Source organism: Budorcas taxicolor, chromosome 15 (assembly GCF_023091745.1).
Source record: "Budorcas taxicolor isolate Tak-1 chromosome 15, Takin1.1, whole genome shotgun sequence".
NCBI lineage: Eukaryota > Metazoa > Chordata > Mammalia > Artiodactyla > Bovidae > Budorcas > Budorcas taxicolor.
In genome coordinates, this window is record NC_068924.1 from 72,736,805 (window position 1) to 73,021,864 (window position 285,060).

Consider the following 285,060-nt stretch of genomic DNA (forward strand, 5'->3'; position numbering starts at 1 on the left):
TGCTTTTGAACTGTGATGCTGGAGAAGACTCTTGAGAGTCCCTTGGACTGCAAGATCAAACCCATCAATCCTAAAGGAAATCAACCCTGAATATTCTTTGGAAGGACTGATGCTGAAGCTGAAGCTCCAATACTTTGGCCACTTGATGTGAACAGCCAGCCCATTAGAAAAGACCCTGATGCTGGGAAAGATTGAGGCCAGGAGGAGAAGGGGACAGCAGAGGATGAGATGGTTAGATAGTATCACTGACTCAGTGGATGTGAATTTGAGGAAACTCTGGGAGACAGTGAAGGGCAGGGAAGCCTGGTGTGCTGCAATCCACGGTGTGACAGAGTCAAACCCGACTTAGTAACTGAACAACAACAGGCTCCAGTCTGTCTGCAGTGGCCTTAACACCACCTTCACTCCTTCCTGGGGACTACTAACCCTTCTTCACAACCCCCCACCCCACACACAACATTTCCTCCCTTACTGGCCTCACCCCAACCCACCCCTTCTTCTCGGTGAAGCCATCTCCCTCTGTCTTCCAACAAGCCACAATCTTAGCTCCTCCCTTGCTTTCATCAAAGGATGATCTCAAAAGGGATCTTAGAAGCCATTTGCCCTGGCCCCTTGGGGTGCAGGTGGCGACCCTGAGGCCAGACAAGGCAGGACTTCCCAAGGCCATCCTGTGAGAAGGAGTGATCCCGGCTCTCTGGAACCCAGATCACTTTCTCTTGTCCAGGACTAAACTCTTGAGGTTCCTGACTTTTGCCAAAAAGTACTTTTTGCCTAATACATTTAGAATTGGGTTTCCTGATTATGGGGCATCAGAGATTCTCAAGGAAACTTTACGGGGGCCTTTAATACCCCAGTGGACCTCCTGGGGAGGAGGGGTGGACGTCCCTTTCCAACTCTCAGTCCTTTTGATCTTGGTTTATTGCTGCTGTGTCCTTAACACTTCTTTTTTTCCTTGTTAAGCTTTCTTTTTCAGAGACAGAGGGGCCTCTGGCTCCACACCTTCCCTAGGCATCAGTATCTTATTGGAATTTCTTTTCTTTTCTTTTTTTTTTTACTGTGGTTAAATATACATTGCTAGAATTTAATAACACTATTTTATTTTCACTGTATTCATTTTTATGGTTACCTCCTATTTATAGTAGCGTGATGCCCGTTTTCCATTTATGGTAATGATATAACATTTCTTTGTAAAAACAAGCACATTTAAGTTTTAAAAAAAAAGGGAGAGAGTGATAAAACAAACAAACAAAAAACCCGAGTTGATTTAAAGAAAGTTATTAAGCAAATGGTTCTGTCTAGTGTGCAGATATGGCCAGATTATCCATGGAGGCAGGAGAAGGGCTGAGGTCTGGGAAACTCTGACTTGGAACCAGAGCTCTCCTCCCAGCTGGGTGTCCGAATGTCCAAATGGCCTGCTTGGTCCTCCTCTCACCCCTCCCTTCTCCTGCTTAGCCCTGCCTGCTTCTGCCAATCCCCCCGGACCCTCAGAAACTCCATCCCTCCCTCCTGGTGCCTCTGGCCCCCACCTCCCAGGCCCCCAGCACCCTCATGGTAGGTTCACGCTTTCTTCCTCTTTAAATTTATGTGGCGCCTCGCATCCAAGGAGGCCCACACAGCCGGCCTCTTCCAAGAGCATTCCAGAAACACAGAGCCTATGGGGTTTCTCAGTGCAAAGGGTCAGCGTCTCCCCCAACCCTGTTTTGGCAGCTGAAGGGGTAAATGTGGAGCCTGAAGCCCTTTCAAGTGTTCTTTGTCCTTGTTTTACAGAAACTGCACTAAAGATTTTTCTTCCCTTGGGTTAGGCGTTGCTCACTCAGGGTCCATTTAAAAACTGTGGATCCAGGTTTGTTTATTTTTTCCCCCCAGTCATTCCTCTAAGGTATTACCCTCCCCACGATTTACTCAGTGAAACAGTTTTAAGGACCAGACATCTTCGAAGTCCTTAGAAGGATGTATCCTTTTCCTGGAATGTGGGCAAGGAAAGGCAGTGACTTCCTGCCCCTTGCAAACATTGCCCGGTGGCCTGACAGCATCTTAGACATTCCTGTCCAAGACTGGAGTAGGTTCAACTCCTAGCAGTCACTCACTCCTTAGTGCGAATCAGTTGACCAAGGGGCCTCCCGCAGAGCCTGAGCGTGTTTGAATGTCCAGGTAGCCAGGCACTGGGTGTGGAAGCTTCTGAACTGGGACTCAAAAAATTGTTCCCCGGGGAAAAAGAGTTGGGCAACCCAGGCCCCCTCTCCTCTGTGGGGTTAGGGGGCACTTTCACTTGGGCTGTCTGCTTTGGTCGGCTTGCTTGCCCATTTTGTCCGGGCAGGCGGGGCATTAGCTACTTCACAGAAAAGGTTCAGAGGTTAAATGTCTCGGTGAAGTCACGTGTCAGTGGCTGGAGCGGGGGCTGTGGCTGAGGCAGTTGTACAAAGATGGACAGATAAGCCCTGAGACGGAGACACAGGTCTGGCCTCTTGAAATCAAGTCATTTGCCTCTCGTCTGGGGGCCACACCCCCCAGCCCCCCTGGACCAACCCCTGCTTCCTGCTGCACTCCCTCCAGGTGTCTCTGTTAAGGACTGTAGTCCAAAGCAGCCGAGAGAGTGAATCCCCCTGGCTTTCAACAGGTCCTTCCAGGGCAGCGGGAAGCCGAGGAGCGAGGTCCCCACGGAGGATCAGCCCACCCCCAGCCCTGAGGTCCGGTCAGGGACGTGGAGGGGGCAGCGTGGACGTTTCCCTGGAACACATCCCCTGTCTAGGGTACCCCTCTCTCCACACTCCCAGCGGATCTCCTGAATTCAGACGAACCAAGGGCGGGGAGGCGGGCAAGAGGGAAGGAAGGGGAGAAGAGCAGGGAGAGGCCCCAGGGGCCCCCGGGGCGAGGCCGGGATGCCGTCCAGAAGGCAGGGACCGAGGCCGGGAGGGAGCGAGGGGGGCCGGCCCGCCGGAGGAGACGTGCCTTCGCGGCGGCGGCGGCGGCGGCTGCGGCGGCGGCGGCGGCTGGAGACTGAAGGGGAGGAGGTTCGGGGAGGGGAGGGCGCGCGGGCGAGAGCGAGGGAGGGACGGAGCGGCGGCGGGGAGGTGGGGCCGGCGGGCGGGCGGGCGGCTGCAGCTGCCGCCGGCGACTCCGGGGCTCCAGGCTGCGGGGCGGACGCAGCGCCGAGCGATCCACCGCGGAGCCGCGCGAGGCCGCCCGAGCCCCGAGCCCCGAGCCCCGAGCCCCGAACGAGCGCCGCGGCCGCCGCGGCCGCCTCGCGCCAGTCTGTCCCTGGACGCGCTGCCGCCGCCGCCACCGCCGGGAAGGCAGCGGGCGCCGAGCAAGTTGCGAGCGCGCCTCTCCGCCCGGGGGAAAGTTTCCCCCGCGGCCGCCGACGCGAGTTGGCACGGGGTCCGGCCGCTGCGGCTGGAAGGTAGGGGCCCCGCACCTCTGTGCCCTCCGCGCGCCCCGCCGCCGCGCCCCCCAGGGGACTTGGGGACCCACGCGCGCCCCCCATCCCCACCCCGGCGTGGTGGGGGTGGAGGGTGGAATGGGGGGGCCCTCCCAGGCTGGTCCTGGGGAAGCCCGGGAACCGAGTTCTACTTCGGCTATAGGCTGGGGAAGGGGCGGGGAAGACGTGCTCGCCCGCATCCGCGCTCCGAACCCGCCGAGGGCCGGCGGCGTCCCCCAGGGACAGGTGCACCACGGCCCGGCGCTCCGGGCCGGGTGAGTGGGGGGCGCCTGCCGAACGGCGCGGGGAGCGGGGGCAGGTGTGGTTACGAGGTCTGGGGGCTCGGCGAGGGCTGAGTCCGGAGGGGCGGGGGTGCGCGCCACGCCGCTCTGTAAGGGGATGGGGAGGGGGCGCAGGCAGGGGCTAGGGATTAGGAGCTAGGATCAGGGCTGTGGGGATTGCCCGGCCCAGCGGGGCCACTGAGGGCCGGCCGCCTTCGGGGTCTCTGGGAGCGGGCCGGGGCGGGGGCGCCACGCTTTCCTTCGGGGAGGGGGGTGGTTCCCCCTTTATTCCGAACGCGGTGTGTGCGGTTTGGGGAAGCCGAGACTCCGAGGTGCTCGGTGGATCCGAAACTCGAGCACATCCAGATTTAGGGGCGCAGCGGAAGAACGCTTGGAGGGTTGGCGGGCACGGGTGGGTTCGCGCCGGCTTGGCGTCCCGGCCGTATTGAGGGGAGTTGGTTCCCGCCAGGGGGCGCCCCTCTCTGGCCCTTTCACCCCTAGAAAGGCGAGTTCTGGTTTCAGCGAGACCAACGCACGGAAATCCAGGAGCGACAGACCGCAACCACAGACCACCCCTCAACGCACGAGGGACCCCCCCTGAGGAGCACCGCACCCCGGCGGAAAGGGGGAGAGGGTCGGAGTGTGAAGCTGGGGTGCCCTCAGTTATAACTGTGCATAGGAAAGCTTGGCTTTCAAAAGCTGGTTTTTCTTGGGCGACCTGGCAGGATGTCTGGGTGAATAAAAAAAATTTTACCCCCAGAAAAACAAAAAGGAGGGGAACTTTACATTAACAGCAAATCGGTGTGAAATGATTGGATGGGAGAATTAACTTTTTGAAGTTTCTATGAAGCCTGAAGCTGAATGCACCCTTTTTGTGAAAGTTGTACCTTTGTTCCAGGGATCTGGCCAGAGCCTTTTCTGGTGTGGGTGGGTTGAGAGTCTTGGGGTGGATCCTTTCTCTGGGCACAGGGTGGGGTTGATGGGGGCGCCTAAAAGACTTTAGCAGTCCAGTGGTAAATTTCTCAAACAAGAGCCCCTCCTTTTGGGGTCTGGAGTCCACAGGCCACATTCATCCACTCATTTCACAATTATTGGTGGAAACCTGCTGTGTGTCCCACTGTGGGACTTTAGGGCCCCTGTGTGTTGAACCTGTGAGTCTGTGCTAAGGCCTTGGAAAGGAGAAAACTGCTGGCTTCTATGAAGAGCATCATCTTTGTCACGGGTGGAGCTGTTCGACATTGAAGGGACACTAAAGGGACTGTGGTCTCATCTTTCTCTAATTCTCTCCCTCCTCCCAGCACCCCGAGTGAGTACAACTGAGCAAACCTAAGAATGTGCAGTGGCCTCGTAGCGGCCGGTGCAAGTTTTCATCTTTCTCTCGGCTCCAAACAGTGGCTCATGGGGCAGCCCTCCACCCCCCACCCCACCCCACCCCCCACCTCCTTCCTCTCATGTCCCCAGAGTCCCTTGCAAAAGTGATGAAAGCGGGGTGGTCCTTGAAAGAGAGCTGAGGTTCTTGCTTTCGGTGTAGCAAATTTTTTTTTTTTTATTGGATGCTCTCAAATTGCTGTAGGACAAAGTTGCCTTGAAGAAACAGCAGCATGGTTTTTATTTTGAATAGAAGAGGACATGAAGGGAGGAGACAGGGGAAAGGGTGGAGAGGCCTGCTGTCTCTGGGTTTGTCTTCAAGACATTCCACAGGGCCAGAAAACAAAAGGAGTTGTTTTGTTTGTGTTCAGTTTTGTTTTTTGACTCGTTTTTTGGTGGAGGGAAGCCTGCCCAGAATAGCCCTCCTTGGAACCTGGGAGTGAGCAAGGGGCCCCCAGGGGGCTGGCAGGTCTGCGTTCTACCCGTCTTCCCTGCCCACCCCCTTCACACCCAACCTGCCCCGGAAAGAGGAGGGGACTGAGACTCCGAGGGCATCGGACGTCCATGTTTGAGTACCATGTGTGGGCTCAGTGTGCTCCCTGGGAAACCCTAAGATCTCTGATCCAGTAGAATTTCAGGTCTCCTGGTCCAACAGGCCCCAGATGCATTCAGATGGCAGACCTCTGGGGTGTCTTTACCCAGCCCGAGGCTGAAATGGCAGTATATGGACGAAAGTTCCAGACCACTTTTTAGAGGCATCAGTTCATCTGGAGTAGGAATTGGGACATCTTGGGTTGGTCCAGCAAAAACTGCCCCCCGCCTCCTTTCAAAACTGCCTGGTCAGCCGGGAAACAGCTCCCTGAATTACGGAATGAGTTTTTAATGGTCTGGGGCCGGACTGGGGTTGGAGGAGGCAGAATGGAGATAGACCACAGGGTAAACCTGTAAGATGAGGGTGTCGGCCCAGGAGATTCCTAGGGGGCCTTGCAACTGACATTTCAGGGTGCTAGGCAACCGTCTGTCTTCCGTCCAGTGGGGGGCACCTCTTCCGGCCATGTCTTGCTCTGCTCTGCCCCTGCGAAGCAACGTGAACCAGGAGCCTGTCAGCCATCAGACTGTGGCTTGGGGACAGAGAGGGTGGTGTTGGTGACCAGTTCTGCTGGGCTCCACATTTCTGCCTGCAAGCTTGTACACTACCTTTCTCTGGATGTCTGTCTAGCTTTCACTGTCTCCGTTTTCCTGGGAAGAGCAAATGGTGGCCCCTGTTAGGGACCCCTCTTTCCAGAGGGCTGCTTTCCTGGTCTATTTCATCAGCCATTGAGAAGGAAAACCAGGAACATTTGTTCATGCTCAGCTGGGACACAGCAAAGGGAGGGGGCCCTTTGGAAGACAGCACTTGGGTCCCCCAGAGCAGATGATGGGTTGATGGGTATTTTCGCAATCTGATGCTGTTAAGTAACCCACCAGCCTGGGCTCCTCCTGCTGCACCGGCTGCCACCTTGGACCCGCATCAGTGCTCTGCCCTGGGTGGTTGGGGGACAGAGTGTGCAGATAATGAAACGCTGATTAAGAAGAGAGGGAGAGAGACATGAGCCCCAGTATTTGCAGCTGGCAAAGCAGATCTTTCATCTCAGCACTTGTTATCTTAAGGTCCAGCCCTTGCCCCTTGTTGGTACCCAAGACTACTGGTTTAATTAGTAATTAAACCACTTGGAGATGAGCAAAATCACGTGCGCTAGTCGTATGCGTGTGTGTACTTACTGATTGGCAACAGGATGCAGTGGAAAGGGCACTGGACCAGCTGAATCAGAAGTAAGGAGACCTGTGTTCTAGCCCCAATTCTGTTACAGCTGGAGCTGTGGGACTTTGAATGAGTCACTACCCGTCTCTGAGCCTCAGTTTCCCCATCTTTCTAGATGCAGCACGGTGAGGCAGTTAGGCTGCTTGGGTTTGAATGTCAGCTTTCTTCTACTTATTAGCTGTGTGACCTTAGGCCAGTCAACCTCTGGTGCCTCTGTTTCCTGATCTGTAAAATGGGACTAATAATACTCCCTCAGATTGTTGTGAAACATCAACAAGATAAAACATGTGAAACAGCACCGTGCCAGGCAGGTAGTAAATGCTCAACAAACATCCAGTATCATCACTGTCATTATTATTACTTCTACTATTACTGTTATTGTGAAATGGGGGGCGGGGATCAACATTGATCCTTTCCAGCTCAGATATTTTGGAGCATGGTATACGTGTATGTGTGTGTCTGCTTTTGAGATGGAAGACTAGGGTGAATATTTTTGTTGCTTGTTTTCTTTTCCTTCCTTTCCCTGCCTCACTGGAGGGACTCCTGAGTTAAAATCTTGTGCATGTTCTCATGATAGCCCCATCCTTGTGGCAGGAAGCCCAATGTGACGTCACTGAAAATATCCTGCTTTCTGGCACTTGAGGGATGATATTTCATCAGCTAGTAGATGCCCATCCTTTGTCTTCCACCCTTAACCATAATACGAAGACCATATGTGCAGATAATGAGTTTAAGCTGATAAACAACTCCCAGATTCACCCAAATAAAAGGCCATCCTCCTAGAAGACACTTTCGACTTTAAAATAAATAATCTGGCTCCTTGGCTGCATTGCACTATGTCTGGCTGGCCCTGTTTCCCTCTCAGCGTTCTGCCCCTCGGTCTGTTGCAGGGACGTGGGCCGGGCCAGACCCGTGGTCTGGGCTATGTCAGCCATCCTGGCGGGGCAGCCTCTAGCAGCACTGCGGCCTCATCTCCCTCCAGCAGAGGCTGTTCTCTGAGCCATTCCAGCGATGATCTTCATGATGGCAGATGTTTGGGGAGTGCTTACCGTGGGCCAGGACCTAGACAATGCTTCATCTCACCGCCAACCCTGAAAGCTGGTTCAGATATTGCACCCATTTCACAGATTAGAATGTAGGGCTCAGAAAAAGCAAGTCAGTAAGTTGTTGGGGGGGTGGGGGCTGGAATTAGATCCTAGGTCGATCTGTTTCTCCCTTTTGTGCTTGAAACCATTCTGTGATGTTTCTCTCCCATCAAAACTGCCTGTGGAGCCCCAAAGCCCAGGAAGGATTTCCCTGAGATATAATCAGGCCCCTTTCTCCCTGCTTTTGCTCATCTTCCAGGCTCAGAGTGCTTTACGAGGTGCTCTTTTTTCACCCTGTGTTGATTACTCAGCCATCCTGGGGACGCTGAGAGGTAGGAGTTTTTTGGGACAAGGTTGCTTATAGGAAGGGGATGATCTCATTCAGCCACAGAAAGTTGTAGCTGACAGAGGATGCGTGTTGGAGTCACCGACGTGAACTTGCTTCTTCTGCCTGCCGTTTACGGGCTGTGTGGCCTTGGTGTCCACTATCAAGCGAAGTAACACCAGCAACCACAGCAGATGACTCCAAACTCTCAGTGGCTTAACCCGTGGGAGCAATTCTCACTCATGCTACTCGTCTGGCATGGATCTCTGCTCCACAAGGTCACTTAGGGACCCAGGCGGATGGTGGCTCCATAGTCGTTGTAGCTGCACATCCTGGGTGATGCGGCATCCGCGGTTACTGCAGGAGGAGAGGAGAGTGATGGAGAAGGAAAAGGCCTGGGAAGACTCCACGGCCTCAGCCGGAGGAGACACAGTCACCTCAGCTCTGGTGCACCGGGCAAAACTGTCACCTGGCCCCAAACCAGCTGCAAGGGAGGCTGCTATTTACCAGGCACTAACTCCTTGCGTTTCTATTTCCTGGATAGAATACTTTGAGGATTCACTGAGATGATGCATTTGAAGCTTCTAGCATAGACCTGGCACATAGTCAGTCCTTCAAACACGGACGCTTCCTTTCCTTAATGATCCTTGATGTGCATTGCTCTCGGAGAAGGCACTGGCGACCCACTCCAGTACTCTTGCCTGGAAACTCCCATGGACGGAGGAGCCTGGTGGGCTGCAGTCTGTGGGGTTGCTAAGAGTCGGACACTACCGAGTGACTTCACTTTCACTCTTTGCTTTCATGCATTGGAGAAGGAAATGGCAACCCACTCCAGTGTTCTTGCCTTGAGAATCCCAGGGACGGGGGAGCCTGGAGGGCTGCCGTCTATAGGGTCACACAGAGTCAGACATGACTGAAGCGACTTGGCAGCAGCAGTGCCTTGTTGTTAGGAGATTACAGACCGTGTACCTGGAGACGATCTCTGGGCAGATGATGTAGTGCCCATAATACACGGCAGAGAGGCAGGGCTCAGATAGGCCCAGGGACTGGCCCATGAACACACAGCATGGGCGCGGAGCCAGGCCCTTGACCTCAGCCCCAGAGCACCCATGGCCTCCTTTGCCCTGCTGAAATTTGCTGCTCTGAGGACTTCTTCCAAGACCCTCCAGAACCTACTTCTTCTTCTGTTTCCTTTTCCCACTCCCTAATGGGGAAGAGCTCTGTGTTCATCTTCTGTGTGTGCAGGGGCAGGGGGAGAGGAGGCTGAGAGAGGCTGCAGGAACTATCTGGAAGCTGAGGCAGTAGCGCTGGGGCTTGAGAAGGCTTGGTTGTAAATACTCATAGTGAAAGCCTTAGGCATTTGGGCCCTGCATACATTGCTTTGGGAACTGCTGTGCATTCAAGCTTTGGGGTGCCCCCCGAATGACACAGAAAGTTACCTGGGCTTCCTGTCCCAGCTCTGCAGCCTCCTGCTTCCCCTTTCACTCCTTGTGGGACTGAGCAAGTAAAGAGAGGGAGTCTAATGAGGCTTCCCAGCCCTGTTTTTCTGAGAACAGTAAGATGTTCAAACTTAGATTCAAATCCTGACTCCTCTGCTTTAGCATGAGTGCATCTTTCTAAGGCTCAGTTTTCTTCTCTGTAAAATGGAAAGAATGTAGAAAGCTATAAAGCTAATTAAGCGCCTGGCACTTAGTAGGTGTCAGGATGTTTGCGCATTGCTTCTCACCCACTTGAGTTAGAAGGGAGCGAAGCCTCTGGCCAGGGGCCAGCATCTGAGGCGAGGCTCCAAGTGCTCACCCCTCCCCAACGTCCCCCCCACCCCCCAACACACCCATCTTTCACTCCCGTCTCTTGGATGGAGAGGCTCTGGGCTCCCATCCTGGGTGGCCTCGGGCTGGGCTCTTGTGTTGAACTAATACAGCTTCCATTTGAAATGGGAGAAGAATTTGGAGCCCCAGCCCTTGGATTTAGGCCCATCTTTTCATGTCTAATTACCACTGTGGGCGCAGGGCCTGGGGGTACTGCTGAGAGAGGCCCCCTTGGTGCTGCCTCTCCGGTTGGGACAGATTGCCGCGTTCTCGCTGGCCAAGAGTGCCTCAGCCTCCTGGGGGTGCGGTAACCTGCCACCACCTGGTTCCTGGCACACAGGGCTCCCTCCCCAGGGCGAGCCCAGGGTACTCACTTTGTCTGCACTTTTAGCCCCCAGGGTGATGACGGGCTCCTCTAGCCAAAATATAAACACCCCTAGGATAATGGGGATTTACTGTCCCCTCCCTTGCAAAAGACATCCCAGGAATAGCTGGTGGACTGGACACTGGGGTGGAAGGGCCTTTGGGAAGGTTTGGCTCCTCAAGACAGGATTCAGAGGTGGCCTGTGTACCCCTGAGTAGAGGAGACAATTGTTCTGGGGGCACAGAGAGACTGGCTTTCCACTGCGGCTGCCACCAAGATGCCCGCAGCTTCTCTGAGAAGCAGTGGGGTGGCGGTGGGGAGCAAGCCAGTTAGGTTATGAGTCAGGCACTGTGAGGTCCCTAAAACACATCTCATTCACTCCTGCCCCCAGAGGTCAGCTGCTGCAGCCCCTCCCCACTAAACCCTGGGGCAGAGCTTTGGACCAGCTTTAAGAGCCCGATGAGGCTGTGTTGGTTTCCCAGGGCTGCAGTGATAAATACCCTAAACTGGGAGCTTCAGACCGCAGACATTCATGCTCTCCCAGTTCTGGGGGCTGGAAGGCCAACGTCAAGGTGTCAGCAGGGCTCCAGGGGAGGCTCCCTTGCTCCTGGGCTGTTGGCGGCTCTTGCTCTTCCTTGGTTTGTAGACGTGTCGCTCCAGTCTCCTCTTCTGTCATCACAAGATGTTCTCCCTGGGTCTGTCCTTCCTCTTCTTATGAGGACTCCAGTCACATTGGATTAGAGCCTAAGGACCTCATCTGAACTTGATGACGTCGGCAAAGACCCTGTTTTCAACTAAGGTCACGGACCAGCGGGTTAGGATGGCAACACAGCTTTGGGGGGCACACAATTCACTCCATAACAGGTGGGTATGTTATCACTCGAGGTCATTCAACTAGACAATTAGTAACGGGTAATCTCTGTACATTTCAGTCTCCTTATCAGTAAAGTGAGGATTTGCACCCACTTGGCCTAGTTAAAAGCATCGGGAGAGTCAGTGTCTGCATCAGACACACTCTTTCCACCACTGACATTTGTCAGATGCTGCTTTCCATATTTGTTCCCTCCCAACAATCTTGGAGGGGCTTCCCGGGTGGCACTATTGGTAAAGACCCTGCCCGCCAGTGCAGGAGATGTAACAGACATGCTTTCAATCCCTGGGTTAGGAAGATCCCCTAGACAAGGAAATGGCAACCCACTCCAGTATTCTTGCTTGGAGAATCCCATGGACAGAGGAGCCTGGTGGGCTACAGTTCATGGGGTCACAAAGAGTTGGAGGCGACTGAAGCAACTTAGCACACAGCACACAATAGGCTTGGAAGGGTGTTAGGTGTTCATTATGGGCTTAAGAAGCATCAATGCCTGTGGATCGTAACTAATTGCAGAAAGGATGTTTTCTACAAAGAATGATTTGAAAGGACTGCAAGAAAGGCACCCTTTACTTTTTTGTTTGTTTGTTTGTTTGTCTTTCTGGGGGGTGGGGTGCCTGTTGTCTCCATCTCCTCTCAGGCTAAGAATGTCTGGTCCTGATGAATTATCCTTGCTGTTTATCCTAGGTTCACCTTCAGCACCAGAGATCACTATGATGTTGGCAAGTTGGGTTCCTCTCCCCTGGGGGTGGTGTCCCAACTTCTCTGCATGAGAAGGGGGCCTAGGATGGACTAGCTGAGGCTCCCAGCCCCCGAGCCCATCCCACAGGGACCCTGGAGGGTTTGGAGGCTCAGCTGCGGAGGCCGAAGTTCAGATATACAGCTCTATCCTGTGCATTGAAAGCAGAAGAGGCAACATGCCACGCAGGGTTAGGCGTTCTGAGCGTAAGGGCCCTGGTTCAAGTCCCAGTTCAGCCACAGTCCATGACTTTCAGTGGGCTTTAACCAAATACTTAAGTTCTCTGTACCACCATAAGGATTTTTTTTTAATTGAGGTCTAATTGACATAAAGCATTATATTAGTTTCAGATGTACAACATAATTACCCAATTTTTGTATGTTTTGTGAAATGATCATTGTCATTTTATCTTTTATGAAGATAAAATAAGATTAAAATGCATAAATGTATCTTGTAGGATTGAACGTGGCACCTCAAAAGTGTTCAATGAATGTTGGAATTATTCTAATTACTTTATTTATGATGTGTTTTCCTCAGTGGGATGAGGGCAGAGACTTGTCTGTCTCATTCTCCATGGTGCCCACAGCATGTGTAACTCAGTGCCCGGGACAGAATAAATGAATGTTCATAGGTGTTCATACATGCTGAATGAATGAATGAATGAATGAATTCTTAGAGCTGTTTGGGATCTCATCTTTCTTTGCTGTGCACCGAGGCCTCTACTGGTAACCCCCTTAGGTGGGGGCACTGAGGATAGTATGGGGACAAACCCAGGGGGGTGTCAGGGGTGCCAGGAAAAACTCATGAAAGACAGATACATCTGGGGGCTTGGGCAGCAAAGGCCTCCCCATGGAAGTAAGTACAAGTTAAAGCTTGGGGGATGAGGAGGAGCTGGGGAAGAGGAGCCTGGAAGATTGCGGGTGCCAGGAAGCAGGCTGTGTGGTGGCCGCTGGGGAGAGCCATGCTCACAAGCTTCCGGTGCCCCGAGACCCATGGGGGAGCAGACGGCCACCCCCAGCAGAGACACTGGCCCACACGCTGCCACACGGACGGCCAGTCCTCCTCCAGTATTGTTACCTAGCAGGGGTGCCTCACTCGAGGTGGCCGGATCTATGAAATGCCAGCTGGATCAGAGGCTCCTCATCCCATTTACAGACCGTTAACTCTCAGATTCTCGTTCCTCCCTACCGCCTTAAAAATAAAATTCAATTTACTGACGTTCAACCTGCTCGCTTTGTTAGAGGAAACATCTGTTGTGTAATGTGATCGTGCTAGCCGTGTTGAACTCTTTTGGAAACCCTTTCCATAGATTCTCACTTGCGTTTATTTTAGCGTATGTGCTGCCGAAGCGAGCACCTCACTTGCGTTTCTAAGACTTTCTGGCAACTTTTGCCCCTTCTGCCACCCAAGCCTACCACCCTCTGCTCCAGCCTACAACCACCTGGCTTCCTTCTCTTGCCCTTACCTGCTTTAGTCCCTCAGTTGTGTTCAATTCTTTACGACCCCATGGACTATATAGCCCAGCAGGCTCCTCTGTCCCGGGGAATTCTCTAGGCAAGTATACTGGAGTGGGTTGCCATGCTTCCTCCAGGGAATCTTCCCAACCTAGGGATTGAACCCAGGTATTCCTCACTGCAGCCAGATTATTTACCATCTGAGCCACCAGGGAAGCCCATGAATACTGGGGTGGGTAGCCTATCCCTTCTCCAGGGGATATTCCTGACCCAGGGATCGAACCAGGGTCTTCTGCATTGCAGGTGGATTCTTCACCAGCTGGGCTACCGGGGAAGCCCCGATGGCTCCACTATCCTCTTCTTAACGGAAGTTGGTAAAAACTGGGTGATTGTTAACTTGTGTGTGTGTAATTATTTAACTTCCATCTCCCCATTCTAGTGTAACCCCTGGAGGGCAGGGACCCTGTCAGCCTTGGCCCATCCCTGGGTTCCAGGCACCTGGCAGGTGCCCACAAAATGCCTTCCTCCATTCTTACCCTTTGCAGACTGGTCTTTTTCAGGTGGTTTTGGGTAATGAGTGTAGCTAGCATGTATTGATCAGTTTCAGTGTGCCAGGCACTTACGAGCCCTATCTCATCCAAAGGGATGGTTTACAGTCCCAACTCTGTCACTCACCAGCTCTGCAGGGCTGGGCAAGTTACTCAACCTCTTTGTTCATCACTTTCTTGTCCATAAAATGGGACTAAAAATAATACCTAATTTATTGGGTTGTTGTGAGCACGAAGTAAGTTAATTCCTATCTAATTTATTTTTTCACAGTTTTAGGTAGAAGGATAAAAGTTCATGGTCAAGGTGTTGGCAGATTCAGTTTCTTCTGAGGTCTCTATCCTAGGCTTGCAGCAGGCTGTCTTCTCCCTGGATCCTCTGTGCTCATGTACCTCTGGTGTCCCCTGGGGGTCCAATCTGGTGTCCCCTGGGGGTCCAAATCTCTTTTTATAAGGGCATTAGTTGGATTGGATTACGACCCACCCTAAAAGCCTCATTTTAATTACAGCATTACATGGTCTGTTCCCTGGCTCTTCTCCTCTGTGGGACACCAAGGTCTTCTCTTTTGGAGCCAGTTGATGTCTTATCAGCCAGAATGGGAGGAAATCAGGATCCAGGGGTCTGAGAGGCCTCTCACCCTGGCCCTTTGCTCCCCTCCATTCCTTAATTCCTTTGCTTTGACAGCAGCTGCCAAACCTCTAAGGGAACTGGGGCCCATGGTACCGCAGGTGGGCTGAGAGGGAGGTGAGAAGGAAGTGGGAGGGTCCTAGGAAGACAGGGGGATCATTGATTCTGGGTTTTTCCTTGCTCTCTATAGTTCGGAGAAGGCAATAGCACCCCACTCCAGTACTCTTGCCTGGAAAATCCCATGGACAGAGGAGCCTGGAAGGCTGCAGTCCATGGGGTTGCTGAGGGTCGGACACGATGAGTGACTTCACTTTCACTCTTCACTTTCATACATTGGAGAAGGAAATGGCAACCCACTCCAGTGTTCTTGCCTGGAGAATCCCAGGGACGGGGGAGCCTGGTGGGCTGCTGTCTATGGGGTCGCACAGAGTCGGACATGACTGAAGCGACTTAGCAGCAGCAGCAGCAGCATAGTTCTTTTTCTTTTCTTTTCTTTTTTTTTTTTACTTTCCAGAAGCTCTTTGAAATGAATCACTTTTTATTGGTAAAAGACCAAAGAAAAAATAATCAGAATAAACACAGTAAAAGAGTATAGAAATAGAACAAAAGCAGATTCAATGGAAACCGAGTTTTAAGCCCATCTCCTTACCCAGACCTGTTGTGAGCAACCCCCAATCCTGCTGAATTGTTCGCCCAGTAAATGAGCCCAGCTGTGTATATGGTGCCCGTTATTCCTATATACAGTAGGTCCCTTACGTATGAAGGAGTTCCATTTCCAAGAACACGTTCGTAAGTCCAGTTTGTAAGTCTAACAGTTAGCCTAGGTACCCAACTGTGTGTATATATGTCCTATATACAGTATAGTGAAGTGAAGTCATTTAGTCGTGTCCAGCTCTGCGGCCCCATGGACTGTAGCCCACCAGGCTCCTCCACCCATGGCATTTTCCAGGCAAGGGTAGGAGCCTCCAGAGTGGACTGCGGGGTAGGGAAGAGGCACGGCTCCCGTGTCAGTGACTTGCCGCGTCGCCTTGGGATGGGTGCCTGGATACACCTGTGTGGACAGCGTGATGCCTTTGCTGGATTCCCTCCTGCTGAACTGAATTGCTTTTCTGGGACACGCCTCTTTCTCACTGCTCCTCCATGCAGACAGTCTGTGGTGACCTCCTCCTGTGGAGTGGCCAGCCTGGGTCAGTGGCCATCTTCTCTTTCCATGGTTCCTGGATCCTCTCTGGCCTCTTCCTGGCCGCTGCCCATCCCCACTTAGTCCCTACAGATGTCATTTTGACCCTTTCATCTCATGGGGCCGGGAGCCTGCCCTGGTGGGGTCTCTGAAAGACCCCGGGGCCTTTTGGAGAGCATTTGTGAGAGAGGGGTTAGCGGGTCACTCCAGAGAGTGGTTTCCACCTTCCCCCAGGGTTGGACGAGGACGTCCGCTGGCAGATCAAAAGGCTTTTTGTTGTTGTTTTATTTTCCTTTCCAGCGGCTTCTTGCTGGGGAAGCAGGCTGCAGAGCCAAGGCAAACAGAGCGACCTCTGAGGCTGCTGCTGCTGGTTCTGTGAGGCTGAGGAGATAGAGGTCAGGTTGCAGGGGCTGCGGAGGGGTTAGAGTGGGGGCCACAGGTGGTGGCTCTCCCCAGGGGAGGGGCCCTTCCCTCTTCTGATCCCAGAGACCAAATGGGGACTACGGGGGCCAGGGTCAGAGCCTGGGATGGGCTCACGAAAGCCTGGGAATTGGGTGGGGGCACCAAGAGGACTGAGGACGCATGGCAACCCACTCCAGTATTCTTGCCTGGAGAATCACCATGGACAGAGGAGCCTGGTGGGCTACAGTCCATGGGGTCGCGGAGTCAGACACGACTGAAGCGACTTAACGTGCACGCACCAAGAGGGCTGGACTAGATCCAACCCCTGAATTGCCGTCCTTACCGTTGTCCCCAACTGAAGAGGTGGGGCAAGCGCTGGACTGGGAGTCCAGACAGTCAGAACCTAGACCTAACCCTGTTTGGGCTGCAACCAGCACTCGAGTCTGCTGCGGACCTCTGACATCACACCCACAGCCTGGAGAGCGCGACTGCTCCTCCTCCACGTCTCCTCTGACTCCAGAACCGCCCCTCAGTGTCTCCATCAGGGACTACAACCGAAAGGCCTCGAATCCCCTGGAGAAAAGCGCTCAGGAAGCCAAGGCGTGGTTGTTGATGGAAGCGGGGGTGTTGTTTAAATAAATTAAAAGTGCAAGAGGAAAATCCATCAGCAATATTCTCAATAGCAGGGATGATATGCCTAACATTTCCTCCCTTTCATTTGATCATTTTCTCTTCTCAAAATAGTTTGGAGAAAGAAAATGTCTGATGATTCGCCACACAATAAGCTCAAATAAATATAGTCTTTAAAAAAAAGTGGTTGCTATGTAATTGAATTGAAATAATAGGCAATTTTTGTTTCTAAGTAGCCCTACCACTCACAAAGCTCTATTCAAACCTGTTGGAGAGGTGCATGTGTGTGTATTTGTGGGCAAAGAAAAATAAAGATCTCTGTTAAGGAATCTTTAGGCAAAGCAATAATAATGATAACAATATATTTAAATAAGGTTCTGTGCATGTCTGCTGGGGAGAAATGTACAGGATTAAAATTAAATGCTTTTCTAGAAGGAAGATTTCCAAAGGCAGTTATAGAACCCAGGTGGTATTTGAGTGGGGATGTAAAATAAGTAAGGGGGAATTCCGGCTTCTGAATTCCACACTTCAGATCCTGACAGTTCAAATCCTTACCAGCTACATGGCCTTGGCAAGTTTTTAATCCTAACTGAACCTCAGTTTCCTCATCTGGAAAAAAAGGGGACAGTACAAGCTGGATCCACCTGGTGCTGCGTGTGGCATGACCTTCTACACTGGTCCTCTTTCCTCCCCTTTCCATCCCAGAAGCACAGCAGAATTTTTCCATGTTTCCAGTAGACACCCATGTATATGATCTCATTTGATGCCCAACAGTCCGATTGGGGTGAGATTTTTAAGCCTTGTTTTATGGAAGGGAAACTGGAGGTGCTAAGATAATGGAATGCCATACATCACCCAGTTGTTTGGAGTGGTATGAGAAACTGGAAGGGTTTCTCTGAACCATTGCAAGGCCCAGCCTTTTCCATTGCAAGAGGATCCTTGCCTGGGAGGTCTGTTGAATGCAGAAAAGGGTTCCTGGTGTTGCCTGGTGTAGACATTCATTCATTCTTTCTTTCTTCCACTGTGTGTCCAGTCAGCTCTCCACATCCACAGATTTTGCATTGGTGGATTCAACCAACTGTGGATTGAAAATATTCAAAAGTAAAAATTTCAGAAAGTTCCACAACCAGCAAAACTTGAATTTGCCACACTCCAGCAACTATCTGGGCTGCCCCAGTGGCTCAGCGGTAAAGAATCCACCTGTAAATGTGGAAGATGCAAGAGACGTGGTTTCAGTCCCTGGGTTGGGGAGATCCCCTGGAGTAGGAGGTGGTAACCCACTCCACTATTCTTGCTTGGAAAATTCCATGGAACTTGGAGCCCAGTGGACTACTCCACGGGGTGGCAGAGAGTCGGACAGGACTGAGCAACTGAGAGAGAGAGAGAGAAAAAGCAACTACTTACACAGCATTTACATTTGGTGCTTCAGATGGTAAAGAATCTGCCTATAGTGCGGGACACTGAGATTCCATCCCTGGGTCGGGAAGATTCCCTGGCAATCCACTCCAGTATTCTTGCCTAAAGAATTCCATGGACAGAGGAACCTGTGGGTCTCTATGGAGATGCAAAAACTCGAACATGACTGAGCAACTGATACTTTCCCTTTTCCCTTCGGGTATTATAAGCAATAAGATGATGTCCAGGATACAGAAGGATGGTGTAGGTTGTATGTAAATGCTACACCATTTATATGCATGATCAGTGGATTTTGCTATCCATGGAGGCCCTGCAACCAATCTTGAGGGATGACTGTACTAGACTTTTGCTGAAGATTTGAGGTGGAGGGGGCTACATCCAGAAGGTGTATAATCACCCAGTCCAACACTGGTCTTGAAGCCCCTGAACCACAGCCACTGTGAGGAATTCTCTCCTGGGTCCCTGACTCAGGCTGCACCCTCTTGCCTACCCCTCTCCCCTGTCTCAGGTCCCCTCTGTCCCTCCCTCTGAGGACATGCAGTTTCTGGTCTCCTGGAAGATCCCCTGTTGCTTACGTGGGTGACTCAGGCTTGGTACTGCTCTCACTTGGAGAATGATGGGAACTCAGCCTCTCCAGCACCCACCTCACCCTCCTTCCCTCCTGCACAAAGTTGCCCTTTGTCAGAGATTTTTTTTTACCAGTCCTGGCTGGGCTCCTGATGCTCTTGATTTTCTGAGACTATCTGTACCTTGGTACCTAAAGGTTCTTGAGAGAATATTTTTCTTAAGTGTCCTCCCATGGGGAGCGGCAGGCCATCTCCCTAGCTCACATTTGAAGTCCTGTCTCTCCTGCCAGTTAACAGGATGGTGTGAACAGAGGTAGCATTTATTCCCCCAAAAGAGTATTAAGGAGCTGATGTCACACCAGTGCGTACACATGTGTGCCCTTGGGTGGGTTTTTCTGGGCCCTGAACCTGGGCCTTGGGCTTCCCAGGTGGTGCTAGTGGTAAAGAACCTGTCTGCCAATGCAGGAGACGTAAGACATGCAGGTTCAATCCCTGGATCAGGGAGACCCCTGAAGGAGGGCACGGTAACCCACTCCAGTATTCTTGCCTGGAGAATTGCATGGACAGAGGAGCCTGGAGGGCTACAATCCATGGGGTCATCAGCAGTCGGATATGCCTGAAGACACTTAGCACACACACAAGAACCTGGGCCTTAAGGCGTCACCAAGGGCCACGTTGGAAATCAGTGCGATGATGAAGGCAGCAGATGACTGTGCCTTTGGGATGGGGACAGGATTAGGGCAAGGTCCATTCCTGCCAGTTCATTAGTAATGGGATGAGAACCTTGTGGGGCAGCGGTCAGAGCTTGGGCCTGGGGTCAGGCCATCATGGGTAGATTCTGACGCTGTCACTTTCTGGTGTGTGTGTGTGTGTGTGTGTGAGAGAGAGAGAGAGAGAGCAACCTCGAGTTGGTTTCTTTTCATTCCATGTGAGACCAGATAACAGCAGTGCATGTTGGTGGGAAGCTGAGTAACTCCATCAGGTCCTGCCGTGAACACGAGTCCTCAGAAGTATGGGGAGAGATGTGTGCAAGGGCAGGAATTCCCCACACTTTGAGCTGGACGTCTCCCAAGCGCTGCAGGCATTCTGGGTCTCGCCTTCAGTCTCCGATGCAGATGTGGGCGTGGACGGGCGTGCTGGGTGCCTGCCTCCCGGGAGCCCCAGAGCTCTATAGAAGGTGAAGACTTTGCAGGTGAAGGTACAGCTGTTCCCAAGCGGGGAGATGCTGTTTTGAGACAATCCAAGGACTCAGTTTTTGGCACCTTTGGCTAAAAATGACCTGGAAAGGCAGATCTGCAGATGTGAGGGATCTTTTAGTATTTTTGAGCTTAAGAAAAAAAATTCTAGCATGAGCAAGGGGAGAAGAGCGAGAAGGAGCCATCTGGCCTGGTTGAGGGGAGAAAATGAAATTGCTTGGTTTTCATTTGCAGCAAAGCACACTGTGAGTTTTTCTGCAAATGTTAATAAAGACAAAGTGGTGGGACCACAGAGGTCCCCCCGCCTCCCCCCCCCCCGCCTCCCCCCCCCCCCCCCCCCCCCCCCCCGCCGGCTGCTGCTGGAAGCTTCTCCATCTTGGAGTCCCTCCCTGGGTTTGTGTGGATTATCGCATTGGAAAAGGACAATTTTCAGCCATGTTGGGTCACCGAACTCAGCTGCATTAGGGAAAATCTCTTTCTCGGAGCCCAGGGATCAGCGTGAGAATGACTTCTCGCCGGCTCTGGGCTGAGGCCTTGTCTCTGAGCTGAGATCCCAGCCCGCGGCCAGCCTGGACGCTGTCTCCACTGTTTACTGCTTAGCGGGGAAGAAGTGAACCAGATGTGACTGGTGCGGGATGAATGAGGTTACCATTGTTTTTCTGGCTTTTCCAGTAGTTCCTAATTGGTTCTGAGAGGTCCCCTGGAGAGAGTGAAAGGGCCCTGGATTAGCAATGGGAAGATGGTTCAAGTTCCCCTTGGGCAAGGCACTAGCCCCCTCTGGGCTTGTTTGCCACCCATAGAACCCGTAGCCAAAACCCCAAAGAAACAAAAATCCCAGGGCAGAGATAAATTATCTTCATGGCAAGCTTCTTGGGTTGGCGTGGGAATCAGAATCAAAGCAGCTGAAGAATGGGGCCAGGCTTGGGTTTGGTCCGGATGTAAAAAAAGCTGAGCCACTTAAGAAAGGAGCAAGCATTTCCAGAGGCCAACACTGAAGAGCAGGAGCCTGTGCGCACTGAGTCGCTCCAGTTGTGTCCGACTCTTTGCAAACCTATGGACCATAGCCTGCCCGGCTCTTCTGTCCATGGGATTCTACAGGCAAGAATCCTGAGTGGGTTGCCATACCCTCATCCAGGGGATCTTCCCCACCTAGGCATCTAACAACCCACGTCTCCAAAGTCTCCTGTACTAGGAGACGGGTTCTTAACCACTAGTGCCAACTGGGAAGGCCCGGTGGCAAATACATTTAATCTCAAATGCCAAGTCTGATCGATTAGTAGGGCCTGCTGAAGGGTAGATCAGGCTGGGTTACTTGGGCTCAGCAGGAAGAAGGGCCAAGATCAATTATTGATGTCTGTTATGGTTGGAGGAAGGTGGAGTGCTAGCCCACAGGGTAGATTTAGGAACCCTAGGGTGCTGGGTGGGCTTCCCAGGTGGCGCTAGTGGTAAAGAACCCACCTGCCAATGCAGGAGACACAAGAGATGTGGGTTCAATGCTTGGGTCGGGAAGATCCCCTGGAGGAGGGCATGGCAAGCCACTCCAATATTCTTGCCTGGAGAATCCCATGGACAGAGGAGCCTGGCGGGCTACAGTCCAGAGGGTCACACAGAGTTGGACAAGACTGAAGTGACGTTGCACCTCCAGGGTGCTAGAGACGAGCTGCTGGGAAGCTGGGCGCTCTGGCTTCATGCTCTATGTCCTCACACAAAGGTTCTTAATTAGGATACATTCCAAAATAATCATGCCTGGGTGTCTGTGTTTTCAGGAAGTCTGATCGGTACTAGCGCAGTGCTGGGCACATGTAGTTTGAAAAGATTGCTCAAATGATTGCAGTGTGTTGGGCTGGCCAAAAATTCTTTCGGGTTTTTCTATAAGATGTTACCGAAACACCCAAACAAATTTTTAGGCCAACCCAATAATTTTATCCTCATACAGAACTATGGGTGGAGGTTCGTGACATTGTACAGGAGACAGGGATCAAGACCATCCCCAAGAAAAAGAAATGCAAAAAAGCAAAATGGCTGTCTGAGGAGGCCTTACAAATAGCTGTGAAAAGAAGGGAAGTGAAAAGCAAAGGAGAAAAGGAAAGATATAAGCATCTGAATGCAGAGTTCCAAAGAATAGCAAGAAGAGATAAGAAAGCCTTCTTCAGCGATCAATGCAAAGAAATAGAGGAGAACAATAGGATGGGAAAGACTAGAGATCTCTTCAAGAAAATTAGAGATACCAAGGGAACATTTCATGCAAAGATGGGCACAATAAAGGACAGAAATTGTATGGACCTAACAAGCAGAAGATATTAAGAAGAGGTGGCAAGAATACGCAGAAGAACTGTACAAAAAATAGCTTCACGACCAAGATAATCACGATGGTGTGATCACTCACCTAGAGCCAGACATCCTGGAATGTGAAGTCAAGTGGGCCTTCGGAAGCATCACTATGAACAAAGCTAGTGGAGGTGATGGAATTCCAGTAGAGCTGTTTCAAATCCTGAAAGATGATGCTGTGGAAGTGCTGCACTCAATATGCCAACAAATTTGGAAAACTCAGCAATGGCCACAGGACTGGAAAAGGTCAGTTTTCATTCCAATCCCAAAGAAAGGCAGTGCCAAAGAATGCTCAAACTACCACACAATTGCACTCATCTCACACGCTAGTAAAGTAATGCTCAAAATTCTCCAAGCCAGGCTTCAGCAATATATGAACCGTGAACTTCCAGATGTTCAAGCTGGTTTTAGAAAAGACAGAGGAACCAGAGATCAAATTGCCAACATCTACTGGATCACGGAAAAGGAAGAGAGTTCCAGAAAAACATCTATTTCTGCTTTATTGACTATGCCAAAGCCTTTGACTGTGTGGATCACAATAAACTGTGGAAAATTCTGAAAGAGATGGGAGTACCAGACCACCTGACCTGCCTCTTGCGAAACCTATATGCCAGTCAGGAAGCAACAGTTAGAAATGGACATGGAACAAGAGACTGGTTCCAAATAGGAAAAGGAGTACATCAAGGCTGTATATTGTCACCCTGCTTATTTAACTTATATGCGGAGCACATCATGAGAAACGCTGGGCTGGAAGAAGCACAAGCTGGAATCAAGATTGCCGGGAGAAATATCAATAACTTCAGATATGCAGATGACACCACCCTTATGGCAGAAAGTAAAGACGAACTAAAGAGCCTCTTGATGAAAGTGAAAGAGGAGAGTGAAAAAGTTGGCTTAAAGCTCAACATTCAGGAAACGAAGATCATGGCATCTGGTCCCATCACTTCATGGCACATAGATGGTGAAACAGTGACAGACTTTATTTTTCTGGGCTCCAAAATCACTGCAGATGGTGACTGCAGCCATGAAATTAAAAGATGCTTACTCCTTGGAAGGAAAGTTATGACTAACCTAGACAGCATATTAAAAAGCAGAGACATTACTTTGCCAACAAAGGTCCGTCTAGTCAAGGCTATAGTTTTTCCAGTTGTCATGTATAGATGTGAGAGCTGGACTATAAAGAAAGCTGAGCGCTGAAGAATTGATGCTTTTGAACTGTGGTGTTGGAGAAGACCCTTGAGAGTCCCTTGGACTGCAAGGAGGTCCAACCAGTTCATCCTAAAGGAGATCAGTCCTGGGTGTTCATTGGAAGGACTGATGTTGAAGCTGAAACTCCAATACTTTGGCCACCTGATGCAAAGAGCTGACTCAGACCCTGATGCTGGGAAAGATTGAGGGCAGGAGGAGAAGGGTATGACAGAGGATGAGATGGTTGGATGGCATCACTGACTCAATGGACATGGGTTTGGGTGAACTCCGGGAGTTGGTGATGGACAGGGAGGCCAGGTGTGCTGTGGTTCATGGGGTCGCAAAGTCGGACACGACTGAGCGAGTAAAATGAACTGAGCTGAAATGAGAGAAATACTCATTGAAGGACAGCCTTTGACAGCTAACTGAGGTCTCAATCACTCATCAGTGTGAGTGAGTGAGGGGGAATGTTAGAATCTTCCCTACTGTATCCCATGAACTTGTGAGGCACGGCAGAAGATGGTTTGGCTGGTGGCCACAATGAATGAAGAGCAGAGGCCAAAGGTGCAACGTGAACATGGTGGCCTGCAGGCCAGATCCTAGCTGGAGATGTATTTCGTTTAAGGCGCACAATGTTTAAGACCTAAAACCGACTCAACATTAAAATATTGGGTGTGCGTGCGTGCTTAGTTGCTTCGGTCATGTCCGACTCTTTGTGACCCAATGGACCGTAGTCCACCAGAATCCTCTGTCCATGGGATTCTCCAGGCAAGAATATTGGAGTGGGTTGCCATTTCCTTCTCCAGGAGATCTTCCTGACCTGGGGATCGAACCTGTGTCTGCCTGCATCTCTTGCATTGCAGGTGGATTCCTTACCCACTGAGCCACCTAGGAAGCCCAGCTGAAGCATGCCTAGACCATGCATGCATAGATCATATGACCCACCAATTCCACTCTTAAGTATGATTCCAATAGGAAGGCGTACATGTACTCCTAAAAGGCATGTATAATGATGTCCGTGGCCTCATTTTCCATGAGATGTGATACCTGGAAACAACTCAGTTTTCATCAGTTCTAGAATGGATCTAGGAGTACTACACAGCAGAGAATGAATGAACTCTTGCCGCTGATGGTAATTTGGGGGGACATCTCGGAAAACTGATATTGAGCAAAAGACCCCAGACGTGAAAACGAATACACAGAAGGATTCTGTTTATATAAAGTTCAAAGTCAGCAAAATGAAGCTGTGGTGTTAAGTCAAGCCATGATAGTGGTTCCATGTGGGCATAAGTCGGGGAGAGCCTGGAAGAGGGAGCCGGGGCCTTCTGGGAGCTGGTTTGTTTCTTTTCGTGTTCTGCCTGCTGGTTTTACAGGTGTGTCCAGTTTGGGACTGTTCATGGAGCTGTGCATTTCAGATCCAGGTACTTTTCTGCTTATAGGTTATATTTCAATATATTGCATTGTTAACAAAACAGAAAACAGAATTCTAGCCAGTTGAAAAAGACGTAGCATAGAACTCTAGGTTTCTGCTTTCCTTGACAAAGGGGCGCCTTCAGGGCAAGAGCAGGCTGGGGGTGAGCAGGGGCTGCCCCCTCGGGGAAGGTTGTCTGTTTCAGGTTGTATGTTGGGATTTGCCTTTGAAACGCTGCCCTTGGGGACAGACTCCCAGCCTCCTTCAGAGAGAAAGGCTTTGGGGGTGAGTGATGGGTGATGTAGAATGGGCAAAGTCTCTAAGTCAGGCTGGCTTCGGTCCTCACCATGCGGACACTTAAAATTTTGTAGACGTTGGGGGAGTTATTTAGTCTCTCTGAGCCTCGGTTAACCTGTTTGCAAAGCCAGAAGAGTAACACCCACTTCAAAGGATTGTTCGGGGGTCGGGACAAGATTAAGATGAGAAAATGCGTGGTGTGCGTCATGGCTGGGTCTGCCTGGCAGAGCGACATTTGCCTGGTGCTGTCCCTTCATGTCCACTGGGGGCACGAGACGCTATGGTCACTGAGATGTGGCCACCTGGACCCACGTCCCTTTGCTGAGGTCGATGAGGGAGATGGGAGACCTTCTCTCTGGTCCAGTCCTGTGCACCAGGGCCTCAGTTGCATGGAAGGGCAGGGCCTTCCTCTGCCTGGTCAGGGCCAGGCGCCCAGGCAAAGTGATGCCCACAGCTCCTAATAGCTAATACTGCCCATCACGGTGCCAGGCATTCCTGCAGAGGCGGGCATCTGCTTTGCCCTGTGGACAGCTGGGAACCTGCCATCTTCACTCCCTTCTTGCTCCTGGTGCCTGCTTCTCCATCCTGCTTGCAGTGGCCAGAGCAGCCCTCCTTAAGGGGAGGGTCCTCAGGAACAGAGTGCTTCTGGAAGACACTTGCTAGCTGCATCTCCGCTGCTCACCAGGCTTCCTTATCCCAGGAATCACCCGGGTGAGGAGATGTAGGAACCAAGTGACTTCCCCTCTCCAAGCCTCAGTGGCCTGATCTGGAAAGTGGGTGTTGATCACACCTGCTCCTCAGGGCTGTTCAGGAATCCTAACTATGACTGTGAATGTTACTGTTGCTCTTACTGTCGGCCGTGAGAATGCGTCAGGTGGGCCATTGAGGGTGGACTTTGGGGTAAAGGATGTGGTTTGAAATGGGCTTTTTGTCTCAGAACAATCTGTTTTGATTTATTTGACTGTGGGAATTTGAAAACGGCCCAAATGCTTTTCCTCCTCTTGTTCTCTCTCCAGCACTCGGATTTCCCCTCACTCGCCCGTTCATCCACTCCCCGCTCAGAGCCCTCTTGCTCACGCTTGTTCACACTTCCCTGCTCACAGTCGAAGTGCAGGGGGGAGGTCAGATGCCCCAGAGGTTTCTCCTTCTCCCTCAGAGGCTCGTGCTCATTTTCACACTCAGACTTCCCTCCTGACCCTTGCTCCCCCTCATCCCCTTCACCCACCGCCCCTCCAAGTCCCAGCAGAGCCTTGAGGTCAGGAGATCTGGTTCTCACCCAGTTTCTTTAACCCAAAGACTCTATGGCTGTGTGACGCAGGCAGAATCACTCAGCCTCTCTGGGCCTTGGTTTCCTCTCTCATACCAGAGGCAAAGCGACCAGTTTGCGTTTAGAGGGATCGTTACTTTCTTCTGCAGTACCTCAGAGGCTCAGAGATAAAGTCCTTTCCGCATCTTAACTTCCCTGACGCTGCAAATGAGTGGATTCTGTCTCATTAGGCAGACTGTGCGCCAACCTGAAGTTGCTCTTTAGCCATTTCCCAGCGCTGAGGAGACATCGTTTTATTTGGAGCCTAGAACTTGAAATGAGGTCAGGAGAAACCAGAAAGTTCAAGACGGTGATTCGTGCTTGACTTTGGAGAGACACAACGTCATAGCATCTCACTGGATCCCATTCCTCTTCTTCTTGGTGTCCCCAGGAGAGGTGACTAGGAAAACAGGGATGGTGGTCAGCTTGCCACTGCTGATGCGGGAAGGGGGTGGAAATCAGGAGAAAGATACTATGGTTCCTGCACCGAGCCCAGTGGAAGGATCCGTTTTACTTTGTGTCCCTGTCTCTGCCCCAGGTTATGGCAAATAATGGCATATAGTGTCCTCCTGAATACTTGCAACAGCCCTACAGCTTATGTACGAAAATCATCCCCATATTAAGGATGGTGAGACAGGAGCCTGGGAGGCATGGCTGGGTCTGTGACAGGGCAGCGACCTGCGCTTGTGCTAAGCTTTGACCCCCAAAGCACACTGTCCTGAGTGGCCCAGTGGTGCCAACGTGGAGGGGGAAGAAATGGGATTTCAAGACGGGAGTCTGAAAGTTAATCCTCCTCTAGGTCAAGCTCATTATGAACCTTGGGTAAATTTCTTACCCTCTTTGGGGCTCAGTCACTCATTTTAAAGGATTCCTAGGGGGCTCACTGGGTGAAGAATCTGCCTGCAATGCACAAGGTTGATCCCTGGGTCAGGAAGATCCCCTGGAGGCGGGCATGGTAACCCACTCCAGTATTCTTGCCTGGAGAATCCCATGAACAGACGAGCCTGGCAGGCTACAGTCCATAGGGTCACAAAGAGTCAGACGCGACTGAGGCGGTCGAGCATGCATGCATGCACGCTCAGAGAGCCCATCCCAGAGCCAGAGGCGTTCTGTCCCCAAGTGCTGTTACACACGGATCACCACGATGCCTTTGGATGAAAAACCATTTGCCTGTCAGATGACCCTGGAGTTTCTTAACCAAGGTACCATCTTCAGCATCCCAGATTCCAGACGCCAAAGTGAAAAGGGTCTGGGACGACTTGGTCCAGTGGCATTCAACTTACCTGTGGTCACAGACCTCAAAGAAAGTTCACCATGAAGCCTCTGAAACAACTCAGAGAGGAGCTGCCCTGGTGAAGCAGGCATAGGCAGCGAGTCCCCCCTCCCCTCTCCCTCTCCACGTGGGTGTCTCCTGAGGAACCCCTGGGAAACCCATTCTGAGAATCACAGGCCATTAGGTGACAGTTAATGAAACTGAGATCCTGCAAGGGGCATGAACTCACCCAGGAATCAGAGGCCGACATGTCCGCTAGAATCATTTTCATTAGCAGTATCATTTCCCATTTGAAGAAGAGGGCTCTCCTGTGTTTCTTTCGGCCATTGATCTTAATTAATCACCCAGAGATGTGTTTTTCAATATTGACACTTCCTTAGCGGCTGACATTTCTGAATTATTCTCTTCTGCCTTCCTCAAAGTCATAGGTAGAGGTGGATGGGTATTTATTGTTAAATCAAGGAAAATGGGGCTTTTGGCTTAGAATCTTTTGAAACAGGGTATTTATCCAAACAATCCTGCTCAACTCTGTCAACATATTTGGCCAAAATAAATAATAAATAAATAAATTGTGAGCAGAACGAATCCACAGATATGGTAGTTTGTAGGGGCTCTTAAGAGCCCTATTGAGATGAAGTATTTTCCTCACTCCCCCTTCTGCAGCCCTCCACCCCGATTTGGTTTTCCAGATCACAAGGTGTTCTTCCCTCAACACCTGATTTCCGCACAGATTTAACCAGCAGTGACCTGCCATGTGAAGAGCGTTACTAAGAATCAGTAGGCGTGGGTCTCTGGTGTGTGCTCCACATCTGCTGCATATAAAACACCCCAGCAGCGGCAGCAAGATTGATGCTGGCAAGACATCGGGGGCGTCACAGCATAGCGGGTCCCCCTTGCCCATTTTAAGGGCAAGGCCATGGCCCAGAGATGCTTGGTGGCTTGCCCAAGGTCACACAGTGATTTGGAGGCAGGAGCCCATGTCCTCCAGGATTCCAAGGCCAGGTCCCTTTCCAACGTGCTGAATCCCCTCTTTGCTGAAGCCAGGCTGCCCTTTGCTTTAAGATACAGGTAATAAACCAGCCTGTAGTGCCGATGTGGGCAAGGAGAGAGATGGAGAGTGCTATTAATTAGAGGCTACCTTTTAGAGTCCCTGAACGGGGTTAGCTAGAAGAGTTGCCGTCAGAGCAGGGAGAGGGGTGTTCCGAGACATGTGCTGAGCATCCACTGAGTCCTGATGGGAGGTTCCAAGAATGGAGAAGAGCACTCCCAGCCTGCAAGTGTGGGAGAGACACATATGAATTCAATTCAAGGCTGGCGAGGTTTGCGCTTGACTTCCCAGCACATGGTGCTCTGGGAGTGGGTGGAAACACGGTCTTCTCCAAGCCTGACCCTGGCAGCCCGGCAGATGTGTTTATTTCTTCCTTTTCCACTTGGGAGGCAGGCGTCTGGCAGGGTGGTTAGGCAGGCAGGCTGTGGGGGCCAGGCTGCCTGGGGTTCAGATCCTGGCTCTTACTGTTGAGATCTGGGATCTGAGGCTAACTCGCATGCTTCCATTTCTTCATCTGTAGAATGGGGAGAGTAATGGTAGTTTTGGCATGGATGGTGTGATGGTGAGGCCTTAATGAGGTGGTCCACTTAGGTGCTTAGAGCCCCACGTGGCCTCACAGATGGGATGAGCAAGCAGCTTGTATTAGTTGTTAGCCTGGGGATCTTAATGGGTGTGTATTTCTCCGTTTAAAAAATAATGTTTATCGCTTTTTTTCTGATTGTAAAAATCACTCATACACAAACACCAGTTCCCTAAAGATACCCACTGGTAACATTTTGCTGTAGTTTTTTTCTACTTTTACCCCATGCATTGAATGCAAGTATGCATGTGTGTGTAATTGGGCGTGTACTGTCCAAGTATACTTTTCAAAAAATTATAAATCCTCAATCACATGTAAATCTAGACTGAACAAGGATCAAAGGCTGATTTAACTTGTAAGTGTGGGAGCCAACAGGAGAAGCTCGTGGGTAAAGCTGGTTCTCAGGAGAACTAGAGAGTCAGCAGTTATGTAGGCATGGGAGAAAGAATACTGGGAAAAGATGGCTGGATTGGATGCACACAGCTTAATCTGCACCTTTGGGTTATCTTTTCTACCAGGCTAAAAATCATCTACAAATTCACCTGTAACCTCCCATGAGTCAAAATCACATTTCTCTAGAATCCTCTAGATCAGCGGCCCCCCACCCCTTTTTGTCACCAGGGACCTGTTTTACGGAAGACAGTTTTTCCGCAGACCTGACTGGGGAGGGGAGGATGGTTTCAGGATGATTCAATCTCATTACGTTTATTGTGCACTTTATTTCTATTATTATTACATCAGCTCCACCTCAGATCATCAGGCATTAGATCCTGGGGGTCTGGGACCCCTGCCCTAGAGAATCGCTCCTTGGGTGAGTCTGCTTAACAGTGCTCCAATGTGATGATGAAAGTTCAGTTATCATTTATCCTACCAGTGTCTATATATTCTTACTGATCATATCCTAGCTAACTGCACTCTTCACCTTCTATACTTAATATTCCCTCACATTCATTTTTTTTCAAAAGCAAGTTTTGAGGAAGGACCAGGAGTCCCCCAAGGGTGTGACTTGTCCTTCAGCCCAGCTTGATTGAGGTGCCCCCCCACCCCCAACCAGGGAGGCCTGGCGTGCTGCAGTTCATGGGGTCGCAAAGAGTCGGACACGACTGAGCGACTGAACTGAACTGAACCGAATCCCCCCACCTTGGGGTCCCAGGGAACTGCATTGGCCTCAGTCACCTGCTGCGTTTTCTTGTATTTGTCAATTTCCTTCTCTCTGTCTCCCCATCTAGACTGAGTTTCCTGAGATCAGAGACTTGTTGAGCCGAACCGCCTTCCTGATCCTTCTTTCCCAAGCACCTAATAGGGCACACATAGTGATTCTTCTGCCATGCTTGTCGAGTGAGCGAACAGGCATGTTAAGAGGCCTGGCCTTCGTCAGTTATGAACGATGAACTGATGAACCGTGCTGTGCCGAACTAGAGGGGCTCCTCCCAGGACTGGCTGTGTGCTTCTGTTGAGTCAGAGAAGCTCCCAACCCCCACTTAGTATCTCAGCCTTCTGACCAACCCCCACCGCCACCCCCCATGCCTGATTCTGCCATTTAATTGTGTTTGGAGGGCTTTACACACTCAGTCTAGATAACGCGGCTCTCTCTTCTCTGTAGCACTCTTGAGACTGAGCTGAGTTCCTTTCTTTTCCCTAATCAAGGTCTTAAAGGGGTAAAAAGTTCTTGGCCACCTCCAGCTGTGGAGGGAGAGGGGTGATGGAAGGATTAATCTCTGAGCGATGAATTTTAAAGCCCTCTTGTTCCACGCGTTGGGAAAAACCCATCAAAATGCTAATAGACCTGCCGTCTCACCTCCCGCAGACCCTTTTCTGCATTGGAATATATTTACAGGGAAATATATTGAGCAGGGAAGAATTACAAGGAGTTGGGGTGCCTTTTTCCCCGATTCCACCACAGCCCTGTGGGTTGTAAAGGCTGAATTAATAGCCCCACGTTGCAGAGGAGAGCTGTGGTGGGCTGCAGGCTTGGCCCTTCAGTTATGAGTTCTCAGCTTCCGGCTTCCTGGCTAACGGCAGGGCGGCTGGTTTGGGAACATCTCTATTACTGTCGTGTGGCTTTTTAATACTGATTCTCTCAGAGGCAGAATAGCCTCAGACAGGCGTTCCCGTAGGTGTAAAGCTGGCTGCACAGTGGATCCCCATTGAGTTCAGGGTCTGCAGCATGTTGAGACTCATTTTGTGCCAAAGTCAGCTTCAGCACTGAGACGGTCTCAGCTTTTCTTGAACCCTATGCTGGGAAATGCTGGATTGTTCTTGAAGCCTTTGAAACACCAGGCATCTTTGTCCAAACAGCCCAATGGCCTGAGAACTTCTCAGATGCATCCTTTGGAGACAGGATACTCACGGGGTTAGCCTAATGCACACTGGACTCCGGAGAAGTGGCTCCAGAACTTTGGCTACAGACAGCACCATGAGTGCTGGTCCTCCCTCTGCCTGGTCCAGCTCTGTCACGGCAGACAAGTGACCTCGCTGGGCATCACTTCCTTCCTTTGTTAGTGAAGAGGAGGATGCTGACCACTTAGTACAAGAGTACTGGGGTCAGATCTTTCCCTTCTCTGTGCTTCAGATGACACAGTGAAGCCGGGGCCAAGCAAGTCAGGCTCCATCTTAAGAGAAGAGTCCCTTAAACCCTTAGGGCTCCTGGGTCCCTCTGGGAGCTTGTCTGACCGGTCTGCGGGAGCCCCAGTCTCCTTGTGAGAATGAGTGAGCCTTACCTAGCAGACAGTCTTATTGAGTCTTTTTCCCTTTCTCTAAGAACTAAACCAATGTCTGGGCTTCCCCGGTGGCACTAGTGGTAAGGAACCCACCTGCCAGTGCAGGAGACATAAGACATGTGGGTTCGATCCCTGGGTCAGGAAGTTCCCCTGGAGGAGGGCATGGCAACCCACTCTAGTATTCTTGCTTGGAGAATCCCCATAGACAGAAGAGCCTGGCAGGCTACAGTCCATGGGGTCGCAAAGAGTGGGACATGACTGAAGCGACTTAGCATGCTCGCAAACCAATGTTTACTTACATAAAAACCCTGTGGCTCAGATCACTTTCCTTACCTGTGAAATGGGAAGAGTGGTGATTCTTTCCTTGCAGTGTGGGAGGAAGAGGAATGAAGATCAGGAGCACAGTCTGCTCCAGGGGAGGCACAGCCTTTGTCTGCCCACCCCCTCAGGTACCAAAAAGTGCTTCCAGTCGGGAAAGAGGGGGAGCAGACGCAGAGCATTGCCCGCTGATGACAGGGCAGTCTCACCAGTTCTCCTTCCTGTTCTGCCAAGCATCGTAGGGGTGGCAACTGTCCGATGGATCCCGGTGCTATGCAGAGGGCACCGGAGACCCTGACTGGCATGTGCAGAAACACTCCAGACCTGACAGCAGGTGCCGAGAAGGGGAGATGATCACTAATGACAGTTGCAGTGAGAATTAACAGCTTCACATGTTAATTTGTGGGGAAGGTACCTCTCCCTTCGGGGCCCTTCCACCCTCCCCAAGCCACCAAGAGCTAATGGGCTCAGATTGGGAGTCCCTCGCTGACCAGGCAGATCCTCCTGTTTTGCCCTGACTAGCAGTGCCAGCGCCCCCTGCATTGTGCCCGATGGCAGGTGCGGCCCTCCCCTCCCTGAGCGAAGATAAATCATACCTCCCAGTCTTTCTGAGGATGTCACGGCTCCCACTTCAGCCCCATCGAGACCCTGGGACACAATTAACAGGCTCATTCAGGGACGCATCATGGGAACAGAGGGTGATGGGGCTGAGTGACAGGGTGAGCAGCCCTGGGAAGCGCTCTCCCTCCCCCAGCGAGACAAGTGCAGGTGGAGAGGCGAGGCAGAGGCCTGATGAGCTCAGGCGGCTTCATTAGGGCTGCCCGGGGGATCTTTGAGATGCAGGACGCAGCAGGAACTCGTCCTGAACAAGCCCTGCCTCTTCTCCCTCTCCCCCACCCCCACGCCAACCCCCTGCGTTGCTAATTTAAAACAAAGCCAAACAAAGCCCCAGCTTTGCTTTGGAGCCATAAACTGCAGAGCTTTTATCCATCAACAAGCGATGCATCTGGCTGGCAGCAGCCCAGCCTGGATCCCGTGGCCTGGCATCGGTGTGGGATGAGGGGGCCCAAGGCTGAGCTGGCTTCCAGGACTCACCGAGGATGCTGTCCTTTCTTGGGGCTCAAGACCCACAGTCCTGGTGATCATAGAACTCAGAAGGAAGGCTGGTCCACCTAGGGTGGCTAGTAGATAGGGAGGGAGAAAAACAGAGAGAGAGAGAGAGAAAGAGAGAGATTTCTAGGAGGAGCTAGCCAGGAAAAGGCTCATCATTGAGCTGATCACCTTCGTCCATCTCTCCTTTTCTTGCTGCCTCTTCCAGGAAGACTTCCCAGCCCTCCACTCTGAAATCCTACTGACTTGGGATTCTAGGATATCAAGAGGCTCTCAATCAGTCATCTTCAACATTATCTGGAAACTTAATATGTAATCAGTTAGAAAGTCCATCTACTGGGAATTAAAGTGGTAAGCTGTATATACAGAGTATAGATGCCACCTGTTCTGAGTGTAGACCCCTGAGGGAGAGAGGGCAGGGTCTGAGGACTATGCTTGGAACCACTGATTGTGGCCACTACCCTCTTTATAGAAAGTAGCAACAAGTTCTTTCATGTAATTTCTATGGCCTCTGAAGGCTTATTCTGTGCTGAGCACCGTGGGAATCACTTATAACCCCTTAGTCATCTAATTGGAGAAGGCAATGGCACCCCACTCCAGTACTCTTGCCTGGGACAGCCCCATGGATGGAGGAGCCTGGTGGGCTGCAGTCCAATGGGGTCGCTAAGAGTCGGACACGACTGAGCGACTTCACTTTCACTTTTCACTTTCATGCATTGGAGAAGGAAATGGCAACCCATTCCAGGGTTCTTGCCTGGAGAATGCCAGGGACGGGGGAGCCTGGTGGGTGCCGTCTATGGGGTCGCACAGAGTTGGAAACGGCCGAAGCGACTTAGCAGCACCAGCAGCTCATCTAATCTACAGCTCAGGGCAATGAGGTAGGATTGTGGTGGTCCAGAATTTGCATATGACCAATGTGAGGTTTAGTGGGATAAGGAACTTTCTCAAGGCCCCAAGGGTGGCAGGTGGCCTAGTTGAGACTGATACCTAGGCCTGTGGGAGAGGAAAGCCTGGTCTCTTGACCATGGTACTTACTGCCATTCGATGCTGAGGGCACTCCACCTACCACCCACCCTGTTCCACATTGCAGAGGGGCAGCAGGCTCTAGTGGGGATTTGCTCCCTTGGAGCCTACTCACAGGTAACCATCCAAATGGTTCTACACTGTCCGCTGAGCCTGACCTTTCAGCCATTTCGTTGTTGTTCATTCACTAAGTTGTGTCCGACTCTTTGTGACCCCATGGACTGCAGCTCACCAGACTCCCTGTCCTTCACTATCTCCCAGAGTCTACTCAAACTCATGTCCATTGAGTTGGGGATGTCATCCAACCATTTCATCCTCTGTCGGCCCCTTCTCTTACTGCCTTCAATCTTTCCCAGCATCAGGGTCTTTTCCAATGAGTCAACTCTTCACAACAGGTGGCCAAAGTATTGGAGCTTCAGCTTCAGCATCAGTCCTGCCAATGAATATTTCGGGTTGATTTCCATCAGGATTGACTGGTTTGATTTCCTTGTTGTCCAAGGGACTCTCAGGAGTCTTCTCCAGCACCACAGTTTGAAAGCATTAATTCTTTGGCATTCAGCCTTCTTTATGATCCAACTCTCACATCTGTACATGACTACCGGAAAAAACATAGCCTCTTGGGGGCCACAGGAAGTTACACAAATAGTTAAGGGTCTTTCATTCCTTCTCTTATCTCCATTAACCAAGTTCTGCCTTCCTACTTTTCATATAAAACCCGTTCTTTTGTAGGTACATTCACTTCCACCTGTGCTCCTATTCATTTCTCCATTTACCTGTCCATCTGTCCGTCATCCATCCATCCAGCTATGTGCATCATCTGTCGTCCATTCTGTCTCCATGCACCCATGCACGCTTGCATTCATTCATCTGCACATTTCTGCAAGCATGTATCCATCGTTCATCTTTCTATGTCTTTAATTATTCATCCATCTCTGCAACCAACTGCAATCTAGTTCCTTTTTCTCTTCTACCATTCAGTTCTTGTGTAGATCCACTCTCTACCCATCCATATATTCATCTGTCATAGCAACTATCCATTTACCCAACCATTATGTGCTGAGTCAGGAATTGAGACCACAGAGTGGGGAAGACATCACCCATATCCTTCAGTCTGATGGATGAGAAACATCACATGAACAAAAAAATAGACTGTGCTTCGATGCTGACTTTACTACCTATCTACGCAAATTGTCACAAGAGCCCAGAGAATAGTGATGAATCATGCCTGTGTATGTCTGGGAAGGTTTCTCAGAGCAGATATGGAAGAAGGGTTTTTGCAGGATGAGTTTTCCAAAACACTAGTTTTCCTAGTGATTTGGGGATATGGGGGTGGGGCTGAAGTTCAGGATTAGGAAAGGCAGAACGGACTTCCAGGCAGAATGAAAAACAGCCAGATCTGACTGAGTGTGGTGGTGTGGCATGAGTGTCCAGGTCAGTTCAGTTTGACTATGGGGCCTGTGCATATTGCAAGGACCTGAAGATGGGCTGGAAAGTCAGCCAGGGGTCAGATGATAAAAGGTCCTGGGTATAGGCAAAGGGAGGCCAGGTAACCCATTAAAGCAGGAGAGAAAGAAATGGGCTCTGTCTGACAGCAAAGGAGAGGGCATGTTGGCAGGAAAAGAGGCAACAGGCTGGTAGACAAGCGGGAGCCTACTTGCAGTAAGCAGACAGGCGACCTCGGGCTGTGCCCAGGCGGGGACCGGCAGGGAGCTGCGGTGAGGGTAGAGAAACAGGGGTGACTGGGGGGATGTGGGGTGGAAGAGAAACAACGACTGGGAAAAGAGGGAAGTCTGATCTGGGTGTCCCATTCCGCAGGTTGCTCTGCTTTTGAAAAGCCAGTAGGCTGTATACTTCTAGTGTGCATACCATTGAATATATATATGTGTGTGCGTGTTTATATTATTTCAATTTAATATAGAGTAGAAAACATCAGGGTAGGTATTTAAGTCTCTCATCTGGGTCTTATCCAGGATACTGAAGTGGCTGTCAGATTTTTTTCCTATATATTTATTTTTAAATGCAGATTTGCTTTGCTTGGAAGAAAGAAGAGGAGGAAGAAAATTAAGTTTTGAACCAGACCTTGCAAAATGGGAGTACCTGGCTAGTATCATCACTAACTAGCATTGACTAACCTCTTATTGTATATTTTACGGATTCCAAGGCACCCTTCTTTATATCTTCTGCTTCTGTTAGGTCCATATCATTTCTGTCATTTATTGTGCCCATCTTTGCATGAAATGTTCCCTTGATATCTCTAATTTTCTTGAAGAGATCTCTAGTCTTTCCCATTCTTTTGTTTTCCTCTATTTCTTTGCACTGATCACTGAGGAAGGCTCTCTCCTTGCTATTCTTTGGAACTCTGCATTCAAATGGGTATATCTTTCCTTTTCTCCTTTGCCTTTCATTTCTCTTCTTTTCATAGCTGTTTGTAAGGCCTCCTCAGACAACCATTTTGCCTTTTTGCATTTCTTTTTCTTGGGTATGGTCTTGATCACTGCCTGCTGTACATTGTCATGAACCTCTGTCCGTAGTTTTTCAGGCACTCTGTCTATCAGATCTAATTGCTTGAATCTATTTGTCACTTCCACTGAATAAGAGATTTGATTTAAATCATACCTGAATGGTCTAGTGGTTTTCCCTACTTTCTTCAATTTAGGTCTGAATTTGGCAACAAGGAGTTCATGAGCTGAGCCACAGTCAGCTCCTGGTCTTGTTTTTGCTGACTGTTTACAGCTTCTCCATCTTTGGCTGCAAAGAATATAATCAATCTGATTTTAGTATTGACCATCTGGTGATGTCCGTGTGTAGAGTCTTCTCTTGTTTTGTTGGAAGAAAGAGGGTGTTTGCTATGACCAGTGTGTTCTCTTGGCAAAATTCTGTTAGCCTTTGCCCTTCTTCATTTTGTACTCCAAAGACAAACTTGCCTGTTCCTCCAGGTACCTCTTGACTTCCTACTTTTGCATTCCAGTCCCTTATAATGAAAAGGACACCTTTTTTGGATGTTAGTTCTAGAAGGTCTTGTAGGTCTTCTTTGAACCATTCAACTTCAGCTTCTTCAGCATTATCAGTTGGAGCATAGACTTAGATTATTGTGATATTGAATGGTTTGCCTTGAAAACGAACAGAGATCATTTTGTTGTTTTTGAGACTGTACCCAAGTACTGCATTTTGAACTCTTTTGTTGACTATGAGGGCTGCTGCTGCTGCTAAGTCGCTTCAGTCGTGTCCAACTCTGTGGGACCCCATAGATGGCAGCCCACCAGGCTCCACCGTCCCTGGAATTCTCCAGGCAAGAACACTGGAATGTGTTGCCATTTCCTTCTCCAATGCAGGAAAGTGAAAGTGAAGTCGCTCAGTCGTGTCCAACACTTTGCGACTCCATGGACTGTAGCCTACCAGGCTCCTCTGTCCATGGGATTTTCCAGGCAAGAGTACTGGAGTGGGTTGCCATTGCCTTCTCCGATGAGGGCTACTCCATTTCTTCTAAGGGATTCTTGCCCACAGTAACTCTTAAAGAGATAGGAATACCAGACCATCTGACCTGCCTCCTGAGAAATCTGTATGCAGGTCAAGAAGCAACAGTTAGAACTGGACATGGAACAATAGACTGGTTCCAAATAGGAAAAGGAGTACATCAAGGTGTATATTGTCACCCTGCTTATTTAACTTATATGCAGAGTGCATCATGAGAAACGCTGGGCTGGAAGAAGCACAAGCTGGAATCAAGATTGCCGGGAGAAATATCAATAACCTCAGATATGCAGATGACACCACCCTTATGGAAGAAAGTGAAGAAGAACTAAAGAGCCTCTTGATGAAAGTGAAAGAGGACAGTAAAAAAGGTGGCTTAAAGCTCAACATTCAGAAAACGAAGATCATGGCATCTGGTCCCATCATTTCATGGCAAATAGATAGGGAAACAGTGGAAACAGAGACAGACTTTATTTTGGGGGCTCCAAAATCACTGCAGATGGTGAAATCATTGCAGCCATGAAATTAAAAGATGCTTGCTCTTTGGAAGAAAAGCTACGACCAACTTAGACAGCATATTAAAAAGCAGAGATATTACATTGCCAACAAAGGTCCATCTAGTCAAAGCAATGGTTTTTCCAGTGGTCATGTATGGATGTGAGAGTTGGAATATAAAGAAAGCTGAGCACTGAGGAACTGATGTTTTCGAACTGTGGTGTTGGAGAAGACTCCTGAGAGTCTGTTGGACTGCAAGGAGATCCAACCAAGTCCGTCCTAATGGAAATCAGTCCTGAATACTCACTGGAAGGACCGATGCTGAAGCTGAAAATTCAGTACTTTGGCCACCTGATGTGAAGAACTGACTCCTTGGAAAAGACTTGATGCTGGGAAAGATTGAAGGCAGGAGGAGAAGGGGACGACAGATGGTTGGATGGCATCACTGACTCAATGGACATGAGTATGAGCAAGTTCTGGGAGTTGGTGATGGACAGGGACGCCTGGCGTGCTGCAGTCCGTGGGGCTGCAAAGAGCTGGAGACAACTGAGCAACTGAACTGAACTGAAGACACCTTTGTTAAAAAATATTTGAAGGTCTCTGAAATGGGAGTGCATCATACAAAAAGTGATGTCTCAATCAAATAGCTTCACAGGCACTGTTTTCTCTTTATCAGAAACCCATAAACTAATGGTGCAATTATAACCCATGGAGTCTTACATTCAAGAAACAGGGTATTACGTGCCGGGCTCTTAGCTGAGTCCTGTGTGTACATTCGTCATGTCATCCTCACATTGTATGAGTCATCAGCTGCTGTTAACCCTGTTTCCCAGATGAGGAGCTGAGGCGTGGAGCAGGAAGTTCATTTGCTCAAGGTCACCGAGCTTGTCAGAGGTGGACTCAGGATTCTACAGTTTGTTGTGATCCACATAGTCAAAGGCTTTAGCGTGGTCAGTGATGCTGCAGCTGAAAGCTCCAATAATTTAGCCACCTGATGTGAAGAGCCCACTCACTGGAAAAGCCCCTGATGCTGGGAAAGACTGAAGGCAGGAGGAGAAGGGGGTGACGGAGGACGAGATGGCTAGATGGCATCGCCGATTCAACGCGCATGAGTTTGAGCAAACTTTGGGAGATGGTGAAGGACAGGCAAGCCTGGTGTGCTGCAGTCCATGGGTTCGCAAAGAGCGACTGAGCAACTGAACAACAACAGGATTCCAACCTGTTTCACTTTAAAATTGCAGGTGGAGGGGGTGGGGGTGCGGATTTTTGGATAAAAGCAAGAGCAAGTCCAGGGCATGAGACTGCCTAGTCAACCACAGCCGCCATCACCCTGCCGGCCACCTTTCGATGCTGCCTCTTGTCACCAGTCCCCCACCCTGGCGTCTTGGCCCTAAACCCTCGGATTCTTTTCCCCTCCTTGGAGGGCTCTGGGTCTAACATCTGTAAGTGACTTTCCTCCCCCACAGAGAGGATGGGGCTGGGAGGAGATCTCAGGGGAGAGAGGAAGAAATTCCGAGCCCAGCTGGTTTCCCTCACACAATGCAGATTTGCTTAAATGGGAATTAGGATTAGTGCCGGATTTCACCTCTCCTGGCAGGCTGGTAATAAACTAATCTCCTCTTAGGCTGCAGGAAGACAGAATTCCATCGAAGACTGAAGACAGCTTCGGGCTCAGGAGTGCAAAACCCGAAAAGTAATTTTGTTGTTGACGGGCCTTGCTCGCACCTCCTGACACACAGCCCGCGGCTCCTTCCCAGCGTGGCTGCAGCCTTTCATTTTGTTAATGTGTGACATTCACCCAGGCTGTGTGGCTGACGGGCACACTTGACAGTAATACGTGTTCCTCGTGGTCCCTAGAGCTCATAGAAGCTCATTATCAGTTCTGAGCCTGTAAATGTAGTTCCTGGGCTCAGGTGGGCCAGGAACACAGAGATGCTCCGGGGAAGTGGAACAGTGGACAGCTACGTAAGCCAAGAAATAAACTCCTGCTTCATCCAGGCAACACGACCTCCCAGGCCACCGGGAGGTGAGCAGAAAAGCAACTCGGAGTTCAAGTTTGCATTCAAGCAAAGGGCCTCCTGCCCTGCTATTTGAAGGAAGTTAATCCAGTATTGTGGGGCTTCCCTGGTGGCTCAGCACTAAAGAATTCGCCTGCCAACGCAGGAGACTTGGGTTTGATCCCTGGGTTGGGAAGATCCCCTGGAGAAGGAAATGGCAACTCACTCCAGTATTCTTGCCTGGGAAATCCCATGGACAGAGGAGCCTGGCGGGCTACAGTCCATGGGGTCACAAAAGAGTCAGACACTACTTAAGTGACTAAACAACAACAACAATAGGGAGAAGGCAGTTTGTCAAATGTGATATTTGCAGAGCCTTTGCCTGGCCGTCCATCTTCGAGGCATCCAGGCTTTGAAAGTGCTTGAAAGCATCCACACAGAAATGAGTGCATCAGCGGGACCATGGCCACACGATGGTAACAGCCAGAAATGGAAATACTCACTATGCATGGTGGGCGAGGGGAGGGATTGTGGTCCACACCTCCCATGGATACTGTGCGACTGTGAAGAAGACTCCAGAAGATGCCTGTGTGCTCACTTGCAGCGGTGGACATGGTCTCACAGAGAGCTGGGGTGGTATAACACGTGGAGATCCTGCAGTCTGCCTGTGGGCCACCGGGGGTACATGCTTATCATACATGTACACAAATATGGTGCTAGTGGTGAAGAACCTGCCTGCCCAGTGCAGGGGACGTAAGAGACGCAGGTTCGATCCCTGGGTGGGGAAGGTCCCCTGGATGAGGGTATGGCAGCCCACTCCAGTATTCTTGCCTGGAGAATCCCATGGACAGAGGAGCCTGGTGGGCTACAGGCCATGGGATCACAAAGAGTCAGACATGACTGAAACGGCTTAGCATGCATGCGCACACGTATGTGATTACATGGCCTATAGCCTGGAAGGTCCTAGTACAGAGATTGCACAGTGAGTCTATCTGTTAAACAGGATAAATGAGTATGGAAATACTTGCACTTTTGTAGTTAAAAATGAAAGTTATGTACATATACGTCCTTACCCATGTATGTATGGATGTATATGGAGACGGATATGACTGTAGGTGTATCTGTACATGTATATGTATCATGAGTTCCTCTGACTGTAGCTTTAGTCTGGCCCATGACGCTCGAGGCCCCCTGGGCTGACACCACTTGGGTGGATGTCTGAGGCATCCAAATAAATAGCCAAATTAGGTAGCCAAATAAAACGAGGTCATGTCCTCCAGCCAAGCCTTGTTCCCCATCAGTTAGCAGGGAGTTCCGAGAACTTCTTTTATGCATAGGGTGCGCTGCTGCTGGGACCTACAGGGCAGACCTTGAACTCATTGCTCTCCTTGAACTAGGCCGCCCCCACCATGGACAGGGCAGTTTCAAGGGCTTGACTTCCAGAGTGTTGTCCCGGGTCTGTCCCTTTTCAGCAGTATGGCCATATGGGCAAGTTAACGCCTCGGAATTCACTGTGGTCCTCATTCCTAACCGGGCCATACTTTCTCATGAGATTGTTGAGGGCGTTGGGATCATTGTCATTATTATTTGAGGCAACATGAAATTTAATCGGGGCTTCTGCGCGGCCGGGTCATTGGAAGGCAGGGAAGGGGCCCCCGGCCCTCCCTGTTTGTGCTCAGCTGTGTCTTTTGCTCAGCTGGGCATGTGAACGAGCTGGTCCCCTGGAACCGGCCTAAGCCTTGGCTGACAGGTATGCTGCCTGGACGCAGTGAATTTGAGCCTTCTCCAGTGACGTTCGAACTCTTCGTGAAACTGACAGAGAGGAGGTCGGGGGTGTGGAGAGAGGCTGGATTTCTGGGTCCTGGGTTCTGGAGCTGAGTTGTTTTTCTCACCATCAGAGTGTTCTCCGCTTACTACTTACCTGTGTCTGAAGACCAGATCTTGAAAGTGTGGGTCTGCCCCAGAGCCTGCATTCATTAAGCAATGATTAATTCGCTTTCGCATTTTCAAAATGACTCAGAGAGCTTTTACTTCGCCTGAGGAAAGTGGAGTCCCCACACCAAGTTGATAACATTCTAGCTAGAAGCAAAGAGACGCAGTGTGGTGCTGTGATCAGCCCGCTCCGTGTCATCACAGGGCCGTTGTACAGGCTTCCAGACTGAAAACACACCCTGAGCCCTAGGCACTGGGGACGCCATCCTGGGACCCTCGGTGGGGCTGGGTGCTTGCTTCTGTCTTGCTAGGCCCTGTCTGGCTTCTGTGTCACCTCCCGCAGAGATGGGAGGAGAGAGTGGGTGAACAGCTAAGGGACGTGGCCCCCAGAAGCCGCATGCCCCCCATCCCTTGCCTTATTTGTTTATTTTTGGCGGTGCTGGGTCTTCGTTGCTGCATGGGCGTTTTCTCCAGGTGGGGCGAGTGGAGGCCACTGTCTGATTGTGGTGTGCGGGCTTCTCATTGCGGCGGCTTGTCTGGTGTGGACCACGGGCTCCAGGACACACGGGCTCAGTAGTTGTGGTGCATAGGATCTTCCCGAATCAGGGATCGAACCCATGTCTCCTGCATTGACAGGCGGATTCTTTACCCCTGAGCCACCAGGGAAGGCTCCCTTAGCCTTTTAAAATATATTTCTCTCTGTCCTCCTTCTAGAGTTTATCCTGAAGCCACTATCGGAAAGAGACCTCAGGAGAATCTTGACACTCCAGACAGAAGACACCAGTTGAAAAAGGTACGGTTGGTGCCCTGGAGGCGTGGATCTCAACTTATTCAAATAAGAGGGTTAAATCTTCTCTCCTCTCCCTGCTCTCAGACCCTCTGTGGCTGAGTGAGAAAGCTCTCAGTTCGTGCTGGAGGCTGCAGGGCAGGCGAAGGGCGGCTTTCCTCTTGTCCTCACCCCCAGATGTTTGCTCCATGATGGGAGCAAAGGTGAGGGGTGAGGGATGAGGAGAAGGAGGCTGACGCTGAAGGGGGAATCTCACCAGACTGGGTGCTACCCCACTGCGGCACGGAAGGTCAGGCTTGGTCCTGAGACAGCCCAGGAGGTGAGGGTTGAAGGGCTGGAGGAAGTGAGCCGTCTGGGGGAAAGCAGAGTTCCTGGAGGCTCACAGAGGGTCCCCCCTCTGTCAAGGACCCCTCCCTCCCCTCCCCCCCATGCCCCTCCCCCACCCCTCCCCCACACCCACCATAATCTTGGGATTGTGGGAAGGAAATACCTTCCTAGGGTGATTTCCACCCCTGTCTCTCCCCTCCTCCTCTCCCCCATTCCATGACTCTCTTTTTGGATGAAGTTTAAATCCACAAGTACTAGGATCAGTCATCACATACCACGATGGAATTGGGAATGGAAAAGCCTTGGTCTGCTTCTTGGGTTCTGGAAGCTTCTTGGCTGCTCACCATCCCAGGTCTGGTGAGAGGCCGGGTCGCCTCATTTTTTCCCTGAAGGTTCCTGAATGAGGAGCCAGGATGTTTGGCTTCTGGCTCTCAGTCTGTGCCTTATTTCCTCGTCTGTAAAAATGGGGCAGCAGTGACTCAAATCTCTGTTCCAACCACACGTCCCCGGTTGCTGAGGTCCCAAGACCAGGGCTGAGCTAGAGGAAGGGACAGGTGGTGGTGTCGGGGTTGGGGGGCGGCAGGGAGGCAGAGGTTTGGTCAAGTCTGTGGCGAGGAGAGGGGATTGGAAAGCTCTGAGAGATCTGATTGCCTGTCTTGAGTAAAGGATGACGCAGACCCTCAGGGGAAAGAGCACAGGTGCAGACCACAGAGATGTAGACAGAACGGTGTTTGAGTCCCTGCTAATCAGAAGAGTCAGATTTACTAACCTTGACTGAAGCCTCTCCATGCCAAGTGCAAGGTTAAGTTGCACTTCCTGTACCAACAGCTCTACTGTCACCTCCATCTTAGGGAAGAGAAAACCAGGTCTCAGAGAAGTTAAGTGACTCGCTCAAGGTCACATAGCACTGTGTGGCTGAATTTGAAGCACCTCCCTGAACTACCCGACCATTCTTGTGCATTTTGCTTACCGGTTCTATGACTCGAATCTTAAGGTCAAAAAATTCCTTGAAACTAAATCACATCTCTGAACTTCATTTCTTGAAAAAGACATAAACGTCTTTTAAACATTTTTCTTTTTTTAAGTTTGGGTTCTTGTTAAAATCTCTGTGGGTCTTGGATTTCTGGCGCCCGTGATTGGGTTTGTACTTGGTCACTTTCTGAGTCACTAATCTGATATTCCACCAGTTTCCAAGCTTGTCCTGTCAACGGTGGAGTGTGCCTCCTGGCTGGCTGGGGTTATTTTAGGTTGAAATCCGAGGCAGGGTGGCCGGGTCCTAGCAGCAGATAAAGCAGGACCAGGTCAAGGGCCACCCAAGTGGACAATGCAGAGGGGCGCTGAGGCCAGGGATCGGGGGTGGGGGGCTTCTCTGGAGCCCCCACAGCATCTGTCCTGCAGTTCCCCGGGCTCCACCAGCCACCTCGGCCGTAATATTCTGTGTAAACCTCCTGATCCCCGCAGGAAGCAATCACCTTATCAGAGCCTGGATTCCTGCCTGATTTTCTTAATCAGGGGAAGGCGCTGAAGTGAGTCAGAAGTAGCTTAACTTCCTCAGGATCTCTCTTTAAGGGATGTTTCTCCATCAGGGGAAGCCTTGGGGCTTGGATGGGAGGAAAGAGTCTCTTGAAGTACAGAAAGAAAAACAGTAAGGAGGCTCTTGATCTTGGTTTACCATCAGCAAGGCTGCTGAGACAGCAGTGATCTCGCCTGGCCTCTGTTGTTAATCAGGAAACAGAAATGTTATAGTCACAGGGAGCACGTAAAGATGACCATCAGCTATGGGCAGACAGGCGTGCACAGTTGTGGGAAATGTTTGCCGGCCTCTCGTAGCCAGACTGACGGAGGCTGAGTCCCAGCTCCGCCCTTCAGTAGCCGTTTGACTCCAGACGAGTGCTTTGATCACCCAGAATGATCTCAGTTTTCTTATCTATTAAGTGGGCAAATAGCACGCACCCCCGCTGGGTGGTTGTAAGGGCCAGGAAATAGCCAGCGCGATGCTCCTGTTTGCTTTGAATGAGGATCGCTCCCTGGAATGATGTGGGTGGCCTTCCGAGGTGACCTCTGTGAAGAGGCTTGGGCTCTTGACATGAGAAAGCTGGGTGTTTGTGAGCACACAGTGGGGTCACCCTGGAGACACATACCTCTTTCTGGACGTGATCTAAAAATGGCCCAAGAGGAAGCGCCTGGGTTGTGTCAGCTCTCTGTTCTGACACTCCTGGGGCGTGAGGCCATGTCGGGTGTGAACAGTTCTTCCTGAGCCTTAATTCCATGGTTTACGTTTGACTCCCAGTGATCTTTCCTGGACCCTTTCTGGAGGTAATCACGGATCCTCCCCACCTCCCGAGAGGCAGCGATTAGTAAGCTCTTTTTAAGGACAGCTGGGATTTTGGAAAGTGGTAAATTATTCTAGGGTTCACCTCTAAGAAGCAGCAAGGTTAGGACCCAAACCCAGGGTTCCTGCCCTAAAGAGAGTGTGTTTGCCACGGCATGCCATAGCACCCCACAGCACCCACAGCCCCCTCACAGGCACTCGTTCACATTTCCAGAGGCACACTGTGTGTGTCCTTAGGGACGCCACATAGCACTACAGTGATTCCCCGCTGTGCCCACAGAGGCACCTAAGACCTTCATGAAGCACCCCCCGGACTCACGTCATCACCCCATGGCGTTCATGGTGGTCCCCACGTGGCTTAAGAGCGCCCTGCATGCCTGCAGTGACGCACCATGGCAGGCACCCACAGTGGCAGTGCTCCTGTGTTCTCCACCCAGGAAGAATGAGGAGTCCCTTGATGTTTTTATCTCCCAAGCCAGCCCTTTACAGCAGGCTGCGCAAATGAGTGATGGCAGCTTCCTGGAAGCCTCCAGGTCATCCTCCTGCTGAGATCTCCCAGCAGGAAGCAGGTGGCTGGTGGGTGGTGGGTGGTGGTGAAGAAGGCCTGGCTGCCACTGCCTAGAGCCTCTACCCACTTACCTATTCTCCCTTTTGTTGCTTGTGCTTTTGGTGTCATGTCTAAGACTCCGTTGCCAAATCCAAACTAATAAAGATTCACCTCGTGTTTTCTGCTGAGAGTTTTAAGACCTTAGCTCTTAAATTTAGGCCATCGATTCATTTTGAGTTAATTTTTATATATGGTTTGAGGTAGGAGTCCAACTTCATTCTTTGGCACTTGAATATCCTTGGACTACCATTGAAGAGACTGTTTTCCCTCATTGCATAGTCTTGGCACCCTTGTTGAAAGTTCATTGGCCATAGGTGTATAGGTTTGTTTCTGAATTCTCAATTCTATCCCACTGATCTATTTGTTGTTGTTTAGTGTATAAGTCTTGTTCAACTCTTTGTGACCCCATGGACCGCAACACACCAGGCTTGCCTGTCCTTCACTATCTCCTGGAATTTGCTTGAACTCATGTCCATTGAGTCAGTGATTCCATCCAGCCATCTCATCCTCTGTCGTCCCCTTCTCCTCCTGCCCCAATCCCTCCCAGCATCAGGGTCTTCTTCAATGAGTCAGTTCTTCACATCAGGTGGCCAAAGTATTGGAGCTTCAGCTTCAGCATCAGTCCTTCCAATGAATATTCAGGGTTGATTTCATTTCGGATGGACTCGTTTGGTCTCCTTGCTGTCCTCTGGTCTGTATGCCTATCCTTATGCTGTTACCAGCTGTTTTGATCACTGTAGCTTTATGTGTAAATTTTAAGAAGAGTATTAGTATATTTTAAAACTCCCCAGGTAATTCCAATGTACAGCCCTGATTGTGTACTACGGGTGTTTTAAGGAAGATAAAGCACAGTCAGGGAGGCTGGTTGGGAGCCTGCCAGGATGATCCAGGGCAGAGAAGTTGTAACCCTGAACTAAAGCTTCAGTCACTAAGGTGAAGAGGCCATGATAAGGTTGAAAGAGGTTAATGAGGGAGATATCCTGATTTTCCTTGATTCTGGAAAGGCTTCAGAGATGCCAAACAGAAGACAGTGGTCCAGGTGAGCCTGACTAACCTCTTACCCAGCCCTAGTGTGATTTGGAGGAAGACCTGAGTCCCAGTCCAGCTCATCTGCCTGTGACTCATGACAGTAACCTGGTCCTTCTCTGCCCTCCAGGGTGTTGCCCATACCAAACCTTTCTTTTCTTTTTCAAGTTGTTTAAAATTTGCACAAGTTCATCCCAGGACCACACACACATTGTCCCTGTGTTTTTCCCTCTGAAATGTCCTCTCTCCCTGACCTGGTTGGCTTTGAGAACAAGGCCAGACCGACCCTTCACTCTGTGGGGTGACCACTCCTTCACATCATAGATAGTTAATAATAAGTCTAAACTTCCTCATCTAAAAATAAGCAAAGTATTACTTTTCTGTTCATGTAGCAAAAATGAGCATAACATGCCCTTAAAAGGTTTTATTTTTTTTTTTAAGAAATGACATATATCCACACTATGAATCACAGCTGAAGAACTTTCAAATAGCAAGATGTGGCAAAGAGGGAGGGAGTATTCATTTTCAGATGCATTTCAGCATCACAGAGGGGAAATGCCTTGACCAAAGCCACAGAGTTTTGGAAGGAGATGGCCTTAGTATGCAGGTCTTCTGTCCTGGACTGGTGATCATCCTGCTGCACCCAGCCACCGTTTTCATTGGTTAACAGTGTAAACTACGGCTTCTCTGGGTGGCTCAGCGGTAAAGAGTACACCTGCCAACGCAGGAGACACGGGCTTGATCCCTGATCCGGGAAGATCCCACATGGCGCGGAACAACTAAGCCCGTGCCCCACAGCTACTGAGCTCTAGAACCCAGGAGTTGCAACCACTGAACTCAACATGCGGCAGCTGCTGAAGCCTGCACACCCTAGAGCCAGTGCTCCACAGCAAGAGAAGCTACCGCCATCAGAAGCCCACGCACCGCAGCAGAGAGCAGCCCCCACTCGCCGCAACTAGAGAAAGCCTGTGCACAGCAAAGAAGACCCAGCACTACCAAAAATAATTTTTAAAAAAACACGTGTAAACTAATACAAATAAAGAAAAAAGCCCAAATCAGCCAGCAGTGCGCCTTTGGTGGCCGTGGCAGTGTATTGTCTGCCCAGAGCTGTTGATGTGAGAAGATGTGAATGGAGGCACTGCCTGTGCTTTGGGGTTTGCCACGATGCCTTCCTTTTCTGGGCCACGGGCAGGGCTGTGTTATGGGATGGAGGCAGGAGAGTGGGGTCTGGACTCTGAAGCTGTTTTCTCTGTTAAAGTACACTTTGTTTTCTAGAGCAGTTTCAGATTCATGGCAAAATTGAGGGGGAAGTGCAGAGACTTCTCATATTCTCTCTGTCTCTGTACATTCCTACACACACATGCAGCCACCCCCACTACTGACATCCCACACCCAGCGGTACATACATTACAGTCGAGGAACCTACACTGACACATTGTTATCACCCAAAGACCATAGTTTATGCTGTGGTTCTCTGTTGGTGTTGTCTATTCATTTTATGGGTTTTGACAAATGGATAATGATGTATCCGCCATCACAGTATCATACAGAGTAGTTTCACTGCCCTAAAAATCCTCTGTGCTCCACCAATTCATCCTTCCCCCCATACTGAACCCTGGAAACCTCTGATCTTTTTACCATCTCTGTAGTTTTGCCTTTTTCCTACATGTCATAGAGTTGGTATCATACATATGGAGCCTTTTCAGATTGACTTCTTTCACTTAGTAATGCGTTTAAGGTTCTTCCATGTCTTTTCATGTCTGGATAGTTCAACTTCTTTTTTTCCCCTATTTTTTGTTGTGGTGAAATATATATAACAGAATTTAATGTTTTAACCATTTGAAGTGCACAGTTCAGTGATATTAAGTGCATTTAAAATTGCTGTGCAACCATCCCCACCATCCATCTCCAGAATGCTTTTCATCTTGTAAAAATAAACATTAAACAATAATTTCCTATTCCCTTCTCCTCCCAGCCTCTGGCAAACCCCATTCATCTTTCCTGCTGCTGTGATTTTAACTTCTTTAAGTGCCTTATAGAAGTGGAATCATCCATTATTATTATTTTTGTAATGGCTTATTTCACTTAGTGTAATGTCCCCAAGGTTTGTCCATGTTGTAGTGTATGACAGAATTTCCCTCTTTTTTAAAGTTGAGCAATATTCCTCTGTATGTGTAAACCGCATCTTGCTAATCCATTCATCTGCTGATGGACCTTTGGAGTGCACCCTCATTTTAGCCATTGCCAATAATTCTGCTAAGCTCATTTCTTTTTAGCACTGAATAGTATTCCATTATCTGGTTGTACTACAGTTTATTTATCCATCATCTACTGAAGGACATCGGGCTTCCCTGGTGGCTCAGACAGTAAAGAATCTGCCTGCAATGCAGGAGACCTGGATTCGATCCCTGGGTGAGGAAGATCCCCTGGAGGAGGGCATGGCAACCCACTCCAGTATTCTTGCCTGGAGAATCCCCATGAACAGAAGAGCCTGGCGGGCTGCAGTCCATTGGGTCGCAAAGAGTCGAACATGACTATGTGACTAAGCATAGCACAACTGGAAGATATGTTGTTTGCTTTCGAGTTTTGGCAATTATGGGTAAAGCTACAGTAAAACTTCTGCAGGTTCTGGTGTGGACGTAAATTTTCAACTCATTTGAGTAAATGCTAAGAAGCACAACTGCTGGATTATACGGTAAGAGTTTGCTTAAGTTTGTGGGAAACTGCCAAGCTGTCTTCCAAAGTGGCTGTACTAGTTTGCCTTCCGAACACCAGTGGGTGAGAGTTGTTGTTTCACTTCTTTCTCAGCATTTGGTGTCAGTGTTTTGGATTTTGGCCATTTTTACAGGTGTATAGCAGTATCCAATTTTGTTTCAGTTTGTACTTCTCTGATCACATATGGTGTAAAGCATCTTTTTATATGCTTATTTTCCATCTGTGGATCTTGGTGAGTTGTCTGTTCAGGTCTTTTGCCATTTTTAAATTGAGTTATTTGTTTACTTATTGTTTGGTTTTACAACAAAGCAAGTTTACAAATTTACAAGTTCCTTGTATATTTTCGGTAATAATTCTTTATCTATGCATCTTTTGTAAACATTTTCTTCCAGTCTGTGACTTCTTGTTTTCTTGACAATGTCTTTCAGAGAACAGAATTTGAAACTTTTAATCAAGTCTAGCTTATCAATTATTTCTTTCATGGATTATGATGCTGTATCTGAAAAGTCATTGCTCTACCCAAAGTCATGTAGATCTTTCTCCTGTGTTATCTTTTAGGAGTCTCACAGTTTTGTATTTTATGTTTGGGTCTGTGATCCATTTTGAGTTATTTTTTGGGATAGTTATAAGATCTGTGTCTATATGTGTGTGTACGTGTATGTATATATATATATTTTGCTTGTGGATATTCAGTTGTTCCAGCACCATTTGTTGAAAAGACTACTTCTCCACTGCATTCCTTTTGCTTCTTTGTCAGAGATCCGTCTGCTGTATTTATGTGGGTCTGTTTCTGCTCTTCATTCTTTTCCATTGATTTATGTGTTCACTGTTTTGCCAGGACCACACTGTTTTGATTACTGTAGCTTATAAGTCTTGAAGGCAGTAGTGCCCATCTTATGACTTTGTTCTTCTCCTTCATTGTAATGTTGGCTAGTCTGGGTCTTTTGCTTCTTTATGAGACTTTAAAATCAGTTTGCATGTATCCACAAAACAGCTTTCTGGAGTTTTCCCTGAGGTTGTATTGAATCTATAGATCAAATTGGGAAGAACTGACATCTTGACGATGCTGAGTCTTCCTATCCATGAGCATGGACTATCTCTCTAATCATTTAGTTTCTTCTCTGATGTCTCTCATCATAGTTTTGTAGTTTTCCTCATATAGATCCTTCACATATTTTGTTGGAACTATACCTAAGTATTTCATTTCTTTTGATGCCAATGGAAATGTATACTTTTTTAAAAAATTTCAAGTTCCACTTGTTCACTGCTTGTGTATAGGGGAGCAATGGACTTTTATCTGCTAAGCTTGTATCCTGCAACCTCACTTTACTATAAATACTTATGAGTTCCAAGCAGTTTTCGGTCAGTTTTTTCAAATTTTAAAGATAGACGATCACGTCATATGTGAACAAAGACAATTTTATTCTTTCCTTCCCAATCTGTAAAATTAAAATATCCATAGAAAGTGGAAAAGTTTCCTTCCTAATACATGAAAATAAAAAAGTCTATGTCTTATTGCACTAGCTAGGACTTCCAGTACAATATTGAAAAGCAATGGTGAGAAGGGATGTACTTTCCTCGTTTCTCAATGGGAGCATTTCTAGCTTTTCACCATTAAGGATGATGTTAGATATGGGGTTTTATAGACATTCCTTATCAAGTTGATAAAATTTCCCTCTATTTCTCTAGTCTTCTGAGAGTTTTATCATGAATGGGTATGGGATTTTGTCATGCTGTTTTTATATCTATTAATGTGGTCATGTGATGTTTCTTCTTTAGCCAGTTGATAGAATGGATTACTTTAGCTGGTTTTTGAATATTGAACCAGCCTTGTATATCTGGGATAAACCCCACTTGGCCGTATCGTATAATTCTTTTTATACTTTTTTCAATTCTATTTGTTCGTATTTTGTTGACGATTTTTACGTGAATGTTTGTGAGATATGTGTCTATAGTTTTCTTGTAGTGTCTTTTTCAGTTTTGCCATGCCAAGTCGCTTCAGTCACGTCCAGCTCTTTGCGACCTCATGGACTGTAGTCCACCAGCTCCTCTGTCTATGGGGATTCTCTAGCAAGAATACTGAAGTCGGTTACCACTTCCTTCTCCAGGGGTTCTTCGCAATGCAGGGATCAAACCCGAGTCTCCCTCATTGCAGGCAGATTCTTTACCATTTGAGCCACCAGAGAAACTCAAAAGTCGCTCAGTCATATCTGACTCTTTGCAACCCCATGGACTATACAGTCCAAAGAATTCTCCAGGCCAGAATACTGGAGTGGATAACCTTTCCCTTCTCCAGGGGATCTTCCCAACACAGGGATCGAACCCAGGTCTCCCACATTGCAGGCAGATTCTATACCAGCTGAGCCACAAGGGAAGTCCAAGAATACTGAAGTGGGTAGCCTATCCCTTCTCCAGCAGATCTTCCTGACCCAGGAATCGAACCAGGGTCTCCTGCATTGCGGGCAGATTCTTTACCTACTGAGTTATCAGGGAAGCCCTGTTTTCACTTTTGGTATTAGGTTAATACTGGTCTCATAGGATGAGTCATAACGTATTTTCTCTGCTAGTATTTTCTGGAAGAGATTGTTGTGAATTGATACATTCCTCCTTAAATGTTTGGTAGAATTCACCAGTGAACCCATGTGTGCCTAATGTTTTCTTTTTTTGACAGGTTATTAATTATTGATTCAAAATGTTTAATAGGTACAGGCCTATTCAGATTGCATATTTCTTTTTGTAGGATTTTTGGCAGATTGTGTCTTTCAAGAAATTGGTCTGTTTCATCTAGGTTATCAAATTTATGGCCATAGAATCATTCACAGTATTCTTTGATTTCCCTTTTCATGTTTGTAGAAACTATAGTGATGTCCTCTCTTTCATTTCTGATATTAATAATTTGTATTTTCTCACTTTTTTTCTTAGCCTGGCTAGAGGTTTTTTCATTTTTGCCAGTTTTCTCGAAGAACCAGCTTTTGATTTTGTTCATTTTCTGTATTGATTTTCTCTTCTTTGAAGCCTGTGTTTTAATCATGGATGTGTCACTAATTGACATGGATCTGAGGGGTCTTGAGGCTAAATCCCTCCCATTCTTTGAGTCTCAGTTTCCACATCTGCAAAATGGGTGTGATGACAGCAATGCTTTGCCCAGAGTTAGTCTGAGGGAAGATGTTAAATGTAAGTCCACTTTGTTGATTCTGTAAATACTGTTGAGCCTCTGGTATGTATGTACCAGGTTCTGCTTTATATGCTAGGAATGTAGTATCATGAACAAAACAGCCAAGTCCCTGCCCTCATGGAGCTTGGACTCCAGTTGGAGGAGACAGAGATCAGACAAATGAACTGAGTGTCAGACAGTATTACAGGCAGGAAGAGAAAGGGAGGGGCCAGGGATGTGCTCTTTCGGATAAGGCATCCCGATCAGACGTCATTTGAACAGAGACTTGCAGGGAGTGAGCCTGGACTTCATCTGTGGGAAGAGCTTCCTGGTGAAGGGAACAGCAAGAGTAAGGGCCACAACGGCAGCTGGCACGTTGGAGGATCAGCAAGGAGGCCGCAGTGATAGAGCGAGGGAAGTAAGGAGAGGGGGAGGCCAGGAGGGAGCTGCCAGTCAGGTGAGGACTGTGGATTTGGATTCTAAGTGTGATGGGAAGCCAGTGTACAAGGAGGAGACAGGACCCAGTAAAATAATACATTTTACCAAGATCACTCTGACTGCGGAATAGAGGACAGATTATAGGGGACAAGGAGACTGGGGTAGAGACTGATCCAGGCCAGAGATGAGGTGATTTGGAAGGACAAAAGGGTGGTGGAGGTGCTTTGAAGCCAAATCATTCATCATCTGTTTGGAAAGTACAGCTGACAGACTCACCGATGGGGAGGAAGAGGAACAGAGGCGTCATGGATGACTAGAGTTTTGTGCCTGTAAGTGGAGAAGCCTGGGTGGCTGGGCTTCAGTGAGGGATGAGGGACACGTGCATACCGAGCTCTCTTTTGAGCCATTTTAAGGTGGGACATGGATCCATCCAAATGGAGGTGGCAAAAACACGAATGAAGGTATATACCTGGAGTTCAGGGGCGAGGTCTGTGCTGAAGAGACAAGTCTGGGACCCATCAGCTGACGAGTATTTCCAGCCTTCGTCCCTAATGAGACCCCCTCGGGGTGAGTGTAGATGGAGAGGATGATGGAGCAGTCTTGGAGAACCTGTAGAAGGTGCCCGCTGCGGCTACCCAGAGCTGCCCAGAGGGCGGCCCAGCTGGGACCCCAGGGCGAACAGATCTTAGTTTTGCATTGTCCAGGGAACTGTTGTGGAAGAGAAGCCAGCTGCGAGAGCAAGCCCAGGCTTAGCTTTCCCTGAAGGCGAGTGCTGTTCAACGATCGGTGCTCGACAGAAGCTAGAATGGGGCAGCCGGATGAGGTACCTAGGATATGCAACACCCGGGGAAGATGGCTTTTAACCCCTGTCATCTCTGTACAACAACATTATTTTCAGTAATAGTGATGAAATAAAGCCAATTCTAATAATGGCCAGAAAAAGCGAAATGTTCCTTTCAATGGACTTTATATACAGAACCATGCCAGTCAACAAACGTTACAGCAGCAAAAAAAAGCAGGGGGAGAAGGAATGAGTTCGTACTTTTTAATTAAATTAATGGATTTTTTGAAAAAAAAGGAGAAATTGCACAAAGCAAGTTCCAAAAGCGTGAACCCCGCGAGGCTGGGAGAATGAACAGAGGTGGCTGCCGTGGCAATACTCTGTTTCAGTGTCCTTGCAGCCACCGCCCTGTCATTGCCTAGTTCAAGTCTGCTATTGAAGACCTGAAGATCTGGCATCTGTGAGAATGTCTAGTATCAAAGGAGCTGGTACAAGGAGAACCAGTGCAGAGTACTAGTCTTGGAACCACCCCCTACAGACAGAACTCGCTCGGCTCTGGATCCTTTTTCTCACAATGAACGTGTGCAGCAGAATCGGCTCGTGTTGGCGTCTGCTGTCCCAGAGGTTGTTCTCTGAGCTCACATCCATGTAAGCACAATATTTATGAAAGGTCAAGTCATAAAAATGTGCTTATGTGGAGCTTCCACACATATTATTAAAACTCAGTCGTGATTACAGCAGTTGTTTAGAACTTGGAACAACAAGATTGTTTTTTTTCAAGGCAGTACGTTTCATCATTGACGTTGTATAGCACTGTCAGGTTTTAGCTGGTTTTATGTTTGTTTTAAATTTTCCTGCAGACAATTCATCCCCTATTGCCTACACCTTGTGCAGACTGCCCCTACCACCCGGCCCTTGGGAGATATTGCAGGAAATGAATGGGCCTCTTGTCCTGGGCAGTGGAGGGGAGGCCGGCGGAGGACTCTGAAGAGGTGATGCTGTGGACGGGCCCTGCTGTGTGACCAGCTAGTTTCCAGGTGGAAATAGGTGCAGAAAGGCCTTGCAGGTGTCCTGTATACACTGAGGAGGACCCTGAGTAGGTTGGCTGCTGCTGCTGCTGCTAAGTCGCTTCAGTCGTGTCTGACTCCATGCGACCCCAGGCGCTAATTCCTGAAGGCCACCCTGGGTCTGAGGACATCTATGTACAGTCTAGCATAACAGAGAGCCGGACACAGAAAGCTGCCTGCATGGAGTGACAGTTTGCTCTGGTGGATATGAGCCGACATCCCCCCTGGAGTTGCACCCAGCCCTGCTCAGTGGGATCCCTGCTCTCCTCCTCCCCTCCCTCTTTCTCCTTCCCTTTCCTTTTTCTGCAGAGCAGTCCATGAAGACAGCCGTTCTAATGAAAAATCTCATAAATACCAGGAGATAAGCATCCAGGACCTTGGGTTTTTATTTCTGCCAAGACTCCCCGGAGAGCCTCCTTGGTAGGAAATATCCCTTCAGAGCTGAGATTTTTCTCCCGGGCTTCAAAGACAGTGCTGGCTTCTTAGGGATACAACATCTGTTTAAACTGAACTTGAACCGGGAGGCAAGGCGCGTCACCCACAGGAGGGGGACAGGGTGGAGCAGGAGGGTATGGAATCTGCTCTGGCCTAGGAAAAGCTCCCCAGGCCTGTTCCTCCTTCTTGCGGTGCATCCTCCTGCTGGGGGTGGCTCTGGGTAAATGCAGAGCTCTGAGGGGGCGAAGGCTACAAGGGTCTCAGACCTGAGACTGGGCTTTGTGCTGCCTATTCCCCAAATAGCCCCCCAGCCCATGACTGCCAAGGCCTCCACACCCAGGGGAGGGAGCAAGGAGATCTGGGTGACAGAGCAGCTTCTGCAGCCTGGGCGGTCCTCTGGGCCCTGGGAGCCCCTTTCCAAGCCCAGATATCCCAGCTCTTGGCATTTATACCAACAAGTCCTCTCTCTCTCTCCCCTCACCCCCTTTCTTCTTTCCCTTTTCCCTTCATCATTTGCTGAGCATCCTCTGGGATACAGGAATTAAAAATCCCCGGTCCATAACTTCAACGAGCTTGAAATCTGGTAGAACAACCTGATTGCTCTCCAAGATAAGAAATTCGAGCGCTTTGTGTGCCTGGGCGGGCGTGCCAGCACACACTGTTATTGTTCAGGCCGTGAAACAACATTAGAGAGAGCTTGGGAAATGGAGGGAAGAAAACTCAGGCAGTGCCCCTCTCAGGACAAGAGGCCCACTCGCTTCCTGCTTTTGTTCCCACTCAGGCACACATACAGCAGAGATGCCTCCAGAAAGTTCACCGAGTTCAGCTTCCTGCTTTTCTTTGCGCACCAGGTCCCGCTGCAAAATAGCCATGTGGGACTCCTTCCTGGGCAGTACCCTGCTGGGGGCCCCCATTCCGGCAGCGTGCTTCCGATGTCCGCCAGTGCTCGATGCTAAATGCGTGCCTCCTGAAAAGGGTTGCTAGGTTAGCAGATCGCACTACAGGGTGCCCAGGTTAACTCGAACTTGAACTTTGTATAGCCAACGAATCGTTTTTTAGTGCAAATGTGTTTCCCATCAGTAGGAGTCCCCTGGTGGCTCAGATGGTAAAGAATCCACTTGCAATGCAGGAGACCTGGGTTCAATCCCTGGGTCAGGAAAACCCCCCTGGAGAAGGGAATGGCTACCCACTCCAGTATTCTTGCCTGGAGAATCCCATGCACAGAGGAGCCTGGCGGGCTATTGTCTGCGGGGTTGCGAAGAGTCGGACATGACTGACCAACTAATGCTTTACGCTCTTATGTTCCATCAGTATCAGTCCCATGGACGATTTGGAACAAAAACTAAAACATTCTTTGGTATTTGTCTGAAATTCAGACTTCACTGAGCATCTTGGATTTTACCTGGAAGTTGTGTACCTGGAGAGTCTTGTTGCATATGTAGTCAAGGCTGCTTTATTGAATGCTACAGAAAACCAGCTGGTGATGCGTTTCCTTTCCTGTTTTGTGGGGAACAGTCTCCCTAACTTGAATCTATCCCTGCTTTTTTATTGTGTCTCCCCGACAGCTCTGATATCCAGGGCTCTGTGGCTTAGCACACTTGGAGGTCAATGAATTCATCCCCTGTGGTCCCTCTGAGTACATCTTTCCCTCAGCCTCTTTCTGGAGGCTGCCAATGACTGCAGATATTTGGTTTGCTTTACGGAGGGAGAAGGAAGGGCTGGTGGGAGGTGTACATTAGCATTCCCCCTTGGGTCCATGGAGCTGCTTCCTCCAGAGCCCATCAGCTTCTCTGGCTGCCACAGATATAAGCAGTGTGGCCACCTTTGCCCTGCTGGAAGGAGCAAAGGTTTGAGGATGCTGGTCCAGGGCTGCAGACCCCCAGAGGTTTATGACATCTTTCTCCCCATCAATGAACTTATTTTTCATTCTAAGGCAGCTTCAGGGAATAAAAATATAAATCGAAGTGGCAGACAGTAAAGAAAAAAAAAAAAAGATTGACTAGAGAGTGGGAAGACAGAGTGATGCCTTGTGGTTAAATGGATTTTCTGTTTAACTGAGGGTTAAGTAGAAAACTCATTTTGATTCATCCTCTGCTCTTGCAAATCTTCCTGAAATGTATTAGCCTGCTCCCTGGTTTTCCTAAGTGCACCATAATGACCATAATTGAATCTTTTGCTGGCAGAGCATCCTGTGGGGCGTCAGGGCATGCTGTTGTAAATGGCAGTCTTCTAGGTACAGTCAGGACCTGGGCTTTGGAGCCTGTGCCGTAGGCTATGTGCCATGCAGTGGCCCTTGCTTCACATCTGCCGCCACCTCATTCGGTCTTCCCAGCCGCCCTGGACTGGGGCTAAGGAAGGGACCCATTTACAGATATGGAAACTGAGGTCCATGACGTGATGGACTCGCTTCAAGTCACTCTGGCTGGTAGAGGAAATGAATCTGAAGCCAATAGAAATGGTGGTGGTGAGTTGGTCTGGATTCAAATCCTGGCCCTCACTTCCTGGCTGGAAGAAGACCATTAAGCTTCATGAACCTCAGTTTCTCCATCTCTGAATTGGGCATAATAACCTTTCCTTACAGAGCTGCTGATGAGGTGAAGTGAGGTAATTGTGGGTGGGCTGCATACCTGGGTCTTCATATATTTATTTTTTTTAAATAGCACATACACCTTCTTATCCCCAAATGTCCCACATGCTCTTTTCCTGGGACCCTGCCTCCAGCTTCTTTCTACTTTGCTGTCCTGCCTCCTTTGTGCCTTAATCCTTTTGCAAGACTGCAGGACCAGAATGTCCGGGTTTGAATCCTGACTTTTGTGTGGTTCTATTTATGGGCCTCAGTTTTCCCATCTGTAAAATGGGGATAGTAGTGACCTGCCTCCTAGGGTTGTCATGAGAATTTAAAGCAAAAGAGCTTGTCCAGGCCAGTGTTATGCCAGGATTTGCCATTGTCATTCTAGGACTTGATTAAGTGAGTCCAGGTTAAGTGCCCCAGGAGTTTTCACCATCAGTCTGGGGAGAAGGAAAGAGCTGCTCTTTCTTCCTGCCATTGTCTGACGGGTGTTTACCACTCCTTGAGTGCTCAGAGAAGTACACCAAGAGGGAGCCATGGGTAGGTTATGAGGGGCCCTACTTTGGCCCTGACAGTGCCCCTTGCCCAGAGGTCATCACCCTCCAATAGTCGGTCTGTCTGCGACCTTGGTGCTCCCTCTCTGTATGTCATGGATCCCTAGCATTTCAAGAAAGCGTTTGTTTTTCTCCTTACCAAGGGATCCACCTGGAGCACAGAGAGCTCTCTGTGTGTGACCTCTGAGCTCCCCCTGGGGTCCGGGCTGGAGGGTGGGGAGGACACTTCATCAAACCAAACCTAGGCCAATAAGGCCACCTATTCTGGGCTCTGGCCTGCTGGGTCCACACCTCCATGGGTCTTGCAGGCAAATCTCCTCCAGCTCTGGAGTGACCGGCGCCAAGTCCTGCCTAGCCACCTCCTTGCTCTCTGAGTCACCCACTCTGGACACCTTCTGGGATTCTTTGCAGCAGCTGAATAGTCACCCTGGTACTTGGGTACAGGAACAGCAGCCTGTGTGTAAAGCCCTGGGTAGGCTGGTTTATTTATGCGTTTATCTTTAATGGGAAGGCTGAGAGAAACTGCGAGGTTTGTGAATATTTACAGGCAAATTACTACAGGGAGGAAATGAATTCATTCCGTCTCCTCTCCCGCTGTTAACAGATCACACTGCGGTTCCCCACCGCCTGCCTGCCACAGCCCTCCCTGTGCTTGTAATTCCGTGTAGTCTTTTTTGTTTGTTTTGTCTTTTGGCCGTGCCATGGCGGCATGTGGGGATTGAACCTGCGGTCCCTGCATTGGAAGCTCAGAGTCTTAACCGCTGGACTGACAAGGAAGTCCCCTGTGTAAGTTTTTACACCAGCTCCAGAAGGGACAGCTCGGAAGATGTGTCAGTGTGATTCCCCCATGCACTTACTGAGCGCCTACTGTATTCCATCCCCCAGTTCGGGTGCTGGGGGTACTGAGGTCAGCATCGTGCCTGTTATCCCAGCTCTTCCCCTCAAGGGAGCCTGTGGACAAGAACAGCAGTGTCTGTTGGAGGAAACAGTTGTTTTGAGACCTGTGGCTGTGTGTGGGGTGGGGGTGGGGGATGGGCAAGATGGGATCTGTCTGTATGACACCGGGGAAGGCTGGGCAGTAGCAAGGCTGCTTGTCCTGGGCCTGGAAGGACTTTTTCCCAGCGGAAAGGGTCTCTTGGGCAGAGCCTTGGAGGTGTGAAGGACGGCACTTCCTGGGGGTGGGATGGCAGGGAACCTTCTGGTGGGTTAGACATGGCACCTGTGGAAGGAAGCAGGAGGAAGAGGAGCTGGAAATGTGGGTGGGCTGGGTTGTTTCTGGTTCTGAGCTGGGGAGGGAGGGGACCTAGAAGGGAAGACAGGGACCAGGGTTGCCCAGTTTCCAGAGATAGCCAGGCGGAGCACTTGTCCTGTGGCTAAGGGCTAAGTTGGTGAATAATGGCCTCTATTGAAAGAGGGAGTTTCCCGTCCCTCCCCACTCCCCGTCCCCTCCCTTCCCCTTCTCCCTCCCATTCCCCTTTCACCTCCCCTCCCCCTCTCTCCCTTCCCCTCCCCCTCCCCCTTTCCCCTCCCCCTTTCCCCTCCCCCTCCCCCTGATCTGAGCTGACAGTCCTGTGGTCTGTGGTTCTCAGAATCTAAAGTGTTGGGGTCAGCTTTGACCAAGGGCAGGGCTGGCCCAGATTGTTCTGGACAGATGGCAGTCTGTGCAGCCACCTGTCCAATGGCCAGAGGGCGTGGAGGTCCCTTGGGACATCAGGCTTGGTCCCTGGCCCACTCGTGAGGCGGCTGGTCAGATGCCCACCACATCCAGCCTGGGCAGTGAGAACCTCGGCTCAGGCTCTGGGTCCTGCTGAGCTGAGGGAGGAGCTGGGCTGCCCACCACGGACTTCGTGGGGAGCTCAGGCCGGCCCCAGTGTGTCGGTCCTGGGAGACTGCCGTGGAATTGACTCTGGACTCTTCTCAGTAGGGAGAACCTTCCATCGTGCTCACTTACTTCGCAGATTTGCTCATTCTTCCCCAGCCCGCCCCTCCTGGGGTGCCCAGCTGGCTGTGTCCTCAGTTTACCTGAGATCGGGGGCAGTAAGACCAACCCTTTGCCCTCAGGATTCTGAAACAAGACCAGACGGGAGCACAGATTTCAGAACTGTCTAGGCCCTCCCCTGGCCTGGCTACCCTCAGATGCTAATAAAAGCCCTGTGTGTTTTTTGTATTCAGTGAGGGGCCCTCCTTGACCTGTGACAGGCAGGAGGGAGTGGGGCAGGCCAGCGGGTTCAGATCCTGGGGAGGGGTAGTGGGAGGCAGCGAGGTTCCCAGGCTGGGAGGCTTTGGGATCATGGCTGTGGTTGAAATTGATCACCCTGGGAGCCTGCACCGTGGCCTTGTTAAGACACAGACTGCCTTCAACTGCTTCTAATGGGCACACGCACCTGCCAGCCCCATGCCTTCATGCTCACTATCCTGGGCACGTGCTGATCGCACGCCTGTGCACACCTCCAACACGCCTGTATATACCTACTCACCCCCACACGCACCCATTCATGCAAACGCCTTCACATCCTGGCCCATGCCTCTGCTCCACGCTCACCCCAGCTCCCGCTTCCTACCCACAGCCTTCCTATACACACCCTGTCCTTTCCATAGGGTCCCCCCCGACCCCACCATTCCTGAGCACACACGCACATGCACAGGCTGCGTCCAGACTTGTAGATGATCTTGCTTGTTTCTCAGCCTGCAGAACTCTGGATTATCTGGGACCCTTTTTACTCAGATGCTGAGCCCAGCAAGGGCTCCAGGGAGAGTGGGAAGGCTGAGTCAGAGAATAAGCCTGGACCCAGTGAAACTGCCCTGTGAGGCAAGTGTCCTGACTCCTCCTGTTTCACACATCCATCAGTCTATCCATCCATCCACCCATCCATCTACCCATCCACCCATCTATCCATCCATCCATCATCTACCCTTCTATCCATCCATCCATTCATCCTTCATCTATCCATTCACCAGTCCAGCCATCTATCCACCCATCCATTCGCTTATTAATCTACCCATCATTTATTCCAGAGCATACTCATAGTAGTGAACCAGGCATTTCTTTCATGGTTCTGAGATTTGTTAAGGAGGAAATGACATAGGGCCTTGATACTTGTTTTTGAAACCAGAAGCCTTGGAATCTAGTTTCTGCCTCTTGCTAGCTTTGTGACCTTGGTCATGTCCTGTCACCCTTACGCCTCAGTTTGCCCACCTGTAAAATGGGAATCATAGTGCCTCATCCCAGGGAGAGTCCTGGGCCCTGGGGATGGTAGCCATGAGCACTAACTTGGGGACTTCTGTGTCCATCATCAAAACCCTCCTTGAAAACTCTGATTCAAAAAGATACATGCTCCCCGATGTTCACAGCAGCACTATTTCCAATAGCCAACCATGGAAGCAACCTAAATGTCCATTAATAGATGAATGGATAGGGAAGATGTCATATATATACATACAGTGGAATACTATTCACTCATAAAGAAAGAATGCCATTTGCAACACTGTGGATGGACCTGAGATGATCATACTAAGAGAAGCATTAACGAGTCAGACAGAGAAAGACGAATATCATATGATATCACTTGTATGTAGATCTAAAATATGACAGAAACAAACTTATTTACAAAACAGAACAGACTCACAAACACAGAAAACAAGGTTACCAAAGGGAAAAGGGCAGGAGGGATAAGTTAGGAGTTTGGATTAACAGATACAAACTACCATATAGAAAATAGATAAACAAGGTCCTACTATACAGTACAGGGAAACACATTTAATGTCCTGTAATAAAACATAATGGAAAAAAATAAAAAATATATACATATGTATAACTGAATCACTTTGCTGTACATCAGAAACTAACATAATATTGTAAATCAATTATACTTCAATAAAAAAGTCAAAACCCTCCTTAAAATAGGGATGAAACGAGGCAAAATAAACTCCCTGCAACCTGCAGCTTCCTAGGGTTGGAATGAGAAGCGGGAATGTGGGTCCTGGTGGATCTTTGGGTCTGTGTCCGGAATGCCTACATTTCAGCCATGGTTGGTCAGTTTCTATTTTTCTGTCCCTTTAAGAGAAAGACATTGAGAAAGGACTAGCTATCACACACATTAAGGAAACGTGCTGCTGTAGAGGTTTCTGCAAAGGGCAGGAGGAGCAGCCAGAAACTGGTGGCTTAGCCATCAGGGGGCTACACTGGAGGGGCCCCGGCAGTCTAGCTGTCTCTCGAGAGCAGACAGTGAAGCCTGTTGGGGGCTCGGGAAATGTCGCTGATGGTGGAAGGTTGGGCCTTGCTGGAGGGCAGCCCACAGTCTCCAGATCCCCAGAGAGACCCACCTGCCCCCCCCCAACCCTGGGCCTTCTTGATGCAGGTCCAGAAGTTAGAGCTGCCTAGGGCCTGGGGGAATGAAGAGGTGGCTATTGGCTGTGTTTTGTTTTGTTTTGTTTTTTCAACATTATTACACTTTTAAACGGTTATTGGAAAATATGATGGCTAACTTCCTTTTTAAAAATAGTATTTATTTACTCATGGCGGTGCTGGGTCTTCATTGCTGTGAAGGCTTTTCCCTAGCAGTGGCGAGTGGGGACCACTCTACTTGCGACGGGCGGGCTTCTCACCGTGGCAGCCCCGCTTGCTGCAGCGCACGGGCTCTGGGGTGTGCAGGCTTCAGGAGCTTGGCACGCGGGCTCAGTAACTGTGGCTCCGGGGCCACACGTTCAGCAGTTGCACCACATGGACTTCCTGCACGTGGGATCTTCCCGGATGAGGTACCAAACCCATGTCTCTTGCATTGGCCAGTGGATTCTTTACCACCTAGCCCCCAGGGAAGTCCCTGGCTAACTTCTTGAGAAGTGAGATACACACACACACACACACACACACACACACACAGAACGACTGTGAGCTCCTTGATGGATGGGATGCTGGCTTATCGGCCTTTGTTGCTCCAGAGGTCCTAATAGCATGCAGTAGGGGTAGCAGATCTCTGTTGGATGAGGAAGGAATGGGATGTTGCAGCAACTTGCCTGTACTTGCCTCTGTCTCTTCCCCTTCCCTGGCACGCTTAGTAACAAGGTCAGACTAACGGAGCCTCTGGAAAATGGGAGAATAAGAGAGATGTCAGATAAGTGTCCAAACCTGCAACTAGGAGACAAGTCCTGGAGAGCTAATGCACAGAGTAGTGAGTAGGGACAACACTATTGCATTAAAGTCACTGAAGTTGCTAGGAGACTAGATCTTAATTATTCCCAGCTCAAAAAAGAAATGACAGGACTTCCCTGGTGGTTCAGTGGTTAAGACTTTGCCTTCCAATGCAGGGGATGTGGTTCCATCCCTGGTTGGGGACCTACGATCCCACATGCCTTTCTGCCAAAATCCAAAGCATAAAACAGAAGCAATATTGTACCAAATTCAGTAAAGACTTTAAAAATGGCCCACGTTAAAAAAAAGAAATGTAATGTAATAAATGTAAATAAATGTAATAAATGTAATGTAATAAAGGTGCTATCACTATAATGGCACATACATAATATACACACATCAAATCAACTTGCTGGACACCTTGAATTTATACAATGTTATATGTCAAATACTTTGGCCACCTGATACAAAGAGCCAACTCATTAGAAAAGGCCCTGATGCTGGGAAAGATAGAAGGCAGGAGAAGAAGGGGACGACAGAGGACGAGATGGTTGGATGGCATCACCAACTCAACAGACATGAGTTTGAACAAGCTTCAGGAGATGGTGAAGGACAGGGGAGCCTGGTGTGCTGTAGTCCTCAGGATCGCGAAGAATCAAACGTGGCTGAGCAGCTGAACAACAACAACAAATATGTCAATACATTTCAATAAATAAATAAGTAAACTTATTTTAAGAATAAATGAAATATCAGTAGTTGAAGGAATTATATATACTTTCATCCAGCAACTTTTTCCTCCCTGCCCCAGCCACAAAGAATGAGAAACTTTATTGGGGTACAATTTACATTCAGATCTAAAGTGTTCCGTACATTCTGACCTTGTTTATACCCCTGTAATCTGAATTCCCAGCAAGACAGGAAACTTTTCCATCAGCCCGGGGAGTTTCCTCAGGCCCCCTTCCAGTTAACCATGGCTCTGCTTTGTATCACTGTAGGTTAGCTTTGTTCTAGAGCTTCCTAGAAATGGAATCACACAATTTGCTCTCTTGTGTCTGGCTTCCTTCCCTCAGCTTGTTGTTGTTGCTCAGTTGCCAAGTTGTGTCCGACTCTTTGCGACCCCACTGACTACAGCATGCCAGGCTTCCCTGTCCTTCACCATCTTCTGGAGTGTGCTCAAGTTCATGGAGCTCGTTGAGTCATCTAACCATCTTGATGTTTCTGAAACTCATCCCTGTTGTTGGGAGCTATGTGGGAGCTCATCACTTTGTACTGCTGCACAATGCTCTATCTTATGTATACACAATATCTTGTTTATACATTCATCCTTTGATAGGCATTTGCATGTTCCCAGTGTCGGGCTATTATGTAATCAAGCTCCTATGAACATTCGAGTGCAAGTCTTTGTGGGGACTCCTGCTTTCTGTTCTCATGTGTAAACACTTAGGAGTAGAATGGTTGCATTAGAGGGCAAATGCATATTTAACTTAAGAGAAAGTGCCAAGCTGTTTTCTAAAATTCTTGTATCGTTTCACACCTCCACCAGCTGTGTCTGGGACTTCCAATTCCTCCATAGCCTGATCAACACTTCGTATGGTCAACAGAGCTTTTTGATTTTAGACATTGTGTAGTTGTGTGACATGATTTCATTAGGGTTTTCATGTGTACTTCCCTGTTTGGCTAGTGAAGTTGAGCATCTTTCATCTGAATGTCTTCTTTTATGGACGATCCATTCAAGTCTTTTGCCCATTTTTTTTATTGGATTGTCTTTTTATTACTGAGTTAAAGGAATTATTTAACTTTTGGAAGACAGCCTGACCGAATAGCTTCACAGTCTTGTAGTCGGCAGAGACGTCTGAGACAGGACAGAAAAAATAGGAACCGTGAAAGGAAAAATTGGACGTCACCAAAATTTTAAACTTGTTTCTATTAAGAAAAGTGAATTGGAAATCCACAGACCAGAAGAGAATCACAGCACATGTGCCCAGGATGTACCACAACCATTTTATAAGGACTTGCTTCTACCTGGCTCTTGCCCCACCCTATGAGGTCCTACAGATCCCACTCGCCTAGAAGCCAGGGTGCTCTCTGTTGAAACGTAAGTCTAACCATGTTGAACTTGCAGCACCCACAGGGTAAGTCCCAGCACCCTGGAGGTGGCCTCAAGACTCCGCCCCCTGCCACTCAAGATCTTGTGTTCGCGCACTGGTCTCGAAGTCTCGCGAGGCTCTAAGCTCTGCCGAGAGCTCCCTTCACATAGGCTGTTCTTGAAGAAGACACTTTTTCTGGAGGCTCACACAGCGGCCTCGCCTCCCTCCTCAGAACTCGCCTGAGATGAGCCTTCTTGAGTGGAACTTCCCTGGACCCGAGAGGTGGAGGCTGCCTCATCACGGGGCTTGGATGGAAAGGAAGGGGTCAGGACTCAGCCCGCATTGCGGGGAGAGATTGAGGGGCGATTTAGGAACCCACCCCCATCCTTTGACTCAAGGGCAGAACGCCAGCATTTAATGACAGGTGGGTGCTGGTACTGACCGGCCAAGGTAGACCCTGGTCAGAGTGCTGAGTCGCAGAGGTCCTTACGGGGAGCAGACACCCCTCCTTCAGCTGCTGGGGAGGGGCTGGGGGCTGTGGGGAGACTTTGGAGCCCAGAGCAACAGTTAATTATTAATACCAACCGGTGGCAGGACTTCGTCAGATCCCGTGTGCAGGCGAGCTCTTGGCCTGTCTGGTTGGCCTTCTGGTCCTGGCTCACGGTCTTGCCTTTACCCTGTTTTCTCTAAAGACTTTTTATTCATGTCAACCCGTTATCGTTCCAATAAGCCTTCAGATGATGGGACTGTTCAGACATCAGTGGCCCCAACAGACCTGTTGAACCCTTTGCCATAGCTCTCTGTGGACAGCGTGCTATCACTTTGCATATTTCTCTCAATGAAATGAGGCACTTTATAATGTTCTTTGCCCACTGTCTGCATCCCGGGACAGCAGCTGCTGAGAAGTCTTCTGCACACCCCCTGTCCTGTCCCCAGCACTCAGAGCTGAGCCTGGGATGCAGGAACTGCTCAGTGAATTTGTCACGAATCAGTGAAGGTTGACTAACAACCACCCGCCATGCTAGACAGCTAAGTTATTCTTGTTCTGTTGCGAAGTCACGTCTAATTCTACGGGATCCCGTGGACTGTAGCCCACCAGGCTTCTCTGTCCATGGGATTTCCCCAGGCAAGAATACTGGAGTGGGTTGCCATTTCCTTCTCCAGGGGATCTTCCTGACCCAGGAACTGAACCTGAGTCTTCTGCACTACAGGCAGACTCTTTACCACTGAGCCATCTGGGAAGCCCAGACAACTGAATACATTCCTCCATTTTCTCAGTTGGGAAACAGAGGCTCCAGGAAACTCAGTGGCTTGTTCAGGGTCTCACAGCTAATGAGAGGCAGAGTCACGAAGAAAAGGCAGATCTGCTTTCTGGCATTTTCTGCCCTACAAGGGCTACATTACTTCCTCCTAAGTTTAAACCCAATAATGGAAGAAAGTGGTGAATGCTATAAAAATGTGCAGTGCTATATAAATAAAAGGTATCATCAAAAATATCTATGTTGATTTTAATCATCCCGAACTACAATAATGAGACAAAGCATCTTTTGAAACATGAGCAGGATTAGAGCTAAAATGTAGATGTTTTTTAGGGTCTTGGTAGATCTCACGTGTGAATGCTTCTGTTGAACATTGGGATACAAACGATATTTGTCAAGTAAGTGCAGGGGATCAATTATAACAACACACTGAACACGTGAATACCCATTGCCCCAACCCAGAAACAGCAGAGGCTTCACCCGACCTGAGCCAGTCTCTTCCCAGCCCGGATTTTGTGTTTATCCCCCTCTAGCCTTTTCTTTTTTTTATGACTTTTCCACATCCGTTACTTTAATATTTTCTCTTCATTGATACATTCATCCAGCAAATGCTGGTAGAGCTCTACTCTCAGGGGGAGCCTTACAGAGTCTCCCAGTCCCACTCCTGCAGTTTTCAAAAAGGAAGAAAGATAGATGATTTTTTTTTCCCTCTGACCAAAAAAAAAAAAAAAAATTCCTCCTGGTGGTATGTGTCTCCCACCCCCAACCACTCCGTGAAGCCAGCTTTTCCTCTCAAATGCCTCCTTTGCGTTTTGGCACAGACTGTAGCCCTCTGTGAGTATTTTTCCACAAAATATTTGTGGCTTTGGCAAGGTGGTTTACACCATTAATAGTGCTCCCTTTCTCCAGAGGTTCCCCGGCTCTGCTCCACTCTGTATGCATCGGGTCATTGACTGGACCTGGCAAAGCAGAACTTTGCTCCCGGGCCCTTTAATTCTATTTACGTTCTATTGATTTAAATTTAATAGCCATGTGTGGCCAGTGGCAGCCACAGTGGCCCGTGCAGTTTGGAGGAGGGGTTTCCTCCAAAGGGAGGTGTTCAACAAGAGCTGGTGGCGTCTCGCCCCTGGCTTCATTTTTCCTGTACCTGGAGAAGCTGGCCAGGATCGAGGAAGTCATGTGTCAGAGTTGATTTCTACACGAATTCCCTCCCCTCTGCTCCAAGCAGAGAAGAGAGTAAGAGGAAGGAAGAACCCAGGCATCCGGCCACTTTTGCCTTTCTGCAGACAAGGCTGTGCAGAGCACCTGGGCATCCAGAGAGCGATGAGAACAGCAAAAGGAGAGAGATGTGTGGGTATTCGGTGTGTGACAACCTTGCCCCACCACCCTCGTGTCAGTGGCTGGGTTTTATTCACCCGGGGAGAAGGGAGTGCTATATAATTTCATCAGTGAATTATTTTCACAGCTTATGAATGTTTACACGAGGCAGGGCTGGGTTCAGCAGAAAAGCTGAGGTTCTCACTTCCCAACAAAAATAAGTCACGGGCGGGGAAATTAAAAAAAAAAAATCACCCAGTTGCAGGGCTTACAGGATTCTTCCCCTCTTTAGCCATCGCCGCCAGAATTAAATTGTCCAGTTTGGAGCCTTGGGAAGGAAAATAGCTCTGTTGGCTTTTATATCTACTAAGAAAAAAGCTTTCCACCATTTGTCTGTTCCTTTGTGAACTTGCTGTGTGGCCTAAGACAAGTTACTTAACCTCTCTGGACCTCAGTCTTGCCATCTGACACAGGTGGGCAATGGTACCTTGCAGGGGGCTTTTAGGAATTTGCTGAGACAAAAAGTGGGGCTGTCATACGGCAGAGGGAGGTGTGCTCACAAGGAGCCTTCAAGGTTAGTGATGCTGGTTCAGGAGCAAGCCAGGGGTGGAGTGTGTGCCAGAAACCCGAAAATATGGTATTTGTGGAATGAAAAGAAAAAAAAAAATACCCCAGATCAGTGGGAAATGAATCTTTATTTTCATAGTCTGTCAGCAGGACACTGCAAGCATCGGAAAAGGAAAAACAGTAATAGTCCGTGTTTAAATGTAGCTCTGGCTCCCTCTGCCCAATCTTTGTGGGCCTGTGCATGGACCAGAAAGACCCCTTCAGGAGCCCTCACCCCATGCCACAGCCCCTTGGTGAGTGCTTTGGGGGCCTGGGGTGTTGCTGGCTGGTATTCCAGGGAGCAAGGTCTCTTGGGATTTTATGAGATGTCAGAAGGACACCCATCATGAGAATGTCCTTATCCTGCCCCTGAGTCCGGGACCTCAGGCATCATAGACTCACAGCTATCACGTGGGCAATAACTTCACTGCTGGGCTATTGGGGGCCAAGAAGGTGCCTGGCTACACGCGTGTGTGTGTGTGTGTGTTCATGCACACCTGTGTGAATGCTTGCTCTGAGCTCTCAGAGAACAGAAAAGGTGATGGGATAGCAGACATCTATGGATACCCAGAACCTGGTCAAGCAGAATGCGGTACCCCAACCAGGGACACCACGAGGTGTAGAGCCCTGCACTTCCCCCCAAGCCTCGACATCCTCATCTGGGAAGTGGGACCGAGGAAAGCCACCTCTCAGGGCGAGAGGACAGGTCGGTGTGGGGCCAGGTGCACAGTGGGAGCCAGGACAGGGTGGCCCGGTGACGGAGTTATCCTAAAGTGGCTTCCTCTCATGGATCCCCTTAGGAAAGGGCACTTTGTGTTGGAGTGGGAGTTCTCTAGGCATCTAGGGCAAGGTCTGTCCTGAGCCCCTTCTCCAGGCCCTCAGGAAATGAAAGCTACTCTGGTCCCTGTGTGGAGGCAAGCAGCAGCCCCAAGCTGGGTACGAGGCCTTCTGAGTGAATCCATGCCCCATGAACTTTTGGAAACTGGGTCTGGGGTAGTCTGTCCTGCCCCCTGAGAGACTCACTACTGAAGCATACAACAGGGACTGAAGGCGAGATCAGCGGAGTTGCCCCTGGCAATGCTCTGCCATTGGCCGACTCTAGTCCTGGTCTGGGGGGTGAGCAAAGGGACCGGTGTCATTGGACCCCTGCTTCTCTTGCTTTGGTGGGGGAAGGGATCCCCCAACAAAGGGATCCCTGAAACATGTTCATAATGATACACATTCAAACGTTTGAGCTAATGGGCTCACATGTTCAATTAATAACAACATATTGGGTCCCCCAAAGAGGTTTCAGAGTTTGCATCTGGACCCCCAACATGAGGAGGCTGGAAGCCTTGGCCGTGATTGAAGAGCTGATGGGGGCAACTTTCTGTTCTGAGGAATACCTGCCCCTGCCTTCACTGACGGCACCTCCTCAGGGCCACCGAGAGATGCTCAGAGGTGGCCCAGCCATGCCTTCTGTGGCCCATCTCCTCCTCCAGGACCCCACTGTGACTCCTGCCACGGAGGAGCCATCACCAGGCTCTGGGCGTCTGCTCTGGAAAGAGTAGACAGGCTCTGGGGACAGTATGCGGGGTGTGGTGGTACTGGCGAGGGCTCATGGTCAGGCTGGGCCCCAGGGCTGGAGAGTCAGGGTGTCCTTGGTCTGTGTGGCCTTGGGCAAGTCATCTCACCCGGTGAGCTTCAGTGTGTCACGGCACTTCCATCGAAGGACTGTTTCTCAGCAGTCGATTAGGGGCTAAGACTGTATTCATTCCTTCAAAAATATTTGTTGAGCATTTACAGTGTGCTGCAGCCACGGCTCTGGGTATTGGGATTATAGCAGTGAACAAAGGTCCTTTTTTTCTGGACATTATACTCTAGTGGGAGAGACAGACAACTAAATATATGGTCAATGTGAATCAATTTATAGGCTATACACATAGTATTCATTTAACTGTATGCCTGTGATTAAATATATACTTAATGTAGGCTCATATATTATACATAAACAAATATGTGCTTAAGGTAGTAAGAAAATCAGTGAGCAACGACGGGAGATGCTGTTTGCCATAGAGGGGCTAGAGGGGTCGGGGAGAGCCCTCTGACAGGGATGCTTAAGCAGAGACCAGAGGAAGTGAGGGAACATGCCCAGGGCCTCTGTGGTACAGAGGGCTGCAGTCAGGGGAACCGCAGGCATCAGGGGCTTGGCTTTCTAGGACTGGAGAGATGTGTGGGGGAGCGAATGCGAGGAGGCCGGGAAGGCAGCCGGGGCGTCGTATAGGGTCTTGCACATGTCGTGAGGACCGTGCGGCTTGTCTGACCGACGGCTTGGCACAGACTAGGTGGTACCTAAGTGTGCCTGCATTCGCTCATTTGGTGTTTGTTAGCACTTCCTCAGTGATGAACCCCTGAGCGGGGCGTGAAGATGCGGAGAGGATGTCTCAGTGACTGCCCTGGGGACACCAAGGACAGCTCCTTCAAGTTGGGGCTTTGGTGGAAGTGATATAGCCACAAGGTGGTCCCCTCTGAGCCCCTTCAGCGGTGGCTGAGGCCCAGGGAAGGCCTCCTGGGCGAGGGGATGCCTCAGCCAGCCTTTGTAGGGTGCGTGGACCTCAGCCCCAGGAGAGCAGCCTGGGAAGGAGGCGCCAAGCCGAGTGCACAGACCAACGGCACGGCACGTGCCGAGGCCCTGAAGTTTGGAGGAGCGCGGCTATGGGGAACAGCCCTCTTTCAGTGTGCCTGGAAGTCCAGGGAGCACGAGGGATGGGAAGGGCTGAGAGCCAAGGTCTGGATATGGGACCGGCTCCAACATGACCCCCTGGGTGCCTGAGGTCAGGCTGCCCCGGAGCAGAGCCTGAGGGGAGGAGCCTGTGCCATTTGTTAAGGATCTGCCCCCAGGGCAACTGATGAGGGAGGGGAGGGGAGGGCGTCAACCCAGGGGGATCCCAGACACCCTCCGGCAGACGGTGGCTGGCTTCCATTTGAGCCTGAGGGGAGCTCAGAACTTGTCCTAGGCTGAGGCCAGGGAACCGGGCTTTCCTGTTGGCTGTTGGCTCAGCACACCCCACCCCACCGCCCTCCTGCCCTCCGGCGCAGAGGAGGGTGGCCCAGAGCACTTCTGACTGTCTGTGGGGGCAGCAGAGCATCTCTGGGATGTGAAGGAGAGTCACAGGTATAGGCATTAGAAACAAATGCACCGGAGGTGAACCCATCATCCCAGTTTGCCAGAGACTGGGGGTTTCCTGGGACGCGGGAATTTGAATGCTAAAACCAGGATGTTTGGTCACCCAGAGCATTGCCACAGTGGCCTCTACAATGACCTCACCTCCTCAAGCCTCAGTTTCCTCTTCTGTAAAATGAGGTTCATAATTCTGCCAACTTCATGGGGCAGATGGTGGGATTCATCACAGATAACCCAAGTAGAGCCCGTTGCCCAGACTAGAAGCCACTTGAAGAATGTTCTCTGAACCCACCTTGCTGGGCACTAGGTGACCCCAAGCCTTAGATGGATGGGAGCCAACATTTCCAAAGCCAGGGGTCCTCCTCCTTCTTCACCTCCCGCCACACTCACCCCCTACCCGCTCCCCAACCACTTGATGTGTGCCCGTGGACTGAGGCCCTGAAGAGGAGGAGGCTGTGTCTTTAAGTGTTCAGAACAGGACTGAAATGTTATGACAGTGCATCTCACAAGGGATGCAGTTTCCACGGCAACCCCACACTAAGATAAGCAAGCCGCCTGCATTTTTTTCTGAAAGGTTCAGGAACAGGGGGGAACTAGGCGATCTGTCAGCGGGTGGGACTGGAAAGCCAGAGCCAAGTCCATTAATCCCTGTGCTCTGATTGCGTTATCCAGCAATGAACGTGAGCCATTCCAGGAGGGAGAAGCGGGCCTCCTTCCCCTGGCGCCCCATCTCATGGGCCAGAGCAGCAAGAGGACAAAAGAGAAAGAGCCCCAGTCAAGTTCTGTTTGAGAAACTGCAACCCACTACCAACTCCACCCCTCAACAGTGTTCCTAGTTCCCAGAGAGTTAAAACCCAGTGTGTGTGTGTGTGTGTGTGTGTGTGTGTGTGTGTGTGTGTGTCTCCGGGGCGGGGAGGCGGTGCTGGTTAGTATTAAGGACTCATTCTCTGTGCTCACACAGACATGGGTTCAGGTTCTGGCTTTGCCAGTGGCTGGGGTATTTATTGGACAAGCTACTTAACCATTGGAGCCTCAGTTTCTCCATCTGTAAAATGAGAAAGTACCAAAAGTCACCTGTGTATTATTGTAAAGTAAATCATGTTGTACGCAAAACCGTGTCATGGGGTAGGCATGAGGGTTTAATGAGAGAATGAATGTGTTGATATGGAGCAGTGCTCAGCACAGTACCTGGCGCACAGTAGAAGCTTAGTACATGCTAGCTGTTGTTCAGTCATCCGGTCGTGTCCGCCTCTTCACGACCCCATGGACAGCAGCATGCCAGGCCTCCCTGTCCCTCACCATCTCCCAGAGTTTGCCCAAGTACACATCCATGGCACTGGTGATGCCATCCTTCCGTCTCATCATGACTCAGATGCTAGCTGTGATCATTTATATTTGTTAGCTGAACCAATGGAAGTCAGTGGTGCCACTTTGGTTGATGCATGAAAGATGGGTCATAACTGGCTTGGGGCAGAAATTGTTATTATCCAGGCCTGCCCCCTAACAGCTGCTGCCCCATCTGCCATTGGAAGCCCCCTGGGATCCTCCCATCACACTTAAGGTAAGATCTAAGCCCATCCTGTGGGCGGGCTCCTGCCAACCTATCTTACCCCTTCCCCTTTGCTGTTTCTGCTCCAGCCATATTGGTTTCCCTGGGTTCCTTCAGCATACCAAGTCATTCTTGTCTTCATACCACCTGCTTCTCTGCTGGGACCTCTTTCCTCACTGCGGGAGATGTTTGGCATCATCCAGCAGACACCACCGCCCAGTCCCCTAGTCCTGATATTGGCATCAGGTGCGTTTAAGATGCTTGCCCTTTAGTCTTCCTATCTGAAGGAAACCCGCAGTCCCACTTCACCTCTCCCAGTGAGCATGAGCCAGATCATTTCTTTAAACCTCAGCTTCCTCATCTGTAAAATGGGCATAATGATAACCTTACCTCTCCTCATTCATTCATTCTACCAAACAGTAGGGCAGAGGCCCCGGAGACTGGGTAGGAGGCATTAGTTCAAGCAGACGAGGGTGGTAGCCAGGATCAGACATGCGCCAAACCTCCAGTGAGTTCACACCCAGGAACTGCCACCTTCTGAGGCCGCCACTTCTAGTGGGCCAGGCCCCTGCTCTAAGAGCAGGGAGAAAGGTGAGCTCTCTCACCAGACCCCTGGAGGAATCAGTCTCAGAATGTGATTATTGCCCAGGTGGTTGGAGCCTAAGGATGCATCTGCTTCCTTAGTGGCGGCATGTGGGACCGCCTCCGGGCCCAGAGCCCACAGCAGACTTGCTCCAAGGGTGTTCTGGGGCTCTGGGGTGAATGAGGACTGGCCAGAACCCTTGCCCTTGGGCCTGCTGAATGTGGACTCACGGCCCACAGACCCGATCTGTCACTGCCGCTGACCACCCCAGACTGCGAGGTTCTGCCACAGCTGCATACACACCTGCCAGTCCTTTTCCGTGCCCCAGCCCACCGCCCTTGGGCCCTTTTCTCATCGCAGCCACCTCTCACTGTCTCAGTGTCCAGGGTACCCTTTGCCTGTGATCATCAGCTTTTGTAGAATAGCCAACTAAGGACTCACGGGATGGCAAGGAGGAAGCTCCTGGTTCTCTGCTCATTTATTTTGACAGCTGTAATTTCATTTTAATTATTTATGCTCATGCTTCAGAGTTCACCAGCAAATGGCTGGAGGTGCGTGTTTCTCACGGTGGAGAAAGCACCAATGGGAGATTTGGTTTTTAGGTTTTCTGCTGATTCACAGGAAAAAGATGTCAGAGTCCTCTCTTGTTCTCCACTTTCACCCCATGGGTTCCTCCACCATCCCTGGAGAAGTATTCTGCGTTCATACCAGGAGGTATAAAGCAAAATCCCAGGGTTCAATGTACTATAGGGGGCTGAGCCCCCTGTTTTAGGCTGGGCTGCTCCTTCTTGGATTGTATTGCTGGCCCTCTTGCAGGAGTGGCTCGTTCATGGTGCCTACAGTGCAACCTGGAATATTAGAATAAGCAGAATGTTCATGATGATGGGTCTTGCCCTCATGTTTGTGCACAGAGGAAATAATGACCAGAGAGGGGCAGGCATATCCTCAGTCACACAGCAACAAACAAACCCCAGACCTGCGCACCCCGGGTGAGCTCGAGCCCACCTTCCCTCCTCTGTCTGCCCCTGTGCTCCTGCCCCAGCTGCAGATGAAAGTGAGAGCACGTAGTTCATTGACATGTGTATCCCTAGGTCCCAGGCCCGAGTCTACAGGGCACATAGTCCCTCTTGAGATACAGGCTTGGTGTGGTCATCACTGGGGTTTCATCAGAGCCACCAGGTGGGTTTCTTCTGTTACCGGCTTTGGGGGTGCCAAGGATACACCCCTGGCCCCCGAGTAATACCCTCACCTCATTCCAGGTGTCACCAGACCTGACATTCTGCCATGGGAGGATCTGTCTTTAGGGATAAGCTTTACCCTTGGTATTCCTTCTAACGAGGATGCCCTTGGGAGACGCTGCTCACTAAGGCCACGAGGAGGGCTCTAATAATGCCCATGTCTTTTGAGCACGTTGCACAATTGGCTCATCTGATTTCTCACGACTACCCAGGAAAGCAGACAAAGCAAGCCTCGCTCTGCCCATTTTACTAAGGAGAACTCAGAGGCTCCAAGAAGCTGACTCCTCGTGAGGCTCACAAACCAGACTCTGGACATTTGAGCCCTGCTGTACCCTGATGGGGGGTGGGTGTTAGGGAATAGGGGAGAAGGGGCTGAAGGGTGGTTGAGGGGTAAGAAGGGAGAGGAGGAGAGGCTTTAGCCACCACTTTTCCCTCCACTTTTTGGCAGTTAGAAGTTCCATTCATTCATCCATTCCTCCGACAACACACTGTTTTAGACTGAAAGATCTGTTACTGATCCCCTGCTTTACAGACTGGCTGTGTGACCTCAGCTATAATTAGAGAGATGAAACCTACTTCTCAAGTGTCGATGTGAAGGGTTTTAAACTTACTTCCAGTATGTAACAGTGCCTAGCTCAGTGCTTGCCGCCATACCTGGCCTCAGCTACAACTGTCCAAGTGGGGCAGGCTTCTGGCTGTTTGCCCAGGACTTAGAGCCTGAGTCCCTGTCATCAGGCCTGTGGGTGATGACGTGCAGGAGAGGAGTACTTTCTCAGCTGGACCAGGACCGGGATCATCCTTGGCAATGCCGCAAGCCAGTGACTGTTCTCACCGCTGTCTGCTGAGCATTCTCCTTCACTCATGCTATCAGCAAATATTGCTGGGACACCTCCAGTGGTGAGGTCTTATGCTAGATACTGAGGCTAGAGCAACATGTAAGGCAATCTCCTGCCCTCGGAATTTCCTACCTTCTAGTTCAAGGAGAGAGAAAAGAAACATGGAAACAAATTAAACACAAAAGTTTCAAATGGAGGTAGTGCTGGGAAGGAGACAAGGAAATGTGGCAGCACCTATGACCATCGGGATGGGAGGGGCTGCTTGGGATGGAGTGGTCAGGGAGGGTCTCCTCTCGACGAAGGTGGATGGTTAGGCAGACTCCTGACATCCGCGCGAAGTTCCAGAGGATGCGCGTTGCAGGAAGAGGGACCAGCAAGTGCAAAGGCCCTGGGGTGAGATCTGAAAGGAAACCAACAAGGCCGCAGGACAATGAGTGGCAGGGTGAATTGCATGCAAGTTGGTGGGTAAGGCGGGATCATGGGGAGCTTTAGAAGGCAAAGGTTTTGGTTTAGTGTGAAAGAAAGCCATTCGCCAGTTTGCAGCAGGGGGGTGGCATGGTCTGATTGCATTTAACTCATCTGCCTGCAATTCAGGAGATGCGGGTTCAATTCCTGGGTCAGGAAGATCCCCTGGAGAAGGAAACGGCAACCCGCTCCAGGGTATTTTTGCCTGGAGAATCCCACGGACAGAGGAGCTTGGTGGGCTACAGTGCGTGGGGTCGCAAGAATTGGACACGACTTAGCGACTACACCACCACTGTAGGGAAAAGGCCGGTGGGGCTAGAGGGAATCTGGAAGATCAGTGAGGAGGCAACGATAGCGTCCAGGCGAGAGATGATGGGGACTGGGACGAGTGCAGTGGTAGTTAGAAGCGGTGAGCCATGATTAAAGTTGGGACATATCTTGGGGTAGATCCAGTAGGGCTTGCTGATGGAGGGGGTGTGAGGGATGAGGGGCAGGAGGGATGCAGAGTGGCTGGGAGTTTGGACCTGAGCCTCCAGGAGAAGAGTCCTGCCATTATCAAAAATAGGGGAGCAGATAGACATAGCTGCAGGTCTCCCTAATAAGACAGAAAGATTCTTGGGGAGGGCCTCGTGGGATGAGGTTCCCATGACTGGTTCATGGAGCGCGGATGTGAATGAGGGAGGAGAAAGAGCTCGTGAAGGCAGGAAAGGGTGTGGCAACATCCGGCCTTCCCCGCAAGTGGGTGACACAGAACACTCACTCTCGTCTCTAAAGGATTGTGAAGCAGTGTGTATTCTGCTCTCCCTTTCTGGAGATTCCAGATGCAGATTGGGCCCAACAAAGACTTTGATGAGTCCCTCACAAAAGATCCTATTTAACTTGGGTTAAGCCAGCATTTCTCAGACTTCACCGATCACAGGGCCTTTTATTGCTGATGCACTTAACATCTGAACACACTTCAAGAAAGGCTCTGCTGGCCGAGGGCCCCCCTCGTATCTGCTCAATCGCTGGCTGTCGCTGAAGAGGGTCAAGGGGCACGGTGCTCTCCCACACTTGGCTCTTGGGAAATCACTCCCTGAGGCTGAGGATTATTCTGAAGATGGTGCCATCATTAGCATCATAATAATGGCCATTCCTTACTCAGTCACACCCTGGACCAGGCGCCTGTGAGTAGTTCCCAGGGATCTTTCACTGAAAGCTCGGAATAGCCCTGGGACTTGGATACTATCACCGCCATCCTCATTTTCAGTGCAGTGCAGTGCAGTCGCTCAGTCGTGTCCGACTCTTTGCGACCCCATGGACTGCAGCACACCAGGCCTCCCTGTCCATCCCCAACTCCTGGAGTTTACTCAAACTCATGTCCATTGAGTTGGTGATGTCATCCAACCATCTCATCCTCTGTCATCCCCTTCTCCTGCCTTCTATCTTTCCCAGCATCAGGGTTTTTCAAATGCAAAACTTGGGAGGATTCAGGTCCCAAGGTTGGAAAGTAGTCGAATCAGCAGGTAGTCACTGGAAGGTCTCAGAGCACGCCCCTCCCCCAGCCTGACCACTACCCTATCCTGCTAGGGGCTGGTACCCTCCCCCATCCATTCCAGGCCCTGGCCAAACCACAGTGATGGTAGCAGGCTTTGGGGGAGCGTGGGGGGAGCCCCCAGTTTGGTGTCTAGATTGTTAGCTGGCTGGGAAGCCCACCCTGCCCTGCCCTGCCCCCAGCCATCCCAGAGCTAATGCGGAGCATCTCAGCAGCCTGTGGAATCGGAGAGTTTTAAACAGGAAGCTGGTATAATTTTGGTCAGGAGCTCAGGCAAGAGGGAGAATTCTGCCAGGCACAGCCACGTCCAAAAGAAATAGAGAGGGAGGGTTTAGGGTTTCAAGTTTGTGCATTTAAGGGATATTAAGACAAATAAAGGACTTTTATTCAGCCCCGTCCGGGCTTGGCCGTCTCCTGCTTTTCTAGGCTCTCCCATCTCTCGCTGAATTGAGGGAGACTGGGGTCGACCAGGGGACCCCATTGCGGGGACGCCCCACCTCCCACCCTGGCCCCTGTGACTTGGCATATGGCACCCCCTCCCTGCCCCCTCTCCCAGGCTCCGTCCCAACCAGTGTAGCCCCCCTGTCCTTCCCCTCCCTTGGTTTTTTGTTCTTCTGAGAGCTCCCCAGGGACTGGGCCACTGTGGGGCCTGCCGGTGCGGAGAGGACACAATGGAACCCTTGTGAGGCTGCAGACCCCTCCTGCCCCCTCCCCACGGGGCCTGTGGAACATTCCTCAGCCTTGCCCAAGACCTCCCTGAACCTCGTCCGCTTGGAAAACCAGACTAAACCAGTCGGGGTGGGGTGGGGGTGCGGCAGATGGGTTTCTTTGCCCCAGGAGCCTGTCCCCCTACCCCGCCCCACTGTGCTTGCACGGTCCACACCCGTGGTCCACATAACAACCTCAACACAGCGCCAGGCTCAGATTTAGCCGTTTCATTAGATCAGCCAGTTCATTCTTCCCTTAGGTTTTCCCAGCCCCCATTGAATTGTATTCCAGTTCCAGAAACATCTATTAGCCTCTCTCCGCGTGGGAGAAGAACCCTGAGCGAGCAGTGACTCGCGAGTGGGGGGAGGCAGTGGGGGAGGCAGGGCAGGTGACTCTGCAGACTTGCATGGGGAGGAGCGTTACTGCGTCCTCATGATGTGCCGGCTATGATCCAGGCGGTCACAACACCCCGTGAGGCAGCTGGAGAGGAAACAGGCCGCGGGGGTGATGCTCCTTGCTCAGTCCATGGGCAGCACACGGCAGAGTCAGGCTTCGAACCCCGGCAGGCTGCTTTCAGACCTGCTCTTCCAGCTCTTCGACATCCCCTGCATTTATCAGAAGGCCTGGTGAGCGTTCGTGGGCCGTGCACTGTCTCTGCCACCAAAGCAGCCTTTCTCGAGTGCGCACGCTTCAGGATTCTCTTTCCAGTTACGGTCTTCAGGCTGACCACCTGGGAAGTACAATGCCTGTTTTGATGATGGAGACATTGAGGTCCCAAGGGGTGACCGGCATTGCCAGAAGCGCCAGAGCCCGTGGATCCAGCATTGGAACCAGCCTCTCTAGCTCAACTGATTTTCACCCGAGTCCTTGGGGCAGGGTCAACCTGTGAATGAAAACCAGGTTAATGCAGGAGACCAGCGCATGGGTCTGGACCAGCCCCTCTAACCTGTGAGAGAACCAGCTGCCTTGTCCAGGGCCCTTCTGGACTGGCTGATGGGCTTCTGTGTGTGCAGTGTTGGAAACCGATCTCCCCTGGGGGGCTCTTCCTGGGCTGTCCAGCAAGACTCTGGGAGACTCCTGCCTGTGGAAGTTTCTGGTTTCCCTACTTGGACCAGATATTCCTCAGGCCACGTGTGGTCCCCTCCCCGAGAGGGCGGCTTCCCAGGACTGGAAGAGGGTGCCTGCTGTCAGATCCTAAATCAGGGCCAGCTGCATAGCTTTCCCCGCCAGAAGCGAGTGTTTTCAGGGAAGGCTGTCTCCTGGGAAAGGAGATTTCCAGAAGGCCACGATGGCTCTCGACCATGTAGGGACCCCGCCTGACTTTGGGGGGCTCCTGGGGCCTGACCTACAGCCTCAGGCCATACAGCTGGTCAAGAGCAGCTGCTTCTGCTAAGTCGTTTCAGTCGTGCCTGACTCTGTGCGACCCCGTAGACGGCAGCCCACCAGGCTCCTCTGTCCCTGGGATTCTCCAGGCAAGAACACTGCAATGGGTTGCCATTTCCTACTCTGGTCAAGCGCAGCACCAGGACCTAAACTCAGATCTTCTGACCCCCCAGTCTGATACTTTTCCAGCTACACATGCGTATTTATTTATTTTTTTTTGAATAGCGTCAGAATAAGGATGGCAGGATTGTTGACACTGAATGATTTGTCCATGAGAATTCACTGTGGTATTCTCTCTGTGTATATTTGAAAATTTCCACAATCATCAGTTAAAATCTTAAACTACATATTACCTCCTCAGAAAGGCCTTCTCTGAAAGAAAATATTAGATTACTATTCTCCTCTGCAGTCCTTCTTTGCTTCTTCCACAAAACTTAGGAAAACTCGCAGTTCTTTTTATTTATTTGATTGCTCCAGGTCTCAGGTGCGGTGTGGGGATCCTTTTTTTTTTCTCAGTTGTAGCATGCAGGATCTTTAGTTGAGGCCTGCGAACCCTTAGCTGCACGGTGTGGGATCTAGTTCCCTGACCAGAGATTGAAGCCGGGCCCCCTGCATTGGGAGCGCAGAGTCTTAACCACTGGACCACCAGGGAAGGCCCCTGGCTCACAGCTCTTTTTAGTGTGCGTCTGTGTCTTCTCTGCGTGCTCCTGCATTGACCTGTTGACCGGTGCATCCATGTCTGGTAGCACGGAGCCGAACTAAATGTAGGTCTTGGGAGTTTCCTCATTAAGAAAGGAGGAGGTCCTTTGGTGAGTGGAGAAAGAAGTAGATGGGGGGAACCCTAGGGAGACCCCCAGGGTCTCTGATGGGTTAGGAACCCTCCTGGAGAGGGACAGCAAACATAGGGGCCTTGGGATGTGTTCAGGGACTCAGAGAAGCAAAACTTGATGTGGCTGGGTGAGTAGGGAGCAAGACTAGGGGATGAAGTCACAGGTGGGAAGACCATAGTCTTCGAAGCAGTTAGTCACTCAGTTGTGTCCAACTCTTTGCGACCTCACGAACTGTAGCCCGCCAGGCTCCTCTGTCCATGGTATTCTCCAGGCAGGAATATTGGAGTGGATTGCCATTCCCTTCTCCAGAGGATCTTCCCGACCCAGGGATAGAACCCAGGTTTCCTGATTTGTAGGCAGATTCTTTACCATTATTCTAAGCACAATGAGACGCAATGAGGTGGTCCAGTGGTTACGACTCTGTGCTACCAATGCAGGGGGCGTGGGTTCCATTCCTAGCCAGGACACTAAGATCCCACTTGCCACCGTGGCATGGCCAAAACAATTTTTTTTTTAAATGAAATAAGCACAATGAGAAACCTGCAGAGGGGTTAAAGCACGAGTGCCAGGCCTTCATCTGCATTTTAAATACATCTCCGGCTGCTGTGTGGAGAGTGGATTACAGGGGCCGGAGCAGGAGCCAGGGATCTGGAGGAACAGAGACGGAAGTCGGGACTGCCCCACCCCCGCCAGCACCCCCAGGAAGGACCTGCTAGGGGTGAGCATTGCTCACACACACGCACACACACATCTTCTTTCAGGTGGGTTCAAGAACCTGGAAGAGAGGCCACTGGGGGTCTACAGATGGGGCTACAGGTTAGGGAGAACCCTAGCATCTAGCTGCGAGGTAGGGCCCTCGGTTTGTTTAGACTGATCCTCGAAATAGTGGGAAAGAAGAGGAAATGGAGAGAGGAAAATTACACAGAGGATGTTATTAGGGGAGCACCCCCCCCCCCCAGAGTATGCATGAACCTATTGATTTAATTATTGTTGTTGTTTATACATTTCATCTTATTATTCAAACATTAATTAATAAGAAATAATATTTTTAGTGTTATTTTGTAGAACATTTAAAAATACTATTACTTCGAGATTGAGCTGCTATGGGCAACTGGTACACCAGCTTCTTGATGGTAGGGGGAAGTAGGGAGGACAGTGTATAGAGAGAGGAACAGTGTAATTTCATTAGCCACCCATTCATTGGGACCCTACTAGGTATTAAAGGGTATTCACTAGTCCATAAAACCACATTTTTGCCTCTAGGAATCAGCCTCATAATATTGACTATATATACAACTGAACTGCCTTGCTATATACTTGAGACCAACACAACATTGTAAATCAACTATACTTCAATTTTAAAAAATGAAATCTGTGCAATAAAATAACAGATTGTCTTTTTAAAAAAGAAAAGCAAGGGGGTAATTACAGACTGTAACACTGAAGTAGGGTATGAATGGTGCCAGAAGCAACATCCACAAGGATAGTTAAGACTTTTTAAGAGGATAAAAGTGAAAGAGGCGTCAGCAAAGCCTTCATTGAGGTGGCCTTGAAGGATTGGGGTTGGGAAGATGGCATTTCATGTGGAAGGGTAGCATTTGGCAACACTAGGACATGGGAAAGCATGGGGTGTATATTTTAAGCAAAGGAGGATCATCTCTTTTGATGACAGTTCTGGCAACATGTAGAGGAGTAGTGGAATATTAAATTGTAAAGGTAAGTTGGAATCAGATTATAGAGGTCCTTGAATGCTGAGTTTGGACTTACTTGTTCTGCCTTTTGGAGGACAGGGAGACTTTGAAAGTTTTGGATCAAGCCAATGGTCAAGGGAGACTTGCTCTGACAGGGCTAGAGGGTGGACTGAAGAGGTGAGAGGCCAGGACCTCTGCCTGCTGCAGAGATCCAAGCAGCAGAATATGCAGATGTCAGGTAGAGCAGGGAGGCTGGGGTAGAGAAAAGGGGGCAAACACAGGAAGCCATGGGAAGACTCTATAGGACTTTGGAACAAATTGGGGAGGAGCAGCAGCAGAAATGATGAGGTGGCTGGGAGATTGTTGAGGCTGCTAAGAAAAGCAGTGGGAGCTCAAAGGATGGGGAAAGAGAAAGTTGGAGACATCAGGGAGATGATAAACTCAGCTTTGAGCAAAGAGCTATAATTCTTAATCCACTGCTGTTCCTGTATCAGAATTCCATTCCAGCAGTACTCTCTCAGCCCTGAGATGGAAGTTCGACCAGCCTTTACTAAGGCTTGAAAAGGAGGATAGAATATTGCCAGCCCGGAGCGTGACTGTGTGGTCTTTATCAAACTACATTGCTACTCATCTTTACTCTGTGCCTTTGACTCTGTTTCTTTCAACTCTGGTGGATGTTGAATTCATCTGGGGCCACAAGGCAGGGGCCATGTTTGTTCTCTTTTCACTCCTATGGACCCAGAACACGTCGCTGTGTTTGGTAACAGAAGAGTTCAACAAGGCGGCTGGAAGGGAGGGAAGGAGGTAGGAAGGCCTTATTCATCTCCGTTGAGCACGGAGCCTAGCGCTCAGAAGCTTCTTAACTGATATTCACAGACCAGTGTGCAGTGGAGGAGTGATTCTTTGCAGGCTGAGGTTTCAGAGCTCCTCTCTGGTAGCTGCCATGTTTACAGTCAATGGTGTATTTATCTTTAAGGTTTGGATATAAATTTTCCTTTCAAGTCCAAAGGCATTTACAAACCTCAGCCTATAAAACAAGCGGACTGCATTTCTAAGGAGGAGGAGTAGCGGGGGAGGGAAGAAGGAAGAGGAGAAAACAAGAAAACTTCTCCATCCCCAACCCCCTGCCGATTTCTGGGATAGAGGTTAGAACTATAAAAACAGCCGGGGGTGTTTAAGTCGGGTGAGCCACCAGCCCAGCCCCAGGGGTGCTGGGAAGAAGAAAAGGGGAGAAATCAGTTTATGGAGAAGCAATAGACCTTCTCCTGGCTGGCTGCATTTAGCAGCAAAAACCACAGGCACCCTGGGGGAGGCAGGGGGAGTGCCTGTCTGGCGTCTTGGTAGTGGGAGTTGTTGAAGCAGCCCGGCATTGTCCACCCAGAAGAACCTGCTCTGGTTACTGCTTTTTACAAAAGTTGGGTCTGATCGATGCCTGGGTGGGGCCCCTTGTTAGTCGCTCGGTCATGTCTGCCTCTTTGCAACCCCATGGACTGAATACCAGGCTCCTCTGTCCATGGACTTCTCCAGGCAAGAATACTGGAGTGAGTAGCCATTTCCTCCTCCCAAGAATCTGCCCCACCCAGGGATCGAACCCCAGTCTCCTGCATTGCAGATTCTTTACCGCCTGAGCCACCAGGGAAGCCCTTGGCAGAGTACAAAACCAATGGGAGCCGTGGATGTGCAGATCTGTGCAGACAGCCCGTGAGAACACATGGGGAGACTCGGCTAATGACAGGTGGCATTTCTGGCCAATTTTCACAGCTCTTTGTGATGCAGAAGTAAAGACTTAAGAGAATGAACGCATGGTTACCAGGGGGAAAGCTGGGGGGAAGGGAAAATTAGGGAGTTTAAAACAGATAACCAGCAAGGACCTACTGTAGAGCACAGGGCACTCTGCTTACTATCATGTGGCTGCCTGGGCAGGAGGGAGGTTTGGGGGGAAAATGGATACATGCGTATGTATGGCCGAGTACCTTTGCTGATCACCTGAAATTATCACAACATCATTAACGCCTATACGCCAATATAAAATAAAAAGTTTTTTTAAAAAATAGCTGCTTCTGCTGAGGCAAATACAGTCTCAGGGATTTGGGAAGTTTGGAGGTAGAATGTGCCTACCTTGTGCGCTGGCTACTGGCTTCTAGGGTGCTCCTGCCTCTTTCAAGGAAAGATTAAGACCCAGCCTGGGAGGCTTGAGTTTCAATCCCAGGTCTCAGATTAAGGAATCGTGGGGCCTCAGCTCTCTCTAGGTCTTTGTACTCGCCTTCTGTGTTAGTCCTAGGGCTGCCAAGTGCCACAGAAAAAAGTTTAGTCTTTCACATTTCTCAAGGATGAAAGTCTGAAATCAAGGGGCCAGCAAGACCCGAGCTCCATCCAGGGTTCTGGGGAAGAATCCTTCCTGCCTCTTCCAGCTTCTGGTGGTTGCTGGCATTTTGGGGTGTTTCTTGGCTTTGTAACTGCACCGCTCCAGCCTCTGACTCTGTCTTGCTTCTGTGTTTGTTTTCCTGTGCTTCCCCTCCTCTTACAAGGATGCAGTCATTGGATTTAGGACTGTCCCTAAGTCAGGATGACCTCATCCTAACTAATTACATGTGTAAAGACACTTTTTCCAAATAAGGCCACGTTCTGAGGTTCCCATGGTCTTTTGTTTGGGGGGAACATGGTTCAACTCAATATATCCTCCTCCTTTAAAGAGTTGTATTTTAGGGAGTTCAACATGCGTAGTTCATAAGCAGTTATTGAGTGCTTGTTGGGTTCAGAGTGCGGGGGAAGGAGCCTCCAAAGATGAGTAAGACACTATTCTGGATTTGTCCGCTTCATTCATAACAAGTCCACATCGGCTGAACTTGAGCTAGGCCTGTTGGTGGCTGGATGGGTTCCAAGAAGACAGGGCTTTTCCCCAAGAAATGTAGCCGCTTAACTACAACACCTGTGGTGTTTGCATTAGACAACCTCAAACTTCCTTGGACGTCTAAAGAAAGATGTCAGAGCTATCATTTTTTATGTCACTGCTTCCATTATAAAACTCTGTCTCACTTGTCTTGGGGCTGAAAGAACATTTTCTGATTCCACAGACTCTCGATCCAACAATTGTTGGAATATAGACTGGATAATCTAGGAAGTCTTGGCAGATCTAAGTCAAACAGAACTTTGCCAGTCTGGTTCCTTCAACACTTCCAGCGCAGGGAGGAAGGACGTCAGGAGTCGGAGGCCCACGACGTGCTCGATGATTTTAGGTGGAACTCAGGTAAACTAGAGCACTTTTCATCTTAATGGTTATATAGCTATTAAACATCTCCAACCCATGGTTTTCTGGATAGTGTTGCTTAAGATCAGGTTTTAAAACCTAGATTGTTTATTTAAGTCATTTGAAAGAGCAAGATTCAGTAAAGAAACAAATGGGATATGTATATGATAAGATGAGTGAAGGGAGGTAATATGCAATGTGTATGGATTATTGCACTGTGGATACTGTGATGGGATTATAGGAGCGACTCAAGTTCGGGGAACACTAGCTAAGTGGATTAGAGAGGCTGGCATTCATACCTGGGTTTGGGTCTTGGCTGTACCACTTACTGGCCTGGGAACCTCGGGCAAGTCACTTTATGCCTTTGGGCATCAGTTTCTTCATCTGATGGCAGAGAGAGGATCATCTCTGTGGAGCACTGGGCACGGAGGGAGAGCTGATGTGGGCTGGAAGTGGCTGTCCAATCAGAGGTGCCTCCGGTGGCATTCAGATTGGAAGACAGGTCCAAACTGCCAGTTGCCCAAGAGAGGGGGGCAGTGTGGGGCTGGCTGAGTTCCAGGGCTCTGGGCTGGAGGGGATCGCTCCAGCTCCCCAAGAATGCTTGACTCTAGGAAGTGATCCTGAGAAGGCAGCCTCCTGCAGTTTTGAGGCTAGAGTAAGATCAGGAGAAGAAACTAATTCAGGAAGCTTTAATTTGATTTTTTAATATATATATATATATTTAAAGCTCCTACTGTGTGCCAGGTACTTCACTTGAATTTTTATTACTTCCAAAACAACCCCACAGAGAAAAGTGATATCATTCCCATTTTACTGATGAGCGGACTGAGGCTCAGAGAAGTGAAGTAACTTGACCAAGGTCTTACAACTAGAAGAGGCGGAGGGAGGGTTAGAAACCTTCACTGTCTTTCTTGCTCCAACACCCTGGTCCTACCACCCTCAGGATGGGTGTTTCTGTATCTGGATCCAGGGAACAGCTGTGGTGATGGACAGACCTGGAATAGGAGAAGAGACAGGAAATTGACCAGAAAATCCTACACTGCTTTGTACCTAAACATCTGCCAAGTAAAGGCACCCCCCAGGCTCATGCTCTTCATTTCCCCTGTCTTCCTAGAAAGGAGACACAGGGGATCATCACCTCATCTGAGGCTTTCACATTTCTCTGCAGCGCAAGACCCAGTAAAATCGTCCAGACGCATCCTCTAGAGACCATAGGGGCGGGGGGATGCAATCTCCTGGGATTAAAAAGCAATTTGAACACGAAATTACTCCCCGGGGCCTGGCAGTTGCACAGGGAGGGAGGTATAATTTGACATTTCTTGGAAATGGATAGTCTCCCTTCCCAGTAGATCTGAATTTGTGGACTGTCTCCTGGGCTATGTCTCTCTCGCCACGGTCATGATAGCCGCCGATTGCCCTTATTCTTACGAGGCTCACACTGGCACGTGGACTTTCCCTTGAAAACAGGCCTGAGTTCGTTTGGCCTTTGGGTCTGTTGTGGCTCACCGGATGTCTGTCTGAACTTTGCACCTTAATTTCTCCCCAAGCCTACACTCTGTACAGGCAGAGACCTGAGTGACGATAACAAGACTTAACACTAATCATGTGGCAATTACCACCTGTCAGGACTTCCCTGGGGACTCAGCTGGTAAAGAAGCCACCTGCAATGTGGGAGACCTGGGTTTGATCCCTGGATTGGGAAGATCCACTGGAGAAGGGAACAACTACCCACCCCACTATTCTGGCCTGGACAATCCCATGGACTGCCCATGGGGTCGCAAAGACCTGGACATGACTGAGGGGCTTTCACTTTTCACCTGTCAGGCCTTGTTCTAAGCATGTCTCATGTCCTCAGTTATTTAATCCTCAGCACAACCCTTTGAGGCGGCTACAGTTAGCCTCATTTTAGACGTGACACCCAGAGAGGTTAGGTGACTTGGCCAAAGTCACACAACTCAGCTGTGATAGAAACAAGATTAGAACTAGAGTCTGCCTTCTTAGCAGTTTGCCATGCATATCCATGCATGTCCAAGGAACTCATGGGAGTTCCAGCATATTCTGAGTAGAAGTTGATTACTGAGTTTATGATACTCAAGAGCACTCATTTATTTTCCTATTTTTCTCCACCGCGAGTTCCTTGAAGCTGGGGCCTGGGCTTCCTCAGTTCTGCATCCCAGAACCCAGCATGGCACTTGGCACATGGCAAATGCTCGATAATGTTGTTTTTGTTTTAAAAAATAAAGATTCAAAGTTGAAGTTCACTTTCAGAAAAATTTACAACAGTGGGCGCCGAGAATTAGGAAAAGCCATTTGAAGAGGAAAGAGCCCATGGAGGCAGCTGGCTGGTGACACGTGGGGCAGATGACCTGGCTCCTTGCTCAACACTGAACATTTGTGTGCAGACAAGGTGGGCTCGCAAGTCTGGAGGGGATGGTGCTTGGTGTTGACCTTGAGATGCTCTGAGGCCAGCAATAGCCAGCCTTCCCAAACAACAGTAGCAAGTATGAGGTGGGCGAGGCAGTGTGGTATCATGGTTAGCGCAGCCTGGGCTTAACTCTGGTTTCCCAGCTCTGATTTTCTTTCAACTTCAAGTTCCTCATTTGTAAAATGGGTTTACTTATGAAGACTAAATGAGAAAAAAAGGTGATAAATGCTCCACACAGTAAGTGACCCATCAATCTCTAATAAACGTTTGCTTAATACATCTTACGTTTTCAGAATCACTTCCCCATCTCGCACCTGCTGGACCCCTCACACAGCCTCGAAAGCCCCCTTTCTATAGAGGGGAAAACTGAGGCTGAGCGAACACAAATGTGATTGCCTTAAGTTCCAGGGTTAGATACGGTTGAACAAGAGTACCACCAGGGCCCCTGACCTGTAACCCAATACCCTGCATCAACCATCTCCTTTTTATCATGGAAAGCTCAGGGTTTCCGTAACATTTTTTTTTCTTTTACAAAAGATAATTTATTGAGATGAAATTCACATAACATGAAATTAACCATGTTAAGGCCAACAGTCGGTGGCATTCGGTTCACTGACAATCTTGTGCAATTACCTCCCATTCTAAAACATTTATGTCATTCCACAGCAGTACCCCTCTCCCATTAAGCAGTTTCTCTCCACTCCTCTCTTCCTCCAGCTCCTCATATCTGCCTTCCCTCTCCATAGCTTTACCTATTTTGAACATTTCGTATCAGTGGAATCCTATAATATGCAGCCTTTGTGGATGTAACCTTTCTTTCACTTAGCAAGTTGTTTTAAAGTTCCATCCATGTTGTCACACGTGTCAGTACCTCGTTCCTTTTTGTGGCTGAGTAATATTCCACAGGCTGGATGGACCGCAGTTGGTCGTCCGTTCATCCGTTGTTGGGCGTTGGATTATTTCCACCCTTTGGCTGCTGTCAGTAGTGCTGCTGTGAACGTGCATGTACATAGGCTTGCTTTATTACCTATTTAAAATCTCTTGGGTTTATAATACTTGCCTTAAATTTTAAAGAACTAGACAGATGCGTGCTGCACTGTCGTGTCTTAACGTTACTAAGCCAGCAGGCATTTATAATGAAAGAGTTTGGTTCGTGTCTGTCTCGTCCCCCCAAATAATAGACTTCCTGTCCTACAAATGCGGTTTAAATACAGCTTCCCTGGTTCTTGTTTTAAACACACAAGCGTGTGCACACATGCCTACAAATACACGCCTGAGCCTTCTCAGGCGGTAGCCGCTGCTTTTCCACCGGTTGCTCTCCAACTGGGAGGCTGTGTCTCTGTTGATGTTTATTGACATAATCTGATGTTTGGGTTTGTAACTGCCTCCATTAGGCACTCAGAGCCACTCAAGAGATGTGAGAAAAGAGGCGGGGGGAGAAAGCACAGCCGCCAATTAGCCCTGGGGACGGACTCAGAAATGCAAGAACAGTTCATCTTCCAGTGAGAAACTGCTTGACGGCACATACAGTATTTTATGCTGTTTTTCTTTGGCTGCACATGTGGGGCGCTGCCCCTGTTCAGTTTTGATGTGCTGACAAGCTCCTTAATGAAGACAGCTGTGGGCGAAGTGAGGAACCCCCAGAAGAGCGGAGAAGGGTCAGCTCACTTCTGGGGGCGGCCACTGTCACTGTTCACCCCGTGAGTGGACAGCGCCGGCAGCGCCACGTGTAGCCATCCGTTCGTTTCCCCTGGTGCGCCTGCTGGAAACGGCCCTCTCCGTGATGGATCAAAGCAGGCCTCCCAGGTCGCCACCAGACGGGCCTCCAGGCTGGGCACGTTCCGTCCTCCGAGGCCAGGTGGGCCTAACCAGGGCCAAGAGCGTGTACTTTGCAGGTCTGTAGACCTGGTTTCAGATTCCCAACCTGGCCACTTCCTGGCTGTGTGACCTCGGACAAATGACTCAACCTCTCAGAGGTCATAGTAACCAGGAAATGAGCCTGAGCTTCTGTGCTTAGTGTCTGGTGTGTATCAGGAACCCACCAAGTCCTACAATTGTTCTTACTGTGCCCTTTTCCTTCCTCCCTCCAGACTCCAGACACTTTCTGCTTCTGGTGTGTGATGGGAGCTGTGATTCCTCTGCTGTCCTGAAGGGCAGTCCAGGGGGATGATATGCAAAAAAAGAGGACATCTCCGGGGGTCCAGTGGTTAAGACTTTGCCTTCCAATGCAGGGGGTGCAGGCTCTATCCCTGGTCAGGAAGCCAAGATCCCACATGCCGTTCAGGCAAAAAAGCAAAGCATAAACCAGAAGCAGGATTGTAACAGATTCGATAAACATTTTAATAATGGTCTACATTTTAAAAAACTCTTAAAAAAACAAACAGCAAAACCAACCAAACAAACAAATGGAATCATGGAGGAAGTACCGTGCACTGCTAGAAATCCTGCTGGGGCCGTGGACCCATCTTCCTGGGAGTGACTTCCTACTTGGCTCCTGACCAGCAGTCTGCCTGGTGGAAGAGCCGGGTTGGCATTCATTCCCAGGAGGGCCTAGCCCGGGCAGAGGCAGGGAGGTGTTTCAGAACAAGGTGAGCAGTGTAATTAGGTGGGTCGAGGTCTGCGGGTGTGTGTGTGTGTTTAAGGTGAGATCTGATAATACCTTACTGCATGCGTGTGCAGTCGCTCAGTTGTGTCCAACTCTTTGCAACCCCGTGGACTGTAGCCCACTAGGCTCCCCTGTCCTTGGGATATTTCAGGCAAGGATACTGGAGTGGGGTCCCGTTTCCTCCTCCAAGGGATCTTCCTAAACCAGGGTTCAAACCCACATCTCTTGCATGTCCTGCATTGGTAGGTGGATTCTTGAACCCTGGGCTACCTGGGAAGCTCAATGCCTTATTACATGAAGCCTAAGATGAGTTAGAAGTTAAGGCTGGAAGTTAGGGTCTGTCTTTGGTGTGTTAGGAGAACAAGCTGGGGTTCTTGTTCTCTGCAGAACTAGCTAATCCCAGCTCAAAGAGGGCACTCAAAGAAGGAACCCCAGTGGGAAATGGGGGCTCAGCAAATGACGGGATGACCTCTCCAGCTGCCTCCCCACCCATCCACCCCCAAAGGATGTGGGGCACCATGATCATTAAGGCATAGGCCAGGTTCCTGCAATAGCTTCCCTGGGCTGGAGCAGGGGCTGGGGGATTCTTAGCCAAAGTGAGTCTCTGCAGAAGGGAGGGGGGATGTAGCTGGCAGCCCCTCCTTCAGCGATGCTTCTTCTATTGGCACTAGTGGGGCCTCTTGGGTTTGCAGAAATGCCAAGACCTATTAGTGCACACGTACACGCACGCACGCACACACATACGCGGAGCCCACAAAGGGGCCTAAATTACTTGTTTTGCCCTGTGACAGAGATAAATGCTCTGTGTGTGTGAGTTAATTAGTGAAATGACAGAGCAGAGCTGTGTCTCTCTGCAACCCTCCCCAGCACTAGCCCTGCCCTTTCAGACACCACCCCAGCCCTCCCGCACCCCTCACATGGCCAGAGCCTGCTGTTATTTGCTGCTCTGCTCCTGGTCTCGCTCAGAGTGGCCCGGAAGCCTTGATGTCTCCAAGTCTCAGATTTTCTCCAAGTCTGAGATTTTCTCCAGCCACTCCTGGCCTCAGCAGCCTGGTGCTTCCTGCTTCTGCAAGACAGGGTCTCAGCCAGGCTGTTTTTAGAGACACGACCCTATGCAGAAAAAGGCCAGCTGAATGTCCTGTGGACGGGGACTTGCAACCATGACTTGGGGAAAAGACACAAAGAAAGAGGGCGGAGCAGATTCAAGCCTGATCCTGGCTCAGCCCCATCTTGGACTTCTCGGGTGATCGTGGGCGATTTATGAAACCTCCCATGCCTCAGTGTCCACAGACGCGAGTCGGGCTCCTGATACAGGCTTGCATCTGTGGTTGGGAAGATGCTCTGAAGTGCCTGGCACAACCCCAGCACTCCACACCCGGGGTTAGGAACACAGGGTGAGCAAATTGGAGACAGGTTTAACGTTTCTCACATCCGGGACAGGCTGCCAAAGGGCTCTTGAAATTTCCGTTCAACAGACGCTGCTGGGCGAGAGACCTCCAAGAATTGGCTTTGTGCCTTCCCTTGCTGTGTGACCTTGAGCAAGACCGCGGGTCGCTCTAAATGAGGCTAAAAATGAAGGTAGGACAGCCACTCCCAGGGCCAGGGCCCCAGATGCATCCGCCGCACCTCAAGTGCAGTTATTTCGTGTTTTTTTGCAAGATGCACAAAGTCCAGTGCCGAGAGGCCCTGGAAGCAGTGTGTGGGGCAGAGGGCAGGGGTCACTGCCAGAGCCACACACAGCACTGAGCTGGGCTAGCAGGGCACTTTCTCCGAGTCTGGCTCTTGCACACCAGGAGCTCAAGCACACCTAGGCTTGGAGGAAAGTCCGGCTTAGGGTCGGGCTTCCCAGGCAGCTCAGCTGGTAAAGGATCCTTCTGCAGTGCAGGAGACCCCAGTTTGATTCCTGGGTCAGGAAGGTCCCCTGGAGAAGGGATAGACTACCCACTCCAGTATTCTTGGGCTTCCCCTGCTGGCTCAGATGGTAAAGAATCTGTCTGCCATGCGGGAGACCTGGGTTCGATCCCTGGGTTGGGAAGATCCCCTGCAGGAGAGTATGGCAACCCACTCCAGTGTTCTTGCCCAGAGAATCCCCATGGACAGAGGAGCCTGGCGGGCTATAGTCTAGGGGGTCGCAGAGTCAGACACAACTGAGTGACTAAGCACTGCTTAGCACAGGGTTGGGATTAGGCTTAGGGGCTGAGATGTGACAAGAATCAAGGGCACAGAGACCAAGGAACGGGGCCTTGGAGATCAGTCCTGAGATCATCGAACTCTATAAAGCAGTAGAACGACTTTTTCAAAGGAAGCTCAAAATAGGAAACAGACAAAAGCAAAGGAGTCTTGGGCAGTTTAATTCTTCATTGTTGGTGGAAAAGGGCTCATTGTTTGGGGCATGTCAGCAGAGCACCAGGGTGGTGGGGCCCAGACTTCATTTCCTTTACCAATAAAATTACCAAAAAAAAGATTCAGGACTGACATCTGCATCTGGTTGACAACCTCTTCCTGTTACAGAGTAAGGATGTTAAAAAAAAACAGGACAACAACCATCTCCCAGCACCGCTGTTTCTCAGACGAAGGACTGACTCCCTCTCCACCCCAGTGAAGAAGGGCAGGGCTTTGCAAGGAAGACACACATCTTCCTGAAACCTCACTGCCTGTCTGGAGTTTGCTCATTGGCGGATTTGAAATCCGCAGCAAGAGCACTACCCGTGGGAGCCGTTTCCAGAGGGTTTCCAGCCACACTGTTTGAAGAGTGTTGACTTGTCTTGCTGCCTCATTGAACGGATGTAGAAACCAAGACCCTGAAAACAAGACAACTCCTTCCCTGGATGTTTCCTGAGGGTATGTTTCATGCACTGCCCCAGGTCCCGGGTCAGTACTGGGGCTTCGGAGAGAAATTTCACCGAGGAAGACTGGATCCCACAGGAAGAATCAATCACTCATTCTCTCGTTCTTTAATTTGTCAATAGCTTTTTGAGCCACCGCAATAGATCAGCTACTGCTGCTAAGTCACTTCAGTCGTGTCTGACTCTGTGCGACCCCATAGATGGCAGCCCACCAGGTTCCCCCGTCCCTGGGATCCTCCAGGCAAGAACACTGGAGTGGGTTGCCATTTCCTTCTCCAATGCATGAAAGTGAAAAGTGAAAGGGAAGTCGCTCAGTCATGTCCGATTCTTCACAACCCCATGGACTGCAGCCCACCAGGCTCCTCCATCCATGGGATTCTCCAGGCAAGAATACCGGAGTGGGGTGCCATCGCCTTCTCCAAACATAGAGCCGTTAGGGACTGCCTAACGGGGTTTGAAGCCTAGTGGGACAGACAGATGAAAGGAAAGACTAAAGGAAGCAAATAAATAAGGTGATTCTGGGGCAGGGTGAAAATGATACATTGATGATGGAACAGAGTGACAGGACGGAGTGATGATGGGGTGGTCAGGTGATGAGGTGATATTTGTGTGAAGACCTGAACCATGAGAAGGACCTGGTCATGCAAAGAGTTGGGGGAGGAACGTTCCAGGCAGAGGAAGGGGCAAGAGCCCGGGTTCTGATGTGGGAGTGGGCTCGGTGTTGGGGAGAAGCAGCAGGAAGTTGCAGAGTGACGTCTCAGCTCAGCTCAGCTCAGTCCCTCAGGCGTGTCTGACTCTTTGCGCCATGAATCGCAGCACGCCAGGCCTCCCTGTCCATCACCAACTCCCGGAGTTTACTCAAACTCACGTCCATCGAGTTGGTGATGCCATCCAACCATCTCATCCTCTGTCGTCCCCTTCTCCTCCTGCCTTCAATCTTCCCAGCATCAGGGTCTTTTCCAATGAGTCAGTTCTTCGCATCAGGTGGCCAAAGTATTGGAGCTTCAGCTTCAGCATCCATCCTTCCAATGAGTATTCAGGACTGATTTCCTTTAGGATGGACTGGTTGGGTCTCCTTGCTGTCCAAGGGACTCTTAAGCATCTTCTCCAACACCACAGTTCAAAAGCATCAATTCTTCAGTGCTCAGCTTTCTTTATAGTCCAACTCTCACAGCCATACATGACTACTGGAAAAAACCATAGCCTTGAGTAGATGGACCTTTGTTGCAGCTGGAGGTGGTGAATCAAGAGGGGAAAGGAGAAGGGGGTAAAAACAGGTGCAGAGGCTCCAGCTGCTGACCCTCGGGGCAGAAAGCCCAGGGACCGGGTACTCAGCTGGTACGAGTCCAGGGCCCCCATGGGCCTCACCTTGGGGTCTGCCCGAGCTTTGGCTGGTGTGAAGATGGAAGCCCGCCAGGGTTCTGGGGCTGTCCCATGAGGCAGCACTCCTGGGGGAACTTCCCAGCCCTCACTTGAGACCTGCTTTCTGTGATACATGATCTGGGTGCAGAGTGGGTGAGCCAGGAACAAGGAGCTGGTCCCACATTATTTCAGAGTTCTTCTCAGTCCAACTCACATCTGAAACCAAGGGATCACAGTAAACCTGCCCTATTCCCAGAAGTTGACTGAGAATGAAGAGGCAGAAGCTTGATTCCCCAACCCTACAGCTGGCCAGCCCCTCTGCAGAGGGGTGTGTGTGTGTGTGTGTGTGTGTGTGTGTGTTGGGATCTGGGTGGCTGGGATAGATAAGGTTCATTTGACAAATATTTATCAAGTACCTACTTGATGCTGGGGATCGTCCTAGGCCCTGAGGAGGCTACGGTGAGAATGACACGCTAAAGAAAAGGAAAGGAGACCCGTAGAGCAGGATAATGGGGGCTGAGGGTGCAGCCACTTCAGAGCGAGGGGCCAGGGAAAGAGCAGCCTCTCTGAGAAGGGGTCGCTGAGAGTCGAGCTTGAGAACCCTCCAGCCCTGGGACATCGGGAGGCAGAGGGGCCAGATGTGGGCCACTGCGTGGGGACTGTGAGATCCAGGAACATACAGATGGCTGGGTGGCTGGAGCAGAGAAAACTGGGGAGAGGGCGAGAAGACGGAGGGTCTCCCTGAGCCTCACGTGTCAGAGACTGATGAGACAGGGAAGACTAGCCCCTTCCTTTCCCCCAGTATGTCCAGAAAACAAAGCCAGTGTCAGTGTGAACATGCTGGTGCGGTGGGGGAAGCAGCGGAATCTAGAGACCTGAGTTGTTGTTGCGTTCCCCTGTGCTGCCTGGGGCAAGTCGATCACTCACCCAGGGCTTCCGTTTTGTAAAACAAGACTGCAGGACTGGACCAGGGAGGAGAAGTAGGTTTTTCTCATAGTACCTACTCAGACGACTGATAGCAGCTGCCAATGCCCTGGCCTGAAATGACTCTGAGGTTTCTTCTGTGTTGATCAGCAAAGAGCATTGTCATCGATTAGTGATGTCTGCCCCCCGTGGGAATTAGAAGGCACGATTAGTGATGTCTGCTCCCGTGGGAATTAGAAGGCACGATAGTTACATGTGCGCTACATCTGCCTTTCCTGCATCGCTTGTGACTGAATTGGCAGGAGGCCGCTTTGGGTATGTTTGTGCTTGTAGCCATTTCAGCATCTGTGGGTTTTCCCCTCTGGTTCATCAGAATCAAGTGCTTTTGTAACCACCCTTGGCACAGACCAACCTCAGAGAATCAGTTCAGTTCAGTTCAGTTCAGTTGCTCAGTCACGTCTGACTCTCTGTGACCCCATGGACTGCAGCACACCAGGCTTCCGTGTCCATCACCAACTCCCGGAGATTGCTCAAACTCATGTCCATCGAGTCAGTGATGCTATCCAACCATCTCATCCTCTATCATCTGCTTTTCCTCCCGCCTTCAATCTTTCCCAGCATCAGGGTCTTTTCCAAGGACTCAGCTATTCGCATCAGGAGACCAAAGTATTGGAGTTTCAGCTTCAGCATCAGTCCTTGAATATTCAGGACTAATTTCCTTTAGGATGGACTGGTTGGATCTCCTTGCAGTCCAAGGGACTCTCAAGCGTCTTCTCCAACACCACGGTTCAGAAGCATCAATTCTTTGGTGCTCAGCTTTCTTTATAGTCCAACTTTCACATCCATACATGACTACTGGAAAAACCATAGCTTTGACTAAATGGACCTTTGTTGGCAAAGTAATGTCTCTGCTTTTTAAGATGCTGTCTAGGTTTGTCATAGCTTTTCTTCCTTCCAAGGACCAAGTGTCTTTTAAACATCAGAGAACAGTGTTAGCTAATGTGTGACACTGCTTTAGAGTTTACACCAGACCCTGGTGCTCATAATCTGTGAACTCTTCATAGCAACCCTGGGGGTGGGTCTCAAGTCTTTCCTCCTTATTCTGGGTTTTGAGGCCCAGAGAACTGGTTTCTGGCCTTGCAGCTAGGAAGAGGCCTGGATTGGAACTCGTCTCACTGTGAACAACACGCTCTTTCTGCTGTAACTGCTGCCTTCTCAGAGAAGGGGAGGACCCTGCACACGTTTGGAGACTGTGCCCTGACAGAGACTCACGCTGGGAGTGAGACCATGGAAATAGGTGCTGACCGCCTGCTTCTCCTATGCCCTCCTGCTCCCGCTCAAGCCTGCTGCCTGCCAATCTAAGTGAATGTAGATTTATTCAAAGGAGCTGGCTCCCTGGCTGCCTGCTGTCCAGGTGCAGGAGGCAGGTGGGCCCAGCAAGAACCTGACAACCTCCTCTTCTGACTGCTGTCTGCTCTTCCTCTCCTTCCCTTTCACCCGGGTCTGTCCCTGCCAAGGGTGAGTGAGAGGGTGATAAATCAGAGTGTCCATCCTGGTGAGGGCAACCTTTGGGGCAGGGGATCTGGTCCTGTGGGCAGCTGGGCTCTGGTTCCAGAGCTGGGGTTAGTGACCTAGATACAGTCTGATGGGGCTACTCCAACCAACACCCCCCCCCCCCACCCCCTGCTCAGGAAAGTGTGGGGCTGGAAGGGAGGATGTAGGGGTCTGCTTGGCAGCAACCCCTCAGGGGATACCTGGTGGGCATCACTGCCTTGGCCTGCTGGAGAGGCAGCTCGAGGGTCTGTCTCAGGGGGCCATCTTGGGTTTCAGCCCTAGCTTTGCTCTCTGCCAGCATCATGAGCTAAGCAAGTCACTTAACCTCTCTTCCTCATAGTACAATGGGAGTTGCATTTGTTATCAAAATAATGCCGCATAACAAAAGATCCCAAAGCTCAGTGGCTTAAAGCCACATTTACTTTCCTGTTTGTGGGCTGTGAGACAGCTGCACCTTGGTTGGGCTGGCTTGGACTCGGGCTTTGAGTCTGTACCACGTGTCTCATCCTCCTTAGACAAGCAGCTACTGTGGCTTGAGGTCTGCTCTATGCGTGTTTATCTGCAGGCCAGGCTACTGAGACATGTTCTTTTCATGGCATTTGACCAGTGCCCAAGAGGGCCCTCCCAGCCATGCAGGGACAGCCATGCTCTGCTCTGACATCCTACTGGTCAAAGCAAGTCACTCACTCAGGCCCGAAGTCAAAGGGCGGGCGATCACTGCCCATGTGAGGCTGTGGCAAGGGTGTGGATGAGTAATTATACTATGGGGGCGGGGAGGCTTGGGAACTCTTTATTCCACTCCAGCCACCACTGAGACACAGAAGGACTCACACAGCATCCCCAGTGCAGACTCAGCACGTACCCACATCATCCAGGTACGATGCAAAGTGCCTCAGGCACATCAGCTATGGTGGTGGCGGCACTTCCCCACCCATCTCCTTCCCAGACGGGAAAACAAGGCCTCAGGACCTGAAGTCTCACCAGGCCACCCTTCCCTGGGTCCAAACCCTTAGTCACTGTGGTCCAGGCACTTCCCTCGGTGCCGGTCGCTTATATCCGACCTGCCGACGATCCCCAGAGGTACCTGCTTTTTGTACATGGGCTGGCTGGAGCCAGACAGGGGAGTCCCATAGTGAGGTCATCCATCCATACAAGAAGCCGGAGAGTCTGTCCACAGACTTCCAGTTGTTTCCACGCTGACTGCTCATATCTGTTCCTTTTAGCCGTGAGTATGTTTTAGGCTAGGAGGGCTGGAAGCAGTAGCCTGCCAGTCAGGATATCCAGGTTTTGCCTCTGGCTAGGTGTGTGATGTGGGCGAGTCTCTGTTGTTTGACTTGGCTGGTGCAGGACAGATGGTGAATGACAGGAAAGCCCATTTCCCTCCGCGAGCCCTGCCCAAGCAAGGGATGCTATTTCTATACATCCGCCAGGACACAGCTCTCCTGGGCCCTGACCCTGACCTTCCTCTGCCCAGGGCTCTGAGGCTGGGGTGAGCCTGGGGCCCCAGAGCTGGAGGATTTCCTGGTTCAGCCCCACCAGGGGGCCAGAGGGCACATGGCAGGGCGCCCCACCCAGGCTCCCAAACAGGGTTCTCTGTTTCCAGCTCATCAGGGCAGGTGGGGAGGTGGCACAGGCTTCTGAGGCATGGTTGGCCCAGTGTCCTGCATCTGGCTGAGACCCAGCTGGGACTCGAGAGGCCTAGGCCTGAGTCCTGGTCCTGGAAGCACATGGTTTGCCTTCCCTGAGCCTCAGTTTCTCCATTTGCCAAGTGGCCTAGCATCTCTCACAGCGGTCCTGACCCTGATATTCTAGAGACAGGCTGGAGAGGCCCCCCGTGAGCAGATGCCACAGGCCTTTGCCTGTCTGAACAGGGAGCGTCATCTCAGACCCAGGTTCTGTGGATCGTTTAGAACACCCACCATTATTGAAGCTTCTGGTTTCTAGATGTGAATGTGGTTCTGAGGATGAAGTCAAGTTTTGCTGAATGTCCTTCCTTCAGTGTTGCCTTAAAACTGGCTCTTCTCCTGAGTGGTTGGGGCTGGTCTTGCCCGAGGCAGTGGACAAGAGAACCATGCCACTTCCTTTAGCCTCCTGGTCTGTGCTCCTGTGTAGGAATTTGCGCCCTCAGAAGCATCTTAGTGCTAATTAGAGACCTGGGAGGAGCTGCTAATTATAAAGAGTGGGGTTGGGGTATCTTGACTTCTGGAGTTGGAGGTGGGGGTTACATTTCATGCTAATCACAGGGGCCCAGGGAACCCAGCAGTGTGTGTGTGTGTGTATGTGTGGGTGTGTCTTGGGTTCTTTAAAACTGCTAATTGTCAGGGTGAAAATATTTTCACACATTCGCTCTCCAGGAGAACCGTTATTACTGAGCCCACTGGCAGTCTCGGTGAAGTCAAACGGCCACAGTCAACATGGAAATCCTAATTAATAGACGCTCATGCTGCTCTCGGGCACGGCAGCGGAAGTAATTGTCGTGATTTAATTGACTTTTCTCCCCTCTGTTAGGCACTCTGCTTTTTCCATTTTCTTGAGCTAGGAAGGGTTATTAAAAAAAGAAAAAAGCACCTCCTTTCTCTCTCTCTTTTTTCCCCCTTTTATACAGACTGTCTCTCACCCCACTGCTCTATTTGTCAAATCCTATTACAGTAAATATTGTGACAGCACAAAACTCTGTGTTACAGAAAAGTCCAGCGCCTGAGCCAATGGCTTACTTATAAGGAGCGTGTTGGTTTTGTAAAGGTGCCGGCATACCCAGCAAAGGTGTCTGGCAAGCAGAAGGGGAGTTGGTTTGCTCAGAGGTGCTGGTTTCAGCAAGCTGCTTGCAGGGTCGGGTGGCGGGGGGACAGAGGACCACGTGCCCCAGAGCCACTCGAGGGAGGTGGCTGTCGAGACGTATCCAGAGTTCAAGGCAATCTGAGGGGCCAAAGCAGGCCACTTCCAAGCTGCTAGATCCAGAGAAACATCTGAAGAATTCTAAACTCCCATCAGGCCATTCAGGGCGGCTCTATGCTCTCACGGCTTTGACCAGCAGTGGCTGCTGACTTGGACTCTGATCCTGGTGAGGGGACCCTGCGATCTGTTAGATTTCAGTCTCATGACCAAGGGCCGTTGGAGCTTCCCTGGGCGAGCCCTGCCTGAATGCCTTCCCCAGCAGGCTGTGCCTGGTACTGCCAGTAGTCAAAGAGTGGGCTGCCCCGGGCCAGGCATCCTTCCTGATCCACACCTCGGCTGTGGACGGTGAGGTGGGGTCCTGTGGTCTGCCATCCACTCTTCAGAAGCTATAGGCAAAGCCTTTTGTGGATAGATGGGACTGTGGGTCTTGCCAACATAGCCCTTGAGAGCTTGCCTGCCTGGATTTGAATCCTGGTTTCACCGCCCACCTGCTGTGCATCTCCTAGGCCATTTACTTAAACTTGGCTGCATCTTGGTATCCTCATTGATAAAATGATAGCCCTTACTTCACATGTTTGTTATAAAAGATATATGACCACTCTGTGTCACACTGGATAAACACTCAGTAAGATGTTCACGTATCAGTAGGGGCAGGTGGAGAGGGGAGGCAGTTCCTCCATCCGCAAGCAAGACAACTCTATAGAGTCACAGACACTGAAGGCTGCAGGGAGCCTGAGTGACTGTTGGGTTAGCTCCTTATCATTCCCAAGGGGAAACTGAAGCACAGAGAAGGGATGTAACCTTTTAGTGATTTCATAATTAGTTAAATAATTTTAACAATATAATATTGGGCTCCTTGGCATGGAGCTAAAATTAAAACATCTCCTTAGATCTCATTTGGGGCTGCTTAAGAGTGCTTGACTTTTATTAGAATATTACACATTATTATACTTTATTATTAAAATAAAGTAGAAGAGAAGGTGAACCTGGGATTGTTCTATATCTTTTTTTTGGTCTCCATTTGGAAGTTTTGCTTTTAGTCTTTTGAAGGACGTACATCATCTTTGTTGATCTTCTTTTTCAGATGATTCCTATGTGTTGGGTCAATGGGCAAGATGTCACAAATCAGCTATGTTATTTTAGACACTTAGCTTTTCTGAGCCTCAGTTTCCTCATCTGAAAAGTGGGGATATATTACCCTACCTGGACTGAAAGCTTCTCAAGGGCAAGGATGGTTTCTTTTTTACCTCTTCTTGCTTTCCTAGAATGTTGCCTAACATATATTTCTCGGAATTTCTAGAAATGCTGAATGATCTTTTGAGCTGTCATGAGGGTCAGAAGGAGTCAGCTTTCTAGACACGTTGTATGGACAGCTGTGCCTCTGAAAGGGGAGGCCATGTGATGCAGGAATTGAGACTTCAAAAAGTCAAGGTACTCCAGACCTTGACGGGTATAGAGAGAGGATGTTTGCTGGTTCTCTTTCTTAGGAGAGCTGGAATGGAGGCGAGACTGGAGGGGGTTGAGAAGGGAGTGGAAGATGTAGAAATGGTGACAGGAGGTACAGACAGCTCTAGTGAGAGGCATGGCTTCGAAAGGGAGGAAAGAATCATCGCTATGCATGGGAGTGGAGATAAAGTAATGGGTTTACCAGAGAACTTTTTACACGTTGGTGAGACAGGGCCAGGCATAGGAAGTGCTCTTCCTGAATTAAACAGACTTCTAGCTGAACCCTTGGGGTCGCCAGGGTCTTTCCCAGCATTCTCAATAACGGTTATAGATGAGATGGTTGTAATAAATGAGAATCTAAGACTAGAGTATTGGTTACGGCAGTACTGAGTGCCATAAGAGGTAAAGCCTAAATTTCAGTAGTTTAACACAATGCAAAATTATTTCTTGCTCAGCAATAGTTCAGTGAAAGTGGAAAGCGGCTTACCATACAGAATTGAGGGCTGCTATTTCCCTTCTTCTTCAACATGTGGCTTCCAAGGTCACCATGGAAAGAGGAAGAAAATGTAGAGAGGGTCTGTCTGCTTCCTCATCACATTGGACTAGGAGGGTTCACATCACTTCCACTCCCATTGGTAGAAATGACTCACATGGCCCCAAAGGTGCTAGGGAGCCTGGGAAATGTAGTTCCTGGTTGAGCAGGCTTTTTCCAGCCATAGTTCTTCACTCTAGAAGGAGAGCATGGGTATTTGGAATAGCCAGTCTCTCTGTACTGGAATTGCAACCCTTTTCAGCTCTCTGAGGAGCACCTTCCAACAGCTTGAGGAGACAAAATCTAACTAACTGAGAAAATGTTAGATTCCAAATGAAGCCCAGGCCTTGCCCCTGAGGGTGAAAGAGAGTTGATCTGGGCCTCCGTTTACCCACTTGTATAATATTAAGTCCCGCCAGTCCCAGTTAACACTAGACCATCCAGGTATGACCTAAATCAAATCCTTTATGACTGTACAGTGGAAGTGAGAAACAGATTTAAGGGACTAGATCTGATAGACAGAGTGCCTGATGAGCTATGGACACAGGTTCATGACATTGTACAGGAGACAGGAAGCAAGACCATCCCCAAGAAAAAGAAATGCAAAAAAGCAAAATGGCTCTCTGAGGAGGCCTTACAAATAGCTGTGAAGAGAAGGGAAGCTAAAAACAAAGGAGAAAAGGAAAGATATAAGCATCTGAATGCAGAGTTCCAAAGAATAGCAAGGAGAGATAAGAAAGCCTTCCTCAGCAATCAATACAAAGAAATAGAGGAAAACAACAGAATGGAAAAGACTAGAGATCTCTTCAAGAAAATTAGAGATACCAAGGGAACATTTCATGCATCTTGGGCTCAATAAAGGACAAATGGTATGGACCTAACAGAAGCAGAGGATCTTAAGAAGAGGTGGCAAGAATACACAGAACTGTACAAAAAATATCTTCATGACCCAGATAATCATGATGGTGTGATCACTCATCTAGAGCCAGACATCCTGCAATGTGAAGTCAAGTGGGCCTTAGGAAGCATCACTACAAACAAAGCTAGTGGAGGTGATGGAATTCCAGTAGCGCTATTTCAAATCCCGAAAGATGATGCTGTGAAAGTGCTGCACTCAATATGCCAGCACATTTGGAAAACTCAGCAGTGGCCACAGGACTGGAAAAGGTCAGTTTTCATTCCAATCCCAAAGAAAGGCAATGCCAAAGAACGCTCAAACTACTGCACAATTGCACTCATCTCACATGCTAGTAAAATAATGCTCAAAATTCTCCAAGCCAGGCTTCAGCAATATATGAACCATGAACTTCCAGATGTTCAAGCTGGTTTTAGAAAAGGCAGAGGAACCAGAGATCAAATTGCCAACATCCACTGGATCATGGAAAAAGCAAGAGAGTTCCAGAAAAACATCTATTTCTGCTTTATTGACTATGCCAAAGCCTTTGACTGTGTGGATCACAATAAACTGGAAAATTCTGAAAGAGATGGGAATACCAGACCACCTGACCTGCCTCTTGAGAAACCTGTATGCAGGTCAGGAAGCAACAGTTAGAACTGGACATGGAACAAGAGACTGGTTGCAAATAGGAAAAGGAGTACGTCAAGGCTGTATATTGTCACCCTGCTTATTTAACTTATATGCAGAGTACATCATGAGAAACTCTGGGCTGAATGAAGCACAAGCTGGAATCAAGATTGCCGGGAGAAATATCAATAACCTTAGATATGCAGATGGCACCACCTTTATGGCAGAAAGCAAAGAAGAACTAAAGAGCCTCTTGATGAAAGTGAAAGAGGAGAGTGAAAAAGTTGGCTTAAAGCTCAACATTCAGGAAACGAAGATCATGGCATGTTCATGGCAAATAGATGGGGAAACAGTGGCTGACTTTATTTTTCTGGGCTCCAAAATCACTTCAGATGGTGACTGAAGCCATGAAATTAAAAGATGCTTACTCCTTGGAAGGAAAGTTATGACCAACCTAGACAGCATATTAAAAAGCAAAGATGTTACTTTGTCAACGAAGGTCTGTCTAGTCAAGGCTATGGTTTTTCCAGTGGTCATGTGTGGATGTGAGAGTTGGACTATAAAGAAAGCTGAGCGCCGAAGAATTGATGCTTTTGAACTGTGGTGTTGGAGAAGACTCTTGAGAGTCCCTTGGACTGCAAGGAGATCCAACCAGTCCATTCTAAAGGAGATCAGTCCTGGGTGTTCATTGGAAAGACTGATGTTGAAGCTGAAACTCCAATACTTTGGCCACCTGATGAGAAGAGCTGACTCATTTGAAAAGACCCTGATGCTGGGAGAGATTGAAGGCAGGAGGAGAAGGGGACGACAGAGGATGAGATGGTAGGATAGCATCACCAACTAAGTGGACGTGGGTTTGTGTGAACTCCAGGAGTTGGTGATGGACAGGGAGGCCTGGCGTGCTGCAGTCTATGGGGTTGCAAAGAGTCGGACATGACTGAGCGACTGAACTGAACTGAGTGGAGATCTTGTCTTCCGCATTTCCCATCCCTCTCTGTGACAATTAGAGAGGGTCTTTGGAGTCACAGGAGCTGGAGCTGGGCAAGATGGGCAGGGGGGAAAGAAGTCAGCCCCTGGGGGCTGGGTGTCCCCCATCCCTCTCGCACTGGAAGACCAGGCTCGATGAGGCGTGTTTCTTGCCTGCCTCTGACAGGCACGGGAGCTCTGCTCTGTGACAGAGGCTATAAATCAATTAGAAGATGAGGCTTGGTGCTGAGCCCCACCTGCCACCCCTGCCTCCTGTCTTCTGGGTCTTCCCCCAGTGGAAAACCTACCTCAGCAGCTCCAGTCCAGGATTTGGAATTAAGGCCTCTGAGTTTCTCTGAGCAGCCTGAGTTCTAAGACAGCCGTAGACTCCTGGTGCTTTCACATGCCTTCTCCCTCCATGGACTTTCCCCTCTGCTGGGGGCGTGGGGAGGGCTGGGTGTGCCCCCTCCCCCAACCCCCCATTCCATGCCCTTCCTAGCGGTCCTTATTTAGCATTTGAAGTTACCAGCCCTGGTTACTTATTTGGCCTGGAGCTTTGTGGCATAATCCCCACTTCAGCTAATCAGTTGGCTTCCTGGGGGCCTCTGGAGTGGACTACCAGCCAGCTGGGGTTGCGGGCAGGATCAGGGCAAGCGGAGGCCTCCCAGTTTCTGAGAAAACCAAGCTGTGACAGGGAGGGTCCCTGGGAAAGGAATGTCACAGAAGGGGAACTGGCCACTCTGCTCTGCCCAGAACCTCAGGCCTGCCGGGCCACTGAGTGACCTCCATACACAGCCGGGCCCTTGGCCTGGGGCTGTGGGAAGCCAGGCGGGGACAATGGGAGGAAGGAGAAAGCAGGGAGATAAAGCCCAGGGCCCTGGAGTCTGTGCCTGGGATTCCGGAGGCCGGCTCCTCTCAGCCCAGTGAGAGGAGGCTGCGGTGTAAACACGGCTGGGCTTCCTGCGCTTACAGGGCCAGCACCCTCTTTATTATGCAGTGATCGTGGAGATCATCGTTCCATTTCAGGAGAAGCCTGAGCAAGGACAGACTACCTGTCTGATGCTTCCACAGGGACACTGCCGTCGCTCATTCATCCATTCATGCCACAGACATTTATTTGGCACCAGCTGGTACCAGAGGCTTTGCTTGGGGCTGGGAATGTAGAATCAACATCTACCCATCCCTGTCCTTAGTAAGCCCTTCTCTGGTCCTGGAGACAGACACCAAGCAGATCTCTGTGGTTCTGTGTGGCCAGCTGAATAATCAGAACAAACCCAAGGTTTAGAAGTGATGCTGAGAATGAAGTAATACACTGCCTTTGAGGGGTACGCCACTGGTCAGGGCCCGGCTGGGAGGTCAGGGGTGTTCTGATCTGAGCACCCTAGATGCCTGCTGAGTACCAAAAATGGTCAAAGAGTTCACTTTTTTATCTCTTTCCAACTCCAAACCAAAGGACTCTTAGAATGCAACCAATTAGGAGGCAGAGGTTTATCCAGCACCTTCCATGTGTCAGAAACTGCTGTGGGAGCTTGTACAGATTATTACCCCAGTGATCGTTTAATCTTCAGGACACCTCTGAGATAGGGCTGACTTTTGTCCCCATTTCACAGATGAGAGGACTGAGGTCACTGGGCCTGTTCACATCACTGAGGAAGTGGGCGGCTGGGTGGTAACCCAGGTCTGTGGACTCCAGGGCCTTCACGCTTCTCTCTGGGTCTCGCTGCCTGTTGCAAACCTCTCCCTCTCTGGGTGCTCTCTGCAGGGTTCTCAGGTACCTGCAGAGGTGGAGCCCCACCTCGGAGAAGGCTAACCTTGCCTGACCTGATGCACGCAAGAGGAATCCCCTTCTGTGGGGGGGTCTCCCGATGGACATGAGCTGGGAGCAGGAGTCAGGGTCTGGCTGACTTGTTTAAGGATTCCAGCAGGTCTCTGGATCAGCCCTTGAGCCTGATAGAAATGCATCAGGGCAGATTGTCTGTGGCTTTCTATGTCACCTGGGGCCTGTATTCTTTTACAAGGCCATTTCATGGATTCTCAGCTTCCCCATTTGTACATGGAGCCCCTGCTGGACTTGTTTTTTCTTTAATATGTTTCGAGGTGAGTGATTTCTCAGCATGTCTTGCAGTGCGTGCAGGGCAAGGTGGCCTTGGAAATTAGGCTCTGCACTCTCATCCTGTTCCTTTGCTGGCTGTGGGGCCTCGGGCCTGGAGCTCCGACACCTCCCTCCTCTGTTTCCCATCAGTAAAATGGAACAATGGTAAAAGCTCCCTTAACTGGCTGAACGAAAGACGGCAGGAGATAGGGGATATCAATCACTCTTTACATTCCAGAGTTAGAGGGATCCAGCAGAAAGCAGGCTTTCCTGGAACAGAAAGCTAAACAAAAGTCTGCGTCCACCAGTACACAGAGTGCAGGCGTTTGGGGACTGTCCCCGTGTCTGCCGCCTGCAAATGTCAGCAACAGTAGCCCCTCAGCTTCTGTGCACAGGGCTTTAGCTGCCTCACTTCTCCCTGGGTTTAGAGAGGAGGAAACAGATGCACAGAGTGGTTAGGTAACTCGCCCCAGGTCACACAGCTGGCAGGCGATAGAGGCAGAGCCTCTCATCCCGCAGGTCTGCCTCTTAACGCCCGGGTGGCCTGTGGCTGGACACACTCAGGCGCTTGTGTTCCGAGAGGAGCGGGAGTCAGCCGTGGCGGGGTGGGGCGGCGTCTCCCTGCGAGTCCAGGTGAAGGGCATGGCTTTACCCTCTGCCTAGGTCATTTCTCCTGTCTCCCTTTTCAATGAGGCGGTTTGGGTCCACGTGCCTCTCCCAGCATTCTGTGCCCTCGCTGCACTTACAGTCAAACCCCTGCTCCTGTGACAGTCTGGCCCTGCCCTCCTCCCCAGGTCCCTTCACCCACACCCTTCCCTTTCCTGTCCCCTGCCACCCCTGCCCCCTCAGCCCCATTCCAGTTCCTAGAACCAGGCAAGCCCTTTTCCTGCCTCAGGGGCCCCACAGAGGCTGCTCCCTGTTTAGAGCACTTGTCCAGCCTCTGCACGTAGCAGGCCCTTCTCTTTCTTCAGTGTTCAGCCTGCCCGGAGGCCCTCCCTCGTCTTCTCTCGCATTCCACTCTATTTATTGCCGTGGTGGCACATGTCTCAAACCAGATTTACAGATTGATTTGGATTTAATAATAGTGATTTGATTTAACAATGGTCTGGAAGTGCCACGGAGGCAGTGACATGTCCATTTGTTGTTCAAACGCATCCCGGGATCATGCCCGGCTCTTGGCATAAAGGTGTTGCTCGGCATTTATTTGCTGATTGGAGGATGAAGGGCTGGGCTGGTTTAGCCAGACAGGAAGGGGATGGAGAAATATTTATGGAGCATCAATTAGGTACCAGCCATAGTCTGACCACCTTCATTCCTCTTCTTTGATTTTAGGAGGAAAGATCATTTGTACTCTATAAGTGAGGAAACTGAGGCAAAGGGTGCTTAGACCAGGGATCACTCGAATTCCGACATGGACCAAGCAGCTAATGCAAATAAGAGAGTAGGTTGAGTGACAAATGAACAGACAAACCGGGAGCCCAGGCTCAACGATAACGGGCATTTAAACCATGACTCGATTGTCTGGGAGCGGCTGCGGTGAGCTTCAACACACACTCCCTCCGAGGAGAGAAGCTACATTTTGGTTCCAATATTTTAAAAATCTTCTGCAAATTAAAAAAAAAAAAAAAAAGAATTCCAAAACTTGGATTTTTAAAGAGATATTTTCCAACTGTTAAATATTGCTGACTCATTCATAGTTTTGTTTTTAGTTTTAAATGCCCACGTGCTACCGCTGTGCTAGGCCAACGGAGCTCTGGCTTCCCAGACACTGGGTTTCCACTCTGGTTTAGAGCAGGGGAAACAGAAGAGCCAAGCTCCTCGGGAATCTCAGTCTGTCCAGCCCCGTCAGACCCTTGAGCGGCTCTCTCCTGCCTCAGGAACAGATGAAAAGATAGTGTGCTCTCAGAGCTCTGGACTCTGAAGATGTAGCTAAAAAAAAAAAAATGTCAGGACTCCACGGCACACTAGCGGGGATGAGTGGTGTTACGTTTTCTGGTTCATCGCTCTCAAGGTCCTTCACCCAGGCCTTTGCCTTTGCCAGCCCCAGGGACCCGAGAACTTGGCTTTGGGACAAGCCAACCCACAAATCCAGACCTGACCATCACTGTGCTTCTTCACATAGCCCATTCCCCACTCGCTGGTCCTGCTGGGGAAGTCGGTAATCAGAGTGTCGGGGCCATTCATGTACTCATTCATTCATTCAGTCACAACTGTATTTTTTTTTTATCCCACTCCAGTACTCTTGCCTGGAAACTCCCATGGACGGAGGAGCCTCGTAGGCTGCAGTCCATGGAGTCACTAAGAGTCGGACTCGACTGAGTGACTTCACTTTCACTTTTCACTTTCATGCATTGGAGAAGGAAATTGCAACCCACTCCAGTGTTCTTGCCTGGAGAATCCCAGGGACGGCAGAGCCCAATAGGCTGCCGTCTGTGGGGTCGCACAGAGTCGGACACGACGGAAGCGACTTAGCAGCAGCAGCAGCAGAGTTGATTTACAGTATCATGTTAGTTTCAGGTGTACAGCTTCAGATTCACTTTCGTGATACGTTATTATAAGATATTGAATACAGTTCCCTGTGCTCCACAGTAAATCCTTGTTGTTTACCTATTTTGTATATGTCTGTGTCTTAGTCGCTCAGTTGTGTCCGACTCTTTGTGACCCCATGGACTGTAGCCCGCCAGGCACCTCTGTCCCGCCAGGCAAGAATACTCGAGTGGGTTGCCATGCCCTTCTCCAGGGGATCTTCCTGACCCAGGAATTGCACCCAGGTCTCTGGCATTCCAGGCAGATTCTTTACCATTTGAGCTACTTGGGGAGTCCCATTTTACATATACAGTACTCTGTATCTGTGAATCCCATCCTCCTAATCTACCCCTCTCTCCACTTTCCTTTGGAGTAACAGTAAATGTCTTTTCTATGTCTGTGAGTCTGTTTCTGTTTTGTAAACAAGTTGATTTGTATTTTCTGTTTCGATTCCACATGTAAGTTGTATCATACATTTGTCTTTCTCTGTCTGACTTAGTGTGATCATCTCTAGGTCCATCCATGTTGATGCAAATGGCAATGTCTTACCCTTTTTGTGGCTGAGTAATACTCCATTGTAGATGTATACCACATCTTCTTTATCCGCTCATCTGTTGATGGACACTTAGGGTGCTTCCATATCTTGGCTACTACACAAAGGTATGTTGATGTCCACTGTGTGCTGGGCAATATTCTCCAGGCTGGGAAAACAGTGAACAAAGTCTGCATCCCCTGGAACTTTCCTTCAGGGAGTAACTGGTGGAGCAGGGAGCTGCCTGAGACACAGTGGTCCAGGAAGGCCTCTTGGAGGAGGTAACATCTGAGTAGAGACATGAGTGAAATAAGGGCATGAACCAAGCAAAGATCCAGGAGAAGAGATTCTTACCAGAGGGAGCACCAGTACCCAGATAGCCAGACTACCTGAGTGGAACGTCTTGGGGACTTTTTTCCAGCAGTGCCCCTTTGACATCTACTACGTGAGGCTGTTCACTAGCATCTCTCTGCACTCCCACCCTATGCCTTTCCCCGCATAATGCCGTCCGTCAGGAATGCCCTTCCTCCCTTCTCTGACGGCACAAAGCTTCCACATTTGGAAAACACCTTCTCCAGGAGGCCTGCCTACGCTGCTCCAACAGAAGCACTCTCTCTTAGCTCGGAGCTCCACAGCATGGTCTGCCCCTTACTGTTGACTCTGTGCCCAGCTGTTCATGACTTGGGGCACAGGTCAGGACATGTGGACCTGGGCTTAAATCCTAGCTTTCTTTCCTGTTGGCTTAGTGACCTTGGGCAAGTAGCCAAACCTCTCTTACCCCATTCTTTCTTCTATAAAGTGAACTAGTAAGATTACCTTGGGGCTTCCCGGTGGCTCAGTTGGTGAAGACTCCACAATGTAAGAATCCACCTGCAATGCAGGAGACCCAGATTCGATCCCTGGGTTGGGAAGATCCTCTGGAGAAGGAAAGGGCAACCTACTCCAGCATTCTTGCCTGGAAAATCCCATGGACAGAGGAGCCTTGCAGGCTACAATCCACAGGATCACAAAGAGTTGAACGTGACTGGATAACTAAACCACTACCATCACTGCCTTTGTGAACTGGGCCAAATCATTAATCATTAACCAAGATTACCTTGCTGGGTTCATTTAATGATTAGAGGCTAGTGAGGCCCCCACCTCCATCCTGGCATGCCACAAATGGTAGCTGCATGATAATTACTCCTCCTTTGCTTTTGCCTGCCCTGACCCCAAGGGTGTTACCATCCACCTCCTCCAGGAAGCCCTCCCTGGTCTGTACTTCTTTCCTCTTACACCCCCCAGCACTTTATTAATGACCGATTTTCCCCCTTGGAACAGTTGTTAAATGCTCTTATCTTTTATGCTAGATTCATCTTATGAGGGTGCATGACACAATCTTAAATCATGGTGCTTTTCTATGGTGGCTAAATTTGCTGTGGATCCTGGTAAATCCAGAAGGGTGGCCAGCAGGGAAGAGGAACTGGAAGCATCAGAGAAGGTGCCGTGTGCAGATATCGGCCCTGATCCACACCTTACTTCTGCCTTGATTTTTCCTTCTTTAAAAGTCACCTGGGTCTCTGGGATGCGGGGACTGCAGGAGAATGAAGACCCCTCCTTTCGTGATCATCTGTAATTGAGTGCTCTCTCATCTAAAGTGGAGGCTGATTTGCCCATCACCTGCCCAGATGAAACCTGCTGGGCAGGTAAATAACACACAGAAAAGGATTTTATGATGGCAGCTGGGAGATCATTAATTACTGCTGCACCCCGCCCCCCCCCCCCCCCCCAGCCTCGTGCAGCCCAGGGGTCAGCCTTTATTTCCAAGGTTTAAACCCAGGCGGGTCTCCAAGACTAGAAGCAAAGAGGGACCTGTCTATGATTTTTTTTCTTTCTTTCAAAAGGACCCCATGGGGAGATGAGGGGACCAAGGCACTGAAGAGCAAGTCATTAGCCCCTTCCTAGCCTTGTACCTCAGCCCCTCGGACACAAGCAAGGACCTGCCAGCCGCCACGGCCCCTTAGAGCCCCCCCTTCTCTGCTGAGAAAGCAAACCGCTGCCTGAGCTGGGCCTTGTGGTGGCTGGGAGAGGGAGAGTCCAGAGGGTTCCTTCTCGGGAAGCGAGAGAAGCAGCCCCAGAGAAGGCCTGGCAGATGGACTTCAGATCACCCTGCGTGCCTGAGCTGGCGAATGACGCATCTGGTTTGTCTGTGTTTGCTTTTTACTTCGATGAAGCCCAAGACCCACAAGGGCTTTTCACCCGTCGTCCTTTACTAGATGTCTCTCTCCAGCCCTCTTCCTCCATGTTCTCACATCTCCAAGGGGTTGGGGAAGCCATCACACAGAGAAGAGGGGAGGCCGGAATGCCAGGTCTCAGACTGACGGCTGTTCAAATCCCACTCGGCCACTTACTCACTTTGTAACTTGGTTGCTCTTCAGTTGCTCAGTCGTGTCCGACTCTTTTTGGCCCCAGGGACTGCAGCATGCCTGGATTCCCTGTCCTTCACCATCTCCTGGAGCTTGTTTAAACCCATGTCCATTGAGTCAGTGATGCTATCCAACCATCTCATCCCTCTGTCATCCCGCTCTTGGGCATATTGTTAAACTTCTTTGGCCCCAGTTTCCTCATCTGAAACGTGGGAATCATCACAGCATTCACCTTGAAGGGTTGATGTTAAATGAGATCACATATGTATCCTTGTCTGGATGCCCCAGAAGTAGACTTCGAGATAAGCATTTGTGAATAAGGGATTTATTCAGGAAGAAACCAGTAAGAAATGGGAGCAGAATGGGGAAGGAAAAGAAGCCGAGAAAGGGAGCAAAGACAGGCTGAGTCCTGCAGAGGCTGCTCCTCGACCCCACCGGCAACTCTGGGGTGTAGATTGCATCTCTGAGTCTGTCTCAACCTGAGACAAGAAAGCTGGGCTCACATCTGCCCATGCCCTCAGACACTGGCTGAGGGCCACCCAAGCATATGGGGGAGGATGTAAGCTCCCAGACGCTTCTGGTTCCCTAAACACAGGGACAAAGGGCTCTGGCAGCCCAAGCGCAGTCTTCTCATGAGGGTGGCAGGTGCAGGCCTTGGGAGGAAGAAACACACAAAAAAAGGGGACCTTGGGGGAGCCCTGACAAAGCTTCTGCCATATGTGAAGCTCTTACCTAGCGCTTAGGGTGCAGACTGTGGTACCAGGGATCAGAGTTGCTGGACATGTAATGAAGGTAAGGGTAAATCCACCTGCCAATGCAAGGAGTTCAAGCCCTGGGTCAGGAAGATCCCCTGGAGAAGGAACTGGCAACCCACTCCAGTGTTCTTGCCTGGGAAACCCCATGGACACAGGAGCCAGGAGGGCTACAGTCCATGGGGCTGTAAAAGAGTCGGATACGACTTAGCAACTGAACAATGACACAACCACCAAAATGGTCACAGAGAGGCTTGTACCTTGACCTGTAGACACACAGCACACTCGTGCAGGGAGTCAGTAAATCCTTTGTCAGACCTCACAGTCCTTTGGAGTTCTAAGCTGATCTTACTCTTATTTCCTGAGAGCTCTTCTGGGCCTTCCATGGGATCTGGACGGCTGTTGGGGGTCCTATTTTGCTGGGAAAGCCATCTACAGCCCAACTCTGATCACACTGGGTCCATTTCCCTGGGTGGGTGGTGGCACCTAGACGCGTCCCCTCCCCTGGTGGTGAGCCTCTGAGAGGAGTAGCAGGCAGAGTAATGAGCCCCCAAAGATGCCCATGTCCTAATGCCTCCTGGAACGTCTGAATTTATTTTCTTATGTGGCTAAAGCGACTTTGTAGGCAAGTGAAGGGTCTTGAGATGGGAGATTATCCTGGATGATCTGGCGGGGCGGCGGGGGCGGGGGGGGGTCAGTCTAATCACATGGATCTTTAAAAGAGGCAAAGGGGAGTTTGACTACAGAGGGGAGTGTTGGAGGATGCAGGCTGGCCTTGGCTGACGTTGAAGACAGAGGGACTGTGAGGCAAGAAACACGGGCAGCATCTCGAATCTGGAAGAGGCTTCTCCCTCGTGTTTCCAGAAGGAACACAGACCTGCTAACAGCTTGATTTTTGCTGAGTCCCATTTCAAAGGACTTCTGACTTGCCAAACTGTGAGGGAATAACCGTGTCTTGCTATAAGCCCCTACATTTGTGGTAATTCATCAGAGCAGCCAGAGGAAACCACACAAGGTGGTGTGATGTATCAGCTTGGCAGGGCTGTCGTACCCGGTGACCGGAGCTAACACCATTCGAGGCGTTGCCCTGAAGGTCTTTTGTAGACGTGGCTACACCATCTGCAATCCGTTGACTTTAGGTGTGTAGAAGGGCCTTATCCAATCAATTAAAAGGCCTTAAGAGCAAAAACTGAGGTTTCCCAGGAAAGAAGGAATTCTGCCTCGAGAATGCATTAACTCCCATCTGAGCTTCCAACCCACCTTTTAGATTTGGGATTTGCCAGCCTGACAACAGCATGAAGCAGTTCCTTCAGAGAAGTCTCTCAGTGTATATGCACACAGATATATTACATATGTAATATTGTGCATATATGATATGTGTGATATCATCTGTATGAGATACATAGATATACACATGTATATATAAAAAACTGCTCTTGGTCCTGTGTCTCTGGAGAACTGGCAGGTACAGGTGGCTTCCAGTGCTCTTGGCTGTTGTGGACCGTGCTGCCGTGAAGGTTGTGGTGGCCACGCAGCTCATTTCACCTCCAGGGCAAGTCCCCGTGGTTCAGAGTGTTAGTGTCCCGGACTCGGGTCTCTCGGCTCCCACCCTGCCCTCCCTCCATGAAAGCTGCTTCCCTGGCCTCCTGCAAGGGGAAACCACTTCCCAGACACCCTCTGGGACAAGGCCAGCTGCATGAGCCTGCGTCCGCTGAGGTTCTCCCTCGGGCTCTCCATCCCCTTTTCCTGGGGCCTCTGGTCCGCCCTTCTCCCTCCCGCGGGCTCCTAGGGGAGTCCTGGCATCTCTGTCTGCCCTGCACATCCTCTCTCGAGTCCAGATCCTCCTGCCTCTCTCCCTCTCTCCTCCAGCCTGCCTCCTCTGTCTCCTTCTCTCCCCATCCCCTGGAGTCTGTCTGCCCCAGGGTCCCTTTCTGCCAACTCTTCCCCCCACCACCTGCCTTCTCTCTGCTTCACGAATCTTGTCTAATGGCTTACGGAAGCCAAGACTGGCACCATCAGAAATGAGCATGTGATGGGGGGAAGGGTGACAGAGTGATGCCCCCAGATGCTCAAAGGCCATTTAGGAGTGCGGGTGGGGAGAAGCCAGGGGGCAGGCTGGGCCAGTGAATATCTAAGGAGGCCAAGGTGAACGTGATGTGTTGAGTCCCCACGCAGGAAAGGCTTTCTGGGACCCAGAGCTGGGTCCTGCCCACCCCAGGCACACTCCTCTTTCTGTGTGCACAGTCCTAGGTGCCACACTCAGGATGGGTTACTGTGCTTGTTCCCTTGCAGAGTGGAGCCCACGGCCAGCACCTCCCCGTGTGTAGGGCCAACTTGGAAATGAGCAGTGTCCCAGGTCACCCCGGACCTCGCTCTACAAGAAACAAAGGCGCCGGCTTGGCCAAGTCCTCCACGGGGATAAAACTTCCCCATGACAACCAGGGAAGCTTGAGCTAGATTACTTGGGGCTCAGTTTATCATTGTTGTTCAGTCACTCAGTCGTGTCTGACTCCTTGTGACCCCATGGACTGCAGCAAGTCAGACTTCCCTGTCCTTCCCTGTCTCCTGGAGTCTGCTCAAACTCATGTCCACTGAGTCAATGATGCTATCTTACTATCATCCTCTGTCGCCCCCTTCTCCGCCTGCCCTTAACCGTTCCCAGCATCAGGGTCTTTTTCAGTGAGTCGGCTCTTGGCATCAGGTGGCCAAGGTATTGGAGCTTCAGCTTCAGTATCAGTCCTTCCAGTGAATATTGAGAGTTAATTTCCTTTAGGACTGACTGGTTCAGTTTACCCATCTATTAAATGGGGCTGAAGGTGATGCAGAGGGCACTGCTAAGCACATAGGAGACTGCTTGAGAGGGTGTCCCGCAGTGCCAGGCATGCCGTGAAGGCCCATAAAGCCCAGCCAGCTTGTTGCCTGGGGGTGGAGTGAGTATCCTTGCCTGTTTCACCTACAGGGGCCTCTCTCTCTCTTTGGCGGAGAGCTGGAAGCTCTCAGAGCTGGAAGCCACAGGACATCAAAAACAACATTTGCACAGTGCTTTGGAAGGAATAAAGCCCTTTTCATAGGTGATCGCGTTTAATGTTCTTAACTACTTGGGCAGGGTGGGGGAGTCGGAGAGGAATTATTCTTCTCATTTTGCAGAGAAGACTCAAGTTCAAAGACAGGGATCATGCGCCTGAGGGCACTCAGCTCTGAGCTGAGATGCAGCAGGATTCCAATCCAGGGCAGTCTGACTCCAGAAGGCTCTCTTTCCCCTCACTGGATGCCTGTGGGAGGGGCAGGCGCAGACTCTGACGGGCAAAGCAAGCCTCCGTTTCAACATCAGTGCAGCTGCCCGCGGTTGCCAGTGTGCAAAGCGTCCCTCCTTAATTATCCTGCTTGATCAGGACACAGCTTGCAGCGCGGGCAGGAGGCCTTAGCCCCACTTTACAGACAAGAAAAGCACAGCCTGGAGAGATGGAATCACCCGCCCACAGATGGCACAGAGCCATCTGTGTCCAAGCTCAGGGCTTCAGGTATGTGACTGTGGGCACATCTCTTCACTGCTCTGAGCCTCAGTTACCCAACTAATCCTGTCTCTGAAGGCTCTAGTGAGAATTAAATGACACAAGCATACAGAGAGACTGGCATCGTCACAGTACCTGCTGGGTCCTCTATACCTGAACATTTTCTTTCTTTGGGAAATTCTAACATGAGCTTCTGAAGGCAGCAGGAACTCTGGAGTGCTGCCTGAGAGGATGGGGAAAAAAAATGCAGATATACACCGAGTGTCTACTCTGTATATGTCAGAGGGTTTAATGGTGACAGACACCGTGGCTGACCACATGGCACTTACACCGCAGTGCAGGAGACAGAAAACAAGAAAACCCCGACTTCCTCCAATGATTCCATGGTTTAATCAGTGGAATGAAGGTAGAAAAAGAAAACACAGGGAGCGACTGCTTCTCTGCTCAGGGAAGGTCTTTGAGGAGCAGATCTCTGAGTCAGGGTCCTGAAACAGGCAAGGGTTGGCCATGCAGAGCTAGGGAGAGGACGGTTCCGAGGTAAGAGGGCAGGATGTGCAAAGGCCCTGGGGCAGGAATGGATCTGAGTGTTATAAGCTGGAGGGAAGAGCATTACAGCTGGGATCTAGTGACAGATGAGAGAGAGGTTCAAGCCAAGGCTGGGGAGGTTGGCAGGGATCTAACTATGAGGATCTGATCGTGGATTTGGACTTTTAAGTTGAATAAGAAGCAGTAGATAAGGTTTTAAGCAAGGAGGGACATAGTTTAATTTTGACTTTAAGAAGTAAGCAGTTTACAAGCTCATAAACATTTCTCCCTGGAGAAGGAAATGGCAACCCACTCCAGTATTCTTGCCTGAAAAGTCCCATGGACAGAGGAGCCTGGCGGGCTGTAGTTTATGGGGTCATAAAGAGTCAGACACAACTGAGCTATTAAGCACAAACAACTCTGGCTGAAAGGATCTCTAAATAGGATCTAGTCCATCCATTTATAGTACAGTGGGGAAACTGAGGCTCTGGAGGTGAGAAGTTGGTGGGCAATGTCATACAGCATTTGGAGGCAGAAGCAACCCTGGAACACAGGACCACAGACTCCAGCTTCAGTTCTCTTTCCCTTGAAAGGTTAGCCGAAGCCCCAGCCCAGGAACTGTCTCTGTCTCCTTCAAGGATGAGCCCAGCTCAGTCCTGGCCGGAGAGCCTGTGGATCACACGAGCACCGGTGCTTTCCCAGGTCAAACCAGTGGCTGTCCGTTTCCCATGATGACTTTTGTTCCATGATCATCGTCTCTAGATCCCTCGACACCGAAGAAACACACATGGGCCAAGTTTGAGTTTTAAACCACACCCTCGCTGTAGTAATTGCAATTCTGCCTGAATGTACTTGACCCCATGCAAAGAGACATCTGCTAGCAATTCTGGGAATGCATTTAGCATTTTTGCTCTGTGATGCTCAGAGCATTTCCCGTGCATGACCATGTTTCTCCCTCTTGGAGGGGAGTCCTGGCAGCACGACCCTCTCTTTTTTGCAGACGGGGTGATGAGACCAGGAGCGGCCGACTGACTGACACAGAGTCAGGGAGGGAGAGCGAGCCAGAGCGGGGGCCTCTCTCGGCAAGTGAAAGGGAAGAGAAAGAATAGAATGAACATACCACCTTCAGATGCTAGCATCAGACTCTAAGGATCATTCTCCAGGCTCTGAGAATCCTAAAATGATAGAGCTGACATGCCTTAGAGATGGCTGGGTCTGGTGGGTCCTCTGGCTATTTATTTATCTGGCTGCACTAGGTCTCCCTTGCGGCATGTGGGACCTTCCACCTTTGCTGCGGTGTGCAGGGTCTTTAGTTACAGTAAGTGAGATCTAGTTCCCTGACCAGGAATCAAACCCCGCCTTAGGCTCCCTGCCTTGGGAGTGTGGAGTCTAAGCCACTGGATCACCAAGGAAGTTCAATCTTTTGGGAATTAAAAAAAAAATCCTTTTAGGGATGATACATATATAGTAAAATGGATCCATCTCCAGTATACAGCTCAGTGATTCTTTTATGGACTGAATAACCGCCATGCAGACCAAACTGGAGGTGAAGCCTGGCCATGCAGAACTGGGGAGATGAGGGTTCCGGTTTGAGATGGCAAGATGTGCAGTGGCCGGGGGCAGGGATGGATCTGAGTGGGGAAGGATGGAGCGAAGAGTACCGTATGGCCTCGTGACAGATGAGGAAGAGGCTCAAGCAAGGCCAGGGAGGTTGGCAGGCACCCATCCCACCAGCCCAGAGGCGCTCCTGCGTCCCGTTCCAGTTGACACTCTCCTTTCCTCAGCCCCCCTTACCCCCAGGTACCTACTGTTCTGGCTTCAGGCACAATCAAGCTGTTGTTCTTATTCTTGAACTTCATATAAATGGAACCATACAGCTTGAGTTCCTCCAGGCCTGGCTTCTTTCGTTCAACACAGTGAACATGATCCTTCCATGTTGCTGCGCGTGACAGTAGTTCTTGATTTTAACTGCTGTGTAATATCCCATCACACACACACAGACACACACACAGACACACAGACACACACATACACAGACACACACACAGACACACACAGACACACACACAGACACACACAGACGCAGACACACACACAGACACACACACACACAGACGCACAGAGACACACACACACAGAGACACACACACAGACACACAGAGACACACACAGAGACACACACAGACACACACAGATGCAGACACACACACAGACACACACAGAGACACACACACACACACAGACACACACACATACATACAGAGACACACACACAGATACACATACACAGACACAGAAAGACACACACACACAGACACAGAAAGACACACACACACAGACACACACACACACACACAGAGACACACACACAGACACACACAGAGACACACACACACAGAGACACACACACAGAGACACACACAGACACACACGCACACAGACACACAGAGACACACACACACACACATATGTTTCCTCCGTGGCTCGTCAGTAAAAGAAACTGCATGCAATGTGGGAGATGAGGGTTCGATCCCTGGGTTGGGAAGATCCTCTGGAGAAGGAAATGACAACCCATTCCAGCGTTCTTGCTGGGAAATCCCATGAACAGAGGAACCTGGTGGGCTACAGTCCATGGGGTCGCAAAGAGTCGGACACGACTTAGCGACTAAGCCACCACCACCATACATACGAGCAATTTAGCGCAGCACATATATAAATTATACATGTATTACAACTGGTTCATCTATTTTTCTGTGGGGGCATCAAGTTGTGTCCCATTTGGGATGCTTATAAATAGAACTGCAACAAGCATTTTGTGATCCAAGTCATTTTGTGGGCACGTGCAGGCTTTTCTCTTGGGTGTGTTACTGGGAGTGGAAATGCTGAATTGTCATGGGTTTGACTTCAATAGACAGTACCCAAGAGGATGGTTGTGCCATGTGAAGGTCCTGCCACCTGTGTGTGAATGATCTAGTCTCTCTGTCTCCTCACTCATGCTTGCTGTCATCCCTCTGTTCAATTTTAGTCAACCAGTGGGTCAGTATCTCATTGGTCAGTATCTCATGGGTCAGTATCTCAGTACCACAATGAGACACTCTGATTTTTATTTGTATTTCCTTGGTGAGTAATGATGCTGAGCACTTTTCATATACTTATCAGCTATGTGGATATCTTCTTTAGGGTGGATCTTTTCAAGTCTTTCACCCAATTTCAACTGGATTATTTTCTTATTGATTTGTAGGCATTCTTTACATATTCTGGATACAAGGCCTCTGTCATACATATGTATAATAGACACAGCTTTCAGTCTGCGGCTTTTTTTTCCTTACTCTCTAAATGGTGCCTGGGGATAGTTTGAAAAGGAAGGGAATAAATACCATGGAGAGCTTCTGTTGTGCCCATCCAGGTGCTCTGCACATCTGTCTCACCTTCGCTGATGCTCATCACCACTCAGGGAGGTGAATATCATCATCCCATCTCTCCAGGCCCCCACACCACCTGACAATAAGGGATTTAAGGAACTGGCCCACCTTCTTAGAGTTGGCAAGCGTCTGGGCTGAACTTCTCTGGTCTCAAGCTGTCTCTTTCTCTTTTGAGTGTCAATTGGAGAGGTAGTCGTCCCCTCTACCTCCCACCCCCCACCCCCATCCTTAGCCTGTCTTGCCATCAACAGCCAAGTGGAGAGAAAGATCAAGGAGGTGCATATCTCTTTGCCTTTCCTGGAATGAGGACTTTCTAATTTGGCCGCCTTGTTGTATTTGAAGTGAATTTCTTGGCATCTTTAACTAATTCACATTCCATTGCAGATTCAAAAGAGCTTCCAAAAGCATCTTAAAAAGGTTGGCACAGCCTGGTGTTTGGGATTATTCTTAATGCCAATACCTTAAATGTATATAATTCGTTTAGTTTAGAAAGTGCTTCCATGATGAATGCCTTATTGCATATTCATTAGTTAAGCCAGTGAAGTAAGCAGGGCAGCAGTCATTAGCGAGCTCACGTTCAGAGGCCAGAACTGATTTGTCGTGATCTGCAGAAGCTGGGGCTGGAGACACCTTGGGAAACAAAATATCAGGACTCAGTCGGGGCCTGGCTGGTCCCAGGAGCCCCAGGCATTCAGCAGAAACAGCCGACTCCGGGTGTGTGCGTGCTGGGCCAACGCGGCTGGGAGGAAATGGAGTTGCATTTATTATAAACTGTGAACCAAGACAGGCTTCCTGCCCAGCGGGAGGACAGGTAGGGAAGTGCCTGCTTGTCTGGGAGTTTTCTGTCTCTACCCTTGCATTCCACAATTGTTTGAGGAGTTCCTCTGGGAGCAGGGTCTGTGCCAGGGAAGCAGAGATGAGCCAGCAGGTTCAAGTCCTTTTGCAGTGAACCCGGCCCTGTTAACAAGCACCATTGATTGAGCGCTCTCTGCCTGCCAAGCCCAGAGTGGAGAACACCGTGGGCATTCATGTCCTTTACCCCTCACCAGGACCTGTGAGTGTTATGACCCCCTCAGGCTGTGGGGGAGCCAGGGAGAGGCCTGCGCACTGTGAACCCTGCAGGAGGCAGGGGGCAAGGCTGACCCAGACAGGCACAGGGCCAGGGCCTCCAAGGAGAGAAATCAGGAAGGCTTCATGGAGGTGGTGACTTGACCAAGGCCCTTGAAGAATGGGTAGGATTTTGAGGGGAGAAATGGGACAAGGGCGCCGTGCTGGCCGAGGCAACAATAGAGGCAAAGGCCAGAGATGGGAGAGCGAGGTCAGGCAGCTGAGGATGGTGGCCAAGGGCATGCCCTGCAGTCTGCAAGACCCAAGAGTGAGCCTTGGCTCCCCACTCACCTGTTCTTTGATCTTCAGTGAATTGTATCACCTTCCCCCTTGTCAGTCTCCCTCAGCTTTTAAAAAAAATTTGAGGTGAGAGAATTCCCTGGCAGTCCTGTGATTAGGACTCAGCGCTTTCACTGCAGGTGCCCAGGTTTAATCTCTGGTTGGGGAATTAAGACCCTGCAAGCCACACAGCACGGCCAAAAATAATAATAATAATTACAACTTCATTTCATTAAAGAAAATCGAGGTGAAATCCACATGACATAAAATTAACCATTTTAAAGTAACAGCCCAGTGGCATTTAGTCCACAGTGTTATGCAATAACTGCTTTTATCCAGTTCCAGAACCTTTCCTTCACCCAAAAGAAAACCCCAGACACATCAAGGGTGCCTCCCTGCAGCCTCTGGCAACCATTAATTTGCTTTCTATGTATATGGACTGACCTAGTCTAGAAATTTTATATAAATGGAATCATACAACAGATGGCCTTTTGTACCTGACTTCTTTCACTTAGCATAATGTTTTGGAGGTCTATCCATACTGTTGCGTGTACTGGCACTTTCTTTTTCTGAGAGAATAATATTCCATTGAATGGATCTATTACATTCCTATGTTTATCCATGTAAATATTGGTGAACATTTGGGGTGTTTCCACCTTTTGACCACTGTGATCAGTGCCACCGTCAGCATTTGGGTCCAAGTGTCTGTTTAGTCCTGTCTTCAGTTCTCTGGGGCACCGACCCAGGAGTGGAATTGCTGGGTCATAAGGTGGCACAATGGTAAAGAATCCTCTTGCCAATGCAAGAGATGAAGTTTCAATCCCTGGGTTGGGAAGATCCCCTGGAGGAGGGGGTGGCAACCCATTCCAGTATTCTTGCCTGGAGAATTCCACGGACAGAGGAGCCTGGCAGGCCCAAGTCCATGGGGTCTTAAAGAGTCGGACACAACTGAGCAACGGAGCTTGCATACACACACATGGTGATTTTATGTTGAACTTGTTGGGGATACTGTGTCATTTTGAACCTCAGTTTCTGCATCTGTAGAATGGGGATGATAATGATACTTTCCCATACGAGGTCGATGGAACACGGTTTTTGAGGATTAAATGAAGCCCAACGCCCAGGGTAGCCAGGGCTCAGGGTGCATTGGGAGAGCTCCTGTTGCAGAAGACTGAAGGGTGTGGGTGGGAAGAATGAGGGGCTGGGCTCAGCTGCATCCCCAGGCGGTGGGCTGACTGAGGCATTCTGCCCTTTCCTCTCCAAGATGGGGCAGAGTTAGCAGGTGGCTGGTGCCCTGGGAACCAGAACCCCGTCCTGCTCTTGTATCCAAGGAGGCTAGCCTGCCCTGGCCTCACTGTACCGCCCTCACTCAGGGGCCTGGCTGTCGGATTCATGCCTGGGGCCTGGGGGCGGGGGAGCCGCCACTGCCTGCAGGGGTAATTTTCCCCCATTTGCCTCCTGCCCCCTCCCCTCTCCACTCCTTTCAGAGCCTGACATGGAGCTGTTCGGGCTTGGCCAGCAGCAGGGGCTCAGAAAATGAATTAACAGGTAAAAATTCCCATTCTCTGCCTGTTATCTGCCTGGCCGAGCTGCAAGATCTGTGTCATAACAAGAATTGGGGGAGGGGTGGAGAGGAGCCTGACGGGTGGGAATTGTTTGAGAGGGAGAGACCCCCAGGCTTGTGATGTGGGAAGGGCCCAGGATGGCACCAGGGAAGCAGTCACACTCCCTCTCCGCTGGCAAGTTGCCTCCCACTGGCTGCCGTCCTTGAGCCGGAGGTGGCAGAGGGGAATAGCCAGCTATTCATGCATCCCTGGGTCATGCCCCAGGGATGACCCTAACCACTGGGAATCCCTGCTCTCCATCTCAGATGTATTCAGGTCCCCTCTGTGAGTGGGAGGCAAGCCCTGGGGTCCAGCAATCAGGCAGAACTGAGGTCAAATCCAAGTGCAGCCACGTAGGAGTTGCCAATGACCCTGGGCAAATGATAACCTCTCTGAGCCTCAGTGCCATCTATCCAGTAGGAGCTAAGGAAACTTCTTGGCTGGGCTGTTGTTGGTGTTCAGTGATGTCAGAAGGGAGTGGGGTCACCCGGCATGTCTGAAGCGCCTGATGCCCAATCCAGTAGGGGAGCGGTGGTCGTGGTTGAAGGGCCCGTGTTACGGTCAGTCTGTGTCTCGGGTTTGACTCCCGCCAGGTGCAGACTCCCAAGAGGGTAGGAGCTGTGTCTGTCTTCCTTGTGACTTAGGTTGGGTTGTCTAAAAGCAGAACGTGAACAGGGACGGTTGTGCAAGTGAATTATCGCGGGAGGATACTCAGGCCCAAGGAGAAGAGCAGGACAAGGCAGAGAAGAAGCTAAGGAGGGACGGGGTTCAAGAGCTTTCTAGCCTCAGCTGGACCCCAGGGGAGCTCCAGGGTGTGAGTGACATTGAGTTTGTGGCCAGCACACTCTGCCGGGGGCAACGGGCTGTGCCTGGGGGTGGGGACAGGGCTGTAGCTTCCCAGGCATCACCGAGTGACGTGGACCCGAGCAGCCAGCGCCGGCAGTGCCCCCAGAGAAGCGGCACGTGGCGACTTTTGCCTCCATCATAGCTGCAGTGAAGGGAGGGGTGCATCCTCGAGGGGGCTCCCCCGTGGTTCAGCCGTAAAGAACCTGCATGCGGTGAGGAGATCCAGGTTTGATCTCTGTGTCGAGAAGATCCCCTGGAGAAGAGCAATGAAACCCACTCCAGTGTTCTTTCCTGGAGAATCCCATGGACAGAGGAGCCTGGCAGGCTGTAGTCCATGGGGTCGTAAAGACCTGGACACGACTGAAGCAACTGAGTACGCACGCACTCACACGCCCTCCAGGGAAGGACGCCCACACCTACAATCCCTTCCTCTGGGATTAGAAAACACCGACTGTGGTGCCTGGCAGACTTAGGTGTGAAGCCCCTTTCTACCACTTACAGGAATCACCCCCGTCTCTGGGTCCCCATTTAGAGACCCCTCCATGGGCTTCCCGGGCGGTGCTAGTGGTAAAAAATTCACCTGCCAAAGTAGCAGTTGCAAGAGACGCAGGTTTGATCCTGGGTCGGAAAGATCCCCCGGAGGAGGAAATGGCAACCCACTCCTGTATTCTTGCCTGGAAAATCCCATGCACAAAGGAGCCTGGCGGGCTTCAGTCCATGGGGTCGCAGAGTCAGACACAACTGAGCATCTGAGCACAATACCCCATAGGGTCCACAGGAGGACACATCAGATGCCACATGGACAGCGGCTCCGTTGTAGCCCCCGGGCACCTCTTGGGTGGGTGGCGTCAGGCTTCCTGCTCTCACCGTCTGCGTGGAGGCTGTCCCAGGACCAGTCTCTCCTGCCTGGCCCCGCCTGTGGGAGCTCCTTCCCTCCTCCAGACTGGAGGTGGACCAGTGATCTTTAGTAACCCCTGTCCCCAGGGCCAGGAGTGGGGAAGGCCATTGTTCTTAGCTCCCTTCCTCCAGGAATGAGAAACACAGCTGGAGCTTTCAGCATCGGGGTCAACCAAGGCTGGGATTTCCCCAGAGATGTTTGTCCCCAGATGATTGAGGTATTCTCATTGGTATTTAACAATACTTGGAGACATTCCCCTCAAGAATAAAAAGAACACATTTCAGGGGAGGTTAGAAGCCCTAATGGTGGGTTCCTTTCTCCAGAGCTCTGAGAAGTGGGTACTGTTTGTCCAGAAAACTGATGTTAAGTCCAGAGCCGTGTTTGCATGCGGCCAAGTTGTTGTAAGGCAAGCACCCCTTCAGAGTGGGCTAGCAGGGGTTTGGGAGGGCTGTGCTCTGTCCTGTGAAGACCAGCCACTTCCCAGAGTCCCTGCTGGCCTGAGGGCAGCACAGAGCAGCGAGGGAGCTGCAGCTGGGGTTTCCCCCAGATGTGATGTGGCTGGAGCTGTAACTGTAATACTAACAAAAGCTCCCACTTACTGAGGCTAAGTGGGCCCAGACACCGTGCTGGGCAATCTCCTTGTCTTTTTGTTTAACTTTACGAATGAGAAATGTCATTGAACCCATTTTACAGGTGAGGAAACTGAGGCTTAGAGGGGTTCACATAAGTTTTTCAATCTCATAATGAACCATGGGCTCAGCCTTTGAATTTCGCCTCACCCCCCCCCCCCCCCCCCCCCCCGCCCAGTGAAGCTGTAAGAGCCCCAGATTGTTGAATCTGTCAGCACCTGGCTGGCTTTCTCCCAGGTACAGGGCATGTCACCCCAGGGACTCAGGCTCTTCAGATTCTTCCTCATTTCGCTTTTTCCCATCTGCGGGGACTTAGCCCCCTTCCATTCACTTGAGCATTGAAGATCCTTGTACTAGTGGTTAAGAGCCTGCCTGCCAGTGCAGGAAACTTAGGAGACACTGATTCAGTTCCTGGGTTGGGAAGATCCCCTGGAGGAGGAAATGGCAACCTACTCCAGTATTCGTGCCTTGAGAATCCCACAGACGGAGGAGCCTGGCGCACCACAGTCCATGAGGTCAAAAAGAGACGGACACGACTGAAGTGACTTAGCACACACCTCTCATTTTGTAGAGGAGAAAACAGAAGCCCAGGGCGCACAGCAAGGCTGTCCCAGGGCTGAGACTAGAGCAAAGGTTTCTACCTTGTGGTCAGCATTCTCGACGTTTTTGACCTTATTACTTTAATCCAACGCCGGAGTTTGCCTTGGGTGTTGGCACGTGCGTCTGCTTGTATGTGTGCGTGTGCTTACATGTGTGCGTGTGTGCATGTCTGTATGTGTATGTGTGAGTGAAGAGCCAGAGTGGGTCAGGAGAGGGAGGGGGCCCAGGAGGCCCAGGGGGCGAGGAAGGAAACCTCTGTGCTCCGCCACCGCCACCTTCATTGTGTATAGCCGAGCAAGTGCCAGCAGCGAGCCTGGCTGGCTCTAAGCGAGGACAACTGCACCCTGGCTTTGCACGCCCCTCCCTACATCTGCCTGGAGGGCCACGCTCCCTGTGTGTCCTCTGGGTTAGTACTGCATTCGTGGAGTCTGGTGGCCAGGGCACTGGCCCCGTGGCCTTGCCCTGTGGCTGAGTAGGGAGGCTTATGTAAATTCCAGTTGAGAGAAATATTCGATCTGAAATGCCCTGGAAGTGTTCCCATCAGCTTCCTGGGAGGGAGGCTTCAGAGCTCCAAAGAACAAGGCTTGAACTTCAGACAAAGAAGGAAAACCCTGGACCTGAAATGGCCCCCATCAGCCCCGCCGTGAATTCCCTTTGGCTCCCCGCTAGTCCAGGCTTTGCTGCCGCAGCCGTGACCACTGGCTCCCTCTCCTCTCCCCTTTCACGTCTCCGCCAGAGCACAGCCTGCTGGCTGCTCCATCCACTTGTCATGCAAGGGAAGGCCCCTGAGCCACTGCCTGGGCTGTGTCCTCTGCCTTTCCTCTTTTTCACCTTCTCCTTGGACCGGAGCCCACTCATCTAGGAGCTATCTCCCACACCTTCATCCGTGTTGTCATCCGTCCCATCCAGCACCTGGGATGGCCAGCAATTTGAGCCTTTGGAGGTACAGCAGTGAGTAATCTTAAAATGAAGGTTTGAAGTGCTTCCCAGCCTCTGCCCTCCCCCAGCTCCCTGTAAACTACATCTGCCATGTGACCTCTGCCCTCCCCTAACACGGAGATTTATACAGTCGGCACTCCAGAAGCATTTGCTGAATGAATAAATGAATGACAAATATCACTTTCCTGCCTTCTGTTGTAATGATTCTGCAGGAACTTCTCCACCCAAAGGTCTAGAACTGCATGCCGTGTTCTGCTTTAGACACTGAGTTTCTATATGTTCTCAGGGTTTACTATTCCTAGTGTGGTTTAATCACCAAGTCGTGTCTGACTCTTGTGATCCCATGGACTACTGTAGCCCACCAGGCTCCTCTGTCAATGGAATTTTCCAGTCAAGAATACTGGAGTGGATTGCCATTTCCTTCTCCAGGGGATCTTCCCAATCCAGGGATTGAACTCGGGTCTCCTGCGTTGCAGGCAGATTCTTTACCATCTGAGCTACCAGGGAAGCCCCATTATTCTTACTAATAATAACAAAAATAGCTAACACTGTCTGGCTCGTCCCATGTGCCAAACAATGTGATCAGAGTGTGCATGACCTTCTCACGAGAATGCTATTGGTAGGAGCTATTATTAGCCTCACTTTGCAGCTAATAACTGAGGCTAACCCTTGGACAGCAAGAAGATCAAACTAGTCAATCCTAGAGGAAATCAATTCTGAATATTCATCGGAAGGACTGATGCTGAAGCTCCAATAATTTGGCCACCTGATGTGATGAGCCAACTCTTTGGAAAAGACCCTGATGCTGGGAAAGATTGAGGGCAGGAAGAGAAGGGGACAACAGAGAATGAGATGGTTGGATGGTGTCACTGACTCAATGGACAGAGTTTGAGCAAACTCTGGGAGATAGTGAAGGACAGGGAAGCCTGGAGTGCTGCAGCCCATGGGGTTGCAAAGAGTTGGACACAACTTTGCAACTGAACAGCTGAGGCTAATAACTCAGAGAAGTTCAGGGATTTTCCCAAAGTCACATAGCTAGCCAGAGGTGGAGACAGAATTCCACCAGTGGGCTGACTCCGGAGCCCAGAGTTTTATGTTTACCAAGTAAATGAACTCTAGCCTCCCTGGTGGCTCAGACGGTAAAGTGTCTGCCTACAATGTGGGAGACCTAGGTTCAATCCCTGGGTCAGGAAGATCTCCTGGAGAAGGAAAGGAAATGGCAACCCACTCCAGTAGTCTTGCCTGGAAAATCCCATGGACGGAGGAACCCGGTAGCCTACACTCTCCACGGGGTTGCAAAGAGTCAGACACGACTGAGTGACTTCACATCTCACTTCAAGTAAGTGAATGACTCACAGTTCTTGATATTTTTGTAACTGAAGGAGTTAAGTCACATGAGAAGCAGCTCCGTTGGCCCTGTCTGTGCAAAGCAAGGTGTGCCTGATGCACACCGGACACAGCTGCACACACAAGCACACCGCCACCACCCCTGGGCTCTCTCTTGTGCCATCTGCGCTGGGTTTGCCACCATGTCCCTTGCACTCACCTCTCAAGCAGACCACACACTGGCCCCTGCATCGGAGGTTCCTGATATAGCCTCTTTGCTCAGCTGGACCTGTGGTTTCTGTGTCTGAAAATATGGATTTTTATTTTTATTTATTTTTTCTTTATGGATGTGGTTGTTTTTATTTGTTTCGGGGGTTTTGTTTGCTTGTTTTTCCTTTTTCCACACTGCGTGGTATGCAGGATCTTAGTTTCCCAACCAGGGATTGAACCCGCGCCATCTGCGGTGGAAGCCCAGAGTCTTAACCGCTGGGTCTCCAGAGAAGCCCTGAATCCTTCTTAAATGCAACTGGTTTGAAGATTTTTGTGGGAGGAGAGGGGAGGGGAAATAACTAGTGAGGAATAAACCCCAGATTCCAAGATAAACCGAAGTCCATGGAGATATGCAGGCTCATAAAACGTTCTGGGGCATCCCAGCTTGGTGGGTGTGAATGTCTGTCAAATCTTGCAAGACATTCAGTCCTTCATTCATCCTCAAAAGCTTAGGTGCTCATGCAACCAAGCAATGATGGGATTTGGAGCATTGGTGACCATCCAGCGAGGGCAGGTGGCTTAGGCAATAGTGAGTTACAGACGGTCATTGAGCAGGGGAGTGGCATGGTCCAAGCTCTGCTCCCTGAGGACCTGTCTCCCTGCCCAGTGGAGGATGGAACAGGGGGAGGGCAGCAGATGGCGTGGAGGTTAATGGCCGTGGACCAGGAGAGAAAGGGTAAAGGCTTGGATTTGGGAAGTGGGGCCCATGGAGGTGGCCAGTAGAAGGAAAGGGCAAGGTGGGAACATGTTTCCTAATAGACGGGACCGAGCTCTAAGTGAAGGATTGAGAGTGAAATCCAAAAACCTGAATGTTTAGGAGCCTCTCTGATTGGGAGGAATCCTGGAGAGGCCATTTCTGGGTAAATAATAGCTATGTGTTAGTAGTTCAATCGTGTCCGACTCTTGTGACCCCATGGATTATAGCCCGCCAGGTTCCTCTGTCCATGGAATTCTCCAGGCAAGAATACTGGAATGGTTAGCCAGTCCCTTCTCCAGGGGACCTTCCCGACCCAGGGCTTGAACACTTGTCTCCTGCATTGCAAGTGGATTGTTTACCATCTGAGCCAGCAGGGAAGCCCAAACAATAACAGCAGTAGTTATAATAGATATTACTGGAGTGTGACTCTGTGCCAGGCTCTGTACTAGATGCTTGATGTTTTCCATCACATGCAATACAAGACCCCTCTGAAGTAATGACTGTTCCATTTCCATCTTGCACCTGGGGAAACTGAGGCATGGTTGACCCGACAGAGGTGTCACAGTGAGTAACTGGTAGAGTTGAGACTCGGCTCTAGGCAGCTGCCTGCAGAGCACCCCCATGTAACCCCTGCCGGCCGCTGCCTCTCAATCCACAGGCCAGTGGGAGGCCAGCTTCGTTTCTGCAAAAGACATGGATTTCCAAGCTGGAGAGCTGAGCAGAGAGGACCAGGACGAATGCTGCTGCTGCTGCTAAGTCGCCTCAGTCGTGTCTGACTCTGTGCGACCCCATGTACAGCAGCCCACCAGGCTCCTCTGCCCACGGGATTCTCTAGGCAAGAGTATTGGAGTGGGTTGTCATTTCCTTCTCCACAGGACGAATGAGGATCACATTAAAACCAGTGTCAGTGCAGAAACATCACTGCAGGGAAGAGGCCGGGAGCCTGCCTGGGCTCCTCGCTCTGCTTGGTGGGGACATCGGTCCAGAATATTAATGAGAGGGCAGGGGAGGAAGGAAAAGGAAGGAGAGAAGAAAAATCGCTGCCCGTCATACCTGTCCTTTGGCGAGGCCGGCTAATTATCAAACCCTCAGCAATAAAATATTTCGTTTCGGTGTAATTGCAAAGTAATTATGTGGTATGGGTTGTGTATTAATCGTGTTGATTAATAACACTCAGGTAGTAATTAAACATCTGCTTCATAATCGAGTGTGGGCTGAAGCTTAACATACATGCGTGCACGCATGCGTGCCTGGGCCACATACAAAACTCCTTCGTCCCTGTGGGTGTGTGTGTGGGTGTGTGTGTGTGAGAGAGAGAGAAAGGGAGGGAGAGCCTGGCAGAGTTAAGTGACCCCTCCCCTCCTCACCACACAATAGGCTTTTGTGCCCCCTGCTCACTGGAACACGGGGAGGAACTGACCTGGGCCTGGGCTGTGCCAACCTGCAGCCACTCTCAGAACAGAAGCCCAGGCTCCCCGTGTGTCTCTTTCGTGGCTGAGCTGCCTGGCTAGCAGGGTGGGCACAGGGACTCAAGGGTTCCATACATAGCAATGTGCAGAGGGTCTTAGAACACCCTTTGCTATCAGTATTGGATGAGTTGGGCTTTGAGGGTCCTTTCTTGAGCAGATTACTTTTCCCCAGAGCTAGGAGAAAGTTCTTCTTACAGGATCACCAGGATGAAGGCCCAGGTAACAGCCTTGCACACCCTGGATTTAATAATCTGATCCCAGACGATGCATAGACCAGAAAGGGGTGCTGACCCGGGTGCCCGGAGCCCGGGGTTCTAGCCTGGACCCTCCTACCCCGACCTGCTATGTGGTCTTGGGCAACTAGTTCTCCTTCTCTGTCCCTCTGGTTCCAGGCCTATAACACAAAGAACACTGAGCTTACATGTCTCCAGGGGCCTTTCCAGATCTGCCGTACTCGGATTCTAATTTGGTTTGTACTAATTAGGAATCAGAGACAATTTAAATTCAATACATATGATCCTTAGTGGGTAAACAGTTGGAAATAATTCCTTCCTTTATGACTTCTCAAAGGCTCACTCATGAGCAATGAGAACCCAAGCTAAAATCAATAGCTTTTATTTTTAAGGCAGAGAAACTGCAGATTCCTTGAGCTGCTGGGCACTGCAATTCATTCTTGTATTTAAAAATTTTATGTTTATGTTTATGGACTGCCATTAGGTAATATGGATCTGTTCTGAAGGTTGATTTTTTTCATTAACTTAACTCATTTTACTTATTAGTTCACATTTATAGCTTGGGTTTAATAAGCACACGGCACAAAAGTCATAAAACAGCCCTTTTCTTTAGCAATATTTTAAAATCAAGACTCTTCTCTGAGTCATCCCACATTTATTTGCTCATAATTTGCTTCTCCTGTGATTGGAGGCCCAACACTGCCAATTCCAGCCACTCCTTTGACCTTGAACTGCAGTGTCTTCATTTGTAGTAGGGGACGGTCACCACTAATTAATAAAAGCAATAAATGCTTACTTTTTAGAAAGCAAGCCTACAACAGTCACTTACTTTGTTCAGAATACCTCTCATAGATTCTCTGGTTGGATTCCACATCTCTCTATTTTTTTCAATTTAGAGGGGAGGCACCTGAGGCCCAGAGAGGTAAACTGACTTGCCTGAGAGAAGGCATGGGGATAGCGCCAGAGCTGGGATGCAAACCCAACATGTCCTAATCCAACCATCATCTCCCTGCACACACCTGTGTCGCCTCCCCACAACCCGCCGGTTTCAGTATCCCCCCACCTTCCCCTCGCCTCCATCAATCCTTCACCCACCTCCCTCCCCACCAATCCCCACCATCAGGCCCTGCCCTTCCTCCTCCCATCCTCTCACTGTCTGTGTCCACTTGCCTGGTCTCCTTGCTCTTTTCAGTCTCCTAAAGCATGTTCCTGTTCATGACTTCAGTGGCTCCCCACTGCCTTTGAATAGAGTTCATCGTCCTTGGTCCTGCATTCAAGGACCTAAATCATCCAGCCCCTTCCTGTCTCATTTCTCATTCTACCCCTATGGATAGCCTTGCCTCTAGTCCTGAATACCCACTGCACACTTGAGCACCTCCCTGCCTTTGTTCACCCCGGTCCCTTTGTCCACCGTGCCCTCATCTCCATGCATTCAAATCTGCCTCCTCCTCCAGGAAGGCTTCCCTGGGGCCCAAGCAGGAAGGGGCCCCTCCTTCTTCTGAACTGAAAGCAAAGTGATGAGCCCCCTGAAGCCACTTTGAAGTATGGAGACCTGGGCATGGTCACTCTTCCCTGTAACAGGAGCTCTCTTTAAGGCAGAGTTCGTCACCATGATTCGCTCATGGGTACCTCACCTGGCACCCCCAGAGTCCCAGTACACAGCAGGTGCTCCATTAATGCTCACCATTAGTGCTCCTGTCCCTTGAGGTCTCCAGGAAATAGAACGCCTTGTGTCTTCTCATTCAGGGCCAGCCCAGTGCAAACTTGGTGAGAGTTTGTCCCAGTTCTATCAGCTTCCAGCAGCTCTGCTTCTCTCTGTTCCTGCATGCTTCCTTCTGTCTGCTCAGTCATTCCTTCTTGGTCAGTGACTTGAACGTGCAACCATGAAACCTCTCTCCACCCGTCGAAACTTCCCCATCTCGGCCCGCAGTTACTCAGCTTACTGCTGCATGAAGAGCCCGCTGGTTTCTGACAAGTGAAATCCCGCCGTGACCTTAACAGCGAATCATGGTGAAGAACAGTAGACATGGAGGGGCCGAGCACTACTCCGTACCCGAGCCTGAAGACCCTCTGCTTTATGGATGGGGAGACTGAGGCCCAGGAGAGGGGCAGGGGGCCTTAACATAAAGGCCTTGGCTGGATTCCCAGTCATTGCTCCCTCGGGAACTCTCTACTACTTCCTGGGTTGCCTTGGCCACCACAGCCCTCTCTGTGGGCTCAGAACGTTATGGTTTGCAAGTTTTGCCCTTAGGCGGTCATCTTAGCAGCTAAGGAGGGGGTCCCTGAGCTCAGAGAGGCGGGCTGCAGCCGCGATCACACAGCCAGTGGCTGGTGGCTGGAGTCCAGGCCTGCTGGTCCCCAGTGGGTGCACGGTGCCACTCACCTGCTGGCTTCCCCGCTCGCTGGCAGCAGCCCCAGGTGTCTACCAGGCTCTGTCTGCAGGATCTGTCCCCAGTTGGGGCAGGCAACCCCAGGGGCCATGGAGGAGAGTGAGCAAGAAAGAGGCCAAGGGCAAGACATGCCACCCTCCTGGGCAGCAGTCAGGGGAGCATGGGATCCGGGGTAAGTGGTGCGGGCCAGGCCGCATGGCGGGACCTGTGAGCACAGGCCCAACTCGTAGCCAGCAGAGCAAGGCTTCGGGGGCCACCGTGGGGTGGCCCGGGCCCTCTGCCTGCCCACTCCCCAGCCCCGTTGGCCACTTGGCCATGTCCTCTCCATTTGGCGTTTCTGGACCCCGGCTTCGGGCAGCAACTTTATTCAGCAGTGACCCACCCACATTTACAATGTCCACACGTTCACACAGGCAACTCCCCCCACCTTGCATGTGTTATATGACACAAAGGCTCTGAATTTCTCTAGTGGTCCTTCTATTTTAAACAGTCTAGACAGCAGCTTCCCACAGCAGTCAAGAGCTTCTGCTCTTAAATCAGCTCTGAAGTTCAAATGCAATTGGTGCTGTGACTCTGCCCATTATTTAACCTCTCTGAGCCTCAGTTTCTCATCAATAAATTGGGAAAGCTAGCAATGTTAGGATTAAAGGGGAACATGTGTGGAAAGCACTGACCACAGGACTCTTCCATCTCATTTTCCAACCACCTCATGGGCAGCTTTGGCTCCAAGTCCTTCCCCCCTGCTGGGTCTCCCCATGCCTTCGCTCATGCCCTGCCCTCATACACACACACACACACACACACACACACACACACCTGCCCTCGCCTCCAGATAAGGGCATTAGAGGAGGAGGCGCCTCGGGCTTCCACGGTGCTCCAGGATTTGAGACTCTGAACTTCCCCTGCAGAGGGCAAGGGGAAGTTTGATCCCTGGTCAAGGAATTAAGATTCCGCAAGTGTGCAGCATGGCCAAAACAAAAAGAGAGAGAGAAGGAAACTTACATTGGCATCTCTGCCTGTGAGTTGCTTGAGGTGGGGTGGGTGGTGGTGGTTAGAGCTGACTTGGAGAGATTGCTGGGACTGGTGGTGAGTCTGACACCCTCTTTCACAACTACAGAAGCTAAGAATCCTACGAAGGGGAGGATGTGCCTGAGTGCTCAGGGCAAGTTAGCTCCATATTGGGGCTGGAACCCAGAACTCCTGCCTGCGGATCCAAGGGGTCCAATGCCGCCACCTCCTCCTGGGAGGGAGGACGCCTCCCCCCCACTGCCATGTTAATTGAGGGGGTGGCTTACTTCTCTCATCAGGTTTTAGGGAGCGCGGGCTGGGATGGAAATGAGAGGGTGGAGATTGAGTGTCCCGCCTATGAGCTTCTTTATCAGTTGGGGGAGGAGATGGAGGCCCAGAGAGGCCGAGACACATCCATCATCCAGATGGGGGTTGAAGCAGGGGCCACAGGCGGCCATGGTGAACCTGGAGAAAGCCACAGCTGCAGAGAGGCTGCCAGAACGGTCTCCACGGTCACCTCTTTCCTGCAGCCATTCATTTAGCTCTCCATCATACCCTTATTGGGAAAAGCTGAGAACACCACCCCTCCTGGGGAATTCGCCCCCCACCCTCCAGCCCACCCCAGTTCTCATGTGCCGTCTGGTGACATTAGCTCACCAGCTTGCAGCGTGCTAATGACATTTGCATTTTGCTAGCTGGTGAAATGTGGGCTGGGGTGTGGGGAGCCAGTGGGTAGGTGGGGAGTTGCAGCCAACAGGGAGAGGCAGGTACACTGGGCTCGGGCCCCACACTGGGCTGTGAAGGGGGAGACAGGGATGGACAGTGGGAGCTGAGAACATGAATCTGGCAACATCAGGAGATTTTTTTTGTCTAAAGACTCGCCAAGGGCACAAGGCACCTCCCAAGTCCAATGCTCCGACTCTCACAGACCCTGCTCTGGGTCACCTCCCTAGCTTTTTGGGGTGATGGCTATGAGCCAGATGCTCTGCCGTGGCCCCACAGACTTAGGAGAGTCGTTTTCACTCCCTGCAATCCTTCAAGAGAGATGCTACTTGTTTTCTCGTTCTGCAGACTAGGAGGCTGATGCTCTAAGAGGATGCCTGATTCCCCCGGGGTCTCTCACTCCTGGAAAGAGGTTGCCCCGACATGTGATGGAGGTCCATTTGCCTGCAAGCCCAAGCTCCCAGCCACCATGAGCACTAGCTCCCATAGCTTGTCCAGGCTTGGACGCAGCCAGAGAACCACTCTCCGTTCAGGCCTGTGAGCAGCATTCATCTGTCAGGCTGGGAGCAGAGCCCACGCTGCTCCAGCGGGTGCCCGTCTGACAACCACAAGGGAGGGCATGGCCCGGGAGAGGGCACCCAGCCATGGGTTAGGTGAAACCTGCAGTTTCGGCTTCACTCTGCCACCAACTTGCTCTGTGACTTTGGGCAAGTTGCTGCCCCTCTCTGGGTGGGGGGAGGGGTGGTCTCCTCATTGGTAAAACGAGGCCATTGGTCTGGCTGGATGGAGCATCCCAGGAGTGTATTTTCACACGAGGAAAAAACTCTCTCCACCAATGTGCGTGAACTCTCAGTTTCCTCCCACTCACTCAGACATATAAAATGATGTTTCACATCAAAGCAAATCAGGAGACATTCATCAAGCCTCCCGCTCTGCAAAGGGCGCCGTGCTAGACACAGTGGGCGTGACGCTTGCATATTTCTATTCAGGACGTATACACACAGGCGTATGCACATCTTTGTGTCTTGGAATTGTTTGCAGGCAAGTTCAGCTGGGACCTAGAGGGTGACTCCCCAGTCCTGAGGCCCAGGCCCAGGCTTCCACCTGCCAGCCACCCTTCTCACTCTCTCCTCAGGGCCTGGAGTGCATTTTAAACACAGACCTTGGGCAGTGTGAGCTGATGGGGTCCCCCGCTAGCAGTCATGACTGGTTCTGCTTGTCTGTCATAGGTAGGCATCTCCTTGGCAGCCGGGGCTTGCAGGGACCAGAACTTCTGACACTGTCATCAAAGCAACGTGAACCCTTTGCATTTGAATTCCTAAAAACGTGGGCACAATCTTTTTCCAGACTTATCAACTCCGGCTACCCAGGTAAGGAAGCTCAGGGTGTTCAGCAGCTTTTGCTGCTGCTAACAGCAGCCGTTGGAGGACACCCTAATCATTCTTTATCACTGTATCTTGTATTCCCTTTGTTAGCAGGAGAGCCCAGTGGTTAAGGCTTTAAAATCGAACAGAGTTGGGTTCCAATCCTGAATCACCAGTTACTAGCTGTGTGACCTTGGGCAGGTTTCTCAACCTTTCTGTGACTTTGCTTCCTCCTCAGTCAAATGAGAAAGCAAGAGCACCCCTCTCTTGGGTTTCTGGTGAAGATAAAATGAAGTAATATATGAAAAGCCCTTAGAACAGGACATGTAGTAAGCTTAGAACACAGAAAGCACTAGCTGTTACTAATAGCATCACTGCATTTGTGACAATCTGTAATTAACTCATCCTCATGTTGAGTCCTTGTCTGTCTCCTGCAATAGAATATGGACTCCAGAGGACAGGGGATTTTGTCTGTCTCGTTCCTAGTTGAACCCCCAGATCCCAGCAGAGTAAGAAAGTGAAAGTGAAGTCGCTTAGTCGTGTCCGACTCTTTGCGACCCCATGGACTGTAGCCTACCAGGCTCCTCCATCCATGGGATTTCCCAGGCAAGAGTACTGGATGGGTTGCCATTTCCTTCTCCAGGGGGTCTTCTCAACCCAGGGATCGAACCCAGGTCTCCTGCACTTTGGGCAGACACTTTACCGCCTGTGCCGTCAGGGAAGCCGGCAGAGTAAACTGGCTGTTATTTGCTGAATGAATGATTGAGTGAGTGAAGCTGTTTTCCCTATATTATGCAGAATCCTCAGGACAATTCTTGAAGGTCCTTGCATTTATAAGGATAATCACTTGGTTGTATGTGATAAAAATGCAAACTAAAGTTCCTTAAGAAAGAGACAGGTTGATTTTTCTCTAAGGAAATTTCTAAGCTAAAGAGATCCTTTGACACAAAAACATTAGGGACCCGAGTTCCTTTTGTCCTGTGGTTGTATCCATCACTTGTCTACATGACCCGCGAGGGCCCATGACAGTCTCTCCATTCTGGTTGTCAAGAAGGAAGAGATCGGGAAACGAGACGGTGCCCCTTCCTTTAAGAGGGTGCGCGCATCACTTCCTCTCAGGTCCCATTGGCCGGAATGGAGTCCTGTGGCACAATTAGCTGCAAGGGAGGCTGGGAGTTAGAGTCTTTATTCTGGGGGATTATCTGTCCAGTTATAATTCTATTAAAAAGAAAGGAGGGGGAACGGACTTTTGGACTCTGTGGGAGAGGGAGAGGGTGGGATGATTTGGGAGAATGGCATTGAAACATGTATACTATCATGTAAGAAACGAATCGCCAGTCTATGATCGATACAGGATACAGGATGCTTGGGGCTGGTGCACGGGGAAGATCCAGAGAGATGATATGGGGTAGGAAGTGGGAGGGGGGTTCAGGATTGGGAACTCACGTACACCCGTGGCAGATTCATGTCAATATATGGCAAAACCAATATAGTATTATAAAGCAAAATAAAGTAAAAAATAAAAATAAATAAAAAGAAAGGAGGGGCAGTGGGTACTGAGGGACCCTCTGCCTTGCCAGATGATATGATCCCCCTTTCTTCACCCTCCATGCCTTCTTCCTCACCCCCAGAAACCAGCGGTCCTTTTACTGCCTTCTTTGTGCCGTTTCCAGAACATCATGCAATGGAATCATACAGTAGGTACCATTATCAGACTGGCTTCCTTCACTTTGCAGTATGCATTCCTCCATGGCTTTTCATGACTTGGTGGCTCATTCATTTTTGTCACTAAATAATATTCCACAGAAGGCACCACAATTTGTTTATCCATTCATCTGTTGAAAGAAATTTTGGTTATTACCAGTTTGGGGTGATTATGAATAACACTACTATAAACATTCATGTGCAGGTTTTTGTGTGGACATAACTTTGCAGTCAGTTGGGTGGATATGTAGGAGCATGCTTGCTGAATTATTTGGTAAGAGTACATCTAGCTGTTTAAGGAACTGCAAGCTGTCTTCCAAAGCGGCTGTTTCCCTTTGCATGCCCACCAGCAACGAGTGAGAGTTCCTTTTGCGCCATCTCATCACCACCAACTGGTGCTGTCAGTTTGTAGATTTTTGTCCTTCTGTCAGGCATGTAGTTCATGACCCCCACTTGAAGTTGAGGATCCTGCAAGAGAGAGAGCAGCTTGCCCAAGATGATACAGCAGGTAAAAGATCGAGGAACTGTCCCCACCAACTGAGCCCAGTCGTACCCCACTGCCTCTGCCCCCAGCGGGTCTCTTTGAGGCATAGATCAAAACCACAGGGTGACTCCTCCCACCCCGAGCTCAGGAGGGCCCTCATTCACTGTGCGGTATCTGTTTCTTGCAGCAGAACTGAAGTTCAGTGAACAGAACAAGGAGGGATGGGGCGGAGTGAATGGATCTGAGTCCAGGTTGGAGGGGTCTCATTAGATCACGCAAACGAGACCCCTAGGTGGGGCAGCGGACACAGAGTGGTGGGGTGGGGTGGGGTGATCAGTGAAGTATTAGTTTCTCAGTCGTGTCCGACTCCTTGCAGCTCCATGGACTAGAGCCCGCCCAGGCTCCTCTGTCCATGGAACTCTCCAGACAAGAATACTGGAGTGGGTTGCCATTTCCTTCTCCAGGGGACCTTCCCAACCCAGAGATTGAATCCGGGTGTCCTGCATTATCAGACAGATTCTTTACGTTCTGAGCCACCAGGGAAGCCAGGCAAAGCCTGAACTGAGGTCAGAGGCTGCATCATCTGGGAGCCAACGCTCATTTCAAACCTGATAAAGCAAGAAGATACGCAACGCATTCATTTTTCATTTGTTTGTTTTGTTTTCCAATATTGTGGCAATCTGGGGCCTGTTTATTGGTGTCCAAGTTTCAAGAGATGCCCAGGTCTGTGCCTTCTGCTTCCTTCCTTGTGGGATTCAGCCCCTAGTAAGCACTCCCCACGTGGCATAGGGCAGCGGCCAGCAGCTCCAGGCTGATATCCTATTCATTGCAAACCCAATGGAAGGAGAGCTTCTATTTTCCAGGAGTGAACTAGAGCCCAGGTTGGAGGGATCTCACTAGATCAGCCAAACACAACCCTAGGTGGGGCCAGACAGCTGGGAACGCTCGGGTACGGGTAAGCCCCACAGGCTACTGGCCTGTGCGTGGTCCTTGGGTCTGAGGGGAAGGCTAGAGCTGCTGCCCAGGTCAGAAGAACCAGTGACGGGCCAGAAGTGAAGGTCGGCTGCAGGGAATACAGAAAGTCCCAGAGTCGAAGCTTATTGGCTAGTCTTGGGTCACATGACCACCTCTGACCAATCACTGAAGGAGAGAATGTGCTCATTGACCAGACTAGGTCAGTGTTGAGTGGTCTGTGTTTGGAGGTGTGTGTGTGTGTGTGTGTGTGTTGTGAGTGGAAGGATTCAGCCTGAAAGTGTGAGAGGGGTGGTACCCCAAAGGGGAAACCTGGGTGCTATTTTCAGAAAAAGGAGGAAGGGATGTTGAGCAGATACAGCAACAGGTACTCCCTACTGGTGCCGTGGCAGGGGGTGGGGGCTGGTTTGTCCTAAACGGACTCTTCCTGTGGCTTACAGCACCCAGGTAGCTTCTCTCTGACAAATGCATTCGGTTTCAGTGGATCTGGTATCTGAAAGCCTCACACACACACACACACACACACACACACACACACACACTCTGCAGGTGGCGCTTCAGTTTCCGAAAGCATAGTCCAGAAAGCAAACACGTCCTAAATTGAGTCCTTGTGTTCCCTAGTAACCACCACTATTTCAGCTACCACTTGAAAGTGAAAGTTACTCAGTCCTATTCGACTCTTTGTGACACCATGAACTATAGTCAGTCCATGGAATTCTCCAGGCCAGAATACTGGAGTGGGTAGCCTTTCCCTTCTCCAGGGCATCTTCCCAACCCAGGGATAGAACCCAGATCTCCTGCATTCCAGGTGGATTCTTGACCAGCTGAGTCACAACAGCTACCACTTACCTGGAGGCTTTGGGTTGCCCTTCCCTTGCTGGGAGGGCCTTTTGCTTTCTTTTCACCACCCCCACTCCCTCATTGCTGGGGGAAGTTTCTTGAGCCACTTTAGCATTTGTGTGTGTGCATGCTAAGTCGCTTCTGTCGTGTCTGACTCTGTGTGACCCTATGAACTGTAGCCCACCAGGCTCCTGTGTCCATGGGATTCTCCAGCCAGAATATTGGACTGGGTTGCCGTGCCCTCCTCCAAGGGATCTTCCCAACCCAGGGATCGAACCCGTATCTCCTGCATTGCAGGCAGATTCTTTATGGCTGAGCCACCAGGAAGCCCACTTTAGCATTTATTTACCCTAAATGGCCTCCCAGAAGACCTGGCCTATGACAGCCCAGAGAGGGCCCACAGCCCTCCCCTCAACCACCTCCTCCCTGGGGCCTCTCAGAGGGATGGGAGAGGAGAGGAGGAGGTCACTGGTTGAGCTGGAGGGGCCCCAGGAGTCCCTGGGTTTGCAGGTCAGCCTCGTAGCCCCAGCTGACGTCCACCGTGGAAGCTCTGTTATGCATTTATGGTACGGTGTATGATTTCATTTGAAAAAAGATTGCTCTGCAGAAAAAAGATGGAAAACCACAGTGTTTGATGCTGCCTCCCAGGCAACTGCGGCCAAGTGCTTTTTAAGATCTGCCCTTCGTTGATTTCGGTCAACCACAAACCTCCTGGCCCTGTACCCGTGTCTCTCTCTCTCTCTCTCTCCATCTCCTTCCCCTGTGAATTCTGCAGCTCTGACTCACCGCACAGACCGACTCAGCGTTCAGCACCACCCTGCCTTATATGGGATGCTCACTGCTCTTGGGTCAATATGTATTAATTCATTTCTACAGCCGTTCTCTTTTGAGCTCCTACTGGGTTCCAGACACTGTTTATTTGCTGGGGATTAGGAGTGGGCAAAGTCAAAAGGTCCCTGCCCTCAAGGATCCCTCCCATCTCCTCTGTGAGATCCACTGAGGGCAGGATCTTTCCTCTGGGTTTTTTGCCCCCAACCCCTCATATAGTGTCTCATTCAATGCCAAACTGTAGTTGGACTTGGCGGATGTTTGTCACAATTATCTTCCACATTATTTTTTAAAGCCCCCACTTATGACTGATGCTGCACTGGAATGATTTGGTCCTCACCCTCTAGGACTGAGAGTTTAAGATGAAGCTGGCGATGGGCCCTGAAGAGGAAGGAAGGTTAGAGAACTGTATGCAAACACGGCCAGGGGTGTGCACGAGTCAAGAGTAGACCAACCTCTCCACTCCCAGCCAGCGCTGGGGGCCCTGCCCCGAGCCACCTGGTAATAAGGGAGATAGACATGGAAGTAAGTCCTGTCATTTGAGGTGGAGAATGGGAGGGTTTGGAGCAGAAATATGAAGGAAGGCTAGGAGGTTCAAAGATGAGTTCAGGCAGACTCTGCTGGGTGGTGATAGCGGTGGGAAATAAGGGGAAAGCAGTGTATTTGATCTGGGCTTTGAAAACTGGGTAGGACATGGGACAGGTGAAGACGTCGGGGGGAGGGCTTTCTAGGAGAAAGAACAGTGAGAGCTGAAGCCTGCAGGCAGGAGCTCTGCAGCTGGGAAGACTGTACCAGGCAGGAAGTGAGGTGAGGGCAGTCAGCTTCTTCTGTGCAGTCCTCCAGGCCTGGCCGCGCAAGGCCGCCTTAAACCACAGGCTGGGTTTGGAGCTGAGTGGCTCTTCTGTTTTCTCCTTTTCCCTTCCATGTCCAAGAGAGGGAGTTTTGGAGGGGCCCTTTAGAAGAGACAGTGCTGCACACCGACCAAGAATAATTAATCTTCCCATCTCAAGGTTCTTTGCAGAACTTCGGAACCATGATCAGGGACAGCAAGCAGCCAGCCTAGTGGCTGCTGAAGGTAGAGGCACTCTCAAGTTCTTGGCCCAGCTGTGCTACTGAGGACCTCAGCCTCCCTGCTGTAGTTTTGCTTTGTAACATGAGGGGTGAGGCCCCTTCCAGCTTTAAACTTTTATTCTGAGTCAGAATAATATTCTGGCTGCAGACCCCAACTCTGCAACTGGTACAGGCTTGGCCCTCTGAGCCTCAGTTTGCTCATCTACAAATTGGGGCTAATAATACTCTGTATCTCACAGGACTGATGTGAAGATGCAATGAAATAACTAAGTGAGATAATGTGCTTGATAGCACACCTGCCGGAGCTCAGTACTCATAATGTAGCACTGATGCTATTGGTGTTAACATTATTTATATTTTCAGCTGTATAACTCTGTGGGAGGAATCCTCAACAGACTCTTTGTATAGGTGCCTGAAAGGCAGCCTATGTCCATGTTCCCAAAAACTGAGTGGTGGGGTCAACAGTCACACCTCTCCTATCTCCAAACGGGTACATAGCTGCCTTCCTCAAAATCACATTCATTCATTCATCCATCAAACATGCCGTGTTCCGGGGTCTCTGAGAGGCGCGTGGGATCCTGTTGATCTTGTTGAATGGGGCACCCACGCTGCCTGCTCTCAGCAGCTCAGACTGTGCTTGGGGCAGTCTCTGCCCTCCAGCTGGCCCCGTCGATACCACTGGCCAGAGGAGCTCATGGCAGCATAAATGCACTCAAGTCTGCAGGTTGGAACCCGGGGAGAAATCCCATCCTGCCTCCTGCGGTTCCTGGAGCTTTACATGCCTCCTTCCTTTCCGTCTTGGGGCTGATGGATGAGACGCCACGGAATCCGCCACATCCAGCTGGTCTGGTGTATGCATGGACTGGATTGCCAAGACCAAGCTTGGCATTATGCACAGGAAGGCATTTGGGAGAGAAAGGCCGGCAGCGGGCCTGGGTTACAGGGCTGTGTTCTCCTCTCACTGCCTGTAATGCTTGTTTGGGTCCCAGATTGCAGGGTTCAGGGTCCTTCTGGAGGACACAAAGCTGGCAAGTTGGAGGGTGCTAAGGGCTCCTGTCTGCCTTGTGCTCACCCGATCCTCTGCTGGTAGCTGAGGGCATCTCACGCTCTCTGGTCCCCAGCGACTAGCACAGAGCCAGCCAGGCATGCCAGGCTTCAGTCAGGGGTTGGGGAGTGGTTGGACGGATGGGTGGATCACAGTGGATTCACACACACTTTCCTCGCCTCGGCCCAAATTTCCAAGGTGATTTGGTGATACCAGGTCCTGGCTTTGCTTTTCTTTGACAATTTGATTTGGGTTCCTGTGCAAAACCAGTGGTTTTCAAGTAGTGGAGTAAACACAAAATAAATGGCTTTGGGGGCCTGCCAGTCTTTCAGCTTCAGTTGCAGGAGGCAGCGTGGCGTGTACACTGATCTAAAGACGAAACCTGAGATCTGTCAGACCTTACATCTGTCTGTCAGACACGCGAGAGTTCAGACCCCTGCTCCAAGGGAGGGTAATCTCGGGCATGTTATTTAGCTTGAATCAAATTCTGTTTCTTATCTAGAAAATGATAATATTAATATCTTCCAACTTGTAGTGCTGTGATGAGCATTAGATTAAATAATGGGTGTTACAACGTGGAGTAGCGCTCTGGGCTCATGGTAGATGCTCAAGAGAGGATGACGATGTAAGCTTCATCCTTAAGCTATTGTGGCATAGACTTCTCCCTTCTGAACACATTTTTGCAGAGTGCTTTGCATTGTTAAGACAAAAATTATTTTTGAAGGTTATTGCTTTAGAAGTAATACATGCTCCTTAAAAATTCAAGTGAAAAGATTTGAATATAAAAGCCAGTACCCCCCATCCACTGTCTGCCACCTTCCAGCTCTTTCCCTCCCCTTCCCCAGCAATATTCTCTTAGAATGCAGAGCTTCCCAAGCCTGGGAATTTTCTCCTTTTTTTTCTGCCTTAAGGGCAGATAGACAGTCAGAAGGGGACAGTGGACAGTTGGCCATTGCATCAAATGGCCATCGGGGCCCAAAGTGCTGCGGTCAGTGCCAGTGGTCCTGTTGGAGCCAGGGCAGCCTGCGTGTCCTTGGCTCCAGTTTGCTCTGAGCCTTGAGGGTCTCCAGTGTTGTGTCCTGGAGTCCTGGGGCGGTAGCCTGAGGGGTCACATTCCTACGAAGCTTGAGGTGGGAGGCTCGTAGACACAAGTCTGGCCGTGTGGCCAGGCCCTCTTTTGTCACCGTGCCCCAGGGCTTGGTCCAGCCCATGCTTCCATGTTCCTAGCAAGACTCTTGCTCGTTCCTGTCTACCTTCTGACAGTCTGCTCTCACCTGTGTGTGTTCTCTGCTGCCTTCCAGAGGACTCTGATGCAAGATCAAGTTTGAGAACAATAGGCCGGCAGCCAAGCTCTAATACACTGTGGTGCAGTCACACTTAGAGGGGGTGAAGGAGCCCATGCTGGGGAAGGGGCAGTTCCTGGGGAAGGCTTGGATTATGAATGACTTAAAGGTGGACAAAGACATCTGTGTGTGACTTAGGGGAGGGGAGTGGATTCCTGGCTGAAGGATCAGCCCTTGCAAAGTCCCTGGGGCGTGATAGAGGCCCAGCATTCAAGGAGCTACGAGGGGTGCTGCTGGGTGTGGGGGAGGGGAGGGCACTATCAATAGGCATCTTGTGCTCTGAGTTTGGGCTTTTCCCCAGGAGTGCCTGGGAGCCAAGGAAGGGTTTATGCAGAGGAAGGATGGTGAGGAAGACAGATGGTTGCCTGGGGCTCCTGGATCACAGCAGGGGGCAGGCTGTCTTCTGGAGGGCATGGCTGAGCCTGCAGCGGATGAAGAGAAGGAGCCAGTGTGGGGCTGGGCTGCCCTGAGTCGTGGAGGAGCCCGGCTCCATTGCTAGAACATTCTCTCAGGAGAGTACAAGAGCCCAGGTAACCATCTTTGTCCCTGTCTGACTTAGGACATTGAAAGGCTGCTGTAACTGTCTTGGACTGCGATTAGTCTGTGCGTTCATGCCTCCCATCCCGTCTCCAGTCACTGTTTCTGGGGTGAAAGTGAGAGTGAAAGGCGCTCAGTTTCCTCCGACTCTTTGCGGCCCCATGGGCTATACAGTCCATGGAATTCTCCAGGCCAGAATACTGGAGTGGGTAGCCTCTCCTTTCTCCAAGGGATCTTCCCAACCCAGGGAACAAACCCAGGTCTCCCACATTCCAGGCAGATTCTTCACCAGCTGAGCCACAAGGGAAGCCCAAGAATACTGGAGCGGGTAGCCTATCCCTTCTCCAGGGGATCTTCTCGACCCAGGAATCGAACCTATATTGCAGGTGGATTCCTTAACAACTGAGCAGAAAAGACTGAAGTGCCTTCTGTACATCTGGGATCTAGGCCCAGAGGGAGGCACCAAGAGAGGGAAGAGCGAACGGAGATCCCCTCTGAGGGTGGAGCAGGGTAGAGGCTGAGGAGGCTGGAGGGCCCTGAAATGGATGCCGGTGTGTGTCCAGAGGGCCCCTGGCCTTCCCAACCTCAGTGCTGGCTTGGGGAGCCCCCTGAAGAGGAGGAGGCAGAGGAAGCCCCCAGCCCAGCCCCCTCCTCTGAGGCCCAGCCTCCCTCGCTGTCTTCCAGGGCTAGGCCGGCACTTGAAAGAGAGCCAGGGCCTCTCCCAGGCCTGGGGCTCCTGACTGGGAAGGGGCCTCTGCTGAGCTCATCCTGTGTTGAGTCCAGAGCTGGGAGACTGCTGAGTCCTCAGGGAGGCCAGATCCGAGTGCCCCTGTAGGGCAGAGGTGGGGCAGCTATGAAGCAGGTCTCTGGCTAGAGGGCCAGACAGGACCCTTTCGCCCGGCTGGGCAGCAGCCTTGGGATGGCAGCTCCTGCTCTTTCTGCCCTCACTCCCAGGGCTAGTTTAGGATGAAGTGCTGTTGCCTGGAGCCCGGTGACGCTCGCCCCAGTCCAGCCAGTGTATTCGAGTGTCATGTTAGCCCCAAACAGCAATCAGCATTGGAGGGCAGCAGGAGCTCAGAGGAGCTATGGTTCCAGCCGAGGACATACCAGCCAGGCCCTGCCCTCTACACCCCCTCCCCCTCCCTCAGGGGTTCAGAAATGGCCCAGGCTCTTCTACTTTCCTCTCAGTCCAGTTTTATCTCTCAAGGAAACTGACCAGCACGGATTTGTGGATTCGCAAGCTAAGTGGGCTAGGAGGGCTTCCAAGGTCATCTGTTTTGACTTCTTGAGGTTAAGCCTCTGCTTACATACCTCTAGTGATGGGGAGCTCACTAATAACCAAGAATCTGCTTTCATTCAGATTGCTTTGAAAGTTACTCTCCTGCTGGACAAAGATCTTGGGCTCAGGTCTTACTTCCGCCACTTCCTGTGCAGTCTCAGGCAAGTGATGGAGCTTCCATAGCTCTGGTTTCCTTTTATGTTAAATGGGCCTGATAAGTATTGCTGTGTAGCTGCTCAGTTGTGTCCAGCTCTTTTGCAACCCCATGGACTGTAGCCCACCAGGCTCCTCTGTCCAGGGGATTTCCCAGACAAGAATACTGGAGTGGGTTGCCATTTCCTCCTCCAGGGGATCTTCCCGACCCGGAGATTGAGCCTGTGTCTCCTGGACTGGCAGGTGGATTCTTTACCACTGAGCCACCTGGGAAGCCAAGGTTTGATAAATACTGACTTCTCACTTATATTTAAACTAGACAGCTTTACAACCATAAGCAAGTCAGATCTGTCCACAGTGCATAGGTTTGGTGCCCAGATAAGACTTCGCTGTGGGTCTGCAGGTCCCCAGCCAGTCACATCACCAGGGTGAATGCCCACCCTCCCCAGCATATAGTAGGTGCTCAGCAGATAACGGGTTGCATCTTCTCCTCCCTCAAGTGGACCCAGCAGTGCCTTAAGACAAGGCAAGGCCAAGTCCTTGGCTTTTATCCTAACTCAGAGACCCAGAACCACAAGATGCTCTGAGCTGCCACACAGCACTGGTCTCTGAAGTCTTCCGGGAGGCCAGTCTCCTACAGAACTCTGGATTCCTTCAACCTTCTGCAGACCCACCTCCTCACATCGCCTGAGGGTCTCTGCAGGTTTTTAATGAGGTTGGCCAGTGGGTCTGTTTCATTTCCTCGCATTTTACACAGCAAAAGATAACAAGGAAGTACTCAAGCGAAGCCACAGGTGGAGGAGACGGGAGGTGACCTCAGGGCTCCTGACCTCTGACCTCAACCTGCTACCACCGTGTTTCCTGGGGGGCGTGGACATCACCCTCCACCACACCACTGGTTCCTCTGGAATCCTGTGTTATTGATGACTGTTTTGGTTTTGTTTTTAACAGCTTTATAGAGGCAAAATTTATGCACCATAAAATCCTCTCACTTTTAGGGTATGATTCAATGATTTGTAGTAAATTTATGAAGTTGTGTAGCCATCACTACAATCTAATTTTAGAATATTTCCATCACCCTCCAAAAGAAACCTGGTTCCTATTTTCTGTCAGTCCCTGTTCCCGCCCCCTGCCCCAGGCAACAACCAATCTACCCTCTGTCTCTGTAAATTTTGCCTTTTCTGGACATTTTTTATAAAGGGAATCATGCATTGTGTGGACTCCTGTTTTTCATAGCCTGGTGGAGGTGGGTGGAGACCATGTCCACTCTTTCCATAGCCGGCCAAGGCCAAGTCGTAAGTGTGATTTTAGAGAGTTGTAAGAACTCATAAGGACACTGCTGAGTAGTCTTTATTTCAGTGCAAACAAGAAGTCCTCCGACCCCGATCCTACACTCAGACTCTGACATCTGCTTGAATACACCCAGTGCCAGACAGCTTACTACCTCCGCCACCTTACTGCCTTCCCAGAGACTGAAGGAAATTTGCATATCCTGATCACAGGCCTAGTGCCAGTGGCCCATACACCATATTGTATAGCCAGATATTATTGATATCTTTCATCTTTGGTTTCATCCTCTGAGATGAAATCATTTTACAGCTGAGGAAATAGTAGTTCAGAGGGATTGAGGCACTTCCCCAAAGGCAGGAAGTGGCAGATACCAGGATTTAAACCCTAGGCCTCTCTGACTTCACCGTATCACTGTATCAAGATGAACTTTGTCTCCCTATATCTGTCCCATGTCATTTCTAGTTTTGCCCATTAGACTCATGCGTGCGGGCATGCTAAGCCGCTTCAGTTGTGTCTGATTCTTGGCAACCCCATGGACTGTAGCCTGCCAGGCTATTTTGTCCATGAGAGTCTTCAGCCAAGAATACTGGAGTGGGTTGCCATGCCCTCCTTGAGGAAGCTTTCTTGACCCAGGGATTGAAGCCAAGTCTCTTTCATCTCCTGCATTGGGAGGCAGGTTCTTTACCACTAGCGCCACCTATGAAGGCCCAGTAGGACCCTCCCATGCCACCAACCTGGACATGAGGAGGTCGGAGGGAGAAGGAGTTAAGGAAGACTTCTTGGAGGAGGTGATATCTGAGTTGGGACTTGGAAAATGAGCAAGAATTAACAGGCAGAGCTGGTCAGGAAGTTTTTTTTTCCAGGGACTCTTAAAACTGCTGTCCCTTCTAATATTTCACAGCTGCTTGAGGCTGGAGAGAACTATTGAAAATATCTACTCTTGCTGTTCATATTGTATGAAAATATCTTCTTGCTGTTTATTCTTCCCCAAACATCACTAGCAAATAGAGGTCCAACAGCAGTGCTTGAATACCTTCAGGGACAGGGAGCTTACCACCCGACCTGGGAACCTTTTCCACTGTAGAACTGCTCTGGCTCTAGGCCAGGCTGAAGACGATTCCCTGTAGCCACAGCCAGCTTGTAGTCACACAGGATGCGGTCAGCCCCTCTCCCTACCACCAGCCTTCAGATGCTGGGCATAGCAGGCAGGTCTTGGAAACAGCCTGAAAGTCTTGGCCGAAATGTGCCCCGTTCCTCCACCCATGCTCCTTGATATAGACTATCCATGCTGCTCGGGCCTAGCCACCTACTTCTGGGATGCCCAGCCCCTGCCCTTGAACTTGGAGGCAGGTTCAGGTAGAGTGTGGACTTGGTAGCCAATGCCTGGTTCACAGCCCAGCTTTGCCACTCACCAGGTATGACCTTGGGGCAAGCCCCTTAAGTTCACCAAGCCTCACTGTCCATGCATCAAGTGAGATTAAGAATAACGTTACATTATATTAGTCAGCTAGAGCAGCCATAACAGAATAGAACAGTCTGGGGGCTTAAACAGAAGACATTTGTTTTCTCACAGTCCCAGAGGATCAAGAAGTCCAAGATCAAGATGCCAGGAAGTTCGATTTATGCTGAGGCCTCTCCTCCTGGCTTATAGACTGTGCCCTCACGTGGCCTTTGCTCTGTGGGTGCCCGGAAAGAGAGAGAGAGGTCTCTGGGGTCTCTTCCCTTCTTATAGAGACACTAATTCTGTTGGATGAGGGCCCCACCCTTATGACCTCATTTAACCTTAATCACCTCCCTAAGGGCTATGTCTCTAAATAGAGTCACACTGGGGGAATTAAGACTGCAACATATGAATTTGAAAGAACACAATTCAGTCCATAACAAGCACCAACCTCAGAGGGTTGCTATGAGATCAATTGGGCAAATGTGTGTAGAGCGTTAAGAGCAGTACCTGGCATGTGTTAAGGGATATGTTTGTGGACACTGCTATTGATGCTGTTAGCATTAAACACAGGGAATGGGAGAATCTGCTATTCTTGCTGTGAGTCTAGACCCCGTGAAAACCTAATAAGTAGACACAATAATAATAGATATCTATATTCAGCCACAAAAAGAAGGAAATCTCAACATTGGAACAACATGGATGAACCTTGAAGGCATTATGCTAAGGGAAATGAGTCAGAAAGACAAATAGTGTGCGATCTCACTGATACAGGGAATCTAGTGTAGCTGAACGCCTGGAACTAGAGATCAGATTGGTAGTGGTGGTTCGGGAAAATGAGGAGGTGTTGGTTAAAGGATACAAACTTCCTGCAAGATTATTGAACTCAACAGATGTAATGAGCAACATGGTGACTATAGGTAGCCATACTCTATTGTATACTTGGAAGTTTTTAAGAGAGTAAATCTCAAATGTTATCACCATGTGCTGTGTGTGCTATGCTTAGTCACTCAGTCATGTCTGACTCTTTGCGACTCTATGGACTGTAGCTTGCCAGGCTCCCCTGTCCATGGGAATTCTCCAGGCAAGAATACTGGAGTGGGTGGTTATCACCATAAAAAAGGTTTAAAAGAGAAAAAAAAAGCAGCATCTATTTATAACATGCTTCTATCCCAGGCTCCATCGAAGTGTTTTATAGAGCGGATATAAACTTCATGTCAGCCTTGTGAGATAGATTTTCTTAGTATCCCAATTGTGCAGTGAAGAGACGGAGCCACAGAGAGGCGAAGTGACTGGCCCCAGGTCACACAGCCATCAAGTGCCCAGTAGGTGAATAGAATTGATGCCATTATTTATTTGAATAGTATTTATTAAGCTTCCTGGGTGGCGCAGTGGTAAAGAATCTGCCTGCCAATGCAGGAGACACAGGTTCAATCCCTGGGTTGGGAAGATCCCCTGGAGAAGGAAATGGCAACCCACTCCAGTATTCTTGCCTGGGAAATTCCATGGACAGAGGAGCCTGGCGGGCTAGAGTTCATGGGGTCGCAAAAGAGTCGGGGCATGACTTAGCAACTAAACAATAATAATGACAGATTCGTTAAGGGTAATCTGACCATGCCGAGAACTCAGTCGCAGAACTCCGGGAATTCACAGGCTGGTGGAGGAGACAGACCCGAGGGCAGGTAGTGGCAGTACTGTGTGCCGAGTGCTCTACTGGGGCAAACCCAGGGAGCTGTCATGGAGCTCATAACATCACGTCTGTGCTGTGGTACCTTGCAAGGCCCAGGGAGACACCAGGGAGGGCTTCCTGGAAGAAGAAACATTTAAACTGAGGTCAGAAAGAACATATCCTGAATACAGAGCTGGGAATGAGAGTGTGCAGCTGTGGGTTGTTGGAAGATCCATAAGCTGAGCATTTCCATTCTAAGATATTCCAGTGGTTCTTTGGTAGCCCAGGGTCTCTGATATCGCCTAGGCATCCTGGAGCAGTCCAGTGGCATCCCCTCACCCATTGAAACCTGGAGGTTCCATACTGGTTCAGGGAACTATATGGTAGCCCCTCAATTTTTTCTGGCGCTCAGGGGACCTGTGTGGTCAGCACAGTGTCGTAGCCCAGGGATCTGGACACTCCCAAGATCACTGTGGCAGCTTCTGTGGGTTCCAGATGTTTTGAACCCTGGGGATTCTGTGACAACCCCGAGGATTGTGTGTCGTCTCTGGCGTCCCCTAGCCTTACTCTTTATGTTTTCAGAAAGAAGAATATGCAGACTCAGGGTAGGCAAATTTTTGATGGGGGGGAAAGGAAACATGGAAAGATCTATACCTGGATATGCATTTACAAGACTTGTGCCAAGTCACTTCAGACGTGTCCAACTCTGTGTGACCCTATAGACTGTAGCCTGCCAGGTTCTCTGTCCATGGGATTCTCCAGGCAAGAATACTGGAGTGGGAATCTTCCCAACCCAGGGATAGAACCCGTATCTCTTATGTCTCCTGCATTGGCAAGTGGATTCTTTAACACTACCGCCACCTAGGAAGCCCTTTACAAGAGTTAAACGGGTGGAACACCTAAGGAGATGTGGCTAGAAGCCCTCTGCCTCCAGAAGCCTGGGGGATTCAAGGAGTCTGGATTCTTTAGGGTCTATTTCCTTCCGGAAAGCTGAAAATGAGCCCTCTGGGAGGTCTGCAGGAGCACTGTCCTGATGTGCAGCCCTGTGACTTGGAGAGAACCAAGGATGCACCTGTTGCCTGGATACGCAGGCGCTGCTCCTCCAGGCCCTCCGAGCAGGTGCATCGCGCAGGGCTGTGGCTGTCCAGGGGCGGGGGCTGCACACTGCACTCATGGACACCAGCCCTGGCCCCTCCAGGGGCTCCTATGAGCTGAACCTTGCCAGACTGGCACCGCTGGGTCCATCCCAGCCCCATTCACTGCTCCCGGCCAGCTGGGAGACTTGCCTGGGCCTCGGTTCGTGCCTGTGGAGTAGGACTGATACTCCCCGCTATTTCACGGGGGGCTCGAGGAGCCAAGTGGGTAGGGGAGAGCCCTGAATAAAAGCACGAGAACACGGTCCTGCTTCCCCACAGGCGCCGTAAGCTCTGGGGAAAACTCCTTCATACCACGGGATTTCCTTGGTTTCCTCATCTGTAGAAAGCAGATGAGACGAACTCAGTGCAGGACGCACAGTGGTTCCTCAACCAGTGCCAGTTCCATCCCCTACTCCTCCACCTCCGAGAGGAGATGGGAGCCAGGTGCCCCGGGTGTGGGGAAGAGGGTGGTTTTTCGAGTGGGAGAGCCCGTCTGGCCCCAGGAGAGTCAACTGCCTTGGTACCTCTGCCTTTTTTTCATCCTGGGCAGAGTCAACTGATAGCTGCCTTTGCCAGGTCCTGGGCTAAGAGCTGTATACTCATGACCTCATGTAGTCCTCCCTACAACACTGTGGATGGTAGTGTGGTAAGCCCATTATACAGACAAGCAAACAGAGGCACAGAGAAGGCAGCCAAGTTGCCCCAGGTAACCTGATGGAAACAGGGCAAACCTTTGTATCCAAGTCTGTCTTGACTGCAAAGCCTGGACACTAATCACTTCTCTTCCCAGGTATCTTTCTAGAAACAGCCAGGGGAGAAAGGAAAACAGTGAGATGAGAAGCAGCTGGAGAACTAACTAGATATTTGGTGCCTGGGTGGGTTGACCTGGCTGGGTTGGACCCAGGCTGGCTCCTTGAACCTCTTGAAGGGTCCCTTCCTTCAGTAGACTGGACCCCTCCCCTCTAGTGGCCTATTTTTAGAGAAACTGCCAGTGGAGGGTGTCAGAGCTTCTGGTCTGAACAAGAACCAGTTCTATCCACACTTCAGAGGTCTTCCTCTTGGCAGAAGGGAAACAGACATAGTAACTGAAAGAGAAGGGGGTCTGGTGGCCCACTGACCCATTTTGCTTTTCCAGCCAATTGAGACTTGGCATCACACAGAAGGGCAGGATTCACTTCCTCATCCCCACTGTAGCCAGATCTGCGGTGGTTCTGGGATCCATGGGAAAGGGGGACCCCAGGAACCAGCCCCTGTGCTGAAGCCTACGTTCTCCCCCGTAGGGCTCCCCCAGCCCAATGTGGCCCTGAGAGCCAGACAGCCCAGCCCAGAGCCAGCCTCTCTGATGCCACAGCCAAATACCAGACCACTCATCGGGCTTTTCCAGGGAACCAGTGTCCCCAAGCAGAGCTGCAAGCCTGCAATTAGGAGAGCAGCAAAGGGCTTAACTTTCTCTGGGCTGCGGGCTTTTGAGTGGGAAAGATAAGCTTGGTCTGGATTAAGCTCGAGGGTAAAATAATATTTACTCTCAAACAGCACTCTGTCTCGGGGCGAGTCTGGGCCCTGGGGCTTCGAGGGATTGGGGTCGCCAGGAGGTCTGCCAGGCCCTGCCAGGTCCCCAGATGTCTCGCCTCCCCACCCACCATCCGCTGGGCGGGCTCCACAAGCCAGTTCCCTGCAGTGCTTGCACTCATTATGAAAAGAAAATGAGAAGAAGCTCTTATGTTCAGTGTGTTATTATCTGCAGAGCAGTTGGCCTGTGTAATTATCTCCTCCAATCCGTGAAACTACCTTGGGAGTTGGGCTTACTGACCCCCAAATAGATCCAGACTCAAGTCCCAGCTCAGTTACTAACTCTTGACCCGAGGGGAGTGACTTCATTTCCCGTGAATCTCAGTTTTTCACCCGTACAATGGGAGTGCTAATAGCTTCTTCAGAGTGTGGTCAGGATGAGGCACAGTGTCTATGAAACACCTCACCAAGGCCCCTGATCCCGGCGGCTTAATAAACGGTAGGTTGCTTTCAGAAATAAGATGGTGCTACTGGTAAAGACCCCGCCTGCCTATGCAAGAGGTGCAAGAGACGCGGGGTTGATCCCTGGGTCAGGAAGATCCCCTGGAGGAGGAAATGGCAACCCACTCCAGTATTCTTGCTTGGAGAATCCCATGGACATGGGAGCCTGACAGGCTACAGTCCATAGGGTCCCAAAGAGTCAGACGTAACATAAGTACCTTAGCACCTAGCACTGGTACAAGAAACCTCAGAGAGGTGAACTCCCAGCTTTTTTTCAGTGGTAAAGCTGAGATGCACACTTAAGGCAATGAAGGCATGGCCTTGTGTGAGCCTGGCCTCTAGCCACTGAGCCAGGGAGGGGCCCAGGGCAGGAGCCGGGTGGGCAGGGGGGCCCTGGGAGAGGTGGCCTTTCAGACACAGCCTCAGGGTCCAGAGCAGGAGGAGAGGCCCCAGTGCTTCCTGTCCCCCATCCCCTTTGTGGAACAACAACCAGCCCATTCTCTGCTCCTCATCCCGGGCTTCACTGATTTGTGCCCCTGGAGGCAGGGAGAAGAGCACCCTGGCTCATTCCCGAGGAGAACAAAGCGGGAGGTCAAGGCCAGCTCAGACGGGGCAGGCTCTGGCTCCAGGGAAGGACAGGGGACTGAGAATGAAGCAGGGTCTGCACTGACCTCCTCCCCCCCTCCCCCACCCCTGCTATAAGAGGCGCCCTTCTAGGTCCTGGTGTAACCTCAGCGCCCGTGACCTCGCTGTGAGACTGGTGGGGAGACCCCTGCCCTTCTCTGGGCCTCACCCTCTCATCTCCAAAATGAGGGTCTCAGCAATAAACAGAAGGTTAGCAGATGCAAACTAATGTGTGAAAGTGAAAGTCGCTCGGCTGCGTCCAACTCTATGCCACCCCATGGACTATACAGTCCATGGAGTTCTCGAGGCCAGAACACTGGAGTGGCTGGCCATTCTCTCCTCCAGGGGATCTTCCTAGCCAAGGGATGGAATCCAGGTCTCCCACATTGCAGGCGGATTCTATGCCAGCTGAGCAACCAGCAAAGCCAAACTAATGTCTACGGGATGGGTCAACAGCAAGGCCGTACTGTATGACACAGGGAATGACATTCAATGTCCTGTGATAAACCTGAGCGGCTGAACAACAAATATGTATGCATAACTGGATGACTTTGCTGTAGAGCAGAAATTAACACAACATTGTGAATTAATTATACTTCAATAAAATTTAAAGAAAATTTAAAATTTAAAAATTTTTTAAAAATAAAAAAAAAACCTGCCAGTGCTAGAGAAATCAAGGAAGCCTTCATGGCTGAGGAGCCATCAAGCAGGGCATTGAAGGGTGAGAAGAAGTTTTCTAGGTGGACAAGGAAAGAAAAGCTATTCCAGGCCCAGGTTGCAATACTTACAAAGACCCAGCAGCTTCAGAGTGTGGAGGAAATTGCCCCTTTGCAATGATTTGTTTTAATTAGATGAATAATACATGCTCCTAGTAAGAAAAAAAAAAGTCACTGAATATAAAGAATAAAAGAAAAAGTCACTAAGAGGCAGTTTATGTTCGATACTGTTTCAGTGCTTTTTAATATGGTTAAGTAAGGGGCCTTTAAACTCACTAATAAATGGAGAATCTCAGAGTCTGGGCAGACAGGGAAAGAACAAAGACCTGTCCTCTGGAACTGGAGCCAGAACCCGAGCCCTGCACGGAGGGACAGTGTTTCCTAGGCGTGGGGGCTGGGAAGATCACAGCCTGGTGGGGGGGGAGGCGGACGCCCAGGCAGACACTCGGGTGAGGGGGACAGCGCTGGCGCCTGCCCCCACGACCCCGCGTGGTGCAGGGCCTGCAGCGGGACCACCAGGGCCGAGGTGGGGAGGCCAGGCGAGGGTCTTGTGAGCACAGATGGGGCTCGTGGCGAGGACTGGAACTGCTGTTCCTGGGATGCCCCTGCCTCTGTCAGCTGGCAGAAGTGGCCCTCCCACTGCTAAGCAGCTGAGAGGTCCCCGGCATGGCTCAGCTGTGGTTTCCTAAGCTGTCTGGCTGCAGCCTGTGGAGGGGGCCTAATGACATTGTAATGTCACTGCTGTGAGCTTGCCAACTCTTCAGTGCCACCTTTAAAATATGGTTCATCTTAATGGACTTGGAGCCCCTAGAGGGGCAGCAGCGGGGGGTGTGTACTCAGGACAGGTGGCCTGAGCTGGCAGTGGTGGGTCAGCATCAGCGCTGGCTGGTCTGTTCATTCCTCGACCTCCAGGACCAAGGCCAAGCTTGAAGTCTCTTCCCGAGTACCATCCCATCTTCCCTGGACTCCTGCCTCATTTCTCCCAGCTCCCAACACCAGAGAATTTTCCCCAGAGGCCTCACCCAGGGCACCTTATCTACTTGGCATGACTGAAACAGTTCATGACGGAGATCTTGGTCCCACCCCCACCTCCAGTATCCTATCATATCGGGCAGTCTGGGCACCTGGGATCCCTGGGGGGAGTCACAGAGCCTTGAGGCTGGAGCAGGGGGACGCAGTGACCACCTGAACCATCGTCACCTTGGCTATGAATCTAGGATGGGGTGTTCCATTTCCTTCATGGCCCCTGTGAAATCTGTTAACAGTAATTATGAAGTTATGGGGAATTCCCAGTCCTCCTAATTAGTGTTAATAGGGGCTGGGCGAGCTAGTCATGGGAAAATAGATGTCTTTGTTTGCGTTGTCGAAACTAGAGGGCTGCGTCCTGCCTTTAGATGTGATTCGGCTACGTTCTCTTCTCTCCCCCCGCCTCTTAGTCCTATACCCGGCGCCGTGAATGTACACAGAGTGTGCACGCCCGCTAGCCGTCGTATTCACGGTGCACACATGTACGCGTGCACACAGGTACGGACGCACACAGCTGCAGCAGCCCAAGATACCAAGCTATGCTGCTGGATTTGGATGCTGGATTAAGACATCATTTTGCAAAGCAGGCCCCAAAGCCACACTCCCGGACCTTCTTGGCAGTACCCTCAGAAGCCCCCACCCCCGCGCCAAACCCCCACCCCAGAGACCCCTCTGAGCCGGGCTCCCCAGATTAGACCGTATTAACAAACCATTACACATTCCAATTAGCATGGCGAGTGAAGCTGGCTGGCTGAGCAGGGTAATAACGCTCTCCTCTCTGTGAACAGGCTGAGGCGTATTTCCCCAGGAGAGAGGATTGCCCCCACCCCCCATCCCCCGTTCTCTGTTGTGAAAAGGAGATCTATGTGAGACTCCTTGCCATCTGGGTCTGGGGCCATCCTGGAGGAGGTTTTCCCTGGACCAGGCAGGAGAGAGACAACGCGTGAGGAGCTGAAATAACATGTATTGTGCAGAGTGCTCTGTTGAACCTGTGCGAGCATCTTCTACGGAGGTGCTTTTTCAGTTGAGGTGTGGGTACCCACAGCCCCTGGGGTATTCCTCCCCAAGCCAGGGGTTGCACAGAATCTCAGGACTAGCTCTGTGTGTCCTAGTGGAACATGAATGCACTCAAAGATTTGGAAGATAATACCTTATCTTTTTATTAAAACAACTGTGGACATACTTTGCAGTCAAATGAAAAAAAATATATATATATGACATGAATATGTGAGGTGAAATAGATTTACAGGCAATTTTGCTCTCCTACTTTCTTCTCTGGGCTGGGTCCCGTGATTTCCAGGTGTGTGGGGATAACAGGATTCCTTCCATAGCCACTGAAAGAACTGAGGAGGGGAGAGTTTGCAAGTTTCTAAGCCATAGCACAATGCTCTGTGATGTCGGACAAGCCACTATACCTCTCTAATCCTCCCATCTCTGAGCAGCACTAGGGAACTGGTAATAACGCTCCTCAGGGCCAGCTTCAAAGGTGTGCAGCCTGGGCAGGGGCCCAGAGCCCTGCTTGGCTTCATGCTACGCTGTTGCCATCTTGTAAGTCATAACAACTTTTGAATGAGACACCCTCATTTTCACTGGGCCTCACAAATTACGTAACTGGTCCTGCGTCTTCCGATACTGTTTTAGCAAGAGTCAAATCAGAATCATGTGAAAGAGATTTATTCCTGCTTGCCTCTCTCCCTTTTTTCCTTCCTTCTTCAAACGTCCATGAGCCCTCCTTCTGTGGCAGGTACTGTGTCAGAGGCTGGGATTCAGCCATGAAGCCGACGAACAAGGTTGCTGCCTTCCTGCATTCAAGGGAAAGGGACAGAAGACAAATAACTTCACGAGAACTTTGTTGGAGATGAGCGTCAGCAAGGAGATAGATGGTGACGGGTTGTTCTTGTTCGGTCACTCAGTCACGTCTGACTCTTCGTGACCCCATGGCCTGTAGCACGCCAGGCTTCCCTGTCCTTCACCGTCTCCCGGAGTTTTCTTATCGTGTCCACTGAGTCGGTGATGGTGACTGGGGAGAGGTGCTATTTTAGGTTGCTGGGGAGCAGGGCTGGGAGTGGTCAGGGAAGATCTCCTTGCAGAATTTGAGCAGAGACCTGAATGAAGTGAAGGAATACAATGTGTAGAGTATCGGCAGGAGAGTCCCAGGCAGAAGGACCAGCAGGTGCAAAGGCCCTGAGGCAGATGTGTGCTTACCGTGTGGAAGAGACCGGGGTGACTGCAGCTGACTGGAGTGGGGGGAGGGAGGAGGACGCAGCCTAAGATGAGCTTGGGGAGGGGGGCCTTGTCAGCTGTTGTGAGGATGCCATGGGGCTAAGTATTCAGCTCAGTTCAGTTCAGTCGCTCGGTCGTGTCCAACTCTTTGCTAAGTATGGCGCTGCCCAAAATTTCATTCAAGTGTTTTGTGTAATGTTAAAAAAAACCCGAACACACTTTTTGACTAACCCAATAAATGACCTGGGGGTAGAGGATTCCTGTACCAGTGCTGGTTGCTTCTCACCCCTGCGGTTAGTACTTGGAGGCCAGAATGGCAGAGGGAAGGATGAAGGTGTCCCTTTGTCCTCTGGAAACTCGGGGACACATTGTCCCTGGGCAGGGATGCATGGCAGGCCCTCTGGTTTGGTGAGAGGTGATGACTCCTGCCTTAGATCTCTGCCTCCTCCCCAGGCCTCTGAGGCTCCATCTCTGTGCGATCAAAAGGCCAACACGCACCCCCCCAAAAAAATAACCAGGCCAACCCAAGGCACCCTGATGCTGTATGTGCCAGAAGTGCCCCCAAGGCAGCCATCATGGTGCAGCTTCATAAGCCTTGTCCCCTTCCTCCAAATGAACTCTGAGATGGATGGCGTGAACGCCAGGGAGAGTGGCAACTCAGCAGCCTCAGGTTCCAGGTCCCGTGGGCAGAGCTCTGGAAGCTGTTCTGTGCTGAGCATGTGGGTGATCAGAGACCCTTCCTCCCTGCCAGTGGCCCCAGGGCAGAGGCCCACAGCGTCTCTTCCTCCAAGCTCTGTGACCCTGGGGAAGGGATCCCATCTCCTCATCTGTAAATGAGGATACTAATACTGATGTGAGGATCAGATGAGAGGGCAATCGAAGCGCATGGAACATGGGAAGTAGTCATTCCCCGAGACCCTTTGGGAGTGGGGTGTCAGCCTGAGTGTCCCCTCTGAGACTCAGCAGCCAGCCACAGGCAACCTGGGAAGCGAATGGCAGAGGGTGAAACAAGCTGAAGACCAACCTGTAATGCTGAGGCTCTTCGGGACATGCTGTGTGACCGGGAGCAGGTCCACAGAGCCATCATCTGTACAATGAAAAGGACGGACTCTAGGACCTCGGGGGCCCCCTCAAGGCTTGGCCTTCTCTAAGATGGGAAAGTGATGGAGTCCTCCGTGAGACCCCATCCACCAGGACACCATTCCTCCCCGTGTGAGGGCAGCAGACGGCAGGTCCCACATTCGCCCAGGGGCCCTTCAGGGATGGGCCTGCAGGCTGAAGGCTCTGGCCATCAGCCTCTCTGCAGCAGGCCTGGGGCCCCTGCTATCACAGATGGGAGAAGGGCCGCATCAGGCCTTTGTTACAGGCCCAGACTCTGGAGTCAGCCCTGCTGCTTTCTTGCTGTGCATCCTCGAGCGAGTGGCTTAACCTCTCTGAGCCTCGGTTGTCCCCGTTGAAAACTGGGGATAATAAGAGCATCTACATGGGACCGTGGACGCCAGTGAGAACCGCGTCTGGCCCGTGCAGCTTTGTGGGCGAGCAACACGTTCTTGTTCTTTCTCTCCTGGTGAACTGGTTCCACCGCTGAGGGCAGGGACACTCCTCCCCAGACCCTGGCCTCTCAGACCCTTGCCACCCTCTGCCTGAGGGCCAGTCCCTTCCGGAAGCAGCTGGGCAGATGTAACCTCATGGGGACAAGATAACCTGGGAAGAAAGGATCTCTTTGGGCACCACTGATGAAGTTGAACAAAGGACCCCCAAATCCATATTTTGGAGGGACGCATGACTTAACAGGGTGTGAAGTGATTGAAAAGCGGCAGAGAGAAAGCCGCAGGTCGGGGCTTTAGAACTCACGCAGTTCAGCCCTAACCTCTCTCTTCTCTGCTCTCTAATCCTTCAGGGTCTTCATCCTAGTCTCCTCCTCCATGAACTAAGGGTAGTCGCAAGGAATCAGAAAGCTTCAGTGGGATGTTTGTGAACATCTATTCTCCACCCAGCGCCAGGCAATGCGTGTGGGCCTTTCCTGAGGCCCCACTCTGTGCCAGGCCCCGTTCTAAGCACCTCCGTATTTCCTTCATCCCAATTCACCGGGAGGCACTGGTTGCCCCAGGGTGGAGCTCGGAGGTGGTTTATCCCCTCCCTGTTGCTTGACCTGGTTTATGGATCCAGGTTTTCCTTGCTTCCTACTGGAACACTGACCTTGGAAAGTTCAATATGAGGCTTCTACAGAAGAACCTGCCTGCCAACACGGGAGACGTAAGAGACTCAAGTCTGATCCCTGGGTCGGGAAGATCCCCTGGAGGAGGGCATGGCAGCCCGCTCCAGTTTTCTCGCCTGGAGGATTCCATGGACAGAGGAGCCTAGTGGGCTACGGTCCATGAGCCACAGAAGGGTCAGATACGACTGAAGCGACTGGGCACTCGTGCACAGAAGATCCACTTCCCCACAGGGTTTCTCCTCCAGTAACATTTACTGTTCAGAATTACACCCAGGAAGGGGCAATTGGTGGAGTAATGGCCTGAGACAAAATGCAGAGCCTTCTCGCCAACATGCCCCTTAGCTCCCGGCAGAGCCCTGTTGCTGACGTCTGCCTGGAAGTGACCCACGTCTGCACAAGTGGTCAGGGCCCTCGGGGCTCTGGAGTCAGCTTCGAGGGGCTCGGAGGTGCCTGTTCAAGGTCACACGAGCACCTAGGGGTAGGCTCAGAGGGTAGCCCAGGACGGCCTCGTCCTAAAGCCTGTTCTGTACCCCCGCCCCCTCCTCACCCCCACAGGGTCTCTGGGAAACCCCAGCTTGCCCCCTGAACTCGCTGAGTCTTCCTCTTTCTTAATTAGCGGGCAGCTGGGGGGAAATGAAACACCTGCCACGTTCTTCCTTTTCCCAGCAAGCAGGGTCCCCAGGCTCCCCGCTCCCAGCAGGGCCCCGGCAGTCCTCAGGCTGCCTTGGGCAAGCAGGCTTGCGCACAACGGCTCACACATGCAGAGCCTCTAAATTAAATGTGGCTGCCACCCGCTGGGGGTCACAGTCCCAGGGCAGGGCTAGGGGATTTCTGTCCAGGCCCCCGAGGAGGTGGGCTTTAAGAGGAAAGGGTTCTAGCCACCATCAGCAGGCAGCCTTCCACCCCTGCAGGAAGGGGTCACAGTGTCTGTGTGTGTGCGTGAGCATGCGCGTGCTCTCGTGCATTCAGAGAGGGGAGAGAGCGCAGACAGAGCAGAGAAATGAGACTCGAGATGGAGACAGAGGGAAGCCTGGTACACAGAACCTAAGACAGGGTGAGAGAGGACTGGTCCAGCCACAGAGCTAGCTGGTGGCCGTAAAATCCCAAACGGGATTTGATATCAGAACCCTAGACTTTTGATCCTTCCATCCGCTGGAGCTGTGGATTTGCCCGAGCCGCGCCTGTCTCCATCTAGGCCCTGCCCCATCCTGCCCGCATCTTCCTAAAGGGCTCCTAGGCACAGCTGGGATGATTTTTTACAGGGAGGAAAGAATCTCTCTGCCTCCTGCCTCCCCCTCTTCTCAGGCCCCAGCCCCGATCTTCCCTGGATTCATTTCCTCTCAGGATCTTCTCAAGCCAGCCAGGACTCTGCCATGAGCCCTCTACTTCTCCGTTGCTTTCCCTCCATAACTTCAACTCCGAGTACCTGCAGTCATTCCTCTAATGGGGAGGGGTTGTGGCCCTCCCTAAATCAGGCCAGATGACTGGAGGCATTGCAGTTGCCCTGGGAAGACCGGGTGTCTCTAGTATTTACTACCGAGTGAATGTAAGTGGGGCCGTGTGCCCGGTGGGTGTGAGGCTTGGGTGGGGCTTGGCTCCGTCTCCGGTGACAAGTCCTGGTCCCTGGGGAGTTGGAGGAGACTTCCATGGGATGAAGGATGCTCAGAGGAGGAGCAGGCAGCCTCACCAGCCTGCTTTCAGCACAGGAAGATCACTGTCTCGGGAGGGAGTGTACCGTTTGCCTCTGGCTGGAGGAGCTTGTTGGGATCACCCAGCTTTGAGAGGCCCCCACCCCTACGCTGCACGCGGGCATCACTCAGGCAAGAGGGAGGCGAGCCAGGCACTGTGTGGTCCCTGGTCCCCTCATTGACAGGCTGAGGTCCAAGGAAGCTCAGAGGCTGAGAGGGGAAGACAAAGCGAAAATGGTAGGACGCTGACAGTGCCTGGCATAGTTTGAGGAGCCGTGAAATCAACAGCCTACATCTGGGTTGCAGCCCAGCTTCAACAGGGACTGTGTCATCTCAGGCAAGCTACTTAACTTCTCTGGGCCACACTCGCCATAAAATACTATAATCATCTCTGCTCTGCTTGCCTCAGGAGGGCTTTGGGAGCTGTAAAGCAGGGTATTGATGGTAAAAGTTACATTGTGATTAATGTAAAAGTAAAAAGTGAAAGTGTTAGTCGCTCAGTCGTGTCCAACTCTGCAACCCCATGGACTGTAGCCCACCAGGCACCTCTGTCTATGGAATTCTCCAGGCAAGAATACTGGAGTGGGTTGCCATTTCCTCCTCCAGAGGATCTTCCCCAGGGATCAAACCTGGGTCTCTTGCATTCGTAGGCAGATTCTTTACCATCTAAAGCAGGAATTTGGTTAGATGTCAGGAGAACTTCCCTATTTAAGGAGGAAACATCAGAATGAGGTTATGGGATTTGTCCTCCTTCCTGAAGAGCTTTAAAAATAAGATCAGATCAGATCAGATCACTTTGGCTGTTTAAAATAGCCTTGAGGTTGGCAGAGGCACTGGCCAAATGATTTCAGATGTCTTTTCCCTTTCCTGACACTCTAGTTAATTCACTCAGGAGGAAAGTGATCAGAGTCCATCTGTGTGTGTGTGTGTGTGTGCCGGTGTTTGCACCCACGTGTGCACCCACATTTGCCTATGGGTCTGTGTCTCGTAATGTTGACCTAGCATGTGTCTGTGTGTCTCCGAGGCTATGTCTACACTGTTGTCTACGTGCCCATGTTTTATGTCTAGAGTAAGTGACTGAAGCCAAAAAACCCCAAGGTGACTCATCTTCATTACTGAGCGGTTGGGAGAATTCCCTCTTGCCATCCTATCCATCTTGGGAGGACATGGACAAAGCACCAGCGTGAAAAGGCATTTTGAATTTGATTTTTATTTATTTGTTGTTGTTTCTGTTATACAGCATTCTAAATTTGGGCTAAGAACTAGATGAAGGGCACCGGCTCAGGAGTGTCCTGCTGAGGCCGGAATAGAGGCTTTCCCACGTCCCTGTGATCTTGGGGTCTGACCTCCCCTCTCAAGCCCTCAGTTTCCACATCTGTACAATGGGGACGATAACACCTCCCTCACAGGGCTGTCATGACGAGCTGAGCGCATTAGAGCCTGTAAAGCCCTTAGCACAGCACCCGGCCTGTAGAAAGGGCTTTATACACCACCCCCTCTGTTACAGGCATTAACTTTCAGCAGGATTTCCAGCCTGGCTCCCGATAGATGTAGCAGAAAGCGCACTGGCCGTGGAGTCACCTGGCCTTGGGTTCCAGTGTGCCTCTCGGCAGCTGTGTGGCCTTGGGGGAGTCACTTCACCTCTCTGATCCCTGTTCTCACTTGTAAGTTGGGACCAATAACATGCCTGTCTCATAGGATTATAGTGACCTCAAAGGGGAGAGTGTAAGACCAGCACAGGGTCCGCTGCGCTGCAGTACTTAAGAAAAAAAATCCACGTGTGACAGAGAGCGTCCCCTCGGAGTCCCTCCCCTTCCATTACCCGCTCCCCTCCACCTGCTTGCAGCAGAATTATGTGTCTGGGCTTCTGTCTTATCCCATCAGACGCTTCAGTTCAGTTCAGTCACTCAGTCGTGTCTGACTCTCTGTGACCCCATGGACTGCAGCACACCAGGCCTCCCTGTCCATCACCAACTCCCGGAGTTTACTCAAACTCATGTCCATCGAATCAGTGTTGCCATCCAGCCATCTCATCCTCTGTCGTCCCTTTTCCTCCCGCCTTCAGTCTTTCCCAGCATCAGGGGCTTTTCAAAGCCCCCTGTAGTGGGGGTGCTGTTCTGGCAGGAGCTTCCAGGGCTCCCCCACCCCCTTACCCCAGCTCAGACCTGTGCCCTTTCCCACCCAGTTCCCAGGACCCCTTAATACCCAAGAAGCCATTAAATATTTAAATCTGGGCTATGTGGCAGCCAGGTTGCCCCAGCAACAGTTCTGCATATTTTGGGATGGATTACCAAGTCTTTCAAAGGGTCTCCTGCTGCTCTGGCCCGAAGGGGGATGAAATGTGGGAAGAGAGAGAACTGTCGGAGGGAGGGTGGGAGGGCTGGGGGCTTCGGAGCCCCACTGAGACTTACAGAGACCGTCATCGTGGGAATCAGCCAGAGGACTGGAGGGTCAGAGACAGGGCAGGATTCTCCCCGGTTTTCCAGAGTCTGGACTTGAATCCAGGCCTCACGCCTGCCAGCTTGTTCTCTTTACTTGTCTCTACCTTGTGGGCGTGTTGTCTGGATTGGGGTCTGCACACCAGTTCTGCCCTCTCCAGCTAGACCGCCGTGGGAAGCTTACCTTCTCTGGGTCTCCATGTACCCCTGGGGATAATTCACTCACTTCAGATGATGTTGGAACATTGTTCAGCACGGCTCCTGGCCCACATGAAGCAGGAGCAGTTATTATATTGATGATATTGCATGCCGGGGCTTCCCTGTGGCTCAGCAGTAAAGATCTGCCTGCCAGTGCAGGAGAAGCAGGTTCAATCCCTGGGTCGGGAAGATCCTCTGGAGGACGAAATGGCAACCCACTCCAGTATTCTTACCTAGGAAATCTTATGGACAGAGGGGCCTGGCAAGGTACGGTCCATGGGGTCGCAAAGAATCGGATACAACTTAGCGACTGAACACCAGCCACCCCTGTTTGCGCTAAGGGGACTCCAAGGAAGTGTGAGACACAGCCCCGGCCACCAAAGGGTTATATCTGATGGGAAGGTCTGCCAGCGAGGGCAAATTCTGAGGTCGTGTCCAATGTTCCCTGTCCCCTCCAATCCCAGTGTGAGTCTACCTGGGAGCTGCCTGGCGTGCGTTTTGAGCCGGGCCCCCAGCATGCGGCAGGGAGCACCCAGGCTGGGAGCTTGGGCTGTGCCGTCCAGCCGTGACTCTGCTGTGTGTCCTTGGGCAAGTCCCTCACCCTCTGGATGCCAGTCTCCTCGGCTGTGGGATGAGGGTGACTGAGTCACTTTCCGGGGCAGCCCCCCTTTCCAGCTGGTGTGGAGGCACCAGCCACCCATAGAGATGGCGCGTTCCCCACCCCCCCCATCCTGTGATGCCCCTTTAGGAAGTGAGCCCGAGAGGGTGAGGCCGGCCCTGCAAGCTCCTTGCGACCTCCACGTGGGCTCTGCTCTCTAGCCCTCAAAGCGCCTCCTTCCTTGTATTTTCTCCCCTCTGAAACCCCACTGCTGCCTCCCACCCCAGCCCCAGGTCCCTCCAAAGGCAGGAGGATTTCCAGAGAACTAACATCTCCGCTCCAGACGCTCCAGACACGTGCTGGCTCGTCCCGGTCAGAGGCCAGTGGTGTGGAATCATTGTCCGCTTCTCCGTGAAGGGGAGGGGGCGAGTGGGAGGCCCAGAGGAGGCCAGGAGCCATGTGCTGGAAGCTGGGCTATGTCAGGGAACCTGGGCTGCGGCTGCCCACGGTGATGGAGGAGGAATGCTGGGCATGGAACTGGCAGATGGCCATTGGCTGGTTGCACCGATACCCTTCTAGATTTGGGGAGCATGATTTTCAGCTGGCCAGGGGCCCCAGCCTCCTGGATAGACCTAGTGGGGAGGAGGGAATCTCACCTTGAGGTCTTTGAACCTGACAGTGTAGACGCCCCCAGGGATGGATCCAAAGGAAAGGCCTACGGGTAGACCCCTCCTGGATCCCGCAGAATCCAAATCTCAGGGCTGGAGCCTGGAAGTTTGAGGGCTTATTAACAAATTCCCCAGGGGCTTCGCAGACAGGCTGGCTCCCTGGCCACCCCTTCCACCCCAGCTGGCGGGGTCTGCTCCCAGGGGGAAGGCGGCCACATTCAGCTACGGTCACTTTAGGATTCTGATCCTTGCATCCCACCCCACCCCCCCCCACCCCCCCCCCGCCTCTCCCCTGCCCCTGCGGTCCCATCTGTTCCTGCTGTAAACTCGCTGCCCCTCTGCTGGGGGCAGGGGCTGAGGGGAGAGGGCAGCCTCTGTCTGGGGGGAGGAGGGGCGCGAGGGGGATGGAGATCAGAAGTAACAAACTGGGTTAACGAGCTACAGACGGGGAGGGCGTCACCGTCGGGGATGATCTACGCCTAAGGCAGGAGTTCCCGTCCCAGGGTCCACGGATCACATGCAACTCGAGAAACTGGCGAGTTTGGGGGAAAAAATTATCTCTTTACTTTCACTAACATTAACTGACATCGAGCATATCCTCTTACTACTGTTGTTGCTGTTCAGACACTCAGTTGTGTCCAGCCCTTCCCGACCCCATGCACTGCAGCACACCAGGCTTCCCTGTCCTTCACCATCTCCCGGAGTTTGCCCAAACTCAGGTCCATTGAGTCAGTGATGCCATCTGACCATCTCATCCTCTGTGAGCTCAGGCAACAAGCTGTAGTATTATTAGCTGTACTCGTAATATTGCCATCAGTAGGTGGAAGCAGATATTTTCACATCGCCCCCAAACTGTTGCAGATCTTTTGAAATTACAATAGCTGTCAAATCTATCACTAGTTCTTGAATTTAATGAGTTAATAAAGAAGTATTTGCCTATAACAAACATTTTAAAAATATTTTGATAACATTTTTTAATATAATTGGTTTAATCCTGTGTATCTTATTTTATGTAGGGGTGGGGGGAAAAGAGCTTAACCTTAGGATCAGGCCAGGGGAATCCCTAAAAGGCAGGCTGCTCACTGTCTCTGAGCCCGGTTCAATCACAGGACATTGGGGGAGCAGACCCACTTCCTAGGGCTCTTGTGAGGATCTGTATGCTGTTAGTTCAAGGCCAGATATACAGTAAGAGTTAACTAGATGCAGGCTCTGGGTAGCATGAAGTTTAACACAAGCTTCCAGGAGGTGCCCTGGAGAATAAGGAGACTCAACTAGGGGAAGCAGAGGTGTTACCAGAAGCTACACTTGAGCCAGGCTGGGCAGGGAGAACCCACGTGGGGAAGATGGTTGCCAGAGTCTGGGGACACTGTGACACTTCCCAGCACTTCATCCCACAGGGTTGTGGGTTACTCCAAAGACCTGCAGTGCTCACTAAAGGGAGTATAAATGAAAGTCTACATGAATGAAATGCTTTCTGATGTAAATTACCACAAGAATAATGTTTGTCTGGGAGGGAGGTTGTTCTTTGCCCATCCAGGCGGGCCCTGGGGTAGATGCTGTCTGAATTCCATGGAAGCAGCCAGGCTGACTACCAGCCTTTGGTGGAGGGTGCACAGCCTTCCCAGAGGCCTTTGCACATGGGTCATCCCAAGTGCAAAGGCAGGAAGATGGAGCCATGGCCCCGTCCCAGGAACTGTCGGAGATGAGCGCCTTCTGTGGTTCTGAGTCCAGTTCAGGTCCGTGGGGCAGGGGATAAGGATTGTAGCAAGGGCCACTCTGGGGACCGACTGCCCAAAGTCCCTGGGCCACGCCTCTGAAGGATGACCAGGGCAGAAGGATGGGGATCCTGCTTTGTTGCCCCAGAAATTTCCCCAACTTCAGGCCAGGGGTTTCTCTGGGCCTCAGCTTCCTCTTCTATAAAGCAGGAGTGCCTATCTCTGGGGTGATTGAGAAACTGTGTGTGTCAAATGCTCTCTGGAGTCGAAATAAATTGAGATGTTAGTCTCAGGAGGCTGCCCTGGGTGATGGGAAGGGTGCGTGTGCGTGCTGAGTCTCTTCAGCGGTGTCCGACTCTTGGCGACCCCACGGACTGCAGCCCGCCAGGCTCCTCTGTCCATGGGATTCTCCAGGCAGGAATACTGGAGTGGGTAGCCATTCCCTTCTCCAGGGGATCTTCCCGACCCAGGGATCAAACCCGCGTCTCTTACATTTCTTGCATCAGCAGGCGGCTTCTTTACCACTAGCGCCACCCGGGAAGCCCCAGGTGGCCAGAGCAGGGGGCTTAAAATCAGGAGTTCCTAATTCTGGCCCTGCTGTGTGACTTTGGACCAGACTCTGCCCCTCTCTGGGCCTCAACATGCCCCCGGTGTGAAGAGAGAATTGGAGTCAGGCCTCACTAAGGCTTCCTTCTCTGAAGAGCCTCCGAAGGCAGAGGAGAGGGCTCATGGCAGGAGCACACAGGGCCCCGAGCTGGTTCAGCTCCCAGATCAGAGACTGTGCTCTCCAAGACGCTGCAGCCACTCTGCCTCCGCGACATTCAAGACTCAGCGAGAGCAGGGCCGGCGGAGGCTGTCGCTTGGGATCTGCTACATCCACCACAGGCTCTGCCCCCAGGAGCCCAATTAGATGTTTCCCCCATCAGCTGTGCCCATGTCCCCATGTCTGTGCCATTCACCAGGTACGCCAGGATTTGGGGCCAATTGCTTGTTTATGAGACCGTCTGTCTTGAGATGAACCTGATGAGAAGCATCATCCTTATTCCAGCAAGTCTCAGCCCCAAGTCCTTACTTTTTTTTGTTCCTATTTTGGCCAGACCGCTCAGCATATGGGCTCTCATTCCCAAACCAGGGATCGAACCCGTGGCCCGAAGGGCAGAGTCTTAACCATTGGACTGCCAGGGAAATACTGCCTTGCTTTTTCTTTTTTCTTCTCTAAGCTTCAGTCCCATGTCCTGAGGAAGGAGCACAGGGGTTTTAGAGTCAGGCCAACTTGAGTCAGCTCTGGCTCTAAGGGTTTTCAAGCCCCTTGGGGCCTTAGTTTTCTCTTCTGTAAAAGGGAACAATGGCAATTCATCTAATTTGCAGATCTCTTTGGAGGATCAGTAAGGTCATTCATTATAGGTAAATGCTCAGGACACAATGCCCTGCAGCATCACTGAGGCTCAAAAGTGTTGGTCCCTGCCAACAAAAATGTGTGTGCTCCCCACACACAGGCCCCCCAGGCTTCCAGGCTGCCCCTGCCACACCCCCTGTCACCCCCTAAGGCAGTCAGCACTAGTTTCCCTTCCTGCCCGGCATGCTCGTGGTCCATGTGGCTGTTAACAGTTCTGTGTAGCAGGTTATTAATTCTCAGGAGACTCAAGTCCTTGAGGGAGGGAAGCTGCTGGCCTCCGTGCCTTGGACGCAGCCCAGTGCTGGCATAAACACACAGGAAGGAAGCAACGCTAAAGTGCTTTCACCGACACTATCTCTGAATCCACGCGCTGACCCTGGAAGTTAGATGTGAGAACGCCCATCTCAGAGGTGAAGCCATCCATGGAGGCTCGGGTGATGAGGAGGCTGGCCCAGGCCTCCCAGCTTGCTGGAGGCAAGGGTGCTGGTTGAGACCCAGGTGAGCCTGGTCCCCTGGGACTCCCAGAGGCTCCGCCCGGCACCACAGGGCCCTCACCTGGCAGGAGCGAATACAAGACGCTTCTTAGCTCCCACCAGCCCAAAGCAGACCTACCTTTGCTTCCTCCGATGGGCATTTTGCCCCGTCTGTCCACGTGCTTTCTTTTCTCTCTCCCCAGAAAGCACGCCCGGTGGGAGCTAGAGGCGGTGAAAGTAAAAGGAGTGATTTATGAACCGAGCTGTTCTTCTTCATCACAGAACCGCTGCTGGGCCTGCTCCGTGCAGACGGAACTGAGCGGCCGTCTGGGGGCGGTGGGAGAGGGGAGATGAACAGAGCTGTCTGGCCCAGGCCGGCGCCTGCAGAGGAGGCCGCAGCAGCGCTGCATGACCTCGCCCCGCGTCTGCCCCTCCCTGGGCCTCGGGGCTCCCATCTGTCACGGGATGGCAGGACGGGGTCATCACCCAGAGGCCTGCAGCTGGCACGGGGGAGGATGCTAGCTGGTCCCTGGGGCGCACTCGCCTGGTTGCCTGACTCTGGGCTGACAGCACTGGGTTAGAAGCTTTGGAGACCGAGGCATCGCACTCCTTTCTGGCAAGCCGTGTCCATGGACCTTACCGGAAGCTCTGGTTTGGAGTCTAGCAGACTTAGGCTTGATTCATGGCCAAGTCTTACTAAACATGTGATTAAAATCCAGGCCAGTTAATTATATTCTCTGAGTCTCAGTTTCCTCATCTGTAAAATGGGTTGACAATGATACCCACCTCCTATATGAAGACTGAATAAAAGAATGTGGGAGAAATGCTTAGCAGAATCTGATACATGGTAAATGCTCAATACTACCAGTTATTATAAGGTTCAGTTATCACAAAATTGGAGCAACAAATTTGACTTTGGGGCCACTAAGAGGAAAGATATATATATATATATATATCCCTCCTGACCAAGCCAGATGTCCACGGTCTGCGCCACACCCACCTCCATGGATAACTGGTGAACATGGTCTGGGCATCCACCTATTTTCAATATCTGAGGATGCTGATAATAATAATTCCTCCTGGGAGCAGTGCTTTGCAGTTTTCCAAGTGTTTTGACATCATATCGCTTTATTTCATGTGCCTCACTGCACAAATTCTTACAACCACCTCTGGCTTCAACGTTGAGAATCGCGGTTTTCAGAGGAGAACCCAGCATCTCAGGGAGGGCAGTGACTTTCCGAAGGCCTCCAGGGAGCTAGCCGAGTCAGGGGCCGTCCCAGGCTGTGCAAGGCAGCAGTGATGGCTGAGCAGGCCGGGCCTCTCCCAGGCCATCCTTTCCCCTTAGTGCAGATATCTGCTGTGTCAGAAAACAGCTGGGGAGGGGGCATCCTGGCAAAGAGGAGGGCAGGAGATATCAGAGATTCATGCGGAGTTCAGCACCTCCTCCCTGCCCCTGAGGTGGGGGGTGCCTTCTGCATCACCCAGGCCTTCATTCCAGCCTCAGTGTCCAGAGGAAGGTGGGTCACATCACACCCAGGACAACCACCAGCCTGAGATGCTGGGCAGAAAATGGTGATATTGGCGCACAAGCTGGGATGGGCCAGGGGAAGGACAGGGGTAAGAGAAAACCATGACCCCCTCCTGCTTCCCTGAGCCCTGAGGTCAGGCATGGGATACAGCCCCTGAGCTAGACTTTAGAGCTCCCCTTCCTAAGGCTACAGAAACCTGAGTTTTAAGGGGAACTGAAGTTGGCTTCATCTTGCCCAGTAAGCCACCCTTGGACAGGGTTCCAGCCCAAATGTCCTTGGCCCCTGCCTAGACCTGTAGGTTTCTCACCGCAGATGTCCACCTGGGTAGCAGGGTCCTATCTGGTAGTGACGATGTCCTCCCTTCCCCACACCCCCCAGGGCCAGTTTCAGGAGATCCCTCACTGCTCAGATGGGGCTGGGCTTCTGGCCTCTTCCTCAGTCCTGCCCCCAACACAGCTTTTCTAACATCTTGCCTGGAGTTTCTAGGAGAAAGAGCTTAGAAATCTCAGGAGGATGCTCAGCTTTGCCACTTAAATTTCTAAGGCTCAACTTCCTTCTATAAAATGGGGCAATAGTCCACCTCCCAAGGCTGTCATGAGGACTCACCGTAATCACGTGGGTGGGTGCACAGCCCTGTCCACGAAGGCTAGCTTTGATTCTGACTCCTGGGTGTGGATCCCTGGTCCATAACTTACTAGCTGTGTGATGCTGGACAAGTCTCTTTCTTCTCCAGGTCTCAGTTTCCATTGTAAAGTGAGGGTGATGGTATGATATCTACTTCCTAGGCTTGTTCTTGGCATCTAATGAGCTCATGCATGTAAGTGTGTAGCCCAAAGCCATACAGCAGATACCGAGGAAGGCGGCTGAAGAACTTCCTACGTGTTTATGTTTAGGGCAGAGTACCAGCTCCCAGGGCCTCCGAGAGCTCGCAGGAGGGAGGCCCCTTTTCCTGCCTTCCTTCCCATCTGCCCATCCCCACCTCTACACTCCCTCCCAACCTATTCCCCTGCACCGTCCCCTTCCCAACTGAAAGCTCCCCAACTGCCCCCAGTGGAGTTACCCCGGGGGAGAGTTTGTCCCCCTTCCTGTGGTCCCCAGCCCTATTGTCATCCCTTCCCTTGCCCCTTCCAATCTCCTACCCCGACCACCACCCAACTGTGAGTTCATGCTTACCTGCATCTCTATTCCCTAACATAGCACCCAGCGCAGAGTAGATGGGTGGGTGGAAGGAGGGAGGGATAAATGGAAGGAGAGAGTAAGGGATGTGTTGTGTTGCCCAAAAAGTTCATCCAGGTTTTTCCATAACATCTTATGGTCAACCTAGTATATGGGTGGATGGACAGGGACATCTACAGCCCAACCCCCGCCACCACTGATGAGACTGGAAAGGAATCTGAACAGTACCCGAGGCCCAGAAATCCCCGCTTCCTGCCCACGGGGATGCCTGTGAAGCCCAAGCGCCCCAGGCCTCGAGGTTTCCTGGCAGTGTCCTCCAGCCCAGTGTCTGAGCAGGAGCAGCTGTGGAATTCCCCACACGTGTGATCGGCCAGGCTTCTCCGTATGGATGGGCCCCTGCGACTGCTGAAACCACACCCTCATTTCCACTGCTGGGAGCTGGCAAGCAAAAGGAGCCTTCTGGCAAATTCTTAGGCAAAGCTAAGGAACCCTTTCCAGCATTAAATTTCTCTACCCCCTGGGAGTCAGGGTTTCTGGGGCGGGTGTTTGATTTCCAGGGCCCGGCTGGCTCTCTCTCTCTCTGCTGGGGCATCACTACAGACGCCCAGGGAGCAGCCAGGTGGCGTCCCAGGGCGTGGGCCCCCCATCCCTCCTCCCGGTTCATCCGCCGCATGCAGCAGGGTGTCAGCAGGGATGAAGCCTATGCCAGCCGCGAGTCTCTTGGAGATGAGGTTCCCCTCGCAGCCCCAACGAGGGCACCCGGCAGCTGCCATGTGGGCAGAAGGCGGGCGCGGCGTGTGGGCCACCCAGCTGGAGTGCCCCAGGTGCCGAGAGCTTTTCATCAGCGCGAATGGGCCCAGATCAACAAGGCACTTGCCCTGAACGTGTGTGTCCGAAGGGCGGGCAGCTGTTCATGTGCGCTTCCCAAAAGTGGCCGCACCTTGTTTCTAGCGTAATTGAGTATTTTCTCTTACAGGACAAGCTGGGCCAATAAGGGAGACTGACCAGGAGACGCTGTCCTGCTGACATCGGAAGAACTGTCCAGGTGACAAGTCGGTAATTGCTCCCCGTGCCCCCTCCCTGCACCAGCCGTATCCCTGACTCCACCCCGTCTCCCCATGAGCTCTCAGTCTGTCCTTTCCCGGATCCCTTCCTGCCGTCTCTCGTTCCCCGTACCTCACCTTGTCTTCCTCCATCTGCCCATCTCTTTCTGACTTTGCTGATCTCTCTGATTTACTGAGTCTCTATTGTTCTCTGTGTCTGCTTTCTCTTTTCCCACTCTCCATTCATTCCTTCATCCAGAGAAATTGAGGACCTACACGTGCCAGACACTGCTCTGGACGCTGGGAACATGGCAGTGAACAAAATAAGCCCATGTCTTTCTCAGCACACATTCTAACAGGGGAAGGTGTGTGCTGCCGAAAGAAAGAAGTGAAACATGGAGAACAGCCACAGGCACTGGCCTAGGCTTTAAGAAACGGGTCTCCAGGCCCAGACCCCTCGCTAATTGGTTTTGTAACTTGGCTACACCTCCTTTCCCTTTTGCAGTCTGTTTTCCCATTTCCCCGGTGACATAAGTTATGCAAGGGCTGGACTCTAACTCAGTTATCACACAGACAGAAGTGTCGCATTATAGTTCCCCTTAAAGCCCATAAACACCTCTGGCTTTGTTATACATGAAACAGCCAGTTGCATCCAGGGTCACATTGAATCATAAAACACCCATCCGTGAGCCGGGAAGCCTCAGCGTCCAGGAGCAGGGGGCGCTGTGGCAGGCACAAGAGATTTGAGACCATGAGACTCATGGCAGCAAGTGCAGAGCCCCCTCTCAGGCTCACCCTGGGGCAGGCACCTCGTGGAAGGGAGCCAGGTCCACAGCACCGCAGCTGCCTTCCCAGCACCTGTGAGATCTGAGCTCATGAATGGTGCAGCGGTGAAGAATCCGCCTGCCAACGCAGGAGACCAATGCAGGAGGCTGGAGTAGGAAGCGGCAACCCACTCCAGGCTTCTTGCCTGGGGAATCCCACGGACAGAGGAGCCTGGTGGGCTACAGTCCCTGGGGTGGCAAAGGGTCAGACACGACTGTGTGACTAAACACACAGTGAGGGAGGCGTGAGAGAGGCAGGCTGGATCCCTGGGTCAGGAAGATCCCCTGGAGAAGGAAGTAGCAACCCACTCCAGTGTTCTTGCCTGGAGAATCCCATGGACAGAGGAGCCTGGTGGGCTACAGTCCATGGGGTCGCGAAGAGTTGGATACCACCGAACTGACCACGCACACACAAGGTGAAGTTTGCCTGTGATACTGTCTCTTGCATTTCATCTTTCTGGGCCCCAAGATTTAAAGGACTTTTTTGGCCAAACAGCAGTGCCTTTACCAAGTATGTTTCTTCTTACTGCGGCCTCATATGTACCTGGTACATGGGACTTCTGAACAACCTGAGAAATAAGGTTCCCAACCTGGGTGGTTGAATTGCTCCAAAACCAAAGACACTTGCCCCATGAGTTAGCCGGTGCTGAGGGGATGATTTCTGAGACGTTACGTAAAATCCTGAAAATGGCTCTAGGAGATTGCTAGCCTAGAGGAACCCACTGTGAGAACCACAAGAGACACAGGTTCGATCCCTGGATCAGGAAGATTGCCTGGCGTATAAAATGAAAACCCACTCCAGTGTTTTTGCCTGGGAAATCTCATGGACGGAGGGGCCTGGCAGGCCAAAGTCCATGGGGTCACAAAAGAGGTGGACATGACTGAGTCCTTGGGCAGAGGGGGTGTGAAGACAGGCCTGAATTTGGGAGAAAAATGGATGAATGTGGCAAGGGGATTAGCATTCACTGAAAACGAGGATTAAGAGCTGTGCTTCCAGGGACTTTCCTGGTCGTCCAGTAACTGGGACTTCATGTTCCCAATGCAGGGGGCCCGGGTTCAATCCCAGGTCAGGGAACTGGATCTCACACACCACAATTGAGAGTCTGCATGCCAAGGCTAAAAGATGCCACACGCTGCAACTAGAACCTGGCACAGCCAGATAAATAAAAATAAACTTCAAATTAAAAAAAAAAGAGAGTTAAGGCTGTAGATTAAGACAGACCTGGTTCAAATCCTGGTTCAGGCATTTCCATGCTGCGTAATCTTAGACAAGCCTCCTCCGAGGCTTAATTCCCTCACCTGAAACAAGGGCAATGACATTACGTACCTCCAGGAGCTTTAGGGAGACTAAATGAGGCTGTGCATGTTCCTTGACACACAGTAAGGCTCCAGGGGAGCCGGATGTTGCTCACTGCGCTGTTACAGTCTACCTTGCACCAAGCTCTGTGCTCTGTATTTTCCATGCATTATGAGGAAGGCATTATTTTTATGCTAATTGTAAAGACGAGGAAATGTAGACGTTCGCAGAATAAGAACTCATTCGAGGCCACCAGCTGGTCCTGGCCGAGCTGGGGCGTGGTCCTCCGTCAGGCTCCCAAGCCCTATGTCCACTCGGTTCCCGGCCCTGGAGCCGGGCCCAGGCCCCCCTGCCTCCATCCGCCCTCCAGCTCACATCATCTCTCCCTCTGCCTTCCTCACCTTGGTCAGAGGCTCTTCCCAGGAGACACGTCGTCTTTTATTGCATTCGTCTGGGAGCCCAGCACTCCACAAGCTGCCCATTAGATGTAATCTCTAATGAACGTGATACATAATAAATACAGGTAGCCCGTTTATGAGCTGCTATGTTTATTATGCCCCTTAACTGCCAAACAGAGCCAGCTGAAGCCAGATCCAACCCTGAGGACTAGGCTTTGCCTGGGTGGGCAGAGGACGGGGCCCCAGAGCCCTGCCTCCTGCAGACTCTCTCAGCATCTCACAGGGGCGGTCCCTCCTGCCCTCCAAAGGCCCGTCCAAGTCAGAACCTGACAGCAGGAGCTCACAGGCCGTTAAATCCCTCTCCATCATTTTGCAGATGGAGATGCTGAGGCTGGACAGAAGTGACTTGCAGAGGTGGAGCTTGGGGCTCCCGGCTCCCAGTCCAGGGGTCCTTCTGCCCTTCTGTCTGCCTGATCACCGGCCCCCAGGACAGGGAGAGCGCAGGATGTGGAGTGGACCGAGGGGCCCACGCACAAGCTCCAGGAGGTTAAGGCCACCTCATCACCCTGAGCCTCAGTGTCCTCACCTCTGATACGAACCTGGTGCTTCCTGCCTATGACACTGTTGAAAAATTCAGGGAAGTCCCTTCCTGGAGCTGGCGTGTGGCTGGCAAGGAATCCGTCCTCGGTGCCTGCTCTTTCCTGTCTTCTTCCCCCTGTCCAAGGAGCATGGGGTCTCAGCAGATGTGTGGAGTTGCATCGGCCAAGTGCCCAAGGGAGAGGGGTCAGCATGCAGTGCCTGGGGTGCAGGTCATTATCCTGGGGTCCTGATCTCATGGGCCACAACAGCCCAGGGAGTCACCGGTGACTGTCAAGTTAGGTGTGTTCCTAGTAAGAGCTGTCCACCCCTCGCTGAAGCAGGTTCTGTGGGGAGCCCTGATGCAGGATGTCTCATTTAATCCTCACAACATGCCACGATGTAGGTCCTAAATACCCACTTTCATGGATGAAGAAACTGAGTCTCTAGAGGTTACATCAATTACCGGGCACAGAGGTAGAGAGGTGTGAAGAGCCGGGATTGGAGCCCAGGTGTGTCTGGCTTCAGAGATCCTGCTTGAAGCTGTCGTGTTCCAATGCAGGTTAGATGCTGCTTCTAGAAGGTCAGAGATGGAGGAGTTGGAGGAGGGTGGCTGGCTTGGTCTGGGGACCTGCTCTGGAGGTAGAGAGCCTGGGCTTGGAGATGATGCAAGAGACAAGGATGATCAATTGCCAGGGACGATGGTTTAACAACTGATGGGCATGACATGGACCAAGAGATGCTAGCTACACAGGCCTGCCATACCCACAGGTCCCCACTGCATCTCAGCCTTCCACTGGCTGCTGGGAGGACAGGGCCTGGAACAAGGATCCTTCCGGGCCTGCCATCCTCTCCCCAGGGCTGTCAGAAAGCAAGCCTGGGAATACTGAATACGGGGTACTGAACATGCCCACGACTTATGAGCACCTTGAAGGCTGACTTGTAACAGCAGATGCCATCTGCTTCCCCCAGGCACAGGGGAAGGCTGGTTTTCAAGCTGCAGTGCCTGGCATCAAGTCATTGCACAGTAAATGCTGGCAGAATAGAACTGTATTCAGTGGTCTGTCTGGCTGCCATGGATGTGCTTAAGAGTCCATAGGGACCAGGGAGGCTCCAGGGGGAGGTGGGATGCTATAGATCTCATGATGGAGGTGGTCAGGGTCAGGGGAGTGTCTGGGGGCTTGAGGCCCCAGGAGGCGCCAGCAGCTCTTTCCCTGTAACACCGCTTCCCCCGGGGGCAGGTCCTTCTGGTCAGAGGGCATGTGGGGTGGTAGGAAGTTTGTCAGGCCTGGGTCCCGCTCCTGCTCCGTGACCTCCGCAAGTCCTTCTCGGCTCTGAGCCTTAGTTTCTCATCTATCAAACGGAAGGCTCACGCCTGCAATCAAGTAATATCATGACGTCATACCTCTGAGCATCTGCCCCGTGGTGCTAAGCATGTTTATGCATTATTCCAGTTAATCCTCCCAACACCGCTGGGGAAGAAGCTTCTGCTTTTAATCTCCCTTTTCAACTTGGAGCGAGCAGGACTGAGAGAGGTGGCGTCATCTGCCTGGGTGCATGCGTGCATGCTAAGCCGCTCCAGCCGTGTCTGACTCTTTGCGACCCTATGCACCATAGTAGGCCAGGCTCCCCTGTCCATGGGATTCTCCAGGCAAGAACACTGGAGTGGGTTGCCCTGCCCTGCTCCAGGGGATCTTCCCAACCCCGGGACTGAACCCGCATCTTTTATGTCTCCTGCATTGGCAGGTGGGTTATCTACCACTAGCGCCACCTGGGAAGCCCCCGTTTGCCTGAGACCACGCAGCACATGAATGGTAGAGAACCCAGGCTGGCTGGCTCACAAGTCCTCGCTCCCAACTCCAGCCCCCCAGGGCAAAGCCCTGTGATGAGGACACTGTGATCAACTGTTCTCTCCCCCTATCAGCTCCAGAGGCAGACTGGCCGCTGGGACACCTCAAGGGGGAGGAGACAGAGGATGGGCAAGGGTTCTTTCTGGATGGGGTCCCCCAGCGAGAGGACTGAAGGGGCCTTGCTGTTTTGCAGGGGGATCACCATGGAAGGCGACTGTCTGAGCTGCATGAAGTATCTGATGTTTGTGTTCAATTTCTTCATATTTGTGAGTATTCCCGGAACATGTCTGGGGTTCTCCCCAGGCCTCAGCGGGGTGGGGGGAACTGACTGATGCTTGGGAAGAATCATGTTGGGCTGAGGTCTAGGGGCCAGTGCTAGAAGCTGCCCTACCTGCCTGGCTGGGGGTTCATGGTGGGGAGACCCCGAGTAGTGCCCACCCCACTTGGAGAGCCTGCCATCACAGGAGAGACGTTTTGCACAGCCCAGGGATAGTTCAGCTGTTCTAAAAGAAAAGGGGGCAGAGGCTTTAGCCCCGGCTACTATCCTGGGGTCTGACCCCTCTTAGGGAGTTGAGGTGAAAGGGAAGGTGGAGATGATCAGAGGGTAGCAGGGGCCGCCACCAAGCCAGGAATCCCTGAGCAGCTGTGGACACCGGAGCAGAGCCAACGTAGTCACCTGATGCAGTCTGAAACCTCTCCGGGTCTGAGACACCTGGGTTCCGCCCAACTCTGCACCTCACCCGCTGCGTCATCTAAAGCACATACCGCCTCCCTGAACCTCGGCATCGTCATCCCTTAATCTTCTACCTCAACAGATTCTTTGAAAATGAAGCAAGATAAGGATGTGCCTGGAATGTATTGGCTCCATCACCATCCAATTTATGGATTCTATACATGAAAGGACAGCATCCCCAAGGACTCAGGGGGCCAGCCCTGCACCCTGCCACAGCCCACCTGCTCTGCTCAGACCTATGGCCTCTCCCGGGAGCAGAGCCACACTCATCACGTGACCCCACCTCAACCTTTGACCTTAGTGCAGCCAAGACCTGGATGAGTAAAGACCCACTGAAGTCCGCCAGGGCAGGGTCACTAGGAAGGAGAGGCCCCTTCCGGTCAAGACTGACTCCGTCTGTCTGTCTGTCTCCAACTATTCTGTGTACACTTCAGCAACTTTCCTGGATTTCCTTCCCCTGCCCCTAATTTTGAAGAGCAGGCAATTCCACAGACTTGAATTCTAGACCTGACTTCCAAGCGGGGTGACCCTGGGCCACTCAGTTTGTGCCTGAGCCCCCCTTGAAGCAGAACTCAGCACGCAATCGTTAAACTCCCAAACCTCCAGCAGCTGTGAGGAGGGGACATGGGTTTTCCTGGAAGTTTTGTGGGGAACCAGGGGGAAAGGCAGGGCACAGCAGATGGCAAAATGTTGCTTCTGTTGTTGGCTGCGCCTGGGTCCCCAGGCCTCGCGCCCCACCCCTCCCTGCACCGCACCTGAAAGGACCATCTTTTGCCCCAAACTGTCCAGCTCTTCCCCCACTCACAGACCCCATCAGCCAGCAGTTTTAAGTCATTTCTCTGGTCTTCCCGCCACATGGGGATTTTAAGCCCTTCCCAGTCTTTAAAATCCATGATGCCAAATGATTTCTCCTGCAACAGATCTGTTTCCAATAGACTGGTCTGTGCCCAAGACCAATGGAACGGATGTCTATTGAACCCTGCTAGGCACCTTCAAGTCCTTGGGAGGTGGGAAACAGTATCTTCGTTTAACCATGAGGAAGCTAGGGCTCAGAGAGGTTAAGGCACTTGACCAAGGTCTCACAGCGAACGCGTGGCACAGCCCTTTCTCTGGACTAAGCTGCCTCTCTCCAGAGATAAGTAAGGCCTGGAGAGGCGGACCGTGGAGAGGAAGTCATGAACAAGAAGGCTTTCTAGGAGCGGATTTGAGAGTGGGGAGCCTGCCCCAACTGAGAGCTCCTGTGAGGACAACGAGGATGGCTTTGGTCTGTGTTTCCCAGTGTAGGGGTCAGAGCACGTTCACGAACTTGGGGAGCATCTTGGGGCTGGAGTCAGGGGGATCTGGGGCTCAGCCCTGGCTCTGATATGAACCTACTGTGTGACCTTCGGCAACTTGTTGGCCCCCCTCTGGGGCTCAGCGTGGAATCAGAGGGTTGGACTGAACGACCTCAGTGCCCAGCAGCTCTAACACTTAAGGAGACTAGGAACGTAGCAGATAGACTCTACAGGACATGGTTCCTGGCGGCCCAAAGTAGAGTGTTGGTCAGAGACAGGCTCTGGAGGATGCGTGATGCACCCTAGGTCAGAGTTAAGGAGGGACGTTCAAAGCAGAGGAAGACACAGAGGGAGTTTCTGCCCAGCTCACTCGGCACCTCCGCCCCAGGGCCTCGAGCAGGGAGCTGGTGTGTGTGTGGGGGGGTGTCTAACCGCCATGTCTCCCCATGTCTTCTCCGTGCTCCTGCCTGGCCTTGGGGAGCAGCTGGGCGGGGCCTGCTTGCTGGGCATCGGCATCTGGGTCATGGTGGACCCCACCGGCTTCCGGGAGATCGTGGCTGCCAACCCCCTGCTCATCACGGGCGCCTACATCCTCCTGGCCATGGGGGGCCTGCTTTTTCTGCTCGGCTTCCTGGGCTGCTGCGGGGCCGTCCGAGAGAACAAGTGTCTGCTGCTGTTTGTGAGTATCCCATGGGTGCCCTGGGGAGGGGGGTGGATAGAGCCCTGTACCTGCACTAAGGGGGACTCACACTGGGGTATGAGCCAGGTAGGCTGGCCTCCAGGAGCGGGAGAGCCACCAACCCTTGCCATATGCATCCATGCTGGCCCGGTGCCTGCCGCCTGGATGAGCCGCCCCCAGGCGCGCGGTGGCCTCGGCCTCCAGGTCCGAACGGCCAGGCTTCCCCACCGCAGGGTCAGCTGAGAGCACTGAGTCGTGATGCTTTTCGACTTGCTTGCTTCCGAGAACTCAAATAAAAGACGGAAGATCTTTCACATTTCCCCTTCTAAAATGGAACTGATATGATCTCGGTAGGTCCTTTATTCATGAACTGAATGGTCTTTGACCTGCTGTCACAGGCCACGTGATTTGCTCATGGTATAGGTGCATCGGGGGCTGAGTGACCATCCATAGTCATGTGGGGGGTTGGGGGGGCAGGCGAGCCCAGGAGGATGAGCTGGGTTTGTGTGTGTGACCTGCTCTGTCTCATAACAAACAGTGTGACTCTGGTTTAGTTTCTTAACCTCTCTGAGCTTTAGCATCTGCTGGTGAAGCGAGAGGCCAACTCGCTCGGCTGTAGACGGGAGTCAAACGAGACCAGCAGCGGGTTCCCGTTCCTCGGGTCCCCTGTATTCACACGGCCCTTTCTCTCCTCACTTGTCTGGCTTCCTCCCCTCCCAGGTGCCTTCAGGGTTAGGAAAACTGGGTTAAGCGCAATCTTGCCGGAAGGGAAGTTAAAAACAGCCCACCTTGGCTGTGCAGCTGGGCCAACTTGCAGACGCGCCTCACGAGCGAGCCGGCGGGTGGGTCAGGAGTTAAGCGATAGGGAGGCGTGGGCCGGTCAGCGATGCGTCCTCGCAAGGCGTCTAGCGCCCCCTGGTGGACAGCTCTGTGCAGTGTCCAATGGTGCTGGCGGTCTGGGCTTGGGGAGCCTGGGACTCAAAGGATCTGAGTACGGGGGTCCCAGGACACACCAAACCCATCCTCCCCCGCCCACCCTGCGCCTCGGTGCTTGGGGCTCATCCAGCATGAACGGGCTCATCTCTGACGCCAAGACAAAAACCACGCTGGCGCTCTGGGCCAGGAGCAAGCTGGGGGCCTCGCAAGCCCTCTCCAGCTAAGTGGCTCCTTCAGAGCCTGCCAGCTGGACGAGGCATCGCTCTCCCCAGTGCCTAGGGGAGAAGGCTGAGACCCAGGAGGGGGCTGGCTGCAGCTCTCCCCGGAGAGAGGCTTAAGTCCTGGCTGTGGCTGGTCTGCCCCCAACCTTAGAGTCTCCCCTCTCTCCGCCTCCTCCTCTGCGGTCTCCCTCCAGCCTCTGCTTCTCCCCTTCTTTTCTTGCTCTTCCTCTGCCTCTGCCTCCCTGTCTCTCTCTGCCTTCCTCCTGATCCCTTGGTTTCTGTTTCTGCTGCGCTTCCTTCTCCTTCTCCTGGACGCCCCCTTGTCTCTGCCCCTCTCTCCCTTCCCCCCACTTCCTGGACTTCCCCTGCCTCCCCTCTCCTCCTCCCCTTCCCTCTCGCCCAGTCCGCTCCACTATCCTCTCTGTCACAAGCCTAAGGCACACAACCCGAGGTCACAGTGCAGGTCAAAGGCAGGGGACGCTTGGACCCGGGTCTGCTGTCTCAGAGGGACTGGTCCAGAGGCTCCTCCCCTGGAATGCACTCAAGCAGTTCAAAACTCAGCCAAAATTATATGCAAAATATTATGTCTGGGCCTCTGTGTGTGTGCCTATACATGTGTGTTCTGTGTGTGTGTGGTGTGCATGCTTGCGTGTTTCTGGGACTCCCACAGCTTCTGGAAGGTTTTCAGATTGATTCATGATCTGAAAAGTAAGAAGAAACACTTTTTTTTCCCAACCTGGACTCAGCCATGCAGGGTGGTTCCAGCACCGAGTCTCACCCCTCCTTGTTTGTTAAAGAAGCCTGAGCCGCCTCGTCACCCTTTCGGGAAGAAGCAAAGACTAGTCTTGGGAGAAGCCAAGAGAGTGACTTCAGTCCCCTCTGGAACTGGGGCTCAAAGGCCCGCAGAGAGAGGAGGCCTGGAGATGGAGGTCACCTGGGGGGCCCCTGCCCCTGCTTGGAGGCTAAGCCCTAAGGGGTCCCAGTGACCCTTAGCCCAGGAACAATGGTTCTGATGTCACCTAATGACCTACTTTTCTAAAACATTTTTCCAAACAGTCCTGTTGATCAATTCTAGAGCATTTTCATGGACCACAAGACAACTTCAGCCTATTAGTGACATTTCGTGGCATCCTTTTTTGCCTGGCTGCTCACCTATAAACAGTTCAAGGAATGTTTCTAACCCATTTATTGAAAGCTTCACATTTTAAAAATATTTGATAACCAAGGCATGCTAAATTGGAAAAGAGAATAGCAAAAAGGGAAGAGTATAATTTAAAAGCGATAAAATGAGCTGAATTGTACAACAAGTATGTAAATTTGGTAAATATTATTAGAAATGAGAGCGAAAAGCAGATGTATTGTAGGCAGATGGGTTAGAAAAGTCTGGAAATGCTCACAAGTAGGCAAAATAGCAGCTTTTACCCCTTTATTAATCGCCTGATCCTAAGCAAAGCGTTGTAAATTTGATGTTGAGGAATTACTGGCAAGTGTGCCCTCAGACAAATGGGATGAGGTCAGATAACTCAAGAGAAACACACTCTGGGAAAGGCCCCGGTTCGGGGGAGCCCCAGAAAGCATCAGCCCTGTGGCTGGGTCCAGGCGGGATCCCCCTTCAAATAACCAGGAGTAATCTCGTCAAGCAGGAGGCAATTGTTTCATGCTGGAGATGCTGGCAGAAGTGATCTTGTTACTCATGTTGGCCCCACAGCCCTGCACTTTCCTCCAGGTGACTTACACACTCATGTCACCCGCTCCGTGCCCAGGCTTTTGGGGGGCCCTGCTTCAGGCGGGAGCAGTGGCCAGGAGATCCGCGGACCCTCTTCCTCTGGGGAGACCTGCTTTCCCCGTCAGTGAGTTACAGGTTTATTCTTTCATCCCATCTCATGACTTATGCTTTTCATCTCACGAATTTCATTTCATGGATCATGAATCTTGGCTCAGTGGAAACTCCATCAGAGAGGGGATCACATCGCCCTTGTGTGTATTTGTTTATCAGTACCTAGCACAGTGGGCTTCCCGGGTGGCTCAGAATGATAAGGAATCCACCTGTCAAGGCAGCAGATGAGGGTTTGATCCCTGGATCAGGAAGATGCCCTGGAGAAGGAAATGGCAACTCACTCCAGTATTCTTGCCTGGGTAGTCCCAGGGACAGAGGAGCCTGGCAGGCTACAGTCCATGGGATTGCAGAAGAGTTGGACACGACTTAGCAACTAAACTACAACGACCTAACACAGTACCTGTCACAGAGCATGTGCTCAGTAAACAGGCCTGGACTGAAGGGGCAGAGAGGGGGCCTGGGCCAGAGCATGGCCTCTGCAGTCAGAAAAGCCTGGTTCTTATCCCTCCCGTGCCACTTCCTGGCTGTGTGACCTGGGGTCAGTCACTTAAGCTCTCTGAACTTCAGATTCCTCATATGTAAGCTGAAGATAACAATACCACCTTACCAGCCATAATACTGTGATCACCATTCAATAAGAAAATGTACATCTTGCTTAACTCTGTTCCTGGCACATATAAGCATTTGATAAATTGAAAATGAAAGGATTGGTGTTGGTCCACAAGAGACCCTGCAGGCCAGCTGAGTCTTAAAACCTGGGCTCTGGTTCTGACAGGTCAGGAAGCAGACCTGCAGTAAGCCTCGCTGCAGTCAGCTGTGTGGGGTGACCTAGGACTGAAGTTGGGAGGTAGAGCTCCCCAGCCGGAAAAGAGAGTGACAGAAGGCCTCCTGTACCCTGGGCAGCCTGCCCCTGGCCACAGTGCCCATCCCATCCCCCTCCACTTCCACGAGCTGGTCCTTGGGTTAAGAGGTATGTTGCCCGCCTCTGCAGCCTCTCATCCCTCTGACAGTGATGAAGGGCCCTGGCAGGGCTCCTGGCACCTCCATTTGGCTGGTGACAAATGGTCATCTGGTTCTGTTTCACAAGGCCTCCATGGAGCCCCGCCCTGCCCTCTGCCCTCTCAATGGAGTTGCTGGCAGTCCTCAGGCTGCCATCAAGAGCAGCCTCGGAAATGGTTTCCACCCCAGTGATGTGACGGAGCTGTCTCTGCCTATCGATCTCAGCTTAGACAGTTATAAACTATGGATGAGACGGAGCTCGTGAACTCCGTGTGCTCATCACTCTGGGAGTGTGCGTGCACTTTCCAGGGGACTTAGCACCACCAGTGAGATAATGCGGTGCAGCGCCGTGCACAGTGTGAGAATGGCTCAGTGGTGGCTCAGAACCAAGCGCGAGCGTGGCCTTCCTGGAGACAAGCACTGGCATGGGTGGTCTCTGGAAAACGCATGATAACTATCACCTGTCCAGCGCTTGGCGCTTCCTGGGTGGCACTACTGTTAAAGAACCCACTTGCCAACTCAGGAGACTCAAGACACGCAGTTTCAACCCCTGGGTCAGGAAGATCCCCTGGAGGAGGGTGTGACAACCCAGTCCAGTATTCTTGCCTGGAGACAGTCCCATGGACAGAGGAGCCTGGTGGGCTACAGTTCACAGGGTCCCAAAGAGTCGGACACAACTGAAGCAACTTAGCACTCACGCACTCCCTCCGCATCCAGCGCTTAATACCTGGGCATGAATCGTACATGAGCCATTTCACTGAATCCTCTGGGCAGCCTGGCAAAGCAGCTGCTGACCATCAACACCCTTGTTCTATTGATGGAGAAACTGGAACCCAGACACGGTAGAACCTGATGGAGCCGGCCCAGCTGGCAAGCGGCACAGTGGAAAGAAACAGGGGACCTCCGATTCTAGAACGCAGGATCCTCACACCATGTTATCCTGGAGCCCAGGAAAGCCTCCAGGTCTTAAGACTTTCAAAGCAAGGCAGAGGGTGCTGAAGTGCTGAGGACAAGCTCAGGACCCTTCGCTTCCTTCCAGCCTGGGCACACACGGTGCACACTGGAAGTTCGGAGGACTTTGGCCCGAGCAAGGGAGCAGGTCCTGGGGCCACCGTGCGCGTGTGCGGCTGGGGCTTCAGGGCCCTGCTGGTGGTCTCCAGGTGGGGTGACAGCTCCAGGATGGTCCCAGTGCAAGCGGACAATGCTGAGTGATGAGGACACAACCATCCACCCACAACAGCACCCATGATGGCCCGGGCCTGGAGATAGCAGATAGCAAGGTCATTATGGTGAGCTGGTCACTCGTGGATTCATTTACTCATCGGAGAGCCATATACCAGCACCGGTGCTGTCCGGGCATCGAGAACACTGCCCGCTGGATCCCAGCTGATGGTGGTGATCCGGCAGGGCGCAGCGGCTGCGGTACACACTTCTGCAGGGCCCTGGGATGTGGGGGAGCCAGGAACCGAGTCTGGAAAGCAGCGTGCTGGTGGGCAAGCAAGGGCAGGGCCTCCCAGGGAGCTCAGCGTGTGAGGTGCCCGAGGCAAGAGGTGTCGTGGCGAGTTTGGGCGACATGGAGATATGCAGAGAGTGGCATGGGGTGGGGGGGAGTGTGCTCTGTTAGATTCCAGACTCCCAGCCCCTGGGTTTTCAGATTTTAATAGACATACCACCTTCCCTCCAATCGTGCTCCTTTATCGCAGCTGAAAAGTAACGTCACTGCCCCTACTACCCACGGGAATGAGGGGCAGCCAGGCAGGGAGAGGTGGCCTGGGCCTGATAGGGTGGGGGCAGCCAGCCAGGGATCCCCAGGGACTTCAGGATTCCCACTACTTGGACAGTCCACCTGGGGGAGGTCCAAACAAGTTTCAACATCGATATTCTTCAAGGGCTGCCAAGTACGGTTGCTCAGAGTTCCCACTGCACAAGGGCCCTCTAAAGAGTGCCATTTGCACAGAAGACATATCTGTATGTTTATTTGTTCCATATTTGTATTACAACCTTGTTGGCTCCAAAGATGGACTTTTGGGGTGTTTATTATGAAAAATGTCTGGTTTATGGCAGGTAAGTTCCTCAGTCTTATGAAATCGGTACATTGCCCCATCGTGTGACAGATGGAAGGGTGCCTCAGAGAGGGGTCAGCTGTCCGCTTCCTACCTGCCCTCGGGACTCACAAGGCTGCCCCCTTCTCTCTGCAGTTCTTCTTGTTCATCCTGATCATCTTCTTGGCAGAGCTCTCAGCAGCCATCCTGGCCTTCATCTTCAGGGGGAATGTACGTACCTGGCCTCGTGTGCCCTGGCCCATTCGTGGCCAGCCCCTCCGTCCCCAGAGGGTCTCACAGAGTCAGCGTCCTCCCCTCCAGTGTTTCCAGCTCCAATCACAATCCACCACCTCACCCAGTGAAGCCCCACAGCCCAAAAAGAAACCTGCGAGCCTGTCCCTGCAAGGGCTTTCCCAGAAGGTCAGAGTCAGAGGGCCCTTAAGGGTCTCCGCTCTTTCCAAGCGTCTGGTGCAACCCCATCCCTGACTCTAGAATCTTCCATTCTATGCCTTGCCCAGCACTGGCCCAGCAGCGGTCGTTTCATAGTCCAAGGATAGTCAGAGAGGCTTCCCACCCCGCAACCGACCCCCAGCCCCCACGCAGAATCTGCACCAAGCAGGAGAACAGGGCAGAGCCCTCCTGGATGAGGCCCTGGCAAGTATGCATTTTGGGCCACTTACCCCCAGAGACCATCTTATCCCAGAGGCTCTAACCACCGAAGGCCCCACCCTTCCCTGCAGAGGGGAGCAGGGTGATCAGGCCTCTGGGGAGTATTTTGAAGGTAGCAATGACTTCCAAGGGCCTCTGCGGCTCTGCAGAGATGTCTTGTTGCACACACAGTGGCTTCTTCAGGGCCCAGGACACAGCGCATCCGCTCGGCTCTGTCTGAGGAACAGCTCAGGGTTAGGGAGTGGCAGGAGGGGTGAGCCCCCCCGTGTGGACCAGCCACCCTCTAGAAAGAGCTGCAGTACCGGCAGAGGTTCCCAGGTGGTTGCTGAGGGCTGTGTGGGTAGTCTGCGTGTTCATGCTGGGGATCTGATGATGCAGGGAGGCCACAAGTGCTTAGAGGTGGGGGGTGGACCCCAAGGGCCCGCCCCAAGTCAGCTGCTCCCGAGGAGGGTCCCTGGCACTAGGGCTCAGAGGCCTCCCCCCACCCTCCCCCAGAGCAGATCAGTGGAGAAGCCTGGGAAGGGGCGCCGTATCTAGCTGCCATGGCTCTCAGTCCAGCCCCTCCCTCTGCCTCCAGCTCACCCGTGAATTCTTCACCAAGGAGCTCACCAAGCACTACCAGGGCAACAACGACACGGACGTCTTCTCCGCCACCTGGAACTCTGTCATGATCACGGTGAGTGGCCCCAGGGATGCTCTGAGCCCTCAGAGCCCTGATGCCCAGGGGAGCCATTATCTGGCCTCCAGAGCCTTGCTCTCTGCGCCTGTGCAGATATCAGTGATCAGTCAGGCACTGATCCGCCTGGCCCAGGCCCAGCCTCAGAACCGGCATCCATCCGCACAGCATCTTGGGCAGCCGTTGCCCATCAGCCACAGTCCGAACTCAGGGTGAAACCTGTTTGCCCTCCCTGTCTTGAGTCCTCAAGCAGTTGTAACTGTCATCAGTGATAGTAACCATAGCAACTACTTATTGAGTGCTGAGTGCCGGTGAAGTAGGAATTGTTACCACCTCTCTGATTTTACTGATGAGGACACTGGAGGCTCAGAGAGGCTGAGTGGCTTTCCCGGGGTTGCACAGGAGCAGGTGGAGCCAGCTCCTGCTTGGATCATGACTGCCCCCCCCGCCCCGCGCTGCCTCGCAGTGGCCTGTGGATAAGCTTTGCGTTAGCCTCCTCACTCTCATGCCTGGCTCCAGCTCCTACCCCCCACCCCCTTCTCTTTGCTCTGTCTAGTTTGGTTGCTGTGGGGTCAATGGGCCCGAAGACTTTAAGTATGCATCAGTTTTCCGACTCCTGACTTTGGACAGTGATGAGGTGCCGGAGGCCTGCTGCCGGAGAGAACCCCAGAGTCGGGACGGGGTCCTGCTGAGCAGAGAGGAATGCCTCCTGGGAAGGGACCTGTTCCTGAACAAGCAGGTACCAGGCCCTGCTTCCCTTGGCAGGGGAGACCTGTCCATCAGGAATGGTGGCTGGCCAAGCTGGGTGGGTGGCAGTGTGACCCCAGAAGATCTGAAGGCACTCAGGGAATCCCGTGGAAATATTGGCTGTGGTGTGGGACTCCTGAATGGGGGCTAAGGAAGGCTCCATTCATGCCCCTGAGATCCAGCCAAAGGGGTTAAAGGATGAGAATGGCAGACAGTCCATCAGTGGCACAGACCAGAGGAGTGGGCATTTTGACTGGGGTTCAAGGGTAACTAGGAGTTTTCCGGTGTTCCAAGTAGAACACTCCCTGAGCTTCTGGTACTGCAGGTCTCAAGAAGGAAAACCAGAGTTACACAGCAGGGCCCCTCCTCAGCTGTGCACTTTATTTGGGGAGAACCCACATTTGTCATGTGGAAGCACCCCCAGGCCCCAAGAGAATAAGATTTCCCTGACCTTAGCCTCCAAAGTCAGGGAAGCTCCTAGACTTCTTGGCTTCTTTTGCAACCCAAGGACTTCATCTAAGTCTCAGAAGAAGCCCTTTCCCGTCCTGCTATGTCCCCTCGGTGAGACACACAGTGCCCTTGACCTTGATCCCCCTTCCTACTTACCAGTCCCCACACTCCTCAGGGGGATGTGTGAGGCCAGGCTGGGGGAGGGCGGGGCAGTGCAGGGAGAATGAGGGTGAACCGAGCCCCACACCCCGTGCTTGATTTGGCCTCTGATGAGGCTCCCATGGGAGAGCTCCAGGTGCTGGGAACCGCAGCAGGGGACAGGAGGCAAAGCCCCTGTTCCTGCAGGGCCTACAGTCTGGCTAGAGGAAGCAGATGATAAGCAAGCAGCAAGCACATAAGAAGTCATAATCTCACATGAAGTAATCATCTCACTGTAAAGAAAATAAAACCGGATGATGGGCTAGAAGGGACTAGGGTGGGACGGGGGTAGGGCTTAAGACAAGGGGAATCCCCCCGGGGAAGGGGAAAGTTGGGCTGAGGCCTGGCCCGGCCATCTGATGAGACTCTTTCCAGCTTCAGCTTTGCCTCATAAACTCAGCACCCTCTTCTCCTGCACCTGCCCACGTCATGTCAAAGGATTCCCAGGCCCAGAGAGTCATGTTCCTCCATCCCTTATGGTCCTGTGTCCCTGCGTTGAGTGAAAAAGACCGAAGTACAGAAATAAAGGTCCTGGGATGAGGCTGCTGTGAGCTGGGGGCAGGGACAGCCACCCCAGGAGTTAGGTCTCAGCCCTGAGGAGAGGCTGCCAAGCACGGGGAGGGGGGCAGTTTCAGGCCGTGATGGCAGGCAGACCTGGGCTGTCAGCAGCCACGTCACCTTGGCCAAAACTCACTCTCTGGACCTCAGATTCCCCATGCAGTGGCAGAGACAGCTGGCTGCCCTCGTGTTCGGTTGAGGCTTCCTCCTTGGAAAGAGGAGGTTTATAGACCCAGTGACCACCAGGTTGACCTGCTCTTCCAGCCTCCCATGCAGCTAGGCTACGTGGCACGTTCTAGCCAAAGGGAGGAAAGTAGGTGATCTGTGCGCCTGAGCCATGTCCTGAAGAGAAAGTGCTGGGCCCACCCCTTCTCCCTCTCACCACCCCTGCCCCCAGCTCATGGCTGAAGCCATCTCAGACCTTGCAGGGGAGGGTGATCCCCTAGAATATCCAAGCATCAAGAGAGAAGGTGCTTGGGCCACCGACAACCATATGGAGCAGAGCAGCCAGCAACTCAGCGGTTGATCAGTCAGTTCAGTCGCTCAGTCGTGTCTGACTCTTTGCAACCCCATGGACTGCAGCACTCCAGGCCTCCCTGTCCATCACCAACTCCCGGAGTTCACTCAAACTCATGTCCATCGAGTTGGTGATGCCATCCAACCATCTCATCCTCTGTCGTCCCTTCTCCTCCTGCCTTCAATCTTTCCCAGCAACAGGGTCTTTTCCAATGAGTCAGTTCTTTGCATCAGGTGGCCAAAGTATTGGAGTTTCAGCTTCAACATCAGTCCTTCCAATGAATATTCAGGACTGATTTCCTTTAGGATGGACAGGTTGGATCTCCTTGCAGTCCAAGGGACCCTCAAGAGTCTTCTCCAGCACCACAGTTCAAAAGAATCAATTCCTTGGTGCTCGGCTTTCTTTGTAGTCCAGCTCTCACATCCATACATGACTACTGGAAAAACCGTAGCTTTGACTATGGTTTTGATGAATACAGGGTTTGATAAAGACAAATAAAACTTCTACCAATAGGACTGCTTGCTGCCTGCAGCCAAAGCTCTTTCCTAAAGCCACTTGAGAATTGTTCAGGGATGTTTCCCATGGGCCCTGTTCTTTTCTGGCTTCGTCCTCCACTACACTGCCTCCCTCCTTCTCCCAGGCGTGGCTTTGAAATCGAAGCTCATCAGAGAGATCCCTGGGCAGGTGCATTAGTTCCGTGACTCTTCCCCTGCTCCTCATCAGGACTGTCTGAGACTGACTTCTGGGATTCCTTTTCTGAGGCACAGGCATCCCCCCGAGCACTCTTCCTTTTAAAAGCTTCTGCTGAGGGACTCACTCTGTTTCTTCTCCAAAGCCGAGTTCCCTGAAGCCCGGGATGCATTTCTGACTTTGCCTCACTTCCTCATCACAGTGTTGAGTCAGTAGCAAAATATTTGAAACTGAAAATCTACACTTAAGGCAAATGCCTCTGTGTTTCACACACGGTAAGAATTCTGGAAGATGGTGGCTTCTTTATTTATCAGTGGCTCCATCATGTCAGCCAAGGCCTAGTCTCTGTAATCCTTGCAGCCTTTCCTTGTGCTTAGTACCTCACAGTGGCAAAATGGCTGCCATGGCTCCAGACATTCCACTTGTTGAAGATGGAAAGAAACTGAAAAGGCAGTGCCAGCTTCTTTCCCAGAAACCTCCCTAAGACATCCGCTTAGGTCTCATCGGCCAGGACTGTCACATGGCTGTCAGGAGCTGAGGCAGAGGGCACTCTTCCATGGGTACTGAGTTAGTCCACCAGTCCTGTTCATCACTGAATGCCAATGAAGAGAAATGAGGAAGTCCCCAAAGAACGTGATCCAAGATGAAAAATCAGGCTCCTCCATTGGTATCAGCTGACTCCACCATGGCAGCTTCTCCTGCTCATTCCTTGGCCTTCCCTGGGTTAAGATAGTCATATGGGCAAGTCAAGAATGTATTTCCCTGCTGGAAAAAAAAGTCAGGGGTTGTCCCAGGAGATGGTGACCTAGCTAGACCCTGACCCAAGAGGAAACCATCTATTTCCCCCACTTTTCAGGGTGGTCTCAAGTCTTCTCACCCCATAGCATCACTGATTCTCTGCTTTATCCTCATGGTTCCGCACCTGCTTCCTGGGTGGTCGTGAGTACGGGCGATGCTGTGACTCTCATAAACATAAATTTCTACACTCTTCTCTTCTTGACAAGGGAAAGGCACTCCAGCCAGAGAGTGAGATCAGCCTGTGCAAAGGCGCTGGGGTAGGAGGGAGCATGGTGTGTCCCAGCACCAAGGGAAGGCCAGTATGGCTGGAGGACAGTGAATACGCCAAGACTAGCTCCAGGCGAGGGCATCAGCAGGGCCAGACCATGCAGTGCCTGTGGGCCCAGGGCAAAGATGCTAGACAAGCAAAGAAGCCCAAGTTCTACGCGGGGTTGTGGCCCTGTTGGCTCTCTGGCTGCTACTGGCCAGGGGTTAGAGATGGGCCTGAGTAGACAGGAGGGATTAGAACACTGGTCCCAGTGAGAAATGAGGATGCGTTAGACCAGGATGATGGCAGAGGAGACACAGAGAAGTGTATGGATCTGAGAAAGGAATCAGGAGGTGAAACGGCGCCAGATTGACTCTGGGGAACGGAGGATGAGGCTGTGCTGGGAGTGACTCCGTAGGTTCTCGTTGGGGGGGACCTCGGATCTGCCCTGGGGCGAGTGGACTGTCAGCTGCCTTTGGGGCCTGCAGGCAGTGGGCAGCTGGACTTGCAGGGCTCAGGGGAAGGTCTGTGCTGGACGTAGAAACGTGGCTGTCTTCGTGGTGGCCCCTCTGGCCTCTGTCAGATGAGGTTGCAGGGGGCGGGTGTCTGCAGCCGGGAGTCAGGGTGGGGGCCTGTTCCCTCCCTGCAGAGATGGAGGGGAGGGGCTGCCAACAGCAGCACGGCTCAGGGACGCACAGTCTGGTGGCAGGGTGGGGAAGATGGTCCCTGTGGTGTCTCACTGGGCAGGGGAGAGGTCGGGGTGGCATCCATGCTGGGGGGAGGAAGAGGTGATACCCAGGGGTACCGGCTGGAGTTTGGGCCCTGAGCCAGGGACCCCGCCCGGATGAGCAGGAATCAAGGCTTCCTGATGCAACTGCTTCCCTTTAGAACAGAGCAGAGAAGAAGCTTGCACTCCCCTTAAGACCAACCTGTTCCCCTGCCTCCTTGGCGGTGACCCTGAGCCAGTGGTCGTCTGCGCCCTCCTTCCATTCCTCTTCCTCGAGGGGCTGGAATGGGGTCCAAGTCAGAAGAAGCACATGAGGCCCCAGCAGAGCCTGGCCAGAGGGGACACTCACTGAGTCCTGGCGGCATCTTCCATCCGCCCTCTGCCCTGGCTGCTCTCCCTGAGGGCTTCTCAGTAGCAGGGCCTCCGTCAGCCAAGCCATCTGTTTGGTTCAGCCCAGGGTGAACCTTTGGTGTCAGAGCCTGACAGAGAGCAGATGAGCAGTTAAGGCCCCGGGTGCACCCACAGCAGGCGAGGGGTGCAGGGACAACTTCCCTCGGCCAAATAAGGCCCCCTCCAGGCCTAAGAAGGCCCTCCAGGCCCAGGTGAGGCAAGTGAAAGTCAACATCAAGTTCAGAAGGGGGTTACTGCTTCTCCCATCCCCTTATGGTACAGGGGTGCATGTGTGCGTGTGGCAGGGGGGTCCACTGCTCCCCAGTTGTAGAGGGCAAACCCAGTTCTGCACTCAGACACTCCGACCCCCAGGCTGTGCTCTGAGGGGCCCAGAGAGAAAGAGCATGGTCCTAATGGGACTGAGGGGTGGGTCCCTGCCAGCACTGTTCGTGCTTTATCCGTAGCATCTCATCTTAGCGTCACACCAGTCCTAGGAAGTAGTTAGCCTACACAGGCCCCAGTCTTTGGATGGGGCAAAGGAGGCCGAGAAAAAGTAAGTACAGGCACACCTTGGAGAGACTGAGGGTTCGGTTCCAGACCATTGCAATGGAGCGAGGGACAGGAAATTTGTGGTTTCCTAGCGTCTATAAAAATTATGTTCACGGATTTCCCTGGAGGTTCAGTGGCTAAGACTCTGGCCTCCCAGTGCAGGGGCCCAGGTTTAATCCCTGACTGGGGAACTAGATGCCACATGCCACAACTAAGGCCTCGCACAGCCAAAGAAATAAGCAAATGTTTTTTAAAAAATGGTGTTTACACTACACCTCAGTCTGTTATGTGTGCAATCACTTTACATCAAAAGAAAAAAAATCAGCATGCCTGCCACAATTTTAAAACGTTGTATTGCTAAAAAATGCTTACTGTCATCTGAGCCATCAGCAAGAGGCAGTGTGTGCTAAGTTGCTCAGTCATGTCCGACTCTTTGCAACCCCATGGATTGCAGCCCACCAGACTCCTCTGTGGAGAAGGCAATGGCACCCCACTCCAGTACTCTTGCCTGGAAAATCCCATGGACAGAGGAGCCTGGTGGGCTGCCGTCTCTGGGGTCGCACAGAGTCGGACACGACTGAAGCGACTTAGCAGCAGCAGCAGCAGCAGACTCCTCTGTCCATGGGATTCTCCAGGCAAGAATACTGGAGTGGGTTGCCCTGCCCTCCTCCAGGGGATCTTCCCGACCCAGAGATCGAACCCACATCTCTTACATCTGCGCTGGCAGGTGAGTGCCTTATCCGTAGCATCTCATCTTATCCTCACACCAGTCCTAGGAAGTAGTTAGCCTACACAGGATACTTGCTTCCCCTAGTCCCACCTGGGAAGCAAGAGGTAGTAGTCCCATCAAAGATCGCTGATCACAGACCCCTGTGTTACATCTGATAAGAATGAAAATGCTGGAAATACGGTGAGAATTACCAAGATGAGACACAGAGGCATGAAGTGAGCAACCACTATTGGAAAAATGGCACCGATAGCCTTGCTCAGTGCAGGGTTGCCAGAAACCGTCAGTTTCTAAAAACATACAATATCCGTGAAGCACAATAAAACGAAACGTGCCTGTAAGTTCACCCAGTAAGCAAGTGGCCGGTGTTACCTGCATAACCACTTCTCCCCAGGTTACTGGTGCTTCTTGTCTGGGTGGCCCCTCAAAGCACCGTAAGTCCAGGCTGTGTTGGGTAGAGGGAGTGGGGGGGTGGGGTATTGGTGGCAGGAGGCGGACTCGGGGGTGGAGGGAGGAGATGAGTGGCAGCCTCAAGGAATGATGGGAGGCTGGAAGCACCTCTCCCAGGCTTCTCCCAGTCTCCTTCCCTTCCCTCTGGAACAGGCCCACTTGCTGCTGCTGTTGTTCTATATGTCGGGGTTCTGACACTTTAAAAAGAGATAAACAGAGCAAGGCTTCCCCAGGTGGCGCTAGTGGTAAAGAACTCACCTGCCAATACAGGAGACAAAGGGTGATACAAAGAGCTGAGAAAAGAAGATAAGCAAAAGGCAAAGGAGAAAAGGAAAGATATACCCATTTGAATGCAGAGTTCCAAAGAATAGCAAAGTGAAAGTGAAGTCGCTCAGTCGTGTCCGACTTTTTGTGACCCCATGGACTGTAGCCCCGCAGGCTCCTCGGCCCATGGGATTTTTCCAGGCATGAATACTGGAGTGGGTCGCTATTTCCTTCTCCTAAAGGACAGGTAAAAAAGCCTTCCTCAGTGATCAATGCAAAGAAATAGAGGAAAACAATAAAATGGGAAAGACAAGAGATCTCTTGAAGAAAATTAGAGATACCAAGGGAATATTTCATGCAAAGATGGGCACAATCAAGGACAGAAATGGTATGGGGCTAACAGAAGCAGAAGATATTAAGAAGAGGTGGCACGAACACACAGAAGAACTATACAAAAAAGTCTTCATGACCCAAATAAACACGATGTGTGATCACTCACCTAAAGCCAGACATCTTGGAATGTGAAGTCAAGTGGGCCTTAGGAAGCATCACTACAAACAAATCTAGTGGTGTAATGGAATTCCAGTTGAGCTATTTCAAATCCTAAAAGATGATGCTATGAAAGTTTTGCACTCAATATGCCAGCAAATCTGGAAAACTCAGCAGTAGCCACAGGACTGAAAAAGATCAGTTTTCATTCCAATCCCAAAGAAAGGCAATGCAAAGAATGCTCAAACTATCACACAATTGCAATCATCTCACATGCTAGCAAAGTAATGCTCAAAATTCTCCAAGCCAGGCTTCAGCAATATGTGAACCATGAACTTCCAGATGTTCAAGCTGGATTTAGAAAAGGCAGAGGAACCAGAGATCAACAGAGATTGTCAACATCCGCTGGATCATGGAAAAAGCAAGAGAGTTCCAGAAAAACATCTACTTCTACTTTATTGACTACACCAAAGCCTTTGACTGTGTGGATCACAACAAACTGTGGAAAATTCTTAAAGAGATGGGGATACCAGACCACCTGACCTGCCTCCTGAGAAATCTGTATGCAGGTCAGGAAGCAACAGTTAGAACTGGACATGGAACAACAGACTGGTTTCAAGTCAGGAAAGGAGTGCGTCAAGGCTGTATCTTGTCACCCTGCTTATTTAACTTATATGCAGAGTACATTATATGAAATGACGGGCTGGAGGAAGCACAATGAAGATTGCTGGGAGAAATATTAATCACCTCAGATATGCAAATGACACCACCCTTATGGCAGAAAATGAAGAACTCAAAAGCCTCTTGATGAAAGTGAAAGAGGAGGGTGAAAAAGTTGGCTTAAAGCTCAACATTCAGAAAACTAAGGTCATGGCATCTGGTCCCATCATTTCATGGCAAATAGATGGGGAAACAATGGAAACAGTGAGAGACTTTATTTTGGGGGGCTCCAAAACCTCTACAGATGGTGACTGCAGCCATGAAATTAAAAGACGCTTACTCCTTGGAAGAAAAGTTATGAACAACCTAGACAGCATATTAAAAAACAGAGACTTTACTGTGCCAACAAAGGTCCGTCTGGTCAAAGCTATGGTTTTTCCAGTGGTCATGTATGGATGTGAGAGTTGGACTATAAAGAAAGCTGAGTGCCAAAGAATTGATGCTTTTGAATGTGATGCTGGAGAAGACTCTTGAGAGTCCCTTGGACTGCAAGGAGATCCAACCAGTCCATCCTAAAGGAGATCAGTCCTGAATATTCATTGGAAGGACAGATGCTGAAGCTGAAACTCCAATACTTTGGCCACCTGATGTGAAGAACTGACTCATTTGAAAAGACCCTGATGCTGGAAGGGATTGAAGGTGGGAGGAGAAGGGGATGAAAGAGGATGAGATGGTTGAATGGCATCACCGATTTGATGGACATGAGCTTGAGTAAACTCTGGAAGTTGGCGATCAACAGGAAAGCCTGGTATGCTGCAGTCCATGGGGTCGCAAAGAGTTGGACACAACTGAGTGATTGAACTGAACTCAAAGTGATACAGGTTCGATCCCTGGGTCAGGAAGATCCCTTGGAGGAGGGCATGGCAACCCACTCCAGTATTCTTGCCTGGAGAATCCCCATGGACAGAGGAGCCTGGCAGAGTCGGATCTGACTGAAGTGACTTAACACAAACACAGGCAAACAGAGCAAGGGGGTTGGCGATTTGAGTTCCGCCCCAACACGGGTCTGCAGGCAGATCCAGGATGGCCCCAGGCCTGGCCAGCTGCATGGGGCTTCCCTGCCAGCTCTGAAGCCACCTCCAGCCACGCTGGGTTCCAGACCAGCTGGCCTGTGGAAGGGCGCCCTTAGGACTTCAACCACACAGCGCTTGGGTGGGCTCCCAGTCAGCTAAGGCCTTCTTTCCTTGTCGTCCTTGCCAGGCCTGGGGTGTCTCAGCCTGACCATGGCACAGGCCTTAGAAATTGCCTGGGGCATCTGCTCGCCACGTAGGTTCCTAGGCGCCGCACCGGATCCCCCCGATCCAGAGTCCTGGGGGTGCGGCCTTGGCGTGTGTATTGTTAACTACTTCCCAGGAGATTCTGACATACCTTCAGCCCCAAGAACACTGTGGATCCAGCTCACCATGCTGGGGGTGCCTGTTCATCTGGGTGTATCCCGTATGTTTGCCGGGTGCTCAGACAGGGGCCTGTGGGGGCCTTCCCTGCCCAGCCCCCACCAGCCTCCAGCAGGAGGGCTCATGCCATCTGCCTGGCCACTCTGCCCAGGTCAGGTCCTGCTGTCCGCCTGCCCGAGTGCAGCCTCACGGTGTATCATTTCCACTTCCAGCCAATGAGGCAGAGCTGGGTGACTGACAATGCGTGTGAGCCCCCAAGAATCACCTAAGAAGCACCCCCAAATATCAACAGGACCCAGACACAGCCACTGTCACCCAGGGACCAGGAGTGATTCCCTAACCCCCACCCTGGCGACTCCTTCCCTTGCAGGTCCTCTGGCTGGGCCCAAGGAACATGCAGAGTCTCCTAAAAGAAAAAAAATTCTCTCTCTTTAAAAATACATTCCTTTCAAAGCAAATACCATGCATTAGTCTCCGGTCAGCCTGGTGCAGAGAGAGGGCACGTGGGCACAAAGATGACCCAAGACGTGAGGCACTCAGGGTCAGATGGGGTGGCGTCACATGCTGGTATGCTGGCCCTCTCTTTCTGGCTCATCTCTCACTGGCTCCATCTCTGTCTCAGTCTGTATATCCTGAGGACTGCTTGAGAAAGCAGTAGTAGCACAGGGATTCAATCCATTTAGAAGGGGCACTGTGAGAGCTGAGGTGGCCCTGGAAGGCTGCCTGGAGGTGGTGAGGTATGTGCTAGGTCTTGAAGAATGGGCTGGCTTTCCTTAGGGTGGAGGTTGCAAACCAAAATCCTGCTGCCGGGCTGGTAATGGGGAGGAGCAGAAAGGGTGGGTGTGGGATGATAGAAGACGGTGGGGACTGCGAATCCCCAGGGAGCACCTGTCCCCAGGGAGAGCCACATAGAAATGATGGCCTACCTTACTGGATCTTCTGATCTTTTTGAGAGCAGACCGGAGTCTAGACAGTTACTGGAAATTTTCCAATATTCCCATCAAAAGAGAAAAAAAGGTCTGTGTCTGATTGAGCAGCAGTCAAGCTGGCCATTTTCAGCCTTGCCTTAGGGGCTGGAGGGCCAGGTGGGTCTCTGGTGCGTTGCTTCCAAATTGCTGGGTTTATGGGCTTCCTGCCTCCCAGCCCCTCCCTGCTAAACTCTCCCACCAGCAGTGGGACAGGGTAGGCCGGCTGCTGCCTGAGCTCTGGGGCCACATGCCAGTGCCTGGGCTTCACTCCCCAGTCGGGAGGCTGGCCCCCGACCCCTGTCCCTCCTGGCTTTGGCCTCACCTCTGGTCCTTCTCCGCCCCCCTCCCCCCACCAGGGCTGTTACACGGTGATTCTCAATGCCTTCGAGACTTACGTCTACCTGGCCGGAGCCCTGGCGATAGGGGTGCTGGCCATCGAGGTAAGTGAAGGCCCCCACTCCTGCAGTTCCCCAGAAGCAAGACACCCTCACAGGGTCTGGGGCAGACACTCCCCTACAGCCTGCACCCCCAGCCTACCTCCACCTCCAGATCCCTAGCTCAGGACCCAGTGGGACCCCACTTCAGGAACTATGGGGTGATAAGCCCAGCCGTGCCTGTTTGCCCCCTGAGTTGTTATGGGGCTCTGGACACATCTGAGCAAGTCTCCGGGCAATGGGGATAGCCAGGCCCTGAGAGTCACTCGCCCCCAACCCAAGGTCCAGAGTGAACTCTGAAGGATCAGTGCAGCTGATCTGAGGGAGGGGCTACAGCCTTTGCTGCTGCTCCTGCTGCTAAGTCGCATCAGTCGTGTCCGACTCTGTGTGACCCCATAGACAGCAGGCCAACAGGCTCCTCTGTCCCTGGGATTCTCCAGGCAAGAACACTGGAGTGGGTTGCCATTTCCTTCCCCAACGCATGAAAGTGAAAAGTGAAAGTGAAGTCGCTCAGTCGTGTCTGACCCTTAGCGACCCCATGGACTGTAGCCTACCAGGCTCCTCCCTCCATGGGATTCTCCAGGCAAGAGTACTGGAGTGGGTTGCCATTGCCTTCTCCGCAGCCTTTGCTTCTGGATCAGGCCTTTTCTCTGTGGGATGTTTAGGGCCCCGGGGCCTTGTTAACCTCATAAGTTGCAGATGGAGTCCCAGCAGTGAAGATCAGAAGGGCGCTGAGCCCCCTTAAAAGGAAGGCCTCTGCAGACGCTTAGAGCCGCCACTAGGTAGCGCTGTGGCCAAACGGTGGAGCTGCCCGCTTCCTTCTATTCACCCCTGTCTGGGATCTCAAATCCCCTGTCCTGGAAAGTTGCACAGTTTTACCCACGCCGGTTGATCTGAAGAAACGGGCGGCCAGTCCTTGGCCAGCGGGGAAATGAAATCAGGAAACGCAATCCTCAGCCTCCTCCTCCCACCTAGCACCATAAACCTGGACTTGCTTAGCTCCTTACTCTGTCCTTTGTTCACTCGCTCAGTCGTGTCCAACTCTGGGACCCCATGGACTGCAGCCCGCCAGGCTTCCCTGTCCTTCACCGTCTCCTGAAGCTTGCTCAGACTCCTGTCCATTGAGTACTGTGTCCTGCAGTCCTAGAGCAGTTTTGTGGAGACTTTCGAGGATGGGGAGATGGATTTATTCATTCACCCGTTCATTCACTCATCAAGCATAGATTGAGCCCCAGCTGTGCACCAACACTGTTCTAGGTGAACAACTCCTCTCCTGGGAGGAAGCCATGATCAAGAAACATAGATCAGTACCAGGCCCCCTGGGAAATCGCAGACGTGCTACCCTGCCGGAAGAACACGGGCTTCCGGAGTTCAGCTCCCAGCTCTGCCTCTCTCTGCGCACAGGATGCCCGAGCCAGTTTCCCTATTTGCAAAATGATGCTAAAAGTGGGCTCCTATAGCACTGTGGACGTCAGAGGTGGGGGGACCCTGAGACAGGGGCTCATTAAACAGTGTCTGTGCTCCCAGTCTGCCGTCTTCACACCCAGCCCACAAGCCCAGCTGCGGCCTCTGTTGGGGAGTGGGGGGCAGAACCTCAGCAGGGACAGTCCTCATATGCCTCGCTTCCCCCACCCAGAGCCCCTCCCGGAGGTTCAGTCAGGAGCCTGTGGTCTGGGGACTGTGCCTTCTGCTACTTGCAGGAGCTCTGGCATCGGGGTACAAGCCAGCATGAACAAATAGGCATCCCTGAGTCAGGGTCTCTGCATACCCCACCCTCCCAGGGCCCTTAGATTGGTGTTCAGTGGACTGTGCTCCTAGTTTGGGGAAGGGCTACGTCTTTCTTGCCTGTCAATAACATTCCTAGAAAGTTTTAATTTAACATCTGCTATATAACAGGCCTCATTAAGTTGTCAATCACCTTAGACTTCCCACCTCACCCCCCTCCTGTGAGCTAGAAGAAGGGGAGTGCAGGGGCTCTGAGACTGGCCTCTGGGCTCAGAATGCCTGGACTCCAACCCTGGATTCCTCATTGTCGCTGTGTGATCTTAGGTGGGTTCCTTGACCTCTTGGGTCTCACTTCCTGATCTGTGAAAATACTTCTGAGAAAGCATTTAGAACTGTGCCCAGCACATGGTAAGCTCTTGATATATACTCAGGCCCAGAGAAGGGAAGTGTTTGGCCCATGTTTGCTGATGGCAAATAAGGGAGCTGGATTTGAACCTATGGCCAAAACCCCCTTCTTTTCATGACCACACCACATGAGGGGACAGTGGCTGGCAAGAGGGGCTTACCCCCCCGCCCAGGGCAGGGTCAGGAGTGCCTGCAGCAGAGCATCCCAAGAGTGACGGGTAAGCCCCCTTCCTGTGCCAGGGCAGGCAGCCCCATATCCTCGGGGTGGGATAGCCCCCTGGAGGGTTATGAACCCAGACTGACAAGCCAAATCCTACTTTCTTTGCAGCTATTTGCCATGATCTTTGCCATGTGCCTCTTCCGGGGCATCCAGTAGATGGTGTGGCCTGAAGCTTGAAGACACACCCCGCCCACCACTGCCCAGCACCCAACGCCATCCCCTCCCCCGCACCCCTGCCCTCTTGGCCCCGGGGGAGGAGGTGAGGCCATCATGAGTGGCCAGGAAAAGGGGCAGAGGAAAATAGCTATTTTTTTAACAAAACAAAATGAAGACAAAACTATGGACTGATACAGCCCGTCTGGACTCAGAGTGGGCACCGCAGGTTCTCTGCATGGACCCGCACACACCCAGGAGGCAGTCTGCACTGGAGACCAAAGCGACGGCAGGGCCAGGCCCCCTCCTCGGCCCAACCAGATCCGGCAGCCTGGGACCTGGGCTTCAGGACTGGGTGCCAAGAACATTGAGGGTGTCGGCAAGAAGGAAGCAAAAGGAGATGGTGGAGGAAGGCTGGCGGAGCCCAGGGGCCCCCAGGAGACCTGGTCACCACGTCCTCGAGGACTTGAAACCTCCTCGGAATCCCTGGTCCCCCGAAGATGGAGTTGTCCTGCCTCAGGCTGGGGCCAACATTAGGATCCAGACACTGGACTGAAGAATGTCCCGGCTGGTCGGGTCCACGATTCCCCATCTGTCGGACCAAATAATCTGGAAAGTCCAGAGAGGGGCAGTTTCTCATCCACAGTCACACAGCACACGCATGGCCGTTCCGAACAAGAGCCCCGTCTCCCCGAGGCTGCCTGTCGCCCCTCCCAAGCGTCTGCTGGTCCCAGCGGATCTGCTCTCCCAGCTCCCTGGCCTCCGCATCCTGGTTTCCCCAGGAGAGGGCACGCTGCTCAGGAGTTGCCTCCTCCCAGCTCCACAGCTAAGAACGTTCTGGACTCTACCCTCCCTGCTCTCCACACCCCCACCTCCCCACTCTTCTCGAAGTCCCAGGCACACGCACACACACATGCACACACGCACCACAGCCCCTTTTCCACACTGCCCACCTTTCCCCACAAGGCCCTCCCTGGGCTCCACCAACTTCCTGGCTCCGAGGGCTGAAAGGAACCCCCAGGATCATCTGGCTCGCCTCTCCTCACTCAGAGTTGCCACTTGGATGCCTTCCACAAGACCCCTGCCAAGACTTCTCCATCTTCTTCTTGCAGACCTCCAAGGACAGGGAGCTCACTACCTCCCAAGACAGGCTTCTTTTTGGACTGCTCTGACTTTAGCATCAGCTCAATACACGCAAGAGGTTTCTGTTTTTCTGTGGTTTTGTCCACGTCATGCCACTTGCTCTCTCCTCCTGTCCCAAAGTGTGAAGGCCACACATGGTCCCCCCCGAGCCCCTTTACCCTCAGGCTGAAGAACCCCAGGCCACCTCGTCAGTTTTGCTCTGACACAGTTTTCCGGTCCTTTCACCATCTGTAGCACACACTTCTGAGTGTTTCCTCAAGGATCTGGCAGGGGGAGGTTTCCTCACAGACTCACCCACACCTACACAGCACCCACAGATCAGCCCCTTATATATGCAGGTCTCAAATTCTAGAGCAGTGTTGACAACTGCATTGCAAGATGTCTCGACCCTGACCAGTCAGGAGTGGCAGCTGTGCAGAGGATCTGAGCTCTGGTCTGGGCTCAGTGGGCAAGGACAGCGTGATCTTGATAAGTGATGTCTGCCAAGCAACTCGGGCTGGATTGGTGATGTCTGCCACAGGCATGGGCGTGGAAGGGGCGGTATGTTGCCTTGCTCTCCTCCTATCATTGTCCCTCCTTGGGGTCTGGGAAGGACCCTTTCTCACAGGCCCTATGCCAGCTTCCAGCCTCCCCTCCAGCCTTCCAGCCTCCAGGAGACAGAGCAGCGGCCTAGAGTTCATGCCCCCCTGCTCTGCCACCTGATACCACCAGAGCTCGGTGCCTGCTGTAAAGACTTGGTTTGACCCTCCTCTTATTGCCACCTTCCCGCCTTGCACCCTCCCCGCCGTCCTCTCTGGTCTGAATCTTTCCATAGTACTCCTGTACCTGGCTGCTCTGGCACCTCCATAAATGATGTTATAAACTCCCTAGAGACCCGGCATCCCCAGGACCCCGGAGGCCATGCAGCCAGCACCCCGGCCAGGTCTCTAGACCCACTTGGCTCCAACTTCCTGGCAGAGGCAAAGGGCTGGTATGAGGTGGACAAAAAAAAAAAGGCTGGGGTTAGAGTCAGTTTGGGCAACTATGTGGCTTCAGTTTAGGGGTGCCCTAGGCATCATGGCCCCATCCAGTCCCCCCTGCCCAGGAGAATTTGGGGCCTTCAAGGTAAGAAGAACCAGGCATCAGGAACCACCCCCCACCCCCAGGTCCCTGAGATAAAAGGCTGGTCATGGAGGAACACCTGGGGGAGAAGATGGGTTTGAGGGTGGATGTGAGAGTCTCTCATCACCAAGCGCTTTCCATAAAGGGTCAAGGAGCCCGGATCTGCCCCCACCAACTATATTCCGGGGCTGAAAAGGGGAAGCAGGCCTCTGCTCTGCAGCATTAACGCAGGCTGGCAGCTATTTGCGAGGCTGTCTGTGACCATTCTGAACAGGCCTGAGAAGGCAAAGCCCAGCCCCAACAGCCCTCAATGGGTACAAATGGCAATTTAAGGGCTGCTGGGGTGGGGGTGGGGCTCCCTAGGTGGCACTAATGGTAAAGCAGCTGCAGGCCAATGCAGGAGATGTAAGAGATTCGGGCTTGATCCCTGGGTAGAGAAGATCCCTGGAGGAGGGCATGGCAACCCACTCCAGCATTCTTGTCTGAAGAATCCCCTGGACAGAGGAGCCTGGATGGCTACAGTCTGTAGGGTCATAAAATCAGGACATGACTGAAGCAACTTAGCGTGGGGCGGGGCGGGGCGGGGCGGGGCATGGAGTTTCTTTGTTGAGACTTGCGGAGCCTGAAAATAGACCAGGAACCAGGGAGACTGTGCAGTTGGCCACTACCTTGCCCAGGACTGAGGCCACCTTCCTGCTCAGGGGCCGGGGGCTGGGACCCTGCTCAGCATCCCAGGCCCCTCCTCTCCTCTCCACGCCTAAGAAGCCCAGGCAGGATCCTCCAAGCCAGCTGAGGGCCCAGCCCCCCACCTCCCTAGAAGACCCTCGTCCCTCCCCTGGTGGGTCCTATGTCTACTTTGGAAACTGTCCACGTTCCCTGCCGTAGGTAGCAGAGCTAATTTATCATGTTTATCCCCCCTGAGCCTCCCTTTTTTATATTATCTATCAAGAGGAGTTTTTGTAATATAAAACAGGACGCCCACACTGATGGTTTTGCACTGGTTTTTGTGACTGTTTCTTACAAAAAGGAAAAGGAACGAAGAATAAATAGTGACCGTGAGGAACGGTGGTCTTGACTGGAGGTGGGGACAGAGGAGGCTGGGGCCAGGGCAGGAGCTTGGCGGGAGTGAACCGAGTAGGGCCATCTTGGTTGATCTTTTCGAACTCTTAGGACGGACAGCGCCGTCCCTGCGGGTCCTCGTCCACCCTCTCTGGAGCCAAGGCCGTGCCACCCACCCCAGCTTGGCCGGCCCGGCCTGGCCCTGCTCTGGCACCCATACTTCCCCCTTCCATGCCAGCCTCCCTCCCCTGCTCAGCAGCTGGTTCTTAGGACAAACCGTCCATCACTTGCTGGCGCATTAGCCAGGCCTCAAAAAGCATGGGTCAGCTTCGACACAGTGAGGCCGGGGGGCATGGCCCACCAGCCACCATCACCTCCTCCCAAAGGCTGCACTGGCTCCGGGTCTGCCTGGGACTCGGTGGAGGGGTGGGGGCGGGTGGACAGGATTCTACAGAGAGACTAGAACCTCAGCCCAAGAGACGGAGGCCAGGCGGGAACGGCCCATCCTCAGGGTCCCGCTTCCCCTGCCCTCAGCCGCAGTCAGCAGCCTTGGACTCCTGACCTGCCGGGCAGGCCTCAGTTAACAGCGATGGCACCACTGGGCAAAGGCCATGCGGCCGGGTTTGTGGCCAATGGGACAGCTGTGGGCGTGGGGGAGGGCAGTGAGGCCCAGGGTCAGGGGTGGGGGGCCCCCTCTGTGGCAGCAGCTGGAGCTGGGCTACACCTCAGGACCAACCACTCTGCCCCTTCAACACAGTGCTGAGACAGGAGGCAAGTCTGGGGCCCAGCCTGCTTCCCTGCACACGCGTCCCCAGGACACGGGGCCACCAATCCCCGTGTGATGGAGCGAAGGAGGGCGTCAGGTGAGGGACACGTGGTGGGCGGTGGGCACAACGGTGCTGGGCCTGCAGGGGGCTCAGCCCCTCTGGGGCACTGCGGGAGATGGGTGTGAGTGGAGGCGGCCTGCTGAACTGTTTCTTTTTGCCTTGCTGAGCTTTGAAGGTTACCCAGTCACACACACAGCCGGGCCTCGGTGGCAAACCCAGGACAGAAAGCCAAAGGGCAGCACGCTGGGGAAGGGGGAAGGTGGACGAGGGGGCTGAGTCAGGTGTGCCGCAGACCCCAGAGGACATGCCCAAGTGAGGAGGAAATGCTTTTCTCTCTGTCTGATCCCCAAGCCCCATCACTGACAGGTGGCCTTCATCTGGGGTTACCTGGGTGTTCATCTGTCAGGGTCGGCCTGGGGCCAGGGGCAGGGAAGGGGCCTCCACGAGCTGGGGCCAAGGCAGAGAAGCCAAGAGTGAGGCCGGGGCTGAGAACAGGGCCCCGCTACCCCAAGGAGGCGGAAAGGGAGGTGCTGGATCAAAGGCAGCCCCCACAGGGCTCCCTGCCAGCCCACAGTTGTGCTGGGTGTTTAGGGGGCACAGAGGCCCCTGTGTGTGGAGAGGGCCTGCATGGAAGGAAAGGGGCCCAGGGTCGAGGTCTTGGGTTTTCCAAGCAGGGGCGGGAGTCAAGTCTGGCTGCTTGGGCATCGTTGGCTGGGGGGTGCGGGGGACGGACAGGGAGGCAGTCCACAGCCTCTCAAGAAAGAAGGGTCTCATGATAGGGGAAGAAGGGGCCTGGCCCGGCCAGAGGCCCGTGACTCAAGCTTTCCCGTGAGCTTCTGTCCAGGGGGATCCAGAGGCCGGGAGACCCATAAGAAGGAGGCGTCACCGTGCAGGGGGCAGGACGGGGTAGAGGGACCCCATTCCCTCCCCAGCCCTGAGGGCCCGAGAGATCACAGCATCCAGGGAGGAAGGGGGAGGCACCCGCCCTGCCTGCCCAGGGCAGGGTGCTTACTGCCTTCCAGAACCAAAGGGGACCCGAGGGTGGTCCCAGGGCCTCCCTGCCCCAGAGGGGCCCCTGGCCCGGCGGGTGGCTACACCTTCTTGGGTTTTCGGCCGACTTGGTAATAGTAGTAAACGCTGATGGCGACAAAAAGGAGGCGGCTGGCCAGCAGCAGCAGGATCCCCTCAGACACGAGCCCCGTCTCGGCTAGCGTGGCAGTGACCACTGGGAGAGAGGCGGGAGGGCACAGGGGTCAGGAGCGCTGTTCCTCACCCCCCAGCACGGGATGCCAGGGGCCCCGGGGCAGCTGCCTGGCTGACCTCACCCTCGTCCTGAGCTGGGGCGTCCGGCCAGCCACCCAACCCCACAGGTACGTCTGCTGTGAGTCCCCCACGTGGCAGGGACGGGGGCGAGCACGTGGGCACAGCTGGGCGTGTGTTGTCCCCCCCTGTGCTGGGGACACAAGGGAGCAGAGGGTGGTGGGTGCACGGATGTGCATTCAGGAGGGTACAGGCACACGTCAGCCGTGCGGGCACAGGTGTGCGGGCACACAGGTAAACGCAGCCACATGAGTCCCTCCCCCTCACACAGGTTTTCATCACTTCCCGGAAATCAAGTGGCAAGAGCTGGGAGGTCAGGGTCCAAGCTACCGGCACCCCATCAGCAACCCGCCATCACCCCCCCACACCCCACAGCTGTCCAGCTCAGGACTCACCCAAGAACTGGACCGAGAAGTAGCAGGCTTCAGTGAGCAGAGTCCATCGGATGATGACCTTCTCGGCCGTGTAGAGAGCATTCCACATGATCAGGGAGATGCCTGGGGGGAAGGACAAGGAGCGACTCGGCGCGGGGCAGCCTGATCCCCGCCCCGTGAGATGGGGGCAAGGGGTCGCTCCTCTTCCCTTGGGCAAAGTAGCCAGGACCCCAGGCATCCCCTGCCCCCGCTCACAGGCAGGTAGCCAGGACCCCAGGCATCCCCTGCCCCCGCTCACAGGCAGGGAGATTTTGGAAGGGAGGCTGGATTGCACCCCACAGATAACCCTGAACATCAGACTGGGACTTTAGCCTGCAGGTAATAGGGAGCCATAGAAAGTTTTGGCGACGCGGAGGGACACCACAGGCGCTGGGTTTTAAACGTCATTCAGTTTCCTAACAGGCACTTCTAGAAGTGGCGAGGGTTTTACAGACGCTGTGCTGATTTCGCCTCCTCTTCTAGGCTGTGAGACCCTGGAGGGCGGAGCCTGGGCTGCCTTCCTCTCTCGATCCCAGTGCCCTGGGGAAGCACTGCACACAGCAAGCGCTCAGTAAGTGCTTTGTCTCAGATGATGGTTAAGAACAGCCCCAAACCACGGGCGATGGTCCACCAGTGGCCGCAAGATGGCAGCACACACCCAGCAGAGACAGACCCGGCAGCTGAAGGGGAAGCGGAGCGCCAGCACAAAGAAAAGAAAGGCCCCCCAGGTTTCCCTCGCCCTCCACGCCCCGCCCCAGTTGCTCATCACCTTCCCAGCGCCCGCCCAGCAATACTCACTGAGGAGGGCACCGCCATAGAGGCGGATGGGGGTCTTGCTGGTCACCTGCGCTCCGTCGAAGACCGCATCGTAGAGCTGGTCGGGAAAGGCAAGGGCCTGCGGACAGCGGGCGGGAGGCTCGGGGTGAGGGGCTCCCTGTGGAACCTTGCCTTTGGTCATCTCCCTTCTTTCCCCAGCAGCAGCCCAGGGCCAGGACCCTGACTGCCCCCACCCCGTCCATGGCAGCAGAGATCTCAGGTTCCAAGGACAGAGTCGGGACCGTGGACCAGGGGACCTCGGATGCTCTAGGGCAGGGCACAGGGGGGATGAGCATCCGCACAGGTCAGGGAGGCGGCCAGAGGGCCTGGACAGCAGAGGCGCCAGTATGATGGCCCAGTGGCCCTGTGGGGAGCGGCAGCAGGGGGTCCCGGGGCAGGGGAGGGCGCCGGGTCCCACTCACCATGATGGCAATGCCGGAGAAGAGCACAGCGGAGACAAACTGCCAGACTCTGGGGGGAGACGCGGAGAGGAAGGTCAGAGGCAGAGCCCTCGCTGCCACCCCCAGGCCCCAGCCCAGACCCTCCCCTCTCCAGGCAAGACACCGGTCTGGAGGAGGGAACCAAGGACAAGACTACACAGGGCGCCTCCCCACAGCCTTGCCCCCAACCAACACTCACAAGTCAATGCTCACCTGAGCCCCAAAGGCTCTCGAACAGCAAACTTGATCTCATTGCCTAAGACCTGGCTGATCTGTGGACAGAGAGGGGTCAGAAGGCAGCACTGTCTGCCCAGTTCACTCCCTACCTCCCAGGGCCTGCCAGATGCCCAGGAACCCACCTGGGTGCCTCTGCTTAGCCAGAGTCACCTAGGCTGGGAGGGTCACACTGAAGCCACTCTCTACCTCCTCTCGATACCAGGGCCCAGGGGAAGCTGAAAATATGGGGGCTGAGAAATGTGAGTTCAGGCATCTGCCCGCTGCGGACTTGAAGCCTGGCTCTACCATTTATTGGTGTGGTCCTGGGCAAGTCTTTAATCGCTCTGAGCCTCAGTTTTCCTCATCCATAAAATGGGTTAATAACTGAACCTACATCTCCGAGGGCTAACAGGAAGATTAAATAATGCTTATAGAGCAGCTGGTGCCATAACAAGCAAATAATCAGCACTCAACTAATTCCAACCATCCGTTTTCCTTATTGCTGCTATTCCTCTGACATATCCATTACATTTCCAGAAAGTATGAGCTGAATCTGGGGGCCCCCTGCAGCTATATGGGTCGCAGCTACTCTTCTCTCCAAACAGTGGGCCAGATCCGCCTCCTCAAATTGGTGCTCAGAGGCAGACCCCCATGTGTGGTTGGTTCAAGGCCCCTCCTCCGACCCCGGCCCACCTTGGAGCGGTGGACCTCCCCGTCGTCGTCCTCCCCACCCACGCCGAGGATCTTGCGGGTCTTCAGGCGGCTCACGAGGTCCGTCTGGCTGTGCTTCTTCATGAGAGGCGGGGGCTGCTTGGCTGCCATCTTGTCCTGGAGCCCGGCCTCTGCAGCAGAGCTGCAGGGAGACACCAGTCTCAGCCACCGACCTTGACCAGCATCCAGATCTCAGAAGGCAGCCAGACCCAGCCTGGGGCCTGGGGGAGGCGTCCCCGTCAGCCTGGGGCAGCAGGTGGTCACCAGAGGAGGACTCTGAGGGCCTGGGCTTAGTTCTGGGCTCCCTAATCACCCAGCTGTGCGATGAAATGGGCAACTCACTGCCCTGTCCTGGCCTCAGCTTCCTCATCTGTAAAACGGGTTAGAGCAGATGGTCTTAAGGCCTTCTAGCTCTATCAGCCCGTCTGGCCTAAATGGATGTGGCCTACCCCCAGTGACCAGGCTGCAGGAAGCCTTACAGACAGTCCTAGGGGAAGTGCAGGCCTAGGACTAGGCATTCAGGCCTAGATGGAGACCAGACCCAAAGATTCTTGGATGCAGGGAGTTAACTGGGGCCTGGGTCAGCCTTGCCAAAAAAGGGAAGGGTCTGCCCAAGCCTGGGTAGGGGTCCTGAGTGCTGGGGTCCAGGCCCCCACTGAATTTTTGCCCAGACAATTCCTACTGCCCAGCAAGCCCTCCCACCCACCCACCCACACTCCCAGACAACCTCCACTCAGCCTACCAGCACTGGAAAGAAGGGGAGGGGGGACCCCAGGACCCAGCCAAGCCAGAGGAGGGCCGGCCAGGAGGGCTGGCCGGGCTCGGGGGCAGCAGTCTGGCCTTGCCTCTCCCTGCTCTCCCCACCCACCGCCCATAAGCCGCGAAGGCCCCCAGTCGCCAGCCTCCCCCAGCTCCACCTCCGGCCGGATCTTGAGCACCTACTGTGTGCCGGGCGATGGAGACACTGAGATGGGTTGAGTGGCCGTCCTCACCTTCAGTCAGCACAAAATCTATGCGGAGACAACAGTGTAAGTCACAATGAGGTCAAGGTGTCCAGAAGTTGGCCTCCTGTGACCACAGCCATCCTGCTAGATGGGTACCGCTTGTACCCATTCTACAGATGAGGAAGCCAAGTTCAATGAAGTTCAACAGAGACCAGGTTAAAAAAATGGAAGCAGCCCCCACCCGAGTAGGTGCCCCACCCACGCTGGGTGCCTCCCACATTCCTGCACCTCATTCCCACCCACAGTAACTCCAGCAGGGCAGGAGAACCACCCCCCGAAAACCGACAAGGCTCAGAAGTTGCCTGTGTCTCCACCAGGGACCCGAGGTGGGCTTGCCAGACGTCCCTGACCAGGCCTCAGACGCAGGTCTTCCTGTCTTGCGGCCCCAGCAAATGTCTCAGCCTCCCAGCCACAGCCAGGGCTTCCAGAGGGAGGACACAGACATATCCCCAGGTCACCTCCAGTCCTCCAGCCTCCCGGTGTCTCAGAACAAAATAAAGCGCCCAGAAAACAAATATCAGAACAAAGACTCAAATGGCAGGATATTCAGATACTGTGGCTTTAGACCGGATGAACTGGGCATGGCGCACACCAACCCCGAGTCTGGAGATAATGGTCATCCAGTTTCAGTTCAATCGCTCAGTCGTTTCTGACTCTTGCGACTCCATGAACCGCAGCCCACCAGACCTCCCTGTCCATCACCAACTCCTGGAGTCCACCCAAACCCATGTTCATTGAGTCGGTGATGCCATCCAGCCATCTCATCCTCTGTCATCCCCTTCTCCTCCTGCCCTCAATCCCTCCTAGCATGAGGGTCTTTTCCAGTGAGTCAGCTCTCCTCATTAGGTGGCCAAAGTACTGGAGTTTCAGCTTCAGCATCAGCCCTTCCAATGAACATCCAGGACTGATTTCCTTTAGAATGGACTGGTTGGATCTCCCCGCAGTCCAAGGGACTCTAGAGTCTTCTCCAACACCACAGTTCAAAAGCATCAATTCTTTGGTGCTCAGCTTTCTTCACAGTCCAACTCTCACATCCATACATGACCCCTGGAAAAACCATAGCCTTGACTAGATGGACCTTTGTTGACAAAGTAATGTCCCTGCTTTTGACTGGAGGTCTTTTGTGAGTGATATCCAGACCCAGCAGCCCTCCTAAGCCCCGCAGCCTAGCGCCTCATCTGTAAGAAGAGGGCAGATATGCTCTTCCCTCCCGTGTATACACGTGCTCGGGGAGTGGATGGCGGCAACTGGCGGTGACCTGGAAGGCAGCCCAATGCCCAGTGCCAGTCAGAGGGGAGCCAGGGTGTAACTGGGCTCCTCGGGGCGGGACGGCGGGGGGAGCTGGCCCAGGCACTGTCACAGCTCAGTCACTTTCCACCACCTTCTTGGAGATCCAGGTAGAAGGTATAATTAGACTTGCATCCTTCCTGATGCCAGATGGACCGCTGGAGGCTGCCCACAGGAGTCAGTGAGCCACTGGGAGGAACAGCCCAGGCCTGGCCCCCACCCAGCCCTCCACCAAGGAAGCACCTGGCAGCCACCCTTCCGCTTCCAGCCTCCCCTTTGGTCTTTTGTTTATTTGCATACAGCAAAATGGACCTTCTCTGTGGTCTGTAGTGCTAAGAATCGTAGCGCAAGGACAGGTAACCACCCCGTCCACATCAGGACCCTCCCCTCGCCCTAACCCCTGGCAACCACCCATCTGTTATCTGGCATCTGTCGCCATAGTTCTGTTTGTGCACACGTGTTACATAAATGGAATCATACAGTATATAACCTCGGAGACCTGCTTCCTTCCTTCATCCAGCATCGTGCCTTTGAGACCCATCCACACTGTGCGTATGGACGGTCCCTTCCCCTTGGCAGGAGAGTGGTATTCCCAGATGCCAACTACCAGTTCATTTCCCCCGTCACTCACTCACTGACGGACATCTGAGTTGTTCCAGAGTGTGACCGTTGAGAATAGAACTGCCACAAACATTCGTGTGCAGGTTCGGGGGTGACCATGAGTTTTCATTTCTCTAAAGTAAATGCTTGGGCGTGGGATTATATTGAATTACAACATACAGTAAATCTACAGTCAACTTTAGGAGAAAGTGCCAGACTGCGTTCCAAAGCAGGAAACCGTTTACGTTTCCCCACAATGCATGCGTATTCCTGTTCCTTCACGTTCTCCCCAGCATCAGCTGTTCTCAAACTTGACTTTGGCCCTTCATATAGGTCTCCCTGGCATTTTAACCCTTCTCACCCAGACCGGCCAGGCTGCCTGACTCAGTCCTGCTGTGCCTGTTACTAGCTGTGTGGACAAGTCACGTAGCTCTGAGCCTCGGTTTTCCCCATCTGTGAAATGGAGCCGTAATTCTCAGCTCCTAGAGATCCAGGGGCAAAAAGGGAAGCTTGGTCCCAGCACACAGCAGAGCACCTGCATGTTTACATGAAAGAAGTGCGTTTAGTGAGGTTTAGCTGTGAGCCAGGCACGGGGGGTGGTGGCACCCGGCCTCTGCCCTTAAGTAACTTACAGCCTGGGTGGGGGTGGGGAAGCTGATCTGTCAGCCACCAATCAGAGCAAGTTGCTTCTCTGAGCCCCAGTGTTCTCATCTGTGAAATGGAAACAAGAATCCTTACATCTTCCCTAGGGCTAGTCAAAGGAGGCAAAATAATGGCCAGAAAGTAATTTGTAAAGGGCCAGCTAACTGCTAAAGCCGGAAGAGCTTAGCTGCCAAAGCCGTACTCTCCGGAGTTCAAAGCCCAGGTCTACCACTTCTTAGCTGTGTGCCTGTGGGCAAGTCACTTAACCTTTCTGAGGCCCCATCTGCAGCTGTGAAAGCCAAAGGTCTTCCCTCACCGGAATGCTGTGAGAAAACACGCATGGGGAGAGCATAGGGCAGTGCCGGGCCCACGCCAAGTGCTCGGCTGAGATGGGCACTGATACACAGACACCCCTCCTCCCCATGCCCCCCTATGCGGCAAGGGCTCAGATGGAGACCAGGGAGGATCAGGAGAATGGCCGAACTAGCATTTCCTAACATCTCCACCCGCTGGACAAAGCCCCAAGATCTCAATCCCATCGCCTAAGGCTGCCGCTCCAGGCCAGGTCAACGATCCCTGCTGGGAGGGTTGGCTGCCTTCCTCTGATCCCCTGTGCCCTCCCCATCAACACAGCACAGTGCTTCCCTTGGCACCACAGGCCCAGGGCTGGTACGGACGGCCGGGGTGGGGGGGGGGGGTGGTCACAGCGTCCTGGGCACTATCAGAAGTCCAGCATTATCCACAGACACTGCTGTCAGGCAACTGGGCAGAGGGGACCCACTGTCGCTACCCCTGGAGTCCAGGGCCCAGCCCTGGCAGTGAGCTCACCACCGACAACAGGCCCTGCAGCCTCCCACAGAAAGTGAGATCCTGAACTTTATCTCCAGGGAGCAAGGTCCCCAGCAGCCGGCCGGCCCTATGGAGCTAACTTCTCTGAGCACTGAGTCCTGGGGCTCTTTCACCCCAGGACCAGGTCCTGTCCCCCCAGGGAGGGCAGGTGGGCAGCTCTCACCAATCCTTAAGCATCCAATCCAGAGACGACCCCACACACCGCCATCTACTTGGGAATTGTCCTCCCTTTCAAGGCCTCTCCAGATGTCTTTTTTAGGAGACTTTAACCTAAGAGGATGGAGGGAGTGTCCCCCGCTCCCTCGCTGCACCCCAGCTGGATACTGGCTTTGGGACAGCCAGACCTGGGTTCGAATCCTGCTTCTGTAAGGCGCTGCAGCTCTCCCAGTTTCTGCCCCTGTGCTAATGAGAAGGGGCACTCTGCCGAAGTGTGGGGGAGGGAGGGAGTATGTACGGGCAGGTGCCAACAGCAAATCGTCCTTCCTCCCTGCCCAGGGCCAGGCCAGGCTGAGCTCCTCCACCTCCTCTTTCCTCACCCAGGCGTGCAAGTGGAAAAAGCCTGCCTGTCACAGCTGTCAAGCTTCCGTTCCCAGGCCCTGCTGCCTCCTGAAGGGCCCCTAGGGCTCCGCCGGGGGGTGCCAGGCTGCCCAAGGCAAGTGAGAGAGGGGCGGGAGGAGGGCTGCCTCTCCACCAGCCAGGCGAGGAGAAGGGGAAATTCAGCTTGCAGTCCCCAGACCCAGCGTTCATGACCTTTTGCATGCTGCCCCCAGCCAGCTTCTCTGAGCTCAATTCCCAATAAACCAGCAAATCACGGGCCTTCAAACAGTTGTTCCCCTGTCTGAACCACTGCCCTCTGCTCCTCCCACCCCAAGGTCCCCGGCTCCTCAAGGGCTTTGCAGCACCCCTCCTCCAGGGCACCTGCCTAGGGCACAGTGCCCTCGCTGCTCTCAACCCTCAGTGGCGGCCACAGGCCACTTCCGGCCCATCCTTCAGCATTTCAGGGCCAGTTGGCCTCCCCAGGACCCAGCGATCTGAAGGTAGAGCTGGTAATCTCCCCACCTGAGAACTGTCCCGCGGGCCCCCGGACACAGAGATACTCAACGGCACAGACGAAGACCAGACAGTGGGGCCAAGGCAAGCAGGCCTCCCTCACCCCACCCAGAAGACTCAGGATCACTCTCTGAGCTGGCAGGGCCCAAGGGGAGGCTCTGATCCAAACACTGGCAGGACAAGGCAGAGAGCTGAGGCCCAGGGCGGGCAGGCGCTGCCCCGGCCCATGCCTGAGCTGCTGACACAGAAAGGGCAGGGAAGGGACTCTGTGGTCAGGCAGAGCTGGGTTTCAATCTGGCACCTCCTCCAGCCAGGCAGCCTTGGGCAAGCAGGTCAGGGGTGCTGAAGACTCCCCAAGAGTGGCAGGGGTTTTCCCTGGCATCTGGGGTGCCCAGGAAATGGGTGGAGATTGGATGAGAGCGCAGGATGAGACCCCACTCCCCGGACCTCAGAAAGCCGCAGCCATCTGGAGGGGAATGCCACAGTGCAGGGCTTACTGATGGTTTTGCTCACGGGGCCTGGACAGCTCGGGGGTGTGGGAAGAGCTCAACAAAAATTTGTGGCAAAAGTTGGGGGGAAGGGTTTTGAGGCCCCCTGCTGGCCAAGATCAGACCCCCTGTAGGCCCTTCCTCCTTCCTTATCCAAAAGAACACCTGCAAAGAGCTCCCAGAGCCTGAAAGACGGAAGGGGCTGTGACGGGACAGAGGCTGAGCAATGCCCCAGAGACTGCACCAAAAGAGAAGGGCTCATTGGGGCGGGGAGTGTTGTGGGGGGGTGTTACAAGGATCGAGGGTGGGGATGGGAGGGTGGGTGTATACTTAATGATTGGGCAAACGTGGGTTCAAACCCCCAACCCTTTCTCTCAATTGTTCTGTGATGTCAGGAAAGTTACCTAACCTCTCCAAGCCTCCTCATTTGTGAAACCACAGAACGAATTCTTAGCTCACCGAGTTTTGATTAGACAGACTGAGAAAAGGCAGTGGAGGGGCCTGGCCCCTGGTGCTCCACAAAGGACAGCAATGAACAACACTAACGGGGCATCTGTCCAGGCCCTGCCCCCACAGCAGATCCGTGGGGCTGGGGCATCACTCCCATGCCAGTCTTGCAGGACCTCTCTTCCAACCCCCCCCAGAGCCTTCCCGGGAAGCCTGGTTTCCATAGAAACAGATGGACTGCAGAGCAGTCCCCTTCGTGGAGACTATGCCCCCAAGAGGGCTGGCTTAGGAACCTAACCGGCAGGGGAGGGGGCCCAAAACACCCAGCAGCTGCCAAGCCTCTGGTGATTCAGTGGGGAGTCACTGCTGCTGAGTATCAGAGCCAAAAGCTGCTTCCTTTGCAAACATGACCCTCTGCAGGAGGGCCAGCGCACCTGTAAGGAGAAATGCCCCCCTATCATCCACCCCAGGAAAGGAGGCAGTGGACAAGGACTTCCAGACCAGGAACTCTGCGCTCACCCCCAGAGCCCGATGAGAATGGCTGTATTACAGATAAAGAAACTAAGGCCCAAGTGACTTACGCACATGTGTGTCTCTGGCTAAGTGACAAAGCTGAAATTCCAACGAAGTTAATGGTGCCTAATGGATATTCAGACAGGAGCTCATGTGTGTGTGTGTGGGCACATGCCCATGTGTGGGCTGGGGGTGTGGTGTGGTGAACATGACATCCAACAAGAACCGAGCTCTAAGCTTTCTTCCCCATCACATCTCCCTTTGAAAGTCCCTGGCGGGTTGCCAGCATCTGAACCCCGCCCTGGGGTCCAGCCTCCCTTGGATGAAGGCCTGTGACTCTGGCAGGACCTGGGGAGGGCTGCAGGGGGACCCATTGTTCTGTTATCACGTTGGTACAAAATAGCTGGAAATGGGGACTGGAACCTGCAGCGGAGGAGAGGGGAAGTGAGAGCCGGAGTCTCCCGGCTCTGGGCAGAGGGAAGGGAGGTGGGGAGAGCCCCAGCAAGGGCACCTCGGGGGCTAGGAGGTCCAGAGCCAGCCTCATCCTTCTTGCAGTCCTTCCCTAGGGCACCCCATCAGCCCCTTGGGCAAGAGGGGGGTCTAAAGACCCCCAGCCCCGAAACCTCCGCTTGGTTAGGGCCTCAGGCAGAGTGAGTCTCCAGTCTCAAGGGTCCAAGTCTGGGCTCTGCCCCACGAGTCCTGTGCCTTTGGGCAGACTGACCTCCTGGAGCCTCCGTCCCTTGACTGTTAACACGGTGGCAACGCCTGACTTACTGGGCTGCCAGCAGGGTCGCATCACGGCCACGATCACGGTGGCCTCTGGGGTGCAGGTTTGCGCCAGGGTAGGGGGTTTTCTCAGTGCACACAGGCTAAGGGCAGAAGCCGAGGTGAGGGTACTCCGCGGCAGGACTTCCTTGCAGCGTGTCCCTCGAGAGCAGAGCGCAGTTATTCTAAAGGCCAGCCCGCCTCGTCTCACAAGTAGCCGGTGAGTCAGGGGAGGGCGGGGCCGCCTCATCCACCTCTTGGGTACCAGCTTCACCACCCGGGCTAAGGATGCGTCAAGGGCGACGACGACAGAGTAGAACCGGCCGAGGAGAGGAAAAAACACGATTCGAATCCCGCAGGGACATAAACCTGCCCCCATGACAAGGCTCGATAGTCAAGAAAGGGATTCCATGACCCATTTCCAAGAACCTCCAGGAACACAGGAGCTGGCAGCAGAGGCTTTGACAGAAGCTGGAAGGCTGAGTCCTGAGTCACTGGGCTGGGAGACAGGACAAGTGAGGTCAACAACAGACTCTGCCCCCGTGGGAGAGGGTAAGCCGGGGCCCGATCTTGGGACTCGGTTTCCTCCGTCTCAAAAATGAAAGTGTGGTTTCCAGGGCCCCTCCTGGCTGTGATATTCCTGACTTGGTTTCCAGACCCTGTCACTCACCAGCCACACTCCAGTTCCAGCAAAGAATCCAGCACAGGTTGTCCCACCCCCAAGTCCCACCAGCACCTCGCTCATTGGCTCTGGAAACACACATTCTTGCTGCCCTTCTATTAGTTCTCTTTCTTTTGAAGCTACAGAATTTCCAGGACAGAGGAAAGCCCACATTTTCGTCATGAACATCTCTAAGGCCGTAGGGACAGAAAGAAAACAAACATCCCCTGCTGTGGTGGAGAGGGTGCCAGGGCAGGGCAGGCAAGGGGCAAGAAGGAGGGGACATGGGAGGTGGGGGCCACAGTGGGGGGGCAGCCCTTTGATGGCCATCCAGCACCACTCAGGAGTCACTGCGAGGGGCATCCCTGTCCCTACCCTCATAAAGGGCAGAACACACGGAGAATTCCCGTCCTTTTCAACCCAGGAATGGGCCAGCCTCCCCCTTGGACCAGTGACCACGTCAGGGCCCTCAAAGGCAGCTGGTGCTTCCAGGCCCTGTGGGGCCAGTCATCAGGACAGTCTGGCTTCCAGATCCCACGAGTTCTTATGAGAAGGCAGTGGACATATCCCTCGCCCCTCCGACTCCTCCCATCTCCCGTGCCCCTGAAGATGCTCAGAAACTTGGAGGGGAGGAGAAAGGGAGTTTCCCTGAAGAAATGCTCCACTATTTTGAGCCAACTTTTTCATAAGCAAAAAGCTATTTGCCCTTTGGGTGGGTTGGGAGAGGGAAGCAGAAAGGTCCCGGTACTTCTCCTGGGGCCTGGATGGGCCAGAACCACAGACCAGAACCGACCACCTTCCCCAGGATGTGGGGCTCTGGCATGACTCAAAAGACCTGTGCTGACATCTGCTCCATCACTCACTAGTTGCATGGCCTTGGGCCTGTGTCACCATCTCGGCCTCAGTTTCCTCCTCTGTCATAATGACACGCACCTCCCACCGATGAGAAGCGGCACAGAAACACCTGAAACAGTGCTGATCTCTGGTGAGCGCTCAAAAATCACGTTGCTATTATTTTCAGACAAGGAAATTCAACTTCCCTGCTCAGTCTCTCCCCTGGCCATATCAGCTTCAGAACAGGCCTCCCTGGAGCGGCCACATGTGGATGCGGAGTCGGGGGTGCTTATAGGAGAGGGGCCATAGGAAGGAAGTGGCAAGAGGGAACTCGGGTCACTCTGGCTCAGGAGGAAGATGCCAGCCTGAGTGTACTGACCACAGGTGGGGAGGGAGCACCCGGGGAGGGCCAGGACTGAGCCTGGGTGGCTCCCCTCCGTGTCCCCAGCATTTGGCCAGGCCTGGCCCTGCGAGAGGCGCAACCACTGTTGTGAATAAATGGTCGCGATGCAGGGTGAAAGGAAAATATTATGAGCTTGGTGTTAGAACACTGGGCACCCCCCCTGCAGCTGCCTCTCCTGAGGCCCTGGGGTTACTCACATGTCACTTCTGAGCGTCACTTCCTTCATCTGTGAAATGGGAGAGCGTATCCCCTCTCAGCCTGCCTCTTCTCCACCCGCTCACTCTACCCTAGCTGCACTAGCTCCTGACTGCCTGGTCCCCCACTCTGTCCTGTCTGACTCTTTGCAACCCCATGGACAGTAGCCCGCCAGACTTCTCTGTCCTTGGGATTCCCAGGCGAGAATATTGGAGTGGGTTGCCATTTCCTCCTCCTGGGGATCTTTCTGACTTAGGGATCGAACCCACAGTTCTTAGGTCTCCTGCATTGGCAGGCAGATTCTTTACCACTGAGCCACTAGAGAAGCCGCTGGCTCCTTACAGTTCCTCAAAAAAAGCAGGCATATTCCAGCCTCAGGGCCTTTGCACAGGCTGTTCTCTGCCAGATCTTTAGTCCCTGAAACTCTCCCCAAAGCTCACTCTCTCTCAAAACCTTAGCTGAAAAGTCACCTCCTCAGGGAGACCACCCTATTTGAAATGGTGACCCCACTCTTGGCCTCAACACTCAACTTCCCCTCGCCTCACCTCTCAATATACTATATAATTTGCTTATTTACTTTATCAGTTATTTGTCCCTCCCCCACTCCATGTCAGCTCCAGAAGGGCAAGAATCTTTCAATTTTGTTCACAGCTGTCTCTTAGTGCCCAGAACTATATCTGGCACTTTGTTCATTAAATCACGTTGGCCTAGCCCTCACTAACAGTTTTGTTCAGTAAATGAAGGAAAGGAAAGAACAGTTCTGGGCTGTGTGACTATCACAGGTCACTGCTAACTCCACTGTCCCTCCCATGCCAACCTCAGGACCAACAAGCACCAGGAAGCCCTTCCTCCAGTAGACAGAGGAGAGAGTACCATCAGATCCTGCCGGCGGGGAGGCAGTGGAGAGCGGGGCTGGAGGCCCTGGGGTGGGGGTAGGATTGACAGATCTGCAGAGAACAGGCCTGAGCTGAGGACCCAGCAGGTGCTGACCAGCCAAGCATGGGTGGAGGGCTTTGGGCCTCAGCCCTCCACTCCAAATTTAGAAGGATGTATTAAGCTGACAGCAAGCGAGCAGAAAAGGAGCCGAGCCGGAGCCGCAGATTCCCAAGACAATGGGGCCTGGAGGGGACCTTGGAAGCCAGAGAGCCCATTTTACAGATGGGGGAACAGAGGCCTGGAGAACACTTGGTCTTATTTATTAGGCTAACAACCCAACAAGAAAAATCGTCGTTCCCCCTGGGCTAAACGGAACGAGGCTGAAAAATGGACTTTGCCCCCTCCTGGCTCTGCAACAACCCTCTCACCACCTCCTTCCAGGTGGCAACTCAGAGCCATGGACCTGCCTGGAGGACGGAGTCCCTGGTATCTGCGGGCTGGAGGAAGAGAAGGTATCAGCCCCCTCCCCACAGGCCACCAGGGCTGGAGGTCCAAGAGGCCGCTCAGTGGGGGCGGGCATCCCCGGTGCCCTCCCCGCAGGAGGGCCCCACCAGGAAAAGTTTGTCCGAAGGAAATCAAGCAGGAAGTGCGGGGCCCGTGGGGCGGCGAGGCGGCCTTGGGCGTCGGCGCTGGGCTCTGAGCTCGGGAGAAGCCTCGGGGCTCTCGGCCTCCACCCTCCACCGGGCTCCCGCCCCCGCCCCCTTCGCTCCCGGGTAGAAACCCGCTTCCCCCGGGGCCTCGCGGGGGCGGCGGGAGTCCAGGACCGGGCGGGGGAGGGCGCGGCCGAGCGAGATCCCCACCGCGCTGGGGGCGCCGGGGAGTGGGCGCGGCGTTCTGCCGGCTCCCCTGCGGACCCCCAGGGTGGGTGCGAGTTCACGGCCCAGGGTTGGCAGCCCCGGTCCACTGAGAGCCAGGACAATGGCCCAGCTCTGCCCCCGTCCCGCTAAGCGCGCGGCTCGGGAGAGTGGGGAGCGCCGGTTTCCACCTGTGCGTCCCTAACCCCCTTCCCAACAACTGGGGCTTAGGCGCGGCTGCCGCCTCCGCTGCTCCCAACCCGGGAGGCTGGGGTCTCTCGGTCTGGCTCCTCCCCCCTCCCATGGGTCCTTTATCTCCCAGCTCCAGACACCCACCCACTTTCTGAGGCTCGAGTCTGCGAGCCGGGGGGCTCCAGGCGGTAGCTCTGGGCTGTTGGGCGCCCGCGGTGCTCCCCGCCCCCGGCCGCCCGAACCAGAAGATCCGGCCAGACTTGTGGGCAGCGGGAACTCCGCCACCTCCAGCCTCGACCCAGCGGGGGCGAGGAGAGGGTCTCGCAAGTTTGCGCCGCGCGCACCCCGGACCTGGGAACAATGGAGGGAAGAGGAGGATGGGGACGGGGATGGAGCGGGGGAGGGGACAGAGAACCGAGCGCGGGGACCGAGTCAGACCCCAGAGCGGGAGAAACTGCTTTCCGCTCGGCTTCTCCCTCGCTCCGAAGCAGAGAGCCCGAGCCCGAGACGGGCAGGCGGAGGGCGGAATCAACAGTCCAGGGGGGAGGAGACGGAGGAGGGAGGAAGCCGGAGGAGAAAGGGAAACCGAGTCAGAGGACAGGGCAGCGAGCGGAGAGCGCCAACGAGAGGACCAGGAGGGGCTGCGGGACGGCGCCCGGGAGGGCCGAGGATGGGGGTGGGGGCGGAGATCCCCGGGGTCCCGGCAGAACCTGCCGGCGCCGAGAGGCGCTGGGGCGCCCGGCTCGCGCGCACTGGGTCCTCACTGTCCCCGGCGGTCCCTGCGGCCGCGAGAGCCCCGCTGGGCTGTGCTGCGCAGGCACCCGGCCGGCTGGCGGCGGGAAGGGAAAGTGCGAGGCTCCGAAGCGGCGGCGGGGAGCAGAACTTACGTTCGTAGCGCCTGCTGGCGCCGGCGCTGCGCGGAGCTGGGGGACTCGGGCCCTCGGGCGCCTCACATCGCGCCGCCCGCGCGGGGCAGAGCAGGGCAGGGCCGGCTGGACTGCGCGCGGCGCCCTGTGCGGCCGGGGTTTGCCCGAGTCTGGCGGCCCGAGCTGGTCCCTCCTCTCAGTTCCGCGCACAAGCCAATGGCGCGCCGTCCCCTCCCACGCGCCGGGCTGCCTCGCCCCCGAGGGTGGCCGCCGGGGAGGGCGGGAGAGAGGGGTTGGGGGGACTGGGCCCCCCGGGCTCCCCAGCAGAGGCGTTCCTGGAGATGGCCTGCGGGGGGCGCGCTCACGCTCCGGGGGGAAGGCGGTCGGGAATCCTAACCGAGGGCCCGCGCCTCCCAGGGAAGACTTTCGTGGCAAGTTCTCCTTTGGTGAGACTATCAACACCCCCATAGGTTGGCAAGCCACCTTGTCTTAAATATCCTTGGGGTATCCCCTGGGGCCTAGGCCAGTATCTAAAACGAAAAGGACTCTGCTTTGACTGTGTAAGAACACAGTTGTACAACAATGGTCCCCGTCTTGCTGAACGCCCGCTCTGTGCCAGGCACCGCGTGCTGCAGGAATTAAGAAGTATTAACTCATGTAATTCTCACAACCACCTATGGGGCCGGGATGATGGATCCCATTTCATAGACGGCAGGGATTAATGTTTGATTTCATTTAGCCTTCTGGCTTCCAGCCTAGGCTCACCCTTCTGGTCGCCCCTTATTTGGTGTGACTTTGTCAAATAACCTGACACCATCAACCCCTCCAACCCGCCCTCCCCCGCCGCCATCCCCCCTCCCCCCACCTACCCCCCCACCTACCCCCCCCACCTACCCCCCCCACCTACCCCCCCCACCTACCCCCCCCACCTACCCCCCCCACTCCCCCACCCCACCCCACCCCACCCCCCACCCCACCCCCCCGCATACTCACACATCTCCATTCTCCAGCCTAATAGCAAATTGCACTGCCGGGGGACAAGGATCTTACCTGGGGCTCGTTGGCACCGTGGGGGGAGGGCGGGGCACTGTGATGAGTCTTTTTATATCCACACATCCTGTGGTGGGGAAGAGGGGTGAGAATGGAGTTTGGGGATCTCAGGCTTTCTGGGACCCTTTCAGCCTAAAACTAGATTCCTACAGCAACAACTTCCTAGACACACACCAAGATTCTGGGTTCGTTTCAATCCTTTGTTACCAGTAATGTGTTTCCCTACCCCACCTCCCACCAACCTCCTCCCTAGAAAAAACACCTACCTCTCTATCTTGGCTCATGGTCTCAGCGAGGGAGGAGGTGCTGACAAACTCCCTCTTCTTCGCAAGATAAACAAAGGGGGCAGAGAAAGGTGAGTGGTTCCCCCAGGCTTCTAGCTAGGTGGGCATTTTGACTCCAGCTCTGATTTTTTTTTTTTCCTTTTTTTCTGCACCCATTCCTTAATCAGGTTTCGGGATCTTGGACGGCCCAGATCCAAATCCTGACTCAGCCTTTTGGGAACTGTGTGGCCCCAGACGAGTTACCCGACTTCTAGCGGTGTGAATTTCTCAGTGCACAAAATGGGGCAACCAAAACTAGGAGCCGCTGTGGCTGTTGTGGAGATTTAAATGGCAGCAACTCACACTTGCTGGGCACTGACTGTATCAGGTGCTCAGAGCTGGGGTGCCCAGCAGACTCGCATCACCCTCCTGGGAGTTAGGACTGGGTGGGAAATGCTACGCCCTTTACACGGAAGTAAACAGGAAGTGCCTGTCTCACAGGAAGCGCTCAGTGACGGTTAGCTGTCTAATTAGCAAGGTAACAACTCTGATCCTGAGGCAGTGCGGTGGCCCACAGCGTCACCATCCCTGCTGCCAGCCAAGTGCCTGGCCAGTGATAGCCAATAAGGAGTGAATGAATGTATGAATACAGATCAGGATTGTTCCCAGGTGTGTTGTGTGAAGCACAGACCCAAAATCTACCTGACTGGAGTCTCAGGGCTTGGTAGTAGCCTTTGTGACCACTTAGAGTCTCAGCTCACTGCCTTAAACAGAACTGGCTCAAGCAGGAATGGTGAGTTCCTCCTGCCCTCCGAGCAGCATGCCCAAGCAGGCGCCAGCCTCACTGGTATGCAGTGGCACCCCTGATTGCCCCCACTGGCTTGGGACACTTTTAGTGCCCCACTAGGTGTGACTCCTGCATATACCCAAGAGCCTGCCTTATATCAGTAGAAGGAGGTTATAGGGATGGCTCCAAGACCTCCAGTACAGAAGGAGCTGCCTCATTAGGGGCGAGCACCCTGTCACTAGAGGCATACAAGCAGAAGCCAGGGAAGAGTTGATGAGGGTGCTAACGGAGGGGTTCACGCCTTAGTGGTGTTTGATGTGGATAAACCTTGAGCCCTGGGTGACTCGATTCTGTGTTCTTGTTTCCATCAGATGGGAGGGGTGAGCACAAGCGCCTTCATCCTTTGTGAAGGAGGCATTGTTGACTGGGCCCTTCTGGTGTGCCAGGCAAGGTGCTGGCTGCAAAGGTCCCAGTCCCTGTCCTTGAAGAGCTCACAGCTCCTGGGAGACAGATATACTCACATATAGTCAACAGCAACAGTAGAAACAGCTGACAGTAACGGTCAAAGTGCTTGAGGGGTGGAGGTGGGGGGCAGAGAAGGAAAAGGCATTCTGCATTATCCTTGGTGTCCACTTTCCCTAAAGAGCCCATTAGAAGCTCTGTTCTTTTCCTTCCTATGCAGTTTTCTAGAGTGATGTGCTTCTATTGCAGGAACATCTTTAGACTGCCATTCTACGTTAACATTTCTGAGGCACCTCATTTTTACAATGAACATAAATGTAAAGACTATAAAAACTGACACATTGATTTTATTTATTTGTTTTGGCCGTGCCACACAGCTTCGGGCATCTTAGATCCTGGACCATGGTTTGAACTTGGCACCCCTGCAGCAGAAGTGTAGAGTCCTAAGCACTGGACTGCCAGCGAATCCCCCAAAACCAGCACCTTAAAGTGCTGCCCAAACCTAGGCAAGAATAGATGCTTGACACATGGTAGCCGTGAGATGTCATGATGATTTACAGTGCAGGACAGGGAACGTTAACTGACAGGGAGAGAGAAAGGGGTTAGGACCCGGCTTCTGCTTCTAATCAGCCGTGAGGCCCTCTACAGCTCCTGAAAAATGGAAATAGAAAAGTACCTGCCTCTTGTGCTTGTGAGAGTCACGAGAGGTGATGAGATGCAAACGGTTTGCAAACTGGAAATGCGGATTCCTATTATTACCATTCGTACTGTGATTCTCATTACTGTGAAATGAATCCCTCAAAGCCCCGGGGGGGTGGGGGTGGGGTGCAGGTGGAGCGGCTGGAGTCACTTCCCTCCCGCCTCCCACCGGAGCCTGGAAACAGCTGGGGCTCCATCTGCCCCAGGCCCAGCCGGCAGCGGGGCGGTAGCACCTCCTTTGTGCTCGTGTGTCTGTGTGGCACGCGCAGGTGGGTGTTGGAAGGTGGCGTGGGCACAGGGAATGCCAGTGTCTGTGGTTAGAAATCACTTGTGGATTGTGAATCCCTGGGGGAGAATGCAGATGCAATTAGATTTCAAAAATTCCAGCAGTGGGACCAGTGTTGGCACCCAAGAGAGGAGGAGAGAGGCTGGGGGGAGTGTGGGTTGGTCTAGTCTTTGGTGTTAGGGACTGGGGATAGGTCTCACCAGGGTCCCCTCTTCGGGGATGCGAGGGGTGCGGGGGGCAGGACGTGTAGAGGAAGATGTCAGAGGCCTGTGGTGCTTGAGCCCAGGGGTTTGGGAACAGACTGTTGTTCATTCGTTCAGTCGTGTCTGACTCTTTGTGACCCCATGGTCTGTAGCACGCCAGGCCTCCCTGTCCATCCCCAGCTTCCAGACTTTACTCAAACTCATGTCCATCGAGTTGGTGATGCCATCCAACCATCTCATCCTCTGTCGTCCCCTTCTCCTGCCTTCAGTCTTTCCCAGAATCAGGGTCTTTTCCAATGAGTCAGTCCTTCGCATCAGGTGGCCAAAGTATTGGAGCTTCAGTTTCCGCATCAGTCCTTCCAATGAATATTCAGGGTTGATTTCTTTTAGATTGACTGCTTTGATCTCCTTGCAAGAACTGACTGACCTGGGTTCAAATCTTTGGTTTGGGCCAGTGATTTCATTTCTCTAAATCTCAGTTTCCTGATCTGTGAAATGGGAGTAATAGTGGAGCCTCTCTCTTAGAGGTTATTGGAAATGTAAGAGAGAGGATGCTGGGTAAGCCCTTAGAAAGAGAAGGCACATAGCAAACTGTTGCGGCTGATGTTATTTGTAGGAAGGCCATAAGAGGAGGGAGGGAGAGGGCCTCTGAGGGGCTGGTGCTTTGGAAACTGGAAAATTAGCTCTGGGGTGAATCCTGTCAAGCCAGGGGGTGGTGGAAACTGCCACAACGAGCACCACGTTGGCCCAGGTGAAAGTCTGCTGTCCCAGGACCCAGGGCTTTCATAAAGCAGGCCAGATGGGCTCTCATAACTCCTGCCGCTTTCCCTTCCTGGTTTGCTTCACTTCCTCCAGAGCTGCTTCCTTCCCTGTGAGCCTGTCTGGTAAGAAGATCTCTGAGTCTTTCCTCTCCAGTCCCAGCAGGCCCAGGCTGAGTGCAGCCTTGGGGACTGGGAGGAGCCGCTGGGAACTCAGGGACCCTGGGACTGGCCTCCCTCACACTGCCTGGCCCCTGCCTCCAGCTCAGAGAGAGCTGCCCAGGCTCCTTCCCTCCACGGCCGCCCTCCCTCCTATGAATCATCCCCACCGCTGCTGTTGCTGCTCCAGGACCACAGAAAGTCAAGCAGCTCCTCACCTGGGGGAGAGGCAGCCCTTTACGATGGGGGTGGAAGCAGGCAGGCTCAGCCCTTCTAAAGGAAGGAGGTAACAGCTCAGCCTTGGGACTGGCCAACCCCAGCCAGCCCTTTCTGGAGAGGGTGGGTGGGTGCTGTCTGGGGCCCAGGACACCTGTTTTTCTGTGCTGGTGTGAAGAAGGCAGCTTCCAAAACTCAGACAGAATGGAGCAAGGACTACTCCTTGTGGGTACAGCTGACATTTCTGCAAATCAAATTAGAGCCTCAGGATGGGTGCAGACTCTCTGAAAGCTCTGAACCCTGCCTGACTGAGAAAAGAATTGCTACAGGGTCAGGGACAGGAGATAGTGGATCTTCAGCTTGGGAGACGCCCAGCACCCCTTCACAGTGATAGCATACAGCAGCCACTCTGGGCTGTGAGGTCAGGACCTTGGTCCCTGGGTAGCCAACTAGGACCATGAGCAGCACCTCACCTGCCTCCTGCCCAGGAGGTTGTGAGACCGCTTGGGTACCACACCCCAGAGGGCTCTATCGGCATCTCAGTAGATAGCTTTCAGACGCCTATCTAGGTGATTTACAGGTATTCATCCTAACAAAGGATCGCTGGTGGCTCAGATGGCAAAGAATCTGCCTGCAATGCGGGAGACTCCGGTTTGATCCCTGGGTTGGGAAGATTCTCTGGAAAGAAGGGAATGGCAACCCACTTCAGTATTCTTACCTGGAGAATCCCACGGACAGAGGAGCCCGGCGGGCTAGAGCCCATGGGATCGCAAAGAGTTGGACATGACTGAGCAACTAACACACACACACATCTTAACAAATGTTATGAGGTTGGTACCCAGTATTAGCCCCATTCTATAGATGTGGAAACTGAGGCCCGTTGAGTTACATAACTTGCCCAAGGCCACACCCCAGGAAGCAATGAGGTCAGGATTGGAACCCCAGGCCGAGTGCTGCAGATGGCTCTGGCTGTGAGGCTGACCAGGGCACAGATGGTTGAGTCTCCTGCAAGGCTGAGCAGACCCTTGGCCCCGCCCTATCCCCAGTGTTGGGCTTCCCAGGTGGCCCTAGTAAAGAAGAAACCGGCCAATGAAGGTAGATGTAAGAGACAAGGGTTTGATCCCTGGGTGGGGAGAATCCCTGGAGGAGGAAATGGCAGCCCACTCCAGTGTTCTTGCTTGGAGAATCCCATGGACACAGGGGTCTGGTGGGCTACATCCATGGGGTTGTGAAGAGTTGGACACAACTGAAGCGACTTAGCACGGGTGCAGACATCTCCAGTGTAGTCATGCGAGTCTGGAGTAAGGGCATACGTTTACATTTATAACAGTAATTCATAAATGGCTTTTGAGAAGTGGTTCTCAAAGCATGGTTACAGGAAACAGGTTAGAAATGCAAAGTCTTGGTCTCACCTCAGATTACACAGAATGGAAACTTTGAAGAGACAAGAGTTGCTGGGCCAGCAATCTGCATTTCAACCAGTCCTCCCTGCAATTCTGATGAAGCCAAAGTTTAAGAACTTGGCTTCAGAGTTTACAAAGCAGAGTAAGTTCCTAGACGCTCTCATTTAAACGGACAGTTGATTATTCGGCCCATTCTACAGGTAAGAGTAATGAGTCCCCCTTGCCAGACTATCACCCACCAGGCAAGTGGAAAAGATGGGCCTGAGACCCATAGTCTTCGGTCCTGTGTGTGTGCTTTTTTTTTTTTTCCTTTCCTTTCTTGGGTATAGACTGCTGACCAAGGTGAGGAGGCAGAGGGGCTCAGAGCCGAGGGACTGGGGGTGGGAGTGGGGGAGCCAGCTGCCCTCCTTCCCAGGGGAGGGGGCGGGCCGTGTTTATTATTCTTTCGGAGGTGCTCCAGCCCAAATTCACATAAATACAGCCCAGCCTGGCGTGTTGCGGGATCGGTTTATTAATACTCGCGGGGCGCTGCCGAGCCGGGTCGCAATAACAAAGGCGGCCTAGCCGCCGCGCACCGCGCCGGAGGCACCATTATGTAATTGCTCGCAGGAGGAGCGCAGGGCTGGGCGTGCCCGAGGCTCTGGGCACCCGCGGCCGCCGCCGGTACTTGGGGGGCGGGGGACTCGGTCGACTGGGAGGCTCCGCTCAGGGGCGCGGGGACCCCGGGCGGGCGGCGAGCGGGTGGAGGGAGCAACTGCCAAGGAGTCCTCACCCCACGCGCTCCTCCTCCCACCCCCGAGCCACGAGGCGGGTTAGCCCACCCACGAGGCGGGTTAACCCCTGCGTGGCTGGGTGCAGCCTGCCGCTCCTGGGGTGGGGCCCCCCAGAAGCAGATCCCCAGTCTCCCTGCCCCCCGCCCCACCCCGGCAGGCTGAACCAGGGTCTCCGGTCCCCCGACTCACCGCCGCTGCCGCTGTCTTTGTCCAGTCCTCACTGGAGTCAGATAGAGAGAGAAAAGATGACACGCTGGGCAACCGGTGGGTGCAAAACCCGTGCCTTACCTATCAACCGTCTGTGACATGGCCCGTTTTACAGATGGGAATCTGAGTCCCAGAGAGGGCCGGCTTCGCGCCCCAGAAATTCCAGCCCGCCAATCTGTCAACTCCCAAACCCACGGTTTTCCCCTGGTACCCTGCAAGAGGTCTTTATAACCACCGTGGATCAGTTGTTACCTCTGTTTCCTCATTTAGGGTCCGAGCACCAGGATGCTGGAGACAGTGTGGATCTCCCCGTTAGGGTCTGAGGAAGGGGTTTGGCTTGGGAAGTGCTGGTGTTCACTGAGCAGATGGTGCCAAGGCCGCGCTGTTGCCTGGTTGGGTGTGTGGGGATCAGCACACCTGCCCGGCCCCCACACTCCCCACCAGCCCAGATCCTGAGAAGTCACCCTGCCAGACCCCCAAACACTCCAGTGCTTCAGCCCTCCAGCCCTCCTGGCTGGGCCTTCCTCCAGGAGTACCCTTCTTCCACCCAACTGGCAGTCTCATTCCTGAGGGTTCCTTCCCAGCACCTCCCCCCTGCTCCCTCCATCACACATGTACCAGGAAGCCTTCCAGGCTACCTCTTCCAGCCCTGGCAGCACCTGGTAACTGCACCTGCCTGCCAGCCTCCTCTGTCCATGGGATTTTCCAGGTGAGAATACTGCACTGGGCTGTCAAGCCCTCCTCCAGGGGATCTTCCTGACCCAGGAATCGAACAGCGTCTCCTGCATTGGCAGGTGGGTTCTTTACCATTAGCGCCACCTGGGAAGCGCACACAGATAAGTAAACTCCCCCAAATCACCAGCTGGTAAGGGACACAGCCTGGCTTCGAACCTTAGTCTCCCTTTTACAGGATTATTTTGGCAATTAGATGAGAAATACTGAAGGCCCAGCATACAGCAGGTGCTCAATAATATGTGTGCCCCTCCACTCTAGCTCCCAAGATTTGCCCACTCCCCCAACCCCGGGGGCATTCTGGGAGCCCCTCTGTTGGGGTGTGGCTGAAGGAAGCGGCTGCAGGAAGACTTTGGCAGAAGGAAGTGTTCTGGTTTCTGAGTAAGAATAAATTATTGTTTTATATCCTTGTATTAAGAGAAGGGCACAGTGTGCATTTGCCAATCTAAGCGTGTTGAGCTGCTGCGCCTTGTGTTTTGCCAATTGCTAAAATATATTTTCAGCCCAAGGCAGTAAACAGTAGCCCACTCTGCCTGGCTGCTGCTGCACTCTAGAGGTGGGGAAGGACACTGGCCCCAGGTAGGGCTATGGGAGAGGAGGCATCAGTGGGGTCCTGGGGCAGGGAGAGAGTTCCTGGGGGTCCCCTCCGGCCATGAGGATTTGAAGAGCAGGACTTTTCATTTCTGAGCCTCAGTCTACACAGCTGAAAATGGGCCTATTGTGAGGGCCCTGTCCCTGCCAAGGTGAGAAAAGGGGGGCTGGGAAAGTGCTCTGTGCTCATGAGCCACCTTATTGTGGCTGGTGGTGTTAATTACTCAGAGAGTGCCTGTCTCTATGTTGCCTCACTGCAGCTACCAGCGCCTACCCGTCTCCCCAGCTGTAACCCAAGTCACTGTCATCTCTCTCCTCAGTTGCTGTCTGTCCTCCTCCAGCGCGTGGCTTTGCCTTCTCCAACTTGCCATCCACTCAGCAGTCCAGGAGAGCTTTGAAAAAGTTGATTGGAGAAGATGAGACATGGCCCCCCCTGCTGCTTCAGGTAAAATCCAGACTCATCACTGTAGCATCTTGGCCCTCCGTCTTCTGCCCTCCTCCTCTCATTCCCTTGCACCAGCCACACGGTGTTCACCATCCTAGTTCTGTCTTTCTTTTTGGCGACACAGTGCAGCTTGCAAGATCTTAGCTCCCTGACCGGGGATTGAACTCGGGCCCTCAGCAGTGAAAGTGCCAAAGTCCTAGCCACTGGACCACCAGGAAATTCCCCAACCACCTTCCCAGTTCTTGTATCCACTGAACTTATTTCTACTTTGGGCCCTTGGTACCTGCTGTTCCCTCTACCTGGAATGCTGTTCCCATAAGGCCTTCCCATGGCAGCCTCTCTCTCTCTCTTTCAACCCTGGTGTCAACTGAAAGGTCATCTCAGAGAGCCTACTCAGTCACCATACCACAGTTGACCCCTATCACCCATCTGGTTCATCTGTTCTCTACCCTTACAGCAGGTGTCACCATCTAAGATTACCTTTCCATTTTTAAATGTATCTGTTTCTTTTATCTGCCTCCAATAAATATACCCTCCTTGCCAATAGAAACTTGATTTGTTTAACTCACCACTGTATTCCTAGCACCTTATTCTGTACATATTACATAAGAGAGAGAGAGAGGGGTGGGGAGATTGATAGAGGGATTGAGAATAATTACTAATAAATAACAGTGTAGAGCAGAAGCGCCAGATATTAATGCTATCCTATTGCGCCGGGAATGTTGCGTTGCACAGCCTATATGCAGCAGTACCCAACAGCCCGAGGGTAAAGGCTGTCATAGACCTGTCACTTCATTTTGCGAGATTGTTAGATGAACCTCTAACGTTTGAGCTAAAAAGAATATGAGAATATACGTACATGAAACAAGTGATTTTTGCCACAGAGAAGCTTGTGATCTGATGGGGGAGACAGACATCCGAGCAGATGCTACCCCCGGTTGCCCTCTTCCGGGTCCTGCTGTCTGGATCCATCCTGTGTGTGTTCCTCCGCGGGAATGCTCTTCCGCCACCACGCCCAGTCTTCACTTAGCAGCCCTTGTTCATGCTTCTCTTAGCTCAGCTCATTTCCTCTTGGAATTCTTTCCTGGCCACTCACCTGCATCTCCCATACTCTAGTCCCAGGTTGGGCTCCCAAAGACCCTCCCCAAACCAGGGTTGGGGCTGCCGGAAAGGCTCGTGAGTTAGGGCTCTTGGGAAAGGCTTCCCAGAAGCCTTCCCAGTGACATTTAACTGAGCCGGGAAGGAAGAATGGGAGCTATGGAAAGTGGTGGAGTGATGGAGAGCCAACCCAGGAAAGGGCTGGAGACCTCTCCTGGCCCCACGCTCTCATTTTACAGGTGGGCAAACTGAGGCCCAGGAAGGCTATGGGGATTGCTCAAAACGGCTTACCCATTAGTGGCAGAGCCCAGGTTAGAATGCAGGTGACCCCAGCAATTTTCTCAAGACACCCTGGTGGACTTGAGAGTTAGGTTCGGAGTGTCCAGGGCCGGCTGAGGGCTACTTCTGGGCAGAGCTGTGTCCAGTTGACTGGCGTATCTGTGTGCCTAGCCCAGGGTCGGCACGTAGTGGGTATCTGAGGAGTGTAGGGAGTATGTGTCGGGGGCGGGGGGATGTCTGTGAGAGCAAGGGTGGTCTTGGTCTTGGCAGCCCCGCTCCAACACACATCCAGCTCCCTGGCCCAGAGCATAACCCTTGGAGTCCAAAGAGCCTGACCTCCAGTGGGTGCAGCGAGCTTTTGAACGACTCCCCCCAACCTGCCCCTCCCCTTCCCCTCCCGCTCCCCCCACCAGGGACCAGGGCAGCCCTCAGCCACCCTGACCTCTCTGCTCAGTCCAGCTTTCTCTTTCTTTTCCTTCTGCCTTGCTTCACACTCAGTCCCTCCCCCGCCCTGGAGAATGCAAACTGAAAAGAAAAAAAAAGAAATCCCATTCGGCAGCGGTGGCGTCAACAGTGAAAAATACCCAATTTGAGGAGTAATCGCTCCTGTAATGATTGCCAGAGCCCTGAGTCACTACAGCACATCAGGGGGAGGCGCTGGGTCTCCCGGGCTCCCTCAGTCGTGCCACTTGGGCTGTTTAATACCCCGACCTCTGTGTCTGCGTCTGTGGAGCGGAGGGAATACCGGCCCAGAGGAAGGAACGAGGGGTTGCTCCATCTCATGACTCTCCCTGAGGCTGAAGGTCAGAGGTCAAGGTGGCGCACACAGCCGGTATGGAACTGGTCAGGGGACGTGATCCCCTTACTCGGGGCCAGCGGGAGGAATGCGGTGCTGGGGTCGTGGCTGCCGGAAAGGCTTGTGAGTTAGGACTCTGGAAAGGCTACCTAGAAACGGTGACATTTAACTGAGCAGGGAAGGGCGAATGGGAGCTATGGAAAGTGGTGCAGTGATGGAGAGCCAGCCCTGGAAGGGCTGGACACCTCTTTGGCCCCACTCTCTCATTTTACAGGTGGGCAAACTGAGGCCCAGGAAGGCTGTGGGAATTGCTCAAAACGGCTTACCCATTAGTGGCGGAGCCCAGGTGAGAATGCAGGTGCCTGACTCCTTCTGCAGTGCTCTTTCTTCTGATGTCACTCTAGCTCACAGCAATAACAAGGACAGTGTGTTGAACGCTGAATGTGAGTCAGGCTCTGTGCTCAATGCCGTGTGTGTGTGTGTGTGTGTGTGTGTGTGTGTGTGTGTGTGTACTATCTCCTTCCACCTTTGGATAACAGTGTAAGGTAGGATTAGATTATAGTTCCTATTCTAGGTTAGTAACGTTCAGAGAGCCTATTCAAGGGCACACAGCATGGCTTTCTTAGCCCCCCAAAGTCCCTCTCAGTTTCTCCATTCTCCAACCAGCTAACACCAGTGGTCCCGAAAGAGGGCAGTGTCAGGGGCTCCCATCCCTGGGAGGGCTGCCCTCTCTCTCCTCTCTGAAGATGATTAAGGAGGAACTCCTTCCCCAAAGGGGTGAGGAGGGAGCCTGGACCTTCCCTCAGGGCCCCGCAGGAAGAGAAGGCTGATGAAGGAAGATGAGAGGCAGATATTTCAAGAACCCACCAATGAGAGCCTGCCTTGCCAGGGCCCATCTGAGATCAATGTTGAGTGGATTCCAGCTTTGTGGGGAGGAAATTGGGTGGAACTGGAGGAGGGAGGGGGAGGACGAGGCTCAGTGAAGAGAGGGTGGCTCTCAGTGGCAAGCTGGCCCCTCACTCAGACCCCTAGGTTGGAAAGGGCCCCTGGGACAATGAGTTATCTCTTAGAAGTGGGGATATTGCTCTGGGCACCATAGAAGGAGGGCCATAAAATGAGGGGAGGTGTTTTTAGAGGATTTAATAATATTTTTTTAAATGCAAGGTACTATTGTCATCATGGGATTTCCTTACAATTACTTTAGAGTTTCATGTTTTATTTAGAGTTTCCCTGGGGATAGAGGGAGATGCCATCATCTTTTCAGGACTTGCTTTAAGTGTATTAAGTGTGGGGAGGGGAGAAGTGGCAGGAGGGTCTCAGGGCCATCCCTGCTGGGGAGATGGCAGGGGACTGTGGTCCAAGAGCCACTAACTAAGAAGCCAGCAGTGTCGGTACCAGGCCAGCCTCTGGCAGGACCTTCCTGTGTGAGGTTTACTTTGTGAAATCACCTGTCTTTGGGGGCCGCGGTTTCTTTCCCTGTGAATTGGGAATGGTGACTTGCCTGTGTCACAAAACTTTAACTGCCATTCAGGCTAAAAATAAACAGAGAGGGCAGCAAGGAGGCCTGTGAGGCCTGCAGGGAATCACCTGGAAGGTTTACCAAGAGTGCAGATTCCGGACTCCCTGGTGGCCCAGTGGTTAAGAATTCGATGCAGGGGACACAGGTTCGATCCCTGGTCCAGGAAGCTCCCGCATGCTTCAGGGCAGCTAAACCTGTGCACCACAACCAGTGAGGCTCTCACGCCCTAGAGCCTGTCCTCTGCAACTAACGGAGGCACAGCAGCCCCCACGCGCCTCAGCTAGAGAAAGGCCACGCACAGCAATGAAGACCCAGCACGGCCGACCCCCCGATGAAAAGAATGCAGATTCACAGGGCCCTCCCTGGACCTTCCGGGTCAGAATCCAGCCACCCCTCCCCACCCCAAGTCACCCTGAGGCCCAGCCAGACTGAGGACCACAGCCTTGAGGCGGTGAGCGCTCACTAGGAGCCAGAGATTCAAGTTCCTGTAATTCTGAGGAACTGTGTGGCCTCAGCGGGTGGCTGGCGTCTGTTATGCAAGCCTAGGGGACTGGCCCGGGGCTGGGCATGTCTGAAGGGTGTTCACACCCTCATGGTGCCTCTCTGGGTGCTCAGAGGTGGGGCTGCCTGGGCAGTGGGAGGTGAAAAGGGCGTGAGTCTGGCACAGAGGCCCAGTGAGTTTGGGGCCCAGGACCTGGCGGGCCCTGACCACTTCTAAAAGAGGGGGCAGACCCCACCAATCCCCAGCTTCCAGCTGGGCCTCAAGGCTTCCCCAGCCTCCAGAGAGGGGTGGCAGCCGACCATCTGCTCAGGCCTGGGCCGGGGCGGGGGAGGCAGGGAGCGCTGAATGGCCTTTCTGCTGGGACCCAGCCTGAAGAACAGATGGCCAGGGGGCCGCTGGCAGGGGAGGGGGCGGGCAGAGGCCCGGCCTGCCCCCCTCGCTCCTGCCAAGTCACAAAGTCCTCTCTTCCAGGGAGAGGAGGCTCCCACAGGCCATTCATGGCGACCACAACCAGGAAGATGTGGGTTCAAAGAGATGAGCGGGGGCCACCGCAAGCTGCTGCTGGGAGGGGCCTGAGAAGTCCTGTGACGTGGGCAGCTTCAGCTGGAGCCAGGACGGAGCGGGAGGGGAGGGGAGGGGCTGTCAGAGCCACCTCTGGCCCAGGAAGCTTAGGGCTCACTTCGTCTCAGTGAGATCCAACCAGTCCATCTTAAAGGAAATCCGCCTGCGTGCTCACTGGAAGGACTGATGCTGAAGCTGAAGCTCCAACACTTTGGCTACCTGATACAACCAGCCAACTCATTGGAAAAGACCCCGATGCTGGGAAAGATTGAGGGCAGGAGAAGGGGGCAACAGAGGATGAGATGGTTGGATGGCATTACCGATCGAATGGACATGAATTTGGGCAAACTCCAGGAGATGGTGAAGGACGGGGACGCCTGATGTGCTGCAGTCCACAGGGTCTCAAAGAGTCCAACAGGACTTGGCAACTGAACAAGTCTAAACCTGTCCCAACCGGTTTTGCCAGTTGGGAAACTGAGGCCTGGAAAGGGGCAGAGACCCCACCCCACCTCCCCCAGCAAGTCAGCGGCAGAGCTGGGAGTGGAACCCAGGGTCAGGATTCGAGGCTCTTCCTGTTACACCTCCCTCTTCCCTTCCGACGGCCTCCTCATCCCCCACCCTCTGCCCTCCTCCCTACCCTGTGATCAGGCCCTGGCTGCCTCCCCAGACCTGGCCCTGACCTGCCCATCTGTGTGTTTGCTCAAACTTTTCCTCCTGCAGGTCTTTCCAGACGCAAATCCAGCTTCCACTTTTGAGGAACGTTCCTTGAAGCCTAGATATCTGACATGGAGGCCTGTGCTGTTAGCTTTGGGTGATAAAGGCCATTTCCCTTCGTGGTAAAGGAGTAACTGATACCCAAAGAGGGAACAATGTTTACAAACGGTTCCCACCACGTTCTATCTTGTGGGCTTCAAGTTTTCTTTAAAATATATGCGAGCTTCACTATCCCAGATGCTCACAAGGAATCTGGTGAAACAAGGTCCTTTTGGGTCTCTTTCTTGAAAAGAGAAATTTTCTGTTTTCTCTCCAAAGTTTCCTAGAGGGTCAAATTTCCTTCTTTTTCAGAGGCAAGCACTGAGCAGGAGAAGCAGATGAGGCTGGTGACTGTCCCTCCCCTGTGTGCCGAGGAAAAGCAGGCCCCAGGGCAATGCAACTCACAGCGCTGGCTCAGAAAGAGGAGTTGGAGGTGGGGAGGGGAAGGGCCGTCACCTTGAGCCTGTGGAGAAGCCCAGGTGTGGTCTTGGCTCCACTGTTGACAACCTGCGTGAGCCTAGACCCCCCCCTCTGCACCTCATCTCTGCCTCCCTGACCAGGCTGTAGGGATATCCCACGAGGGTCCCAGGAGGGTTACGTGAGCACAGACACCAGTCCCCAGGGAGGGCGATGTCAGGCCTCAAACCCTGTCCCTTGTAGGGCCCCACCCAGGCGATGACACCACTGTCCTCCATGACCACACACTTCCCGAGTGCCGCAGTCCTTTGCGCCAAGGAAACACCAACTATCTCTTCACCTGGAAGTGCTCCCTGTCCCAACATTGCTGTGTGTCTTTAGCTATAACCCTGCCCCTCCTCTGATACTCTGGTTTCTCCACCCTCGAAGGAGGGCAGCTGACATCTCGCTCTTCAAAGCCTCTGCCGGCCCTGGAGAGCCGCTCCAAGCTTTCTCTGAGCCCCGTGGACAGGTCCGGGGACATCTGGCCTCCCTGATATAAGCAAGACTGGAGAGGCCTGAGGCCAGAGATGGGGAGCTGGTTCCCATATTGTGGAGCTTCTGGCGGTGGCCAAGAGACGAGCCTGATCCAGATAACCTTTGTAGATCCACCCAGACCAGATTCATTCATTTCATTATTCATTCACTTAGTGAGCCCCTACAGTGTGACAGGGACCGTGGTGGGCTCCAAGCACACAGCAGTGAAAAAGGCAAACCCGGGGGCTCCCCCGTGGTCCCCTAAGTTTATCCTCTGGTAGAAGAGACAGCAAAGTCTGCAAACGGATTTGCATAGTGACAAAATGTGATGGATGCTCTGGAGGTTGTGAAGGAGCGTGGAGACAGAGGATACTTGCAGAGGGGAGGGATGGGTAATAATCTCTAGGTGAGAGGCTGACCCTGGCCTCTTAAAGGTGTGATCTTAGAACTGAGACCTGAGGGTGAGAGGGAGCCAGCCACCTGTTCTCTTCCGCAGAGGTAGGTGACGGGGTGAAGGGACTCCAGGAGGCCCTCACGATGGAGGCAAAGTGAGACAGAATCCGGAAGCAGGGCCGTGGGTGAGGTGGGAAAAGCAGCCAGATACAGTTAAGTTTTACTTTCTCCCCAAGACCCCTGGGAAGCCGTGAGAAGCAAGGAAGGGGCAGTGACTTGACCAAACCCACATTTCCCGCATATTCCTGAGCTCCCACCGGCTCCTATTTGTGACAGGAATCTGACACAGAGGTCTCCAAAGTGGGGTGCAAACACCCCAGGGAGATGTGCAAGGAAGTTCACTGAGGAGAAAGGGATATTCAAAACTGATATTTCTATTTCCATTTAATCCAAAAAGGGGCGGGAGGAGAATTTCGTTTTACCAGTATTTATGGATTCATGGTGATGTCCATATTTGGTCTCTATGTCAAATGTTACTGCAGAAAAGATTGGGCTGGCAGCCCGGCCTTTTTCTTTGCTGTCTGCATTTTGAAGAATTTTCTCTTCATTGGAGACCGGTTCAGCAAATCGCTAGATTAGAATACTCCGACTGATTTTTCACCAAGTGGAAGGAGAACTTGAAAGCGTAAAGGAAGAACAAAAAATGTAAGAAACTTTGAATATAATGCAAGCGCTCGAATCCAGAATGAGGCCTGGTGTGGGCCCTTTGCCTCCCAGCATCCACTCTGGCAGCCACGGAGGAGCAAGCATCGTGATGATCCAGCTGGGTCTAATATGAGAGTGGTCCCCAAAGTCCAGATATGAGTGGGGAGACAATTTGCAGTAAGAGTTTATATCCAGCACTATGACTGCGCCTGTGGGCTTTGTTGTGTCTGACCCCATGGACTGCAGCCCGCCAGGCTCCTCTGTCCATGGGGTTTTCCAGGCAAGAATACTGGAGTGGGTTACCATTTCCTTCTCCAGGGGATCTTCCCCACCCAGGGATCAAACCTGCGTCTCCTCATCTCCTGCATTGCAGGATGGGTCTTTACCCACTGAGCCATGGATTCCAACTTTAAATGTCAATTTTTGGTTTGTAATCTTAGCAAATGATGGTGTAAAACCAGTCACACTTATTAAAACATTAAAAATATTATTGTAATCTGATTTAATTGAATTGCACTTTCAATTTATATTTTTGTGCCTGTTCAATAACATTCAGCCTACATGAGTATAGTAATACATGATTATTACTTATACATGAAGAGAGATATTCAGTAGGTGTGATCAAAACTTTTTGCTGTGTCAGGGGCATGAGCAAGCTTGATGGACACCCCTGGACTGTGATGTGAGGATTTCATCTGGAAGGGAATTTTTTTTTAACTCCCTAAATGAAACAGAAGTTCATTCCCTTAAAGGGTAAACGGCAGATCCTGGCAAGTCTTTCTGCTTATTTATTCACTGGCCAGTAATAGAAGTGAACACATATCCTGGCTGAAGGGGAGGGTGCTTCTGATGGTTGTACATGGGGCTGGAGCCCTGGAGACTGGGAGCTTGCCCCTGTGAGGTTTGCCTGCTGGCTACGTCTATACCAAGACCCACTACTCTGGCCTGACCTTATCAGCCACGCCAGGGCTGACTGTCTGTATAGCATCCTGGAAAGGTGCTGGTGATGCTGCGCTGTGAGTACAGAGGGTCTGCTGTGTGTCAGGCCCCAGGCCCTTCATTCCACATCCCTGCCTCCCACCCTTGGAGCCCAGCATCAGTCCAGTAGCCCCTCTGGGAAATTTGCCTCCCTGCCTTTCTCATGCCTTCGGGGCTTAAGCTCCTCCGCAGGTACAGCACTGCTGCCATCTCCCCCGCCCCTCATTACACACCCAGAGTCCAGCAGACATGGGGAAAGATGAGTCCAGCTGCCTGCAGCTGGGCTAAGCCAGGCTTCCAGCCCCAAGTGCTCCAGGTCCTCTGGCTGGAGGGTCAGGGCACCAGGCTCCTTCCCATCAGGTCCCTCCAAGCTCTCCTTTTCCCAAAAAGGTCTTCACAAACTCCAGCAGTCCTTGGATGCCCCCAGTTGCCCTAAATTGGGCTATCAGGCCGCCTGCCTCCCACCTCCCCACCCCACCCCGATTCCTGTCTGTCACTCTTGCCACCGTGATCCAGCCAGAAAGCTCCCCAGAGCAAGCTCGCATTCCTGTTCCCACGCATCATTCTCCATGTTGTTGGCATCAGTGCACATTTATTAATAAAATGAGCAAAAGAACCAATGCTTCGGCAGCTCCTGAAGTTTGCCCAAGGCTCTCCAAATGCCCAGTGGCAGCAGAGGGCAGAGACGGGGTCCTGGAAAGGAAGTCTTTGTGGAGCCAAAGGGGGCCAGGTCCCTGATCCTTGGTGAGACCTTCCAGAGTGCACAAGAGCTGATGAAATAGCTTGGGTGGCTTTGGGAAAGGAAGCCATGATGGGGGCAGGGTGGCCTGCAAAAGGCTGCTTAGAAGATCTTGCTCCAAACAGCCCCTTGCAGCCCTCCTCCTCAGAGAGAGAGGGCCAGGCTAGAACCACACCTCCACCCCCCACCCCTCCCAAGCCCCAAGGAGCCTTGGAGAGTGGGTTAGAATCCACCCACCAGTGGAAGTGCTCTTTGTGAAAATGATGCCAACAGTCAAATCCTACCCTTGTGGGGTCTTTGCCAGATCATCTAGCCCAGCTTCTCACTTTCAGACCACCTGGGATGCTGCACGCAACTGCAAACACATCTTGTGTCCTCGGGCCCATCCTGGACTCCCCGGGGAGCTTTGTTTATCACACGTCTGCCATGTGCTGGTCCGCAGTCCAGTCAACACTCAGGAGCCACAAATTGAACCTCTCAATTTTCATTTCCCTCTCCCCAACAAAACAAAACACACCAAATTTAAAAAACTGGGGTAAGGTGAGAAAGAAGACAATTGTTATAATCTTTCAAGATCATTATGAAGATTAAATTGAGGAATGTACTTAAAAACACCAAAATCTAATCACTAAGACCATATGTATAACTCATTTAACCCTCATCACAACCCTAGGAGGCAGACATCATATTAAGCCCATTTCACGGATGAGGAGGGCTCTCCTGGTGGCTCAGCAGTAAAAAATCTGCCTGCCAATCCAGGAGACGTGAGTTCGATCGCTGCATTGGAAGGTCCTCTGGCGAAGAAAATGACAACGCCCTTCAGTATTCTTGCCTGGAAAATGCCACGGACAGAGGAACCTGGCAGGCTGCAGTCCATGGGGGCGCAGAGAGTAGGACACGACTGAGCAACTAAACAGCAGCGGCAGCAGCAGATGAAACCGAAGCTCAGAGAGGTTAAGAGATCTGCCCGAGGCTGCACAGAGAGCTGTGGCTGGGATTCAGGTAAACTGTGTGGTACAGTGCCTGAAACTTAGTAAACTGGTAGTTTATTTAAAAGGAAAAGAAAAAGGGAACTCAGATCTGTGGCTCAGTCTTGGGGAGAGGACATTGTCCTTGCCTTACACCCAAAATTTTCTGCCCTACCCTTGGTCAACCCACCCCCAACCAAAAAGCTCTCTGGGCAGAAGCACCCCAACCACCCACATTCGCAGCCAGAGCTGGCGCCTCTGCCCCAGTCCCAGGCCCCGAGGGGACTCTTGGAAGCTGAATCCAGCATGATCCCTCTGGTACCCGTGCACCCACTCAGGCCATTTCACCCTGACGTCCGCACAGGCTTTCTCACCAGGTCGGGGTGGGAACATGCGTTCAGCCTCCTGAGCTCAGGCCTGTACGTTCAAGTTCTCAAGCAGTGCTTTTCTTTGAGTGGCGTGTCATGTATGCTAGAAGAGTAAGTCTGACACAACGGAGGGTTGCAGGCGGATGGAAGAAATGTGCGTTCAGCCAGACGCTGGGATGGGACCTGGGTGTGCTGTCTCATTTGTCTGCCCACCTGTTGTGTTTAGGATCCCTTTGGAACGTTTACCCCCATCTCATGGCTGAGAAAACCAAGGCTCAAAGCTTAAGCAACTTGTGATGGTCATAAATAATAGTTCACATTTATTGACTGCATTGTGTGTATGGACCGACTCCCTTAATTCTCACAAGGGCCCTTGGAGGCCCAGCCGTTGTCCTCACAGGGAAGCTAAGCGACTAGCCCAGGGTCACCTAGGAAGTGACAAAGCTAACATTCAACCACTGCTCGCTGCGGGTCCAGAACACGTCCCTCTGTCTCTAAATGCCAGTGGTTTAGCATTTCATGATTTGTTCAGACACTGGGAAGCTGTCCCCAGATTTTCTCAAACCCCCTCCTGGTTGTTGTTGCTGTTGGTGAGTCGCTCAGTCCTGTCCGACTCTCTGCAACCCTATGGACTGCAGCAGACCAGGCTTCCCTGTCCTTCACCATCTCCTGGAGTTTGCCCAAACTCATGTTCATTGAGTCTATGATGCCATCCAACCATCTTATTCTCTGTCATCCCCTTCTCCTGCCCTCAATCTTTCCCAGCAACAGGGTCTTTTCCATTGAGTCAGTTCTTCACATCAGGTGGCCAAAGTACTGGAGTGTCAGCTTCAGCATCAGTCCTTCCAATGAATATTCAGGACTGATCTCCTTTAGAATGGACTGGTTGGATCTCCTTGCAGTCCAAGGGACTCTCAAGAGTCTTCTCCAACACCACAGTTCAAAAGCATCAATTCTTCGGTGCTCAGCCTTCTTCATGGTCCAACTCTCACATCCATACATGCAAAAACCATGGCTTTGACTATATGGACCTTTGTTGGCAAAGTAATATCTCTGCTTTTTAGTACACTGTCTAGGTTTGTCATAGCTTTTCTTCCAAGGAGCAAGCGTCTTTTAATTTCATGGCTGCAGTCACCATCTGCAGTGATTTTGGAGCCCAAGAAAATACAGTCTGTCATTTGTCTCCCCATCTATTTGCCATGAAGTGATGGGACCGGATGCCATATCCTCCTAGTTGGAAGCCTGGATGTGTAATAAAGGGCACGGAGTTTGGGCCCCCACTTGCTCTGTGACAACTTGCTTCACTCTCTGTGCTTTGGCTTCATCATCTGGGAAAGAGGAGGAGTGATGCTTGCCGACATTACTGACTTGGGAGGACCTACCTGGAGAGACACTGCAGGTACATGACCCAAATAAAGGACCTGTAAGAGGACTTGGTCTCCCTCAGCCGTAGCTTGTACCACCTTCCTCTCACTCTGGGTTGCCTTTACTTACAGTTCAACAAATGCTAGTCGCAGCCATGCACGCTTAGCTGCACTGGGCTGCGGGGGCGCATCTGGAAGGGGGGGTTTTCTCCTCCTAGGCTCTGCAGACCTTCCCAGGAGTGGCTGAGGCCAGGGACCTACCTCTGCATACACCTCCTACCTGCTCCGCTTTCCCCAGAGCTGGCTGGAGCCCGGGGCCTGCCCACCTGCCCCAGTCTGTCCTTGAGGCTGCTCTGCAGCCAGCCTGGCCGCCTCCCAGCCGTCCTCACATGGGCCCGCGCGATGCAGGTCTCTCTCTCCAATGCCTCTGTTCCACTGCCCTAGACTCAGTTGTCCTCTGAAGCTCACGTTCCACCTTCCAGGAAACCTTTCCTCATTGATCAGGACCTCTCTGAGCTCCACTTGTGATCTCTTCCGGCCTGCCCGCAGCTGTGCACTCAGTCAGTCCTGTCCGTGACTTTGTTGTGTCCGGAAAAGCCTCGCCAACTAAGCAGAACCCCACAGCTCTGTGCCCGGCAGCCTCCAGCGCAGAGCTGAGCCCGCTGGTTCAGACGGCTTCAATGCCAGCCCTGCCAACCCACAGGGATGGTCAGCGGGTTGCTTCACCTTTCTGGACCTCAGCTTCTAATTCCATAAAGTGAGGATAATTATGGTATCTGCTTCACGGTGTTGCTGTGAAGGTTAAAAGAAGCAATTTGTGTAAAGGGCTACACCCAGTGCCTGAAATATAGGAAGACTTCAATAATGCTAGACAGTAATAATGATAAAGAGAAGGGTGAAAATATTAATTCCATTCATGGGCTAGGGCTTTAGCTGATGAATTACACATTGCCTGAGATCTAAGGCTGGTGGAATATTTTTTTTAAAGGGTCTTTATGGACATTTGACCAGGGTGGTGGTGGGGAAAGCGGAGCAGGTAGGAGGTGTATGCAGAGGTAGGTCCCTGGCCTCAGCCACTCCTGGGAAGGTCTGCAGAGCCTAGGAGGAGAAAACCCCTCCTTTCTATAGCAACTCCTCTGTCCACCTCCCCAAGGGAGGGTGCGGGATGGTACTGTGTGACTCCACCCCAGCTAGGGGTAATTAGACTCAAGATGGACCTGTGACCCCATCTGGGCCAGTCGTTCCTGCTCTTGAACACTGGGATTTGGGACAGGCAGGAGAGAGAGGGACACAGCAGGTTGGTCTCTCTGGGGGGCTAGGATGGAGCCAGAAGAGGGGCCCCAGTTGCTCCAGGCAGCCGTGGCCTCTGAGGAATGAAAACTGCTCTTGGCCAAGAGGGAGAGGAACAAGGCCAGCTGGCAGGGGGGACCCAGATGCGGAGGGAGAAATATTCCTCATAGTTCTGAGCCCAGCTCTCATCTCCCCAGACAGACCCAGTCCTGCATGGGCAATCTGGAAAACACCATTAGGATTTCATAAAGATGTCCCCCTTGTCACTGAACCCAGCGTGAACTGGTTTCTTGATCTCAAAACTCTGGAGCCCAACCACTATGTCCTTGCCTCCATCCAGGCCAGAAAACACCCACCCCAGGAGCCCCCATCTCCAGGACTCATTCATCAGAAAACCTGGAAGAGAAGATCTGGGAACGGAAGTGTTTGGTCTCCTCTGGGGGCAGAAGTGGGGCTCTGTAACCCAGGCAGTGGGCCTTAGGAACTGCTATTACAAATAAAGCTAGTGGAGGTGATGGAATTTCATCTGAGCTATTTAAAATCCTGAAAGATGATGCTGTTAAAGTGCTGCACACAATATGTCAGCAAATTCTGAAAACTCAGCAGTGGTCACAGGGCTGGAAAAGGTCAGTTTTCATTCCAATCCCAAAGAATATTCAAACTACTGAACAATTTTGCATATTTCACATACTAGTAAGGTTATGCACACAATCCTTCAAGCTAGACTTCAGCAGTATGTGAACTGAGAACTTCCAGATATAAAAGCTGGGTTTAGATAAGGCAGAGGAACCAGAGATCAAATTGCCAACATCCATTGGATCATAGAGAAAGCAAGGGAATTCCAGAAAAACATCTGCTTCATTGTCTGTGCTAAAGCGTTTGTGTGGATCACAACAAAATGTGGAAAATTCTTAAAGAGATGGGAATACCAGATCACTTTATCTGTCTCCTGAGAAATCTGGATGCAAGTCAAGAAGCAACAGTTAAGACCTTACATGGAACAACGGACTGCTTCAAAATTGGGAAAGGAGTATGTCAAGGCTATATGTTGTCACCCTGCTTATTTAACTTATATGCAGAGTACATCATGCAAAATGCTGGGCTGGATGAATCACAAGCTGGAATCAAGATTGCTGGGAGAAATATCAACAGCCTCAGATATGCAGATGATAGGTGATACCACCCTAAGACAGAAAGCGAAGAGGAACTGAAGAGCCTCTTGATGAGAGTGAAAGATGAGAGTGAAAAATCTGGCTTAAAATTCAACATTCAAAAAACTGAGATCATGGCATCCAGTCCCATCACTTCATGGCAAATAGAAGGGGAAAAATGGAAGCAGTGACAGGTTTTATTTTCTTGGGCTCCAAAATCATTGTGGACATTGACTGCAGCCGTGAAATTAAGACTCTTGCTCCTTGGAAGGAAAGCTATGACAAACCCAGATAGCATATTAAAAAGCAAAGACATCAATTTGCTGACAAAGATCGGTATAGTCAAAGCTATGGTTTTTCCAGTAGTCATGTAAGGATTTGAGAGTTGGACCATAAAGAAAGCTGAGCGCCAAAGAAGTGATACTTTCGAATTGTGGTGTTGGAGAAGACTCTTGAGAGTTCCTTGAACTGCAAGGAGATCCAACCAGTCAATCCTAAAGAAATTCAACCTTGAACACTCACTGGAAGGACTGATGCTGACGCTGAAGCTCCAATTCTTTGGCTACCTGATGCGAAAAGCCGACTCATTTGAAAAGACCCTGATGCTGGGAAAGATTGAAGGCAGGAGGAGAAGGGGATGACAGAGGATGAGATGGTTGGATGACATCACTAATTTGATGAGCATGAGTTTGAGCAAACTCCGGGACATAGTGGAGGAGAGGGAAGCCTGGCGTGTTGCAGTCCCTGGGGTCACAAAGAGTCAGACACAACTTAACAACTGAAGAACAATAACCCAGGCAGCTGCCAAGGCCAGGGGCTGCCCTCTCACCATTCGTGTGTGGGGCGCGAACTCCTTCTTGCTTTGATCTGTGTGGCATTGAGCCATTTCTGAAAACTTGATCCTGAGATAGAGCCCCCACTACAGATGCTGGATAAAAACCTAACCATGGTTCCCACTTATTCTGCCCTTTAAGTGTGTGGGTTGTCTTGTCATCCTCTGGGAGACGTTCCTGGACCTTCCCACCAGACCAACGTGGTCAGAAAGACCACCCTTTTATCTTGGACATCCATCAGCTGTGGCTGTCACACCCCTGAATGCAAGCAAACTGTGGACAGAGGCAGAGCACATGCTTCTGAGCCCTACCACTCATTCCCATTTGTGAACTGGGGTGAAATTCCCCCCACTGAGTTCTTTAAAGAATCTTATAATACCACACACCTGAAGAGCTCAGTACAAAGCCTGGTGTTCAGTGAAATTTCAAAAAAGTCCATTTTTTTTTTACTGTTAGTTTATACGTATCTGTGTTCCCCACTGGACTGTAAGTGCTTTGAAAAGACAGGAGCTATTTATGGCTGCAGCCTCCCATTTCACAGAGCCTGGCATACCGTAAATACCTGCCCGGTCAGCAGTAATGGGTTTTGGATCCACAAGATTCCCTGAGTCCCAACCACCAATAGGATTGACCAGGCAGTGTGCTGCCTGGGCCCCAAGTGGGACAGAGCCCAGGCCCAGCTGAGCTCAAGCCCAGGTGTGGTCCCCACCTTGCCAGGTTGTGTATCCACTCAAGACTGGATGAATCTGAATCCCAAGCTCATTTGAAATGAGACGAGCTTTGGGGCCTGGTGTTCTGTTTGAGAACATGCATGACCTGTCCCTGACTGAGGTTTCTCCATCAAGCCTGACTCAGAAGAGGGGACAGGGTGGGGAGACATGGCAATCTTTCACGGAGGCAGCCCAGCCCTGCCCTTTTGCCTCAGCTGGCCAAGAAGTGCTTTGCTGAGTTGTAGGGATTCAGTGCTCAAAGTTTCAGAGGAGTCTGGGCCTCTAAGGTTCTCAGAATCACCCACCCAAGGGTCCCCATTTCAGGTGTCAGGGTACCCTCTCTCCTGAGTAGGGCTCTGGCTTTGCTTTGGAGACCTGTCTAGACCATGCACTAGTTTCCCTTGCAGCCCTGATCCTCTCCAAGCCCCCCTCTGAGCCTGATCATCAGTACAGGGTTCCCTTTGGCTGCAGAAAGAGAGAGTCTTTAAACAGTACCATTGAGGGTTTGGGTGTTTGCTATATGCCATGAGTTGATACTTGATTGACCTGAGCCTGTTATTATCTTTTTTTAAGGCTTCCAACACAGTTAACAGTAGCCAGCCAGCCCCACACTGTCTTAAAGTCTGTGATGCTCCCAGTATGGCAGCTTGTCATACCCACCCCCGCCCAGTCCCACTGCAGTGGATTCCTCACTGTGTCTCACCAAGTAATCCGGTCCAACATGCCACAGGGCCAACTGTCTTAGCCTAGAGTCCCCTCAAAACAGAACCCAATGAATGGATATGTGTCCAAAGATTTTACATTGGAGGTGATCCCAGGGAGCAGAAATGAGGGACCAATTCGACTGAAAAAAGAAAAGCAGAAAGTCTAAAGTAACGGAGCATCACCAGGTCACTGCTGGGGGTGACTGGGGCTCAGCGCTGCTGGGACCTTCCAAAAGCAGCATATTGAAGGACCCTCCAGCTTGTCAGCCAGATGGCGAGCTGGCAGGAGCAGCCATCCATCAACTCCGGGCCTCGTTGGTTGAAGCTGGCCCGGAGAAAGACAGCTTCCTTCCACACATCCTCACGCTGAGCATACTCCTGGGCCAGCAGCCCATGTTGGGCACTGCACAAGCTCTAGGGCAGAGACAGAAAAATGCCTGGTGCTCACATGAGGCGAGATGCTGTCAGTGCAAAGTGAATCGAAGCCTGCATGAAACTGTTTGCCACAGCGTGGCTGAAAATAGAGGTGCCGCTGAGCGCCTGGGAGGCTGTGAATACGGGCTCTCCAACCAGACTGCATTCAATTTCTTTTGCTGTGTTTCATTTTCCTCTGCTCATAAGGGAGGAATACTAAGAGGGAAATACTATTTAACAGACTGCGTTGTGATGAGGTTAAGGAGGAAATTCACAAGAGGTGCTTAAAAACGGTGACAAGTAAGAAGCACATAGCAAGTCTTTAATAAAGAATGATATTATTATCCTCATTTGAAAGTTGAGGGAAATGAGATGTAATTTCTAAGGGATGCCGAGAGAGGAGAATGAGAGGGAGGGAGCCACTTTGTAGAGACTCCATTCAAACCTCCAAAGGGGTGTCGGTTTGTAACTCACAGGAAAACTTGGTTTCCTAACCAGAATCTCTTGCCCTTTCCCTATCCCGCCCACTTCCCCTATCTTGTGAGGGGCTGCAGGAGGGAAAGCAGGCACTCTTTCTTGCCCTGAACATGCATTCATGCTTTCTTCGCTCTTGCTACGGGGTCTGTAGGTTCCTTGTGATGTCACATCTGGTTGCCATGGAGACCAGGTCTGTGAATGTCAAGTCTGGGTCCATGAAGAGCACAGGAGTCAGCTGGGTCCAGGGGGAGAGGAAAGTGAAGCACCCCGGGAGGTCTCATAAACACCTCTCTCTCATGCCCTGAACACGCAGACACACACCATGGAGCCAGCAGCAGCCCCCCTACCCGCCCGGCGTCCACTGCCCAACCCGCTTGGTTGAGATATGACAACATTCGTTTGGCAGCAAACAACCCCAGCAGCCAAGAGCATCATCAGCCGCTGTCCCCTCCCACTTGCCCTCCCTGCCTCCGCTCGCAGGTAGCAGTGGCATCCCTAGTGTTCCCATGGCAACACTGAGGTCAGACTGGCGTGGTGACTTTACTCTGGGGCCGCTGGGCTGTCATCGCCACCGGGGGAAACAGAAAAGCTGCGAAGACAGGAATTCACCCTCCTCGAGGCAAGAGCTCTGGGTGAATCCGCCCCAGGCTGCCTCCGGTTTACAGTTCGGAGAGAGGCTGTTGGGCCAGGGATTGGTTTCTTACAGGATACAGCTGGGGCCACAGGAAGTGGCTTTCCCGCCTCTGAGGACAACAGACAGCTTCCTCGGAAAGGGCTCCCATCACCCGCTGGCTGAGGCTGCCCGGATAGGCATAACTCTGAGATGTGCTTACGAGAAGTCTGCTGGGGACTTGGGTGGGCAGAAGCGAGCGAGAAGCCTCCTGCCCTTCTCTGGAAGTCAGGAGGGAATCCCCCCACACACTCCAGCCAGGCCCTGCCCCCTCCCCGGCCCACATCCTCCTGCTGCTTGCTCACCCCACCTGCGTGCCCCTTCCTAGCTGGAGCCCTCTTCCTCACCAGCCCCCCAGGGCCCCGCTGCAGCCCCTGCCTGTTTAGGACACTTCTCCAGAAGGAGCTCTTGCCTTTTTTTATGATGGACCCTCGGAGGAAACAGGGCCTGCTGGCCTGGACCTTGACCCAGGTGGGACTCTTCACCCTGCCGATGGTAGGAGAGAAACCACAAAGGTGTGCTAAGCTGCAAAGTCCATCGCCTCCCCTTCCAGCAGCGTGGCCTCGGCACGCCCCTGTCTCAGGCGTGTGAGGCTTACGCGGCCTTGTCAGCGCTCACATTCTTCTCCCTGATCCCCCCTGCCTGGACCCCAGATGCTGCCTCCTTAGGACCCCCGTACCTGCCTGTGCGCTGCACACCTGCTGCGTCGCCTGTTGCTTCACCCGTCCCCTCCCCCACCAGATCTGTGGATTTTCTACACCTTGTTCTTGCTGGCTCTGCAGATGTGTCTAATTGAAGTCATCCTTGAGCCCTCTCCCCGCTCCCTTCCAGCAAGGAGGACCACCGAGAATCCATACCTGGTTCTGCATTGGGTATCTATGAAGGACACTCCATTACTGCATTCAACACTTCTCACAAGACTGTCAGAGAAGTATCACCAGTCCCATTTCTGGAGATTTAAAAAAGGGACACTTACAGAAGTAAAATGACCTGCCCGAGATCACACAGCCACCATAACTACCATTTATTATTTCCCTTTTGTTAAATTTCATGCTAATATGCTTTATACATACTGTCTCAGTACAGAGGGCTGCGCTGGGCTAGTCAACTCAGTCATGTCCGGCTGTTTCTGACCCCGTGGAGTTATAGCCCACCAGGCTCCTCTGTCCATGGGATTTCTCAGGCAAGAATTCTGAAGTGGGTTGTTGAGCTCTCCTCCAGGGGATCTTCCTGACCTGGGACTGAACCTGAGTTTTCTGTATCTCCCGCATTGCACAGGAGATGCACTTGGGGGAAGTCTGCTGGGGGCTTGGGTGGGCAGAAGCAAGTGAGCACCCCCTGCCCTTCTCTGGAAGTCAGGAGGGAATCCCCACCCACACTCTAGCTGGGCCCTGCCCCCTCTGGGAGGGGAAGTGATCCGTCTAAGATGCCCCAGCTGGCTGGAGTCAGCCTCTGCCAGAGGCAGATTCTTTACCTGCTGTGCCATCTGGGAAGCCCCAGTATAGAGTAGGAAGTTAAAACTGTGAACTCTGTGGTTTGAGTCCCGTCTCTGCCTCTTAAAAGCTGTATGTAATGTTAGATGTCAGTTATATTTCCTCAACAAAGGCTGTGTGACCTTTGCCAAGTTTCTTAACCTCTCTGTGCCTCAGAAGCCTCATCTGTAAAGTAAGATAGTAACAGTGACTTCCTTATGGGGTTTTGATGAGGTTTAAATTAGGAATACAAGTACTTACAACAGTGCCTGGCACAAAGTAAGTGCTATATAAATACTGTTCCCTGAAAATGGGAGAAAAAAAAATAGAAGAGGTGGAAGTGATGAAAGTTTTACATCATCTTTTGGAGTAGAGAACTACTGTTAATCACTGCGTGGGGGTAAACGGTCTCAGAGAGGTGAGTTAGCATATTTGAGGTCACACAGGCTGTGTGCGGTAGACCTGGGATTAAAATCAGCTTCTGGTCCTGGGGCCAGAAGCTGTGTTGGCCCTATTTTGCCTGGATACCCTGCTGGGAGGACAGCAGAGAGCCTGCCAGCCTGCAGGGAGAGCTGCCCAAGACCCAGGGGTGGCCCAGGTCAGGCAGGAAGCCGAGGAGGGGAAGCGGGGGAGGGAGACCTGCAGAGGCTTACAGGACCTCGGCATCCACCTCATCCTGCTCCAGCTGAGTCCAAGGGAAGGACTCGTGACTCGACTGGGCCACTGGCCAAGCTGGGCTCTGGGCCACCGGACAAAGCCCCCTGCTTCTTACTTGAGCTCTCGTAAATCTTTGAAGTGACGATAGTCACGCAAAGCTCTCAGAAAGTTAGGAGCTGCCAAATTTGCCCATTTCCTCCTCAAGAAGCCCGGGAGGATAAAGGGAAGTAGCTTCTCCAGTCCCAGAATGCTGACTCCGGCCATCTGGGGGATCTTAGCTGGATCCCTTCCCCTCCCTGAGCTTCAGTTTCCTCGTCTATAAAATGAGGACAATGAAAGTACCTAATCTTTTACCGCTGGTTTGAGAGGGTCCAAACCACATATACAATATGGATTAGCTTTCAGCCCAGAAGACATTCCACAGCTGGGGTCATTCTTTCCAGCTCCGTGCCCTTAGGCCAGGGCCTTGTGTAGCTGGACCTTGCATGGTGAGGTTGTTACGGGGAATGAGTGAGTTCATGAACCGGAGCTCCTAGCACAGTGCCCTGGGCAGCGTGCGAACTCAGTGTTTGGAAGTGCCTGTCCCCTGCTTGCTGCCCGTGGACTATGGCTGACTCTTCTTAGTAGACAATGTCCAGAAGAATGCTTGTGTGCCCAAATGTGCCTTTGTGGTTATCTTAGTGGGAGCATCGGAGGTTCAAAGTTGTCTTTGCTGATTCCTTGGGGGTCTCTTTGAACCAGAAAGCTGGCCTTAAGGAATAACTATCAAGCATACAGACATAATCAGCTTTCACCTTATTCTTCCTACAAAATCATTTTGGAAATGACAGCAGGTCTAAGGGAAAAGGGCTCTGGCCAAGCCAGAGGGAACCATGCTGACTACAGTGACCTCCTACGTCCAGCATGACTGTGGCAGCAAGACAGCAGCTAAGTGAGACGCCAAGGGAGACAGGAGACTCAGCAGGATGTGGTCAGATAGCTCTCACATCAGCCTCCCTGTTTTCCTCATCTCTCCGTCGGACGCACGCACGTCCCTCTGTACACACTTGTGCCTGAAGGTGCCGGATGACTGGGCTCCCGTGTCTGCTGTGTTCCCCAGCATCATACACCCCGTCCAAAGTGCCCTGACAACAAAGGAGAGCCAGGACCCCAGTTGGTCGGTTGGTCGTGGTCCGAGGACTTTATCCAAAGCAGCCTCTGTCCACAAAGGGAGAGCGCTGAGCTTCACACATTATCTCATTTAATCCCATTAGCAGGGAATGCCTTTGAAGTCTTGTGTTTGAGCTTAAAAACTCCTGAGCCGTTTAACCCTTAATAAAGCCAAGCTTCTTTCGATTTGAAATCAGGCTAAGATATCTATGTGAGGAAAACCGCTCAGTCGTGTCTGACTCTTTGCAACCCCATGAACTATACAGTCCATGGAATTCTCCAGGCCAGAATACTGAAGTGGGTAGCCTTTCCCTAAGTCATCGGCATTCCTTTCAGGGATTCTCTTGGCTGGTGAGGGGACGGGGGGAGGAGGGTGGTGGGACAGTGGGGGGACCAGAGGGGACACTTAAGCAAGAGAAGGTGATACCGGGGGGGATGTGGAGTGTGTGAGGAGGGAAGCAGGGGGTGCCTGATGGGGGAAGCAGGGTCTAGGAGAGGGGAGACTGAAGCCAGTGATGCTGGAGCTGCTTCTGGGGGCAGAAAAGGGAAGGATAAGAAGGCCCTGCCTGTCGTCAGAGGAGCCAGCAGAGGCCCCAGTGGCAGAGCGGCCCGTGTGGGGACAGGTTGCTGTGTTGGGGCGCTGCTCGGAGCAGAGGCCCTGACCTCTTCAGCCAGACCTCAGCGCGTTCTTTGCACCCTGGGCGTTGTTTGGCCTCCACCGCACCCCTTCAGTCTCTCCTTCCCAGCCGCCTGTGACAGTTCCAGGGGTGGGAATGTGTGGCTTCATCCCTGAGCCCAGGTACCGCCGGAGCCAAGACCATCAGTACCGTCCACGTCACTGGAACTCCACCAACCAGCCATGCAGGAATCCTCTGCGGGTGGAATTGGAGGGGTTTTGTTTTTCCACTCTGCTAGTTTTCTAGGTTCGTTTCATTTAACAAAGGAGGTGGTTCAGGTTCAGACTCAGATCCTCCCCTGCCCCATTCCGGTTTTGCCTAGAGCATGGATTGGCCTAGCACCCTCAGACTGGCCCAGTCCCCAGCTGAGTTCCTGGGTGTGATGGGAGGTGATGCAGGGATTCTGGTCTAGAATCTTCTAGAGCTCCTGATGGGAGGCCAGCATGCTGCTGAGAAGGCGGAGGGCCAAAGGGGATCCCTTCTCTGGGCTGCCCTGTCTATCCTGGGCTTTTGAGCCCCAAGAAGGGAGAAAGGTGGGTCCTGCAATCCAGGCCTGTTCATCCAGAAAAAGAAAAGCAAAAGCCCCAAAGCTTTGTTTTCCATACCAGAGGTGTCAGATAGATACCGAAGCTGCTTTTCTCCCATTCAGGCAGGAATGCACCAATGCAAACGCCCGGGGCTGTGGGAGCAGCGGGGGTGTCCACCCGACCTCACGGGACCTCCTGGACCCCGCTGCCACATTAGAGGGTTCTCTGGGGAGAAAGCGCAGCACCCCTGAGAGCCCCGGGGTGGGGGCAGACTTGCAGGGGAGGCACGTCCCATGCCGCAGGAGCTCTAAGAAGGCGAGAGACTCTGGAAGGCTAGCACACCTCCGCCGGCATCACAGCATCGGCCCGGCTCCGCTGTGGCTCAGCGTGGACTAGCTGGCGGTGGGTGGGGAGCCGGAGGGCAAAGGATGAGCCCTTGGATTGGGGAAAAAGGTGGAGGGGATGTGTTTGGGGTGAGAGCTGGAGGCACGAAAAGGCCCTGAGAAGGTGAAAATCACCTCCATCCAACTGACCTGACCAGTCTGCTGGGGCCCTGGGCCTCGGAGGCTGATGCCAGAGAGCTGTTGGAAGTGTAGGGAGGTGACGTTCACCCCAGGGGCCAGGCAGCACTGATAATACGACTGAGTACTAATCACATACTAGGTGCCAGCTGAGCCCTTCGTATAGGCGACGACAAGGGCACTTACTGTGTGCTGGGTGCCCTTCTGCACATCCGCATACTCACATGGTTCTCACTAACCGGAGGATAAGCAGAGACAGAGAGAGAAGTGACTAGTCCCTGGTCACCCAGCACTGGGGCTCTGGCAGCCATACTCCTGAAGCACCACAGCAACTTCTCCGTATGGTGAGTCTCTCTCCACTGCAGCTGCACTGCAGACGCTGTTATCCCCATTTTACGACTGAAGAAGCTGAGGCTCAGCAAGATTAGCTCAGCAGGGAAGGAGCCCCCTCGCCCCCTCCACCCAACACCATGCCAGTCTCTGTCCTAGCCACTTCCCGTCTGTTACTTCTTTCATCCTGAACTAGGATGAAAGTCACAGGACTATGAGCCTCTTGCACTGAGGAAAAAGGAAGGGGAGATAAATAATCTGCCAGGGATAAATCCTTTGCTAGGATTTGGTCCGAGAATCTATTTGAAGACTGTGTGAGTTTCAGCAGTCCATGGCGTCATACAGCCATGGCTTTGAAACCCCAGTTTCAGGGTCTAGACCTTCTCCTTCCACACTGTCCCACTGTGGGGACCCAGGCTGGGGCCAGAAGGGTAAGACACCAACAGAGTCCAGCTGTCTGCTCCCACTCACTCCTGTCCCCAGGAAATGCAGAAATTATTCCCAAGGGCTAGAGGAGCTCCCCACGGACCCCAGGGGGAAGGGTACCTTTTCAAAGTGGTAGGGTCCATGGATGAAAGCATTATCTCCTGTGTGTGGATTCTGATTCTGGCTTAATAACCTCTGTGGTCAGTAGCGGTCAGAGCCTCAGTTTCTTTGTAAAATGAGAATCGTCATCCTCCCCATCTCGGGGTATAATGGGGACCACCAGACAGAGCAAGCTGTTGGCACAGGGCCCCTTGGGCTGGGCCTTCCACAGCAGAGCCTGAGAGGAGAGCTTCTGTGCAATGAGTCCATCAGGGTCAGGCTCCAGTGAACCAGGGGAAGGGGGGGCAGGGCGGTGTTGGGGAGGGGTGCCAAGGCGCAGCGCTGAGGTGCTGCCCAGTGCACATCATGCCTCCGAGCTGGTCAGACTTGAGGAAAGGCTGAGGGTCACCCCAGCAACCCACGCTCTGCAACCGAGGTCAAAGGGGCTCCAGGCCTGAGGACTGCTAGAAGCCAAAGCTCACAGAGGCTGGGGGTGGGAGGTGGGGCACTTGGACCTGGCAAGAGGACCCCAGGGGATCTCTTGTGTCACCCACTCATTAAGCTCAGGCAGGGGCAGCCCATGCACGGAGCTGAGACCAGGACCCCTGGGGCCCGGACAAGCTGTGTGGCCACCGTGCCACGGCAGGTGTGTTCGTTTCCTGCTGCTGTTTTTCCAAAGCGGCTTGAAACCATACCATTTTGGAGGTTAGAAGTCGAAAATCAAGGTGGCATCAGAGCTGAGCTCCCCCCAGCCGCCTTGGAGGAGACTGTTTCCTTGCCTCTGGCAACTTCCAGAGGCTGCCTACGTTCCCTGGCTTGTGGCCCCTTCCGCACGTCATTGCCGTCTCTCACACCTAATGTCACCTCTCCCACTACTGACTCTGACCCTCTTAGGCCCCTTATAAGGACCCATGTGATAACACTGGGCCACTCAGTTAACCAAGAATAATCTCCCTGTCTCAACGTCCTTAATTGCAAAGTCTTCCCCCTCTACTTTTTTCAGCCTAGAAGGTTGTGACAACGAGAACGTGGACATGCCCTGGGGTTACTGTTCAGTCTACTCTTTTAGGGGAAGGATGGAGGCACGCGCCTCCCCTGACATGGATACAAGGGCCGTACCTCTGTCTCAAGGGGAACAAGCCTGTAGTGTTCTTGAGACGTCTCTGGTATCAGACTAAATCCAGACTTCAGCTGAACCCACAGCTTCGCTTAGCTTCTTCTCCAGCCCGTCCTGTTTCTTTTACTCCCCTCCAGTTTTCCCCCTGTACACCATTTGCACAAGAATCCTCATCTCAGTCTCTGCTTCTAGAGAATCTGTCAGGAGTTGCTGAGTCCCTTGCCCCCATTGTACAGATGAGGAAACCGAGGTGCACAGAGGATAATGAGCACATGTGCAAGGTCAAATAATGAGTCAAGAGCATAGTCTCCAGATTCCTGGCTCTGGGCTCCCTGTCCCTCACTGCTCAGCCTCCAGCTCGCCAGAGGGATTTGTTTAAGGGCCAGTGAGGGGTTCTGTGCAAGATCAGAGAGGCTGTGAGGCTCTAATTGCTTCTCAGGCAGCCGTGGTGTCTGCTTAACCGGCCGCCTGCTGGCCTGCGCCTTTTTCTTCCCTCGGTCTTTTGTTGCAGGGATGGACTTTGAAGAGTTTGCTGGCTGTTTTGCTTTGAATTTCCCCAGCAGCTCTTTTGCCCCAAATCCTGACAGTGTGGCTTGGGGAGAATAGACTTTCCACCCAGGGTGCTGGGATGGTGTGGGAGGCTCTGCTTTTCCTGGAGGGGGAGGTGAGCACAGAGGCAGGCAACCTAGACCTTGGGCCCCTCTTCAGAACACCAGGCATATCTCAGACAACTCCAGTAGGTTTTGCTGCTGGTTTTCCATCTCTTCACCCCCATCTCTTCCCTGCCCTGCCCTGCCCTGCCCTGCGCCTCTGCCTCTGGTTGGGCTTCAGCCAATGGATGGCACTGGCAGGAGAAAAGGTCAGTTTTCATTTCTCCCTCCCCTGCTTCCAGCCTAGGGATGGTAAGAGCTCCCCATAGATGCTAATCCCTGGCTGCCTCTCCATCCACTTCTACATGTGATGGGCTGAATCATGGTCCCCAAGATGTCCATGCCTTAATCCCCGGACCCTGTGAATATATTACCTTTTATGGCAAAAAAGGACTTGGCAGGTGTGATTAAATCAGGGGTCTTGAGATGGGAAGATCATTACTGGGTTATCGGGCAGGTGCAATGATGTCATCATTAGGGTTCTCATAAGAAGAAGGCTGAGGGGCAAGGTGATTTGATGATGGGAGTAGAGATCGGAATGATGTGGCCAGGAGCTGGGAAAATGCCCTCAGCCTCTAGAAGCTGGGAGAGACAAGAAACTGAACCTCCGCAGGGCCTCCAGAAGGAACCAGCATTGGACTCCTGATCACCAGGACCGGAGAGTAAATTTGTACTTTATAAAAAGTATCTTTTAGTTCGTTAATTAGTTATCTTTGGCTGTGCTGGGTCTTCACCGCTGCACAGGCTTTGCTCTAGCTGCAGCGAGCTGGGATACGCTCTAGCTCTGGGTGCTGGCTTCTCACTGTGGCGGCTTCTCTTGGGATATAGCACAGGCTCAAGGACTCAGGGCCGCCTGTTGTGGCAGCGAGTGGGCTCAGCCGTTGCAGCTCCCAGGTTCTAGAGCACAAGATCAGTAGTTGCGGCCTGCGGGCTTAGCTGCTCCGTGGCATGCGGGATCTTTCTGGACCGGGGATGGAGCCGATGTCTTCTGCATTGGCAGGTGGATTCTGTACCACCGAGCCAGTAGGGAAGCCCTGTATTGCTTTAAGGGATAAGTATACGCAGTAATTTGTTACAGCAGCAGTGACCCTTCTGTAAAGAGCCTCTTCAATTCTCTTCAGTTAAATCCTTGATTGTGCCTCTGCTTCCTGTGGGATCCTGACTAATGCAGCTACCAACATGTGTCAGACACTGTACTCAGTTATTTTATTTATACCTAATGACCTGTTTTCCTCTTTAGGGGAGAGCGGGGCTTCGGTCACACAGCCAACAGTTAGAAGTAGCATTCCACACTCTGGATCCAAAGCCTGTGTGATAATCTGGTGGGCTGCTGCCTCCACTATGAAAGGGGGTGCTGGTGCCAAAGGAAGGGGTCCCTGGTGGAAGTGACTAAGCTCCGCAGGCCCATAGGCCAGCCAGTTGCAGGCTTCTGCGCCCAACTTGGGTGGGGTGGTGGAAGCCTGGCTGTCCCCTCCCTGCTTCAGAGGGGCTCAAAAGGCACTCAGAGGTTTTTCAAGGTTTGACTGAACCCGAGGAGCTGGATTCAAATCTTGGTAACTTTCTGGATCCCTCTTAACCTTCCTCTTCAAAAATCAAAATCCCCACCTCAAAGGGTGGGATTGAGACAATTAGTAAAATAAAGTATGCGTGAGAATTGACAAGCAGGTAATTGCCCAACCAGGATAAATGTTGCTGTCTGAACATCTACTGTGTCCGAGGCACGGTTCCAGGTCTTGGGGATGAACTGGAGTACAAAACAAACCCCCACCCTCATGGAGTGTTCATTTTGGTGCAGACAGATGATAAACAACTACGTAAATTATCAGAAGGTCAGAAGATGATCGACATGGAAGAGGAAGGGGCTGTGGAAGAGGGGTACTCTGGTTGACACAAGGTGGTCCACACGGCCCCACAGACAAGAAGACGTTGGTTTCTGAGCTTCATCTTGCTTCACCCGTCCATGTGTTGATGTTCTCACATTTGCTTCAATAAAATCGGTGCCCAATTGTGACTGTCTCCTGCACCCCAGACAAGGGAAGCATGAAGACTGAGTGTGCTTCTGTGCATGTATGAGTGTGTGTGTGGGGGGGGGGCATATCTGCATGTGTCTGTAACAGGAAATGCCTACTCCTTATCACATGGATGGAAGGTGAAGGCAGAGAAGATTGGAGATGAGAGAAAATCTTCTTCTTCTCTTTCTGCCCTGGCTCTGCCTCCCCTCCTGTTGGTTTCACGCTAGTATCCCACTCCTGTTTGCTTCCTCCTGTCCTACTTCTTTGCACTAATTTGCCGTCTCCCCAGTCATCTCTCTTTTTCCCCCACTGTTTTCTTTCACACTCAAGTTCTCCACTTTCCTTCACCTGCCGCTGATCAGCGCCTCTGAGCCTTCGCGCATGCTGTGCCCTCCACCTGGCATGCCTATCCATGCACCCAGCCCTCAGCAACCCCCCCCGCCCCACATCTTCCCACATGCCTGCACGACCCCCTCTCTGCATTCGCACAGCCCTTTGTGGGGTTATCGGTCCTCCTATGTCCTCCCGTGGGTACAGTTGTCCCCACCGCACCCTCCACTGCGGGAAGGGACAGCGTCTCATTGGATCTCACATCCAGAACGGGCTCCTGACACGGGGACTTCAGCTGGGTCACTTAACCTTTCTGAGACTCAGTCTCCTTGTTAGAAACTTCCCCGGATGGGAATGGTTCCACTAACCAATGGTGACCACAGCTCAGCGTCTTCGCAGACGTCCTGTCTGCCAGGCATCCCTGACTGCACTTTCTCCTGAGTTCTCACAACCCGCTCTTGGCCAGGTGCTGTCAACATCTCCTCTTCACAGAAGAAGACACTGAGGCACAGACAGAGGCTAAGTAATGTGCTCAAGGCTTCCGTCTTCACCCCAGAGAATCTGACCGAAGAACAGTGCCCTATGCTTGATTTAATTTTGAACAGCCATTCATGCCCATGGTCCAAGACTCAAAAAGTTATGTAAGTTATTTGATGAGAGACCAGTCTCTCTTCTCACCCTGTCCTTCAGCCACCCGATTCCCCTCCTAAGAAATATCCACCATGCGTATTTGCGTGAGGAAATTTAAACACCCTTTCAGAGATCATCTGTGCATAAATATACATGTATTTTATTTTTTTAATCAGAACATTTACCCGTGTTACGGATGCACTGCAGTGGCTTACGCTGTACCTTATTTTAGAAAATACTGAAAGTGCAAGCTGCTTTGTGAAATCAAGATCAACACTGAACCCACATGTGTGTATTTCAGATTCATGTTTGCCACAAACGGGAGGAGAATTGGTCGTGTGCAGCCGTGTCTGTCTTGAGACGGCTCTGTATCCATGCTGGCTCTTAGTGGCTGCCCTGTACCGTCCCAGGGGAATCAGAGCAAGGCCACTCTCTGGGGATGCATCCTGAGCCCATGGCTCAAAGTGCACGCAGCAGCACATGGTGATGCTAGGTCATCGCCTTGGCCTCTCCAAGTCCGCAGCAGAATGGATGGGCATGGTGACCTTCCAGGCCCAAAGACAGCACTTCCTCTCCTGTCCAGCCCCCTGCAAACAGGGCTGGTCGCCGCAGAGCTTGCTGTTCCAGGCGGTGTCTGTCGGAACAGCAGAGGAGAGAGGGGACAAGAGTCTATAAGCCTCTTGTTCAGAAGAGAGACTCCAGGGAGACTAGCCCGGGTCCCAGAGCGCTCCAAGGCCAAGGCTGGCTCAGAGGAAAGAAACTCAGGAAGGCCACTGGCTCACGGTTGGGTCCCATGCCTGGGGCAGCTGGGTGAACCCAATGTGTAGTCAGCGTTCTTTATTTTAGGCTCTGGGCTCCTTGAGCCCCCTCCTTGCCCACTCCTCTCCCTCTGGGTCCCAATCTCTGCTCCCTGGGACTCCGAGGCACAGATCTAGTCCTTGCTATGGCCTCCAGGAACGGGCCAGTTTCCAGTCTCCTGGTCAGCTGTTGGCTGTATTGCCGAACCACCACGTTGGGACCCCCTAAGAGGTCCTCTCAGCCAGCCCTTGTTTGAAATGTGGCTCTCTCTGCAGTCCAGTCCACTGGTCTTCTAGCTTTTTCCTTGAATGCCTCCAGTGACGGAAATCTCACAATCTCTCAAAGGCATTTCGGGAAATTTTTCTCTACTGAATATCAGAACTAAAAGGACAATCTTAGGAATCTCTAAGCCCACCCCTCCATTTTTCCTGACCTTACCTCTTCCTGTTCTGTAATTTACCCAGTTCAGACCCACCTCCCTTCCCCTGGCTGGCTCCTTAATTTCCACCATGTCAGGAAGGTCCTCTTCTTGAAGCAACTTCAGCGGAGGTTCCACAGAAGAAAAATAGAAACCAACCCCTACCGTCTGCCCTTGCAGCCCCCGCAGCCCCACCCAGCCAGGCTAGGAAGTGCCTGGCATCTGTGCTCCCATGATGGGTACCACATGCTTGCTCACCATTGCTGATCAATTGCCACACTCAGATGCAGGCTCCGAATCCTTCTCAACACAGTGTTCTCAACAGCTACTCCAATCAGCAGAAGTTGGCATGTTAAGGTGATGCTCCTTTTTATCTCTGTTCTTCTCAGTGAGGCAGCCCCAGGTCAGATGAGTTTTTCCAAATCCATCCACTTGCAACAATATTTTCAGTCTACTCAGACCAAGGCCTGTCTCTGTCCTCAGGCCTCCTCAGCAACTGATACCAGTTTTGTGTTCAGCCCCGCAGCTGTGTGAGCGGCTCCCCCAGTCAATCCAGTCTCCTTCACTTACCTCATTTTCCCTGGTCTTGCCTGGCAGGCCGGTGGTTAGGATTCTGTGCTTCCACTGCAGGGGACACAGGTTGCATCCCTGACCGACCAGAGTGCAGCCAAAGAAAGAAGGAAATATCTCACTTTCCAAATGCCATCCCACACCCCAATCTCTGAGATTTTTCTCAGCCTCTTCCCAAAGTCCGGAATTCCTTCCCTGGTCTTTTCTGTGCATTTAAAGCCTCTCTGTTCCTGGTTGCTGCTGTAGCTCAGTCGTTCAGTCATGTCTGACTCTTTGCAGCCCCATGGACTGCAGCACACCAGGCTTCCCTGTCCCTCACCAACTCCTGGAACTTGCTCAAACTCATGTCCATTGAGTTGGTGATGCCATCCAACCCTCTCATCTCCTCCTCCTCCTGCCTTCAGTCTTCCCCAGAGTCTTTCCCAAAATCAGGGTCTTTTCCAAAGAGTCAGTTCTTCACATCAGGTAGCCAAATTATTGGAGTTTCAGCTTCAGCATCAGTCCCTCCAATGAATATTCAGGACTGATTTCCTTTAGGGTGGACTGGTTGGATCTTACAGTCCAAGGGACTCTCAAGAGTCTTCTCCAATACCACAGTTTGAAAGCATCAATTCTTCGGTGCTCAGCTTCCTTTATGGCCCAACTCTCACATCCCTACCTGGCTACTGGGAAAACCATAGATTTGACTCTACCCTCAAAGTGATGTGTCTGTTTTTTAATATGCTGTCTAGATTGGTCATAACTTTTCTTCCAAGGAGCAAGCCTCTTTTAATTTCATGGCTGCAGTCATAGTCCACAGTGATTTTGGAGCCCAAGAAAACAACCTGTCACTGTTTCCATTATTTCCCCATCTATTTACCATGAAGTGATGGGACCAGATCCCATGATTTTAGTTTTTTGATCTGTTCCTGGAGGGTGCCTTCAATCACCAACAGCTCTAGAAGCCTTCTCCAGCCACGGCAGACAGTAAAGAAGCCTCCCTCCAAAACAGTAGCTCTGGGTCCTGTCTGGATACTAGGATAAAGTAGGGAGCTTTAAATGCTATGGGTGCTGTGATGGACCTTCAGAGAACCTGGTTACTTAACAGATATGCGGTATGCCCCGGGCACCTGGATGATTCTAATATGTGGCTGAGGTTGAACCACTGCTGGGCGATCCAGGAGAACTTTCCACACACCCCTTCAGTTTATGCTGTGGCCAGACCTTCTCGTGAACTGCTTTTACGGATGTGTTTATTTGTGTCTACACTTACTCAAAGCTGAAGGGCTGGGGACTTCCCTGGATGTTCAGTGGTTAAGACTCTGTGCTCCCCATGCAGGAGGTGTGTGTTCAATCCCTGGCTGAGGCACTAAGACCATGCACGGTCAAGGGGCAGCCAAAACAAGAAAAAAAAAGCTAAAGGGCTGAATCAGAGCCTCGACTGCCGCTGCTGCTGCTAAGTTGCTTCAGTTGTGTCCGACTCTGTGTGACCCCACAGACGGCAGCCCACCAGGCTCCCCCGTCCCTGGGATTCTCAAGGCAAGAACACTGGAGTGGGTTGCCATTTCCTTCTCCAATGCATGAAAGTGAAAAGTGAAAGTGAATTCACTCAGTCACATTCAACTTTTAGCGACCTCATGGACTGCAGCCTACCAGGCTCCTCTGCCCATGGGATTCTCCAGGCAAGAGTACTGGAGTGGGATGCAGAGGCTTTACTAGGGGCCAGGCATCATGCTGAGTTTTATTCCTTTCACTCCATTAAATCTTCATGACACTCCTGTGAAGTAGGTATGTTTATTACCCTGATTTTCAGGAAATTGAGGCTCAAACTGTGAAGGGGTTATCATACTTGTACAACTAGTCAGTGAGACCCCCCAGGATCTGAAACCAACCTGATCCCGGAGCCCACATCAGTTCACTTCAGTTCAGTCGCTCAGTCGTGTCCGACTCTTTGTGACCCCATGAATTGCAGCACGCCAGGCCTCCCTGTCCATCACCATCTCCTGGAGTTCACTCAGATTCACGTCCATCGAGTCAGTGATGCCATCCAGCCATCTCATCCTCTGTCATCCCCTTCTCCTCCTGACCCCAATCCCTCCCAGCATCAGAATGTTTTCCAATGAATCAACTCTTCACATGAGGTGGCCAAAGTACTGGAGTTACAGCTTCAGCATCATTCCTTCCAAAGAAATCCCAGGGCTGATCTCCTTCAGAATGGACTGGTTGGATCTCCTTGCAGTCCAAGGGACTCTCAAGAGTCTTCTCCAACACCACAGTTCAAAAGCATCAATTCTTTGGTGCTCAGCCTTGTTCACAGTCCAACTCTCACATCCATACATGACCACAGGAGCCCGCATAGCTCACCCCTTCTCTGCACAGCTGCTCCCCCCCCCCCCCAGGTGATCCTCTCCCATCTTGTTGCCTCCTGTTCATCCTTTGGATCTCAGCTCTGGGAGGTCCCCCCTGCCCTATCCACACCTCCCTCCAGGTGCTGCTGGCCTTGACATTGTGGGGAGGCAACTGGTGCAAACCCAGGGGATGCAGGCTCTGGGAGGGGACTTTCTCCATGAGCCCATTCTCCCCAAAGAGACCTTCCCAAAGGGAGCTCAGATCATGTTGAGAAGTCAGTGGAGGAAGTGGGATGAAACAGAGGACGGGAACACCGATAGTCAGACCGGGTGGTGCAGAGAGCGGACCGGCAAAGCCAAAGGGCCCTGGTGAGGTTCTGTCTCCCTCCAACTATAGTCGCAGCTCTCTTAGGCATCACCCCTCCAGGCTCTACCCCTGGGCTCCAGCCTCTTTTAAAGAGCTCTGACTGAGATCCGCAGATCTGAATGGAGAAAAACACTTCCATCTTTCTTCTTTGAAATTTACCACTTCCTTTGAGAGTGTGTAGGCAACAAACCACAGTGATGAGCAGCACCTGTGACTTTGTTGCCACAAGAAATGACAGGTATTTCCACATTATCAATGCACACTAGGTGTGGCAGGCGTCTCAAAATCTCATTTGTGCTCATCATTTTTTATCACTGCTTTGAAATCACACCACTGCCGCCGGACCTTGCTGTCTAATGAATCAACAACAAAGCCTCTATATTACTGTATTGCAATTTTTTGTTTGCTTTATAAATTTTAACATAACTGGTTTCCTATATAATTATGTATACTTTGTTTTATGAATTAATACAAAATTTCTCTGGGAAAGTGTCTGTAGGTCAGGCGGCTGGCAAGGTGCATGGCAGAGACAAGGATGTGCCCTCTTCTCAGAGCCTGGCTCACCTTCTGCCCCAGCAGGCATATCACTGTCTGGTTCTTATTGGCCCTCAGTCAGTCATCAGGGGCCAGGCTTGTGGTCGTATGTTAAGTTACAAGGCAGGTTGGGACCCCGAGTTTGTTTGGAGGTGCTGCCCTTAGTCTCCAGGGATTGGTGAATGAAGGATGGGGATGCCTAGGGCAGGGGTCCTGGACCTACCTTCCTCTGGATCAGGACCAGCCCTTCTAGCTTCCCTATCAGGGGCAGCTTTGTTTGTGGATCCTTCCAGGCAATCCCCTGAGCCTCGGTTTCCTTGTCTGTAAAATGGGGATAATGCCCAGTTTACAGACTCACACACACTCTAATGAGGTCGCCTGGGAAATGTGTCGGCGTCAAGCCTTTCGTCTGGGCTGGTGACAGAGCCACCTCTTCTCCTCCATGGTACCCAGGCAACCCCCAAGCCAACACCCCTGGAACAAGGCCAGGTGAGGGATCACTCCTGGCAACCCAGGACCTCTCCTTTCCTGTGTGGCCAACGCTTCAGCAAACGCCACGGAGCCGGTGTGGCTTGGTGCTTAGGTCAACCCTGTAATCTTGCTGGAGACTGGGAGTCAGCGCAACAGGAATCCTTGTCAGCCAGCGAGACAGCTGGCCTGGAAAGTCACACCCAGTCTGGCACGACCTTCAGTTGCGACTTCCATCACCTCCTGTTGACAGCTTCTGGCTGACACCCACTCACTCACTGGACAAATCACCAGAGTGGTGACAGCAAGCATGTGTTAACTCACTCCATCTTCAGTCAGTCCCATGAGAAAGAGACTGTTATCATCCCCATTGTTGCGGTGTTCCGTTGCTCAGTCGTGTCTGACTCTTTATGACCCCATGGACTGTAGCCCCACCAGGCTCCTCTGTCCATGGGATTCTCTAGGCAAAAATACTGGAGTGGGTTGCCATTTCCTTTTCCAGAGGATCTCCCTGACCCAAGGATCAAGCCCATATCTCCTGCATCTCCTGCACCGGCAGGTGAATTCTTTACCACTGAGCCACCAGGGAAGCCCCATCATCCCCATTACACAGCAGGACAAACAAAGGTGCGGGGAAGTAGAGTCGCCCTAGCATTTGAATCAAGGCAGCCCTGGCTCCAGGGCTGGTTCCCTTAACACAGCTCTGGAGCAGAGGTTCGCACAGTCAAGCATGTCTCCGAATCACCCATTAATACGCATGCCACTGGGCCCCGCCCCAGAGCTTCTGATTCCATATGGCTGACAACCACAGTGCTACGACCTGGCTGCTCAGGGCATGGGGATTGGCCATGCCAGCATCACCTGAGCTTGTTAGAAACTCAGATTCTCAGGCCCAGCCCTGGTCTTACTCCATCGGAATCTGCTTTATAGCAAGATCCCCAGGTGATTGGGGAGCACGTGGTTGGGTAAAAAGCTCTGCGCTGAACCCCTCCGTGGACAGGAACACTTTACTCACAGAGCTTAGATACCAGTGGGAGGGACAGAGAAACAGACAAATATAGATATCATGGGATCATCTCAGAAAGATGGAAAGGAAAATCTAAGCAAGGGGAGGTGGTCAGGGCTCCTGGGGGTGAGCCTGGAGATTCAGACTTGGGGGAGAGCCAGCCTCTACCCCCCCACTCAGGAGCTCACAGTTAGGTAAGAAGATAAGCCATGAGCCCAAGAATTATATAAACAAAGTAGGAGGGGCCGAGTCAGAGGGGCAGAGAGGAGCGGTGAAAGTAAATGGTACCCACAGGCACACATATATACACATACACACACATACACACACCCACACCCACACACACACAGGTTAATTGCTAACCCCACTGTGATTCAGAGCAGGGAGCTGGAGCCAGACTACCCTCGCATAGTCTCGCCCTGGGTGCTGATTAGGCCTTGGGCTTGTTCCTTCACTTCCCTGGGCCTTGATTCCCTCTCCGTAGGCCAGGAACAAGAAGAGCGCCACCTTTGCAAAGCACCTCGCATGGTGCTTGGCAGGTAGCAAGCGCTGCGTGAGTCTCCACTGTATCCTCCGAGCCTGTGATTCTCCCAGGTAACTGGACTAGCATCCCAGTTCTGTAGAGAGAAAAGCTGAGGCCCTGAGAGGTCTACCAACTCCGTCGATCAGAATACCTAGTTGTCTGACCGGGCGTTCAGAGGAAGCAAGTTCATTTCCAACAGGGCGGTGGGTGGGTGCAGGAGGCTTGATGGAGGAGACATCGGGGCTGGGGTGCGTGGGATGGAGAGGATCTGATCATGTGGACAAAGGGCTGGGGCAGGGCGAGAGGGGGACAAAGCTAGTACTGGAGGCAGGAGGGTGAGCAAACGCACAGAGGGTGTGAGCTAGGAAGGCAAATGGAGAACTTGCAATAGCGCCTTTTGGCCTTGGACGTGAAGGCCATGAAGGGTGAAGTGTGGCCGGGCCAGATGCAGGAGGGTCAAAGGCGGGAGCTTTACGATTGATCTTGGAGGTGGAGTCATAGAAGGTTCTATTCCATCCCCCCTGTCTGAGCCACTGTGGAGTCCCTGGAAACCTGCAGATGAGTGTAGCCTCCTTGCCAATGGCCACACTCATTCCCACTTTACAAGACCTGGCATTGGCCTCAGTTCTCAGCCGGGCCTGAAGCCACATGTCCTGGAGCCAGGTCACAATCTACAGCCAGACCTCACTTCCCAGGGCAGAGCCTTCTAGGAGGGGAAGCGGGACTCCCCAGCAGGGCAAACTCTGAGGGCAGGAGGTGCCCAGAGAGTAGCAACAGCTGTGGGGCTCAAGGTTTTCCATGGAAGCTCTCCCAGTGGCAGTGCTCACCTCCCTGGCTGGCTGGCAAAGAAAGCAGAGAGCTCTCTCCTCGGCCCTCAGCTGGACACTGGCGCTGCCTGGAGGACCGCTGGCCCTCTGGGTCCAGGAAGGGCCACCAGCACAGGCCGAGAAAGCTAGGAGGTTGGCCCTAGCCTCAAGGGGCAAAAAAGCCTTTGCATCTCAGCCAGGCCACCAATTTGCCACGTGACCTTGTGCAAGTCACGGCCCCATTCTGGGCCTTGATTGCTCACCTGTAAATTGGAGGTGTTGATGCTTTACGCTTTTTCTGGCCTATGTTTTCTTTACTTGTGATTGTTTAACTAATGTGTGTACTTGTTTACTTCCTGGGTTCATGCTGTGTACCCCATGGAGACAAGAAACACATGTCTTGGGTCACCTGGCACAGAGGAGGTGCTTGGCACACAGCTTTTCATTGACAAAATGATTGTTGTGAATATCAAATGAGTTAGTGTTTGTGACAGCGCTCACAAAATATGAAATGTAAAGAATATGAACGAGGGCATTTAGGCTCTTAACTCGCCAGGACTTGGTTCCAGTCTCACTGCATGAGAGGATTGCTCCAGGTGGTCCCAAGGACAAGAAAACACAAAGAGAGATGAAAAACATTGGAAAGGAAGGCAAAAATGGTAACAATTTGCTGATGATGTGATTTTTCTAAGTTGAAAAATCCAAACAACTGTGCCTGGATAGCAATGAGCGATGCTGGTAAAAAATGTTTGTTAAAAGATGCAGATATGAAAATTAGGTAAAAATTATTTTCATTGTTTCATTTCAAAGTGTTATTTGAAAAAGGATTTTGCTATAATAGGAAGCTGAAAACCCATTAAGAATTTGCTTCACAAGAAACATTGCAAGACCTCTAGAAAGAAATCTATTAATACTTCATAACAGGGAAAAAGAAAGAATATCTGAATAAGTAGAGACATAATCATATTTCTAGAAAGAAAGTCTTAAATGTAAAGATCTCAATTGTCTCTCCTATAATTAATAAACATAAGGTAATTCCAAGGAAAAGAGTAGTGGGAATATAAACTTCATTTGGAAAACTAATTGCTTGCAAACAGCCAAAAAAATTATGGACAAATAGTGATGAAAAGATGACAAGGAGATTTTACTTTATTGGTACCAAAATATAGTATAAATTGACAGTAATTAAACCAGTGTGAGTTTTGCATGGGAAAACCAGGTTCAATTCTCACCTCCCCCTTCCTAGCTGTGTACTTATCTTCTCTAGTTCATTTCAGTAATATGAGGATAATAATGGCCCCGGAGTTGATGAGGGAATCCAATAAGCTGAAGCATAAGTGGATTTAGACTGGTGCCTGGAGTAAACTCTCAATAGATGACATTATTTATTCACTAAAAATAATACTGAATAAGTACATCATTATCTATCTTACGGGTGGAGCAAGAGTCGGTTGCATTTTTCAGTCCTTGCTGGGATCTTGGTTCAGTTTCCGTATTTGAACCTGTGCTGGGCAAGCTCTGAGCAGCTGGGAGGTGGGCCCCTCTGAGTAGTATTGAACTGAGATTTGTTCCCCTCTGCCCTCAGCTCGCCTTCCGGGTGGTTCTCTGGTTTCCTTGCGGTTGTTTTTTTTCCGATCGTGAATCACAGAGCCATCCTCTGTCACCTTCACAGGTCAGACTGGCAGAAGCCAAGACCAGGGAGCCAAGGCTGCCCAGACTTCCCCCTGTGGGGGCAGGGCCTCTGCTCTTGGCTGTTAGTGCCCGAGATGCACCCCTCCCTGCAGGACTGAATTCAGGCAGCACGGAGTGGGGGGCCCCTTTCCACGCCTCCCCCACCCACCACCACTTTCAATACTCCTGAGCTCTCTACAGGGAGGGGACAATATTTTCCTGAACACCGTCTGTAGGTGACTTGGAGTGACCCTCCCGGGGGTGACCTTGGGATGTTTGTGAGGAATGAATGAGGCAGAGGGCACACTGGAATCCTCAGTGTCCTGTGAGCCCAGCCACGTCACACCAGGTGCCCTGTGCTCTGCATGCTTAGGTGCCCAGTCATGTCTGATGCTTTGTGACCCCATGGACTGTAGCCCACCTGGCTCCTCTGGCCATGGGGTTCTCCAGGCAAGAATACTGGAGTAGGTTGCCATGCCCTCCTCCAGGGCATCTTCTTAACCCAGGTCTCCCACATTGCAGGCAGATTCTTTATCATTTGAGTCACCAGGGAAACCCACAAAGGTGCCCAGGAACTGTCATTACACCTGTCCCCTCTGTTGGGGGTGAGGGGAGTCCCTGGAGGATGGTGTCCTGGGAAGAGAGAGGATCGTTCTGAGTGGGAGGCTGATGGAGGAGGAGGGGCGCTGGTCAGGGGTCATGAGGCCTGAGTTTAGACCACTCAGCCTCTTATAAGAGGATATAACTGCAGCGTGCCTCTCCCACCATGCTATGCCCTCCTGCAGAACAAGACCAGTGTCCTATCTATCTGGAGTCCCCACAGCCTGCTCATTGCATTGAGAATGTGAGGGCCACGTGGGCTTGGGCAGAGGAATGCCCAGGGATAGCTGACCTGTTAGAAGGGCACTGAACAGTGCTCCCAGGTCCTGCTGACACTTGTCTACAAATGAGTGCCACTTGGACACCAAAGGCACAAGTTTGGGGACATCAGTAGGGAAAGGACCTAGAGAGTGGCCAGGGTTAAGGGTCAATCTAATAGGGGTCAGGGCTCAACTGTGGCCTGTCACACAGTCTGTGGCTGAATTGGTCCCCTCCCTTCCAGGTAACCTGTCCTAATCCCCATTTTTCCCCATCTCTGTAAATGGCACCACCTCCCCACAATTCCCCAGGCTATGAACAGAAGAGCCATCCTGGTTTCCCTCCTTTCCCACACCACCCACCTCTAATCCATCAGCGAACCTTGTCAGCAGCTCCACCTCCATGTGAGATCTCAGAATCACCCACTTCTCTGCAACTCGGCACTGATGCCGCAGCTCAAGGCACCCCAGGGCGGATGAATGGTACATAGAACTCCTTGGTGGGGGCTAGGGTGGGAGTAGTGCTGCCCGATTCCAGCATTCAGAGTTAGGCAGCTCATTTCTCCAGGGTGATAGGCTCCAATTCCCAGGATCAGCTTCATCAGTAATAACGCTGATATTTTTCTGTTTCTCAGTTGGTTCAGAACTGAGGGATGAGGAGAGGCAGTTATCAGTCCCCCTCAAAAACATCAATATTAACACCTTGATTGGACCATAGACAAGGCTGAGCACCAGAGAATTGAGGTTTTCGAACTGTGGTGCTGGAGAAGACTCTTGAGAGTCCTTTGGACATCAAGGAGATCAAACCAGTCAGCCCTAAAGGAAATCAACACTGAATATTTATTGGGAGGACTGATGCTGAAGCTCCAATACTTTGGCCACCTGATGCAAAAGGCCAGCTCGTTGGAAAAGACCCTGATGCTGGGAAAGATTGAGAACAGGAGGAGAAGGGAGTGACAGAGGATGAGATGGTTGGATGGCATCAGAGACTCAATGGACATGAATTTGAGCAAACTCCAGGAGACAGTGAAGGACAGGGAAGCTGCAGTCTGTGGTGTCGAAGAGTCAGACACAACTTAGTGACTGAGCAACAGCACTTTACTAGCACTTCAGAGGTCAAAGGCTACTTATAACTCCCTGGATTCCTCATTTCAGCTCTGCAATGCCAAGGCTATTGTTATTATCCCTACTTAACTCATAAAGAAAAAAATACCCAAAATTGTGAAGTGACTTGTCCGAAATCAGACAGTCAAGCCTGGAATCCAGATTTCACAACATTTCACTATCAGAGCTTCTTACTTATGGCCTAAGTTCTGAATTCCTATTAAAAGGCAGTTCTTTTACTCTGCTGGTATAGCAATCAAGACAGCAATCAAGATCCTGGCAGAGGGAGAGACCCAGACACGAATGGAAGGTCCGTTTCTGGGGCTGGGAGAGGTGGTGTGACTACGCAGGGTGAGTACAGGGCAACTTCTCTATCCACACATGTGATACCATTTGATACTGCTTTACACCTCCTCTCCGAAGGAACACGCACAGCACTGGTGAAGTCCAAATGAGGTCTGCACTTTAGTTAACAGCGTTTTACCAAAGTTAGTTTCCTGATTCTGATAATCACTTCTGGCTATGTAAGATGTTATCACTGAGAAGCTGGAAGAAGACTATATGGGAACTCTCTGTAACAACTTTACAACTCCTTGCAAAGCTTCCCATATTTCAAAATAAAGCAGGGTTTTGGTTTGTTTTTTTTTTTTGCTTTGTTTTGTTTTGTTTTAAATGCTGCAGCCTCCAAGAGATAGGGATCAACTGTAATCCTGAGTGGGTAAATGAATTTCAACTCCTGTGCAACCAGTTGATAGGTGTTCTGGGATCAGAACCCACGATATGAAGGATTCCGCGGCTGTATCTGGGCTTGGTGGGAACGAGTGTATTAACTGATTTGTGATGTCTGGTGTCGTCTCGGGGAATGGCATGCGTGAGCGTGGACCAGGTTCATGGCTGTCTCTGTGCCCAATTTGTGACTGGTCAGAATGAACCGAGGCCCCAAGAATGGGAAGACACTGACCTGAGAGAGGGAGGGTGTGTGTGTGTGTGTGTGTGTGTGTGTGTGTGTACGTTCAGTTGTGTCCAACTGCTTGTGACCCCATGGACTGTAGCCCACCAGGCTCCCCTGTCATTGGAATTCTCTAGGCAGGAACACCGGAGTGGGGTTGCTATGCCTTCCTTCAGGGAATCTTCCCAACCCAGGGACCAAACCCAGGTCTCCCACATTGCAGGCAGATTCTTTACCATCTGAGCCACCAGGTAGGGGAAGGGCAAAAGAGGAAGGTAGGTACATAGTACAATTTCATTTACATCCAGTTCCAGGAGCAATAACAAGAAATAGTGGTAACTTCTAGTGGTGGGAGATTGATTAGAAGGTGATTTAAAATATTGCACTATCTTGATTACAGTAATACTTACACCAGTGTGTACATTTGTTAGAAGTTGTTGACCTGTACTTGAAGATTTGAGCATTTTATTACATATAAATTATACCTCTATTTTAAAAAGGATATGGGGCAAAACTCTAAAAAGAAAACATTGGTGTTAATACAACATTACTGGAAGTTTCCAGCACTCTCACTGGAAGGAATTCCTCCTGGTGGGGGAGGGGATGAACAGCCAGATATTAAGGTGTGAGTTTCACTGGCCCCTGGTGATGGGATTCTCCGGGGTGAAGTCCTAGCCCTGCTGTTTACTAGTTGCGTGCCTTTGGACAAGTTGTCAGCTTTTACTGTCTCAGTTTCCTCAGCTGTAAGATGTGGGTGGCAGTAGTGCCTGCCTGAGAACTGAGTTAATCCACTGAAGAGCTGACGCACAGTAGGTGCTCAGTAAATCTTAGAAGCTATGATGGTTGTGGCTCTTCTCCTCCTCTCTTTGGTTCCTGTGGCTTCGAGGTGCTGTCTGCCCCCCTTAAGCACACTGGCACCAGGGTGGACACAGACTTCCTGCAGCGTATCTGAGACTCACTGGATATTCACAAAGACCACGCAATCCAGGAAGATGACAGGGAAGGAAATAAACTCCATGTGACCTCCCCAGGGTGGTCTGGACCTCACCGAGTGAGCTCTGCCCGAGCTCCACCTGTCTCATCCTGCATGCCCACTCTTAGACTCTCTGCTCCCTAGCCTGTAAAAAGGATGATCCCCTATAAGGAGGATGCCATCTTTACACCCACCGTCTAGATAGTTCACCATCTTGGACAAGATAAGAGAGCTCTCAAGCCCTCCGCTCCCCACTGATGTCCCTTCCTCTTGGTTCCTGGTCGGAGAGCCATGTGTTTGCACTGGTCACTGCCCCCAGGAATGACCTCACCCTTCAGGTTGAGTCCTGCCCGCTACCTGCTGTGGGGCTTTAGTCCCCCAACAGGGTCCATGTACAGAGCACTCTTACAAAGAAGTGATGCCATTTGTGTCTAGAATGAGTCTGTGACAGCGCTGGAGCAGTATGAGTGGGCCAGGAGGGAACACAGAAGCTGTCCAGGGGATGAAGGAACAAGGAGGGACTTGGTGGGCTTTGTGGAGCTCTTCCATTAAAAAGATAAAGGAAGGCTCTTCCGTTTTAGCTTTTTCATGGTGCTATTATGAGAATACATAGCCATGAGTCCTCCAGTCCACTGCCAGCTTTCAGAGAGGCAAGAAACAGCTGAGGCATGGGCAAGCTTGAAGGCTTGTGTGAGGAAGACACATCTGTCCTTCCTTTTATAACATCTCTCTACCCATCCATCCATCCAATAATGTATTGTACCCAGTATGGGCCAGGCATCAGGCTGTATCCCAGGGTTGCATGTGAAATGCAGAATTTAACCTTAAAGTGTTTATATTATCTTTCTAGATGCAAACAAGAGAACAGTACAGTGTGATACAGGGAAGGACAGCGTGGTGGATGCATAAAGGAGAAACACCTGACTGCCGTGCCTGGAGACTCAGGGCGGGCTTCCTGGAGGAAGCAGCTTCAAACTTGGCACCCAGAGGATGCGGGAAAGCTAGCCAGATGCGGTGGAGACAACCAACCATGGCTGTCTCCTAAAGCTCAGGCTCCCCTTCCAAGGTATAGGGTTGTCACTGGAAAGGGTATGTCTTCTCCTGCTCCTTGCTGGTGGGGCCGGTGATGAGATGTCACTGGTGGAACATGAGTGAAAGTTACTTCTGTCATTGCTGGGCTAAGCCCTTTTTAAAAAATTAATTTTAAAAATTTATTTATTTTGGGTTGCACTGGGTCTCTGTTGCGGCATGGGCTTTCCTCTAGCTGTGGAGAGCGGGAACTACTCTAGTTACGGTGCTCAGGCTTCCTGTCGTGGAGCGTGGGCTCTCGGGCCCATAGGCTTCAGCAGTGGCCGCACACTGGCTCAGCAGTTGTGGTCCCCGGGCTCTAGAGCACAGACTCAGTTGTTGTGGCGCACAGGCTTAGTTGCTTGGTGGCGGCAAGAGGGATCATCTCAGATCAGGGATCCAACCCGTGTCTCCCACGTTGGCAGGCAGATTCTTTGCCCTGCACCACCAGGGAAGTCCTGGGCTAAAGCTTTTAAGAAGCAGGTGTGTCTTATCTGGTGTATCCTTCCCCAAACTGGACGCAGATGCTGATGGCATGGCAGAGCCACAAACAGAAGGAGGCTAGGTCCCCAAGTCCGCAAGGAGGAGAGCTGCCCATGGGCAGGATCGCTCACTTGTATTCCCGTTACCTTCAGCCATGGATGTTTGAAATTCACTTATTATAGTAGCTGATGTTCTTTAATGGGAATAAAGAATACACCCCATGAAGAGAGATGGGGAGGAAAGGGAGAAGACTGGTTTAGAGGAAACCTTGAGCTTTTATAGCCCTGGGGATCAAGAGAGAGAGAGGAAGAGAAGAGTGATGCCAGGGAAGACTGGGAGGTAGACTGAGGCCAGGTCAGCCTTGCCAAGAAGTTAGGACTTCATCCTAAATTAGTAGAGTGTAGCCAGGCCAAGTGGCCCTAGGCCTGCCCCTCTCGGCCCTCAGGCTCAGAGAAGATGGGTAACTTCCTGAAGGGCATCGGAACAGTAGATGGCAGCCCTGAAATCCAGCCCAGGTCTTGTCGCCTCCATGCACTGAAGCACTCAGCACTGTGCTTTCAACAGAAAGTTGTCCAGCAGAGAAACCAGGACATCACATCCTGAGAACTCTGTGAGAATCCTGCCTATGTGTATCCCTTCTCCAGTTTTCTGGGTCTGGACCTCATCCAGCTAGAGTGTTGTCTCCTGCCCCCGGCCCAGGCCAGCACACAGAATGATCACCTCCACCCAGCTACAGCTGCATCTCAAGTCCTGCGCTGGGGCCAGGTCAAAATGAGAGAGCATCCTGCCTGGTCCAGCTAGGCCCACATTCTGGGGGCAGCCCAAAGAAGCCCATCGCCCAATGTGTGAGGCTGGTCACGTCGACCAGCTCCCACTGTGCTATCTGATCCTCAAACGGGACACAGTGGGTGGCAGAGGTTGCTCAGACTGACTCCTCTGTGGCTTCCTGGGTTGAGTGAATGACTTGGCAGAGTTTCAGATGACACCTAGCTCCCCCATTTGTAATCCTCAGAGAGCCAGAAGGCAGACATCACTGTATTCCCCTGGGCTTCCCTTAGGTAGGTGGGCCCTTGCTGACCCAACGGGCAGTGATAATTGAGGAAAGGCCACGAGTTTGGCTAGGATCTCCCATCCCTCTGCTACCCTTCCCCAGTGTCTGACCTAGTTTCTGAAATCAGAATGTCCTGGATCGCCTTTGTCCAAGGCCTTCCTTGGCTTTGCAAAGGTGACTCTGATGCTTCTCCAGAGAGCAGAGGTGAGGTCCGGAGGCAGAGACTCTGGTGCTCTCTCCACCTCTCTCCCCCTCCTCTTTTCCTCTCTCATCAGGCCCAACATTGCCCATTAGGTAGCCTCTGAAGACAGAATCTCACCCCTAAAACAAAAGCTTGAAAACAAGTGCGCCAAGTCCAGCCACCTAGTTTTCTAGATGGAGACCCTAAAAGTTAGAAAGGGAAGTTACACATGTATTTTAAAATGTATGCATGTAAGTTATAGATAAAGGTCTGATTGCCTGTTTGGGTCTGTGTCATCATCCATCCATGCAGCTGTCCCTTAATCTCTTCATCCATCACCCATCTATCCAGTCAACAGGAACTGAAGGCTTAGGACCTTCTGACCTCACCTTGCAGCCTGGGTCATCGCTTCTAAAGCTCTTGGTCTTCTTTGCACCACGGAATAGAAAGAACCCGGATTCTGCACATATTTGTGCTCAAGCCCTTTTTCTGCCTTCTTTCAGCCATGGGCTTCCTGTCACTCGCCTTATTTCTAAAATGTAGTCGCCACTTCCTCCCTCTGGGTTGCTATGGGGACTTAAGGAGGCAGTGAGTACAGCCCCTGATGAAGCTCCTACAACATGGCAGATCTTCAGAACCTGCCTGATGGCAGAACATCCTCTAAGTGCTCCGTGCGTAGGAGCGAGCAGGGGGCCCCTGGACCTGCGGGCATGCAAAAGTGCTCAAAGCCACCAAGAAAGGAAGTCTCTCTGCTCCTCTTGCAGAAAACTTGGCTCTGGTCCCTCCTCAGCTGTCACCTAATTTTGGTCTGGCCAGACCTGGTGACTTCCCTTTCCCCTCATTGTCTTGGAGGATCCAGTGAATTTGGCCGGGACCATTTCCACAGGGATGGCATATATTCACCCCGCCACCCTGCACCCTCTCTCACACACTTTCTCCCCTGCAGTCCTGAGGTCTGTCCCTCACCTGCAGAGAAGCAAAGCCCACTCCCTGGCTTCCTAAAGGTCACCCCTTCAATTGACTTCCCCTGTGAGAAGGAGTCCTGACCCCATTCTGCCCGCTCTTTCTCTCTTCTTCCCCTAATTTCTTTTTCATCACACCATCAGAAGTTGTATAATGTATGTTTTGTGCCCTGGCTTGTCTATTTCATACTAGTAGTTAAAAGCTCCATTATTTCGTTTCTTGTTGGATCTCCAGTGATGTCACGTGGTAACCAAATTTGTTGAATGGGTGTATTGAGAAATCGAGAAAGTCTTAACTCCCGTTCCCTAAAGTTCACCATATTCATTGAAAATCCACTCCCATGCCACAGAGTGTCTGAGGCCTTCTGAGTCACAGTAGAAATGACACAGGGCTAATTCCTGCATGGAGCATGAAACTATGTCCCAAAGGGGAGGTGTAAAGGTCAACTCACCTGGCTGTATACGAAGAGCTGTGTGTGGGTCATACCTACCCCCTGAAAGTGGTCAGGGGACTGGCTCAACCCAGAAAGCTTGAGAGCCTGGCTTGGAAGTCACGCAGACCTGAGTTCAAACCCACCTTCTAGAAGTCACATAGCCTCTCTGAGGTCAGTTGCTTTCAGACAACACAGCTAATGATTCTTACCTCAAAAGGTTGTTAATAACAGTGTTCATTGCTCAGTCGTGTCCAACTCTTTGAGACCCCATGGACTGTAGCCCACCAGGCTCCTGCATGAAATTCTCCAGGCAAGAATACTGGAGTGGATTGCCATTCCCTTCTCCAGGTGATTTTCCTGACCCAGGGATCAAACCTGCTTCGCTTGCATTGCAGGCATATTCTTTACCATCTGAGCCACCAGGGAAGCCCTGTTAAGTAACAAAAGTTACCTTTATTGTTTGAGCATTGCAGTGCAATGGTGGGCACGCCAGGCACAAACCTTGCCATTGGGTGGTGCTATGAGCTGTGTGACCTTGAGCAAGTGACACTACTTGTAGGTGTCTCCCCATTTGTAAGATTTGTAAAGCTTCTATGAGTTAACACATGCCAACTATTTGGATCTGTGCCTGGCATTTATAATATTCAAAAGTTTTATTTTTATTTGTACTCTAAAAATCAAGGTATGTGATTTGCACATATCTTAAAAGTATAGCGAGAAGAGTTTTGACAGATTAGAGACACCATCTCCACCCACGTGGTGTTAGTCGCTCAGCTGTGTCCCACTGCTTGAGGCCCCATGGACTATAGTCCACCAGGCTCCTCTGTCCATGCAGGATGGCAAGAATACTGGAGTGGGTAGTCCTTTCCTTCTCCAGGGGATCTTCCCAACCCATCCACGTAACCACATCCAAATCAAGGTATGGAACCATTCAGACAGATCTTTGTGCCCTTTCCCAGTTAATTCCAGAGGATCTCCATTCCCCGAGACTGCTAGGTCTGTAGTAACAGACACTGGAACAGCAGCTGTCACTCGAAAGGGCTTCTGGATTCGTGTGAATGGACTCACACAGAGCAGACTCTTCTGGATCTGCTTTTCTTTGCTCAGCCTAATGTTTTTAAGGTTTATCCATTTTTGTTGTGTGTACCAGTGGTTTCTCTTTGTTATTGTTAAAAAGCAGTCCATCATGTAAATATGCCACATTTTGTTTATCCATTTTTCTGTGGATTAATAGTGCGTTTGTTCACACTTGAGGGTAACGGGAATAAAACTGCAGTGAACGTTCTTATATCCTACTCTTTGTGGACATGTTTTCATTTTTCTTGGATACCTAGAAAAACAACTGCTGGGTCATAAGATAAGTGGATGTTTAAGTTTATAAGAAATGATTTCAGTCATTTGACATTTCTTTTTCTTTTTTTTTTTACATTTTTTTGAGAGCTCTTTTTTTAGCATATCATCTGTACATTTCCACACGCACTTGGAAAAAAATGTATATTCTGCAGTTTTTGAGTATAATTTCTACAAATGTCAACTGGCTTACATCTTCTTAATCTTACTGACGCTTTGCTTCTCAAGCACTCAGAGAGGACTGGTAAATTCCCAATAATCATTATAATTGTTTTTCTATTTCTTCCTCTGAAACTGAGGCTGTCAGTTTCAGCCTCACATGTTTTGTAGCCCTGTTACTAGGTACACAGACATTTGAAGTTATTGGCTTTTGTTTTGATAATTGGCCACTTTACCCTTAAGAAGTCTCTGATAATATTTCTCATCTTAACATTCTGCTTTGTCAGGTCTTAATACGGCCACGTCATCTTTCTCATGCTTTGTGCTTGCATGGGTCATCATTCCTCAGCCTTTTATTGGAAAAGAAAGTGTATTTGTATGTAAAATTGGTTTCTTGTGCATGGCATAGATTGGGTTTTGCTTTTTTAATACATTTTAAAGGGAATTCCCCGGTGGTCCTGTGGTTTGGACTCGGTGCTTTCGTTGCCGATCCCTGGTCAGGAACTAAAATCCTGTAAGCCACAAGCATGGTGCAGCCTAAAACAAAATAGGTAAATCAAATGCTAAAAATACATTTTGAAAAACCTCTGCCTTTAATTGGAGTGTTGAGCCCATTTATTTAATACAATTGTAAAGTTTGATGCATTGAGGTTGAGCCTACCATTCTGTTGTTTATCTTCTATTTGTAATCATCTGTTCTTTGTCCCTTAGTTTTGCCTTTCCTTGTCTTCTTTTAAATTACTCAAGTATCATTAAATTTTTAGTATTCCATTTTATCTCTTCTATTGACCCTTAAGGTATATATTTTTGTTTTATTTATTTATTTTGAGGGGCATCTCCAGGGGTTAAAATATGCATCCTCAGCTATCACATTCTACTTTGAATTACTTTTACACACTTTCTTGTGTCATGGAAGATTTTGAAACATCATGCTTCCGTCTTAACCTCTTTCAGCCTACTGTGCTCTGATCAAGTGTTTCACTTCCATATGTGATGTGAAAACCTACATAGCTATTATTTTTGCTCCTCAGAGTCAATTTTTAACAGCTTAATAGAGGTTTGCTTTACATGTTAATAGCATAAAATGCAGCTATTCTAAGTGTACAACTGCATGGTTTTTTTTTTAAATTAGATCTACAGAGTTGTGCAGCCATTGCCACAATGCAATTACAGACAATTTCCACCCCCCCTTCAAAAGCTCTGTTGAGCCCATTTTAGTGGCTCACCATTGGCCTCCCCTCTTCAGCCCTAGGCAACCACCAACATACTTAATGTGCTGTAATTTTGCCCTTTCTGGACATTTTGTGTAAATGGAATCATAGAATATGTGGTCTTTCCAAGCTGATTTCTTTTACGCAACGTCATATTTTTGAGGTTCATCCATGCTGTAGCCTTTATCATCAGTTTGTTCCTCTTTATCACTAAATACTATTCCAATGTGTGACCATATCACATTTTTTGTTTATGCCGTTATCAGTTGATGGGTATTTTGGATTGTTTCCACTTTGGGGACATAATGAATACTGCTGCTATGAACATTTCTGTAAAAGCTTCTGCATGGGTAATTGCTTTCATTTCTCCTAGATAATATCTCAGGAGTGGAACTGCTGGGTTATATAGTAAGTTTATGTTTAACTTTTAAAGGCTGCCAAACTGTTATTACAAAGTGGCTGGAACAGTGTATATTTAGCCTGCAATATGCAATCAATTGCTTTTTAAAGAAGCAAAGAGAGAAACATTCCTTTCCGTTTACTCACTCATTTGGCTTTTATGGTGCTCCTTATTTCTTCCTGTAGATTTGAGTTTCTATTTATTATCATTTCTCTTCAGCCTGAACATCTTCTCTAAGCGTGTCTTATTGTGTGGGTTTGCTGGCGATGAGTTCTCTCAGTTTCTTTTTATCTGAAGAAATCTTCATCTTACTTTTATTTTTGAAGGATAATTTCATTGACCACTTTTACCAGCACTTTAAAGATGCTTTCCATTGTTTGCCAACTTGCAGTATTTCCAGTAAAAAGTCAGCCATCAATCTTATTATCATGTCTCTCCAAGTCAGGCATCTTTCTTGGGTTTTTTTTTTTTTTGGATGCTCTTGAGATATTTCTCTTTATCACTGGTTTCTATCAACATTATAATATGTCTAGTCGTGGTTTTCTTTGTTTTTGCAGCACTCATCCTTCCGTCTGGGATTCCAACTATACGTCTGCAGACTGGTTGATACTATACTGTAGGTTACTGATGCTCCATTCATCATTTTTCAGTATTTTTTCCCTCTATGCGTCAGTTTGAATTTATTTTGACCACTTTTCAAGTTTACTGCTTCTTTCTTCTGCTGTGTCAGATCCACTGTCTATACAATGTTCTGCAGTTCTGATACTTTAACTTTTGTTTCCAGAATGGCCATTTGGTTATTTTTTAGAATTTCCATTGATATCCTGAAAAATCCCATCTCGTCATCCATTCTATTTTTCCCTATAAATTTCTTCATATGTCTACATTTGTTTTTAAGGTCTTTTTGTTGTTAATTCTAATAACACATCTGGTTCTACTACTTCTGCTTTCTCTTAATTATGGGTTATAATTTCCTATTTATTCTCTTGTCTAGTGTTTAGTTGTCTAGAGTTCAATTTTATTATATTCTTGAAAGTGTGTATAAAAGAACAATTGAGATTGAAGTTTGATTTTATGTTTATTTATTTCCTAGAAAGTCTAAACCTTTTTTTCTGTCTAATGGCTGGATTAAGAGGCTGCTCATCCAGATTTTTCTTGGAGTATAATTGAGCTGGGACTGAGAAATAGCTTCAGTTATTCTTAGTTACCTGTAATTAGCCCAACCACCAACACCCTCTGCCTTTTTCGTCTTGTCGGGATTTGAGCTAGGAGGGGGTTGGCTGCAGCCTCAGATACTTTTGGTCTCCCTGCATTCCAGTCACTGTGGGAATGCACAAGGCTATGTCATTTTTCTCTCCTTACGTACCTTTCCTCCACCACTGCCTTTCAGGAAAGATTAGGCAGG

General features: G+C 51.9%; 2 protein-coding genes across 5 annotated transcripts; one reads left to right on the forward strand and one right to left on the reverse strand.

The window, feature by feature from the left end:
• Positions 1-3,310: 3,310 nt before the first annotated feature.
• On the forward strand, positions 3,311-207,360 carry TSPAN18 (tetraspanin 18). Of its 4 annotated transcripts, none has more exons than XM_052652650.1 (10): positions 3,311-3,400; positions 43,286-43,364; positions 175,680-175,759; positions 180,885-180,957; positions 183,183-183,377; positions 189,569-189,643; positions 190,659-190,757; positions 191,314-191,496; positions 201,997-202,080; positions 204,533-207,360. In XM_052652650.1, exons 4-10 carry the CDS (start codon positions 180,895-180,897, stop codon positions 204,578-204,580), a joined length of 747 nt encoding a protein of 248 aa, XP_052508610.1. In that variant the 5' UTR covers positions 3,311-3,400; positions 43,286-43,364; positions 175,680-175,759; positions 180,885-180,894; the 3' UTR covers positions 204,581-207,360. The 4 variants fall into 4 exon arrangements, with proteins under 4 accessions (XP_052508610.1, XP_052508611.1, XP_052508613.1 ...); XM_052652651.1 differs by having other exon boundaries at positions 175,680-175,748; XM_052652653.1 differs by lacking the exon at positions 201,997-202,080.
• Positions 207,361-207,833: 473 nt separating this feature from the next.
• Positions 207,834-225,296, reverse strand: TP53I11 (tumor protein p53 inducible protein 11). Its single transcript, XM_052652771.1, has 8 exons — positions 225,171-225,296; positions 213,566-213,633; positions 212,606-212,765; positions 211,910-211,968; positions 211,679-211,727; positions 211,239-211,335; positions 210,423-210,524; positions 207,834-209,932 (listed from the first exon to the last, which is right to left on the reverse strand). The coding sequence occupies exons 3-8, from the start codon at positions 212,732-212,734 to the stop codon at positions 209,799-209,801; spliced, it is 570 nt and encodes a 189-aa protein (XP_052508731.1). The 5' UTR covers positions 212,735-212,765; positions 213,566-213,633; positions 225,171-225,296; the 3' UTR covers positions 207,834-209,798.
• Positions 225,297-285,060: the final 59,764 nt, after the last annotated feature.

Bases quoted from the DNA above. Each gene is read 5' to 3' on its own strand.
- TP53I11 (XM_052652771.1), bottom strand. From the start codon at position 212,734: ATGGCAGCCAAGCAGCCCCCGCCTCTCATGAAGAAGCACAGCCAGACG. The intron at 211,336-211,678 runs GTGAGTGGGACC...CGCTGTCCGCAG, and splicing joins TCTCCGGCATTGCCATCATG to GCCCTTGCCTTTCCCGACCA. The intron at 210,525-211,238 runs GTGAGTATTGCT...CCTTCCCCCCAG, and splicing joins CTATGGCGGTGCCCTCCTCA to GCATCTCCCTGATCATGTGG.
- TSPAN18 (XM_052652650.1), top strand. From the start codon at position 180,895: ATGGAAGGCGACTGTCTGAGCTGCATGAAGTATCTGATGTTTGTGTTC. The intron at 191,497-201,996 runs GTACCAGGCCCT...TCCCCCCACCAG, and splicing joins ACCTGTTCCTGAACAAGCAG to GGCTGTTACACGGTGATTCT. The intron at 202,081-204,532 runs GTAAGTGAAGGC...CTTTCTTTGCAG, and splicing joins TAGGGGTGCTGGCCATCGAG to CTATTTGCCATGATCTTTGC.